This window comes from Spinacia oleracea, chromosome 2, assembly GCF_020520425.1.
Source record: "Spinacia oleracea cultivar Varoflay chromosome 2, BTI_SOV_V1, whole genome shotgun sequence".
Taxonomy (NCBI): Eukaryota; Viridiplantae; Streptophyta; class Magnoliopsida; order Caryophyllales; family Amaranthaceae; genus Spinacia; species Spinacia oleracea.
The window spans coordinates 86,236,094-86,489,301 of NC_079488.1; the positions used below are offsets into that span (position 1 = coordinate 86,236,094).

Here is a 253,208-nt window from a genome sequence, read left to right on the forward strand (position 1 = left end):
TAAAGGGAAAGAGGTAATGGTTGGAAGTCGACGCGAGACAAAAGGGTCCAACACTAAGGCAAACAAACAATTTCTTCCCAAATTTAGCTCGCAAAATTTGGGAGTTAAGTGCAATTGTATGAAAACTATGGTTTCTAAATTAAAAGAAGGGGAGGATGTTAAGTTGCAAGCTAGTAAAGGGGCATTCAATTTTGACAACGACCGTGAACTTGTTATCGCCGTTGAAGACATCAATCAACTTCTCTCGGGAGCATGGCTCAATATATCGATATTGCAAGTTCTTATAGTGTGAGTTTCCTAAATTAAATTTTCTCTCCTAATTATTATATTTTCAATTGTCTTAACGTTATTGAGCTATGTAGGGCTTTATATGAGTCGTGGGATGAATTTGATCATCCTACCAATGCTTTGGGATTCATGTGCCCGGAGATGATCTCGGAAACCATGTTGTATAGTGATATAAATCGTGTTCTATTATACATGTCGCAATCCATGGCAACACTCAGTTCTAAGTCATTCATCTTATGTCCATACTACGAAAAGTAAGAACATTTTAAATTTATTTTTCATATTATATCAATCATTATTGTTAATATTTTTTTTTTCTAACGAGATAATTTTATTGTTTGTACGTAGGAGGCACTGGATTCTTTTAGTTATTTGCTTGGCTAAATCTCAGGTCTACATATTTGATTCTACGCAGAAGAAGAGAAATTTGATGATTAAGAACCAATTGAACCTGTAAGTATTTTATGAATTCTTTGCATTTACATGATACAAAAATATAATAAAGTATATATAGCTATAAGTCCCCTTTTGTCAAACGTGTAGGGCTTTTCGGACTTACAAGGCACAAAATGGAAAATCTAAAGGAACTAAATTGAATTGGATTGCGGCACAGGTATAATTACCTAAAGATCAAGTTTTTCAAATTAAATTACTACGTATAATTTCATATAAATTTTACTTGTGTTGTTTTTTTAATGCATGTAGTGTCCTCAACAACCGGGATCACTAGAGTGTGGCTACTACGTCATGCGTTTTATGTACGATATATTTACAAAGCATCGTGATAGTCAAGATCTTACTACGGTATGTGATATACTTTAATAAATTGAAGTAGGCATAACTATTGATTGTCGACCTAATTATTTATATACTTGCATGTGTATTTTTAGGATTATTCAAGAACAGAGCCTTTTTCATTCGAGGAGATTAATGAGGTTAAAGAATTTTGGGCTGATTACTTTTTGACCAATTCCGATGTAAATCCCTTATTGGAGACATTTGGAAGTTAGGAATTGTTTGGATGTAATGCATATTGAGAAGAATGTTTGTGATGCCATTGTCCGACGCAAATGACTTTTTTCATTTGCGTCGCTGCCAGTTGCGTCGCACCAATGTGCGACGCAAATGGGCTTAAATGAGCGACGCAAATGAGACTTTTTCCACTAGTGAAAATACGTTAAAAAAAACCATTAACTAAATAATTTGAATAGTCTAGACTAACAAAAATAATAGAGTTTAATAATCCTAGGCGTCGTCTTGTTGGCCCATAGGATGAAAGGAAACTCTTCTGCCCACCGTCCCTTCTTGTCGTCCAGGCGTTTCTTTAATGATCCGATTATCGTCTTGTTGTTTGATCTGCTTGGCCATTTGCTTGGGGGTATCTTGGCGTCGACGTCTTTAGCTTGATGTTCCACGTCTTGCAGAAAGCTCTCGTCTTGTCGTTTATGAACTGTGATCCGTTGTCACATACGATCTCTGAGGGTACTCCAAACCTGCATATTATGTTAGTCCAGATAAACGAGCATACTTCTTTGTCTCTCATTTGTTGGAACGCACCTGCTTCTATCCACTTAGAAAAATAGTCCGTTAGTGCTAACATAAAGACCTTTTGTCCTGGGGCGACTGGTAATTTACCGACGATGTCCATTCCCCATTTCATGAAAGGGCAAGGTGTTAAAGTTGGGTGTAGGAACTCGGATGGTTTATGCGTCATACCTGCGTACCTTTGGCATTTGTCGCACTTGGCAACGTACCTCATGGAATCTTTGAACATCGTCGGCCAATAGTATCCGTTTCTTTTGATCCTAGTTGATAAGCTTCGTCCTCCCTCGTGTCCTCCGCATTCTCCGTCGTGGAATTGTTGGAGTAGTCCTTCCCATTCTGTTTTCTCTGCGCATCGCATCATCATTCTGATGGCTGATTTTTTGAATAGGACGCCCTGCAAAATAACATATCGTGAAACTTGAAAAAAGGATTTTTCTGGCTTCAAGCTTGTCGTCGGGAAGGGTTTCGTGTGTTAGGTAGTCGAGAATGGGTTTGGTCCAACTGTCTGGCTGGCGTTATGTGGGATTTCTTTTTCTATAGTGGGTGACAACAGGTGTACTAAGGATATGGTCGAGAATGGTGATTTTCTAAGTGCGGATCCTAAGTTTGCGAGTGCGTCGGCCTGTGTGTTTTGGTCTCGTGGCACTTGTTTGATGGAGAAGGGTTTGAACCTTGTGGTTAATTTTTTATCTTTCTCGAGGTACAGGGTCATTTTGAGGTCTTTAGCTTCTTAGTCGTCGTTGATTTGGTTGACGATCAGTTGGGAGTCGCTGAAGATGACGAGTCCGCTTGCTCTTAGTTCCTCAGCTGACGTCATTCCGGCGATTAGTGCCTCGTACTCTGCTTCGTTGTTCGTCGCTTTGAAGTCGCAGCATATGGTCTGTGCTATCATGTCCCCTTGTGGTGATTTCAGCACGACGCCTAACCCTGCACCACGAAAGTTAGAAGAGCCGTCGACAAAGAGTGTCCATGTACCGCCTATGTTGTTGATGTGTTTGACTTCGTCGTCTGCTATTTTCTCCAAGTCGGGTCTAAAGTCTGCTACAAAGTCTGCTAAGGCCTGCGACTTTACAGCCGTCCTTGGTTGGTATTTGATGTCGAATCCTCCTAGTGCCATTTTCTATTTTTCTATTCGACCTGTCAATTCTGGCCTACGCATCACAAACTTGATTGGATAATTAGTCATCACCACCATTTTGTGAGTTTCAAAATAATGCCTTAACTTTTTGGCTGCAGTGACGAGTGCTAAAACAAGTTTTTCGAGGGAGGAATACCTGGTTTCTGCCTCTAATAGGGACTTACTGATGTAGTAGATAGGCAACTGCTGCGTCTCGTCTTCTCGGGTTAACACCGTATTTCTTCAGTATTTCGAAGGACTGTCGTAGGTGTTCTATGTGGTCGTCCGCTTTCTTTGATTTTACCAGCATGTCGTCGATGTAGACCTCCAACATGTCTCCGAGTTGATCTTTGAACATCTTGTTGACCAGTCGCTGGTACGTCGCACCTGCATTTTTAAGACCGAAAGGCATGACTTTATAACAATAAATTCCTCTATCTGTTACAAAATATGTTTTTTCTTGATCTTCCGGGTGCATGAGGATCTGGTTGTATCCCGAGTACGCGTCCATGAAGGTGAGTAGCTCGTGACCGGCGGTGGCGTCGACCATCGCGTCTATGTGTGGCAGGGGGAACGGATCTTTGGGGCATGCTTTGTTGATGTCCGTGAAGTCGATGCAGACTCTCCGTTTCCCGTTTTTCTTGCCGACGACGACGATATTTGCTAGCCAATCTGGATACTTATGAAGGAAATAATGCCCTTGGTCCAAGTATGCATTCTATGTTAAGTCTAATAAATGCGGTTCAGTATTAATTAACAAGTTAATAATTCAGTGAGATCAAGTGAGCTGAATGCCTAGCTAGAGGCCGCTTCAGTTCAAGTGGAATTAATGATATTAATCCACAGCTTACTCTTGACTGAACCCGTAGGGTCACACAAATAGTACGTAAACGGATCAAGTATTTAATGGCATTAAATACTCCATCTATGAATATTCGGAACCGACGGATCTTGGTTTCAGTGGGAGCTAAGATCGTCACAGGCAAGAAATGAATACTCCGGAAACGATGATATTGCCGGAAACGGAAATATGGATCGTATCGGAAATATGAATATTATCCAAGTCGTAGATGTTGCCGGAAACGGAAACATGGTACGTATCGGAAAATATTGTTGGAAATGGAAATATTACCAGAATCGGAAATATTGCCGGAAACGGAAATATTGTCAGAATCGGAAATATTACCGGAATCGGAAAATAATTCCGGAAACGGAAATATTAAATATTTGTTCGAAACGGAAATTAATTCCGGAATCGGAAATATTAAATATTGTTCGTATCGGAAATAGATTCCGGAAATGGAAATTTAATCGGAAGCGTATCGTACGAATTAGCATCGGACGAGGCCTGCCGGACGAAGGCCCAGCACGAAGCCAGGCCATCGCCCAGCAAGCACGCACGCCACAGCCCAGCGCGCACAAGGCCGCGCATGCGTGGGCCGCGCTGCGTGGGCTGCTGCTCGCATGCGTGGGCAGCCCTTGTGGCTGCCGTGTGTGTGTGAGTTTGAGCTCATGCGAGATTCCTGAATCTGCAAGAGTCAGTGTATGATTAAATGTCTATTCCTATTGGATAAATTGATTAAGTAGAATTCATGTAGAATTCTAATTCCAATTAATTCGCATCCTACTAGGATTACGATTCCTTTTCCATAACTCTATAAATAAAGGCCTAGGGGTCATAATTTATATACAAGTTTCAAAGTATTCAAAAGTGAGTTTTTTGAGAAAAAAATTCAACCACCCATCTTGCCCCAAAAGTGCCGAATTTTCTGAGTACCTTAAGGGCGATTCTAGTTGGTCAATCTTAAGGCGGATCCGGACGTGCTGTGGACTTTCTACGGAGGGACGACACTTGGAGTCCTAAAAGACTTGTTCTTGTTCGGTTCGGGCGCAGCTAGGGAAGGCACGCAACAAAGAGTATGCATCTAAACTATGCTAAATGATTATGTGTAAATAATATGTTTCCTGGGTTAATGGTTGTTTCCGCATGATTTATGTAAATGTCATATGTATCATAACCTAACAGTGGTATCACGAGCCCCTTATTATTTTCATAATCTAAATTGCATTAACATGGTTAAATATTACAAATTTGCAAGAATTAAAAGGGGTGATTAATTTTCGTAATTGTTAATTAATTGCAAATTGCGTTTATTTAATTATATGTACGCAGTTTTTCGGCAGTTTCTTCATTACTCATCCGAATTGAGTGATTTTTGTGTCAATTCCGCATGTAAAAGGCATTCTAAAATTTTGACAAAAATAGTATTTTTCTGCCGAACCCAGAATTCTCAAATTCGAAGCCTAACTATGACTTTTCGAAGGTTTTAGTTTTTCGGATGCAAAATTTCGTAAATTTAAGATGTTAAATTAAATATTTGCGATTCTTGTTGATAAATCTTGAATTTTTGATTGACCTACTGCATATGTTTAACAAGTTTGAATGCCTAGTCTTGTTAATTATGCAATCTAATTTGTAATTATGATTAATTTGTTGAAAATTAGAATAATTTAGAATTAATTTGATTTTCATAATTAATTGTAATTTAATTAGAAACCTATGATTAAAAACCACCATAAAAATTGTAAATTTACGATAAATTTTAAATTTTTATGACCTAGACTTGAATCCATATCAATCGGAAATCAATTGGATAATAAATTTTCGATTTTTCGCCCTAAAATTATGAAATTAATATTATTTATTAATTTGTCATTAATTTTAAATATAAATTTTAAATTTTTATGCGATTCGTTCAAATAACTTGCACGCACGAAGCAATGGACGCTTCGTGTTACCCTTAAGGGGTGTTGTATAATGCGGGCATGCGACGACGAGCAAGGGAGCTTGTCGCCCGTGCGGCACGAATGCAATGAGCAAGGGCGTAGTGCACGAGCGCAAGGCAGCAGCCCTGCCTTGTGTCGTGTGCCACGAGCAATGAACGGATGGGCATGGGCGAGGGGCGAGCCAAGGCAGTCGCGTGTGGGCAGCAAGCGAGCTGCGCCACAGCGCGCGCTGCCTCGCACAACAGCGCGCAACCTCGTGCGCAGCGAGCGCAAGCTCGCGTGCCACGAGCGCTGCGCACAGCATCACTCGCGCGCACAGCGCGCGACGTCGCCCGCCCAGCGAGCGATGTCGCGCACCAGCGAGCGATGGCTCGCGCGCGCGCAGCGAGCGATCTCGCGCGCCAGCGAGCGATGGCTCGCGCGCACCAGCGAGCGATGCAGCGCCCCAGCGAGCGATGGCTCGCGCGCACCAGCGAGCGATCTCGCGCACCAGCGAGCGCGGTAACGCGCGCGCGCTGCGAGCGATAGCTCGCGTGCGGTGGGCGCTGTGCGGAGGCTTGCGTATGGGACAGCAGCAGCTATGCAACGAGCGCATGGGCTGCGCGCACATGGCCAGCAATGGCTGTGTGCGTACAGCCCATGGGCGTGCAACGCATAGGATGTTTGCGTTTCGATTAGATCGTTTTTGAATGTTTAATTTGAAAATTTCAGTTCACGTAATTTTAATTGATTTTAAAATTAATAATTTGAATTAATTTCTTGGATTTTAATTTTGAATATTATAATTATAATAAATGGCATTTATTCTAATTATTTTACTAAAATTAAAATCATAAATTAATTTAAATGTGACTGAAATTAAAATTAAATTTTTGGATTCAATTATAAATTTATATGAGCTTTAAATTTTAATTAAATTTGTATGTTTCCGGTTAGACTAGAAATACAATTTTATGTTTAAAATTAGTAAAGCATATGAATTTATTGGTTTGAGTGGGAGTGCTTTTAGTCATAAACTCTTGATTAGGTCTACAAATCCTTAAGGTTAAAACAACTCGATTAGAATTAATAAGGACTGAATAATTGGTAGATTATTGGTGACCTTGATTAATTGCTGCAAATGTTTACGTGATGCATAATGTGTTTTAACTAACCAGCTATGTGGGCCATTCATGATAATAAATGGGTGAATGGTATATATTGTACATGTACTGTTTTGCAGGTTATGAAGTGACTAGTATGGCCCAAATAGGATAGAAAATATGGTCTGCGTACCATTAATTTGAATGTAATTGGTCTAAAGCACCAAAGTTATTTTTCAATTCAAATATGGTCTGCGTACCATCAAATAGTTGTAATTAGTTATAACTTATCCTATTTGAAGAAAATGGTGCCTCCCACGGAGATTTTCAAGACGGACTTTGAAGTCAAAGCTTCAAGATGAAGTCGGGCCATACTAGATCACAAATATCTTATGCATGTTTTAAGTTATTTATTGCTTTAAATATGTCTTAAAATGCATGAGATCAAAAGCTTGATTATGTTGCATGATTAAGGATTTTAGTTCACTTAAAATCTAACCAACATAGTAAGAGCCTTAAGTTCCAAACTTAAAAATTGAGTTAAAAGGTGCCATGCCAAAATATACACTTGCTTGGATATCCTTTACATCAATCTAGTAATAGTTTTCGCTCAGCGAGGTGTTACTTATTGGTCCTAAAGGGGCAAGGTACACAAATAATTGTGAGTACATGTTAGTTTTGGTGAAACTCAACGATATAAGTAAGGAGTCCTTTTATGTCGTGGCAAATTCGATAGGTTTACCTAATAAGTTCTTAGACGTACCTATCAACCAAGAATAGTTTCTAGACTATTAGCAAAAGGCTTTTGCTTACCTAAGATGTTCTAGGATTAAGTCGACAAACTGTGCTTAGTTCTTCAATGATTTTAGGATCTTGGAATCATTTTATTCACACCTGCCGGAACACATAACTTGAATAAAATGCTTAATAAACATTGAATTATGCATGAATGCTAGAATTTAAGTTTATTAAGAGAAACTGTGAATGGTTATTTATTTGTTTATTCTTTTCAATTGTAGTTTTTAATATGGCAAACAACAATTCATTCAACATTCGATCAATTCTCGAAAAGGAGAAGTTGAACGGGAAAAACTTCCTTGACTGGCAAAGGAACTTGCAAATAGTTCTTATGCAGGAAGAAAAGGAGTATGTCCTAGATGAGGCGATGCCCGAAGCTCCAGGCGACGGGATCACTCAGGCAGCCCTCAATCGTTGGATTGATGCCAACAAGGATGTGAAATGTCTAATGCTCGCCACCATGAGTGCGGATCTGCAGAAAACGTTCATCAACTCAGATGCTTTCACAATCATCAGTGAGTTGAAGAACATGTTCCAAGATCTGGCTCGAGTCGAAAGATTCGAGACTCATAGGCAAATTCTTGAGACCAAGCTTAAGAGAGGCGAGCCCGTAAGTCCACATGTTCTCAAAATGATTGGACTCATTGAGAATATGAGTCGGCTGGATCAGCAATTTTCTCAGGAAATGGCTATAGACACCATCCTCCATTCTCTTCATAGCGGGTATGATCAGTTCAAACTGAACTACAGTATGAATAGTCTGGACAAAACGCTCACTGAGCTTCACGGTATGCTGAAGACCGCTGAAAAGACGCTCAAAAGTGATAAGCAGGATGTGCTTATGGTGCGTGGGGGCAAGTTCAAGAAATCTGGAAAGAAGAGGAATGCTAAGAAAGGTGGCAACAAGGCCAGCCCAACTAAGCATACTGGCGCCAAATCTGCAAAGAGGAAGGTCAGTCAACCCACTTCTGAATCCGAATGCTTCTACTGCAAGAAGAAGGGGCATTGGAAGAGAGATTGCTTGAAGCTAAAGGAAGATCAGAAGAACGGAACAGTCGTTCCATCTTCAGGTATTTTCGTTATAGACTGTATACTTGCTAATTCAACTTCTTGGGTATTAGATACAGGTTGTGGCTCACACTTATGTTCCAATCCACAGGGACTAAGAAGAAGTAGAAAGTTAAGCAAGGGAGAAGTCGACCTACGAGTGGGAAATGGAGCACGGATTGCTGCATTAGCCGTAGGAACTTACTATTTGTCGTTGCCCTCCGGGCTAGTTTTGGAACTGGAAGAATGTTTCCATGTTCCAAGTCTTACTAAAAACATCATTTCAGTTTCTTGCTTAGATGCTAAGGGATTTTCCTTTATAATAAAAGACAATAGTTGTTCGTTTTATTTTAAAGAGATGTTTTATGGATCTGCTAGATTAGTCAATGGACTTTATTTATTAGATCACGACAAACAAGTATATAACATAAATACCAAAAAGGCCAAAAAGGATGATTCAGATCTCACCTATCTGTGGCATTGTCGATTAGGCCATATAAACTTGAAACGCTTAGAAAGACTTCAAAGGGAAGGAATTCTAGAACCATTTGACTTAGAGGATTATGGTAAATGCGAATCATGTTTACTTGGCAAAATGACAAAGCAACCTTTCTCTAAAGTTGGAGAAAGAGCAAATGAACTATTGGGTTTAATCCATACAGATGTATGTGGACCAATGAGTACAAATGCTAGAGGTGGTTTCAGCTACTTTATCACTTTCACTGATGACTTCAGTAGGTATGGTTATGTCTACCTAATGAAGCATAAGTCTGAATCCTTTAACAAATTCAAGGAATTTCAGAGTGAAGTAGAAAATCAATTAGGCAAGAAGATCAAGGCACTGCGGTCTGATAGAGGCGGTGAATATCTGAGCTATGAATTTGATGACCATCTGAAAGAATGTGGAATTCTATCAGAATTGACTCCTCCTGGAACACCACAATGGAACGGTGTGTCAGAACGGAGGAACAGAACCTTGCTAGACATGGTCAGGTCAATGATGGGTCAGGCCGAACTTCCATTAGAATTTTGGGGACATGCACTAAATACAGCTGCACTCACTATAAATAGAGCTCCGTCTAAAGCTGTCGAAAAGACTCCATACGAATTATGGTTTGGAAAGCCTCCAAATGTGTCTTTTCTTAAGATTTGGGGATGTGAAGTATACGTCAAACGATTAATTTCAGACAAACTTCATCCAAAATCTGACAAATGTATCCTTGTGGGCTATCCAAAGGAAACAAAGGGGTATTACTTCTACAATACATCTGAGAACAAAGTGTTTGTTGCTCGAGATGGTGTCTTTTTGGAGAAAGATCACATTTCCAAAATGACAAGTGGGAGAAAAGTAGACCTCGAAGAAATTCGAGTCGAACAACAAACTCTAGAGAATGCTCAAGATGACATTCAGGATGAAACTCAGAGATCTTTAGAAGAATCTGGTGAGAATCATGGTCAATCTAGAAATGTTACCCCGCGTAGATCGCAAAGATATAGATCTCAACCGGAAAGGTACTTAGGTATTTTGACGAACGAGAGCTATGACGTTCTATTACTTGAAAGTGATGAACCTGCGACTTACAAGCAAGCTATGACGAGCCCTAGCTCCAAGCAGTGGCAAGAAGCCATGCAATCTGAATTAGACTCCATGTCTGAAAACCAAGTATGGGATTTGGTCGATTTGCCAGATGGCTACCAAGCCATTGGAAGCAAATGGGTTTTCAAACTGAAAAAGGACAAGGATGGGAAACTTGAAGTTTTCAAAGCTAGATTGGTTGCGAAAGGTTACAGGCAAGTCCACGGTGTGGATTACGATGAAACCTTTTCACCAGTTGCAATGCTAAAGTCTATTCGAATAATATTAGCAATCGCTGCATATTACGATTACGAAATATGGCAGATGGATGTCAAAACTGCTTTCTTAAACGGCGTTTTAACAGAAACTGTGTTTATGACACAGCCTGAAGGTTTTGAGGATCCAAAGAATGCTAAAAAGGTATGCAAGCTAAAGAAGTCAATCTACGGATTGAAGCAGGCATCCAGGAGCTGGAATATACGTTTTGATGAAGCAGTCAGTGACTTTGGTTTCATCAAGAACGCGGACGAATCTTGTGTATACAAGAAGGTCAGTGGGAGCAAAATTGCTTTCCTAGTATTATATGTCGACGACATATTGCTTATCGGAAATGACATTCCTATGTTGAACTCTGTCAAGATTTGGCTTGGGAAATGTTTTTCGATGAAGGATCTAGGAGAAGCACAGTACATATTGGGCATCAAGATTTACAGAGATAGATCTAAAAAGATGATTGGACTTAGTCAAAGCACTTATATCAATAAGGTGCTTGATAGGTTCAAGATGGCGGACTCCAAGCGAGGCTACCTACCCATGTCTCATGGAATGACTCTAAGCAAGACTCAGTGCCCAAAAACACTTGATGAGCGTAGACGAATGAATGGGATTCCATATGCATCATTGATTGGTTCAATAATGTATGCTATGATATGTACACGCCCGGATGTTGCGTACGCACTCAGTGCTACGAGCAGATACCAGTCAGACCCAGGAGAGGCGCATTGGACTGCTGCCAAGAATATTCTGAAGTACCTGAAAAGGCACAAAGATGACTTCCTGGTCTATGGTGGAGATGATGAATTAATTGTTAAAGGCTATACGGACGCAAGTTTCCAAACCGACAAAGATGATTTCAGATCACAGTCTGGGTTTGTCTTCTGCCTCAACGGAGGAGCAGTAAGCTGGAAAAGTGCTAAGCAAAGCACCATTGCGGATTCTACAACTGAAGCGGAGTACATTGCTGCACATGAAGCAGCAAAGGAAGCTATATGGCTAAGGAAGTTCATAGGAGAACTTGGTGTAGTCCCCTCCATTAAAGGACCAATAGCCCTGTATTGTGATAATAACGGAGCTATTGCACAGGCAAAAGAGCCTAGACACCACCAGAGAGTCAAGCATGTACTTCGTAGATTTCACCTTCTACGAGAGTTCGTTGAAAGAAAAGAAGTCGAGATAAGCAAAATTGGAACTGATGACAACATATCAGATCCATTAACTAAACCTCTGCCGCAAGCGAAGCACAACTCGCACACTGCAGCTATGGGAATCAAGCATATTGGAGAATGGCTTTGATGTCTCTGTTTAATGTTTTAAAGTTTTAGAGTTTAAATCTTTGTAAAACATTATTGGTTAATCATTCACAATAAATGAAAGGAATTCATTTTTCCATTTAATTTGTGGTTTATTAAATGATGAGTCCCTTCAACTTGACGATATATTCAAGATAGACTGTCAGGACCAGTCCTGTGACTAAGAAATGTCTATCAAGTGAACTTGAATGTCAAAGGTTGAAAATGGTCCCTAGTCGGAGTTTTCTATAAAATTGGACGCATAGAAAACGTTAGACGATTAGAATGCAAGATGACTAGTAGTTCTGTTTCTTGAACTATGTGGACATGGCAATGTCATAATCATTTGCATAGATACTTACTTTGGGAAGACTAGTATCGGACAAGACCTATGAAACTTTACTGTAAGAGATGAAAGTCTGTCATAAGTAAATTTCATTAAATTATTAGACACTAAATCCTCAATACCTGAGTGATTTGAGATTACTTGTTTGAGAACTGGTTGCTTTGACGTTGACCAACCGTCGCACCGTAAAAGGAGGCTATAAAGGCAACGCTCAGGTAATCACCTATCAAACGAAGTCTAATCTCAAGATCGCAAGATTGGGATTGTCCTCCCATAAATCGGGATGAGATGCTTAAAAGTTGTACAAGGCCACTCGGAGAGCTAGAAACTGTGAAATGCATGGCCGTGCTCGGATGAATCATAGGCTATGATTATCTGTTTATTTGATCAGTTGAACTCTGAAACCGAGGAACACCTCTGGACATAATAAGGATGACAACTCTTACCTTATGTTCAAGAGCAAGCATCGAGCGACAAAGGAATTAGGAAATGCACACTTGTCCCTAAGGACAAGTGGGAGACTGAAGGAAATAATGCCCTTGGTCCAAGTATGCATTCTATGTTAAGTCTAATAAATGCGGTTCAGTATTAATTAACAAGTTAATAATTCAGTGAGATCAAGTGAGCTGAATGCCTAGCTAGAGGCCGCTTCAGTTCAAGTGGAATTAATGATATTAATCCACAGCTTACTCTTGACTGAACCCGTAGGGTCACACAAATAGTACGTAAACGGATCAAGTATTTAATGGCATTAAATACTCCATCTATGAATATTCGGAACCGACGGATCTTGGTTTCAGTGGGAGCTAAGATCGTCACAGGCAAGAAATGAATACTCCGGAAACGATGATATTGCCGGAAACGGAAATATGGATCGTATCGGAAATATGAATATTATCCAAGTCGTAGATGTTGCCGGAAACGGAAACATGGTACGTATCGGAAAATATTGTTGGAAATGGAAATATTACCAGAATCGGAAATATTGCCGGAAACGGAAATATTGTCAGAATCGGAAATATTACCGGAATCGGAAAATAATTCCGGAAACGGAAATATTAAATATTTGTTCGAAACGGAAATTAATTCCGGAATCGGAAATATTAAATATTGTTCGTATCGGAAATAGATTCCGGAAATGGAAATTTAATCGGAAGCGTATCGTACGAATTAGCATCGGACGAGGCCTGCCGGACGAAGGCCCAGCACGAAGCCAGGCCATCGCCCAGCAAGCACGCACGCCACAGCCCAGCGCGCACAAGGCCGCGCATGCGTGGGCCGCGCTGCGTGGGCTGCTGCTCGCATGCGTGGGCAGCCCTTGTGGCTGCCGTGTGTGTGTGAGTTTGAGCTCATGCGAGATTCCTGAATCTGCAAGAGTCAGTGTATGATTAAATGTCTATTCCTATTGGATAAATTGATTAAGTAGAATTCATGTAGAATTCTAATTCCAATTAATTCGCATCCTACTAGGATTACGATTCCTTTTCCATAACTCTATAAATAAAGGCCTAGGGGTCATAATTTATATACAAGTTTCAAAGTATTCAAAAGTGAGTTTTTTGAGAAAAAAATTCAACCACCCATCTTGCCCCAAAAGTGCCGAATTTTCTGAGTACCTTAAGGGCGATTCTAGTTGGTCAATCTTAAGGCGGATCCGGACGTGCTGTGGACTTTCTACGGAGGGACGACACTTGGAGTCCTAAAAGACTTGTTCTTGTTCGGTTCGGGCGCAGCTAGGGAAGGCACGCAACAAAGAGTATGCATCTAAACTATGCTAAATGATTATGTGTAAATAATATGTTTCCTGGGTTAATGGTTGTTTCCGCATGATTTATGTAAATGTCATATGTATCATAACCTAACAACTTAACCTCTCTGATTTTCCCCGAATCTATTTATTTCTGGACCTCCTCGTCTATGATCTTATTCCTTTTAGGCGCAAACTTTCGTTGTTTCTATTTCACTGGCTTAGAGTTGGGATCGACGTTGAGCTTGTGGGTGATAACGTCTGGGCTAATTCCTGTCATGTCCTCGTGTGACCAGTCGAAGCAGTCCAAGTTTTCTCTTAGGAACGCTACTATCTGACTTCTGATGTTGTCAGGCAGTGACGCTCCGATCCTTACGACTTGGTCTGGCTTTGTCGGGTCTAGTACTATCTCATCGATCTGTTGGTCGTCCAGTTCGTCCGCTGTCAACCCTGGCTGTAATTGCTAGATGGATGATTTTGATGGTTTCAGCGCGGTTTCATAGCATTTCTTTGCTTCTCTTTGCTGTCCTTTGATCTCCATGACACCCATTTGGTCGGGAATTTGATTGATTGGTGGTATGTTGATGGCACTTCTTCATTTTGTGGATCCATGGTCGCCCTAAGATGACGTTGTATGCTGATGGAAAGTCGACGACGTTGAACTTAGTCATGATGTTGGCACCTTCTGCATATGTGGGCAATGATATCTCTCCGACTGTTCACAACGATTCTCCACTAAACCCTACCAAGACTATTGATCTCCTGACAATGTACTTTTCCTCGAGCCCCATTTCCTGTAGGGCCTCCAAGAACAGTACGTTTGCCGAGCTGCCGTTGTCGATCAGTATCCTTTTGATTAGAGCGTTGCCGATTGGGAGCGATATTACCAAACCGTCATGATGTTCTTGCTGTGCGTCTACTGAATCTGAGTCGTCGAAGGTGATTGTCATTGCTGCTAGGGATTTGTCGAGTGCGATCTCACCCTCTGTCTGCCCCTCTTGGACGGCTCCAGATTCTCCCCTGTTGATCTTTTTAGCTGCAGAAGAGGTTAGTCCACAAATATCTGAACCACCAGAAATAACGTTTACCACTTTATTAAATTTGGGCGGGGCCGGTCGGTCATTGCTCGTTGTTGGATCGGGTTGGGCGGGTTTCTCTTTGTTGTATGTTTCCTTCTCTTTGTCGCTCAGCAGCTCCTTCAGGTGCCCCCATTTCAGAAGATATGCGACCTCCTTTTTAAGGGAGATGCACTCCTCAGTTTTATGGCCGTTTTCGCGGTGGAATTCGCACCATTTTCTCATGTCTTTCATGGAATCCGGTCTGTCGCTCTTCTTGGGCCATCTGACAGTTCCACCTACAGTTTGAAGGGCGTTGACGACGCCTCCAATGTCGACGTTGAAGCCGTATTCGGAGATGTCGGGGTGATCGGCCCATTCATTCCTGTGAACGTTGTTAGTATCATTATATTGATTGACATTCTGTACCTGGTTTTGGCGATTGTATGGTTGGTGTCGCCAACTGTTGTTCCTCGGGGTGTATGAGCGTCTGTCGTTGCTGCCCCCTGCTGATCGTGGTGCCGTCGGCCGTGCAACTTCGTCGTCCTCGATCCGCATCTGGGCAGTGGCTCTCGATCTGACATCCTCGAAGGTTACGCAGGGATATTTGGTGATCTCCCGGTACAACTCCGAGTTGGGGACGAGACCTCTTTTGAATGCCTCGATAGCTGTCATGACATCACAGTTTTTTATACTAATTTTTTCACAATTAAAACGGTTAAAATAATCGCGCACCGACTCGGTTGGTCCTTGGGCCAACCGATAGAGATCGCTCGTCTACTTTTCCAGTTGGCGACTGCTAGCGAACTGCTGGTAGAAGGCGTTGATGAGATCGGATAGGCAGCATATGGATCTGGGGGCGATGTTCATGAGCCACTCCAAAGATGCTCCGTCGAGGGTACCTCCAAATGATTTGCACATGACAGGTTCAACCAAGTCGTAGGGGATGTCGATTTTCCACATTTGCTGCTTGTAGACATTGACATGCCTGTAAGGGTCGGACGTTCCGTCATAGAGGGTGGTCCAAATAGGAAGCCGTAGCTGGTGCGGGAATTTTACCCTGGCGATCGCCTCGCAAAATGGTGAAGCTGCGTATCTCGGTCGGCTCGGTATCCACTGGCGTTGGTGCTCCTAGTAGCTTGGTCATCAGTTTCAACATCAACGAACACTGCTTCTTCATGTGGGATTCCATTTTGTTCAAACAGCGGGTCACTGGATCAGGTGTTGCTCCGTCTTCTTCTTCTTCGGGATCCTCGTCGGACGGGACCAGGTCTTCGGATTTGTCGGGCATCTCGAACGTTAGCTTCTTCGGCTTTCCACTGAACCTGGAACGGTGCTTGGTGCTCTTTGCGAACTCTAGCTCCTTCTGGAGGTTTTCAACAGATGCTTTGGAGGATAGGTTCTCGGACGCGAGTTGCTCGTTTTGGGCTAAGATTCGGGCGGTCTCAGCTTTCTCCCGAGCTAGCTCTGCCTGGGCCTTGTCGTAGGCCGCTTTCATCTCCGCGAGTGTCATGTTTTCGGAAGACATTTCGAGAGAGGTATTTTGTGAGGGGATTTTTCGTGTGGAACCTAGTTAATGTCCCTATAGACGGCGCCAAACTGTTTATGCCAAATTTCGTTTAGGGGCGACACTTGGCTTGGGTCGACACTAACTAAGTAATGAATGCAAAAAGAGAATAAAAAGAGAGACGACACAAGGAGATGTTGACGCGAAAAACCCAGGAATAAGGTAAAAAACCGCGGATAGCTATGAGGCTATCAATCCACTAAGTATCCTAAGAAATAACTAAGTAATTGTTTATGCTTTGTAAAGAAAAATTAACTAATACAGTGATTGCTTTAGTGACTGGAAAATAATGATGGCTTTCGTGCTTGAATGCTTGAGTTCACTTGTGTCTTCTAACGTCGCTGCTCCACGTTTATATATGCGAAGTCCAACGGCATTGTTGGTTGAGAGGATCCCTAGAAGATAGGAATCCGTCAATGACCGTTGTCACCATGATCTCTGCCAGTCTTCAACCACTTCCGAGATCCTAGGTAGCTTATAGGACTTATTTTGTTTGTATCACGGCGCGGAACATCTTGGGCTTTGGGCTTGGATCTTGACCTATCTTCTCTTAGTCGTCTGCCTATTGTCGCTGGTCACTTGTCGCCTATGCTTTGTCGTTAGTCTTCTGTCGCCTATGCCTCGTCGCTTGATGCTGCGTCCGACCTGTTTACTCGACACGACGTCACCTGTGATACGACAATACCTGGTCGACACGACATGATCAAACGTCAAAGCAGTTTTATCGTTAGTCCAAAAAGTGGGATAACAGTTTGGTAGTCATAAGTTCATGTGGTTGCATTTTTATTTCTTATTCAATAACATAATTTGATACTCACAAGTTAAAGATAATATTTCTTTTTATGGGACAAACTCAAAAGTACCTAATTACCTAAAGAAGAACAAGAAGTGAAGCTGGGAGCAGTGTCTCATGTACTTTTGTATTTGTGCGGCTTGCAAAATTAGTCTTACTTGTTCCACCTGCCTAATTAATACTCCCTTCGTATTTATTTAAGAGATACACCTGGTCGGGCACGGGTATTAAGAAAAAAAATTGAATGAAATAAAGTAATAAAATAAGTGGGGTTGGGTAGATATTTTAATAAGTAAAATAAGTAGGGACCATGTCATTTTAGGGGATGGGAGGTGGGGATTGGGTGTAGATAGATTATTTAATTAGATGGTGGGGTTGATAAGTTACTAAAAATGGCAAGTGTATCTCTTAAATAAATACGGTCGGAAAAGGCAAGTGTATCCCTTAAATAAATACAGAGGGATTAATTATACACGCGTCCAATTACATGCGAACTTTGCGAAGTACTTTTTAATTATCATTTTTGAGGTGCCAAATTGTTTATATTACACAAGTGCGTGTTTAGTGTGAACTGTGAACTCACTAGAGTAAACTTCTTGTTAGGAGATCCAAAACCTTTCTTTAATTTCAATCTTTTTCATTAACACGCTTTCTTAACCTTTCCTAATCGCTGCTCCTAATTAACACCATTTTCAAATCTTTTTTTATACCATTTTCAAATATGGCCCAAATCAATTTGAGTTCAACCAACCTAATTAATTCAATTTATATATCTATTTACTATATACTAAAATACACACCAAGAATGACATGTGTCACGTCCTGATGAGTTCTTAGTAATATTTTCTTTAAAATAAATAAATCAATTTAAGAATCTTTTAAAATATTTAATTTCCTGATTTTTTTTCTTCTTCTTCTTCTTATTCTTTCCTTCTATTTAAAATAATAGAAGGTCCTGTTTGGTTAGGAGCTTTTAGCTGTTAGCTGATAGCTGGTTTGACTAGCTGTTAGCGGTTAACTGTTTGCATTAGCTGATTTGACTAGCTGGTTGCATTAGCTGTTTGTGTAAAAGTGTTTGGTAAATTAGCTGATAGCTATTAGCTGTTTAATATATAAAATGACAATTAAGGATATTAACATACTTTATTTCTTATTAATATTAGACAAATAGTTTATTATGTTAATTTTTTTTCTCTTTATATTTTTCTAATAAACATTAACTAAATAAAATAAATTTATTTTTTAAAAATTGTTCTTAATTTAAATTTTTTAATAATATATATTTTTCAAATAGAGAAATATTACTAATGATATTTCAAGCATGATTGCAATATACTCCAATTTCTTCAAAGTACTAATATACGTAGTAAAATTTATTACAACAAAAAACGAATCTAGTAAATAATGTGAAATGAAAAAGAAAATGTGAGTAATGTTTTTAGGAGAAAAATATGTATGGTACCAAGGTTGATAGTGGTTGTAATTATAGGCAATAGTAGGACAAAATAGTCATTTTCATCCACTTTCTCAAACCTCTAATTGCAAAAGGCTCCTATATTGAGCTTTTTCAAAATTAGCTTTTTCACCCCAAAACTCTCTTCCAATTAATCCTCTCCTAACCAAACACTCTCAATTAGCTTTTTCTAAAGGTCAAACCTCTAATTCACCCCAAAAAGCTCTTTTTCCCTCAAACCTCTCTTAACCAAACACCCCCGAAATATATATGAAAAAAAATTATGATTTCATGTATTACGACAAGGAAAAAAAATATATATCTATATATCTATTACTATATACTAAAAGACACACCAGGGTTGACCAGGAAGTCATTTTTCTCTCCCTTCTCTCTTGGGGCGCACGTTAGGGTGCTTTCACTAACGTTCACCACCTCCATTGATGGGGCGGAAGAAGAAACCTGCTAGCAACAATACTCCCTCTCAAGCCGGTGGGAGTACTGTGGACACCAGTGCAGCATCAAAAAATTTGAATTTAGGACCCCAACCCAGTGAATCTGAGATTCACTCGAGATCCATTTCGACCCCATGGAACCTCCTTGTGAGCTAATTTCTTCACCATTAGTTCACCATAGTGCTGGTTTAATCCCAGTAGAGCTTCATAACACCATTTTAGCCTATAATCGATCCCTTGGTATCTCCCCAATGAATACCCAAATAGAGCCGTTGCGTTCAAATCTGGGGATTTCTGTAACTGAGCGTCAAAGCTCTGGAGTGGGAGGTGCAGCGAAAGGAAACGAGGAAATGCAAAGTAGAATTGGAGCTTTGGCTCAACATCTTGAGGAGACTGTGAATCCGAGTCGTCCAATCTATTCCCCTGTTATTGTCCCTGTTCGAAGCACTGCTGATGGTCCACCAGTTCAACGGAGGCTAGAGATGCAAGCTGCTCCTTGGTCCAGTCTCTTTCAGCGCTCACCATTGACAGGTAAAGGGGTCTCTCTCCATTTTGTAGCACCTGTTGTTAAAGATGGAAAGAAAGTTGCCCAGTTGCAAAAATCTGAAGTTGATGCCATGACTAGAAAATGGATTAGTGCTCTTGTGCTGTATGTGGTGGGGGATACACCAACTATTGCTTCTATTAAACGATATATTACTGCTAATTGGACCCATGTTGGGACTCCAAATGTTTTCTTACATGATGATGGTTACTTCATTATTCAGTTTGATTCTGTTGATGATAGGAACACAATTATGAGTGGGGGTCCTTACACTTTCTTTAATAAGCCTATGATTATTAAACCATGGTCATCTGAGTTTAATTTCTATGAAGAAGTCTTAAGGTTCATTCCTCTTTGGGTCAGATTGCCTAATTTGCCACTGAATTGCTGGAGTAGTGATTCATTAAGCAGAATAGCTAGCTTGCTAGGTGTTCCAGTCTATGCTGATGACTGTACCTCTAGGCAACATAGAGTATCATTTGCTAGAATCTTGGTGGAAATGGATGTGACTGCTGTCCTTCCTGATCACATATGGATTGAAGATATTAATGGCACAACATTCAAACAGCAGGTGCAGTATGATTGGAAGCCTACCTACTGTACTAAGTGCGAAATGCCTGGTCACAACTGTGCTACTGTAACCAAATTTCATGCTCAGCATGTTAATAAGGCTCCACAGGTGAAGAAAGTTTGGGTCCCTAAGAAAACTCAGGTGGTGGTTCCTCCACCTATTGTCACTCCTTCTGCTACACCTCTGAACCAAACTGTGCCTTTGAACCAGTCTGGAGCTGATGCTGGATGGAGAGTGGCAACTAAAGGGGCTAGAAGTAGAGGAGTTCCCACCAGTAACACCTTCTTCCCTTTAGTTGATGATTCTGATGGGGAGTCAGTGGAGGATGATGTGGAGTTGCAGGAAGGAGAGGGGGATATTGTTCTCCCTAATGATCTCACATGATGAATCTGTGTACTTGGAATGTTAGGGGGTTTAATGATCCCTCTAAGGTGACTGAGGTTAAAAGGTTGATTAGTACTTATAATATTAAAGTAATTGCTCTTTTTGAAACTAGGGTTAAAAATAGTAAATTTACTTCTACTACTAGTAAGTTTGGTAGGTTCTGGACATGGGACCACAATTACATTCACTGTGATAGAGGAAGAATATGGTTGGGTTGGCAACCAAACTTAGTAACAGTCAGAATGGTGAGGACTCACACTCAATTCATGCATTGTGAAATTATTGACCAGAATGGGGATTTTAGCTTCTTTTTCACTGCAATCTATGGCTTACACACTATAGATGATAGGAGGAGTCTTTGGAGTAGTCTGGGAGATATTAATGGCTTAGTTGGTAAGCTCCCCTGGTTGCTTGCTGGTGATTTTAATGCAATTATGAGTACTCAAGATAGAGTTAATGGTGCTCCAGTTACTTGGGCTGAAATCAAGGATTTTGCTGAGTTTGTGGATACTAATCAAGTATATGAACTTCAGAGTAAAGGGCATTTCTATTCATGGCATAAAGGTGGGGATGTCAACAAGACTGCAAGCAGGATTGACAGGTGTTTAGGGAATGGAGACTGGATGAGTGCTAATGGGGGAATTTACTCTGAATACATTAATTCCTCTATCTCTGATCACTGTCCAATTTTAATCAAGTGTGTTCTAGAAGCACAAGGGGGTGGTAGACCTTTTCGATTTCTTAATTACTTAGCAGATCATGCTGACTTTATCTCTTTGGTTGAACATTGTTGGAATACCACTGTTACAGGAACAACCATGTATTCAGTGTGGGAAAGGTTGAAGATGATTAAAGGCAAATTGAAAACCCTTCATCAACAGGAATTCCAGGGGATTAAATGCAGAATTGGTCAAGCTAGGCAGCAGTTGGATTCTACTCAATCTCAACTGCAGCAAGATCATTCTAATACATCCTTTTTGAGACAGGAACAAGAGTGTGTTGCTCAGCTTAGAAAGTGGTTGAGGGTTGAAGAACTTGCATTGAAACAGAAATCTAGGTTGCACTGGTTAAAGGTAGGGGACTCTAATAATGGATTCTTCTTTGCTGCAGTAAAAGAGAGGCACAGAACTAACAGAATATCAGAGCTGATAGATGACAACAACAACAGGTTGGTAAAACCTGATGAGATACAGGCTGAAGTGTTAAAATTCTATGGGCAGCTTTTGGGTACTAGAGCTCACTCTTTGCCAATGATTGATGTTCCCACAATGAGATCTGGTGCCACTCTCAGTACCTCTGAAAGAGCTCTCTTGTGCCAACCTGTCACAGAAGCTGAAATTGATCTGGCTTTAAAAGGGATTGATGATACTAAAGCTCCAGGAATTGATGGTTTCAATGCTGTTTTCTTCAAGAAAACTTGGAATGTGATTAAAACTGATGTGTATGCTGCTATATTTGATTTCTTTAATCACAAGAAATTGCTGAAACAGGTTAACTGCACTACTGTCACTTTGGTTCCCAAAGTTCCCAATCCCACTAGAGTCAAAGACTTTAGACCAATAGCATGTTGCACCACTGTGTACAAGATTATTTCAAAAATCTTGACTGCTAGGCTTCAGAAAGTGGTGGGGTCAGTTGTTAATGAATGCCAAGCAGGGTTTATACCAGGGAGACACATCTCTGATAATATCCTGTTAGCTACTGAGTTAGTTAAGGGGTACACTAGGAGAAATATGTCTCCTAGATGCATGATCAAGGTTGATATGAAGAAGGCTTATGACTCAGTGGAGTGGAGTTTTCTGTTGGATGTAATGAGAGAGTTGGGTTTTCCTGAAGTTTTTCTGGAATGGATTCTGAGTTGTATCTCATCTGTTTCCTATAGTATACTTATTAAAGGCTCCCCTTGCCCTCCTTTTCCTGCTAAGAAAGGTTTAAGGCAAGGAGATCCTCTTTCTCCATTTCTTTTTGCTATAGGCATGGAATATCTATCCAGGAGTTTGGGGCAACTTAAAGAGGATCCAGATTTCAATTTCCATCACAGGTGTGAGAGATTAAACATCACTCACATGATGTTTGCTGATGACTTGCTCATGTTTACCAGAGCTGACCCTATTTCAACTGATATGATCTTCCAGAAATTCTTGCTCTTCTCTAAAGCTTCAGGGCTGGAAGCCAATCTGGATAAGAGCAATGCTTATATATGTGGTGTGAGTGTGGAGATTCAGAATCAGATAATGCACACTCTGAATATCCCTCATGGTGAGTTTCCTTTTAGATATTTGGGTGTTCCCTTATCTACTAAGAAGCTGTCTTACATTCAGTGCAAACCCCTGGTTGACAAAGTGCTAGCTAGAGCAAAGAGTTGGACAGTTAGATACTTATCTTATGCTGGAAGATTGCAACTTGTTAGAACTATTCTACTTAGTCTGCAGTCCTTCTGGTGTCAAATCTTTGTTCTTCCTAAGAAAGCTGTCAAAGAAATTCAAAGCTATTGCAGAATCTTCCTATGGACAGGTGGTACTGAGGTGTCTAAAAAAGCTCTGGTTTCTTGGTCTAATATGTGTCTTCCCAGAGCTGCTGGAGGGTGGAACATCAAAAATATGGAGCTTTGGAATAAAGCAGCAATCTGTAAACTTTTGTGGGCCATCACACACAAGAAAGACAAACTGTGGAGTAGATGGGTTGATGGTTACTATATGAAAGGCAGGCCCCTAAATAGCTTTCAATGCCCTTCCACAATGTCTTGGGCATTGAAGAAGATCTTTGGTTGTATAAAACTGGTGGAAGGGGTGGGTGGTTGGAGTGATGTTATGAAGAAAGGTTGCTTCTCTATTAAACTGATGTACTCCAAACTTTGTGGGAATTATCCTAAGGTACCCTGGAGAAGAGTTATCTGCAACAATTCTGCTACACCCAAGAGCCTCTTTACTTTATGGGTTGCTATTTGGAGGAGATTGCCCACACTTGACAGGTTACTACACTGGGGGATTGTTCAATCTGATGCTTGTCCTCTGTGTACCAGTTCACCTGAGTCCATTGATCACCTATTTTTTGCTTGTCCCTTTTCTTGTCAAGTATGGCAAAAAGTCCTTAACTTGCTGGGTTTCCATAGAAGACCTGGTCTGTTTCATGAAGAGCTACAGTTGGTGATGAAGAGCAGTAAAAGGTGTGGAAGCAAACATAAGCTGCTAGTGATGTTTTTTGCAGAAAGTGTGTACTCAGTTTGGCTGCATAGGAACAATGTAGTTTATTCTCAACATTGCAAAAACCCTGATGCCTTGTTTAGGGAAATTCAGTTTCATGTAGCTAGCAGAGCATCTGATGTACTTAGTAATGCTTTAGTTGCTTTGAGCAGTTAGTTGTAGAGCTGTTTGGCTGTTTAGCTGTGAGCAGTCAGAGTAGTTGAGGTGTTTTTTGGCTGTTTAGCTGTGAGCTTGTAACAGGCTGTTGCCTTTCTTTCCTTCCTTTTGGTAATAAATCTTATTTGCCAAAAAAAAAAAAAGACACACCAGGAATGACATGTGTCACATCCTGGTGATTTCTTAGTATTTTTTTCTTTAAAAAAAAATAATTTAAATTTTTTTTAAAATATCTGATTTCCTGATTTTTTTTTTCCCTTCTTCTTCTTATTCTTTCCTTCTATTTAAAATAATAGAAATATATATGAAAAAATAAATTATGATTTCATGTATCACGACAAGGAAAAAAAAATATTACTACTGATTTGAAGAACATACATGTTAGGAATGGAAAAAATCACAGTTTTTTTGATATTACTGTTTCTATAATATACGTAGTAAGCTATTATACGGAAACTCCGTAAAAGCAAAATAGCAAAATATTTTATTTGATTTTCATATAAAATTTTCAAAAAAATGCATTATACTCTTACAGTAGTTAATAAATAAATAAACAAATTACACTAAAATGTGTTATTATACATTTATACGACCATACCCAAACAAAAAACAATTATTTATTTTTTATTTTATTTAAAACAAGTGTTAAAAAATGGGTCCAATAAAATTACTTATAAACCTGAAAGTCTGTTATATACCTTATCTAGAAAATAGGGTATTATGACTGATGGGGTTATCAAATCAATACCATATCCAAATATTTAGATAGATCGAGGGTACGGGTATGGTTACGGTTACGTATATTATTCAATTCCAAAAGAAAATGATATCTAATAATTGTCTGTAAGTTTATTTTCTTATATTTTCCTAAGTTGAGTATTTTTGTCGAAACCCTAAACTCCTAAAATCGCACTAATCATTTTACAATCTAAATAATAATTATTTTCTCTGATTTTCCCAACAACCGTTGATAAAAATTGATTTTATTTTATTAAAAACTTTGTTTAAGTCAATTATTTAGAACAGGAAAAAAAAATTAGTCTCATCCGTGCATTGCACGGGACCTAACCTAGTATTATACTAAAAGAGAGGAAATCAATGTGCTGATGACAAATGTCACTCATTGATTCGCCTCTCATTTTAATTAAAAAAAATTAATTAATTTTTTTTTGAGGGAATTAGAATATTTTATTCAAGGAAGTGTATTATTTATTTTGATTACAAATCCTAAAGATTCCGTTGATAATATACATTCTAAAAACATTTTCCGGCAAACAAATCAGTTATATATACGGAATATATAGTTCAGTTCATTATCATATTACGAAATATGTTTTAGCTTATAGTTCAATATCATAGTACGAAGTATGTTTTCAAAGTACGGTTTATCGAATTATTCTCTACAATTTAAAGAAACAATTTTCAAACTCTTCTCACTGTAAGACCACCACCCAAACCAATGCAAATCGATCTATAACATCAAAAGCAAAAAAGTAATTCAATACCAACAATGTCAATAATCTATAAAAGAGCTCCATTGTTCAACATTAAACAACACGAGGAACAACCGAACAAGGTTGAAAGAAAAGTTGATTATTTTTATTAATAGCGGCGTAACGCCTGTTTAATAGAATCAAACAACTAAGACACATTTCTTTTTAATAGAACCCGACTTGTTCATGACCTGAGACCCGAGATGACCCGACCCAGACCCGACGACCTGTTTTGACATCTTTAGGTTTGGGTGTTGGGTTGGATGGGTCGGGTTTACCGTGGTGGGTTGTGTCGAGTTCGATGGGTCGGTCGAAATGGGTTGTGTTGAAAAAACTCGACCGACGACGCATTGTGTCATGAGTCATAAGTGGGTCCGACCCACGTAACCCACTATGTGTTGTGTCAGGATGGTCTAAGTCAGACCCGACTCACTGTCCATCTCTAATAAAGGCTAATGGGCTAGGTCAGACCCGACTTACTGTCCATCTGAACAACCCGACTTGTTCATGACCCGAGACCCGAGATGACGCCGACCCAGACACGACCCGATGACCTGTTTTGACATCTTTAGGTTCGGGTGTTGGGTTGGATGGGTCGGGTGTACCGTGGTGGGGATGTTCTAGGTCAGACCTGACTCACTGTCCATCTCTAATAAAGACTAATGAGGCACGTAATCAAATGGTTACGGGTAACACAATAAATAAAAAATGAGATAGTATAGGATGTTAATCGATTTTTATACCTAACATGAAATTATGGGTGACGGGTGCAAATGAGAATGAAAATTCCAAAATTTTCTTTTCTAAACAAATTTAACTTCGCACTTAAAGTTAATATTTGTAAACTGTGCATCACACGGGTCCTATACTAGTTTAACTCTAAGATGACCGGATCCCATCGACCAATCTGCTACCTCTTATTGCGCTTTACATGAATCTCTCAACAAAACAATAATAAAACTCCTAAACGGAAAATATTTTAATTGAAAAATCATTTGTTATACTACGTATAAACCATTATTTCAATAATACACAATGTCAAACTAATTTTCCTTTGTTTATTAGTCTGTTTAAAAAGAAGATAAAAGATGTGAGATTAAAGCGTGTTAATCTCTTTTAATTGGATTCACAATAATTAGTTACCAAACAAAAACTCTTTCATATAGTTGTTTTGGATATAGTTGATTAGTAGAGAGTGGAGGAAAATATGCAAAGGCATGTGGTTTGTGGTTTGTGGTTTGTGGTTTGTGATGGAATAGGAGTTTATTAGGAGTGGCATAATCATCTTTTTCAATCAAAATTCTCTTTAATTGTTTATCACTACATCCCGCTTTTCGTCCTAATCCATCACAAAATGACAAAATCACATGTTTAGTAGTGTAGTTCATTAGTTAAGTGGATTCACAAATTCTTATTTATAAGGGTTGTACAATAAATATTGTACACCATAGTAAAAGTTAACTCAAAATGTTTAAAAGTTAAGCTTATATATGTAAAAGTTATCCATTTTTTAGTGATAAATTTTTTCATTTTAATAAAACTTATTTCTTCAAAATCACTAATAATGTATAAAATTAATCATTTAACTCTTTAAAATGTTTATCTATCAACGTTTTTTTTTACTAATATAAAAGTTAATCAAAACTAGGTTAAAGTTACAAAAAAATGGGTAAAAGTTATCTTGGTGTACAATAAATTTATTGTGCACCTAGTGCGCGCAAGACCTTTATGTGATTGCCCTTCTTTCTCAAAAAGCCTTGGGTTTTCTTTCGGTTGATTAGGCATCAGTTTTTTCCCTTTCTTTCTTAATTTTTTGCCTTTGCTATAACTCAAAATTAAAAAGAACAATAATTATTAATGCCAAATTTGTATTATTTATTTATTTTTTTAAAAAAAAAAAGTTATGCACCTCTTCTATCAAGAACACGACCCTACTTTCTAAAACAAAAACGCAGAAAATTTACGGTCTTAAAAGGTCTATGCCTAATTACGTCGGGATGAAACCTAAAGCCCAAAATATAAAAAACGGAATAAACACTACAAGAAATTGTACCATTAACAACGGGAAATCCCGTCGCAAAAGGTCAATAATCGTTGATTAACGACGGGGTATCCTGTCGCGCACCCGTCATAAAAGGGGACCGTCGTCAATAGAAAATCCCGTCGTTAATCCGTCGTAAAAGACATTTGTGACGGTTGTTCCCGTCTTTGTTTGGTTGTTAGCCCCGTCACAAAAGACTTTTACGACGGGATTTTTGACCCGTCGTAATTAGGTTGTTGTTAAAGATACAAATTCTTGTAGTGAAAGTTTTTTTTTTTGGTTATGAAATTAGGAGACCAGGGAGAGAGGAATAGAGAAACGGGCGGTTATGATCCACATATGCTAACACAATTGTTAACTAATTAACGAAAAAACGTGTTCTACTATATGTAGAAAATGGACCAATTAAAAATGCAGTCATTATTCAAAACCATTTTCAATAATGGTAACAAAATTAAATTTTCTTGCAATCACTATGTGGTGAAATTAGAAAATTAATAACATAAACCATGTGAAAAAATACTATAAATACACTTACACTAATCATATCCCACTTAAATATATTTAAATAGAGTTAAAATGCATAAATAATAGTACATCTAAGATGGTAAGCTTTCTACTATATTTTTTGTTGGTTCCATATTCGAACCCTAACAGAAATATTTTGTGTATCAATATAGCAAAAGCACATCCTCCATGTCATTGTAGATGTGGCGCCTTGTCATGTTTAGAGAAGGTGACACATGGCGGCGTGACATGATTTGCCTTGTAGGTTTAATAATAATATAGACAGGTTTCATTCGATTTCTTGTGGATTGGATGATGGAAAAGCAAACCAATGCCTTAAGCCACTCAGCCATACCTCCAAGTTGGGAATCCTCAAAGTTAGATAGAAAAACCTTAGAGTTAACCCCGGGGGTATATAGACTAGTATAGTACCCGTGTAATTACACGGTTTAAAAAGTTAAAATATTAAATTTACAACAATTTAAAATCTTTTTTTTATATAGAACTAAATGAGTGGTAATATATACAAACTCTTTTAATTAAAATCAACTATTTTACGTATTGCATAGAATTGAAAATGATGTAGTGTTGCAGTAAAACGTTGCAATAGTTACACCATTGTACAAAAGTCTCATAATAATAACTTTGATCTTCAATATTAATCCAAAGCATACAAAAGTCTCACACTAATAACCTTGATCTTCAAATAATATTCACTTAGGGGGTGATACTCTTTATTAGGTTTAAAGTTGCAATGAAAAAATGAAGAATGAAATAGTCAGGACCATAACAATAAAGAAAAGACCCAAAATAGATAAAGTAATATTGTGTATTTTTAATGGTGTAAAAAACAATAACATATTGTCAAATTATTTTGGAACAAATCACTTATACCATCCGTCCATCACAATTTAATTTTGAAAATATCTTTTTAGTGTTAAATCCTTTAATGTGAAACATGAACCTTAAACAATTTTCTAAAATCAACAATAGAATGGAGTTATAATTTTTAAACATTGCCTCGTGGACAACTAAATAGGGCGCAATAATGTGTCATCATATATTCTAGATATCTTTATATTTACAGTGGTTCTATTCACCTGATTTTGTAATAATATAGGTTTGTCGTTTGCATATGTTAATGAATAACAATTGCATAACTAAATGAAATAAATGTATTCGGTACGTACTAAAATATGTGTTCAGGTAATCAGGTTATTATATGAGTTTTTCCCAACCTAAAATATTAATAGCATATTAAGTGTCATAAATCTAAAATATTTTCAGCATAAAATATTCCCATGTCCATATAATTTCTATTATTCAAATTATACATTGTAATTATTCTAGGTAATAATATATTCAATATTTTAGACACCTTTATATTTACAGTGGTTCTATTCACCTGATTTTGTAATAATATAGGTTTGCCGTTTGCATACGTTAATGAATAACAATTGCACGACTAAATGAAATAAATGTATTAGGTACGTGCTAAAATATGTGTTCAGGTAATCAGGTTATGATATGAGTTTTTCCCAACCTAAAATATTATCAGCATATTTTATAAGTGTCATAAATCTAAAATATTTTCAGCATAAAATATTCTCATGTCCATATAACTTTCATTATTTATCTTATACAGTGTAATTATTCTAGGTAATAATAGATTCAATAAAATATTATTGTCATACATTAATCAAATTATTTATTACTAGATTTAAAGCCCGTGCGATGCACGGGTTAAATTCATTTTTTTATGAGATTTTTTTTTTCACCTTTAAATGATAGTTAGAATATTGATTTTTTTTTTTTTTATAATCAATTAGTATGACAGTTTTAACGGGTCTTTGTTTATCTATTAAAAATTTTCAAAATTTATCTCTTATTATCTTTTATCAAGTCTTTAATTATCTCTTTTTATTTTTCTTGAAACACGTACTTTTATTTTTCAATCGTTTCTGCTTGAATTAATGGCTCGAATCAACGAAATATTTCTGAAACTTAATCAAAATTTATCTCTTATTATCTTTTATCAAGTCTTTAATTATCTCTTTTTATTTTTCTTGAAACACGTACTTTTATTTTTCAATCGTTTCTGCTTGAATTAATGGCTCGAATCAACGAAATATTTCTGAAACATAAACGTACGGAGTAATCAAATCATAATAACTATGGGTGAAAGGAAAAACAAATATAATATAGCACTTATTTATAAAAGAGGAGCATAGTTTTATAATACTCTCGTATATTTATAACCAGAAAAAATATAGGTTTAATGCAAGTAGAATTTTATTATGATATGAATTAATCCAAATATCATAGGTTTAAAGAAAATAAAACTCTATTATAAACCGAAAAAGATTTCTTTATCTAAAATTCTATAACGTAGTATTCATTGCTAATACTCTTCAAACTACGATAGTGATCATTACTTTAAAATAGCTAGTCTTGTGAATTACTTTGTTTTTCTTTACTTTCTTTTTTCCTATTTTTGGTACGGAGTAAGGTTTTTTAGACTTTATTTCAATTTCAAGTAGTACATTAAGTTTAGTTTAATTCAACCAAATAAAATGTGGGCTTGCAACCCCGATTGTGTTAACGTTTATCGTTTATATTCTATGTTAGGTTTAATTTTGACATCTAAATTGTAGTTCGTTGTGCCGTATAAAAAGCATAAATTATGCCCGAGATAACACTTAATTTATTTTATTAATCACTATTTAGCTCTAAATTAAACTGTGTTGATGAGGTATGATTTGGAATACAAAGATATATATAAAGATATATATATATATATATATATATATATATATATATATATCAATATCCAGTAGGTATACGAAGTAGTATTAAATGAACACACATAAACCGATAGAACAAAAACAATTATGCTTGTACAAAATTAACATAAACAATGAATAACCAATGAACCACGTAAAAATTATTTTCTATGCAACATAAACAATTATGCGGTACACCGTGAGTCCGTGACCATCGGGTGTCCCGTATTTCTGGAACGAAATAAAGAATAAATGTACGGAGTAATTGACGACAAATAAACAATAAAAATCAAAGTAAAATTATGACAACGAAATAAAAAAATTTGGAATTCAACTGTAAAGAAAAGGATGAAGAGTGATCATCAACCTCATCCTCACCCAACGCCATGCAACATCATATTCTTGCACATACAATGAAGCCTCCGTACAATTTGGTGAGGGTTGAGATTTTTAATGTGAGGGTTGAGATTTTTAATATGTATATATATACACAAAGATAAAAAAAAGTTTGTGAAATTTATCTTTATCGTATTAAGTAGTCAATCATGGTAAGACTCCCATATTATTTATTAATCTATCTTTATCGTATTAAGTAATCAATCATGGCAAGACTCTCATATTATTTATTTAATTAGTTAATAATTTAATAATATGTGATGACGTGGCAATCCTATGTGGACGCTCTCATTACTCTTGAAAAAACTCCCCTTTATATATATATATTAGATTCTATTTTATAGAAAAGGAAAAAGAGCGAGAGAACTTTTGACCAGAAAGCGATATGCGACAGAAATAATTCTAGAGACCTCTCTTTTAGTATAGTTATAAATTTGTATTGCCAACATAAATAAAACTGACAATAATTTTTAAAGGCTCTTATTCTCAGAAGGATAAATTAAGTTGAAAAGTTAGCCGAGCTAGACTTTAATACATACGAATATATGATTGATCACCGGGTATGGCTCAATTTAATTTCGCCTATAGATTTATCGTCTATTCAATAACATTATTAATAAATATTTAAATAAAAAGTCCCCAAAGAAAACCTTATCTTTGATAGTCTATCAGCAAGAATCCCAATCGCCAATTTATTATATCTAGACATAAAGATCACGAAGCTAGTCAATATTAGATCTAGATTTATGGCATGACTAAGTTTCTAGCATATATCAATCTCTACATGTAATATCTAAATTTGATTATCACCAAGATCCGATTCATAATCTTCGGCAACTTTTGTGTAAGACCGCCTTATCGGAAAGACCACTTTGGTTGCTTAACTAATTGGTTTAATTTCTTAACTAATTGGTTACATTGCTTAACTAATTAATTTCTTTGCTTAACTAATTGGTTTCAATGCTTAACTAATTAGTTCAAGTGCTTAACTAATTGGTTCCATTGCTTAACTTATATGATACCAAAGTGGTCTTTTGTGTAAGACCGCCTTATAGAAAAGTTTGTATACTTGTAATCAATCAAAACTCAAAAGGATTTAGTTTTGTTTGGGGGGCATTCTCTTCCCCTTTAAAAAAATCACATCCCATACTGACTAGTTTCTTGTTCAAATGAGTTCAGATATGTTACAATCAGGTGTAATAAGTTCAATAAGATTCAATCAGGTCTAAGAGCAACTCCAACGGTTAAGAAAGGGACATGCTCAGAAAAAAATAAAATAAAAAATAAAATAAAAAGAGCATGTGAGCAGGTAGCCCATCAGCAACTGTTAAAATCTTGTAGATAGACCAATATCAACCTCTTTCCGCGCCGAAATCCCAGACCGATAACAAACATCAACAAGGGTATCCCGAACCACATTATGCCGATGTTTAATACCCAGAATGTCAGCACATGACACAGCATAATCACCGATTTCACAAAGGTTACTGCATCTGCATAATTCACCTTCTCTTTATCTCCTCTACAATCGGCATTGTGGAAATCGCATCAGGGAGATCACACCTCTGCTTGGCTTCGTGCAGTCCCCATATCATGTTTGGGGAATACGTTGAATACTAAGGCTTACCGATGTGTGTTGTGTTACCAGTTGGGGGTTCCTTTGTTCTTTGTTACGACACCATGTTCTGCTTGCTCCAGGGTCTTTGCGGGAGATATCTTCGGTCATCATGCGGTGTCATGTGCTGCCATTTTGGGTATTAAACATCGGCATAATGTGGTACGGGACACCCTTGTTGATGTTTGTTATCGGTCTGGGATTTCGGTGCGGAAAGAGGTTGATATTGGTCTATCTGGAGGGAACGATGGAGCTCTCCGACCTGCAGACGTGTTGCTCTACTCTTGGGATCGTGGCTGTGATGTGTGTGTTGACTTGACGGGATCTTCTCCATTGTCACAATCTGGGTTGTCTGGCTTTGTCCCGGGTTGGGTTGTGACTGATGCGACTATTCGGAAACGAGTCAAGTACGAAGCATGTTGTCGGACAATTGGTTATGGCTTTCTTCCGTTCTCTTTCTCTTCCTTAGGGGAGCTGGATAAGGATGTTGTTGCCTTGTTGAACCGAGTTCAGAAGTTCTCTAGGACTCAGGACATTGGGGCTCGTGTTGCTGCTCATATTTTCACCAGGATAGGATTTGCTATAGCCAGGGGCCCAGATTGTATCTCGTCTTCCCACTAATTATTTGTAAAATGTTATTATTATTATTATTATTATTATTATTATTATTATTATTATTATTATCGATTTTTTCATGAAATACCCCTGAGGTTTGAAAAAACGCACCAAATACCCTCGCGTCTTTTGAATCACATAATATACTCTTATTTTTTCCCAAGTTTGCACCAAATACCCCTAAACCGACCTTACATTAGTCCTCCGTTAAGTCATGTTTATAATTCACAGAATACCCCTATTTATAAACTTATTGCACAATATACACCTATTTTGAAACTAAGTTGCACCAAATACTCAAACTGTTTTTAAACTGCATAATTTGATTTCCACAAATCGTTCACCTAATTAATCAAATTAATCAACCTAAAATTTAAACCTAAAACAAAAATAGAAGTAATAATCAAAGAAAATTGAAATGCTCAAACAACAAATCCAATAAGAAATTGATTGAATTGAATTATACTGTTGGTATACATATCGATCAGTGCATTAGTCAATGCAGTACTACATCTAAATCCAGCAGCCACCTGATTCTTAGTATCTGTAACTATGACCAGCTCTTGCTTGATTCTTTGAAGCTTTTCATTAGCTGTGAGAAGAGAAGTAATATCTAAGGCATGTTGGCTCCTCACAATTTCTAACTCTTTTTTCCATTCTGCTTGTTTATTCTGCGCGGTCTCAATTCCTGCTTGCTCCAATTCAACAACTCGAAATTTTTCAATCTCTGAAGTATCTTCGGCTCTCTTTTGAGCCACCAAAGACTCCTGAAGTTTCTCATTAGCCTCATGTGCTTGTTTCTTTGCCTCTTTCAACTCATTGAGTGCATGATTCTTCTCTTTTTCAGCCAAAGTTAACTTATCTTTTGCCTTCTTCATATCATCTTGTGCAGCTGATAATTGGGCCTACAACTCTGATGGCTTAAAAATACGCGCAGTTCCTTCTGAATGATCAAAAACAGAAACTGGCATTAGATAATAATAAAATAGACCAATTCCTATCAAAGCACATTACATTAATTCCTATAAATCCCATCTAATTACAAGTATCTGAAAGTCTGAAACTACTATTCCCACAGTAAAACACTTCCAGGACCCACAGCAACCACTTTCCCAGAGTTCAGCTGCATCAAATTAACCATTTTAGGCAAAACTTATCTTTTTAATTTTCAATTAACACTAAAAATTAATCAAGAACACCCTCCAAATGTTACAATTAGGGCATTTGCAACCAACTATGAACAACATTCTTTCAGATAGATTAGAACAAAGATGTACCAAAAATGCAATTAACCTAGCTATATCAATAGGAATTAGATCAAAAGCAACAAAATATATGCAAAAATGCAACAACCCCAGATTAAATTTACTCTTATATCACTGAAATCACGATGTGGGTATTTTGCAATAGAGTTAAACGAAGCAATTTACAAACAAAATCAATGACAAAACAGCTTATAAATTCGATTGAAAAGAAAAGAATGGGGGTTTAATTGGACCTTGTTAGAAGACTCTGGAAGCAAGATTCCAGCATTTGTCTTGGTGGGAGCAGTGATTTTCTCAATCAAAATGCGATTGAATGTGGGAATTAGCCTCTTTGCCATCTCTTTTCAAACTTTGCGAAATACCCAGGAAAAATTTAGGAGAGAGAAATGAGGGGTTTTGACGATTTGTAGAAGTTGTAATCAAGGGTTTTAGTTGTGATCAATTTACCAAAACAGAATTGGGCAAGCCACTAATGCACTGATCGATATCTAAATCCAGCGGCGACCAGAGAGAGCAGGAGGAAGAACATCCGAGAGGAGAGAGGAAGAGAAAGAAGTTGAGATTTTTTTTTTGAACTTATGTCGAAAAACATGTATTAAGGGTAAAATAGTAAAACGCAACTAACGGCAGACGTTAGGTGCATCTCATGAATAGTACGGAAAAATAGGGGTATATTATGTGATTCAAAAGACGCGAGGGTATTTGGTGCGTTTTTGCAAACCTCGGGGGCATTTCATGAAAAAACCGTATTATTATTATTAAGTTCCAATCAGGTCTAATAAGGTCATATATGTTCCAATCATATCAACCAATTCTTTTCATATAAATTCGGATCAAATAAGTTGAAGAGAATACACCCTTAATCACACTTTCATTTGCTATTAATAAGATCAAGAAAGTTATTGACCAATTGGCCATCGATTAACGCTATTTCCATATTTTTCCCATTAAAAAAATAAGACCGAGAAAGTATTTTCGAGGCGCATCTACTATCACCACATACAAGGAACCATGAAACCGCAAAATGAATTTTTTATTCACACTAAGTTTATCGCTTATGTAGTATTATTTTGTTCTTCATAATAACCCAAAACTATTATTTAAAAAATGAAGAAAAGTAAGGAGTGAGGATTAAATTGATACTCCTAAAATGTGGTGAAGTTGATAGCAGTGGATCCAATTCAATATTTCAACAAGATTATGTATCTTACATAAGCTTACTTGGTCAAGTGTATGTATCTCTATTAAAAAATAAAGAAAAAGACGAACATGTTGATTTATGCTAAAAGTATATTAATAATAAAGACATGATCCAAATATCCAATTTCCCCGAAAGTAAGCCATAGAGTGGACTATGCTTGCGGTATTTTTTTTAACCCATTTGTTCAATTATATGTAAGAGGCATCATGTTTATACTTCCTCTCGCAATACCTTGTGACTCTGAATTCATTGTCTTTCATGACTTGTAAATGAAATAAACTATGACTGTTATATTTTGACAATTATTTATGAAAAAGTCTTATTCTTTATTTTGTACGTACTACCTCCTTTTTATAATGTTATGTACGGTTACTATTTGTATAAATATTAAGACCAAAAAAATAAAGAGTGGATAAAAAGATGGATAAATGTATTATAATATGGATAAAGTAGGTGAGGAAGTGAAAAAAGGTGGGTGGAGGTAAAAAAAAAATGAATAAAATAAGAGAAAGTGAGTGAAAAGTGATAAATGTTGTGGGGTTAAGAAGGGTAGATAGTAAAGTTTCATGGTCAAAAATAGAATAAAACACAATGTAAACAACATTATGAAACAAAACTAAAACAGAAATTGTAAAGATTATTTTGAAACAGATTTAGTATTCGATATTGATCCATCTCGAACATATGCACATTAGATATGAACTGCTACTACCTCCGTTTCGGAAAATTATATATGCTTTTGAAAATGTGTCCAAAGTATGAAATTTTTGACCGTAAATTCTCACTATTATATACATCAAAACGTTACATCTAAGATCATGTTAGATTAGTCTCTGTATGTATTTTCAGAATTTCAACTTTTTATAACTTTTTCACATACAAAATTAGATGTATTACTCCCTCCGTCCCAAAAATTATAGTCTTATATTTCAAATCGGACGTCCCATAATTAATTATAGTCATATTTCCTTATTTTAACATAAAATACTTCCCATATTATCCTCATCTGGGATCATGGACACATTTTCATGGACCCTATCTTATGTACTCTGTAACTCTGTAAGAGATATTCTATATATATATATATATATATATATATATATATATATATATATATATATATATATATATATATATATATATATATATATATATATATATATATATCACTTAGTTTAATTTTCTTACTAGTTTTTGCGCTCGGGCGATGTCACGGATTACTACATTAATAAAATTTGCATTTATTTATTTTTATTTTCACAATGATAACATGAAACATGTCAAGTCTTAGTGGGCGTTATGTTCACCTTAAAAAAAATAAGTTTCAAGTCCATAAGTTTCAATAAGTTTCAATAAGAACAAATAAGTTCCAATAATAATAAGGGGTGTAGTCAGGTTGATGGTATTTCGTGAAGGAAATAATGCCCTTGGTCCAAGTATGCATTCTATGTTAAGTCTAATAAATGCGGTTCAGTATTAATTAACAAGTTAATAATTCAGTGAGATCAAGTGAGCTGAATGCCTAGCTAGAGGCCGCTTCAGTTCAAGTGGAATTAATGATATTAATCCACAGCTTACTCTTGACTGAACCCGTAGGGTCACACAAATAGTACGTAAACGGATCAAGTATTTAATGGCATTAAATACTCTATCTATGGATATTCGGAACCGACGGATCTTGGTTTCAGTGGGAGCTGAGATCGTCACAGGCAAGAAATGAATACTCCGGAAACGATGATATTACCGGAAACGGAAATATGGATCGTATCGGAAATATAAATATTATCCAAGTCGTAGATGTTGCCGGAAACGGAAACATGGTACGTATCGGAAAATATTATCGGAAATGGAAATATTACCAGAATCGGAAATATTGCCGGAAACGGAAATATTGTCAGAATCGGAAATATTACCGGAATCGGAAAATAATTCCGGAAACGGAAATATTAAATATTTGTTCGAAACGGAAATTAATTCCGGAATCGGAAATGTTAAATATTGTTCGTATCGGAAATAAATTCCGGAATCGGAAATTTAATCGGAAGCGTATCGTACGAATAAGCATCGGACGAGGCCTGCCGGACGAGGCCCAGCACGAAGCCAGGCCATCGCCCAGCAAGCCAAGCGCGCCGCACAAACAGCCACGCCAGGCCCAGCGCAAGGCCAGGCCCAGCAGGCCGTGGCAGCGCGCACAGCGCGCGCAGCGCGCGCGGGAGCTGCGTGGGCTTGCAGCTCGCAGGCCTCGCTGCGTGGGCTGCTGCTCGTGCGCACGCATGGGCGGCCCATCGTGGCTGCCGTGTGTGCGTGTGTAAGTGTTTGTGTTCGTGCACGTTTCCTAAAACGTGCAGAGTTCGGTTAATGATTAAATTCCTAATTCTATTTGATAAATTAATTAAATTAGAGTTCTTGTAGGATTCTAGGTTTAATCAATTTGTATCTGAATAGGATTCCGATTCCCTTTCCATACCCCTATAAATATGTGGCCTGGGTTCACAATTTATAAAGAGTTTAAAAGTATTCAAAGTGAGTTTTTTTGAGAGAAAAACTCAGCCACACATCTTGCTCAAAAGTGCCGAAAATTCTAGTACCTTAAGGGCGATTCTAGTTGGTCAATCTTAAGGCGGATCCGGACGTGCTGTGGACTATCTACGGAGGGACGACACTTGGAGTCCTAAAGACTTGTTCTTGTTCGGTTCGGGCGCAGCTAGGGAGGGCACGCAACAAAGAGTATGCATCTAAATTATGCTATATGATTATGTGTAAATAATATGTAATCCTGGGTTAATGGTTGTTTCCGCATGACTTATGTAATATCATATGTATCATAACCTAACAGTGGTATCACGAGCCCCTTATTATTTTCATAATCTAATTTGCATAAACATGGTTAAATATTACAAATTTGCAAGAATTAAAAGGGGTGATTAATTTTCGTAATTGTTAATTAATTGCAAATTGCGTTTATTTAATTATACGTACGCAGTTTTTCGGCAGTTTCTTCGTTACTCATCCAAATCGAGTGATTTTTGTGTCAATTCCGCATGTAAAAGGCATTCTAAAATTTTGACAAAAATAATATTTTTCTGCCGAACCCAGAATTCTCAAATTCGAAGCCTAACTATGACTTTTCGAAGGTTTTAGTTTTTCGAATGCAAAATTTCGTAAATTTAAGATGTTAAATTAAATATTTGCGATTCTTGTTGATAAATCTTGAATTTTTGATTGACCTACTGTATATGTTTAACAAGTTTGAATGCCTAGCCTTGTTAATTATGCAATCTAATTTGTAATTATGATTAATTTGTTGAAAATTAGAATAATTTAGAATTAATTTGATTTTCATAATTAATTATAATTTAATTAGAAACCTATGATTAAAAACCACCATAAAAATTGTAAATTTATGATAAATTTTAAATTTTTATGACCTAGACTTGAATCCATAACAATCGGAAATCAATTGAATAATAAATTTTCGATTTTTTCGCCCTAAAAATTATGAAATTAATAATATTTATTAATTTGTCATTAATTTTATAAATTTTAAATTTTTTATGCGATTCGTTCATATAACTTGCACGCACAAAGCAATGGACGCTTCGTGTTACCCTTAAGAGGTGTTGTATAGTGCGGGCATGCGACGACGAGCAAGGGAGCTCGTCGCCCGTGCGGCACGAATGCAATGAGCAAGGCATGGTGCACGTGCACAAGGCAGCAGCCCTGCCTTGTGTCGTGGGCCACGAGCAATGGACGAATGGGCATGGGCGAAGGGCGAGCCAAGGCAGTCGCGTGTGGGCAGCAAGCGAGCTGCGCCACAACGCGCACTGCCTCGCGCAAGAGCGCGCAGCCTCGCGCGCAGCGAGCGCAAGCTCGCGTGCCACGAGCGCTGCGCCCAGCGTTGCTCGCGCGCACAGCGAGCGATGTCGCGCGCCCAGCGAGCGATGGCTCGCACGCACAGCGAGCGATGTCGCGCGCCCAACGAGCGATGTCGCGCGCCCAGCGAGCGATGTCGCGCGCCCAGCGAGCGATGGGTCGCACGCACAGCGAGCGATGTCGCGCGCCCAGCGAGCGATGTCGCGCGCCCAGCGAGCGATGTCGCGCGCACAGCGAGCGATGGCTCGCGCGCACTGCGAGCGATGGCTCGCGTGCGACGAGCACTGGCGCGCGCGCAGCGTGCGATGGCTTGCGATGGAAATGCAGCAGCTATGCGACGAGCGCATGGGCTGCGCGCACATGGCCAGCGATGGCTGTGTGCGAGTGGCCCATGGGCGTGCAATGCGTAGGGTGTTTGCGTTACGATTAGATCGTTTTGAATGTTTAATTTGAAAATTTCAGTTCACGTAATTTTAATTAATTTTAAAATTAATAATTTAAATTATTTTCTTGGATTTTAATTTTGAATATTGTAATTATAATAAATGTTATTTATTCTAATTATTTTACTAAAATTAAAATCATGAATTAATTTAAATAACGACTGAAATTAAATTAAACTTTTTGGATTCAATTATAAATTTATATGAGCTTTAAATTTTAATTAAATTTGTATGTTTCCGGTTAGACTAGAAATACATTTTTATGTTTAAAATTAGTAAAGCATATGAATTTATTGGTTTAAGTGGGAGCGCTTTTAGTCATAAACTCTTGATTAGGTCTACAAATCCTTAAGGTTAAAACAACTTGATTAGAATTAATAAGGACTGAATAATTGGTAGATTATTGGTGCCCTTGATTAATTGCTGCAAATGTTTACGTGATGCATAATGTGTTTTACTAACCAGCTATGTGGGCCATTCATGATAATGAATGGGTGAATGGTATATATTGTATATGTACTGTTTTGCAGGTTATGAAGTGACTAGTATGGCCCAAATAGGATAGAAAATATGGTCTGCGTACCATTAATTTGAATGTAATTGGTCTGAAGTACCAAAGTTATTTTTCAATTCAAATATGGTCTGCGTACCATCAAATAGTTGTAATTAGTTATAGCTTATCCTATTTGAAGAAAATGGTGCCTCCCACGGAGATTTTTCAAGACGGACTTTGAAGTTAAAGCTTCAAGATGAAGTCGGGCCATACTAGATCACAAATATCTTATGCATGTTTTAAGTTATTTATTGCTTTTAAATATGTCTTAAAATGCATGAGATCAAAAGCTTGATTATGTTGCATGATTAAGGATTTTAGTTCACTTAAAATCTAACCAACATAGTAAGAGCTTTAAGTTCCAAACTTAAAAATTGAGTTAAAAGGTGCCATGCCAAAATATACACTTGCTTGGATATCCTTTACATCAATCTAGTAATAGTTTTCGCTCAGCGAGGTGTTACTTATTGGTCCTAAAGGGGCAAGGTACACAAATAATTGTGAGTACATGTTAGTTTTGGTGAAACTCAACGATATAAGTAAGGAGTCCTTTTATGTCGTGGCAAATTCGATAGGTTTACCTAATAAGTTCTTAGACGTACCTATCAACCAAGAATAGTTTCTAGACTATTAGCAAAAGGCTTTTGCTTACCTAAGATGTTCTAGGATTAAGTCGACAAACTGTGCTTAGTTCTTCAATGATTTTAGGATCTTGGAATCATTTTATTCACACCTGCCGGAACACATAATTTGAATAAAATGCTTAATAAACATTGAATTATGCATGTATGCTAGAATTTAAGTTTATTAAGAGAAACTGTGAATGGTTATTTATTTGTTTATTCTTTTCAATTGTAGTTTTTAATATGGCAAACAACAATTCATTCAACATTCGATCAATTCTCGAAAAGGAGAAGTTGAACGGGAAAAACTTCCTTGACTGGCAAAGGAACTTGCAAATAGTTCTTATGCAGGAAGAAAAGGAGTATGTCCTAGATGAGGCGATGCCCGAAGCTGCAGGCGACGGGGTCACTCAGGCAGCCCTCAATCGTTGGATTGATGCCAACAAGGATGTGAAATGTCTAATGCTCGCCACCATGAGTGCGGATCTGCAGAAAACGTTCATCAACTCAGATGCTTTCACAATCATCAGTGAGTTGAAGAACATGTTGCAAGATCTGGCTCGAGTCGAAAGATTCGAGACTCATAGGCAAATTCTTGAGACCAAACTTAAGAAAGGCGAGCCCGTAAGTCCACATGTTCTCAAAATGATTGGACTCATTGAGAATATGAGTCGGCTGGATCAGCAATTTTCTCAGGAAATGGCTATAGACACCATCCTCCATTCTCTTCATAGCGGGTATGATCAGTTCAAACTGAACTACAGTATGAATAGTCTGGACAAAACGCTCACTGAGCTTCACGGTATGCTGAAGACCGCTGAAAAGACGCTCAAAAGTGATAAGCAGGATGTGCTTATGGTGCGTGGGGGCAAGTTCAAGAAATCTGGAAAGAAGAGGAATGCTAAGAAAGGTGGCAACAAGGCCAGCCCAACTAAGCAAACTGGCGCCAAATCTGCAAAGAGGAAGGTCAGTCAACCCACTTCTGAATCCGAATGCTTCTACTGCAAGAAGAAGGGGCATTGGAAGAGAGATTGCTTGAAGCTAAAGGAAGATCAGAAGAACGGAACAGTCGTTCCATCTTCAGGTATTTTCGTTATAGACTGTATACTTGCTAATTCAACTTCTTGGGTATTAGATACAGGTTGTGGCTCACACTTATGTTCCAATCCACAGGGACTAAGAAGAAGTAGAAAGTTAAGCAAGGGTGAAGTCGACCTACGAGTGGGAAATGGAGCACGGATTGCTGCATTAGCTGTAGGAACTTACTATTTGTCGTTGCCCTCCGGGCTAGTTTTGGAACTGGAAGAATGTTTCCATGTTCCAAGTCTTACTAAAAACATCATTTCAGTTTCTTGCTTAGATGCAAAGGGATTTTCTTTTTTAATAAAAGACAATAGTTGTTCGTTTTATTTTAAAGAGATGTTTTATGGATCTGCTAGATTAGTCAATGGACTTTATTTATTAGATCACGACAAACAAGTATATAACATAAATACCAAAAAGGCCAAAAAGAATGATTCAGATCTCACCTATCTGTGGCATTGTCGATTAGGCCATATAAACTTGAAACTCTTAGAAAGACTTCAAAAGGAAGGAATTCTAGAACCATTTGACTTAGAGGATTATGGTAAATGCGAATCATGTTTACTTGGCAAAATGACAAAGCAACCTTTCTTTAAAGTTGGAGAAAGAGCAAATGAACTATTGGGTTTAATCCATACAGATGTATGTGGACCAATGAGTACAAATGCTAGAGGTGGTTTCAGCTACTTTATCACTTTCACTGATGACTTCAGTAGGTATGGTTATGTCTACCTAATAAAGCATAAGTCTGAATCCTTTGACAAATTCAAGGAATTTCAGAGTGAAGTAGAGAATCAATTAGGCAAGAAGATTAAAGCACTGCGGTCTGATAGAGGCGGTGAATATCTGAGCTATGAATTTGATGACCATCTGAAAGAATGTGGAATTCTATCAGAATTGACTCCTCCTGGAACACCACAATGGAACGGTGTGTCGGAACGGAGGAACAGAACCTTGCTAGACATGGTCAGGTCAATGATGGGTCAGGCCGAACTTCCATTAGAATTTTGGGGACATGCACTAAATACAGCTGCACTCACTATAAATAGAGCTCCGTCTAAAGCTGTCGAAAAGACTCCATACGAATTATGGTTTGGAAAGCCTCCAAATGTGTCTTTTCTTAAGATTTGGGGATGTGAAGTATACGTCAAACGATTAATTTCAGACAAACTTCATCCAAAATCTGACAAATGTATCCTTGTGGGCTATCCAAAGGAAACAAAGGGGTATTACTTCTACAATACATCTGAGAACAAAGTGTTTGTTGCTCGAGATGGTGTCTTTTTGGAGAAAGATCACATTTCCAAAATGACAAGTGGGAGAAAAGTAGACCTCGAAGAAATTCGAGTCGAACAACAAACTCTAGAGAATGCTCAAGATGACATTCAGGATGAAACTCAGAGATCTTTAGAAGAATCTGGTGAAAATCATGGTCAATCTAGAAATGTTACCCCGCGTAGATCGCAAAGATATAGATCTCAACCGGAAAGGTACTTAGGTATTTTGACAAACGAGAGCTATGACGTTCTATTACTTGAAAGTGATGAACCTGCGACTTACAAACAAGCTATGACGAGCCCTAGCTCCAAGCAGTGGCAAGAAGCCATGCAATCTGAATTAGACTCCATGTCTGAAAACCAAGTATGGGATTTGGTCGATTTGCCAGATGGCTACCAAGCCATTGGAAGCAAATGGGTTTTCAAACTGAAAAAGGACAAGGATGGGAAACTTGAAGTTTTCAAAGCTAGATTGGTTGCAAAAGGTTACAGGCAAGTCCACGGTGTGGATTACGATGAAACCTTTTCACCAGTTGCAATGCTAAAGTCTATTCGAATAATGTTAGCAATCGCTGCATATTACGATTACGAAATATGGCAGATGGATGTCAAAACTGCTTTCTTAAACGGCGTTTTAACAGAAACTGTGTTTATGACACAGCCTGAAGGTTTTGAGGATCCAAAGAATGCTAAAAAGGTATGCAAGCTAAAGAAGTCAATCTACGGATTGAAGCAGGCATCCAGGAGCTGGAATATACGTTTTGATGAAGCAGTCAGTGACTTTGGTTTCATCAAGAACGCAGACGAATCTTGTGTATACAAGAAGGTCAGTGGGAGCAAAATTGCTTTCCTAGTATTATATGTCGACGACATATTGCTTATCGGAAATGACATTCCTATGTTGAACTCTGTCAAGATTTGGCTTGGGAAATGTTTTTCGATGAAGGATCTAGGAGAAGCACAGTACATATTGGGCATCAAGATTTACAGAGATAGATCTAAAAGGATGATTGGACTTAGTCAAAGCACTTATATCAATAAGGTGCTTGATAGGTTCAAGATGGCGGACTCCAAGCGAGGCTACCTACCCATGTCTCATGGAATGACTCTAAGCAAGACTCAGTGCCCAAAAACACTTGATGAGCGTAGACGAATGAATGGGATTCCATATGCATCATTGATTGGTTCAATAATGTATGCTATGATATGTACACGCCCGGATGTTGCTAACGCACTCAGTGCTACGAGCAGATACCAGTCAGACCCAGGAGAGGCGCATTGGACTGCTGCCAAGAATATTCTGAAGTACCTGAAAAGGCACAAAGATGACTTCCTGGTCTATGGTGGAGATGATGAATTAATTGTTAAAGGCTATACGGACGCAAGTTTCCAAACCGACAAAGATGATTTCAGATCACAGTCTGGGTTTGTCTTCTGCCTCAACGGAGGAGCAGTAAGCTGGAAAAGTGCTAAGCAAAGCACCATTGCGGATTCTACAACTGAAGCGGAGTACATTGCTGCACATGAAGCAGCAAAGGAAGCTATATGGCTAAGGAAGTTCATAGGTGAACTTGGTGTAGTCCCCTCCATTAAAGGACCAATAGCCCTGTATTGTGATAATAACGGAGCTATTGCACAGGCAAAAGAGCCTAGACACCACCAGAGAGTCAAGCATGTACTTCGTAGATTTCACCTTCTACGAGAGTTCGTTGAAAGAAAAGAAGTCGAGATAAGTAAAATTGGAACTGATGACAACATATCAGATCCATTAACTAAACCTCTGCCGCAAGCGAAGCACAACTCGCACACTGCAGCTATGGGAATCAAGCATATTGGAGAATGGCTTTGATGTCTCTGTTTAATGTTTTAAAGTTTTAGAGTTTAAATCTTTGTAAAACATTATTGGTTAATCATTCACAATAAATGAAAAGAATTCATTTTTCCATTTAATTTGTGGTTTATTAAATGATGAGTCCCTTCAATTTGACGATATATTCAAGATAGACTATCAGGACCAGTCCTGTGACTAAGAAATGTCTATCAAGTGAACTTGAATGTCAAAGGTTGAAAATGGTCCCTAATCGGAGTTTTCTATAAAATTGGACGCATAGAAAACGTTAGACGATTAGAATGCAAGATGACTAGTAGTTCTGTTTCTTGAACTATGTGGACATGGCAATGTCATAATCATTTGCATAGATACTTACTTTGGGAAGACTAGTATCGGACAAGACCTATGAAACTTTACTGTAAGAGATGGAAGTCTGTCATAAGTAAATTTCATTAAATTATTAGACACTAAATCCTCAATACCTGAGAGATTTGAGATTACTTGTTTGAGAACTGGTTGCTTTGACGTTGACCAACCGTCGCACCGTAAAAGGAGGCTATAAAGGCAACGCTCAGGTAATCACCTATCAAACGAAGTCTAATCTCAAGATCGCAAGATTGGGATTGTCCTCCCATAAATCGGGATGAGATGCTTAAAAGTTGTACAAGGCCACTCGGAGAGCTAGAAACTGTGAAATGCATGGCCGTGCTCGGATGAATCATAGGCTATGATTATCTGTTTATTTGATCAGTTGAACTCTGAAACCGAGGAACACCTCTGGACATAATAAGGATGACAACTCTTACCTTATGTTCAAGAGCAAGCATCGAGCGACAAAGGAATTAGGAAATGCACACTTGTCCCTAAGGACAAGTGGGAGACTGAAGGAAATAATGCCCTTGGTCCAAGTATGCATTCTATGTTAAGTCTAATAAATGCGGTTCAGTATTAATTAACAAGTTAATAATTCAGTGAGATCAAGTGAGCTGAATGCCTAGCTAGAGGCCGCTTCAGTTCAAGTGGAATTAATGATATTAATCCACAGCTTACTCTTGACTGAACCCGTAGGGTCACACAAATAGTACGTAAACGGATCAAGTATTTAATGGCATTAAATACTCTATCTATGGATATTCGGAACCGACGGATCTTGGTTTCAGTGGGAGCTGAGATCGTCACAGGAAAGAAATGAATACTCCGGAAACGATGATATTACCGGAAACGGAAATATGGATCGTATCGGAAATATAAATATTATCCAAGTCGTAGATGTTGCCGGAAACGGAAACATGGTACGTATCGGAAAATATTATCGGAAATGGAAATATTACCAGAATCGGAAATATTGCCGGAAACGGAAATATTGTCAGAATCGGAAATATTACCGGAATCGGAAAATAATTCCGGAAACGGAAATATTAAATATTTGTTCGAAACGGAAATTAATTCCAGAATCGGAAATGTTAAATATTGTTCGTATCGGAAATGAATTCCGGAATCGGAAATTTAATCGGAAGCGTATCGTACGAATAAGCATCGGACGAGGCCTGCCGGACGAGGCCCAACACGAAGCCAGGCCATCGCCCAGCAAGCCAAGCGCGCCGCACAAACAGCCACGCCAGGCCCAGCGCAAGGCCAGGCCCAGCAGGCCGTGGCAGCGCGCACAGCGCGCGCAGCGCGCGCGGGAGCTGCGTGGGCTTGCAGCTCGCAGGCCTCGCTGCGTGGGCTGCTGCTCGTGCGCACGCATGGGCGGCCCATCGTGGCTGCCGTGTGTGCGTGTGTAAGTGTTTGTGTTCGTGCACGTTTCCTAAAACGTGCAGAGTTCGGTTAATGATTAAATTCCTAATTCTATTTGATAAATTAATTAAATTAGAGTTCTTGTAGGATTCTAGGTTTAATCAATTTGTATCTGAATAGGATTCCGATTCCCTTTCCATACCCCTATAAAATGTGGCCTGGGTTCACAATTTATAAAGAGTTTAAAAGTATTCAAAGTGAGTTTTTTTGAGTGAAAAACTCAGCCACACATCTTGCTCAAAAGTGCCGAAAATTCTAGTACCTTAAGGGCGATTCTAGTTGGTCAATCTTAAGGCGGATCCGGACGTGCTGTGGACTATCTACGGAGGGACGACACTTGGAGTCCTAAAGACTTGTTCTTGTTCGGTTCGGGCGCAGCTAGGGAGGGCACGCAACAAAGAGTATGCATCTAAATTATGCTATATGATTATGTGTAAATAATATGTAATCCTGGGTTAATGGTTGTTTCCGCATGACTTATGTAATATCATATGTATCATAACCTAACATTTCGAGGGCTCTTCGGGTCTGGAGAGAGCCGGGCGGACCTGAAGTTCTGGTTAGAGAGCTTCTTAAGGAGAGTGATCGTCGTACCTCCATGGTGGAGGAGGAAGGGGAGGGGGTAAGAAAGAAGGTGAGTTCTGCTGCGTTGAACAGGAGGCAATGTATGAGGAAAGTTGTTAGGTTATGATACATATGACAATACATAAATCATGCGGAAACAACCATTAAGCCAGGAATACATATTATTTACACATAATCATATAGCATAATTTAGATGCATACTCTTTGTTGCGTGCCTTCCCTAGCTGCGCCCGAACCGAACAAGAACAAGTCTTTAGGACTCCAAGTGTCGTCCCTCCGTAGATAGTCCACAGCACGTCCGGATCCGCCTTAAGATTGACCAACTAGAATCGCCCTTAAGGTACTAGAATTTTCGGCACTCTTAGGTAAGAAATATGGCTGAATTTTTAACTCAAAACTCACTTTGAATACTTGAATAATCTCTGAAAATATGTGATCCTAGGCACGTATTTATAGAGTTATGGAAAGGGAATTGTAATCCTAGTAGGACACGAATTAATTAAACTTAGAATCCTACAAGAACTCTAATTAATTAATTTATCCTTTTAGGAATAGGAATTTAATCATAAACTAACTCTAATAGTTTTAGGAATCATGCATGAACACAAACTCACACACACACACACGGCAGCCACAAGGGCCGCCCATGCGCGTGCGTGCGAGCAGCAGCCCACGCAGCGAGGCCCACGCAGCCGTGGCCTTGGCGCGCGCTGGGCCTGCCTTGCGGTAGGCCTGGGCGCTGCCTTGGCTGGGCTTGTGGCGCGCGTTTGGCTTGCTGGGCGATGGCCCGGCTTCGTGCTGGGCCATCGTCCGGCAGGCCTCGTCCGATGCTAATTCGTACGATACGCTTCCGATTAAATTCCCGGTTCCGGAATTCATTTCCGATACGAACAATATTTAATATTTCCGATTCCGGAATCAATTTCCGTTTCGAACAAACATTTATTATTTCCGTTTCCGGAATTATTTTCCGATTCCGATAATATTTCCGATTCTGACAATATTTCCGTTTCCGGCAATATTTCCGATTCTGGCAATATTTCCATTTCCGATAATATTTTCCGATACGTACCATGTTTCCGTTTCCGGCAACATCTACGACTTGGATAATATTTATATTTCCGATACGATCCATATTTCCGTTTCCGGCAATATCATCGTTTCCGGAGTATTCATTTCTTGCTTGTGACGATCTCAGCTCCCACTGAAACCAAGATCCGTCGATTCCGAATATCCATAGATGGAGTATCTAATGCCATTAAATACTTGATCCGTTTACGTACTATTTGTGTGACCCTACGGGTTCAGTCAAGAGTAAGCTGTGGATTAATATCATTAATTCCACTTGAACTGAAGCGGCCTCTAGCTAGGCATTCAGTTCACTTGATCTCACTGAATTATTAACTTGTTAATTAATACTGAACCGCATTTATTAGACTTAACATAGAATGCATACTTGGACCAAGGGCATTATTTCCTTCAGTCTCCCACTTGTCCTTAGGGACAAGTGTGCATTTCCTAATTCCTTTGTCGCTCGATGCTTGCTCTTGAACATAAGGTAAGAGTCGTCATCCTTATTATGTCCAGAGGTGTTCCTCGGTTTCAGAGTTCAACTGATCAAATAAACAGATAATCATAGCCTATGATTCATCCGAGCACGGCCATGCATTTCACAGTTTCTAGCTCTCCGAGTGGCCTTGTACAACTTTTAAGCATCTCATCCCGATTTATGGGAGGACAATCCCAATCTTGCGATCTTGAGATTAGACTTCGTTTGATAGGTGATTACCTGAGCGTTGCCTTTATAGCCTCCTTTTACGGTGCGACGGTTGGTCAACGTCAAAGAAACCAGTTCTCAAACAAGTAATCTCAAATCACTCAGGTATTGAGGATTTAGTGTCTAATAATTTAATGAAATTTACTTATGACAGATTTTCATCTCTTACAGTAAAGTTTCATAGGTCTTGTCCGATACTAGTCTTCCCAAAGTAAGTATCTATGCAAATGATTATGACATTGCCATGTCCACATAGTTCAAGAAACAGAACTACTAGTCATCTTGCATTCTAATCGTCTAACGTTTTCTATGCGTCCAATTTTATAGAAAACTCCGACTAGGGACCATTTTCAACCTTTGACATTCAAGTTCACTTGATAGACATTTCTTAGTCACAGGACTGGTCCTGACAGTCTATCTTGAATATATCGCAAATTGAAGGGACTCATCATTTAATAAACCACAAATTAAATGGAAAAATGAATTCTTTTCATTTATTGTGAATGATTAACCAATAATGTTTTACAAAGATTTAAACTCTAAAACTTTAAAACATTAAACAGAGACATCAAAGCCATTCTCCAATATGCTTGATTCCCATAGCTGCAGTGTGCGAGTTGTGCTTCGCCTGCGGCAGAGGTTTAGTTAATGGATCTGATATGTTGTCATCAGTTCCAATTTTGCTTATCTCGACTTCTTTTCTTTCAACGAACTCTCGTAGAAGGTGAAATCTACGAAGTACATGCTTGACTCTCTGGTGGTGTCTAGGCTCTTTTGCCTGTGCAATAGCTCCGTTATTGTCACAATACAGGGCTATTGGTCCTTTAATGGAGGGGACTACACCAAGTTCACCTATGAACTTCCTTAGCCATATAGCTTCCTTTGCTGCTTCATGTGCAGCAATGTACTCCGCTTCAGTTGTAGAATCCGCAATGGTGCTTTGCTTAGCACTTTTCCAGCTTACTGCTCCTCCGTTGAGGCAGAAGACAAACCCAGACTGTGATCTGAAATCATCTTTGTCGGTTTGGAAACTTGCGTCCGTATAGCCTTTAACAATTAATTCATCATCTCCACCATAGACCAGGAAGTCATCTTTGTGCCTTTTCAGGTACTTCAGAATGTTCTTGGCAGCAGTCCAATGCGCCTCGATCTCCTGGGTCTGACTGGTATTTGCTCGTAGCACTGAGTGCGTACGCAACATCCGGGCGTGTACATATCATAGCATACATTATTGAACCAATCAATGATGCATATGGAATCCCATTCATTCGTCTACGCTCATCAAGTGTTTTTGGGCACTGAGTCTTGCTTAGAGTCATTCCATGAGACATGGGTAGGTAGCCTCGCTTGGAGTCTGCCATCTTGAACCTATCAAGCACCTTATTGATATAAGTGCTTTGACTAAGTCCAATCATCCTTTTAGATCTATCTCTGTAAATCTTGATGCCCAATATGTACTGTGCTTCTCCTAGATCTTTCATCGAAAAACATTTCCCAAGCCAAATCTTGACAGAGTTCAACATAGGAATGTCATTTCCGATAAGTAATATGTCGTCGACATATAATACTAGGAAAGCAATTTTGCTCCCACTAACTTTCTTGTATACACAAGATTCGTCTGCGTTCTTGATGAAACCAAAGTCACTGACTGCTTCATCAAAACGTATATTCCAGCTCCTGGATGCCTGCTTCAATCTGTAGATTGACTTCTTTAGCTTGCATACCTTTTTAGCATTCTTTGGATCCTCAAAACCTTCAGGCTGTGTCATAAACACAGTTTCTGTTAAAACGCCGTTTAAGAAAGCAGTTTTGACATCCATCTGCCATATTTCGTAATCGTAATATGCAGCGATTGCTAACATTATCCGAATAGACTTTAGCATTGCAACTGGTGAAAAGGTTTCATCGTAGTCCACACCGTGGACTTGCCTGTAACCTTTTGCAACCAATCTAGCTTTGAAAACTTCAAGTTTCCCATCCTTGTCCTTTTTCAGTTTGAAAACCCATTTGCTTCCAATGGCTTGGTAGCCATCTGGCAAATCGACCAAATCCCATACTTGGTTTTCAGACATGGAGTCTAATTCAGATTGCATGGCTTCTTGCCATTGCTTGGAGCTAGGGCTCGTCATAGCTTGTTTGTAAGTCGCAGGTTCATCACTTTCAAGTAATAGAACGTCATAGCTCTCGTTCGTCAAAATACCTAAGTACCTTTCCGGTTGAGATCTATATCTTTGCGATCTACGCGGGGTAACATTTCTAGATTGACCATGATTCTCACCAGATTCTTCTAAAGATCTCTGAGTTTCATCCTGAATGTCATCTTGAGCATTCTCTAGAGTTTGTTGTTCGACTCGAATTTCTTCGAGGTCTATTTTTCTCCCACTTGTCATTTTGGAAATGTGATCTTTCTCCAAAAAGACACCATCTCGAGCAACAAACACTTTGTTCTCAGATGTATTGTAGAAGTAATACCCCTTTGTTTCCTTTGGATAGCCCACAAGGATACATTTGTCAGATTTTGGATGAAGTTTGTCTGAAATTAATCGTTTGACGTATACTTCACATCCCCAAATCTTAAGAAAAGACACATTTGGAGGCTTTCCAAACCATAATTCGTATGGAGTCTTTTCGACAACTTTAGACGGAGCTCTATTTATAGTGAGTGCAGCTGTATTTAGTGCATGTCCCCAAAATTCTAATGGAAGTTCGGCCTGACCCATCATTGACCTGACCATGTCTAGCAATGTTCTGTTCCTCCGTTCCGACACACCGTTCCATTGTGGTGTTCCAGGAGGAGTCAATTCTGATAGAATTCCACATTCTTTCAGATGGTCATCAAATTCATAGCTCAGATATTCACCGCCTCTATCAGACCGCAGTGCCTTAATCTTCTTGCCTAATTGATTCTCTACTTCACTCTGAAATTCCTTGAATTTGTCAAAGGATTCAGACTTATGCTTCATTAGGTAGACATAACCATACCTACTGAAGTCATCAGTGAAAGTGATAAAGTAGCTGAAACCACCTCTAGCATTTGTACTCATTGGTCCACATACATCTGTATGGATTAAACCCAATAGTTCATTTGCTCTTTCTCCAACTTTAGAGAAAGGTTGCTTTGTCATTTTGCCAAGTAAACATGATTCGCATTTGCCATAATCCTCTAAGTCAAATAGTTCTAGAATTCCTTCCTTTTGAAGTCTTTCTAAGCGTTTCAAGTTTATATGGCCTAATCGACAATGCCACAGATAGGTGAGATCTGAATCATCCTTTTTGGCCTTTTTGGTATTTATGTTATATACTTGTTTGTCGTGATCTAATAAATAAAGTCCATTGACTAATCTAGCAGATCCATAAAACATCTCTTTAAAACAAAACGAACAACTATTGTCTTTTATTAAAAAGGAAAATCCCTTAGCATCTAAGCAAGAAACTGAAATGATGTTTTTAGTAAGACTTGGAACACGGAAACATTCTTCCAGTTCCAAAACTAGCCCGGAGGGCAACGACAAATAGTAAGTTCCTACAGCTAATGCAGCAATCCGTGCTCCATTTCCCACTCGTAGGTCGACTTCACCCTTGCTTAACTTTCTACTTCTTCTTAGTCCCTGTGGATTGGAACATAAGTGTGAGCCACAACCTGTATCTAATACCCAAGAAGTTGAATTAGCAAGTATACAGTCTATAACGAAAATACCTGAAGATGGAACGACTGTTCCGTTCTTCTGATCTTCCTTTAGCTTCAAGCAATCTCTCTTCCAATGCCCCTTCTTCTTGCAGTAGAAGCATTCGGATTCAGAAGTGGGTTGACTGACCTTCCTCTTTACAGATTTGGCGCCAGTTTGCTTAGTTGGGCTGGCCTTGTCGCCACCTTTCTTAGCATTCCTCTTCTTTCCAGATTTCTTGAACTTTCCCCCACGCACCATAAGCACATCCTGCTTATCACTTTTGAGCGTCTTTTCAGCGGTCTTCAGCATACCGTGAAGCTCAGTGAGCGTTTTGTCCAGACTATTCATACTGTAGTTCAGTTTGAACTGATCATACCCGCTATGAAGAGAATGGAGGATGGTGTCTATAGCCATTTCCTGAGAAAATTGCTGATCCAGCCGACTCATATTCTCAATGAGTCCAATCATTTTGAGAACATGTGGACTTACGGGCTCGCCTTTCTTAAGCTTGGTCTCAAGAATTTGCCTATGAGTCTCGAATCTTTCGACTCGAGCCAGATCTTGGAACATGTTCTTCAACTCACTGATGATTGTGAAAGCATCTGAGTTGATGAACGTTTTCTGCAGATCCGCACTCATGGTGGCGAGCATTAGACATTTCACATCCTTGTTGGCATCAATCCAACGATTGAGGGCTGCCTGAGTGACCCCGTCGCCTGCGGCTTCGGGCATCGCCTCATCTAGGACATACTCCTTTTCTTCCTGCATAAGAACTATTTGCAAGTTCCTTTGCTAGTCAAGGAAGTTTTTCCCGTTCAACTTCTCCTTTTCGAGAATTGATCGAATGTTGAATGAATTGTTGTTTGCCATATTAAAAACTACAATTGAAAAGAATAAACAAATAAATAACCATTCACAGTTTCTCTTAATAAACTTAAATTCTAGCATACATGCATAATTCAATGTTTATTAAGCATTTTATTCAAGTTATGTGTTCCGGCAGGTGTGAATAAAATGATTCCAAGATCCTAAAATCATTGAAGAACTAAGCACAGTTTGTCGACTTAATCCTAGAACATCTTAGGTAAGCAAAAGCCTTTTGCTAATAGTCTAGAAACTATTCTTGGTTGATAGGTACGTCTAAGAACTTATTAGGTAAACCTATCGATTTTGCCACGACATAAAAGGACTCCTTACTTATATCGTTGAGTTTCACCAAAACTAACATGTACTCACAATTATTTGTGTACCTTGCCCCTTTAGGACCAATAAGTAACACCTCGCTGAGCGAAAACTATTACTAGATTGATGTAAAGGATATCCAAGCAAGTGTATATTTTGGCATGGCACCTTTTAACTCAATTTTTTTTTTAAGCTTGGAACTTAAGGCTCTTACTATGTTGGTTAGATTTTAAGTGAACTAAAATCCTTAATCATGCAACATAATCAAGCCACAATCTCATGCATAATTAAGACATATTTAAAGCAATAAATAACTTAAAGCATGCATAAGATAAATGTGATCTAGTATGGCCCGACTTCATCTTGAAGCTTTGACTTCAAAGTCCGTCTTGAAAATCTCCGTGGGAGGCACCATTTTCTTCAAATAGGATAAGCTATAACTAATTACAACTATTTGATGGTACGCAGACCATATTTGAATTGAAAAATAACTTTGGTACTTTAGACCAATTACATTTAAATTAATGGTACGCAGACCATATTTTCTATCCTATTTGGGCCATACTAGTCACTTCATAACCTGCAAAACAATACATATACAATATATACCATTCACCCATTCATTATCATGAATGGCCCACATAGCTGGTTAGTAAAACACATTATGCATCACGTAAACATTTGCAGCAATTAATCAAGGGCTCTAATAATCTACCAATTATTCATTCCTTATTAATTCTAATCAAGTTGTTTTAACCTTAAGGATTTGTAGACCTAATCAAGAGTCTTATGACTAAAAGGGCTCCCACTTAAACCAATAAATTCATATGCTTTACTAATTTTAAACATAAAAATGTATTTCAAGTCTAACCGGAAACATACAAATTTAATTAAAATTTAAAGCTCATATAAATTTATAATTGAATCCAAAAAGTTTAATTTAATTTCAGTCGTATTTAAATTAATTCATGATTTTAATTTTAGTAAAATAATTAGAATAAATAAAATTTATTATAATTACAATATTCAAAATTAAAATCCAAGAAAATAATTTAATTTATTAATTTTAAAATTAATTAAAATTACGTAAACTGAAAAATTTTCAAATTAAACATTCAAAACGATCTAATCGCAACGCAAACACCCTACGCATTGCACGCCCATGGGCCGCACGCACACAGCCATTGCTGGCCATGTGCGCGCAGCCCATGCGCTCGTCGCATAGCTGCTGCATCTCCATCGCAAGCCATCGCACGCTGTGGTGCTCGCTGCGCGCGCGCCAGCGCTCGACGCACGCGAGCCATCGCTCGCTGTGCGCGCTCGCCAGAGCTCGCTGCGCGCGAGCCATCGCTCGCTGTGCGCGCGAGCCATCGCTCGCTGTGCGCGCGAGCAATTGCGCGCGATCAATCGCTGGGCGCAGCGCTCGTGGCACGCGAGCTTGCGCTCGCTGCGCGCGAGGCAGTGCGCGTTGTGGCGCAGCTCGCTTGCTGCCCACACGCGACTGCCATGGCTTGCCTTTCGCCCATGCCCATACGTCCATAGCTCGTGGCCCACGACACAAGGCAGGGCTGCTGCCTTGTGCTCGTGCACCATGCCTTGCTCATTGCATTCGTGCCGCATGGGCGACGAGCTCCCTTGCTCGTCGTCGCATGCCCGCACTATACAACACCCCTTAAGGGTAACACGAAGCGTCCATTGCTTTGTGCGTGCAAGTTATATGAACGAATCGCATAAAAATTTAAAATTTATATTTAAAATTAATGACAAATTAATAAATAATATTAATTTCATAATTTTAGGGCGAAAAATCGAAAATTTATTATTCAATTGATTTCCGATTTACATGGATTCAAGTCTAGGTCATAAAAATTTAAAATTTATCATAAATTTACAATTTTTATGGTGGTTTTTAATCATAGGTGTCTAATTAAATTATAATTAATTATGAAAATCAAATTAATTCTAAATTATTCTAATTTTCAACAAATTAATCATAATTACAAATTAGATTGCATAATTAACAAGGCTAGGCATTCAAACTTGTTAAACATATACAGTAGGTCAATCAAAAATTCAAGATTTATCAACAAGAATCGCAAATATTTAATTTAACATCTTAAATTTACGAAATTTTGCATTCGAAAAACTAAAACCTTCGAAAAGTCATAGTTAGGCTTCGAATTTGAGAATTCTGAGTTCGGCAGAAAAATATTATTTTTGTCAAAATTTTAGAATGCCTTTTACATGCGGAATTGACACAAAAATCACTCGATTTGGATGAGTAACGAAGAAACTGCCGAAAAACTGCGTACGTATAATTAAATAAACGCAATTTGCAATTAATTAACAATTACGAAAATTAATCACCCCTTTTAATTCTTACAAATTTGTAATATTTAAGCATGTTCATGCAATTTAGATTATGAAAATAATAAGGGGCTCGTGGTACCACTGTTAGGTTATGATACATATGACAATACATAAATCATGCGGAAACAACCATTAAGCCAGGAATACATATTATTTACACATAATCATATAGCATAATTTAGATGCATACTCTTTGTTGCGTGCCTTCCCTAGCTGCGCCCGAACCGAACAAGAACAAGTCTTTAGGACTCCAAGTGTCGTCCCTCCGTAGATAGTCCACAGCACGTCCGGATCCGCCTTAAGATTGACCAACTAGAATCGCCCTTAAGGTACTAGAATTTAGGTAAGAAATATGGCTGAATTTTTAACTCAAAACTCACTTTGAATACTTGAATAATCTCTGAAAATATGTGACCCTAGGCACGTATTTATAGAGTTATGGAAAGGGAATTGTAATCCTAGTAGGACACGAATTAATTAAACTTAGAATCCTACAAGAACTCTAATTAATTAATTTATCCTTTTAGGAATAGGAATTTAATCATAAACTAACTCTAATAGTTTTAGGAATCATGCATGAACACAAACTCACACACACACACACGGCAGCCACAAGGGCCGCCCATGCGCGTGCGTGCGAGCAGCAGCCCACGCAGCGAGGCCCACGCAGCCGTGGCCTTGGCGCGCGCTGGGCCTGCCTTGTGGTAGGCCTGGGCGCTGCCTTGGCTGGGCTTGTGGCGCGCGTTTGGCTTGCTGGGCGATGGCCCGGCTTCGTGCTGGGCCTTCGTCCGGCAGGCCTCGTCCGATGCTAATTCGTACGATACGCTTCCAATTAAATTCCCGGTTCCGGAATTCATTTCCGATACGAACAATATTTAATATTTCCGATTCCGGAATCAATTTCCGTTTCGAACAAACATTTAATATTTCCGTTTCCGGAATTATTTTCCGATTCCGATAATATTTCCGATTCTGACAATATTTCCGTTTCCGGCAATATTTCCGATTCTGGCAATATTTCCATTTCCGATAATATTTTCCGATACGTACCATGTTTCCGTTTCCGGAAACATCTACGACTTGGATAATATTTATATTTCCGATACGATCCATATTTCCGTTTCCGGCAATATCATCGTTTCCGGAGTATTCATTTCTTGCTTGTGACGATCTCAGCTCCCACTGAAACTAAGATCCGTCGATTCCGAATATCCATAGATGGAGTATCTAATGCCATTAAATACTTGATCCGTTTACGTACTATTTGTGTGACCCTACGGGTTCAGTCAAGAGTAAGCTGTGGATTAATATCATTAATTCCACTTGAACTGAAGCGGCCTCTAGCTAGGCATTCAGTTCACTTGATCTCACTGAATTATTAACTTGTTAATTAATACTGAACCGCATTTATTAGACTTAACATAGAATGCATACTGTTAGGTTATGATACATATGACATTTACATAAATCATGCGGAAACAACCATTAACCCAGGAAACATATTATTTACACATAATCATTTAGCATAGTTTTAGATGCATACTCTTTGTTGCGTGCCTTCCCTAGCTGCGCCCGAACCGAACAAGAACAAGTCTTTTAGGACTCCAAGTGTCGTCCCTCCGTAGAAAGTCCACAGCACGTCCGGATCCGCCTTAAGATTGACCAACTAGAATCGCCCTTAAGGTACTCAGAAAATTCGGCACTTTTGGGGCAAGATGGGTGTTTGAATTTTCTCTCAAAAAACTCACCTTTTTGAATACTTTGAAACTTGTATATAAATTATGACCCCTAGGCCTTTATTTATAGAGTTATGGAAAAGGAATCGTAATCCTAGTAGGATGCGAATTAATTGGAATTAGAATTCTACATGAATTCTACTTAATCAATTTATCCAATAGGAATAGACATTTAATCATACACTGACTCTTGCAGATTCAGGAATCTCGCATGAGCTCAAACTCACACACACACGGCAGCCACAAGGGCTGCCCACGCATGCGAGCAGCAGCCCACGCAGCGCGGCCCACGCATGCGCGGCCTTGTGCGCGCTGGGCTGTGGCGTGCGTGCTTGCTGGGCGATGGCCTGGCTTCGTGCTGGGCCTTCGTCCGGCAGGCCTCGTCCGATGCTAATTCGTACGATACGCTTCCGATTAAATTTCCATTTCCGGAATCTATTTCCGATACGAACAATATTTAATATTTCCGATTCCGGAATTAATTTCCGTTTCGAACAAATATTTAATATTTCCGTTTCCGGAATTATTTTCCGATTCCGGTAATATTTCCGATTCTGACAATATTTCCGTTTCCGGCAATATTTCCGATTCTGGTAATATTTCCATTTCCAACAATATTTTCCGATACGTACCATGTTTCCGTTTCCGGCAACATCTACGACTTGGATAATATTCATATTTCCGATACGATCCATATTTCCGTTTCCGGCAATATCATCGTTTCCGGAGTATTCATTTCTTGCCTGTGACGATCTTAGCTCCCACTGAAACCAAGATCCGTCGGTTCCGAATATTCATAGATGGAGTATTTAATGCCATTAAATACTTGATCCGTTTACGTACTATTTGTGTGACCCTACGGGTTCAGTCAAGAGTAAGCTGTGGATTAATATCATTAATTCCACTTGAACTGAAGCGGCCTCTAGCTAGGCATTCAGCTCACTTGATCTCACTGAATTATTAACTTGTTAATTAATACTGAACCGCATTTATTAGACTTAACATAGAATGCATACTTGGACCAAGGGCATTATTTCCTTCAGTCTCCCACTTGTCCTTAGGGACAAGTGTGCATTTCCTAATTCCTTTGTCGCTCGATGCTTGCTCTTGAACATAAGGTAAGAGTTGTCATCCTTATTATGTCCAGAGGTGTTCCTCGGTTTCAGAGTTCAACTGATCAAATAAACAGATAATCATAGCCTATGATTCATCCGAGCACGGCCATGCATTTCACAGTTTCTAGCTCTCCGAGTGGCCTTGTACAACTTTTAAGCATCTCATCCCGATTTATGGGAGGACAATCCCAATCTTGCGATCTTGAGATTAGACTTCGTTTGATAGGTGATTACCTGAGCGTTGCCTTTATAGCCTCCTTTTACGGTGCGACGGTTGGTCAACGTCAAAGCAACCAGTTCTCAAACAAGTAATCTCAAATCACTCAGGTATTGAGGATTTAGTGTCTAATAATTTAATGAAATTTACTTATGACAGACTTTCATCTCTTACAGTAAAGTTTCATAGGTCTTGTCCGATACTAGTCTTCCCAAAGTAAGTATCTATGCAAATGATTATGACATTGCCATGTCCACATAGTTCAAGAAACAGAACTACTAGTCATCTTGCATTCTAATCGTCTAACGTTTTCTATGCGTCCAATTTTATAGAAAACTCCGACTAGGGACCATTTTCAACCTTTGACATTCAAGTTCACTTGATAGACATTTCTTAGTCACAGGACTGGTCCTGACAGTCTATCTTGAATATATCGTCAAGTTGAAGGGACTCATCATTTAATAAACCACAAATTAAATGGAAAAATGAATTCCTTTCATTTATTGTGAATGATTAACCAATAATGTTTTACAAAGATTTAAACTCTAAAACTTTAAAACATTAAACAGAGACATCAAAGCCATTCTCCAATATGCTTGATTCCCATAGCTGCAGTGTGCGAGTTGTGCTTCGCTTGCGGCAGAGGTTTAGTTAATGGATCTGATATGTTGTCATCAGTTCCAATTTTGCTTATCTCGACTTCTTTTCTTTCAACGAACTCTCGTAGAAGGTGAAATCTACGAAGTACATGCTTGACTCTCTGGTGGTGTCTAGGCTCTTTTGCCTGTGCAATAGCTCCGTTATTATCACAATACAGGGCTATTGGTCCTTTAATGGAGGGGACTACACCAAGTTCTCCTATGAACTTCCTTAGCCATATAGCTTCCTTTGCTGCTTCATGTGCAGCAATGTACTCCGCTTCAGTTGTAGAATCCGCAATGGTGCTTTGCTTAGCACTTTTCCAGCTTACTGCTCCTCCGTTGAGGCAGAAGACAAACCCAGACTGTGATCTGAAATCATCTTTGTCGGTTTGGAAACTTGCGTCCGTATAGCCTTTAACAATTAATTCATCATCTCCACCATAGACCAGGAAGTCATCTTTGTGCCTTTTCAGGTACTTCAGAATATTCTTGGCAGCAGTCCAATGCGCCTCTCCTGGGTCTGACTGGTATCTGCTCGTAGCACTGAGTGCGTACGCAACATCCGGGCGTGTACATATCATAGCATACATTATTGAACCAATCAATGATGCATATGGAATCCCATTCATTCGTCTACGCTCATCAAGTGTTTTTGGGCACTGAGTCTTGCTTAGAGTCATTCCATGAGACATGGGTAGGTAGCCTCGCTTGGAGTCCGCCATCTTGAACCTATCAAGCACCTTATTGATATAAGTGCTTTGACTAAGTCCAATCATCTTTTTAGATCTATCTCTGTAAATCTTGATGCCCAATATGTACTGTGCTTCTCCTAGATCCTTCATCGAAAAACATTTCCCAAGCCAAATCTTGACAGAGTTCAACATAGGAATGTCATTTCCGATAAGCAATATGTCGTCGACATATAATACTAGGAAAGCAATTTTGCTCCCACTGACCTTCTTGTATACACAAGATTCGTCCGCGTTCTTGATGAAACCAAAGTCACTGACTGCTTCATCAAAACGTATATTCCAGCTCCTGGATGCCTGCTTCAATCCGTAGATTGACTTCTTTAGCTTGCATACCTTTTTAGCATTCTTTGGATCCTCAAAACCTTCAGGCTGTGTCATAAACACAGTTTCTGTTAAAACGCCGTTTAAGAAAGCAGTTTTGACATCCATCTGCCATATTTCGTAATCGTAATATGCAGCGATTGCTAATATTATTCGAATAGACTTTAGCATTGCAACTGGTGAAAAGGTTTCATCGTAATCCACACCGTGGACTTGCCTGTAACCTTTCGCAACCAATCTAGCTTTGAAAACTTCAAGTTTCCCATCCTTGTCCTTTTTCAGTTTGAAAACCCATTTGCTTCCAATGGCTTGGTAGCCATCTGGCAAATCGACCAAATCCCATACTTGGTTTTCAGACATGGAGTCTAATTCAGATTGCATGGCTTCTTGCCACTGCTTGGAGCTAGGGCTCGTCATAGCTTGCTTGTAAGTCGCAGGTTCATCACTTTCAAGTAATAGAACGTCATAGCTCTCGTTCGTCAAAATACCTAAGTACCTTTCCGGTTGAGATCTATATCTTTGCGATCTACGCGGGGTAACATTTCTAGATTGACCATGATTCTCACCAGATTCTTCTAAAGATCTCTGAGTTTCATCCTGAATGTCATCTTGAGCATTCTCTAGAGTTTGTTGTTCGACTCGAATTTCTTCGAGGTCTACTTTTCTCCCACTTGTCATTTTGGAAATGTGATCTTTCTCCAAAAAGACACCATCTCGAGCAACAAACACTTTGTTCTCAGATGTATTGTAGAAGTAATACCCCTTTGTTTCCTTTGGATAGCCCACAAGGATACATTTGTCAGATTTTGGATGAAGTTTGTCTGAAATTAATCGTTTGACGTATACTTCACATCCCCAAATCTTAAGAAAAGACACATTTGGAGGCTTTCCAAACCATAATTCGTATGGAGTCTTTTCGACAGCTTTAGACGGAGCTCTATTTATAGTGAGTGCAGCTGTATTTAGTGCATGTCCCCAAAATTCTAATGGAAGTTCGGCCTGACCCATCATTGACCTGACCATGTCTAGCAAGGTTCTGTTCCTCCGTTCTGACACACCGTTCCATTGTGGTGTTCCAGGAGGAGTCAATTCTGATAGAATTCCACATTCTTTCAGATGGTCATCAAATTCATAGCTCAGATATTCACCGCCTCTATCAGACCGCAGTGCCTTGATCTTCTTGCCTAATTGATTCTCTACTTCACTCTGAAATTCCTTGAATTTGTCAAAGGATTCAGACTTATGCTTCATTAGGTAGACATAACCATACCTACTGAAGTCATCAGTGAAAGTGATAAAGTAGCTGAAACCACCTCTAGCATTTGTACTCATTGGTCCACATACATCTGTATGGATTAAACCCAATAGTTCATTTGCTCTTTCTCCAATTTTAGAGAAAGGTTGCTTTGTCATTTTGCCAAGTAAACATGATTCGCATTTACCATAATCCTCTAAGTCAAATGGTTCTAGAATTCCTTCCCTTTGAAGTCTTTCTAAGCGTTTCAAGTTTATATGGCCTAATCGACAATGCCACAGATAGGTGAGATCTGAATCATCCTTTTTGGCCTTTTTGGTATTTATGTTATATACTTGTTTGTCGTGATCTAATAAATAAAGTCCATTGACTAATCTAGCAGATCCATAAAACATCTCTTTAAAATAAAACGAACAACTATTGTCTTTTATTATAAAGGAAAATCCCTTAGCATCTAAGCAAGAAACTGAAATGATGTTTTTAGTAAGACTTGGAACATGGAAACATTCTTCCAGTTCCAAAACTAGCCCGGAGGGCAACGACAAATAGTAAGTTCCTACGGCTAATGCAGCAATCCGTGCTCCATTTCCCACTCGTAGGTCGACTTCTCCCTTGCTTAACTTTCTACTTCTTCTTAGTCCCTGTGGATTGGAACATAAGTGTGAGCCACAACCTGTATCTAATACCCAAGAAGTTGAATTAGCAAGTATACAGTCTATAACGAAAATACCTGAAGATGGAACGACTGTTCCGTTCTTCTGATCTTCCTTTAGCTTTGGACATTCTCTTTTGTAATGGCCTATTCCATCACAATAAAGACAGCTTGATGTGGACTTGTCCTGCTTTGATTTAGCATTGCCCTTGGACTTTCCACCTTTCTTGAATGGTCTCTTTCTAGCCTTGAGTAAATCTTTGGCTTCACAGTCCAGTACTATTTCAGCCTTTCTGACAAGGTGAATAAATTCTGCAACTGTTTCTTCTCTTGGTTCACTTAGGTATTGTTGCTTGAAGCGACCAAACCCACTGTGTAGTGAATTGAGCAAGACAGAGACTGCCATCCTTTCGCTTATTGGTGTTCCTAGTAGACTTAGGCGATCAAAATATGAACACATAAGATCCACATGGAACCTCAGTGGGACGCCTACCCTCTGTTTAGTGCGAAGGAGCTGAACATGTGTTTCTTGGACCTCCATCCTATAACACCTGTTGGGAGAACTAACCTTTAGCCCAGACATTGATTCAATCAACTCATGGACGTTCAGGTCCCTGTCCTCCGTACTTCCACGACAGATATCCCTCAGATTCTTGATGAGCGTAAAAGGTTCATAGGCTATAAACCTTCTAGCCCAATCATCAGGGATATTGTTCAGCATGAGACTCATAACCTTTTTGAGATCCGCATCCCAGGCGTAAAATCTCTCAGGGGTCATGTCTCTGGCATAGTAGCTTGGCATGGGATGTGATAGTACATACTCAAGTCCATTGAGTTTGACTATTTCAACTAGCTTAGCTTCCCATTCAAGAAAATTTGTCAGGTTCAGCTTGACCATAAGCTCAGAACCCATGATGATGTTTTGATTGTTGTTTGCCATATTAAAACTACAATTGAAAAGAATAAACAAATAAATAACCATTCACAGTTTCTCTTAATAAACTTAAATTCTAGCATACATGCATAATTCAATGTTTATTAAGCATTTTATTCAAGTTATGTGTTCCGGCAGGTGTGAATAAAATGATTCCAAGATCCTAAAATCATTGAAGAACTAAGCACAGTTTGTCGACTTAATCCTAGAACATCTTAGGTAAGCAAAAGCCTTTTGCTAATAGTCTAGAAACTATTCTTGGTTGATAGGTACGTCTAAGAACTTATTAGGTAAACCTATCGAATTTGCCACGACATAAAAGGACTCCTTACTTATATCGTTGAGTTTCACCAAAACTAACATGTACTCACAATTATTTGTGTACCTTGCCCCTTTAGGACCAATAAGTAACACCTCGCTGAGCGAAAACTATTACTAGATTGATGTAAAGGATATCCAAGCAAGTGTATATTTTGGCATGGCACCTTTTAACTCAATTTTTAAGTTTGGAACTTAAGGCTCTTACTATGTTGGTTAGATTTTAAGTGAACTAAAATCCTTAATCATGCAACATAATCAAGCTTTTGATCTCATGCATTTTAAGACATATTTAAAGCAATAAATAACTTAAAACATGCATAAGATATTTGTGATCTAGTATGGCCCGACTTCATCTTGAAGCTTTGACTTCAAAGTCCGTCTTGAAAATCTCCGTGGGAGGCACCATTTTCTTCAAATAGGATAAGTTATAACTAATTACAACTATTTGATGGTACGCAGACCATATTTGAATTGAAAAATAACTTTGGTGCTTTAGACCAATTACATTCAAATTAATGGTACGCAGACCATATTTTCTATCCTATTTGGGCCATACTAGTCACTTCATAACCTGCAAAACAGTACATATACAATATATACCATTCACCCATTCATTATCATGAATGGCCCACATAGCTGGTTAGTTAAAACACATTATGCATCACGTAAACATTTGCAGCAATTAATCAAGGTCACCAATAATCTACCAATTATTCAGTCCTTATTAATTCTAATCGAGTTGTTTTAACCTTAAGGATTTGTAGACCTAATCAAGAGTTTATGACTAAAAGCACTCCCACTCAAACCAATAAATTCATATGCTTTACTAATTTTAAACATAAAATTGTATTTCTAGTCTAACCGGAAACATACAAATTTAATTAAAATTTAAAGCTCATATAAATTTATAATTGAATCCAAAAATTTAATTTTAATTTCAGTCACATTTAAATTAATTTATGATTTTAATTTTAGTAAAATAATTAGAATAAATGCCATTTATTATAATTATAATATTCAAAATTAAAATCCAAGAAATTAATTCAAATTATTAATTTTAAAATCAATTAAAATTACGTGAACTGAAATTTTCAAATTAAACATTCAAAAACGATCTAATCGAAACGCAAACATCCTATGCGTTGCACGCCCATGGGCTGTACGCACACAGCCATTGCTGGCCATGTGCGCGCAGCCCATGCGCTCGTTGCATAGCTGCTGCTGTCCCATACGCAAGCCTCCGCACAGCGCCCACCGCACGCGAGCTATCGCTCGCAGCGCGCGCGCGTTACCGCGCTCGCTGGTGCGCGAGATCGCTCGCTGGTGCGCGCGAGCCATCGCTCGCTGGGGCGCTGCATCGCTCGCTGGTGCGCGCGAGCCATCGCTCGCTGGCGCGCGAGATCGCTCGCTGCGCGCGCGCGAGCCATCGCTCGCTGGTGCGCGACATCGCTCGCTGGGCGGGCGACGTCGCGCGCTGTGCGCGCGAGTGATGCTGTGCGCAGCGCTCGTGGCACGCGAGCTTGCGCTCGCTGCGCACGAGGTTGCGCGCTGTTGTGCGAGGCAGCGCGCGCTGTGGCGCAGCTCGCTTGCTGCCCACACGCGACTGCCTTGGCTCGCCCCTCGCCCATGCCCATCCGTTCATTGCTCGTGGCACACGACACAAGGCAGGGCTGCTGCCTTGCGCTCGTGCACTACGCCCTTGCTCATTGCATTCGTGCCGCACGGGCGACGAGCTCCCTTGCTCGTCGTCGCATGCCCGCATTATACAACACCCCTTAAGGGTAACACGAAGCGTCCATTGCTTCGTGCGTGCAAGTTATTTGAACGAATCGCATAAAAATTTAAAATTTATATTTAAAATTAATGACAAATTAATAAATAATATTAATTTCATAATTTTAGGGCGAAAAATCGAAAATTTATTATCCAATTGATTTCCGATTGATATGGATTCAAGTCTAGGTCATAAAAATTTAAAATTTATCGTAAATTTACAATTTTTATGGTGGTTTTTAATCATAGGTTTCTAATTAAATTACAATTAATTATGAAAATCAAATTAATTCTAAATTATTCTAATTTTCAACAAATTAATCATAATTACAAATTAGATTGCATAATTAACAAGACTAGGCATTCAAACTTGTTAAACATATGCAGTAGGTCAATCAAAAATTCAAGATTTATCAACAAGAATCGCAAATATTTAATTTAACATCTTAAATTTACGAAATTTTGCATCCGAAAAACTAAAACCTTCGAAAAGTCATAGTTAGGCTTCGAATTTGAGAATTCTGGGTTCGGCAGAAAAATACTATTTTTGTCAAAATTTTAGAATGCCTTTTACATGCGGAATTGACACAAAAATCACTCAATTCGGATGAGTAATGAAGAAACTGCCGAAAAACTGCGTACATATAATTAAATAAACGCAATTTGCAATTAATTAACAATTACGAAAATTAATCACCCCTTTTAATTCTTGCAAATTTGTAATATTTAACCATGTTCATGCAATTTAGATTATGAAAATAATAAGGGGCTCGTGATACCACTGTTAGGTTATGATACATATGACATTTACATAAATCATGCGGAAACAACCATTAACCCAGGAAACATATTATTTACACATAATCATTTAGCATAGTTTTAGATGCATACTCTTTGTTGCGTGCCTTCCCTAGCTGCGCCCGAACCGAACAAGAACAAGTCTTTTAGGACTCCAAGTGTCGTCCCTCCGTAGAAAGTCCACAGCACGTCCGGATCCGCCTTAAGATTGACCAACTAGAATCGCCCTTAAGGTACTCAGAAAATTCGGCACTTTTGGGGCAAGATGGGTGTTTGAATTTTCTCTCAAAAAACTCACCTTTTTGAATACTTTGAAACTTGTATATAAATTATGACCCCTAGGCCTTTATTTATAGAGTTATGGAAAAGGAATCGTAATCCTAGTAGGATGCGAATTAATTGGAATTAGAATTCTACATGAATTCTACTTAATCAATTTATCCAATAGGAATAGACATTTAATCATACACTGACTCTTGCAGATTCAGGAATCTCGCATGAGCTCAAACTCACACACACACGGCAGCCACAAGGGCTGCCCACGCATGCGAGCAGCAGCCCACGCAGCGCGGCCCACGCATGCGCGGCCTTGTGCGCGCTGGGCTGTGGCGTGCGTGCTTGCTGGGCGATGGCCTGGCTTCGTGCTGGGCCTTCGTCCGGCAGGCCTCGTCCGATGCTAATTCGTACGATACGCTTCCGATTAAATTTCCATTTCCGGAATCTATTTCCGATACGAACAATATTTAATATTTCCGATTCCGGAATTAATTTCCGTTTCGAACAAATATTTAATATTTCCGTTTCCGGAATTATTTTCCGATTCCGGTAATATTTCCGATTCTGACAATATTTCCGTTTCCGGCAATATTTCCGATTCTGGTAATATTTCCATTTCCAACAATATTTTCCGATACGTACCATGTTTCCGTTTCCGGCAACATCTACGACTTGGATAATATTCATATTTCCGATACGATCCATATTTCCGTTTCCGGCAATATCATCGTTTCCGGAGTATTCATTTCTTGCCTGTGACGATCTTAGCTCCCACTGAAACCAAGATCCGTCGGTTCCGAATATTCATAGATGGAGTATTTAATGCCATTAAATACTTGATCCGTTTACGTACTATTTGTGTGACCCTACGGGTTCAGTCAAGAGTAAGCTGTGGATTAATATCATTAATTCCACTTGAACTGAAGCGGCCTCTAGCTAGGCATTCAGCTCACTTGATCTCACTGAATTATTAACTTGTTAATTAATACTGAACCGCATTTATTAGACTTAACATAGAATGCATACTTGGACCAAGGGCATTATTTCCTTCACATACTTGGACCAAGGGCATTATTTCCTTCAAAATTCAGTGATGGTCATTTCACTGCTGCTGTTAGGGTTTTGACTTCGTCGGGGGTTGCACCTGGTACTGAGGAGACTCTACGGGAGTTAGAGAAGAAGCACCCAGATGCGCCGTGTCCGGTCCTGCCTCCCTTTTGTGCTGATGTCGAGGCGGTCTCGGCCCCTAAAGATGTTGTTTTAAGCAGGATTCGTAGTTTCCCCAAGGGAACCTCCTGTGGGCGTGATGGTTTACGGGCCCAGCATGTTGTGGATGCGCTTGGTAAGGCTGTTGTTGCAGTGGCTGATGACTTAGCCACCTCTATTACTACGGTGGTTAATATGTTACTTGTTGGTAAGTGTCCTGCTTCTTTGGGTGAGTTTATTGCTAGTGCCCCTCTTACGCCTTTTCTTAAGCCTGAAGGGGATATCCGTCCTATTTCTGTTGGGACGGTTTGGAGGAGACTTGTATCCAAGGTCGCTGCTGTCGTGATCGGGAAGGAGGTTGGTAGTTATCTTGAGGATTTTCAGTTTGGGGTGGGTGAGCCTAACGGGAGTGAGGCTATTCTCCATGCTGTCAACAGGTTGGTCGAGACCAAGGGAGAGGTGAGCAACATGTCTATGCTTATGGTTGATTTTAGCAATGCGTTTAACTTGATAGACCGTAGTACTATGCTTAGAGATGTCTGACGTCGATGTCCATCACTCGCTCCTTGGGTTGAATTCTGTTATGCCCGACCGGCTAGGTTGTATTATGAGGGCTCTATCTTGCTTTCTTCCCAGGGGGTTCAGCAGGGTGATCCTTTGGGGCCTTTGTTGTTTGCGCTTACCTTGCATCCGCTTGTCCATCTGATCAACGAAAAATGCAATCTTGATTTCATGGCTTGGTACCTCGACGACGGTACCATTATTGGGGACACTGCTTTGGTTTCTTCGGCTTTGCAGGTGATCACTTCTAAGGGTCCGGCAATGGGGTTGCATTTAAATGTTGAGAAAACGGAAATCTTTTGGCCTACTCCTGATCCGAGGAGCTACGATTCCACACTTTTCCCTCCTAGTATTGCCCGCCCCAGGGATGGAGTCAAGCTTCTGGGTGGGCCAGTTAGCTTGAAGGCTGACTTTTGCAGCCGCTTAATAGAGGATAGGGTCGCTAAGACTGTGGGTTTGATGGAGGCCGTGGCTGAGCTTAATATGATCCTTAATCGGAGCTCCTTCTTCTGCGGTGTTGTGTGGGAGTTAGTCGTTTGTACTTCTCTTTACGGACTTGTCCGCCGCATATGCTCGGGTCTGCTCTTATTTCCTTTGATCTTGCCTTAAGGAGGGTTCTTCAGGATATTATTGTGGATGGTGGTGCGGGCTTTGGAGATTGGCAGTGGCGATGTGCCACTCTACCTTTTCGGTAGGGTGATTTTGGGGTCTACACCGCGCAGGATTCTTTCGCATATGCTTTTGTTACCTCGCGTCTCCAGTCTCTTGGTCTCCAGAATAGACTGCTTGGGCATGGTGGTGGCTCTGCTTTGGGCCCTACTTATGATTTAGCTTTAAATAGCTTTCGGGATTTATGTCATTTCGATCCTCTCGATCTCTCTCGTGTGGTACCAACCCCCCGTTTATGAAAAAGTCGGCTACAGTGTACTTTGATATGGTAGAGAAGAAGATGATGGGACAGCACAACCCGAGTTCCAGAGAAAAGGTTATACTCATTAGCAAACGAGCGGCACACTCCTTAGACTTCTTGAGAGCCCTCCCAATTGAGGGGTTAGGGCAGACGATGCACCCAAGACAATTCAGGTGTGTTTTGTGTTATCGCCTTGCGATTCCTATGTTCCCTCCTGGATTTACTTGTCCTTGCTGCTCTTCGAAAATCATAGATCGTTTCGGGGATCACGCAGTGCATTGTGGTAATGATGTTGGCCTGAAATTCCGCCATAACTTGGTTCGAGATGTGTTAGGGGATATCTGTTCGCAGGCTGGGGTTGTTGTGCAGAAGGAGGTGCCTTTGGGATTTCTGTCCGAGGAAGGGAGAGATCTCCGTCCTGCAGACCTTCTTGTCTACTCTTGGGACAAAGGGAAAAATGTATGCTTAGATGTCACAGGTATCTCTCCCTTCACCAAGCCAGGAGTTGATGCTTTTGCTCATGGGGTTGCTGTCGCTAATGCTGTTGCCAGGAAGAAGAAGAAGTATGAAGCGAAGTGCATAGGCAACGGATATGGTTTTATCGCTTTTGCTTTCTCCACCTTTGGAGAACTAGGGAGTGATGCCCTCGAGTTCATGTCTATGGTCTCATGGGTTGCTCAGAGTAACACGGCTGCTGCTAACATTCGTTCTTTTCTTTTTCATCGTTTGTGTTTTACTTTGAATAAGGGTGTCGGAGCCCAATTAGTGGCTAGGCTCCCATCCAACTTTGTGTAATCGCTTCCTTATAATAATAATTATAATAACAATAATAATAAAATAATAATAATAATAATAATAGTATATTATATTAATTTTTTATTTATTAGTATTGTTAATTATTATTACTATTATTAATTATTGTTTACTCCGTATTTTTTATTGTTATTATTTATTTTAATATTAATTTATTATTTATTGTTAGTATTATTTATTATTTATTATTTATTGTTTACTTTTTATTATTTTTTATATTTTATATTATTAATTTTTTGTTTATTTTTTATTGTTTATTATTTTTTATTTTTTATTTTTTTATCAATAAAGGATAATTTTTTTGACCACCTATAAAAATCGAAAAATTATTTTTACCACCTAAAAAATTAAAACTTGTATTTTACCATTAAAAAACAAAATAAAGCTTGTTCTTTTTACCACCTGAAAGCGAAAAAATAAATGAAACCTTTATGTATGGCTACCTAATTCAATATTCCTCCAATTTTTTACACTCCATGTGTGATATTATTTAACTCTTTTTTCCCTTCTCTCTTTACTCCCATTAAATTTTGTAAATTAATGATGGTGATAGATTATGTAAATTCATGGAACAGAAGTTGGGGAAGATAAGAGAGTTAAATGCATGAAATCGTAGAAGAATAGAACACATAAGATGTATTACCATTATTCTGGCCCTTACATAACGTTTTCATTTATTTTTCCATTTTTCAGATGGTAAAAAACAATCTTTCGATTTTTTTAGGTGGTAAAAAAAAATTATCCTTATTATCCTTATTATTATTATTATTATTATTATTATTATTATTATTATTATTATTATTATTATTATTATTATTATTATTATTAAGTTCTAATACTTAATAAGTTCAGATAGGTTCAGGTCAAATAAGTTGAATAGAACGCACCCTTAGTGGTAATGGTTTTATTGTTAAAACACAAGGTTTGGGGTTCAAACCTTATGCAAACCATATTTCACGTTTTTTTTTTTCATGTATGTGAAAACCACATAGAGCGAATGACTAATAAACAGAGTGTCACTTGTCATGTAAACTATTTTAGAAACATCTTTTAATATATAGTACTTCCTCCATTTCAAAAAGATCTTTACAGTTACTATTTGCACGAACTCCAATGTAATATTTAACTACTAATATATCCAATTTCGTATGTGAAAAAATTATAAAAATTTGATATTCTGAAAATACATACCAAGATCTTACCTGTAACATTTTGATGTATATAACAATGAGAATTTACGGTAAAAGTTTTTACTTTGGGTACATTTTCCAAAGCGTAAAGAACTTTCAGAAACGGAGGTAGTATAAATTTAATAGGTAGTTTAATTCTATCCTAAAACATTGTAGCGTTGTCCTAGCTAACCACACGTAATTATGGTCTATAGATATATCAAGATTTTACCAGAATTGAGTAGTGGTATAACCTAGGTTGTTAGAAGTTGTCAAATACTGCCTACATTTCTAACAATTGATATTTATGCTACCTTAACCCATATCAGTGCTAATTAGTCTACTAATAACATAATATTAACCCTTAATAATAATTTAATAATTATAATTAATTAATAAAAAAGATACTCGTACCAAATATCTGAATAATAAATAATTTACTATCGTATTTCATAAGTGTAAATCCAAGATATTGATATTGAAAAGCATATATGGTATAAAATCAAAGGTTGCACATACGTAAGTAAATCAGATATTAAAAGAAAGTAAATGAGATATTGAATTAAAAAATCTAAAAGGATGATATATTTGGAGTGAGAAAATAAGAAGAATAAAAATCATAAAAAAGTGTGTAATAGTAATACTAATAGTAATTAGTGGATATTTGACCTGAGAAAAAGTCCAAAAAAAGGGTGATCTAGCCACCACATCTCTTTCCCCACTCCTCTACTACTCTCTTAGTTGACCGACTTCACTTCTCTTATATACCAACTCTTTCGCTTTCCTCCTTATATATACTCCTCCCTTCCCTTTTCCAACTTCTCCACCACAAGATTAACCAAAACAATACAATACAACACAACACAACACATTTTCTCTCACTCTTCTCTTTCACTTCCTTAGCCAATACCAACTAGCAGACGTTACCAAGATATATATGGCTCTTGAGGCACTCAATTCGTCCACGCCACCGTTGAACCCCGACGAGAATCTCCTCCTCACCAAGAAGAAACGCTCCAAACGGCCTCGTATTGAGGAGGAATCAGCCTCGCCTTCAGAGGAGGAGTACCTCGCCCTCTGCCTTGTCATGCTCGCTCGTGGCGCTACTAATGTCAAAATTAAACCACAACCACAACAACAACGGGTTACCTACAAGTGCGGGGTGTGTGAAAAGGAGTTTCTCTCTTACCAAGCTCTAGGTGGTCACAAGGCGAGCCATAGGAAACCGGCTGTCGTCGTTGATGGTTTGAAAACCGCCGTGAATACCACCGCCACGTCATCTTCATCCACCTCTACCGGCGCTGCCAAAACACACGTGTGCACTATTTGTAACAAGTCTTTTCCTAGTGGTCAGGCATTAGGCGGTCACAAACGCTGCCACTACGAAGGTGGGATTAACAACAAAAGTATTTCCGCCGCCACCGCATCTGATGGTGCCGCCGCTACTTCCACCGTCACACACAGTCGGATCGAATTCGACTTGAACTTGCCGGCGTTTCCTGATAACTTGACCGTTGACTTTGACGGAGTCATCTTCAAACACGCTTGCTTTGATCAAGAGGTCGAAAGCCCACACCCGTCGAAGAAGCCTCGCCCTTTTAGTCTTCATTGATTAATTATTTATTACTCCATCGTAAACCAACTTTTTTTTTTTTTTTTTAGTGTATTTCTGTAAATAGAGAGATCTTGATTCTTGTCATGATGATTGTAATTATTATTGTTACCATACAAAATTATTATTGGGTGAGATATTAATAAAAATTATACTAGCTTCGTAGTAATTTAATTAATATGATTTTTTTTTTTTGTATGATCAAAAGCAATATGTCATTTTTGTTGGAGTACACGTAGACGGACACAGTGAGTGAGTGAGCGCAAAGGGGGAAAATGCAGACAAGTTAAGCTCTATACTATTTGTATTAAAAGACTGCTAAAAATAATTAGGATTAATAATGGAGGATGGATGCATTATGTATATGGGCTGGAATTGAGTAACAGAAGGTAACCGCCTTAGTTTCATTAGTTGTCCATGTGATATGATCACTTAATAGGGTGATGATGTGTTAATATAACTTAACGTGCACATGTTTGGCATGGTTTTAACTAGTTAGCAACTTAAACACACTTAGCTAATTAGCTAGCTAACCTTTACTTTCTCATCTTTCTAAATTTTATTCATTCATTCAATTTCTGTGGCCCAACATTTTTTTCTATATTTCCATTTTTTCTCCATTTCTTAACTAACTGCTTGTATCTCCTGCCAATCGCCAAGTGACACCTCATGCCTTTTAAACTACTTCTAACTTTATTTATTAATTTTAGAAGGTGATAGAAAGTATTAGCATGCCACGTGTCTTAACAAAGTTCCAAGTTTAATTTTATACAATACAATGCATTCACCTAATGGAAAAGATTTTACCTTCCAATCAAAAATTTAGGAATCAATTTCTCATAAGAGACACGTTAAGTTAGAATTTCCCTTACTATACGTCCGCTCTCAAAGTGTTTAACTCGTTAACATTACCTGGTTGAGCCGTGCAGAATCTCAATCCGATTGAACACTTTGTCTTACCTTCAATTTTTTTTTTTTTAAAAAAAAAAAGTAGTGTCATGTTATTCGTTCTGTTTTTACAAAAAAAAATCACGAAGAAAGAATCGAAAAGTAATCTAATTACTACTTCCGTTTCATAAAGTTCTTTACGCTTTGAAAAATGTGTCCTAAAATCAAAACTTTGACCATAAATTCTCACTATAATATCTATCAAAAATTATCATGATATATCTTGTTAGATTCGTCTCAAAATGTATTTTATAAATATCAAATTTTTATAAATATTTTCCATAGAGAATTGGATATATTAATGGCCAAACATTGCACCGGAATCCGTGAAAATAGTAAGTACGTGTAAAGATCTTTTTGAAACGGAGGTAGTATATTTTAGCCAGTAGTCATAATATTATTTTTGACTGCTTATTATTGAAAAAGGTTCTTAAAGTAAATAAACATACGAGTAGTGAAAATGAAAATAGTGTATTAAAATATGTGATAATATTAGGAATGAATTGATAAAAGCTAAGCTAAAATTGTACCACGTATTTTTTATATGAGTTAAGCAAAGAAATAAAGGAGTGTAATTAGTGTAGCCAACTGAAAGGAAAGGTGTTCCAGAAGAATACGTCAAAACAGCAAGTGAGGTCATGGTTACACCGTTACATACGTGTTAAGAAAGTCAGAATATAAATCCAAATAAAATGGTGGTGTTAATGTAATTAATTAATAGTTAAGTAATGAATCACACTTCACCTTCAAAGTCCAGTCTGTATGTGTGTGCTTAATGTGAATGCAATGTGGATAGATGTGAATGTTTCTGCTTTTATATTTTGGGCAAATGGCAATGGTGGACGACAATTAACATTCAAAGAATCGTGTTTTTATTAATTACCCAATTGACTACTTCCAGTATTATCTATAGGCTATGTGATTACCATATACAACAACATATTGCTAAACCAAGCTATTTTCTCGGTCAATAATATATTAATACGGAGTAGTCACATTGTTTAAGTCTCATAAAGATCTCTTAACCACTGTAAAATTATTCAAAATGATGGCAATTTAACCATATTATTGGAAGCGCGCTTCATCATTTTAATCTAACCATATTATTAGGAAGTTGTTATCTTCTACGCCAATAAATTTAATTAAGAAATGCCATATTAGTAAAGCTATTTTAAAATCATAATGACGGTGATTTAACCGTATTATAAGGACTTTGATCATGACAAGTATATGAATCTATGCAAATGATGTAACCAATGATGTCTTGGCCTAGTGATTAAGATTGAGGGCCTATGTACAATAGGTCTCAGGTTCGAATCGCCCGCCCCCATTTGTAATTTATAATTGCCCTTACGGCTCATTCACACCAAAAAAAATATCTATGCAAATGATGTGATGCTGGTTCTAGTATTCACAGGCTTTCAAGGAATGAAATATTAGGAAACACCGGCCTTTTACTATTTCAGATACTCCATTCGTAATATTATTTTTCTTAAACATTCTACACATCCATTTTTATTTGTGTTTTATCAATAAACAATTATCTACTTGATTTTTCTCCAAAAAAACACCCTCAATCATTATTTTTCTTACACACTTTATATTTTTATTAATTACCGCGCTAACCTTCATAAGTGACACAGATTTAAAAACGGATAGAGTAATATTTATGGTTCTACCTTTTCTAACAACAATTTCTGTAATTAATTTTTAAAATTAGATGAGACAAATTTTATATTGAGATCAATAAAATGATAAGTACTACAAAACCCAAAAGCTAACAAGTGTCTGTCAGTAATTGGTAGATAAAAGTACAAAAATATAGAAAACTTAGATACACTGTGTTGGTGAGTAGTGATGGTGTGTAGTGGAGATGCAGGGTGAATAAGAGAACAGATAAGATTGACAAGGCCAACCAGCGAGTTTTGTGTTATGGACAGGTGCCTAATCTTATTCGTATAATACTTGGTACTACTCCGTATTTAATAAAGCTTTTTGTGACCTTTATTAAGGGTTTATGATGTGTAAGTATAGCAAACCTTAAGGCTTCAAGTAAACGACACGTGGAAAGAAATATTTAGAATTTTGTGATGTGTTTTTATGCTTTGATTAGTGGAGGAGAAAACGCAAAAGAAAAAACGTATTTTGTGGTATTTGTCTTTTAAGTTTAGGAGATGGATGTATGTAATTGTAGGATGTTTGTTTGCGTGAAGGTTATCGTTTTTAGTGTGACGGTTTGAGGTGTAAGTAGTTGCTTCTAGTTGTAGCTACCTCAAAGACTGGTGTTCCGCGGTTACGCGTTAGAGTGAACACTTGTAAACTGAACTTGTAAGCTAGATTGGAATGTTTATCTTCTAAACTAAGTAAGCTATATGTCGGTTATAATTGAAGGAATTTATCCTGAGAGATTTCCGTCAATTACTAAATATAACTACATGTAAGCTCGTGTGTGAGGGGGTCGAAAAACGACGAGGCTCGTTTCCTAAGAAATGACTTGAATCGATTGTCCTCGTGGATATGGTAATCATATTAAGTAAAACAAGATTAACTGTGCGCATTAAACTCTTTTTACTAGATCGTGGAGTCGTCATTCAGTATTTAACGACATTGAGAAAAACTGACAAAACCCGGTTATTGCATGTGATAGGCAAGTAAAGCCAAAGCCCATGCGAACGTAATTGACCAAAACAACCTAGGTTCACGTGTGATCCCTGATGTGGAGATCGCTCAATGTATATCCGCAGAGTAGGGATTGAGGGTTCGATACAAATACGGGAGTGTCCATCATTAGTCCACGTGGCGGTCCTTACTATATAGTTCAATGCGACGACGAAAAGGACGTGCGTTAGACTACATTACTAATGAGTTGATTTTAATGCACATATGGCGTCAAAAGGTGATTTAGGTTGATTTAAGGAGCTTAACAAAAATCAGATTTGTCTAGGAATATCTTAATTATTAGGCGTGATCAATATAGAAGATTATGTGAACAGATTTATATGGTGATAAAAGCAATACAAAATATAGATTTACAGTTTACAACATATCTTAGGCTATATTACGATTCTCAGGTACACTAACCACTTGTCTTTATGCATTTCCGTTTGTGCTTCGAACTTCTTGGTAACTGACTGATTGTTCCCAATGCCTGGTACAATTCCTCTAGAGTATCCCCTTAGATTCTTCAGTTTAGGCTAGAGAATAGATTATAATTTCGGTATTAAATGAGATGTTTTTAGTGTTTATGCCGATAAAGTTCTGCTTAACAAGAGTTAATACGGCATAGCTATTACGAGTACGGAAATGGGTTAAAAGCTTCGGTTAATCCTCAAGCTTAAGGGGATATTTGGCTAATAATTGGTACCTCCTTCTGGAATTTAGAGGGTTGTATTTATATTGTAACCGGTCGAAATAAGATAGACGTTTGAAGAGATTGAGTTTTCATAAAACTGAAACAGCAGCGCCAAATATTTTTAGCGCTAGCCAAACTAGTGCAGGAAATAAATAGCGCTTGTCTGGAAGCTTCAGATGTGTCAGTTGTTGAGTCAGTGACAGCTCGTTCTGGAATTCTATTTGTGCCGTGATTGGGTGAGAAACAAACTGTAGCACCTGAATAAAGTGGCAATGGGGTTTGTGCGCTAGAAAATAGCGGCGCGTGGTGCCACCCGCTGGAAAAGTCCAGCGCTGGTAAATTCTATTCGCGGGTTTTTCTAGATTCTTCCAGTTTGTTACGGATTCTATATCTTTCATGATTTTATCTTTTCTACGATATTAGTTGGAGTGCAACTCTTATCTTTTTCAAGGAATAATTGTAGTGCAATGCAATCTCTTTGAATATTGTATGATTGTTATATCTGGTAGTTGGTAAGTATATCAGTTACTATAATGGCATTTGCTAAAAATGGAAATACGGATTCCGGGATCACGTCAGCAGTCACAGGTCATTCGTTGTGTACTTAGGTAAGTGTTGACAAGTAGTGTTTGGTTTCATCATCGAACCTCCCGCTACGGGACAAGGGGTCAAATGCAGGCGTCTACAATTAGCCCCCACTTTGATGGAGTCTGATTAAGACGATGATCAAAGTATTGGTAGACGAAGTGCGTCCAGGAATTCAGTCTGGCATGGACTAATTTTATGCGAGGGTCTCACGAGCCCCCAAGTGATAACATTTGACTTAAGGGTCATCACTAGGAATGTCAACAGTTTTCCTCACGAGTCATTGGAAATCTGTTAACCTGAACTTTACCTCCTCGCAGAGTCATTGAAGATGTTCAGATGGTGAATGGAATTTTTCGAAAACAGAAACTTGATTTAATTTTAAATAAGGTACTGAAACTTTATTAAAGGGTAATGAATAAACCTCAAAACGGGGACGAAAATCAGAGTAATGACATTTTATTAATGAGGAATGAATAAACCTCAAACGAGAATCAGAATTCGGAGTAACGACGTTTTATTAATGAGGAACGAATAAACCTCGAAAGACAATCAGAGTTCGGAGTAATGACGTTTTATTAGAGGAACAAATAAACCTCGAAAGGGGTCGGAAACGGGAAAACTGATGATTTTTGTTTATGGAAACGGAACTTAAAGTTGTTTTGGAAAAGAAATGTAATTCAGGATTTTAAACTTAACACTTTTCTATTTTTGAAAATAAAAAACTAATACGTAAAAATGTTTGAAAGTCGTCACCTGAGTGGGTCATGGTTATATCCTGAAATATCGTCCCCTATAATTGGACTAATGAAATAAATCATTATTTTTAGAAAATAAGAATTTGAAAAACCGCTACTCTTTCCTGCAGGAAGGAAATTGAGTAAGAGTTAACGGTTATTTGCAGAGTACGAAGGGTGAGTTGGCCTGACAGTTTTGTCCGTGGAATCTTCGTGCGCTAGAAATTTCCAGCGCGTGCATGCGGAGCGCCAAAAGTAAATCGCATTTCCAGAACAGTTTCGCCATTGCTGCTGTTCTTCTTCATAATTTTTTCGATTTTCTCTCAACTCTTGATGCTTGTTTTGCTAGGATTTTGTCAATTTCTTTACCAAATTCGTTACCAAGTCATCCTAGATCACTAATATGTAAGTAATTTCAGATTTCGCTTGAGTTTTTGTTTAATTTTGAGTAAAATTCATATAGAAGTTTATGCTCAAATTGATTTGAGGCTTTTCGATTTTGGCCCAGTTTCTTGAAATTGATTGCTTGCATGTGATGTTTGTAACATGTATAAGTGTTATGGCATGTTAATTTCTGCAAGTATGTTGATTTTGGGTACTTTTAATCTTGCTCAAAATTAGCCCCCAAGTGTGCCTAGGAATTGATGTTTGGATGCAATAATGTAGGTGTTCTTATCTTGTTTCTTGCGGTATTTATAGTCTATGCGTGATAGAAAATGCATGAGTTTTCGATTTGGAGTTGTTTTGCTCAATTTTTGCATGTACAGGTTTACTACCAATTTGAACTTAGTAGCATGTTCATACTTAGGGAACAAAATTGTTCGACTCCACCAAGTAAGATAAACTTGTTGTGAATTTAAATACTTGAAATTTAGAAATAGTATGTACTATTCCTTATAGTTTTGGTGCAAAAATAGCATGTGGGATGGACATTCGACCACTCCTAAGGAAGAGGAGGATTTTTCAGATTATGTGATACATCCTCGGGTGCACACCCTGCGTCCTTTGAGGCGCGAGTGCACCGGTGCGCGTTCTAACCAGACTGCGTGTGCGAAATGGACTACACGTGCATCGCGAGAGTCTCCTTCTAGGCCATCCACTTCGCGTCCTTCTACTTCACGGGCGCCAGCTACTGGCAAGCGAGGGCGGGATCCTGAGGATGAGCCTGCTTGCCTGGGTCCTCTTGAGTTCGATGTAGATTACCTGAACTATGATATGGAGCACCATGTGGTGTCTCGTTTTCGGACCGGTGTGGCTCTTTTAGACACTGCTTGCCGGCCTTTTGGTGGGTCCGTGTTTGCGGATCGTTTCAAGGCGCTAGATCCGGGGACGCTGGAGGTAGTACAAGCTTTTCCCCTCTATCAGACTGTGCTTACTATTAGGGAGCTGGTGCGCCCTAACGCGTCCAAGCGGTTTCTGCGATCGATTATGGAGTGGTGGTGGAATATCACCAATATTTTCCATTTCCCTTGGGGTGAGATCATTATCACTCCTGAGGATTACACTGCCCTTACAGGTAAATCTTTTACCGTGACCTCGATCTTCCTTCCCAGGGAGACTAAGATACCGAAAGAGGAGGTGGTTGCGGCTTGCATAGGCGTGGAGTTGGCTGCCGAGGTGAAGCGCTACAAGGGGAAAGGGATGCCTTATTCCTTGTTGGTGGCGGTCTTGGAGGAGGACCACGACCCTGCTGATGATGCTTCAGCGATTCTGCATGCCCACATATTCTACTAGTTGTTCTTGAGTTTGACTATTTCGTCGAACCTGCTGAGCCAATATGGTTTAGATGATGACAAACTAAAGTAATCAACTAACGTGGTTTTCAAGTTGTATGTGTTCAAGGATCACTAATAAATGGTTGTTCCCAAGTCATCAATAATAGAGTTTACTGGATGTTGATGATTCTGAGATTCTTATAGTAAAGAAGCATAAACTTCCTGAGCTGGAACTGCACAACAGTTCCTAATTTAAGGAGGAATTCCAGACAAGCTGGGGCACAAAGAAGTTCCTTAAGGGAACATTAACGAGTTCATGAGTGGGAACAACAACGAGATGTTACAGAGGCGGAACAATCAACATGCAGAGCAGTATGGAACATGAAGACAAGAAATATGGGTTTGTTTTCTAGGATTCATGTAAGTATGTGGAAACGTGGAAGGTAATGGAACAAGGTGTCAAAAATAACTTGTGGAATTTAGAGTCAAAAGCATCTAAGAGTCAGTGAATATGTTGCATATTATTATTATAGTATGTAAGGATTTATTTAGAGTTTTGTTTCTTAATAAATCTCTACTTGGTTAAGTGTTTTAGATAATATGCACTAGTTATTTTAGGATAAGATTTAGTTTTAAATAAAAGATAAGTTTTTAATTAAATCAACAACTTAGTTTCTGATTTTAATTATATCTTTTATTTATTTTTATATTACTTACTTTTGGAAAATAAAGAGTCAAAATTTAAAATATGTATAATGAGTTTGTGAGTGTTGGAACTTGTAGACGCAAGTTCCTGTACGAACGAGAACTCATGTATTTATGTCACAGTTAGGAAGAGGTTTTTAGTAACATATTTTTGCATAAGAAAATAAATAAAAAGTGAGTTTTGGAAAAATATCTCTTGGATTATATTTTGATAAAAGGTTGCTCTTTCTCCAAGTATTTATTTTCTTTTTGTTTCCTATTTTTACTTTGACTGTGTTTACTGTAAACGTGGTATAAGTTGTGCCTAAGACTTTGACTGCTTTCTCCCTTAGTTTCTCCCCAACTAACTGATCATGGTAAGTGCCTAAAAGTTAGGAAATTCACTGTTAGTGGAGGAATAAGTGGAATTATGGTTAAGTCTTGTGCATGCTATAAATAGAGGATTATATCTTCATTCTAAAGTGTATGACTTATGTCATTCCATAAGGGTTGGCTGTGTAACAAAACATTTTTCATTCCACGTTTTTTAGTCAGTTCTTACGAGTGCCATGTTCCTCATTGTTCTTTCATGTGCTACATACTAGAGGGATACTAATCAATTATCAATTTGTCTATATTTTGAGAGTTGGTCAAGGTTGAGTGAACTCTTGTAGTAGGGAATTAGTCAAGGATTTGAGTGAATTCTTGTATCAAGTTTTGATTAGGAACTTCAGTGAGTTCCTGTTGTATTTGGGTAGGCTTTGAGTGCAGTCTATAAGAGAGAAACAGGGAGGCTTAGAGTGAAGCCAAAGAGTCAAGATAGACTTCTAGGGAAGTCAGTGAGAGCGTAGTTGTTTGAGGGAACAATTGTCGGGGACTTGAGTATGTAGAGGAATCCAAGTAATGCTCGCGTTTCTTATAGGATTGTAACTGAGTTGACATATAGTGAAAAGAGTTTAAGTTCAAATCCCTACTGGATGTTTTCTTTCTAGTTGGGCCTATAAAGTTTCCTTGTAAAAAATGTCTTGCATTGTTTCTTTACTTGCTTTAAGTTCCTTTATAATTCCACAAAATTGGCTAGCAAGCTCCATATTACAATTACCCCCCTCTTGTAATGTTCCATTCGAACAACATAACCGATCTAAGAAGGTTAACCCTTGGTTGGTCCCGTTGGTGCAGGATCTCTCGGAGATCGGTTCGTTCTGCTTGGGTGAGCCACCTTATGTGAACTTGATCAACCATATGAGCAGGGCTGTGAGAGTTCTAGACGGTCCGGATAGGAGGTTGACTCCTATTTCTTTGTGTGCTATACCACGACTTATTGAGGTATGTGCCTCTCCACTTTTAGGAGTGAAAATTCGTACATTGTTTATTCCAACTTTACTTATTTTTGCGTGTTTTGCAGTTGTGGGCTTTTGAGCATCTGCCTTTTCTTTCTCTCCTCGGGCGGGGAAGAGGCATTGAGGCTACCCGATAGCTATATGTTGGGGTGTTGCAGGGAAATTGAAGAGGTGGCCTAACCCGTTGAAGTTGCGGGAGATGTTTGGGGTACGTCGTGTGTCCTGATCTGAAAAGTATATGATTTTCTTATTTTATATTGTCTCGTTTTATGCGAGATTCTAACTGTTTGTTTTGTCTTTCTTGTGTGCAAAGAGGTGGTTTGGTCTCCATGGGCCCAGCTGGGTGCCATAGCGGATTTAGAGGAGAGTGGGGGTCTGAGCCGGTGTCGTATATTATTCTGAAGTCCTAGGTGTCCGACGTGGTATCTCGGAGAGCGGGTGTTTAGGTAGACATCCGGTTTCTTTTGGGTGCCTCAGGCACCTCCGGCTAGTATGATGTGCACGATAGACATTCCGATAGGTCTTCGTGCGAATATACAGTGAGGTGTGTCGGTCAATCGTCTGGTGATTGCTGATGCCAGCTACGCAAATTTTGTGCGTGACCAGATTTTGCTTCCTCCGGTGGTTCAGGTATGTGTATGTTTTTTCTTTTATTTGTGTGCACATCCTTCTTTTAGTCGTGTTAACTTGATTTAGTGTATAGGTCGAGAAGAATACACATGACGGCTGGGTGCCGCCTGAGTGCAACGTCTCCTACACTTCTCAAGGTGGCTCCGAGATGACGGCGGTGGTGCCTCATGTCTCGGTGGGAGAGGGTTTTCACCCTTTGATCCCTGAGGGTGCTCGTTCGGTATGGTCCTTGTGTCTGTAGTTGTATCTGATTCATTTTTGTATACATTTTCTACTTACAATTTTTTGTGTTTCTTCAGATGCCTGTTAGCATGGCTAATGGGATGGTGAAGGTGATCAACCGGCTAAAGGTCTTGTTGGTCAAGACTCGGACGACCTTCTCGGGTCGTAACCCGAGTTCGACTCAGGTAGTGTCCCTCAACCTTGGTTTTAGCTTCCTGTATTTGTATGTATGTTGACTTGCTGTTTATATGTTACAGACCGGAGCGAGGCAACCTCCACCTTAGGAGCCAACACGAACTCCTCTTAGGGGTAGAGATTCCTTCGAGGGTGGTCGTGGTGCTTCCAGGCCACATGCTAGGCCACGGGGGTCTGGCGTGGGGACGAGCCAGAGGCCTCCGCGGCAGAGGGTTGATCCCCAAAAGAGCCTATCGGGTCAGACGAAAGTTCAGATGCCTCAGACCGGTTGGCACCCCCTGTTCCAGGCACCTCGGCCAAGTTGGAAGCCACCGCCGTTCTCTGCTTCTCAGCCCGGTTGGGACGGGCCACCATTCAGCAACCTTTAAGTACGGGATGGATGCCCAGGAAACTGTTGTCTCCGCTGATGTGGACAGGTGGGAGGTCTCAGAGTTGGGGGCCATCCTCTTTCTCCTAGTTCAAGAGCAATGATCCGTTTAGCGGATCTCAGGCAATGTCGGGCGAGAGTTCGGGTGGATCTGATCCGGATACTGAAGATGATCTCGTTTGTGGGGTGATGTCCGACCTCCGGGATTATGAGGGAACTTGGTGGCCGAGAGACATTGTTTAGACCATGTACATATTTTTGGATATTGCAGACACCTAATTCGTGTCTCCCCTAATGGGATAATGACGAAACCATTACCCTTGCTAGGTGGTTGGTGCAACTCCGTGCAGAAGTCCCAATTGCTAAGATATATTCAAAAATCCAAAATCCAAAGTCCAAATACCGAGCTCGTTCCCTTTTCGGATCTTGGTACAAAATTCAATTTCCAAAAATCAAATTCAAAATCCAAACACACTCTCGCCCAATGCAACTCTCCATTGGTTTTACAAGGCCGTTTCCAGTCGAAATGCCATTAAGCAATCCACAATCGGGCGTCGACCCACAAAACCGAGCATGTCGGGCCTCGTCCCGTAAAACCAAGTCCAAAATACGAAACACTGATGCAAAAGGTGTGTTTTTAGTCACAAAATTGCCTTAACCACCAAGCAAATGCTACTCTACAAAGTTGGTACAAAGTACAAAGCCACGGTACAAAAAAAAGGACGGCGTCATCGTCCTTGTTTGGCGGCATCTGGGACACGCCAGTAGCGCCTGGCGCTGCTCTTGCGCTTGGCCCTGACGTGGCTTGGCGTTTAGCCGACTAATCTCCTATTTAAGCCCTTCATTTTCATCCTAATGACGGGGGGAATTATTCAATACAACGCCGTAATACGCATTTTTCCTCTCAAAACTCATACACAAATTTCAATCTTCAAACTTTCAAATATCCTACAATTTTCTAAAATATCAAAGCAATTGAGAGTACCGATCGGAAAATTAGACTAAACCTAATAAGGAAAACCGAATCCCCAATAAAAACTACCATGATTTAATCCAACTTTCTACCTTTCTTATTTCAAGTTTACTAATCCTATGATGTTCTTGTGATGTTCATACTCACTTGAACTAGGAAATGTCAAAAAAAGAGTAATATTTTAGGGGATTTCATACTTGACCCCCCCCCCCCTTAAATGATCTTCCAAACTCCCTTTACAAGTTTCAATATTTATGCTTTGTTTTCAAAAAACATGATTAGTAAGTTGCAGCTTTCATTCTTGAAATTATTCCTTACAACAATCATCATCAAATCTTCAAAAAATCTCAACTTTATACAAGTTCAAGGATGTTTGGGAAAGTGCAAACCCTTTTCCAAACTAGAACACATGAACGTTCCAATTTCTATGTTCAATGTTCAAGTTCTACATTCATTATTCAATGATATTTAAATGAGATCAACTTCTCTTTAAACTAGAATCAATTTCAAGTTATGGAGCATATTAAAGGTCAGGCCTTTTAACATGGAAAGGTCTAATCTTTAAGTATCGAACCTCCTAATTTCAATATTCAAGTTCTATATTCAAGTTCAAGTTTCATTTCAAATTATATTCAAAATCAAGGATTTTTTGGTATTTACTACCTTAAAAATACACCACTTTTGTATTTACTACCTTATGAAAATTTTATTTTAAATTACTACCTTAAAGTTCCATTTTATTTGTAGTCACTACCATTTTACAATTTTCTTATTTTAAAATTGAGATATCTCTTTCGTTTCTTAATCATTTTAAGTGATTCAAAGCTCATTCTTCTCATTTATATGTAAGGATTCTATAGGGATCTTACCTTTTAACATTTCGTAAAAGTTTAAACAAATTAAATATTATTTTTAAAATTTTAAAATAGTTATGAATTATCAAACGATGTTTTTTGAAATGACGTTCTCAATGAAATCCCTATAGAAAAAGGAAAATAATGAACTTCGAATCACTTTAAACGATTAAGAAACGAAGGAGATATCTTAATTTTAAAATGAGAAAATTGTAAAGTGGTAGTAAATAAAAAAAATCTGGAAGTTTAAGGTAGTAATTTAAAATAAAAATTTCATAAGGTAGTAAATACAAAAGTGGTGTATTTTAAAGGTAGTAAATACCAAAATTTCCCAAAATCAATGATGCTTCAAGATGAGCAACGCATCTAAAGTTAAGATTTTCTAGAGAATTGAATCCGTGTCGGGCACACTTATTGTTAAGAAGTTTCTTGGCGTTCGGATCTCAAATATTAATACAATAGTACAATTTCAATATCGCAATTTCAATACCGCAATTTCGATGCCGCATTTTCAATACTGAATTTCAATACCGCATTTTCAATATCGCACTTTCAATATCGCACTCTTTACTCGTCTTTTCAAGGCGATGTGGTTTTGTACGCATTTCAATAATTCCTCTTCTATTTATGATGATGCTTTACGTGTTTATTTATTTCATCACCTAACATGCTAAATACAATAATATACAAAAGGTTACATCACGTTTTACAAAGATAATTTTTGGACAAACCGGCCTTAGGTTCCTTGAATTAACTTTAAAGCAAAGTGACCACGTACAAGTAGCAATTTCAATGTTTTAAATTCATGATTCAACCAACCTAGTGCCATGATTAGGATTACGCAAAACAATCCTTGTCTTGTGTTTGAATGTGTTTCTAAAGCCTACCAAAATAAGTGGTTCGTTCCCGTACCCGAATCCACACGGTGGGTTTCAAGATTCATATGCCTTTTCCAAAAGATTCAACTTTGGTCCTTCTAAACGGTACCCTTAAATGTTTGGTGGCAACTCCGTCGAAGTTCAATATTTGAAAGCCGTAGGGGTATTTTACGCACTTTCTTATATTTTGAGCTTTGATTTTCTACGTTCAAATCCAATTACATCAATTGTGTGAACTTAGGATTTGGCTCCCCTTTTGGGGTGGGATATTTAAAAGATCAAGTCAAACCTAGTTGATCACACACTTGACAAATTGGACAAGTTAGAGACTTTGATGAGTCTTAAACAAGATTCATCAAGCTCTTATAACTTACATACAAAATTCAATGTACAAACTATGCGAAATACGAAAAATTCCACTATAGGAGAAAATGCAATTCAAATATAAAAAAAACCCCTACAATCTGGCGACTCAACTGGGGAGTCCTAAACTTAAAATTCAAACAACGAGTAAATTATCAGCAATTTGCCACTGCTACGCTCAAGCGCTGGGCGCCAGCAGTAGAGCTGGGCACAGGTTCTGCGTCTGGCGCTACTGCATGCTCTTAGCGCAGTGGCTTCCAGTGTCCGGTCGCCCATTCTTCCCAAATTTCGAATGCGAGTTTAGCTCAAATTTTGAACTTCGAAAGAGCACTCCCAAACTCCGAGAATGAACGCCGAAAGGTAGGCTTTTCAAATACAAAATTCAAATACAATTGTTATTCTAGGCATCTCATGCATCTTTACGAAAATACTATTTGTGCAAAATGAATTTCTACCTTCGCCCACGAATGTGTTCTACATTCAGGCTAGCCCCGGGGGTAAAGGAGTGGTCACTCTCCATATGGTTCATGACCAAAGTGTTTGACCACTTCTGAGCCCACCGAACCTTGACATTTTCTTGATGTTCCTAACATCTTGCATTGAGGTCGTCTGCCAACAAACACATTCCCTTAGGTGGAGGTGAAACTTGTTGCGGGATCTTCCTCTCAGTCAAGGACCTTTTACCTCCTAAGCCGACCAATGGCATCATACAAACTTAGACCGATCTTAGGTTGAGAACTTTGCATGTCGCATTCATATTCATGCTAGTGTGACAACGTACTATTTGTGCATTGTGTGGGTGTCTTTGCACGCATGAATGACTATCCCCGAGTTCTATCTTTTCCAAAACCATTAGCCTCCAACTAGGAAACCTAACCCCAAGGAGTATCATTCAAACCTCATGCATCTAAAATCTCCGATTTAGGGTCTTCTAGGAGTGCCACTCCATTTGATTCAAAACCCCCAAACACGCCTCACGCACAAATGCCAAATTAAAAAATCCAATCCAACGGCGTTTCCGAGTCAAAATTTTAAATCCAAGCTTCAAAAATCCAATCCAAACGGCGTCAAAATGCCGGATTTTCGAGTCAAATTTCCAAATCCAAGTTTCAAAAATCCAATCCAAACGGCGTCATAATGCCGGATTTTCAAGTCAAGCTTTCAAATCCAAGTCCTACGTTCAAAATCCTAAGTTTCAAATGTTCAAATCCATGATGGCGTAATGCCGGATTTTCAAATTCCAAATTCTTATTCGAAACCCTTAAAAAACTCAAGCTCCAATCTCAAACTTCAAAATGCCTTAAACCCATGGCGGCATAATGCTGGGTTTTCAAGTTCAAAAATTCCAAAACCTTCAAATTTCAAGTTCAAATCTTAAAGGTCTCATCTTCTACACAAAAAACTTTCCTTTTCGAATTCCAAATTTAAGTTCCAAATCAAATCCAAACTTCAAATTCAACCTCAAAGTTACAAAGATCCTTGCTCCCTTTACTCTCAAATACTAATTCAAAAACAATTCCAATGGGTTGAAAATCCCTAGAAATAATACAAGATTCAATTTCAACGGGTTGAAAATCCCTAGAAATAATACAAGATTCAATTTCAATGGGTTGAAAATCCCTTGAAATAATACAAATTCAATTTCCAAACGGGTTGAAAATCCCTTGAAATAATACAAGTCCAATTCCATTGGTTTAAAATTCCCTAGAAATAATACAAAATCCAAAAGCTACCAATGGGTTGAAAATCCCTTGAAATAATACAAAATTCAATCTCCTCCAACGGGTTGAAAATCCCTAGAAAGAATTTCAGGTACAAATCCAATGGGTTGAAATTCCTCTAAAATAGTTCCAACGGGTTGCAAATCCCGGAATAAATTACCATATCCAACCGGGTAGAAATTCGCCTAAAATATTCTGAATTCTATTTTGGGTTGAAATCCCCCCAAAATATTCCAAGTCCTATTGCCGGGTTGAAATTCCCCTAAAATATTCCGAATTCTATATTGGGTTGAAATCCCCCCGAAATATTCCAAGTCCTATTGCCGGGTTGAAATTCCCCTAAAATATTCCAAGTCCTGTTGCCGGGTTGAAATTCCCCTAACATATTTCAAGTTCTATTTTGGGTTGAAATCCCCCTAAAATATTTCAAATTCTTATTCAAAGGAAGGTAGCCTCCACAAAAGAATGGAGCTTCTTTACAAATATTTCCAACGGGTTGTAACACCCGATACAAGTACAAATTCCAATAAAAGTTTCAATAGGTTGAGATTCCTCTAAAATATTTCCAATGGGTTGCAAATCCCAATACAAGCACAATATCCAAAATCCCGAATCTTCGGAGTGGTACTTAGAGTCAGCCTAGGTCACATTCATATGCATGCATATCATATCATGTGTCGGGAAGTCCAAGTTCTAAAGTCATGTCGTGTCTTGTGAAGGAATCAAAGTATCTTGTGGGTTCGCCGAAAAGGAGAGAGATTGAAGAGCTATTCGGGTTCGGGTAAGGATTGCTTGGTGAGATGGAGACCGGCTGGGGTTTGTGAAATATATATCTACCAATTTCTTCATGAGTTTAGGGGCAGCGACCTCATTAGGGTTACTCAGAATGTCATACTCCACCGTTCTACTGAATAGACTCAACGCATCTTCAAATGCTCGACCAGGACCAACGATATCAATATGCCGTAGAAGCTTTGTCTACAAACCAAAAGACTGCATACGAGAAGCAAGAAAAGCGTAATGACGAACATCACCTGCGGAATAAACACCAAGCCCTCCAAAAGAAAAAGGTAAGGTGGCAAGTCGCCACTGCCAATCACCAAAGCCAGGCCCCGAAGCAGTAACAATACGCTCCAAGGAAGAACGAAGAGCCTCATCGAATGTGCGCTGAGCCACCTCAAAAATACCAGGAGGACAAGTACGCAAATGATGAATTAAAAAGTGATATCGCAAGTGCACGGTGTCTGTTGTTAGCAGATACTTAGCAAATACGGGTCGATCCCACAGGGAGACAAGTTCTATTAGTTTTTGCCCAATTATACGAACTATTTCAATAACGAAAGTTGATTTTGAGTATTAACTAGTAAAACTAAAACAATAATAAAAATGCGTAATTAATCAATGAATTAAAGGTCTAGGGCGTCTGTTCGGTTCACCATGCTTATACCAATCCAATAACACAATTCAATTCGACAACAAATAAACTAGGCCGAGTAATTAAAATACATGCTAATCCTACGGTCGGGTCTTAACACTTTCAATTCAACATATGCAGTATGGTCGCTAACATAATCAGAATTGCCAATTGTACAAAGCCTCTAAAAACACGATCTTTCGATTCTAATTCCTATTAGCTAGATAATTAATCCATGAAATTGGCCGATAACATGAATCAACGATTAAGAACAAATTAATTGGAATTACTCAATCATAATCTATAAATTAACGAACTTTAATGCATATCAATCATGGTATAAACATGGCTTCCCTTACTTAGCCCTAGAATAAAACTACTCGCTCATAATTGAATTAACAAGCATGAAATATGAATTAACAATGAATTTCATAATGAACAATAATAAGAAACGATAATTCAAAGCAAGAAATATGAATTAACAATGAATTTCATAATGAACAATAATAAGAAACGATAATTCAAAGCAAGAAATATGAATTAACAATGAATTTCATAATGAACAATAATAAGAAACGATCATTCAAAGCAAGAGAAGCAAGAAGAATTATGAAAATACCTCTATATTGATTAATAGAATGGAATGAACTAGGGCTCAATAATGTGTAGAGAGAAAAATAAAACTGAGCGTTTAAAAGAATTCTAAGGAAATAATAACATGAGGGAAATAAATTAGTTCCCTTGAGTATTTATATGCTCCTATTTTCTAAAATAAAATAAATAAATAAATATGAAAATAAAAAATAAAAGTCGTCGATGATTGGTCGATGGAGTGATGACGTGGCAGCCAAACCCGAGCACGAGCCGCGCACACGGGAAGATAAATGGCGAGGCATGGGCAGCGAGGGATCTCGCGCACCATCCCTCGCTGGCATCATGATGAGCGACTAGCAAGAAAGTAGAGCAGCGAGGGAGCTAGCGAGCCATCCCTCGCTGCCATGCGCGTGTGTGTAGCAATTGCAAGCTAAGCGACGAAGCTATAGGCAGCGAGGGAGCTAGCGAGCCATCCCTCGCTGGCCTAGTGAAGTGCAACAAGACAAGGCGACGAGCAACGAGGCAGCGAGGGAGCTAGCGAGCCATCCCTCGCTGGCCTAGTGAGATGCATAGCAGGCCAAGGCAACGAGCAGCGAGGCAGCGAGGGAGCTAGCGAGCCATCCCTCGCTGGCCTAGTGAAGCAAGCAACCATGAAGCGATGAGGCACGACGATAGATGTAGCGAGCCAACGATAGATGTAGCGAGCCAACGAGAGGTCTTGCGAGCCAACGAGGGATCTTGCGAGCCAACGAGGGATCTTGCGAGGCTATGCACAAGCGATACATCGAGTTAATCATCCCCGGAAAGCTCAATTCTCCGATCAAACACTTCGTCTCCGACTCAAACCATCCGGTGATCATTCGATCCACCTCCAAACACTCCGAAAGCACCCAAATGATTGTAAAATCACCTGAAATATCAAAGAAAACACAAACGGAGCGTAATAGAGTACAATAACGACGACTTATGCAATTATGACTCTAAATGCAACTAAAATGAGACGAATGCCTAGAAATACAACCTAAATGAGCCTAGAATACCCTATATAAATATGATTCATCAAATTCCCCCAAGCTAAACTGTTGTTTGTCCCCAAGCAACACTAGACCGAAAACAGAGAAATGAGACGCACATGACTTTCATTGAACTTGAACAAACCTACTCAACTCTCGGGCAAACAATCAAACAAAGTTATTAAGACAGAAATTTTGCTCGGATACAAATAGAACCACAAAGCATCATGATCCACAATTGAAACAACCAAGCTTAGCCACAAACCGTTCTCAATCAAGCTAGTCGTCGCCGCATACCTTGTAGAATATGAATATATGATGCAACGCGGGGTAAGATGACAATAGCAAGAAACAATTTTCGCTCATTCACAAAACAAACATGCCGATCAAGAGGTCTTTATAATAAGCTTGTAATGGGGCTAGGTGAAAAGGAAGGGTAGGATATAATTTGGGAAAAAGTGAGAGTAAGGTCCAACTTGGGGAGCAAATGTGAACTATATGCGTCGGCGCGATAATGCCGAAAATCCAACTCCATCTAACCATGAAACCCGAACAATCAACCCAGTTATATATGACCAAGGGGAAAAACATAATATAATGTCAATGGTCTTGTTCAATCCCCTTTCCTTGCCTTCAAACTATATACAAAAACGAAAAACGTATTTTTGATTTTTCTTTGATTTTTCTATTTTTTTCTTCTTTTTCCTTTTTTTTTCTTCTTTTTTTTCCCCCTCTTTTTTTTCCTATTTTTTTTTTTGAAAATGAAACTAAAGAATGAAATCGAAAGTACATAGATAAATCTAATGCTAACTGTTACAAGCTTGGGTGCCAACAATAATATACACCATTTCCGAACCACAAATCCAAACATAGCCTCGAACCACGAACTATTGGCTTAGTGTGCCAATCAATCAACATCAACGAAACCATTACGAACACCGAAGCTCCCCCAAGCTAGACTCGGGACAAGTAACCAACGGGGCTAATAGGGCTCAATTTTGTGGAGTTAAAAGAATAAACGGACAAGGCTACAACATGGGTATGAAAGGCAGGAACTGATGTTTCTAAATTCGTCTGAAGGCTTCCTAATAGAATGGCCTCTGTCATACGCGGCATGCGTGAGTTGCAACTAAACTACTAATGAATCTCAAGCCAAAATCATACGATAACAAGTCACATCAATCACGCAAACACATAGTAAGGTGACCTACAAGGTAATTGGCTAGCTATTCTTGACACGAGACCAACATCTTACCGCATACCATTCAATTGGTTCACACAATGCCAAGGAGTTATCAATGTATAGCACAACCGACTGAATTTCAGAATCATAACTAAGTTCAAGAGAAGCTCCAGAGAGTCAAATAAAGTCCGAACATGGTTTGAAAGTCAAATACACTATGCAGGGTATAAAGAAGTATGAATGCAAGTAAAGAAAAACAACTAAACTAATCAATAATACTAGGAAAGCAGTACATTTTTTTCGTTGCACGTAAACTCCCACCCATAATGGATGGTACAAAGCGTACAACTCCTATGAAAGCGATAAAAAGTACACTAAGAAATCAGTAAAGGATAGGATATCCCTCCCCCAAGCTAGAATGATGCAGTGACCCCACTGCGACAATACATAGTAATGCAAGGGAAAGAGAAAAGGAACGACTCACTCAGCAAGAGTCGGGGCAGGAGCTGGAAGCCGTCCAAGAATGGTGGAAACATCTTGTCGCAAAGAGGCAACCTGGTCGTCAAGAGCAGAGAGACGCTCAAAGACAGCAGTATGAAAAGTTTCGCAAAGCGAAACAAAGGCTCCCAGCTGGTGCTCAAGTGGTACAGAGCCAGTAATAGGAGTAGGTGATGCCGGACCCTCGAGGGTAGCAGCAATGGGAGATGCAGGAGGACTCACTGAGGGTCCGGGGGGTGGACGCGCGGAGTCTGTCGTCCGGCTCCCCGATCGTCGAAAGTCAGGTGAGAATGTCAAACATCCCAAGGTAGTGAGATCCGCTCGAGAACACGGGAGATAGGCATAAGGGGAGTCGGCCAGGCGGTGTCCCCCTCGTTTCACGTTCCAAATATAACGATCTCCTGTCTCTTTGAGCCAACCAAAACGACCCAATGCCTTAATATCAAGCAAATAGTTTTTCGATGAAACCGGCTTCTTGCCCTCAGTTGACAACCCAAAATTCTTGGCAATACAAGTGATAAAACCGCCACAATGGATATCTCCAACATCTCTGTTACGAGCAGTATGAAAAGCTGAGACCAAGAAAGAACCATAATCAATCGTAGGAAGGTCCGGGGTCCTTTCAATAGTGAAAGCCAATAAGTGTCTGAGGTCAGATGTGGTGACTTGATTCATCTCCTTTTTAGGGTAGAAGACACTCTTAATCACCCGATGGAGTAATCTGAGGGAAGGATTGATGATCGAGCCACACTTGCTATGGCCGGGATTCCAATCCTTTTTTCCAGTTATTCGAAACCAAAAGTGGGAGAGATCACAAGGTGTACCATCCTCACCTATCTTGTCATCCAAGAAGGTGTTGAACCCGTGTGAATCAATTATGCATCCTTTCTCCCATCCAAATATATCATTTACCTCATCGACAGTCAATTCACGAGCTACACCACCAAGTTTAAAATACATCTTTGAGGGCTCTCCTTTAAACTCAAAGGAATCTAGGAATTCATAAGTCCAATCTGCAAAATTAAGCTCAGTAATACCAAGAAATTTCTCCCAAGACGAACCAGAAAGAAGTTCGTCAACACTAGAATGAAGTCCCAATTTGGTAGCCGCATCTATGGAGTAGAAAAGTGTAGAACGGACCGGTCTTTTGTGCAAGGCGGCTAGCAAAGATTGTTGGCGAAGCTCAGGATTTAGATGTGGTGGTGGTGGTGGTATTATGGGTGTGGTGACTTTTGGTGGTGGGGGTTTTGGGGTGGGTGGCTTTTTGAATGTGGCAGGTTTGGGTGCAGTTGGTTTAGTGGCATTACGCTTAGGATTTGAGCGTCTTGGTGGTGTCATGGTGTATGAAATCTGTGATAAGTGTCACCGCAATCAACAATGCCAATAATCCAAGTAAATCAAAACTCCGGTACTCCAAGCAATAATAAAATCAATGAAATCCAGAATCCACAATGAAGCAATTTGTCCCTCAATCAATTTCAATTGACAATCAAGTAATTCATGTAATTCAATTTAACCATAAGCATAGAAATTCTTGAATAATGTCAAAGAGTAAAATAGAGGGAGCAATTCGAATCTTACTACCAATTTGGTGATGAATAGAGCATGAAATTGATGTAGATCTCCTCCTTTGACCCTTATGAAGTTCACAATTCAGCCAATTTGAACTCCAACCATGAGAAACAAAACCCCCCAAACTGATGAAGTCTAGGGTTTATGGTGTTAAGGTGGGGAAAAGGTGAAGGATTTTGAGGGTGGGTGGCTGGTTTGGGGCGGCGCCGGCAACGGGGGTGGTCGCGGGCGGTGTTGTGGTGGTGGTAGTTGGTAGGTGATGGTGAGTGATGGGATGTTGGGTGATGGTGGTGGAGAGTATTGGTGAGTGAGAGTGAGGGGGGAGCGGGGTGTTTGCGTGTGGAAGGAGAGTGAAAGGGCTAGGGTGGGCTGTTGTGGGCTGAAGGGAAAGGGTGAGGCGAGGCATCCCTCGTTGCTGTCGACGCATCCCTCGCTGGGGTTTGCTAGGCATGAGGGCGTGCATTGGGCGAGGGGTGGGCGAGCTCTCTCGCTGGCATCGAGCCAGCGCTCGCTGGGGGATTTGCTGCGCGCGAGGATCGCACGATGTAGAGCAGGTGCTGCGAGCTGGCAGGGCGCGAGGAGCTCGATCGATGGTGCGCGAGAGTTGTTGCGCGAGAATCGCTGGCTGGCATGGGCATTGCGCGAGACCGATCGCTGTGCTCGACCCATCGCTCGCTGGAGCTGCGCGAGATCGATCGCTGATGACGAGGGATCCCTCGCTGGGCGCTGCGAGACTTGTTGCGCAAGCTCTCTCGCTGCATCGAGCCAGCGCTCGCTGAGCGCGAGCATAGGTGGGCTGGCTGGTGCACGACGAAGAGCAGCGCGGTCATTGGCAAGGGGCATGACGCAAGACATCGCTCGCTGGTGACGAGTGCTCGCTCGTTGGCGAGAGATGCGCGCAATGGGACAAGTCCAGCGCTCACGCTGGATTGTCAGCGGGCAAGGCAGTGGCTCTCAATCGGAGTGGTTATAGGCCAGCGCGCACGCTGGGTAGGCGCTGGGTTTCGCGAGCTTGCGGCTTGTCGATGCATCAAAATTTTCGAAATTAACTCGATCTTGCACCTACACATCTTTTAAAAGGAAACAAGCACCACTAAAATAAAAAATTAGAATCGTTAGTAAAAATTAAAACACGCAAAAATAAATTAAAAATTACGATGAATGAAAAACTAATCTAAAAATAAAATAAAAATAAAAATACGAAAATAAATAAATAAATAAATAAATGAATTCAAGTGAACTCAAAAATAAAATATTTTTGTTCTTTTGTTGTTTATATACCTTTTTTTCAATAAAATAACCAAATAAATAAAATAAATTAGATTAAAAATAGAATTAAATGAAAAAATTGAAAAGAAAAAGAGTTAGAAATCGGGTTGCCTCCCGATAAGCGCTCGTTTTAAGTCATTAGATTGACTCCAAACCTCAATAGTCAAGCATCGGTGGGTGGATCGGAGAGATAGATCGTCTCCAATTTTCCAATAAACGCTCCTTCGGTGTATAGCTTCAAACGTTGACCGTTCACTTTAAACTTGGTGCCATTTTCACTAGCAACCTCAATAGCTCCATGTTCCTTGACTTCGGTGATGGTAAAAGGTCCGGACCATCTAGACTTAAGCTTTCCTGGAAAAAGCCGTAGTCGTGAATTATAAAGCAAGACCTTATCATCGATGTTGAACTCCCGTTTTTGAATCATCTTATCATGAAACTTCTTCGTTTGCTCCTTATAGAGCCTATGATTCTCATAAGCTTCAAACCGTAGTTCATCTAGCTCATTCAATTGAAGAAGTCTCGCTTCACCGGCCGCTTCTAAATCCATATTGATCTCCTTGACGGCCCAAGTAGAGAGATATTCCATTTCAACTGGTAAATGACAAGCTTTGCCATACACCAACCTATACGGAGTTGTCCCCAACGGAGTCTTGTAGGCCGTGCGCAATGCCCACAATGTGTCATCCAACTTCAACGACCAATCTTTTCGAGACTTGTTGACCACTTTTTCGAGAATTCTCTTGATCTGTCGATTAGAAACTTCAACTTGGCCACTCGTTTGAGGATGATAAGCCATGCCAACCTTTTGAGTAACTCCGTGCTTCTTCAGAAGAGCCTTAAAAGTCCTTTGATGAAAATGGGAACCCCCATCACTAATCACGACCCTTGGGACTCCAAAGCGCGGAAAGATGATTTTCTTGAAAAGCTTCTTTACGACGTTAGAGTCGTTGGTTGGCGATGCAATAGCTTCCACCCACTTTGTAACATAATCAACGGCAACCAAGATGTACCGATTCCCCCATGAAGAAGGGAACGGTCCCATAAAATCAATGCCCCATACATCAAATGGCTCAACCTCAAGAATTCCGGTATGTGGTAGCTTTTGCCTTTTCGAAACGTTGCCCGTTCGTTGACATTCATCACATGCATTGCAAAAGAAACGAGCATCCTTGAATATAGAAGGCCAATAGAAACCACTTTGAAGAGTTCGATGGGCGGTCGGAATAGCACCAAGATGGCCACTAGAAGGTAAATTGTGGCAATGCTTAAGAACCCCGTGGGTATCCCAATCCGCTACACACCTACGAAACATACCATCGGCACACTTCCGATATAAATGTGGATCATCCCAAAAATACCGCTTAGCATCATGGTAGAATCTCTTACGTTGTTGATATGTCAACTCCAGAGGATGGGAGCCACCAACACAATAGTTCGCAAAGTCCGCATACCATGGGGATTGAGTAGACACAGAGAATAGATGATCGTCAGGAAAAGAATCATTGATAGGCCCGTCTGTGCTAGATTGAAATTTCAACCGAGAGAGATGATCTGCAACAACATTCTCAGCACCCTTCTTATCCCGAATCTCCAAATAAAACTCCTGGAGAAGAAGAATCCATCGAATAAGTCTCGGTTTGGCCTCTTTCTTGGCCAACAAATACTTCAAAGCGGCATGATCAGTGTGTATAATGACTTTCGAACCAACAAGATACGTCCAGAATTTGTCAAGTGCATAAACAACTGCAAGGAGCTCTTTCTCAGTAGTAGCATAATTCATCTGAGCTCCGTCCAAGGTTTTGCTTGCATAATAGATGGCATGCAACACCTTGTTCTTTCTTTGGCCAAGCACTTCTCCAACAGCATAATCACTCGCATCACACATAATTTCGAACGGCAAATCCCAATCCGGAGGCTGAATGATCGGAGCAGTTGTCAATGCTTTCTTGATCCTGTCAAAAGACTCCAAACAAGCATCAGTGAACTCAAATGTGGCATCCTTGAGCAATAATTGAGTGAGGGGTTTCGCAATTTTAGAAAAATATTTTATGAAACGGCGATAGAAACCCGCATGACCGAGAAAACTCCTCACTCCCTTGACATTCACGGGAGGGGGGAGTTTCTCGATCACCTCAATTTTTGCTCGGTCAACTTGGATGCCACGCTCAGAAATAAGATGACCAAGTACCACTCCTTCATTGACCATAAAGTGGCACTTTTCCCAGTTCAATACCAAATTCACTTCAGAACAACGTTTAAGCACTTTAGAAAGATTATGCAAACATACATCAAAGTCAGAACCATAAACACTAAAATCATCCATAAATACCTCCATGATATCCTCGATGAAGTCAGAAAAAATGGCCATCATACACCTTTGAAATGTAGCAGGGGCGTTGCACAAACCAAATGGCATTCTGCGGTATGCAAAAGTTGCATATGGACAGGTGAACGTCGTCTTCTCCTGGTCGTCCGGGTGAATGGGAATCTGAAAGAAACCTGAATATCCATCCAAATAACAGAAAAAGTTGTGTTTTGCTAATCTTTCTAGCATCTGGTCAATAAAGGGGAGGGGAAAGTGATCCTTCAAGGTGGCTGTATTCAACATTCTATAATCTATACACATACGCCAACCTGTGACAACACGAGTGGGGATAAGCTCGTCCTTATCATTCTTAACGACCGTTGTCCCCCCCTTCTTAGGAACGACTTGCACCGGGCTCACCCATTTAGAATCTGAAATGGGATAGATGATGCCCGCATCAAGTAGTTTCACTACCTCTTTTCTCACCACATCTTGCATATTAAGATTCAAACGACGTTGTGGCTGTATGCGAGGGCGGTGATCTGCTTCCAAGTTAATTCTATGCATACAAAAGTCAGGACTAATGCCCTTGAGATCGTCAATGCTATACCCGATTGCCTTTTTGTGCATACGTAGCACGGTCAGAAGCTTAGAAAGCTGGCTATCGTCGAGTGCAGCATTAACGATCACAGGAAAATCCTCATTATCATCAAGAAATCCATATTTAAGGTGAGATGGTAATGGTTTTAGTTCTACCTTCGTTACCTGTGGCTCGGAAATAGAGCAAACAGTTTCCAATACCTCAAAACCATCGACCTTCTCAACTTCAATCCCATCTAAATCCGAGATCAAGGAATCAATCTCACAATCTCCTTCTCCTTTCTGGGCTTCCAAGGTGAGAGTCGCCAGCAATAGGTCATCATACAACATTCTAGGAATGTTGTCTACAGAAATCTCTTCTGTAATATCAATCCTGCAACAAGTATTCTCAAGCATAGGAGACTTCACAGCATTGGTTAGATTAAAAGTAACAGTATCATCACCAACACTCAAAGTAAGAGACCCAGACTTGACATCAATAACAGCACCTGCAGTACATAAAAATGGCCTACCCAAAATTATGGGGATTTGACTATCCTCCTCCATATCTAGTACTACAAAGTCAACAGGAATGTAGAATTTTCCCACCCGGACAGGAATATCCTCCAAAATACCCAAGGGATACTTTATAGAACGATCTGCCATTTGCAACGTAATTTGTGTGCATTTTAGTTTTCCCATATTCAACCTATTACAGACAGAAAGGGGCATGACAGACACACTTGCACCTAAATCACATAATGCTTTATCAATGAACAATGCACCTACATGACAGGGGATGGAAAAACTACCCGGATCCTTAAGTTTGGGTGGAGACTTATTTTGCAATATGGCACTACACTCTTCGGTTAGGGCGACTCTCTCCACACCACCATAATCCCTTTTCTTAGTGATCATCTCTTTCAAAAATTTTGCATAAACAGGAATTTGAGATATTAAATCAGTAAAAGGGACCGTTACCTCAAGATTCTTGACCATTGCCAAGAACTTACCAAGTTGTTGATCGACCTTAGTTTTCTGCATCCGGTGAGGGAAAGGTAACTTAGGCACAATAGGGAGAGAATCAGAAATCTTCTCTTTCCCCTTATTTGCACCAACATCATCAGCATTATCAACTTCCAGGACTTGAGGCTCTGCATCAATTGCTTTCCCTAGTCCATCTGTGTTCCCCTTAGCAAGAGTTGCATCATCAGTGGGCATCGGGGGTCCATTATATTTAGTGCCACTTCTAAGAGTGATAGCATTGGCACTTTCTCTGTTCTGGGGCGGAGTAGGTTGCCTTGGTAGTGTACCCGGTTGCCTTTGAGATAGAGTGTCAGCAAGTTGAGCAACCTGATTCTCCAACATTCTATTCTGATTCTTCAACTCTTTGATGCTCTCATCATGGTTCTTTTGAGCTATCTCTGCGGTCTTCTGCATATTTGCAATGAGCTTATACAGATCACCCATGTTAGGCTCTGGAGTAGCACTGCTCTGAGGGGGTTGTTGATATCCTCAATGCGGGGGCCTATTAAACCCCGGGGGAGCATTATGTGAGGCTCCTTGTTGAAATGGAGGCCTAGCAACATGTGGTTGAGGTGGATGGAACTGTGGTTGCGACCATTGTTGCTGGGGTTGAGGATTCTGAACATTGTTACCCCGATATGAGAAATTTGGATGATTCCCCCAACCCGGATTAAATGAATTGGAATATGGGTCATTGGGTTGTCTTTGTTGAAAAGCATTCACTTGCTCCAATTGCGTAGTATCCTGTAAACTATAAGAGCACTCATGACCAAAGTGACCTTGGATGCCACATACTTCGCAGTAAGAAGTTGTCACTGGAGCTACACTAGACATAGCATTGATACTCATTGGGGGAGTACTAGACTGAGGAGCCTTCAAAGAATCGATCTTCAGGTTCAAGGCTGCCACTTGTGAGGACAATAGAGCATAAGCATCGACATCCAATTTTCCCTTCTTAGATGTGGATCTGGTGGTGCTGTAATGGTTGGCAGCTAAATTGGCAAGAAAATCATAACCTGCATCCACTTCTTTGTCAAGAAAAACACCCCCAGCAGCAGAATCAACCGTGTTCTTTGTTTCATCTTGCAAACCATGGTAGAAAATCTGAACCAAGAACCATTTTTCAATGTTGTGATGCGGACACGACCGCTGCAAAGCCTTGAATCTATCCCAGGCTTCTCGAAGTGATTCACCAGGTTCTTGAGTGAATGTTGTCACCTTATGCCTTATTTCAGCAGTCTTGGTGGGTGGAAAGAATTCTTCTAGAAAGGCCTGTGAAATAGCACTCCACTCTGTCTCCTTGACATCATTCAACCATGTCTGAGCCTTATCACGAAGGCTAAAACCAAACAACATGACTTTCAATTGGTCTTGAGTGACCCCTTGATGCTTGATAGTACCACACAGTTGGTTGAACCTCTGCAAATGGTTGGTGGGTTCCCTAGATGGATGGCCACCATATTGACTTTGTGAGACCATGGAGATTAGAGCGGGATTGATCTCAAAGTTGACTGCATCAATAGTTGGCATTGAGAGCCCAGTCGGAACACTATTCGAGGAAGGAACCCCATATGATTTCAGGGATTTAGACATCATGTGACTCGGTGGAGTATGTGAGTCTTGGGACCCTGACTGCTTCTTCTTTTTCTGTTGCTTTTTTAGTTGACGAAGGGTATTTCCGAGATCGGGATCGGGAGGAACCAAGGTACCCGTTCTGGCAGACCTGGGCATATACAACAACGAAAGAAAACGCAGTGAGATTTGCCTCAATTGGAACTGAGAGTTCCAATGAGACAATGGAAACAGTTCAAATAATCAAACTAAAACTAATAGAATCTAGCCGTCTCCCCGGCAACGGCGCCAAAAACTTGATGAATTAAAAAGTGATACCGCAAGTGCACGGTGTCTGTTGTTAGCAGATACTTAGCAAATACGGGTCGATCCCACAGGGAGACAAGTTCTATTAGTTTTTGCCCAATTATACGAACTATTTCAATAACGAAAGTTGATTTTGAGTATTAACTAGTAAAACTAAAACAATAATAAAAATGCGTAATTAATCAATGAATTAAAGGTCTAGGGCGTCTGTTCGGTTCACCATGCTTATACCAATCCAATAACACAATTCAATTCGACAACGAATAAACTAGGCCGAGTAATTAAAATACATGCTAATCCTATGGTCGGGTCTTAACACTTTCAATTCAACATATGCAGTATGGTCGCTAACATAATCAGAATTGCCAATTGTACAAAGCCTCTAAAAACACGATCTTTCGATTCTAATTCCTATTAGCTAGATAATTAATCCATGAAATTGGTCGATAACATGAATCAACGATTAAGAACAAATCAATTGGAATTACTCAATCATAATCTATAAATTAACGAACTTTAATGCATATCAATCATGGTATAAACATGGCTTCCCTTACTTAGCCCTGGAATAAAACTACTCGCTCATAATTGAATTAACAAGCATGAAATATGAATTAACAATGAATTTCATAATGAACAATAATAAGAAACGATAATTCAAAGCAAGAAATATGAATTAACAATGAATTTCATAATGAACAATAATAAGAAACGATAATTCAAAGCAAGAGAAGCAAGAAGAATTATGAAAATACCTCTATATTGATTAATAGAATGGAATGAACTAGGGCTCAATAATGTGTAGAGAGAAAAATAAAACTGAGCGTTTAAAAGAATTCTAAGGAAATAATAACATGAGGGAAATAAATTAGTTCCCTTGAGTATTTATATGCTCCTATTTTCTAAAATAAAATAAATAAATAAATATGAAAATAAAAAATAAAAGTCGTCGATGATTGGTCGATGGAGCGATGACGTGGCAGCCAAACCCGAGCACGAGCCGCGCACACGGGAAGATAAATGGCGAGGCATGGGCAGCGAGGGATCTCGCGCACCATCCCTCGCTGGCATCATGATGAGCGACTAGCAAGAAAGTAGAGCAGCGAGGGAGCTAGCGAGCCATCCCTCGCTGCCATGCGCGTGTATGTAGCAAGCTAAGCGACGAAGCTATAGGCAGCGAGGGAGCTAGCGAGCCATCCCTCGCTGGCCTAGTGAAGTGCAGCAAGACAAGGCGACGAGCAACGAGGCAGCGAGGGAGCTAGCGAGCCATCCCTCGCTGGCCTAGTGAGATGCATAGCAGGCCAAGGCGACGAGCAGCGAGGCAGCGAGGGAGCTAGCGAGCCATCCCTCGCTGGCCTAGTGAAGCAAGCAACCATGAAGCGATGAGGCACGACGATAGATGTAGCGAGCCAATGATAGATGTAGCGAGCCAACGAGAGGTCTTGCGAGCCAACGAGGGATCTTGCGAGCCAACGAGGGATCTTGCGAGCCAACGAGGGATCTTGCGAGGCTATGCACAAGCGATACATCGAGTTAATCATCCCCGGAAAGCTCAATTCTCCGATCAAACACTTCGTCTCCGACTCAAACCATCCGGTGATCATTCGATCCACCTCCAAACACTCCGAAAGCACCCAAATGATTGTAAAATCACCTGAAATATCAAAAAAACACAAACGAAGCGTAATAGAGTACAATAACGACGACTTATGCAATTATGACTCTAAATGCAACTAAAATGAGACGAATGCCTAGAAATGCAACCTAAATGAGCCTAGAATACCCTATATAAATATGATTCATCAGCAAAGCAAAGTAGAGTTTAGAAACTTCGGTACATGCCCTAAGTAACAACAACTCACACTGAGGATCATCAAGCTGAGCAATTTTATCCATAAGCTCAATGGTCTTGGTCACCCTCTGCATCACAAGCTCACCACTAAAAACTAGATGGAACTAGCGGGACCACCAAGCAACTTAACACCATGCAAAGGACGAGCAATATTAGCGTGAAATACTCCCACGAGCCTGCTTCGAGGGTCCTCTATAGGCCAGAAAACCTCAGCACTCTCCACGTTAAGATGTAACCCGAGAGAGAGAAGTATTCTCCACGTTGTTATTATTATTATTATTATTATTATTATTATTATTATTATTATTATTATTATTATTATTATTATTATTATTATTATTATTATTATTATTATTGTTGTTGTTGTTGTTAATTGGAGAGAGAAGTATGGGTAGAGAAAGAGGGGTGGAGAGTTTTTTTTTTTGCTCATGGATAAGAGAGGGATGAAGATTTTTTTTTTGCTAATGGGATAAATGAAAAAAGATGAGTGAGAAAGTGGGTAGAGAGAGAGGGGTGGAGATTCTTTTTTCCATGATTAACAATGGTCTCAATATAACGACAGAGGGCATGACCAGGGACATAGCCGACAGTGGCTGAGCACTTTTCAATCCCCACGTCCACTTGTATTCGTACTCGCCCAGAATACAGTACAGTAAGGACCCAGATGTGGGTCTGACTCTGATACCATGTTAAATACGGGCCTGGCTGCACCCGTCACCAAGAGAGAGAGTCCACTTAACAAGTCCAAAGGAGGTTTCTCCTTAAAATCATATGGCAATAATGGGAGTAGCCCCTTAGCCTTATTAAGTGTTTAACTCTATTTTCTTTTATCAATGTGAGATTCTCATACATCATGTTTCATGGGTCAGATCTTAACACCTTTCCATAAAAAAACATTCTCAATCATTACCTCTTGTACACTTCTCATTTTTATTAATTACCGTCCAACTATCCATAAGTGACAAACGGAGGGAGGGAGTACAATATAATATTTACAGTTGTCGATGTACGGACTATATAATTTTCCTCACCAAAAGGTTCTATGCTCATCAGACGACTTAACGACTCTACGAGCGTGATCAGTGTTCATGTTCACTGTTGAAGTGTTCAATCAGTGATACCCCCAATGGCCCAATCCCATTTGTGTGCCTAAATAACGACCAGAACAGTCTGGAATAAGAACCCAGCAAGAGGAGAGAGAAAAACATGGCCGCAACCTCAGCCATGGAAACCGTTCCAGCGGTGGCGCTTCGGTCTGTTCTCCAACGGGTCAGCCAAGCTGCCGAGCGGTCCGGTCGCCGCCCCGACCATGTGAAACTGGTCGCCGTCAGTAAAACCAAGCCTGTCTCTGTCCTCCGCGAGGTCTACGATGCCGGCCACCGTTGCTTCGGCGAGAATTACGTTCAGGAGATAATTGAAAAAGCTCCTCAGGTTAATCCTCTCTTTAGCGTTTTTTACTCAGTTGAAGAATCTTCTGTTTTTGAGCGTTTATGTTATCTGTAGTTGTTTTTGCGGTTAAGTTATTCCCAAAATTGATTTAATTTAATTTAGGAATGCATGACAAAATCATGCTTCAATTGGTGTTATCGATGTTTATAATACCGTTTTGTGTTTGGAATTTGGAAAAAACTGAAATGTGATATTTGAGGTTATAATTAGAAATTTATGAGTAGTTGTAAATTGTTTTGAGATAAATTTTTTGAATTTCTGTTAATTTTTCTGTGATGATCAACAACTGAGTACATGATGTTTAGGAGAATATTTGTATCAATTTCATTATGAATATCCGGATACATAGGATAGATTACAGTAGTTAACAACAACCTAGTAGATGAAGTGATGAACATAAGCTATATAATGAACTAGGAGCTGATACTATCTAAACAGCAGAAAAATGTTAATTTCAAGATAACCATTGACGGGTTTATCTCTATGATGTCCTCTCAAGATTAATGGTGGTAGAGGAAGTCTAGTCATGGGGACATTATCACATCAAGGTCTGAAACCGAGTAGGATTTAGGGGCTTCGTGACTCGTAAGTGCATCTGCTAGTTGTCATTATTTGAATTCATACAAAGCTTATCACTCTACATTTCCATGAACAATATTGTCAAGATCAAGAATCAAGATGCTTCATTTTTGGAATGAAATTTAGGGTTGGTTGCGACAAATGTTGTGGGAAACTCCAATATCAATATTTTCACAATAGATGGACATTGGAGTTGTGGGCAAGTGCCAAGTGACCAACCTCACTGAGATGATTCATATACCAATAATACCTAGCATGTTGTGGCTGCACTATTACGCTGCTTCAGTTGAGGACCGGGCTGAATTTCATTGATTCTTGGAGCTTCTCGACAAGGGCTTGCAGCTGAAATAAACTTGGAGCTTCTCAACCTATCACGGAGACATAACCATCCTTACTGCCAGCCCAATCTGCATCAGTGTAGGCATATGAGAGAAGTGGTGAGTTGGTGACCGGTGACTAGCGATACAAACATCATACAATGACAAATAGTCCACTAAAGTATGGAGGGGATGTTTGAGCGAGTCTAAAGAGAATCACAGTTTTCTGTGAAAGCAACATAATGCTGGGGGAGATATATACATTGGAGACTGCAACAAAATAGGATGTGGGGTTTGGGAGAGGGGTTTCTGTTTGATTGGACAATTCTGGATCGATAGCAATCCGGCTGGGAACTGGTTTTGCAGTGGTCATTAGATCTTTGAAAAGACCACCATAAATGTGTTCACATGGGTTTAGCAAGAGCCAAATGTTGTTAGGTATAACTTTGACACCAAGGAAGTATAATTGTCCATGAAATGTTTGCAACCGTGTCTATTAAGTGGTGGTAGAAGGAATTGATAATAAATGTCCTAGATATTTGAGTGAGAAGTGAACTAATTATTTGGTTATGAAGATATTCATAGTGGCGGAATTTGGTCTGGTAAGATAATATCATAATTTTAATCTATGACGGTTTGGTAGTTGGTCATTGCAATTTTGAAGCACTTGTCATTGGTAACCCCTAGGTGTAAGGGCTTTGCTAATTGGCGCAATATGGTTTGCACTGTTTTCTCTTGTATATGCATCGCTGTTTATCGTGCCTCATGATAGATAAACATATGTTTGGGAATTCGGACAATGTTTTCCATGCCTCGTGAATAATCTTAGATTGTTAGATGGGTTTAGCACGAGGAAGGGAGAGAGGGTCTGAACGAGTGCTCCAAAATGAGTTTGTTTTGACAAAGTTAAATTAATTCTCTCCCAGTTTTTTTAGGAATTACATCTTGGCCGACACAAAGATTAAGAAAGGTGAGTTGATTTTCTTATAATAATGATGCAAGTGGTGAATATATTAATTCTTTATTGTAAATATTTCATAGTGGGTGAATAATTTAATGTGAGAAACGATGATGTGAGTATGTGCAGAGACCATATGAGAGAGATAAATAATACTCCCTCCGTGTCGGAATACTCGAAACGGTTTGACTTTTTGCATTATTCACATAATTCACTTTGATCCTATTTTATTTCAAGTATATGAAAACAAATGTTAGTATATAATATATTGTTGGCTTCATCTTAATATATATTTCCAAAATATTAATATTTTATAAGTTTTTATAATATTTAGTTAAAGATATTGGTCGTCAAAGTTGTGCATTGGCAAGCGTGTTCAGTAAAAACTTGCAAGTATTCCGGGACGGAGGGAGTAAACATTAAGGGAGTGGGAACTTAAGTGTAATATTTTAAGGTAGAAGTTACAAAAAAGAAAATGTAACTTCTTAAAAAAAAGTCGAAAATGGTATATGTAACTCCTTAAGAAATACAAAGGGAGTATAAGATTGGTTTTGACACAAAGTTGTTTTCTTGAGTTTTTCCTGGTTTTTAGTAGAGCTGTCAATTCTCATAATCTCAACCCAAACCGTTGAACCCGCTTGGTTGGTCCGATCATTTAGAACCCATAACCGTTAATAACCTGCGTGCAGGAACTCAAAACCCGATCCAATCCGATTATATTCAACTCGAACTCGAACCGTCCCAAAAATATTAACCCGATTAAGATCCGAAACCCGATAACAAACCGTTATGCAGCAACCCTATCCTTTTCAGCCCGAACCGAATGGATGCTAAACCTCTTAATTGCCCAAGTTGTTTCAATCCGATTTAATCCGAACCGTTTATAACCCGAACTATTTCGACCCAATCCGTAACCCGTTTAATACGTACCATTACGACCATAACCCGTTTATTCCCGTTACTGATCTTATATAACATTTTTAAAAGTTAGTTATCACCATTGTCCCCCTAATTAAGGCCTCATAATTATTATTTATAAACGTATTAAATATTGTGATTTTAGTAATAAACCGATGTTGTGATTTTAATAACTTGAATTGACACGACCAAAGTACAACCCGCTACGTACTAGACCTGTCAAACGGGTCGGTCGGTTCGGGTTATAAAAATTTACTTTTGGGTTCGGGTTAATTTGGATCGGTCACTTATGGATTCGGGTTTACAAGTGCTTGTTCAAGATCCAAAACTTTCGGGTTCATGTCGATCCAACGGGTTGAGAAATTTTAAAACGCAATTTTCATAAATTTGGGTAATAAATATACAAAGAAGCGCACAAATTAACAAATTTTCATACAAAAGAATATATTTAGTCAAATTCAACCATAAAATGGAGTATGATTCAAATCAAAATCAAATTACACATAACAGCAGTAACAACAATATGTTTATTTTATTTAAAGTTCAATATAATCTTATTTATAACTACAAATACAATAATTTTCAATCGATCAGGCAAAAAATGGGTTCAATCAGGTTTTGACTCGTTACTTTTCAGGTTGTTCGGGTTCGGGTAAAATCGGGTTACGATCACAATATGTTTTCCAAGATATAGTATTTCGGGTCGGGTCGAATTTTGACGGGTCTACCCACTACCCATTTCATCCCACTACTGATTTATCCACATTGTATGAACCCAAACCAATAAGAACCAAATTAATAAGAACTCGAACCAATATGAACCTGAACCCAATGTAACCTGGCTAAACCTAATTAACCCGACCCATTTCAGATCGTTATCCGATGAACCCGACCCTATGTAAGTCCAACCTGATATGATCAAAACGTGTTACAATCCGGATAAAGCTGTTTACAACCCGACACGTTCCAACCTGACCCAACTTGACCCGACCCACGACCCAATTATAATCTGATCCGGTATGAACCCGTGCTTAATCAGCCGGAACTGACCTGACCTTTTAGTTTCAAACCCGATCTGATCCAACCCGTTAACAAAATAAACTCGTTTCAAGCTGAACTGATGAACCCGACTCGAACTGTTTGTCCGAATTGACACTCCTTGTTTTTGGTGAATATTGTTTGTGGATGTAAGTTTAATCAAGTTATTTAGAGAAATGAGGATGAATGGTTTAGAACACTCAATTTGGTTTGGATACTTAGGATTTTTGAATGTCATTGGACCCATGAGAGCAGCCTGAAAGGAGAATAAATGCATAATAGGTATTCTGGATGAGAAGGATCTAATACTCTAGAAGTGTAGATATTTCCATCAATAAGTGTACAGATACTTATACAGAGAGTGGACTACAGTAGTCAGCAACAACTTATATAGGAGATAGGCATAAGCTTTAAAACAAACTAGGATGGTATTATATAAAAAGCAGAAAAGATATTACCTTTGAAGATAAATCAAGAGAAATCGCTAAGATGTTTTATCTTTAGTACAAAGTATAAGGTAGTGAATGTATAGTTTGTGTTAAATTGTACACAGGGATGCAAATTTATTTGGCAACCATAACTTTTCTGTCATAACTTTATTGTTTTTTTCCCTATCTGGAATTAATAGTAGCTTTTATTAATCAAAACATCAATATTCATTCATAGCGACACTAAACAAAGAAATACTTAAAATTGCTTACTAAAGTTTATGATAACTAGCTTCAATAGTACCTTAGCGGCTTGTTTGGTAGGTGGTACTAAATGGTGGTAATGATGATGAGTTTGTAAGGAAAGTCCGCCAATGTCCTTGGTAAATTTTTATTACCACTCATTACCTTATAAGAGGGTGCTATAGAGTGGTAAATAAAAACTCAACTATAAGATGAAGAAGCATTATCGCGGACATTGACATGCGATATTTAATGCAAAGTTATCATTATCATTGCCTTTATTTTTCACCGTCTACCTAAGGCTTAGGATTCTGGCAAATGAGTTTTAAGAGTACAAGAAATCCGAAACCCAGATAATATTTTTATGAAATAAAGGCCTTTCGTGTTTTAATAAAAAGTTGTGAACCCAAATGAGCAATATATCTTCTTTATCAGAAGAATCTCATGCTCTGTTTTGTGTATTGTGTAGCTTCCGGAAGATATTGAGTGGCATTTCATTGGGAACTTGCAGAGCAACAAAGTTAAACCTCTTCTAAGTAAGGCACTCTTTCTCTTCCTGAGCTGTGTTCTGCAAGCACACACTGATGCAAAGATGTGTTCACTTTGGAATATAAGGGAGAGGACAACAATTGTGTGTAGATTGCAGTCGTGTAGACTGTATCATTTGAGTTGATTTGCTTCTTACAAACTCATCGATCTAGTTCATGCATGTCGGTACTCAAATCTTTATTTATTCTATCTACTAAAGTATTCTTCTTTTTTTCGTTTTGCAGCTGGTGTCCCAAATCTTGCCATGGTGGAGAGTGTGGATGATCAGAAGGTAAACACATAATTGGCAAGTTAAATTTTGTGATGAATGATGAATCAAGTTGCAATGTCTTGCACACACCTGATGTACAATAACAAATTATTGTACATCGGTTAGCTAGTTTTTGATAACTTTTAATATATTTTGAGTAACTTTTTATATTACGAAGTAACTTTGATGGATAAGCTTTTTACAGGGTTACCTTTATACATTATGAATAACTTTGAAAGGATAATTTTTATTGAAATTTTTTTTTGTCACTAAGACATAAATAACTTGTACTTATATCGAGGTAACGCTTAAGCATTTTGGGGTAACTTTACACCCGCTTTACAATATTTATTGTATACCGGTGTAATTAAGAATTTGTGATCAAGTTATGAATAGTCAGGAATTCATACTCACTTGATATATTTGGTGTTTTTTTTTTTTTAACTTATAAAAATTTATATCTCAGTCTTATAATTTAGTGCTCACCTTTTGCTCATAATATGCAAAAAATCATTAACTGATTTGCATGGTGCCATTATCCTCTACGGTGTGTTTTGATAACGAAATAGAAGGGAATGGAAGGGAAGGGAAAGGAAAGTGAGGGGGAAGGTGAGCTCCATGTTCCCTCCAAATCTCTCCAATTTTGGAGAGATGATACTTGTTAAATAAGGAAGAAAAACGTACCCTTCCCTCCCTCTCCTTTCCCCAACTTTTTATCCAAACAAGGGAGCTTGTTCCCCTCCCTTTCCTCCACATTTTTGCTTATCCAAACATAGTGCTAGTTTTGTTTCAGGTACTTTGTAAATTTTGTTGGCAGCGTATAGGAGTAGTTTTTAATCCAGCATTTGTATGTTCTGATCATATGTTTCTCTATTACTGAAGCATCATCAGCTAGTATATTAATGATATACGAACAATATATACGAACAAAAGTATGTTATGACATTCATTGGTTCGTCAGTTCTGCCAAGAGTTACAACTTAAAGGTCTTCTTTCTATTTGCAGATAGCCAATCATCTGGATCGTGCAGTGGGTAATCTTGGAAGAAAACCATTAAAAGTTTTGGTCCAAGTGAATACCAGTGGAGAAATATGTGAGTATCATGCCTTTCTTGTAAGATTTTAGAGTAATTCATATGCATCTCTCAAACATAACAAATTAACAATTAATTCTTTCATAACTCATGCCGAAATTTGGGTAGAAAAGGCCAATGCTTGTTCAATATGGTGCCTTACTGAGTTACTGATGTTAGGACATACTAAATGAAATTCATGGTTTTTGGTAGCACTGGGCTTTCACATTGCTGGGCTGTAAATATGCATAATATCCTTCCAACCAATATCTACAAAAGTTACGTCACATGCAAAGGGATGTGCTCGCTGCTGGCCAGTTATTGGTCAATGAAGACAATTGTGTGTACTGGATGGTTTGTTTGTTACAAAGTATTATATCATTTTTAATCCCCCACCGGTTCAACCCTCCCTTTGGTAATATGCAATAATTCTGGAATTTACCTGAAACCATTGAAGGTTGTACAAGACCTTAGTACTTCGGCAGCTTTTAATAAAACTTGGTTTCCACAACATTCATATGTAAGCTGAGTCATTCGTACATATCAAATTTAATGTACTAGGAAACAGTGTAGGATGGTTCGGTGCTCCTTTCTTTCCAAATTGGTTATCTATTCACATGCAACAAATTGAGTTTCCACGCTGATTTCCTTGTCCAATGTGCTTGCAGCAAAGTTTGGGGTTGAACCTTCAGAATGTGTAGATCTTGCAAAACACGTGTGCCTAAATTGTCCCAACCTTGAGTTTTGTGGCTTAATGACAATCGGGATGTTGGATTATACATCAACTCCTGAAAACTTCAAGGTATTCTGCTCAGCACGTAAGTTTGCCTTACTGCTCAAGACTTTTTGTGGTCTGAATAATTATTTTTCCTTGTAGACATTAGCAAACTGCAGAAATGAGGTTTGCAAGAGTCTTGGGATTAAAGAAGAACAATGCGAGTTATCTATGGGCATGTCTTCTGACTTTGAGCAAGCGGTAAGCAACTTATGACTAAATGAAATACTCTTTATTTGAACTTGTGATATGATGTTAGTTTTGGTTTAACTTATATTAGCATCTCGATCCTTGGGAATCTTGGGATATCATATGAGGTAATCCAAGTAAGTAAAATTTACTTGACAAGTTCATTTGTTGCAGATTGAGATGGGCAGCTCAGTTGTGAGAATCGGATCCACCATATTTGGGGCTAGAGAATATCCAAAGAAACAATAAAAATAGTATCTTCTCTTCAATTTAATTATCAAAATTTTCATTGTCAAGGGGTTTTATGGGATCAATTGTTTCAAAACCCCTGGCTTTGCCATGCCGCTATGTTCAAGGTTCACCAAATCATGTGTTGTATTCGTGGTTGAAAAACATACCCTATGCGCATGTTTAGTATTACAACACTTACACATATGATTGAACCTTGACATTGTATTGTTGTTAATAATTATGAAACAAACTATATTTACCTTGAGTGTTCCCTCATTGCAATAAGTGGTTTCAGATATGTTAGTTGTATTTAGCTTGAAGAAAATCTGGGTTTTATGGTTTTTAAACATTCATATTTTTATTGATGTAATCTGTTAAGACACTTAGACCTGGTTTATGGTAGATTTTGTTAGGGTTCTATTTGAAAATTTATCTAATGCCCTAACACTCCGTAGTTCAGTTTGTATACGTAACACACTATCCAAAATTTGTTTTCTGATGGGGATTTAGTTTATTGTTTGGTTATCGTGGTTACTACTTACTAGTAGTTTCAGGGTTTTGTGTATCTACACATTGATACAGAGTGCATTTGATTTTAGCGTTTCAAAGTCTGTGTATGGACTCGACTACTCGAGTAGTTAACATCTCTATCAGAACTAACTCCGGTAGAATCTACCTAGTGGAGCAATACAACTTACAAATGAAATGTTGATATTGCTTTAACTGTTGTGGATGCTAATGCAATACAACTTACAAATCAAATGTAAACTTGTCTACAATATGCTACTCCCTCCGTATTCAATTAAAACAAGTTTTCCTAATTTCCTTAATCGGTTGTGCTTAATTAAAAATACATTTTCAATTTTTGGCATGTTATGGTCCTCTCTTTCGATTATATTAAACTTTTTTTCCTTTAAACCCACTTAAAATCTTTACTGAACTATGACCAGCCGAGCCCTGAGCTTGTGGTCCTCCTTTGAGCGTGGGTTGTCTCATCCTTACTCACATTTTACTACAATAAATAATTCAGCCACTATCAATTTCTTACAATAAATAATAATTCAATACCTCACTTTCATCTTATTTTAATAAATTTAACTCACCTTCCTAAGATAACGTGTTGGTCAAACTATAACTTTTAATTAAATATGGAAGGTGTAATTTTCTGAAATACAAGATTCATAAGATACTAGCTTCTATAAAAATGACAGTGGAGAGAAAAACAAGATTCATAAGATACTAGCTTCTATAAAAATGACTAATAGTCATAATAATTTGTATATATATATATATATATATATATATACTGTGTCAGAAGGTAATCTCAGAATGCTTCCCTTGAGCGGTGTTCAGGTGACAAACACTACGGGAGTGAAGAGTTTATTGAGATGGGGAAGAGCTGAACTAGACCTTGGCTAGATGTCCAAGATAGAGGCCTACAAAATGGACAATTAATTTAACAGCCCCTCTGATTCTCAAGTTAGCATGCAAAGAAACATAATTAGTAGAATAATATCACAAAGATATCGATTATGGGGTTGGTTTGAAAAGATAAGACTGGATTACCCATAATGAATTCGGTACTGGATTATCTATCGCCCCAGCGTATTGCCAACGTGGCCTTATGCGAGTGGACAGCTGCTTGCTGGCTGAACAGGCGTAGGTTGCTTGGAACCTGGTAAGTTTTTCATAAATGTACAGTAGGTTGAAGATGACCGATCAGGTCCCCATAACCAAAATGAAATTATGTTGACATTTCAAAGTGAACGAAAACGATGTCAGATGTATATACCACTATGCAAAGACCATGATAGAAGTGGTTTGCAGTATATAACAAGTCTACTTACATTCAATTACCATCTCACAGCAACGCATATACTTAGGAGTTAGGACCACAACATTGACCACACTGAACCTTTTGTTTCCTTAAGCATCAGAATCATTGTCCCTTAAACTTTAAGGTTACAGTTAATGCCATTTTTATAAACTTCAGCACGCGCCAACACTTGGGACTTTGCGTTTGTGCTCTACTGTTCTAGGTCACTTCACTGTACGTACCACTGGTCCTAACTAAGTCCTCCGGCTATATATTTGCGCGAATTTACCGAGGTTAAAATGCACCTCATACAAGAATTATTTTAAGAGGCAAAAGAGACAAGAAAAATATGAGCACCCTACTTCACTTTTTACTTGTTTTCTTAACATTTTCCCTAGTTCCATACACTAGTCACCAATATGCATGCAACAAGCATGAAATTGATGTTAGCACATTGTCTTTTTGTAACAAAACGTTACCTTATCCTGTTCGTGCTAAGGACTTAGTTTCCCGCCTTACCTTAAGTGAAAAAGCACAACAACTAGTGAACTCGGCTAGGGGGATCCCTAGGTTAGGGATACCAGACTACGAGTGGTGGTCAGAGGCCCTTCATGGAGTCTCTAACACTGGACCTGGTGTACGTTTCAATGAAATTATACCTGGTGCAACAAGTTTTCCAGCAGTTATATTATCTGCTGCAAGCTTTAATGCATCATTGTGGTACATGATGGGCCAAGTTGTGTCAACTGAGGCCCGAGCCATGTACAATGAGGGTCTTTCTGGGCTCACATTTTGGAGCCCAAATGTGAATGTGTATAGAGACCCGAGGTGGGGTAGAGGGCAAGAGACCCCTGGGGAAGACCCTTTGGTTGTCAGCAAATATGCTGTCAATTATGTTCGAGGTCTACAGGAGGTCGATATCCATGGTAACAGAAACATGCTCAAGGTTTCTAGTTGTTGCAAGCATTATACTGCTTATGATGTCGATAATTGGAAAGGTGTTGATCGCTTTCACTTTGATGCAAAGGTATATTACTTAATTCATAGCCCAACTTGTAACAAACTAACAATACATTGTATTTGATAACAAATAACTAATCATTTGAATATGGTATGTGAGAATTTTTCAGGTCAGTAAACAAGACTTGGAGGATACGTATCAGCCCCCATTCAGAAGTTGTGTTGAAAAGGGACATGTTAGTAGTGTTATGTGTTCATACAACAGAGTGAATGGAATACCAACTTGTGCTGACGCCAATCTTCTTAAAGGAACAGTCAGAGAGCAATGGGGTTTAGATGGGTTTGTACACTTTTTCCTGTGCCTTGTTTACGATGTCTAACAAATAAGTATGAAATTTATAACGTGCATGTGTATACTAAAGTTTTCCTTGAATTACAGTTATGTTGTCACTGATTGTGATTCTATCCAAGTCTTGTACGAGTCTATCAATTACACAGCTACACCAGAGGATGCAGTTGCCCTTGCACTGAAAGCAGGTACATTGCACTTTTCTTTTGAAACTTGGAATATAGTTTATACTGCAGTCTGCAGCAAGTGGTTATACATTTTCATAATCATGCATGCAGGAGTTAACATGAATTGTGGAGATTATCTACGTAAGTACACGGTGAGAGCAGTTAACCAGAGAAAGGTGTCGGAATCAGTTGTAGACCAGGCATTGATATACAACTACGTAGTCCTCATGCGACTTGGGTTCTTTGATGGGAATCCCAAAAAACACCCCTTTGGAAAACTAAGGCCATCTGATGTATGTACAGAAGATCACAAAAAGTTGGCCCTCGATGCAGCAAAGCAAGGGATAGTGTTGCTAGAAAACAAAGGATCAACTCTTCCATTGTCTTCAAAATATGTCAAAAAGTTGGCTGTTATTGGTCCTAATGCTAATGCCACCAAAACCATGTTAAGTAATTATGCTGGTGTACCATGTAGGTATACTAGTCCTCTACACGGGTTTCAAAAACATGTGAAAAGAGTGTTCTATCAACCAGGATGCCAAAATGTAAAGTGTGTAGATAAACAGCATATCGAAGCAGCAGCTAGGGTGGCAGCCATTGCTGATGTTGTGGTGTTGGTAGTTGGACTCGATCAGTCAATTGAAGCAGAGGGACTAGACAGAGTGAACTTGACCTTGCCAGGTTATCAAAAGATGCTGGTAGAGAAGGTCACTAGTTCAGCCAAAGGAAAAGTTATTCTTGTGATCATGTCAGCTGGTCCAGTTGATGTGTCATTCGCGACTAAATTGAGAAAGATTCGTGCCATTCTATGGGTCGGTTATCCTGGACAAGATGGTGGAGAAGCCATTGCTCAAGTAGTATTTGGACATCACAATCCAAGTAAGTTTAAACAACTTAGCCTTCTATATATCCTTGATTAGTTATAAGCCTATATCATGATTCATGTTAACAAAATATTATCATAATAATTGTGTAGGTGGAAGGACACCTGTGACATGGTACCGAAAAGAGTACGTGGATCAAATACCAATGACAGACATGAATATGAGGGAGGATAAATCCAGAAGACTTCCCGGTAGAACATATAGATTTTACACCGGGAAACCTCTCTATGAGTTTGGCCATGGACTCAGCTATTCCACTTTCATCAAATTTTTAATACATGCCCCCTCAAAAGTAACTATCTGCAGATCAACAGAACAAAATCTCAACCAAATTCCGTTTCTTACAACTGATAATCAAGCAGCTGATGACTCTATGGCAGTTGATGTATCAGAAGTAAACTGCAAGAAGTTAGAGTTTGTTGTGGCAATAGGGGTAAAAAATGAAGGAAAGATGGATGGAGGGCATGTTGTGCTCATGTTTTGGAAGCCACCTATGTGGAATGAAATCGAGGGAGCTCCCAAAATACAGCTTGTAGGATTTGAACGAGTGGAAGTGAAGGCAAGGAACACAGAATTGGCTGTAGTTAAACTAAATGTGTGTGAAGCATTCAGTCTAGTGGATGAGCAAGGTGATAGGAAGTTGGTAACTGGTCGGCATGAACTATTGATCGGCTCTCCAACTGAGAACCGAGTTATCCATAAGTTTACTATTCATGCTGGTGGTACCATGGAAGATCACTAAATATGATCAAGTACGTGCTCAAAATCAATAGTCCATGCCATGCAGATTGGATCATATATATACATATATACAATATACAACAAGAAACTCCAGGTATTTGGTTATATACTAAACGATTTGATGATTATATAAAATAAGACTTCTACTAATTAAAAGCTTCTATTATTGTTTTCCAAAGATGTAGTGTTGGAAACTGCGTTGTATGAAGCTTAACAATGGAACTGTATTCCCACCCCTACTGATCTATGAATATTTTTGTTTTGCTGTTGTATGTCAGCCTGTTGTAATCAGTGCGATTGTGTGTGCAACTTATATGCCTGTAGTAGCATTATGTTGTATTCCTATGAAATGAAATGCAGCATCTGTTTCTTTCCTTAGTGCAAATTTAGCTTAAATTTCTCATGTTCCATCTGTGTAAACTGAATTCAGAAGTAGTAATGATTACCAGGAAAAAGTTTCAGTAGTAAATTTCGACTCTCGACCAGGTGTATGTAGTTCAGTGGTTAAAAGCTAAAACTGTCAAGTCTGTGGTCGAGTCTGGTTCTTACCAGGTTACCAAGCTACAATTTGGGATATGGAATTCTATACAACCCTGGCTGTACTTAGAAACTTTCCTGATTCCTATAAAAAGAAATCAAGCTTTTATACTTTTATTATTTAAGTAGGTCTTGGCAATATGGTTCGGAAGATGGCTCTTAAAACCATGTACAACAAGGCAACAAGCCATGTGTGTCATTCCAGTCCTATAGTATACTTTGAACCGAGAAGAGCTTTGTTCTTGTAAATTGGTCTTCAAGCCTCTTTCTGTATTGAAAGGTTTTTACTCTTCTGACAAATTCCTTGATGTAAGTGTCTTAAGTCCTCCTTGTGCATAAAGTAATGTCTTGATTGAGTAGCATACCCCTTACTGTACTTATGAATGAGCAGTCATGCTCGTGTCTCTATGATTCAGAGAACAGTGATAGGAATTCCAATTATTATCCCATATCACTTAGGCCTATCTCATTTCATATACTCCTTCATTAATCTTTTCAATGATGATTTTTATTTATATTTTTTGGGTAATTTGATGTATTTTCCTCTAATTTCTTCCCGTTCTAGGATGTTTTGCCTATTGTTTACTGTATACTGGGTTGAATACCTATATCGTATATGTAGGCTTGCCCTCCTAGATTTGTAAATATGGAGTAGGTGTCCGATAGTATGTCCAGTTGTCCACTATCCATATCTAGCGTCAATACTTCTGTATGTTTCAACACAGTTGTCCCATTCCTTAAGATTTAGATCTGAATGATTTTATAGTAGCTGATTTCAAGCTCCTTGTAGCTTTGGTTCATGCTCTGTAACATTCTCAGTGGTGGAATATAAAACCAAAGCTAGCTCCTTCTGATATCCATCTTTAATTGGGTTAATTATCTGCGCAGTTGGTGGATCTAGCGTTATCAATTAACATTAATTAATTTCTAAAAAGATCAACTAACATTGATTGGGAAGACAGAGGAAGAAAGAAAGAAAGAGAAGGAAACTCTAATGAAAGTCATTGAAGAACTGCAGAAAAAAAATTGTCATTGAAGAGATATTTACCACAATTCGTATGGAGTGATGACTATATATTGAGTCTCCATGAATACCTTATTAAATAAAGGACTACATCATTGTTGCTTAAACTTCAAGGTAACAGTAAATGCCAATTTAACAACGTCCGCACATGCTAATATTGTTCTAGGTACCCTAAATTTACTCATAACTGTGCCACTGGTAGTAGGTGCTTGGATCTGGCTATAAATTAACACGACTTAAACAAGTTAAAATGCTCCTCAATCATTGTAAAAGATTTATTAGGCAGTAGAAAAGAAAACTATGAGTAGCCTAGTTAGTTTTATACTAGTTATGTTGACATTTTCCCTAGTCCCATACACTAGTCACCAATATGCATGCAACAAGAATGAAATTGATGTAACAAGATTGTCTTTTTGTAATAAATCGTTACCTTATCCTGTTCGTGCTAAGGATTTAGTTTCTCGCCTTACCTTAAGGGAAAAGGCAGAACAACTAGCGAGCTATGCTAAGGGGATCCCTAGGCTAGGGGTGCCACCTTACCAGTGGTGGTCTGAGGCTCTCCATGGAGTTTCTGAAGGACCTTTTGTGCACTTCAATGGAACTATACCTGGTGCAACAAGCTTCCCAGCAGTTATATTATCTGCTGCAACCTTTAATGCATCATTGTGGTACATGATGGGCCAAGTTGTATCAACTGAGGCCCGTGCCATGTACAATGTGGGTCTTTCTGGGCTCACATATTGGAGCCCAAATGTAAATGTGTATAGAGATCCAAGGTGGGGTAGAGGGCAAGAGACCCCTGGAGAAGACCCTTTGGTTGTCAGCAAATATGCTGTCAATTACGTCAGAGGTCTACAGGAGGTCGGTATCCATGGTAACGGAAACATGCTCAAGGTTTCTGCTTGTTGTAAGCATTTTACTGCTTATGATGTTGATAATTGGAAAGATGTTCAACGTTTTACCTTTGATGCAAAGGTAACTCCTACCTAAACTAACTTTGTATTGTATTTTTCATGTATTTGATAATTGATAACCAATCTTTTGAGATGGTATATATACGTGAACTTTTAATTGCAGGTTAGTAAACAGGACTTGGAGGATACGTATCAGCCCCCGTTCAAGAGTTGTGTCCAAGAGGGGCATGTTAGTGGTGTGATGTGCTCATTCAACCGAGTTAACGGAATTCCAAGTTGTGCTGATCCCAATCTTCTAAAAGGAACTGTCAGAGAGCAATGGGGTTTAGATGGGTCTGTACACTTTATTCTTTTATGCTTTGTTAGTACTTTAGTTCAAGTGAGATTTTCTTGTTTGTTAATATAATGATTTGTAAATTTATCTTATTTCATAAATTCACAAAAAACTTACTATATTTTCCAAAGATACTAAAATTCTCTGACATTTTCTCTTTGGGTATGTAACAGTTATATTGTCACTGATTATGATGCTATCAACGTTTTCTACATGGGTAACTATACTACAACACCAGAGGATGCAGTAGCCCTTGCATTGAAGGCAGGTAAGGTTGCACTTATCTTTTGAAACTCCGAAGTTAGTCTATACTCTCGTTTATCTATAAATATGGATCTTAATTTATAATAATGATGCAGGAGTTAACCTGAATAGTGGAGATTATCTACTTAAGTACACGGTGAATGCTGTCCAACAGAAAAAGGTGGAGGAATCAGTTGTAGACCAGGCATTGATATACAACTACATAGTGCTAATGAGACTCGGGTTCTTTGATGGAGACCCCAAAAAACACCCCTTTGGCAAACTAAGGCCGTCTGACGTATGTACAAAAGATCACAAAAAGTTAGCCCTTGATACTGCAAAACAGGGGATAGTGTTGCTAGAAAACAAAGGACCAACTCTTCCACTCTCCTCAAAATATGTCAAAAATCTTGCCATTATTGGTCCGAATGGTAACGCCACCAGAACCATGCTAAGCAACTATCCTAGTGTACCATGTAGATATACTAGTCCTCTACAAGGGTTTCAAAAATATGTGAAAAGAGTGTTCTATCAACCAGGATGCCAAAATGTCAAGTGTGTAGATAAAAGGAATATCGAGGCAGCAGCTAAGCTGGCAGCCACTGCTGATGTTGTGGTGTTGGTAGTGGGACTCGATCAGTCAATTGAAGACGAGGGACTAGACAGAGTGAACTTGACATTGCCTGGTTACCAGAATATGCTGGTAGAGAAGGTCACTAGTTCAGCCAAAGGGAAAGTTATTCTTGTGATTATGTCAGCTGGTCCAGTTGATGTGTTATTTGCAACTCAATTGACAAAGCTTCGTGCCATTTTATGGGTCGGTTACCCTGGACAAGACGGAGGTGAAGCCATTGCTCAAGTAGTATTTGGAGACCACAATCCAAGTAAGTTTAGCGTTTTTCTTTTGGATTTTTTGTCATTTAACACCTTAAAAAAAACCAACTATTGTAAAGAAACACCTTCATCCCCACTAAAGCCTTGTTCTTATACAACCTCTCACAAAATTTTCAGAAAAAATAAGTTCCAATGAGTTAAAATAAGTTCAGAGAAATATCATTTTAGTGGTTGTTTGATTGTGTAGGTGGAAGGGCACCTGTGACATGGTACCGAAAAGAGTACGTAGATGAAATACCAATGACAGACATGAATATGAGGGAGGACAAATCCAGAGGAGTTCCTGGTAGGACATACAGATTTTACACTGGGAAACCTCTATATGAGTTCGGGCATGGACTCAGCTATTCTACATTCGTTAAAGTTTTAATACATGTGCCCTCCACAGTAACTATCAAGAAATCAGTAAATAAAAAACTCAACCAAATTCTGTTTCTTACAAGAGATAATCAAACTGATAATAAGAACATTGATGTATCAGAAGTAATAAACTGCAACAAGTTAGAGTTTATAGTTGAAATAGGGGTGAAAAATGAAGGGAATATGGATGGAGGGCATGTGGTGCTGGTGTTTTGGAAGCCACCTAAGTGGAATGGGATTGAGGGAGCGCCTAATATACAGCTCGTAGGATTTGAACGAGTGGAAGTCAAGGCAAGGAATACAGAATTGGCTGTAATTAAACTAAATGTGTGTGAAGCATTCAGCTTAGTTGATGATCAAGGTGATAGGAAATTGGTGACTGGCTGGCATGAACTAGTGATAGGCTCTCCAACTGAGAAACAAGTTAGTCATAAGTTTATTGTTCGCTCTGGTGGTACCATTCAAGATCACTGATATGAAAGATGTTCTGCTACCACAAGTTGACAAGTTGACAAGTACAAGTTGATGTTTTTGGTATTGCAATTCTAGTAACTCTCTTGAACCTCTCTTCAAGGGTTCATGGTTTGATATGTGTTGTAATACTGGGGTTTGGTCGACTTATTTCGACACTACATACCTACAATGTTATAGTAGGGAAGTGATGTGGTCTTTGTTACTTATTCTATCTAGGCCTGTGGAAAGCTTAAGGTTAGCACTCAATTATGTAGGATAGTTGGGAGTCCTACAAACGTTTAAATCTTTGATATCTTCTTATTGAGATAAGATTGACAACATGAATTCACAGAATTTCGGTTTTTACATTCCTAAATAATACTTCAATTTACTTGCAATAATTTGACATTTATACGGTTGTACCAATGACCTTCTAATTTTGGCCATATCGATCTTATATGTGTCTTACGTGAGATGTTGTAGGATTTGTTTTCATGTACACTTTCAATGTATGCAACTTCTGCAATTATTGGTGTTTTACTTAATACGTGGGTTGGTGTATTTGATTATGATAGTGCTACTTATTTTAAAATTATACCCAGTTAAACTATGATTATTCTTTTTGATGAGTTGTAAGGGAATTTCAAAATATAAACGAAGAAGAAAATTCAAACAGTTGGCCATCGTACACAAATTATCAGTATTTGTCATATCTTATCGCGGTTATGTGTATTTATTATTAAAACAAGATTATTTAATAGGGATTCCCTATTAGGGAGGGACCAATGTGAAATAGAGGAAGTATAAATCAATATCTGATATGTAGCCACTAAACGACAAAATAAAAATAAGACAAACGTTAAAGGACGCAATTAAATTTTTTTGAAAATGACATTGGTTTTTGAAAAATGGCATACATTTTTCCAAAATGGCATCTGTTATTTGCGAAATGGCACCTGCTTTAATTTTTGTCTTATCTCTATTTTGTCATTCAAAAAGTCTTGCGTGCACAAGTTGTACAATAAATTTATTGTGCACCAACATAACTTTAATCCAGTTTTCTCTAACTTTTACTCAATTTTCTCTAACTTTTATACTATTAAAAAAAAGTTAATAGATAAACATTTTAAAGTATTAAATGATTAATTTTATACATTATTAGTGATTTTGAATAAATATTTTTTATTAAAATGAAAATTTTTATTACTAAAAAGTAGATAACTTTTACATATATAAGGGTGACTTTTAAGCATTTTACGTCAACTTTAACTTCGGTGTACAATATTTATCGTACACCTCATGTAAATAAGAATTTACGTTTGCCATTTTGATTGGTGATATGTATCTTAAAATATATATCAGATATTGGCCTCTCCACCCTGTGAAACAATAAACATGAAACATTAGGTATAGACGTATTGTTGACGTATTTATATCATTTAAAACGAAATAAAGTTGATACTTGACCGCTAAAAGACGCCAACATATAAGGCTGATGGCAAAGCGGATAAAACCGTGCACAAATTGCTGGTTTTATACACGAAAAGCAGTCAAAAAACACGCCAAAACAGTGTAATTAAGTGGCAAATTCTTTAAAATGAGGATAATTTCAACCACCAATATAACAAACCCACTCAACTATTTTGTTACTCCGTACTTTTTTATGTTCAACTTTGGATCACTACTAAAATACAAATAAAACCATGACATCCCATTTTCAAACCCCACATGTCAATTTGTTTGAATTTTCTTGGATAATTCCAGCTGGAGATTTGACATTATTCTACTATATATACGAACAATACTAATCCACCAATTCCACACTACATCAAACATCTCAATCTCCACACAAAATAATATCTCAGAAAAACCAATTGAAAAAATGGAGGGACTGATACCATTTATTGTCCGTGCGATGAAGAAGCAAAACATACACAAGCATAGCTTCCGATGCGTTTCAGATGGGTCGAGACGAAGCTATCAGTTGTTAGGAAGTGCCGGTGACTCATTCAACGGGTCGTCTCATCGGCGTACGCAGTCGGAGTTTCAAGCCCCTATTGGACTGCAGGATTTCCAGCAGCCTCAAGTAGTTGATCACTTTATACGTTCACGTAGTATCAACACTAACAATATCAATAATGATGCTGCTACCAAAGGGACAAGGCAAATACATCAAAATCATGCTCCTGCTCCTGCTCCTGCTCCTGCTCCTGCTCCTGCTGCTTATAATTATAATTTTGATTATGGTGATAAGCATGCTTCTAACACGATCAACAAGTTTCATCACTATTAGTCACAGACTTCATTAATTAATTAAGTGTTGCTAAATAATTTAATGTAATTTGGGGTATTTTTTTCTATATTATTTGTTTATTTGTTGTTATTGGAGTGGGTAATGCTAAGTAATTTCCATCACCAATTTTATGGAAATAGCTAGGAAATTAAGGTGGACCCCATTATCAATTTGGATGATTCTGTTTATACAAACTACTTTCTACTTTAATCAAGTGAGGTGTAATTTTTTTTTTTTTTTTTTTTTAAATACAGGAAAGATACATGTATCTATGGTCTCTTTATCTCATGGAAAAGTGAATTGTGTAAAGTAAATATATTGTTTCTTAATTTCTTAAATATTGTATTATGGTTGAATTTACGTTTTTCAATACATACTTTGACTCTTAATATCTCGAATTGTATATAACTAAAAATTATAAAAAGTTGATATATTTAGAAATTTAATTCAATATGAATCTAATAATATCTCATATGATTATAATAATTTTTATTAGGTATGAATTATAAAAGATGACCAAAGGTCTAGTGTGAATAGTGGTAAAAAAAAAAATGATGTAATATTTATGGAACGAAGTAAATATATATATCTTTCATTTATTTTAATCTATGTCTATTTTTTTACTATTATTCACATATTCCAGTAAAAGATCATATTTTATTATATGTCAAACCATCTATTATGTCATCCAATTCTTACCCAACTAACATACTATTCGTCTCATACTAAGTTAATTGTGACAATGTGATATGATCTAACACTCCCTCCGTATTTATTTAAGGGATACACTTATCTTTTCCGGCCATATTTATTTAAAAGATACACTTGCCAGTTTTATTAACTTATCAACCCCACCATCTAATTAAATAATACATCTATTTACCCTATGACCCATCATCCTATTAAACAAATAATCATAAGCTCACCCCACCTCCCACCCCCAAAATGACATGGTCCCTACTTATTTACTTATCTATTTATATATATATATATATATATATATATATATATATATATATATATATATATATATATATACTAAAAGACACACCAGGATGACACGTGTCACGTCCTGGTGAGTCTTTAGTAATATTTTTTTAAAAAAAAATAATTTAAGAATTTTTAAAATATCTGATTTCTTGATTTTTTTTTTTTTTTCTTCTTATTCTTTCCTTCTATTTAATATAATAGAAATATATATGAAAAAGTAAATTATGATTTCATGTATTACGACAAAGATAAAAATATATATATAGTCCTTAGTATTTTTTTTCTTTTTTTTAATTTAAGAATCTTTTAAAATATCTGATTTCCTGATTTTTTTTTTTCTTCTTCTTCTTATTCTCTCCTTCTATTTAATATAATAGAAATATATATGAAAAAATAAATTATGATTTCATGTATTACTACAAGGATAAAAAATATACATTATTACTGATTTGAAAAACATACTCCGTATATGTTAGGAATGGAAAAAAATCACAGTTTTTTTGACATTACTGTTTCTATAATATACTCCCTCCGTCCCTTAATACTTGACCTGTTTTGACTTTTTGCACTATTCACATAATTCACTTTGGCCCTATTTTATTTCTAGTATATGAAAACAAATGTTAGTATATGATACATTGTTGGCTTCATCTTAATATATATTTTCAAAATATTAATATTTTTATAAGTTTTTATAATATGTAGTTAAAGTAATTGGTAGTCAAAGTTGTACATTGGCAAGCGTGTCCGGTCAAACAAGTCGAGTATTAAGGGATAGAGGGAGTACGTAGTAAGCTATTACCGAAACTCCGTAAAAGAAAAATAGCAAAATACTTTTTTTGATTTTCATATAAAATTTTCAATAAAATGCATTATACTCTTAACCTACAATAGTTAATAAATAAATAAACAAATTACACTGAAATGTGTTATTATACGACCATACCCAAACAAAAACAATTATTTATTTTTTATATTATGTAAAACAAGTGTTAAAAAGTAGGTCCAACAAAATTACTTATAAATGTGAAAGCCTGTTATATACCCAATCTAGAAAATAAGGTATTATAACTGATGTGGTTATCAAATCAATACCATATCCAAAAATTTGGATAGATCGAGGGTACGGGTATGGTTACGGTTACGGATATTATTCAATTCCAAAAGAAAATGACATCTAATAATTATCTGATAAGTTTTTTTCTTATATTTTCCTAACATAAGTATTTTTGTCGAAACGCCAAACTCCTAAAATCGCACTAATCATTTTACAATCCAAATACATAATTATTTTCTCTGATTTTTCCAACAACCGTTGAAAAAAATTGATTTTATTTCAAGCGTCGATAGGATGATTTAGATTAATTTAAGGTACCTAGCAATAATCCGAATTGTCCATATAATATCTTATTAGGCGTGATCGAAAAACCAATTTATGTTAACATTTTATAAAGGTAATTAAAGCAGTAAATAGAATATGGCACGTTACAATATAGTTTAGGCTATATTGCGGTTCTCATAAACTAACCACTTGTCTTTACTCATTTTCTTTTTACGCAACGTACTTTCCTCGATTTGACTAGACTCTTGGGCAGGATTCAGGCTTGGTTTGAGTGCTTATACGGAAAGAGTTCCGCTTAACAAGAGTTAATACGGTGGAACTACGGTGAATATGGGACGATTACGAGGATGTATTGAGGATTAGGCTTAGGCTTATAACATGGGTATAGTAAAGAGATTCTGATTTGGTGCCTCCAATCAGGATGGTTTAAGGCCCTATTTATAGTGAAAAATGCCGTGGAAGATAGATATTTCCGCAGTTCAAAAATTGCTGAAACTCATTTGTGCGCAAGAATTTGCCAGGCATCTCAGCCCGATTATTTTCTCGCGCTGAGTTACATGCTTTAGATTTCCCCAGTTTAGCGTTAGATGAGCTTCAGAGTTTGTATTTGGATTAGACTGAAATAAGGGCGTGATCGAGAATAATTCTTGCGCGTGGATGTTGGCGCGAAATTTTATTTGCGCTGGGCCTTGTGCACAAGAAAAGTCTTGCGCACGTTTCTTATCCACGCGTTTTATCCAGTTTATTTCGGTTTTATTCCGGATTAAAACTCTTTTTTATGATTTTCAATGTTGTTTCGATTTATTTTGGATTAAAACTCTTCTTTATGCTTTTCAATCTCTTTTAGGGGTTTAGTTGGAGTGCAACTCTACCCCTTTGGCGTAAATCTATCTTGGACGGTTTACTATATTTAGCGGATACTTAGGATGGAAGCTAATATAAATATCAGTTACTGTAAATGGAAATGTGGGTCTGGGGAGTGAGTCAGACAGTCTTAGAATGTTCGTTGCTTGATTAGGAATACGTTGACAAGTTGATGTTTGTTTCATCATTGAACTTACTGCTTATGGCTTGAAGTCAAATGTAGGCATTTACAATTACCTGCCAAGGTTGAAGGAAAAAGTTTCTCTTAGGGTATGCGAGGACTTTTCAGGGCCAGTAATTTACTCCTTACAGGGTATGAGTGGAAAATTGGTAATGGTCATAGGGTCGTGGCAAGGAAGGATAAATGGGTTCTAGAGATGGTTCTAGTGTTTAATTCAGATGTTTGTCTTCGAAATGCCAGGAACTGGAAGGCTAGTCATTTTATTTTACCTTCAGGTTCTGGTTGGAATCATGCCAGGGTCAAAGCCAATTTCTAGTTTGAAGATGCTCATCGAATTGTGGGTATGAAACTTCCTTCTTCGGATCGTGAAGATTTCCTGTTCTGGAGCTATCACAAGTCTGGTAAGTTTACTGTTAAATCTGCTTATAAAATGTTAGCAAAGGAAGATTTGACGGCCAGCTACAGTAGATCTCCCTCGAATTTCTATAAGAATCTTTGGTCTCTTAAGATTCCACCAAAATGAAAGATATTTCTCTGGAAACTTCTCCATAATGAAATTGCGATGAAATTCAATCTACATTCTAGAGGAATCCAAATGGAGGTTGAATGTGGTTTCTGTGCGAATGGAGAGGGTAATATTCAACACATTTTTTGTTTTTGCACGTTAGCGCAATAGGTATAGAGGGATGTATTACTTGCAATCTATTCAGAAATCAATGGAACTATTTCCTTCACGGATTGGTTTCTGTTCTATATCCGGCTATTTCAACGCCAGGATGGGAAAAACAGTGTCAGGAGTTTATATTTCATTAGTACTTTATGGACACTTTGGTTGTGTAGGAACAATCGAGTTTTCAAAAATGAGGTAACCCCAATGGCTTCCGTGTTTGCTTTGATCAAGGATGGTCTGGACAAACACGAATTACTTATTAGCAATTGCGGTACTTCACTGCAGTTTCTTCATCCACCAGAAAATGAGCCACACATTCCACCAGATTTTTTAAGAGCTATAATGTCGAGGGTTCAACAGAAAAGATTCAGGTGGATGGTTCTTGGCATAAGAACAACCACAATGCAGGTATGGATTGGGTATTTGAATATTTTAAGGACTGATGGTTTAGTAATGGGTGGGGCTTCCTCAGGAACCACAAACACTCCTTTACAAGCTGAAGTTTTGGTATGTCTCTATGGTATGAAATGGGCTCGACATGCAAGTATGGAGAATATTGCAATTCTTACCGATTCTCAGCAGTTGGTGCAAATGCTTGTGGAAGATGATTTCCAGGACATGTAGATTTGAACCCGAAGAAATCAAAACCCTAGGTAAAGTTTTCTCTTGGTGCAACGTTCTCAAAGTGGAGCGGGAGCAGGTGAATCAAGCTTCTGATCTCGCAACTAGAGCTTCACAACAATTCCATTCTCTCCCTCATTCTTTCCCTAGAGACCAGAAGAAAAAGAAAAAGAGAAAACAAAAGATTGTACGGCGGCTCTGTATTTTATTTTTGTTTTGTCGCCGTGGTCTACAACACCGCAACCATCAAACCAAAACACATTCGACAACACCTAAACAAACCCCATCTCTCACTTTAAGTTTTAAGTAAACAGCATCAATGGCGTATCGATCTATATTCGACGCTTCAGCGCTGCGAACCGAGTTCGAAAACGCCGGAATCAACCCTCAATTTATCCCCTTGATTTGGAAGTAACACTCTTTCTCTCTCCTTTTTTTTTGGGTTTTTTCATGGCTCTTTTAATTTCTGTAATTTTGATTGATTTTAAACTTTGTTGTTCGCCATCAATGGTGCAGGAAAGTTCTTCAGAATCCTAATTGTAAATGGGAAGAAATTCTGTCGTTACCAGCCGCCGCGTATTCTCTCCTCAATTCCAAGTTCGTGCCCTTGTCTTCTACCCTTCACTCCGTTGCTCATTCTACTGACGCTGTCACCTCTAAACTTCTCGTCAAACTCAAGGTTTTATGCTTTTTTTTCCCCCAACTTTTTCTCATTAGATTATGAAAGTTTTAAAATCAGTCTTTCCTCTGTCCGAATTAATAGTCACTTTGATAGTATCATCTGAACAGTAATGTGATAATTAAATTTAGACGGTCGGACAGATTGACGGATATGGTGGTATGGTCTATATGGTATTTGCCCATTTGTTCGTAGTAGTTGTTGGATGCCCATAATAGTTAACTTCGATAGTATTAAGATTGGGTATTTACTTACAACCAGTTGGTTGTTTAGTTAAAGGAGTACAAATTGGAATAGCAAACTGGGAAGTTGTATGGTTGAGGAAAATGCAAGAAGTTTGCAATTAACCAAATCTGGGCACTTCCAGAGTTCCAGGATTGTATTTTCCTAGTAAATAGATATTTCAGTTTTTGCATTCAACCGCACAGTAACATGAATCATGGACTTAGAAGCTTGTAACATTTTCACTTATGTTATATGCCCATCTTAGCTCACTCAAGTAAAGCAAATACTGTACAAACTAAACAGGATTGGTGGAACAGGTGGTTTGGGCTTTGATTCTTTTCAAAATTACAGGTTTTGGAGTTAGTGACAATGTTGTTTCCCCTTTTCCATTGATAAGGTTCTCTCAGACAAAGTAGTAATAAGACTTAACTTAATCCTTTAATTACTAAGAGGCTATTTCTTACTACATTCACGCCTTACATGTGACTATAGGTTATAATTTTGATACATCAGAAGGACATTGAAGATATTCTTGCTTTGTGATGTAATTAAAACTAATAACTATTTATGGCGTAGTCTTCTACTCTTGTATATGTCAATTGTGTATCTGAAGCTGTTCACCCTTTATATCCGTATTTTCTTTTCCTATCAGAGTGGGGCATTTGTGGAAGCTGTAATAATGAGATATGACAGCCGCAAAGGACAATATGATGGCAAACCACGTCCTGGTGGTCCAAGGTCAACTCTATGTGTGTCATCTCAGGTATCACGTGATGTTTATTTTCTATTCTTTTTTGCTTATGTTTTGTTATTAATTTTGGGTAGCATGAAAGTATGAAACTATGCACATTGCATTTGGGATTTGGAAACGAATTGATGCTTTGGGGCTAATGCTTGACCTATCCACAATCCATATTGGCTATTCTATTATTAATTTGTTACTGGTTTGACTTTATGCTAGTGCCTTGTGAATCTCTATGTTTTGGGTTGGCTTGATTTCAATAACCACACTCCGGAAATAAGTAACTGCCACTGTAATGATGTAATATGAACAAGCAATGTGGCAATTAAATCCTAATTGGGGTAGTAAGTTCAACTTGGCTCTATGGGTTAAAGTATAATACTCCCTCCGTCCCAGATTACTTGTTACACTTTTTTTTTTTCCGTCCGTCCCAGATTACTTGTTACACTTCTAAAATAGGAAAGATCCCTCATTTATTATATTGTCTCTCTCTTCCATCTAGAAAAAGTTTTGTCTCCACACTCTCTCATTCAATTAAAAAAAATACCCCACTAACTCTTATCACATCTACTTTTCAATAAAATAACAATTGATAACCAAACAACCACTTATCCCCTAAAACTTTGTGCAAAAATAAGTGTAATGAGTAAATGTGGGATGGAGGGGTTATGATATACTTCTGATATTAAATCTTGATATTGGAATTGGATGATGGATCTTGAACGGTTTAACTAGGGGGTCCAGTAGAAAAATTAAGCAATTTAGTAAGGGATTTATACAATTTAACTCAAATTCTGGGGGGGGGGACTAAAAATACTACCAAATTGTCTGCTGGGGGCCATACTAAACATACGACACTGTATTGGATGATACCTACTTTTACTTACATGATACCTTTTGACCGTCATATTAGATGGTATAACATACTGTACATATAATTACAGTCTCAAAGTTCTCTGAGTGGGCAATTCTCAGTTAAAGGCATTCTCAAGATATATATCAGCTCTCATTGTTTCAACATGACGCAAGTATTTTTTTTCTTTCTCTGGCGAGAAGTGATGAAATATTGAAACTAGGAATAGACAAAACTAGCTTTCCTTTTGGCATTAGTTAAGCTAAAAAAAGTTTATGACATGGTACATTCCATGTATGACACTTCATCTTTGGTGATTATTTCTGTAGGACCTGATTGACATTGGAAAGGATATCAAATTGTTTTAGTTTTATCCAATGCACCCAATTTTAAACTAGTTAAATTCAGTTTATAAAAAGGCGCGCCTAGGCTCTGAGGCGCAAGGCGATTGGAGCCAGCGCCTTTTATTGTCTAGGCGAGGCGAGTTCGATGAGGCGCACCTAAGGCGCACTTTGAGGCGCAAAAAGGCGCACCTACCAAGGCACACACCATTTTTTCACTTTTTTTTTTTACTTTTTATTAGGGCGCCTCACTTCAATGAGGCGCACTGAGGCGCGCCTAAGGCGCTGGGAACCCCAAATCGCCTTGTTGCGCCTTGAGCCTTTTTATACATTGGTTAAATTCCAAACAAATTGGACATCAAGTTATTTTTAAATTATTATACTTATTCTGTTTTAGACCTTCCTAGTTACTGTAGCAACAAGAACCTAGGAAAGGCGAGAGTTAGTGGAAGTGAGTCCCCTTTTTTACTTATCCGGTACGAAAGAGACGTTGTTAAGTGACATGATTATTATTAAATAATTTAAGTGGACGCCTGTGGTTGGGTAAGTGTCTAAGTGAGGGTAAAATAGTGATTTTTCTTTGCCAAAATAAGAATAAAGTAAAAACAGGAAGATCTTTGGAAGTCAGACTTAAAGTGAAAGTTGGAAGGTCTTTGGAAAATGAAGTTAGTAGCATTTCAAGCTAAATTTCTAGGAAATGATCTCATCCTAGCAGTGATGTGCTCACTACTGTGAATCTTTGATTTTGTACTGCTTTTATATCCCATAGAAACTCATGAAAGAATTGTGTTCTTATTATTGTTCTTTTTTCTTCCTCCCAGGTGGAAGTGTGGAACTGGTTACACTTTCTGTTGCATAATCTAAATGTTTTCACTTGTGACTAAATGTTCAACTATGCTACTGCAGGTTGGATGCAAAATGGGATGTAAGTTTTGCGCAACGGGCAGCATGGGATTCAAAAGTAATTTATCAACAGGAGAGATAGTGGAGCAATTGGTGCATGCCTCTCGTATATCGAATATACGTAATATTGTTTTCATGGTAACGTTCTACTTATATCTTTTCAGTCACAGGTTGATAAAGTAGATGTGAAAAGTATCAATTTTATGTAAGACTGGTTTTGCATGTGTTTGCTGGTCAGAATGTGGCAGTCTTAGCAGGAAGCTAGTTATATTTTTTTTCTTGCTCTTATCTTTTCCATCTAGATATCAGGGAAGTCATCTTGAATGGTGGAATATCTCTTCTTGTTTGGTTGGGGGAGGCAATTCAATCACCGTAGCCAAATAGCAGATATCACTGAGGCTGGAAAAAGTCATTGAGAATCGTTAAAAAGATGCGTATTTAGGATAAATTTGTTACAACTTAGAAATTCAGGTTTGTCATTGAATAGTTTTAGTTGTTGGACCTTCTTTGTCACTAACAACGACTGTTGTCACAACCTGTATTGGTTTTAATTTTCGCCCTTAAGCCGAACAACTTCATACCCATTTTTTTTTCTTGTGTGAATTTACTATTTAAACCATTCTGTTTGACTTTTGCAAAGAAGTTCATGTGCCTACACAACACCTGGTCAATATCTGAGGAAAGGTATCTAAAAGGCTGTTCTGGCATGCTTACAAGGTAGACACATAGTGTTTGTACCTGTAGCCCTACATTTTAAGATATGAAGTATTAAATAGGAATAGAATAGAATTGATAATTTGACACCTAAAATTTGGTACGTGCAGAGAAAATCTCTCAAGCGCTGTAAATAGGAATAAAAATTCGTATACCGAGGAATGGAGTTTGGGTTTTGAGGAATTATTTTATATAGGGCCATTAAAGGTTTCAAATATTTCCATTGGTGTACGTGTGCTTATACTGCTGAAAGACCTTAAACAATAATGTTAGAAGGAATTTTGTTTTGAAGAAAGTTAGGAGGAAATTGAATAAGGATATGCATCTGTTTCTCTTAATGATTTTCCACTTGACCGCATGTAAGACGTGACTTGCAGACTTTTGGATTCTTCGGGCCTTCCTCCACTAGAAGGCTGTGGTTCAACTTTTACATACTTTGGCTTTTGTCTTGGAGAGTATTTATGCTTTAGGCAAGATGGAAAGAGTATTAGTTTAACATGCTTTCCTACGTATCACATCAGTTATTAACTTATTATTCTTTTTTCTAATGTGAATTGTACATTCATTTGGTTTGCAAATAGCATTGCGTGCTGAACCCTCCTAGAAGGTTTACTTTACAGCAGGCACAACAAAGTGTATAATGGGCATCACAAGATAGTTCTGTCAACAGGCAAGTGATGCATGAAAAGTTAGTGATAGTGAGTGAAGGAAGGAGTATCTGAGATTTTGTTATTGATAGGGTGAGGTGAGAATGAGCTAAGCATTAGAAAATTGTGATTATTGAATTATTCTCTTTTTTTGGGAGTTCTGTAAGCAAGCGACACATGGGAAGTTATTACATAAAGAGAAGTTTGGATAGGGAAAGAGAAACTGACAACTCGCATTAAATTGGGTGATGTCAGAAAATATTTGATATTTTTGTTTGTAATTGGGAGAGTACTCAGACCCTTAAAAACGGAGGTACCACACTGTCTGGGGATTATCAATACAGTCATACTTCATTTTGCTATTAATTTATCTTCTCGCTCTTCTTTGGCTAACCCGCTTTTCTCTTCTCTTTCCTCTGTTCTCCCCTTCTGTTCTCAAATCACTTAAATCTACTACATATGCACCACTCGAATCCCCTTTCCTTCTGGTTTCAAAAGTTTGAATACCAAAGATGTGTGTTCTTTTTCCATGAGAAACTCGATATACCATGTTTAACATACTATGTAAGTTTGGATGAACCGATGAACTTGTAATATGTCTAGTTTTTTCCCAATTCATTGCTGTTGAAAACTGGCAGCTTCTTATGAAATCATGTACAATATGGTCTATATCATCTTTTGCCTTTAGTAATCTAATCCTATTACAAAAGCATGTTTCATTTGACGATGTCTTTGGTTTACAGGGGATGGGGGAACCATTGAATAATTACTCTGCATTGGTGGAAGCAATTCGTATGATGACAACATTTCCATTTCAGCTGTCACCAAAGAAAATCACTGTGTCGACGGTATAAATTTTAAAAGATGTTCTGTTCAGTTGCATTTATTAATGAATGTGATTGGAGTTGCAGTAAACTCAATAATAAATCAAACGTTGATATTATTATATTTGCTGGGGTTCAATCTAGTAATCATTTATGAAATAAGAGAAGTGTAGGCTGGCTGTCATGACATATTTGACTGAATAGTTCCACGGAATACTCCTTAGGTTGGAATTGTGCATGCCATTAACAAGCTACACCACGATCTCCCTAATCTGAATCTGGCAGTATCACTTCATGCACCAGTTCAGGATATTCGTTGCCAAATTATGCCTGCGGCTCGGGCATTTCCTTTGGAGAAACTTATGGATGCACTTCATTTATACCAAAAGAATAGGTAAACAATAAATATTCCATGTATCTTGCATATGTGCAGTTTGTAACTGATACCAATTTGCCATGAATGACCCCCTCTTCCTTCCCCTTGTTCTAAATCTAGTCAGCAGAAAATATTTATTGAGTACATAATGCTTGATGGCGTGAATGATGATGAGCTGCAAGCACAGCAGCTTGGCAAGTTGTTAGAAACATTGGAAGTGGTGAGTTTCTTAATTTAATTTAATTATGGTTTTTTTTTATTGCATTTCTAGCCTCTTTTATATTTTAATTTTGAAATGCAGAACAAAAGGCTTATCCAGCTTTGGATCTTCTGTGAAAGAAAATAAGATAAACTTATCCAACCTTAATCTCTATTCATAATTTATAAATTACAAGTTTGAGCATAGATGACAGATTTACAAGTATCAAACAATGCGTAATTGCATGTATGGTCAATGAATTGAAATTAAGTTCCTGAAACAGCTATGTTTAGAGATGTAGAGAAATATTAGGGTTCCAAGTGTAGAAGACACGGGGAATATACATATAAGAACAAGTTGCAGACCTCAAGAGTCACCTTACTGTCATCTATGACTAAAAGATACTAATGGCACTGTTGAAGCTGTATTTAACTAAAGTTATTGCTGTAGTCGGTTGCACTTTTTCTAAGTTTTAAGGAAATAGCAAGATGCCTTTGATTCTAGCTAATACTGCTAGATTTTGGGCCTCTGTAAATCTAGTCTACTAGAAAGAACATATGACTTCATTTATATATGCATGTGAGTTTTCCTACATGAGAGAATATGACTTCCATATGAACTTAGTGGACTAATTCTCCTAATGCCATTTGGTTTTGAGATGGATTCTCACATAGACTGATAATTGATATAAAATTTTCCTCTATAATGGTGCAAACTAACATGACATAAGAGTTTAGGTTAGATTCCCAGCATTTGGACTTTCAATCATGCAGTTTGAGCTCTGTTTAGTCTGCTCATATTCTAGGGGATTACTTGACAATTTGTGAAGCAAAATTCTGATGTTCCATTCCATGTGCGTCCATATTTGAGTTGTCCGAAACTGAGAATAGTTATGCGTTGAACCTAGGGATTGCTTTTTTTGCCAATTGGTTTGAGATGCAATTGGAATATCACTTTGTGAGAAACTGGGAAGTATAATTTTCTTCTCTCTCTGAAGGGTGCCTTGGAGCCATTTAATGTTCAAATATGACAGTGATGTACTGGTTGTTGGATAATTTCTTGTATGAAATGAATCTGAAACTGTGGCATTGGTGTATAGTTTACATTTACTCTGATGCTTGAAAGCTTGCTGGTCTCACATTTTATAATAGCATGGAAAAAGAAAAAAGAAAGAGAATTCCTTCCTCTGACGTTTGCATCTGGGTGTTAAATGAAAATTTCACAGGTTGTAAATCTTATACCTTTCAACCCCATTGGCAGTACAAGTCAATTCAGAACAAGCAGTGAAGCAAAAGTCAAATATTTCCAAAAAGTTCTGAGGGAGAAGTACAATATTCGGACAACAGTTCGTAAGGAAATGGGCCAAGATATAAATGGTGCATGTGGTCAGCTGGTTGTAAGCGAACAAGATAAGTTGTTGGCAACAAGCACTGCTCCTTTAACTGATATTGAAGATCTTCGTTTTTGATGATGTAAGTAAAGCTTCCACATTTTGTATGAATCTGTTATATCTCGTTTAATAGAGTACACCTTGTGTCAAAGCTTCCCATTTTATTTTTTGACAAGGTAATTTGTGATGGAACTGGTATTATAAAGAGAAATACAAGAAAGAAATGCTGGAAATGAGAGGAATAGCAAGTGTTTCAGTGTCAAAATGTCTCCTTTCACTAAGCATATATAAAGCGATTTAAAATTCTGTAAAATGTAATGAATGCACAACTGATTCTTTTGATTGAAAGGGCTCTGAAGTGAGGTCATAGAGTGCAACTGTGCATCTTAGAATAGACTTTTTGATTTCGTACTGTATTCCGAATCCCTTTTTGAAGTTTCTATTCAGAAGGTCGATCAGAGTACTTGAAATGCTAGCTTTACCTGCCATAGATAGGTAAGGATGGAAAACGATTTTTCCCTTTTCAATCATTTTACGTTATTTGGTACTGGGAGTTGAAGCCAAAATCTCACTTACCTAAGTTTTCCAACTTAGGTGGTGTTCTAATGAATTCATATTGGAAAACGCATTAATTATTGGACGTTTGCGAATTGACCAGTGTGCCATAATTGGTACAGTATATTTATTTACTTACCTGATATGAAGTAGAATTTTTATTCAAAACCTTTTGTGTAAGACCATCTAACGGTTAGACCATTTTTTTTGTAGTAACTAAACTAGTGTAAAACATAACCATAGGTAATAAAATCATAACTAATTGAATAACAAAATAGTTAAGATATAAAGACAAATAGTTAAATTTATGAGTCGAATAGTTATTATTTTCGAACGAACTTATTAATAACTAAAACTCATAAAATCTTAACTAATTGATCTCATTGCTTAACTAATCAGTTTCATTGTTTAACTAATAGGTTCGGTTGCATAACTAACTGGTTTCGTTGCTTAACTAATTGAATTTCAAATTTAACTAATTGGTTTCAGCGGTTAACTAATTAGTTAAAGTGCATGAAAGTGGTCTAACCATTAGACCGTCTTTCCTAAAAGTTTGTAATTTTTTTTTTTAACGAGCCTGTCATGGTTGCTTATTGCACATAAATAGACTGCATAATTAATGATCAAATTGAAGATTTTGATTAATGGAAACTGAAGTTGATCACATATTGAAGGAAAGTCGGAGACGGAACATTCATCCACATACATGATACATGCGAAGGGCAAGGCAAGTCGTGTTACTGTGTCACCCCTTATCTTAGGATATTTGACAGGGTTGGTTGGCACAAAATGAAGCAATTTAGAAGGTGAACCATTGTGCACAGTGAATATGATACACAGTAAGAACACAAGTACATGGTTAAAAGAACATTACCTTGAGTAAAAGGAACAAAAATATATTTATTACTTATACTTTTAATAAAAAGTAAATAATGTATTTTTTGTAACAAAAAAAGTGAAATAATATATCGCATATTCTTATGTCGTAAGGTCGTGTTCTTTTATTTGTATACATATATTATATATATGTTCTTTTGGTGGACCATTGTCCATAATCCACGAATTGAAATTAAAAATCGAGGAAAGATGTTTATGTGGTCATGGGATTTTTATTGGGTACGTGAAGGAGATTGAGACTTGAGAGCTTTTCTAATCTTTCCTCAATTTCTAATACTCTTAGTTGCAATACCGCGATATAGAGCGAATACAGATTTTTATATAAGGATGTCCTACATGAAATACCATCTTGGTGTCATATAAGTTAAGCAATTGAACCAATTAGTTAAGTACTGAAACTAATCAGTGAAAGCAATGGAATCAATTAGTTAAGCAATCAACACGGTCTTTTTGATAAGGCAGTCTTACACAAAAGTAGTCGGCGAGCGAAACCGCGATCACTATGTTAAAGTAGGGTAATGTTCCAACTACTTTAATATATCTTCAAACATACTACCTCTGTTCCTTACTGTCCTTTAAGGTTATTATTTGCACTGACTCCAATCAATATTTAACTACTAATTTGAAAAAATTATTATTCTGAAAATACATAATGAGACTAATCTATCAAGATCTTACATGATAACGTTTTGATATATATAGTTGAGAGAATTTACGGTCTAAATTTTCATACATTTGACACATATTCTAAGACGTAATTTTTTTTCTTCAGAAATGGAGGTAGTACGAGTTTCCTTTGAATATTATTTACAAAGCCATTGCAAGTGTAGTGAGCCAAATTTGAAGAACCCGAGTTTGGTGTGGGCTCGCACAATTGGCATCCCTTACATATACGTTTATAGATTGCGTAGAATCTAAACAGATCATGTTCTCCAACTTGGTCAAAGAATCCATGAAATACAAATCATTACTTAAACTTTCTGATGAAGAGCTTGACTAAAGTCTAAAGATGCTTATCTCACGTATAAGTTACACTCCATATCATTACCACTTTTGGAGCTGGCGACGTTGAGTACTATTAACTTATCCATAACAAATTAGGGTAATAAGTAATGATTAGTACCGTATTAGGGTTAATCAGGTTACACTTTCTTCCATTAATCGCCTTTACTACATTATTGATCCAAAGAAGGTGTAGTTAGTACCTAATGTTCTTTCTTAAAGAGGATAGGAACTTTACGTGTTAAAAGGGGTCCAATATTTGCATTAAAGATTTCCTTTATTATAACTAGTTGTTGGACCGTGCGCTAGCGCGCACAATCCCCCATGGTAAACAAATTTAGTTTACAGAAATGTTACGTAAAAGACTAACATTTACAAATTTACGTTAAATGCTATAAAAACAATGCTAAAGTTCAATTTGCATGTAATTAATAATATGAAATCATACATACGGTTACAATATTTGTGTTATTGACGATGTAGCATTCCACAAACAACATTGATAGGAAAGACGAGAATAGGGCGGAAGAAAGCTAGGTTAGAAAGAGTGATGCGAGGAATTCGGTGGAATGAGTTATCGGGTTCCCAAGAAAAGGAAGAAAGAAAAGGCAAAAAAAAGAAAAAAAAGAAAAAAAGGAGACACATGGTAGCTATATGACCAAGGGTATAATTGTCCTCATACTATTGATAAGAATAAGACAAAAATAAAATTAAGGCACAAAATGGGGGCATAATGGTAAGTGGACTATTGGGTGAATAGTAATAGAAGTTCAAGGCTTTATAAGTGTTAGGATACGTAATATGATTGAAGACAATTAAATTCCTAATTGACATAGCTCGCTAGCTCAGGCTGGGCTGGTTTGTCAAAATTAGAATCCAATACGAATTGTAGATAGTTGTTTTTACGGCTTTGGATCCTCTAGAGTTCTAAAATAACTCTACAAGGTAGAGTTTGAACAATATCGACCATTAGATGAAACATCAATGTCTCATATGTTATCTTTCCAAAATCTCCCTTATTTTTTCTCATTAATATCCACCTACTAATTTTCACTTCCCACTAATATGAGCAGTTGATTATAAAATGTGTGGTTTAGATACAACTCAACGTTATAGAGTTTTATTAAAACTCTAGAGGATCCGGACTCTGTTTTTACCTATCTATAAATAAAATCATATACGGAAAGTATCCTGGTAATAAGGAAAGTAAAACATTTACACTGGGCTCTGTTTGATAGGGCGTAAATCATTTTCTTGGAAAACAGTTATCCTCTATTTTTATTTTACTTAGTTTGGTTTGCAAAGCAGTGTAAAACCATTTTCTCTAGGAGTAAAATTGCTCCCCATTGATGGAAAACCATTTTCCCTTCAAACCTTTTCCTTATGTCTCTTGTACACTCCTCTCAGTCTCTCACTATCTGCTTACTTTCCTTTTCATTTTCCTTTCGTTTCATCATTTTTCTTACATGGAACTAAACAACGGAAAACTAATTTTGGAATAGTATTTTCTATTGTAAATAATTTTCAGTGAAAATATTTTACACCCAACCAAACGGAGCCTAGATCGAAGAGGATTGCCGTTGGTGATAAGTTGAGCAAGTGTTGGATTTATTACCCTTAATGCAAACCACCTCGCTAGTTTGCTTCGTATTCCCACAAAACCGAAGATTGTTTTGAACAAGAGAAAAAGAAAAACAAATAGATCGAAAATTAAAGAATTTATCGCATAACTTTTAACGAACGTAATCAAATTATCAAAGTAAACAGAATTGAAGCATTGGTTGAAAATAATAATACAAGAAATTAAGCTGAGTTTGGACTAGTTATTAAAGTACTACGTATATGATTTCATAATTCATTATAACCCTTGAGGATGATATATAATTAAACTAGATTAAGAAAAGTAGCAGACCGGAAACAATGTAGGAAGTCGAAGAGATGATGAGAATGATAGTATTAAGAGGGTGCATATAAATATTCAAGGAACCGCCATTTGATTTCTTTGTATTTGAGGGCTTATGGTGGATTGCATTCGACCCGCCACCGCCATGTCCTCCTCTTGCCCCACCTCTCTTCATGCTGAAATGAATTTTAAACGCTTCTTCATTTCCATTCTTCATTTCAACTAATCTCTCTTCTTCTTCTCCTTCTTCTTCAATATGTATGTTGCTCAAACTTGTATCATTTCCATCTGCACTTTTTAAATAAAACAACAACAAAGTATAAATTCATTATATATATTATATATTAATATTAAATTACGAAAGAATTCATAATAAACTACTAACGAACTTAAAAGTATAAAAATAAAATCATGTACTTGTTAAAATGTAATCTAGAAAAATCTAAATCTAGAATGTACTACATAAAAATCTAGTAGAGTGTGTGGAAAAATCTAGATAAAATAATATCTAGAATTTACCTAAGAAATATCTAGTGAATTGTTTAGAAAAATCTAGAGGTAGAAAATTCTAGAGAATTGAACTATATGTACAACTATAAATAGAGCCTTGTTGTATGGTGATGCATGGAATGGGGAATGAAAAATATAACATTTTATCTTATGCTCACTTTTGCTCTCCATATCAACCCATAAACACCAAATACCCAACAAGTCTTCCGCATCCAAATTTCTAACAATACTTCACTCAACATTTCTCTAATATTTGATAATTATTAATTAATATTGTAGATTTTTGAACAATTAACCTTGAATTTGTATGAACTTTTTCATTGCAAGGGATTTTGATAATATGGCAGATGAATTCATCGTAACCAAAGAGAAAAAGACGAGGAAAAATAAGAGATGTTGTAAATTCATTGTTACTACTCTCTTTCTATGTGATAATGTGCAGAATAGTAGGTCTCACATGCAACGAGAACCAATCAGGTTATAAGTATATATACTATATATATACCACTTCAATTCCTCCTTCACTTTTTTTATTCTCTCATACAACAAACTTTACTTCATTAAGACTTGGGTGAAAAATGTACGTACGTGTTCAAGAGTACGTTGAATATATTGGGTACGTTTACTGGATAAAATGAACGCAAAATAAAAAAACGAGTAAAAATGTGGTGTCGAATGTTTGATGTATGTGTCAAAAACATTGTACTAGAAGCAAAATTCGCCCAATCTATAATACAATCAGAATCAGTGTTTTTTTCCAAGATTTTATACAATAATCCTCCAAATTGTGCACTAAAATAAGGAGAGATTATGAAACTCATAATATGCTCAAATCGGTAGAAGGGAGGGAGAATAAGAAGAGAGTACTTGGAGAAGCACCTTTAAATTTTAATACACCGTATGACTTATACTTAAATAGTCACATTTGTTGGGTGTTAAAATGGGCCCACTATTTTAACCCAAAAGCCAATAAAACCCACTCAAGCCCAATATCTCTTACAAGGCCTCAAAGGCCCAACAAAGGCACTATATATACCCCTCAAAGGGCAAGGTAAAGGGGATTCTCTAACCCTAGAGAAGCCACCCTACTCTCTCTCCCCTAAACACCTCATTTTATACATCAATTGTACTGACTTGAGCGTCGGAGGCTCCGCCTCGGGGACCCCCCCTTGGCCCGGAGTTCATCTTGCAGGCACCGCACGAGACCGGAACTCAAGATACCAAGGACGCTCCTACTATCGTATCAACCCCGAAACAATTTGGCGCCGTCTGTGGGGATCGAGTACAATAACCCATGAAGATCCACATTTTCATACTAACGTGCTCAACTACAATCTTGGCCGGAACAATTTGAAATAGCCGACCAAGAGTTGCTGCTTACGAACAAATCGTGCTATTAATTGGTAGTGTGGTGGCAGATTTATTTGATATTCACAAAACAAATAATGCGTGGCAAATTGTTGCTACATTTGGTGTGAGTAATTAAGGTGCTCAATGTTAACCCAGCAAGCTTCGAAATACGCACAACAGGGCTGGTCTAATGTCCCTCAAAAAAGGCACGACAAGTGAGGATTTCAACCATGAAAATGGTATGAATCACATCCAACACTTGTTGCCGACATCTATCTCAAAGTGTAAACGGTAAAGGGAAATAATGTCACCAACCCAGACAAAGCAAATTACTCACCTTATTTGCGCAAAATATACGTATAAAAGTGTGAGATGCAAACAGCAAATGGAAAATTGCAGCTACCAAATTGCTAAAGTCAACATCGGAGCCGAAGTCGAATACCGAGCCAAAAGCCGAGAAGGGTGCAGAACTGACCGAAAGCTTCCCGAGGCAATTTCATGGCTCCCGAAGTTCGTCCCGGTATTCGAATCAAGCTTCGAATCTGAGGTTAACTCATCTGAGGCTAACTCACCCGAAGTTGAAACTCCCGAGATGGACCCGTCGAGGTTAACCCGAAGGAGATTTTGATGCATATTGCCCACAAAAAGGGAAAGTGAGCCATGACATCAGCCTTGAGAGTTGAGACTATTGGATTATATGTCTAATAGCAAAAGATATCAACATATTCCAAACTTCAAGACCTTCGGCCCATCTCCTTGCCAAAGACAAAGGTCGGAGACCGACTCACATTGAAGCTCACTTTCAGCAAATGTGGAAACAATTTGAGGCTCAGTGCCAATCACAGAAGTTCAGAGCCGAAGTTCAGAGCCAAGCCTCAATGACGAAGCTCAGAACCGAGGTCAGTAACTTCCCGAGGTCCGAGCTCATTAGCAAAGCAGCTACTAACTTACAGAGGAGCTTCCTCAATACATAGTCCAAACCAATGCCTACCAAGTGTTTGATAAAATGCTTCAAAGACCGATTACAGATGAAAACTCACCTCCCGAGCTCAATGCCGAAGCTCGTTGCCGAGGCAAGTACATGGAAATCTGAAGTTGACCCGCCGAGGCTAACTCGTCCGTAGGTGGAGCCACGGTCCGAGCCTGCGCTCCCGGGGCTAAACTCCGTACCTGAAGGTTGATGACAGGGTCACCAGCATAAAAGCTCAGTACTGAACATGTAAGCTCATTGCCAAAGCCAGCAGTTCCCGAGCTAAAGGCCAAAGCTCAATGCCGAGGTCAGTCTCCCGGGCATTCCGAGCTCAATGCCGAAGCTCCAGAAGCAAGGCCGAAGATCTCGAGCAGTGCCGAACAGCAGTGCCGAAACTCCAAGTCGAGCTTAGGGCCGAAGTTCCCGAGCAGTCACAAAGCTCCCGAGCAATGCCAGACAGTAGCCTAGCCTTGGTTGATAATGAAGGTAATATCAACCCAGCATCAACAAAGCATACTAAATTGCTGAAAAAACATGAGTTTCAGCATTCTGAGATCGAACGCCGAGGCAGACCACCGAGGTTCAGGCACCGAAGTTGACCATTCGAAGTCAATCACCAAAATCTGCCTGAAATAATGAGGAACTGTATTTATCATTCCTAAGTTCATTTCTCTGAAAAGCGATGCATATCTATTCACCAAGATATTTCTATCTTCAATTAGTGTTGTGATATCAAGCATGAGCGGTGGCAATGGTTTGTGATATCAAAATGAGCGGTGGTAATGATTTGTGATTTATCACAAAAACGAGGTGGCTATCAAGAGGATCCTGTGGTTATACATACCTCTGTCATCTTTATCAAAAAAAAAATAATTTCTTACTTTTGGATTATTTGGTGACATAATTAGTCACAAATAAATGAAAGTAAAAGTCAAAGGGATCCAAGCAGCAAGCCAAATCTCATTTGCCGACTGTATTAAATTGGTGTTAGCTCATGCATGATCCATCTATACATTTACCCAAGTGGATGCTACATAAGTGGATGTCATTCGCTTGAATTCATCCGACTACAAAGCTAAGTCTTCTATTTATTTAAGTTTTGTACTTTATATTTTGTCAGCATATATAATTTACTTGACTTGATAGATTTGGTAAAATGCTAATATTCTTGGGAACTTAATTTGACAGACATTGTCTAACAATAAGTCATTTTGCAAGAGCATACACCTCAAATTGTTCATCATGTTCAAAACGAATTATAAATTCATGTTTGACAAACATAAATACATCAAATATTGAAGATCAAAATTATGTAGCAAGTCTCCGAACAAGTCTACGGATTTGAAAGAAGACTAAAAAACCGCTCCGAGATTACAACTCGAACCGATGTTACAATCCGAGCCGATTTTAGAAGCACGTTCTTAAACAGATCTCCGGATTTGAAGAACGAGGTTAAAAATCGCTCAAAGATTACAACTCGAATCGATGTTACAATCCGAGCCGAAGGTAAAAAGCCGCTCCGAGATTACAACTCGAACCGATGTTACAATCCGAGCCGATTTTAGAAGCACGTTCTTAAACAGATCTCCGGATTTGAAGAACGAGGTTAAAAATCGCTCAAAGATTACAACTCGAATCGATGTTACAATCCGAGCCGAAGGTAAAAAGCCGCTCCGAGATTACAACTCGAACCGATGTTACAATCCGAGCCGATTTTAGAAGCACGTTCTTAAACAGATCTCCGGATTTGAAGAACGAGGTTAAAAATCGCTCAAAGATTACAACTCGAATCGATGTTACAATCCGAGCCGAAGGTAAAAAGCCGCTCCGAGATTACAACTCGAACCGATGTTACAATCCGAGCCGATTTTAGAAGCACGTTCTTAAACAGATCTCCGGATTTGAAGAGCGAGGTTAAAAATCGCTCCGAGATTACAACTCGAATCGATGTTACAGTCCGAGCCGAAGGTAAAATCCGAAGGATAAAACCGAGCCGAAGGTAAAAATCCGAAGGATAAAACCGAACCGAAGGTAAAAATCCGAAGGTAAAATCCGAAGGTAAAATCCGAGCCGAAGGTAAAAATCCGAAGGATAAAACCGAGCCGAAGGTAAAAATCGGAAGGTAAAAATCCGAAGGTAAAATCCGAGCCGAGATTACAACTCGAACCGATGTTACAATCCGAGTCGAGGTTAAAATTCTGAGCTGAAATTGAGTTTCACTTGGAAGTGATCAAAATCAAAACCCAACCCATTTTTCAAATAGAATTGGGCCTGGGGGGCATTTGTTGGGGTGTTAAAATGGGCCCACCATTTTAACCCAAAAGCCAATAAAACCCACTCAAGCCCAATATCCCTTACAAGGCCTCAAAGGCCCAACAAAGGCACTATATATACCCCTCAAAGGGCAAGGTAAAGGGGATTCTCTAACCCTAGAGAAGCCACCCTACTCTCTCTCTCCCCTAAACACCTCATTTTATACATCAATTGTACTGACTTGAGCGTCGGAGGCTCCGCCTCGGGGACCCCCCCTTGGCCCGGAGTTCATCTTGCAGGCACCGCACGAGACCGGAACTCAAGATACCAAGGACGCTCCTACTATCGTATCAACCCCGAAACAACATTAATTGTATAACCCACATGTATAAACAAAGTAAAAGTTCATTGAACAAGAATTAGTGATTACAATTTTTAGAAACAATTCTTAAGTCGATTGTTACATTTCTCTATCTATGATACATCGATACAAAATTATTAAAATTTGCCAAATAAAATTTCTTTCAACGTGGGACACAGGTTTTTCCCCAACAAAAACAAGAGTACTTAAAACATGCTTTGGTATGAGGGCGAGGAGGCTCATCTAAGAGATGTGTTTTCAAACATATATCTGAGGGATAGGCGGTAATTTTACCATTATTTTGAAATTTTTGAGTACCATATTTGAAAAATGAACACCATTTTTAAACTTCTAAGTACCATGTTCGATCTTCTAATTACTTCATCCGTACCGGAATACTCGCAACGGTTTGAATTTTTGCACTATTAACATAATTCACTTTGATCCTATTTTATGTATAGTATATTTAGAATACTTTGTGAGTAGTTGTTTTACTTGGGAATGGGTTCAAGCCATTGATGAGCTTATGAACCTATAAATTGAACATGGGGTTTTCACTTTGTATGATTTGGTTGATTGATTTGGTACTTAATGAATGCTTGCTTTATTGGCCATCATAAAGGCATCATTTAGGTACCCTTAGTAAAGGATCGAAAGATGAAGTTAATGGTTGCCTCAAATCGATCAATAGACTTGGAGGACCATGAAAATAAGGACTACATAGTCTAGGGGACTTTGTTTGATTGTTATGTTCATCTTGTCTATGGATATGCTTAGTTGAATGGCTTAGCCATGAAAATAGGTCTTTGGTTGGAGATTAGGCCAATCTAACTAGCTTGAAAGAGTAGTTGGGGTACCCTTGGATGAACGATTCCCCTCATTTGATCCCCTTTGTTTCTTTCTCATTTTGATTGCTTGTTTTGTGAATTATTTGATAGTTGGATACCCTTTCTCAAGGTCCTTTTTTAATTGTTGTTCGTTTTAACCCTAAAATCATCACCCCAAAATAGACTTGGCCTAGCTTATCATATGCCAATATTTTATCGATGTTCCCCTTAGTTCGTGTGGGTCTACCCTTGCTTTCCCTTCCTACCCATTAGAGAGACCAAGTTAGGTTTTTTATTTTTTGGTAGGCTTGACGACGGTCCTATCAATTGTGTAAGGGGATAAAATGAAATATTTGTACTCCCTCCGTTTTTTAATGTTAGTCCCCTTTCTTAATTGAGTTGTTCTTTTTTATTAGTCCCATTTGGAATCTTTCCTTATTTGTCTAACATTTATCACCTTCATACCCTTATAAATATCACAAAGGCCCACTTGTTTACTCCCTCGTAAAAAAAAATTCCCCATTAAACCCCCCAATTATTTCTCCTTCGTACTCACATGGGGCATATTCAATTGAAAATCACGTGACAATTGTACTTTTGTTGGATTTTCTTTGATTTCAAAAGGGACTAACATTCAAGAACAGAAAGAGTGGTTAAATTTATTTATAAGGAGTGCAAGAAAGATGAGAGGTTGATAACTTATTTTGATGAGATGTTTAGTTTTCTCATACTTTTTGTAGTTAAGAATTTAAAAAAACTATTAACTTATGTGAAGTAAGTACTCTGTTTATTGTAATTGTTATGGATTTTTAGTTGATTATACAATTAAAATAAGCTTATTAAGTTATGGTTATTTATTTGTATGTTTTTGTTATGTGTGTTTTTTGAATTGTTTATTCTTTTTTTCATTTTTATATGAGTGTCTTTTGAATTTTTTCTATTTTATAATTAGTGAACATAATGGAGAAAAGGATAGAGTGAAGAGCTGATGACACATATAGTCGCCTATGATTACAATTTTTAAATATCAGATATAGATTCCTAGAAATTTAGGGGCAATGATGAAATATACCGATGATTGATAAATGAGGAGGTTATGAATATAATTTTTCTTATTTTAAATTATTAGTATGGCGACTCTTGAAATTTGTCTTTAGGAAATATGCAAAATCTAAATTATTAGACCTGACTTAGAATCGAATTGGCCCAACAATTAGGGGTATTCATCGGTCTAAACTCGGACCGGACGGATCCGGACCAGATCGAAGATCGAAATTTGATAATTTAAGACCGGACAAATTCGGACTGGACCGAAAAAATCAGTCAAAACCCGGATCGGACCGGTTCGGACCGCTTGTAGACCTATTTCTATATATTTTTTATAAAAATTATGGTAAAAAAGAAAAAATATATATAAAAAAACTAATCGTTTAAGGCTTTTTTGAAAGTTAAAATAAAATATATCACAATATAGTAATATGTACAACATATTAAAGGAGAGAATTAAATTTTTGAATATGTTATATTATATTTTCTCTGTTCTTATTTACATGACACAATGGGGTTTTAAACACTATTCACACAAACACCTTTGACTTCCTTTTGTGGTTTATACATAAGAAAAAACATAGTCGTGTGGGGTCTTACTAGATTCGTATCAGTAAATATTATTTAAATATCAACTTTTTATAATTTTTTTCGATACACAATTAGAGATATTGATGTTTGAAATCGTGCATTGGCAAAGGTGCCTAAATAATTGTGTCATTTAAAAAAGAACGGAAGAAGTATTTTATTAAGGAAAAATCGATCTGGTCCAAAAACGAGTTTTGAGCCGGACCAGACCGAAGACCCGAAATTGATATTTCTCGACCCGAAGACCGGATCGATTGCCTTCGATCCAGTCCGGTCTGAATAGGCCCGGTCCGATTCATTTTTTCGATCCGGACCAATTTTTACACACCCCTACCAACAATAATGTGTCTCTTAATAATTATTTATCATAATAAATTAATAAGGGCATTGTCAAATAGATCGAGTATGACTTGGCCAAAACCCAAAATCAGAACTGAACCGATGGTAGCCAAACGGAACGGCTCGATTGCCACATGTACTTGAAATCGTTTTTGAAAGATACTCCCTCCGTCCCGGAATACTCGACCCGGTTTGACCGGCACAGAGTTTAAGGGACTTGAATTGACTTATTTAATTTAATAGGTAGTACTACCTCCGTTTCAAAAAGAGCTTTACACTTACTATTTGCACGAACTCCAATGCAATATTTAACTACTAATATATCCAATTTCGTATGTGAAAAAATTATAAAAAATTGATATTCTGAAAATACATCCGGAGACCAATCTAACAAGATCTTATATGTAACATTTTAATATATATAATGATGAGAATTTACGGTCAAAGTTTTTATAATTTAGACACATTTTCCAAAGGGTAAAGAACATTCTGAAACGGAGGTAATAGTTGATAGTGGGGTGTTATTTTAATGTAGTTAGTGGGAGGTGGGTTAAGAGGTGGGGTTGGGGGAGAGTAGAGGTTGAATTTTTAATTATTTTTTGTATGGAGTAGGGGGTAGGTGGGTTAATAGGGGTGGAGTGAGAAATAATATAATATTGTTAGAATATTTCCATTTTTAGAAACAAGTCAAGTATTAAGGGACGACCCGATAAGAAAAACAGGTCAAGTATTTCGGGACGGAGGGAGTATCTAAAAACGTGTACAATTGTTGATAGATAGCGTATAATCCAAAGAGACCATATTCTCCAAATCTATTTAACAAATGGTGGAAAACAAAACTTGGCTAAAGAATCCATCTAGTACAACTCATTACTCAACTTTTCCGATGGAAGATGTCTTAACTCACATACAAGCTACACGAGGTAGTCTACATCGCTCGTTACCAGCGATAAACTGACCACACACCCACCCTAAAAAAAAAATATATTGGAAAAGATGGTCCATCCTTAAATAAATGTGTGCAAGTGTTGCTAACTTGTTATATACTGTCAACGGTAATATAAGTTTTGTCATTGTTGTATATATACTGTCATTATTGTATTAAAATACGGTAAAAGTATGTATACAAGTGTTATATAAGTATTATCATCGTTTGCATAAATACTGTCATTGTTGTATTAAAATATTGTCATTGTTGTATTAATTACTGTCATATATATTGTCGATACTTAGTACTTTGTTTGACTTTTCAACTCATAAAGCGAAAATAAATTTACCCCGAGTATGGGGTCAGTTTGTCGCTGATGACCAACGATGTAGCCTGCCTCCAAGCTACACTCATTATAAAATGGTTATGAGCGTGGGCCTTTTATTCATAATTAACCCTTACATTTCTGAATGAATTTAACACGGAGTAATTTATTTTATTTTTTGAGGGAAACACGGAGTAATTAATTAAATTAGATTTCGTGCACAAACGCATATCTAAAATATCCGTACTATTTTTTCTATAAAAATGTTTAACTGATATAATATGCAAATTTTATCCCACTACGTATTACATATTTTATATTTTTAATATGCTAATTTGACCAAAGTAAACAAATTATCCATTCGATTACCAAAATTATTTTAATCAAATTAGTGGTATCTATTGTTTGTCATATTCTATGTTCCGGTAATTTTTTCCTATACATAAACAATCTGTAAAAGATAATAAAAATAAAAAAAGAAATAAAGTAGATACATTACTCCCTCCGTATTTTTATAAGAGTCACATGTTAACCAACACAAGTATTAAGGAAGCAAAGTTGAATTTGATCTCTATTATATAAGTGAAAAACTGAGGTTATTTTAGGAAATCCACTTTTGGTGTCCCCATTGGATTACTAAACTACCCTCTACAATTTATTAAAAAACTGATTGTTTATTGATTATAAAACTGAAATGTTCCTTTATCAAAACAATTAATTCTGTTTTACCGGCCAGCCATTTCAATCTCTCTCCTTCCACACTTCGTAACCTCCAAAATTAGGGGTTTTCCATCTACTCTCTCTTATCTCCATGCTAAATCCCAAATTAGGAAGTCTAATTGAAAGATGGAATAATTGAAAGATGATTTGATCTTGATTTTACAGTATGTTTGCTTAAGAGGATTAAGTTCGTTTTTTTTTATAGTCGCACGCATCGCGTGCATATAATACTAGTATAATAATAATGCAAGTGGATAGTTGACAATAAAGAAATATAAAAAAAACAAGTGGAGTGTAAAAGTTACCAAAAATGGAATTATTTATGATTTAAATGAGTTCATGGGAAAGTACTCTGTAAAAAATAATAAATAATTGAGTAATGAGTGTAAAAGTTACAAAAAATGGAGTTGTGACTCATAAAAAAATATGCCTAAAAATTGTAATTGTGACTCATAAAGAAATATGTTCGAAAGTAATAATTACGACTCCTAAAATAATGAGAAGGGAGTATATTTTTGGCAAGAAAATTTTACATCTAAAAAACAACTAACTAAAAATATACAATATGGTTAATCAGGTTGCACTTTCTTAGCTACATTATTGATCCAAATAATGTTGAGTTGGTATAATGTTCTTTCTTTAAGAAGAGAGGAATTTCACGTGCTTTATAAAGCTTTTAAAATTGCATTGAGGATTTCCTTTATTGTATAGGAAAATTTGCGAACAAGTAACTTTTAGTTTATCAATTTTGTGAACAGTTTTTGTTCATGTTTTTTTTTCCACCACTAAGTATATTTTTTGTTTCTGAAATATAACACTTGATTGTTTTCTCAATACTCCCTCTATATTTATTTAAGGGATACACTTGTCTTTTTCGGCCGTATTTATTTAAGAGATACACTTTCCATTTTTAGTAACTTATTAACCCCACCATCTAATTAAATAATCTATTTACACCCCACCCACACCTCCATACCTTAAAATGGCATGGTCCCTACTTATTTTACTTATTAAAATATCTACCCAACCCTACTTGTTTTATTACTTTATTTCATTTAATTTTTTTTTTAATATCCATACCCGACCAAGTGTATCTCTTAAATAAATACGGAGGGAGTATAACACTTGATTGTTTCCTAATCATATCAAGTGACTTAAAGCGTATTCTGCTCATTTATGTCTGAGCATTCCACATAAACCGTTTTTATTTAATGGGAGCTTGTGAATTTGTATTAAAAAATTTATGAAAAGCGTGTGTCGTGTGACTCTAAATAAGGAAAGAATCTTCCAATTGTACGCAGTTGTCGTAAATTGTATCCTACTTCCTCTCTATTTTTTTTAGTCCCAATTATTATTTCCGACCGTATTTTTACAAGGGTCATAAATTTATTTTTTGTTAACTTTTACCCACACCCCTCAATTACTTTATTTTTTATTTTTTTATAAGTCCTTTAAATCATAAATAATTTCATTTCTGATAACTTTTACGCCGTATTTGTTTTTTAATATTTCTTTATTGTCAACTATTCCACTTACATGGTTATTATATCAAATCCAACTATGTTTCCTTAATACTTACACCGGTCAACATGTGACTCTTACAAAAATACAAAGGAAGTACAATATTTCACCTAAGACGAGTGAGTTGTGATTTGTGATATGTGAAGAACACATCCATGCATATATTCCAAACCACAATCTGTAGCTTTGTATTAAAGAATTTATGATAGAATTAATTAATATTTAAAGAAGATAAAGATATTAATTAACACGAGCAGTACGTGGTTGAAAAAATTACAAGAGTTGCTAAGGAAATTGATGATGAAGCATAGCAATAAGCAATAAGCAATAAGCAATAAGCAATAAGCAATTTCCAAAGTGAAATAATAATAATTAAATGAATCAAGTAATAATTGAGAAAAGGAGAAGACGAGAAGCAATAATAAACGATAAGATTGAAGCAATGATAGAGTTAAAAGGGTTGATATCCAAGGAAGAGGAAGCGCCATTTGATCTCTTTGAATTTGAACCTCTCCCACTGCACGCCCGGCCCCTCCATGTCCTCCTTCTCTTCCGATCCCCCGCTTTTCTTCGAATTGTAATCTATTTTATCATCACTAGCGCTTCCATTATTATTCTCAATTCTCTCTTGCTCTTCATTATATTTCTTGCTCAAACTCAATCTCAAACTCAAACTCAATCTCAATCTCAATCTCAATCTCAATCTCAATCTCAATCTCAATCTCGTCTCATTTGAACCTTTAAGTTGTAGTAACACTTTCACTGTAGGAGATTTGGACAAAGTGGCAGATGAATTTAACGTCAGTAAACAAATAAAGATGAGGAGCAATGAAAGATTTTGTAGATTCATTTTTGGTCTTGCAATTGCTCTTTCTAAGGGATAGTTGATGTGTACAATACTTGGCCTCCTACGTGGGGAAGGAACCAATCAGATGTTATATGGAGTACAAGCCAGGGTAAGCAACTAAACATATTGTTTACTGCGGATCGGAGTATGTTTTATACAATAATAATAATAATACTTATTTGGTTGATTACAATAATATTGTTTACTGCGGATCGGAGATATTAGATTCACTAACAAGCTACGATTATCAAATAAGAGATCAAGAAAGAGGAAGCTAGGGGATTGGGGATTAGCATAGGTTCATTAGGAAAAGGCGAAGGTTTTACAAGTTTAACATTGCAAGGACATGAAAAAGTGGGAGCAAACCATATTTATAGCAATCAACACCTTTCGGATAAACGCATTAGTCGTCTAATCTCAATGGCATGCTTTCGCATTACCTCATAACTAGAGAGATTCACTAAATCAACAAGCTAGCCCATATGTCTTAACTAATTCTCAATTTCTTGACGAACTAGCAACAAGCACTTCAATCAACCAACTATCTTAGCATTTGCAACTACTAAGCTAGCGCGCAAGACATGAAAATCCAAATCATCATATCACAATTTAATCACAACATTGACATGAATTCCCTTATAATTTCCAAATTGCTCCCCAAGTGTCACCCCTACCCCTAGCAATGAATTACTCAAGAGCCATGGAAATAACAATCAAGCTAAGTAGAGAAATCAAACAATTAATCATGCTAATTAATCAAAAACGAAATTAAAGCAACCAAATCAATCAAACATATTTTTGGGGTTTTCTCAATATGAAGGAAAGCACAAGATTAAGGAGAAATAAATTTACTATGAAGCTTCAATTGTTTTGCACTTGGATTGGATCTTCAAAAGCAATAAAACAAGGCCTAAGTGTTTCTCTCTCTAAACTCTAGGAAATCTGAAAAGTAGAACAATAATGGAATCCCCAAAAGTTGGGGGAAAAATGAGTATTTATACTCTTTCCTAATTAATAAGGACAAAGTAAGCTACAAAATCAAGAAATCTGGACGTTGGTGTCGGCGTACAAAGAGGGTTAAGGCGCATCAAAATGGGTATGCAAGGGCGCACTCAAACTTGGTGTGGGCGCACAACTTAAGTGAGAGAAAGCTACGAATGCCAAAACTCGATAATTGTGCGGGGGCACCAAATAAGGTGCGGGCGCATGTTTCAAGGCGCATATGAAAAATTGGAAACTCAGCTGCGGAGACCGGTGCGGGTGCACCTTGCTGGAAGGCTCAAAATGACAAAATACAATAGCTTCTGAAAATTTTCTACAGTGGTGCTTCCCTTCGTGTACGGGCGCATAACTTTTGGTGCGGGAGCAATGTTGATAAATTCTTAAAACTCCTGTATGAGCTTGTTCGGGCGCTTATAATTTGGTGCGGGCCCGATCGGGCCAAATTCCGCCCGATCGGGCGGTTGCGAAAAGCTCAACTCACAGCCCAGGATGACCGCCCGACTCGGACCGGGCGAAGCCCGCCCGATCGGGCGCGCGTTGACGACTTCAGTTTCCTTTTATTTCGCCCGATATTATCATTTCGCCCTCAGCTCAAAGGGCGATTTGCAGAAGTCATCATCCTTCGCCCATATCACCGAGTCTAACTCCCGGGGCTCAACCGTAAGCATCTATGGCTCCCGAAAGTCGACGATAGTTGTCCCGAACTTTCTCGGGCTCGTGTAGTGGCCTAAATCACCATGAAACGGGTCTAAAAAGACCAATTTCTCACTAAGTAATCTGAAACTCAAGGCACACTCAATAACACAGATTAATACTAAAAACGGCTCCTAAGAGCTCATTTGATGCATAAATACTAAGGGACGGGGGTAAAACTCTATATAAAACACACATATCAAACTCCCCCAAGCTAGATCCTTGCTTGTCCCTAAGCAAGGAAATCATCGATGAATACAAGATCAACTTCACCCCTAACATATTTCAAAACGAAAGACACAATTCAAGGAAAAATTCAACGAGCATGCATCAATGTCAACCAATCATATGTAGGGATGGATTGGGCCACTGACTTTAGGAGTACCTCTATTCCTGATCTAGACAGACATCGTTTCCACCTTTTAATCTTCTTCCACACTCGGTCTTGAAGAACCTGGAAAACAACTTTCTTGGATTTTCCCACATAAGTTGGGAGGCCAAAATATTTTTAGTGCTCATTCACAACGTGAAATTCAACTTCATCTGAAGCGTATTCTGCATATTAGTGCTTATTACGACTGGAAGAGACTTTCAATTTTTCCAGATTAATTTTTTGTCCCGAGGCTGCTTCATAAGAGTTAAGGATATCAATGATCATTTCTGCCTCTGTGTCACAAGCTTTAGTAAATAAAAGGATGTCATCTGCAAAGAACAACTGGGAAAAAGGGGGAACATTCCTACCAATTTAAATACCATGTATCAACCGTCGAGATTCTGCATCCCTCAAAAGGGCGGAGAGCCCCTCCGCACAAATCAGAAAGAGTAACTGAGACATAGGGTCCCCTTGCCGCACCCTCCTACTTGGGCTAAACTGAGTAGAAGGGAAGCCATTTAACAAAATAGAGTAGGATACCGACGAAACCATCTCATGATAAGCTCCACAAAAGATTCTTTTAATCCTAACTTTCACATCATGCTCCGTATAAAGTCCCACTCAACACGATCGTAGGCCTTACTCAGTTACTCACATCTAATTTCATAGCCATAAATCCCTATAACACCCTTCTTCTTTTTCCTCAAGTAATGAAAGAGCTCATAAGCCACTAATACATTATCAGTAATAAGTCGACCGGGAACAAAAGCACTCTGAGACTCACTTATAACAGACTGGAGTACTATTTTGAGTCTATTAGAGATCACCTTCGAGTGAAGCTTGTATAACACATTACATAAACTAATCGGGCGATAGTCTTTCGTAGACTGACAAACTTTTTTCTTAGGTATGAAAACAATATGGGTATGATTTCAATTTGATCCAAGGCAGCCCCATTATTTAAAATATTCAAGACATACGAAATTACATCATTACCAACAATATGCCAATATTTCTTATAAAAGAGGGTGGACATACCATCCGCACCGGGCTCCTTCGTGGGGTGCCCAATAGGTTTCTTGACGACTTTCCAGCTCATCTATCTCACCAGTCACCATCAAGTTTACGAATATCCCCTATGTTGGCCTCGGATGCTGGCATTGACATTAACACCTTTTGTTTGCGATTTCTGTTACAAAATCGCGAGTCTGACTACTACTCCAGCTATTTAATCTGCTATCTTCGATTTGATGTCCCTGCCTTCGTTCATGCTCCATGTATCACAATTAAGGGCCAATAAACAAGCCCATAACACGTACTATTCTATGGTTTTTTATGTTTTGCGTTAAATTGGTTTGTACTACGTAAAACCTAGTAGACCTGGTATTAGTAGCTTCAAATATGTAAGCGTTTTGAATGGTACCCGAAACAAATGTAGTGTGTGGTTGTCATTTGTAAACTTGCTTTGGTTAATTGATTTACCCGATATCCAAAAAATAAGAGAGCTTAATGTGTATACCATCTACTCTAGATACTTTGCAACACAAAAGGTTATAGATACGTAGTACTTTGCATTTCATTGTCAATGACTCAATGCGGTTGTTTTGTGATAGTCAATTTACAGTTCTCATTGATAGTGTCAAATCGGGTCTATTGTTGATTACGTAGCAGTTAATCGGCATCGATTCAGATATAATAGCATAATAGCGTTTTGTGTGGGATCAATATATCCAAACAGATTGAATGTGTAAATTTTATATCCCAGGTCAATTAGATTTTATAAAGACCATAAAAAGTATCATTTCTTGTGCTAGTGAATATTACAAATTTCAAAAACAATCCGGAGTACAAGATACTCACTCCGTAACAAGAACATCAAAAAATAAGAAATCCCAACTCTTTTAAAGAGGTGTTTATAAAATATTCCCGCCAATTGAACTTATTTAGTAATAGAAATAGATAAATTAACGCTAAAGAAGAAGGCAGGCAAAGGTGACATAAGCGAAGAAGGATGCATTGAGCAAACAAGGGCAGACAAGCCATGGTGCATGACTTTTACGAGAAGTAGGAACATGATTATTTATATTCCCTCCACCACCACCGCCACCTCCTCTGCCACCGCGGCCACCCTGTCTCCGGTAGGAATGGATTGCATAATCAACATTATTATCTCTTGCTTCGTCACATTGAAGTCCACTCTCATTGAAAAATGATTGTGATCCATGACATGCCGTTTTATTTAATTTTGTTGCACCTGTAACATGCATGTACGTACCATGTTACAAACTTACGACGACAATAGATCTAGAGATAAAAGTTATGTATTCAGTCGTGCAATGAAACGTACTAAAGCTCTATAGAAGCTAATACTCCCTCCGTCCCTTAATACTCGACCTATTTTGACCGGACACGTTTGTCAATGCACAACTTTGATCACTAATTTCTCTAACTATATATTATAAAAACTTATAAAAATATTAATATTTTGAAAATATATATTAAAATGAAGCCAACAACATATTGTATACTAACATTTGTTTTCATATACTAGAAATAAAATAGGGTCAAAGTGAATCATGTGAATAGTGCAAAAAGTCAAAACAGATCGAGTATTAAGGGACGGAGAGAGTAGCGCGCATTGTCAACTTATTAGATTAAGTATGAACAATTCTTGTGTGTTTCACCAGGATACCATAATTTAGCGAATTAGCGACGATAATTGTCAAAACCAGCACTGGACATCCATAACATGTCATCCAAAACCCAGAAACTAAACTATCTTGTTTATCTATCAAATACATGATAAAATTGATAATATAAAACTGTTAAACATTTACTCAAAAGTCATACAGAGTAAAACATTCAAATTACTAGTACTAAAAACTTAACACGTACGTAGTACTTATAAATAATTAAATATAATGCTAATTTGCGTTGCTCAAGTTTTTTTTCAAACTCGAAATAGGCTAGGAAGATAGCAATGTTGTTGGGAACTCATTTTCATTTCGGAAACAAAGCAAATTAGCTAAATGTAACAATGTTTATCTTAGTTTACGTTTGATTTATGATAAATGATTTTTCAATAGAAAAAACAAATTCAGCAGATGGGTGAGGATTGATGGAAAGAGATAATGAAGAGAAAGGTAAGGAAGTAAAGTGTGTTTCCTCCCTTTCAAATGAAGAATGTATTTCACTTTTGAAAGAGTTACGGAGTATTGAAAAATATTTTACGACCTTACCGTAATAAACAACATAAAATGATTGAGAAAAGTAAATTCATTACAAAAAAAATAAAAAAAACCTTTTACCCAAACCAAAAGCTCCCTCAAATTAATTTATTTTACTATTAAGGGTAAATTCGATCAAAATATAACATATTGGAAAAAAAAAATCAAAAAAATGATAATGATAAATAATGCAAAACGACCAACAAATGAAAAAAGTATTCCGTGAAACCAGATTCTTCAACGTGGATCTGCCAGTATATGTTAGGCGTACATTCTACGGGATTAGGACAATTAGCTTCTTAATAAAATTAATTAAGAAACCAAGATTCAACATTTCAACTTTCTATTTTGTTAACCGTTCTTATGACTTCATTATGACTACTGTCTACTTATGATGTGATATAATCCTACTAAGTCACTAACTGGCTCACCATTTTAGAAATGACTTGTGAGTTCACGGTAACTCTGCTCATTTAATAATTACTAGTCTTTTATGCACGCGATACGTGTGAATATAAGAAATAGATTTGTATTATTACATTTAAACCTGAAATAACATGTAAAAATGTAATATAAATATGATGCGTGCGAATATAAGAAACATATAGGTTAGATAGAACCGAGCGCATATAAACAGATTGATTAAAATGATAATAATTTATTTAAGAGGCTAGATTGATTAAAATGCTTCTTTGGATTTTTTCTATTGGGCAACTTGTTATTATATTCTCTATTCTACAAGTATATATAGAGGGTATTTTAGTAATCCAAATGGACACCAAAAGTGGATTTACTAAAATAACTCACATTTTCACTTATATAATAGAGATTGACTAGAATTTATCAAAGGAGCCATAACTTTAGATGCATCTTTCATCTTTGATAGCCAATCAACATAAGTTACTTTTTTTATTTTTATTTTTCTTATTAAGAAAAGTGTTTACAAAATTGACCAGATTAAAAAAAATAGATCCAAAACAGAGCTACGAGGCTAAAATAAAGTTATCCCAAGAATAAAACTGAAATATTAATCAAATAATGAAATCTTAAAGAAATAGGCAATGGGTTAGTTTAGTACAAGTAACTAAGTGATTGTTATTTAAAATAGGAAATTTTGTGAAACACTACCTTTAAGTTTGGTGGTTTTGTGAATTGCTACCTTATAAAAAAAAAATTTAATTTAACTACCTTATAAGCTTGGTTTGTTTGACTAACACTACCATTTGACGTTTTTCGTTAATGTTTTCCGTCGTGTATTTCTTCTATTCTTTTAAATATCTCTGTTCATTTGTCATTTTGTGCATTTGCCATATTAAATAACCGTTGTAGTGGAGTCCAAAGACGTAAAACATTAACAAAAAAACGGCAAATGGTAGTGTTAGTCAAACAAACCAAACTTATAAGGTAGTAAAATATAATTTCCTTTTTAAAAGGTAGCAATTCACAAAACCACCAAACTTAAAGGTAGTGTTTCACTAAATTTCCTTTAAAATAAAAGAAGTCATAAGAAAGAAAATTACCTTGAGAAGAAGCATGATGATGAGTAGTTGGGGAGCTGGATGAGGTTTGTGATATAAAGTTTGAGAAGGTTAGAATGGAAATAATGAACAACACATGATGAATTTTCATGTTTATGGAGTACTCAGTATTTGGTTGAAGAGAAGTGAAGTACTTTGATGTTAATGAATGTTGTTTATGCTACTTTGATGCTCAACTTCAACTAAGTACAACTATTGAATCATTGAATTTGCTTTTGCGAAAGCGAAAGCGAAAGCGAAAGGGCTTTTCACATGTCTACACTACATTATTTCATTATTCATTACTCCGTACTACTATTTTAATTATTATGTTTATATTATGTTTTATGATTAATATTTTGGATTACATTTAGTTGACTCGTTGCAATATTCCAATCTCATTAACAACCTGGTTATTCCAGCTACGATATTCGTTTTTTTCAAATGACACAATTCGACTTTTGACATTATTTATATTATTTACTTTGAATAGTAATTGTGATTTATAGTTAAGAAAAATATAATTATATAGGACTTTGTTATAATCGTCTCATTGTATAAATTTATAATAAAAGTTTTATAAGTTTTACTCATAGATAATTAAAAATAGTAACGATTGAAACATTGCATTGGTAAACCTGACAAAAAAAAATTGTGTCAACTACAAAAGAACGGACGATCTCGATTAGGGTTAATCGGACTATGGCCCTGTTTGGCAATTGGCTGTTGGCTGTTGGCTGTCAGCTGTTTTACTTGGCTGGTTTGACTGGCTGTTCAAGTTGGCTGCTTTTGTTGGCTGTTTGACTATGGATTGGTTACAAATATGTTTGGTAAAATCAGTTGTTGGCTGTTGGCTGTAGCTATGTAAAATGACATTTAAGGACATTTAATGTATTTTATTCATTTTTCAATACATACTTTGTATTATGTACGGAGTAAAACGTAATTACAAATAAATAAAATATAAATTTAAAAATAAATTACTTTATGCAATAGTATTAATAAATTATTATTTTAATTAATAATTATGGAGTAATAATTAATAACTAATAATTAATAATCAATGATTAATAATTAATAATTAATAATAATTAAATTAATAATAATTATTAATTAATCATTAATAATTAATGATTAATTATTATTAATTAATAACTAATTATTTATTAATTATTCACTTTTAGTTATTAGTCATTAATTAATACGGAGTACTCCGTAATTATTAATTATTAGTTATTAGTTATTAATTATTAATTATTAATTATTAATTATTAATTATTAATTATTAATTATTAATTATTAATTATTAATTATTAATTATTAATTATTAATTATTAATTATTAATTATTAATTATTAATTATTAATTATTAATTATTAATTATTAATTATTAATTATTAATTATTAATTATTAATTATTAATTATTAATTATTAATTACTAATTACCACCCTCTCTCTCTCTCCTCCCCCACCTCTCCGTTCTCTTTCTTCAGATCAGCAGAAACCCCCTCTTTCAACTCCTTCCCTTTACAACTGCTAGACCTCTGATGGTTCTCTTTCGTCGTGCATCACCGTCGTTAATCCTCAATGAATACGCAACCTCTCTTTCTCTCTCCCCTGCGAACCCTCTGCTTCCCTCCAACCTCACTTTACTCTCCTATAAGAACATTGTAATAGCCTACAACCTCACTTTCTCTATCACTAGCGACCCTGTCCCCGCCCTCCATCATGCCTTCTATTTCCCCACCAAACCCGACCTTGGTAAGTATTTGGTTGTTATTAGTGGTCGCTTTTAATTGGTGAGTGTTTGTGTTGTTGGTGCTGATGCAGGAAGGCTATCTCCTTCACTGCTTACTAACCTTCGAGGTGAAGATCAGCTTAAAGAATAGAAATAACAGAAGAAGAGAGGACAGAATAGAGATCAGAATAAGAAGAAAAGAAGAAGAAGAAGGAAGAAGAAGAAGACTTAGAATTAGAATCAGAATCAGAATCAGTTTAGGGATTAGAAGGAGGAGAGATATTTCAATATGTAATTCGATGATTAATACAATGATCAAAATCCCCTATTTATACAACTGTTAAAATGCAACTAAAAACAACAAATAACAACCAAGTGCCACATCAGCAGAAGTAGTTACAACAACCTGTAACAAACTATTTGTTTGGCGCCAAAAGTCAACTTCCAAATGAGTTGACTAAAACTTCCTTAACATACCTCCCTTGTTCAGAAAAAACTTGTCCCAAGTTTAAGGTAAGGTAAAAGCTGGAAATGCTACTTCAAACTCATCAGCGTTCATCCATGATGATTCATGGGAGGGAAAATTTTCCCATTGAACAAGATATTGAACCAAAGGCTGATTCTAGAACTTTATAACCCTACTGTCCAAGATAGCAATAGGTTTATAGACTGATGTAGCATTCTTGCCTTGAAACCATTCTGGAATATGAGCAGCAATAGGTAGATTTCCATGAAAAGCCTTCAGTTGAGACACATGAAAAACATTGTGAATTCTGGCTTCCTGTGGCAGTTGCAGCTGATAAGCCACTTTACCAATGACAGCTGTCACCTGAAATGGTCCATAGTATTTCAGTGACATCTTTTTATTGGCCCTTGACTGAACTGACTGCTGTCTATAGGGTTGTAGCTTAAGCCACACCCAATCACCCACTTTGCATACCCTATCAGACCTATGCTTATCTGCCTGATTCTTCATTCTTGTTTGGGCTTTGTGAAGATGGGACTTTAGGAGAGTAAGCATAACCTCTCTCCTCTGCAAACTCCTATCAATCTCTTCATTATTTGAGTCACCAAGAAGATAGGGTAAGTGTATAGGTGGTGGATGTCCATATACCACTTCATAGGGAGTCAACTGTGTAGAAGAGTGGAAGTGGGTGTTATACCACCACTCTGCCAAAGGCAACCAAGCATGCCATTCCTTAGGATTTTCATTACACATGCATCTTAGATAAGTTTCTAAACACATGTTTACTACTTCAGTCTGACCATCAGTTTTTGAGTGATAAGCAGAAGAGAGAAGAAAGGATGTGCCATGTAAGCTGAAGAGTCCTTTCTAGAACTGACTTAAGAAGATAGCATCTCTGTCACTAACAATGCTTCTAGGCCACCCATGCAGTTTAAAACCATGGTCCAAATAAGCTTGAGCAACCTGAATGGCAGTGAATGGGTGAGACAAGGTCATGAAATGACTATATTTGCTTAATCTATCCACCTGTGAGGGGGTCGAAAAAGCGCGAGGCTAATGCGTGACCTTGTCCCTCGTGGGTGTGACGATTCTTTTTATTCAATCAAGTGTAATTGGATTTCCTGTGAGTATACACCCAATTGACTAGTAATATAGGAGTCGCCATTCAGTTTTTAACGACAATGAGAAAAACTGACAAAACCCGGTTATCGTGACATAAAGGGAGTGCAATTATGTTTGACCACGACGGCCGTAGGTTCCCTTGTGATCCCTGGTGTGGGGATCTCTCAATATACACCCGCAAGGTAGAGATTGAGGGTTCGGGGAACTGTAACTACCGAGAGGAGTAATTCGCTCGTCGATAACTCTAGAGGCAGGATATCCTTACTAGCTCAGCATAAATAATTGAAGGGACATGCGTTAACTATTAAACTAATCTGAGTTGATTTTAGCAATATGCAACATATAATACTAATTCGATCGTGATTATCTGATTTAAATAGCATTAAGGGACCTAGCATGATAATCCGATTTCCCAAGAATATTATATTTGTTAGGCGTGATAGAACAATCATATTAGGTTAGTTTAACAGTTCATAAAAAGGGCGAGGAAAGCAGTTAAATCATCGAAAAGGGACACATTACGACGCACCCTTGAGAGGTGCGTCACGGTTCTCAGAAACTAACCACTTTGACTTTACTATTTCTCCTTTTATTTAACGAATCTCAATTATGGGACAGGATACGTTCTGTTCGATTTATGGATCGATTGCGACAGAACGCGTGAACAGTTTCGCAGCGAGAGGCTTAGACTAAGGGGTTTAGAGTCAATACTCAGAATATATTATGTGTTGTTGTCCTTTCACGTCGAAACTAGGGGCTTGAGATTCGGATTGCTGAAATCCGTAGAGTTTGAGATTAATTCGAGTCTTTTAGCGCGTATCAATTTTGTGACGGAATGCGTCTGGGCCCGTTAAGAACTCTAGGCTCGTTAGGATTTTGATTAATACGTAACTCTTATTTCCGAATCCTATTAGGAATAGGGTTCTCGCGGTTTTCTATCTCATTTAGGATTTATGTTGGAGTGCAACACCTAATTCTGACAGGTTTCTATCTTTTATGATTTGCCACTTTTAGAAGCTACCTTTTACGGCAGTTACTATTTTTAGCAGGTTTCCATAAATAGCAGGTTTCGGGTGAAATGAAATGGGGAATCTAGATTCGTTTATTTTATAGGAGATGCGTTGTCAAGTGGAGTTTTTATGCTTTCATCATCGAACCTTTCCCTTGCGGGAATGGGGACAAAAGTAGGTGTCTACAGTTAGCCCCCACTTTGACTGAGTCTTGGAGTAAGACGATGGTCAAAGTATTAGACGGAGTGCGTCACACAAACCATGGTGTATGTGACCTGTTTTGCGAGGGTCTCACAAGCCCCCGAGTGATAACATTTGACTTAAGGGTCATCATTTGAAGTGTCGACATATCCCTCACGTGTCATTGGGATTTGTCAACTGATAGTATAGAAACTTCCTCACTTTGTCATTGGAAGGATCTAAAGATGCGTAGAAACTCCCTCACTTTCTCATTGGGAGTAACTACAGATGTTTTCGAAATTAAAGATGTAAAGTGTAATTGGGCCTGGCCAAGCCCAATCACGAGGTAAAACGTTTTTAAAGATTCTCATTTTCAGGGCTAGCTAAACGAGAAAACCCCTTGTGTTTATAGGACGTAAAACGAAGGAAAATCCAACACACCAATCCTTTAATTTTTGGAAAAATGGAAAACCAATAAAATTTATCGCTGCAGCGACTAAGGACCTGCGCTGTTAGTGACGCAGACCCCGCCCGCTGAAGGTGGGCGTGCCTGTCCGCTGAGGGTGGACCCCCCGTCCGATAGAAGTGGACGAATCTGTTTTGATGTTTTTGAAAATAAGGACCTACGCGGTGTGACGTAGACCCCGCCGGCTGAAGATGGCCAGCCTGTCCGCTGAGGGTGGACCCCCCCGTCCGATAGAAGTGGACGAATCTGTTTTGATGTTTTTGAAAATAAGGACCTACGCGGTTTGTGACGTAGACCCCGCCGGCTGAAGATGGCGAGCCTGTCCGCTGAGGGTGGACCCCCCGTCCGATAGAAGTGGACGAATCTGTTTTGAAATTTTATTTTGTTTTTTTTAAATAAGGACCTACGTGGTTTGCGCCGTAGACCCCGCCGGCTGAAGACGGCGAGCCTATTTTAAATTTGAAGACTTTATTTTTCGAAAACTGAGGACCTGCGCGGCTTAGAGACGCAGACCCCGCCCGCTGAGGGTGGGCGAGCCCATTTTGAATTTCTTTTTTTGTCTATGTAGAAGGGCTTTTGTGATTACAACCTGTTGGTGGGGCGTAATATTTTAGATGTGTCCTATAAGTGGGTCCACACTGTGTATATTTTTGTTTAACAATATATTTTTTGAGATATCCAAACATGACATGGTGCATGGCGCAGTCCAGGAATGTGATGTTGATCGCGCGCTCCTCGTTGGAGTCTATTTTTTTTGCGTGAGCCCCCAAGCACTGGGGCTCGTCGGTTGTTTTTCGCATCTTGTAATCATGTTTGGGGTCATGCTCGTATGTGCGAGCGACCTTTGTAGTGGTGTGCTACTCTTAACAAAGTCGTGAGGTGCGACTTTCAGCAATTTTCAAGTCGAATGAGTATGGCAGGGCCCACTAGAAGTTAGGGCCTTTTTTGAGCAAGGGTACATTTTTGGCGCCCAGGTGGGGCGTTGAAAGTGTTGCTCGGGCTGGTCTTTTGATGACACAGTTGGCCTCTTGTTCATTCGTTTATTTCACTTGGAAGTTCTATGTATTCTCTTTTCTTTTGTTTTTTCCTTGTTTTTAGAACGTGACGATTTTCTTGAGAAGCCGTAGCCGATTGGTGGACTACGTTGCTTGTCGCTTTGGGGCGATTATTTTAAGGAACTATTGCTCTTAAGGTGTACAGTTATTGCAATAGTCGGGCGAGTTTATATGGCCCGAGGAACATACCTTGAGGTGTAAGAATTTGATCGCTCTTATATTTTTTTTTGAACGTGTTCGTGAATGATGATATGTATGTGCGAACGAGCGTTCATAGAATGGCCGTTGTGTGCGGTCCATTAATCAGTTTGCTTGAATCATTTTTTTTTGAGCAATGACTGATTTTGAATAGTTTGCTTAGAAGCTTGATAGGGGTCAGGTCCATTCATGAAGTGGTCTCAAACATCGTGCCCTTTTGATTGTTCAAACATTTTCTTCGAGATTTTTTATTTTTCCATGGTTGTTTCGTAGCTTGGAGCCCCCAAGTATGCATGTTGAGATGCTTCCTTTTGGCGTACGATTTTGTAGGTTCTTTCGAGAAAGATGCCTTGGGGTTCCGCTCGTGTAGGTGCGAGCTATCCCTTTCGTGGTAGGTAATATTTTGCTACCTTTAATCCTTAATGTAGAAGTCGTGTAGCTTGCATTTTGAATTTGGGCGATAAGTCGTCTTTGCCTCTTTTACACGTGCTCTTGGTCGTGCCCGTGTTAGTGCAATATGCCTTACTCTCTCTCTTTTAGACTTGTACCGTGGGATGATTGAACTTATGGTGCGACGTAAGCTTGTGTGGCCTAACAACCTGTATTAGAACATTTCTCCAGGTGTTGGGATATCATTATTTTTTGCATTGGAGTATTTTCATCACGCCTCGTTCAGGTGCTCGAACAAGTGTAGCACCTTCCGCGTGGGTTTGCACGGCTTATCACTTCGTTCGATGCGAGATTTGATAGGTGTTTCTTTCTTATTTTTATATCTGGGCAAAACTTTGGCTAGCAGAAAGATTCAGCGCCCAGGCTGGGGCGTTAAAGATATCGGCGCCCAGCCCTGGGCGTTGAAAATGATTCCTGGGCAGAATTTTGACAGTTTTTTTTTGATTCTTTTTTTCTTTCGCTTTTGCTTTGGAACGATGTAGACTGTGTAACAGGCGCTTTATAGGGCGAGCGTTATGTGCAGTGGTTTGATCGGAGTTTTGGTGACTCGCGATTTTCAGTTACCCCTGTTAGTGGGGTGACTTTATATATTCTAAGTAGCGCTTAGAATTTGGGAGGGGTTGTAGCCATTCTAAGGTTTGTTTTTCACAATTTAAAGCTTAGGATTGTGCCCCTATGATGTATGTATAGCATTAGCGTCGAGAATTTGCGATAAAATCGTCATTTCGAGCATTTTTAGAGTGTTTTTCTCAAGCCCCCCAATTGTAGCTACGGGATTGGCTTGGTGCTATAATGCTTTGCATACGTCTTTATGCATTCATGGTGACAGGGATCATGAATAGTTTGAACCAGACTCGTTTAGTGCGAGGTACGTTCGAGTAGTGACCTGCTACTTCTCTTGTAAATGTCGTATTATGCGACATCGCCATGGTCAAGGTAGTAACATGTGGAAGTGTGCCTTGACCAAAAGTTAGGTGCCTTTCTTTACACATAATCATATTTGGAAATCTTTTGACTCGCTTGCAAAATTGAGATAAACGCATACTTAGCTTAAACCAACGACACTTTATTATGTTCGAAAAAGTCTTTGAAAATTATTTGAAATCCGAGTCCTACTATGTACAATCCGAGGTGTCCTAAGTAAGTTGACTTATAGAAAGGTTCGTACAGGGTTACATGAGTGAATCAAAATACTGTTACGATTTTTGGAATGCCGCCTAAGGATTTGCTAGAAGCCAGGGTGCAGGCGTCAAGATATTACTTGTGCCCGTTTGGCATATGCTTTAGGCTTTTAGGACCATCTTTTCCAGAATTGCGGGAATATAACCCGTTTTCAAATTGACTTAGATTTACTTGGTGTATGTCTGCACAAAGGGTCAAGGTATACTTAGTTCTTTCCCTAGCTCTTTCATTTCAATTTTTTTAGCCCCCAGTTGCTATTATGTCTTCCCTTTAATGATGTTTTTAGATTTCGATTTTAGATGCCCGTGTCATATGTCTGAGTAGGGTGAGCCTTGGTCAAGTGCCAAGTCCTAATGACAATGTCTGATTTTTTTTTTCAAAGGAGATTTAGCAAGCATTTGAATTACCACGAACGGATACCCTGAGTTCGGAGGAACGATGGGGTGATGCCGTAGAACAATCCTCTTTATTGCAAGCTTACTGCCCTTACTATTTGTTGGCGATCATGACCGTGTCTAGTGGTGAAAGAAGGTCTTTAAGTGAGTTAGTTCGCTTTAGGGAGGGTCAAGTCGAGTACTTTAGAGGTCATGGGCGCTTGCGCTAGCCCCCATTCAATTGAGGCAGAGCGATCTTTTGAGTCTTGGCTATGCGCCTAGGAGTGTGAGTGCTCCTTCTAGCAAGGGTACGTGCCCTTATTATTTTTCGATGTGTGCTCATTAATTTTGGCATTTTGATGACTTGGATTCTTCCTTTTGACTTAAATTTTTCTTTCGACTTGGATTGCAAGTAATTAAATTTCAATAAGGGACTTCTATTTTTTATTCTTGTTTTTCTATAGGCTTTAATATTTTTGTCAAATTGGTTGGACCGAATCATGGATTGCCTACGTATCCGCCTTAAATAGTTTTAATTTGGAATCAGGTCTTGCGTAGTTCTTAGCCTAGAAAATGGTTTCTTAGAATGCCGATTTTAAACAAGTACGTTCTGAGGTGGAAACATATTATTTGAAACGGTAGAATAAGTGAAGTTTATTATTATTTCAATCTACTGCTTTGCCGTAAGCCAAAATTTTGTTTTCTATATTTTTTGAGTACATGTATTTTTTGGTGGTACGTATGTCTGAATACGTGTTGTACCCCCCCAAGTGTTCGTTATTGTTCCGTGTATGTGCGGATAAAATGACGAGCACTTCTGGACAAATTTTAGCAAGCAGAGAGATTCAGCGCCCAGGCTGGGGCGCTAAAGATTTCGGCGCCCAGCTGTGGGCGCTGAAAATGACTTCTGGGCGGATCTTTTTTGGTGCGCTAGATGCTTCTTTTTCTTTTTAGACTAACTTTAGAGGCGCTTTGCAAATTTTTTTTTTTATTATTATTTATTATTATTTTTTTTTTTACGTTAAGCGTAGAATGTACTTTTCATTTGTCTTTTTTATTTGTGACTCAAGACGGCTTGAAAGATGGGTTGAATGAGATAGGGTAATTTGTATAGGTATTGGTCAAGCATAAGGATTACATCTGCTAGGATTCATATTTTACGGCCTCAGGCTAGTGTCACGAGTTTACATCAATCAAGGCCAATGAGTAGCATAGGGACGGCTCAAGGGTATAACAATAGGACGTATCCAAACAAGTTATATGGTCATTATGCTAATGGTGGTGTAAGAGCAGGTTTTGGAAATAATGGGTATGCCGCACGTGTCAATGGCCGTGCGTGGTTTGCGGTTGACAACAAGTTCAAGAGAAAGAGTCGAGGTAATGGTTTCTTGGGTTATGGCGATGAGAACATGGATGGGTTAAATGAGCTGAACAGGGACCCCAGAGCGAAGGCGTCTAAGAGCATAAGGATTGGAAAGGGTAGATATCGTAGAATCCTATGATTTGGATTGGTTGACTCGATTCTTTTCCTTCGTTTACTTGGGTAAATGTTGCACTTTTGGGAGGTACGGGATAAGTATTCCATGGCTCGCTCTTTTCGCTCTCCCTTTTCTCTTTCTCTTTTTTCTTTCTTTGCACTTTGGGAGGTGCGGGCTAAGTATTTCATGGCTCGCTCTTTTCGCTCTCCCTTTTCTTTTTCTCTTTTTTCTTTTTCGCTCGAGATTTCCCTCCCCTTTTTATTTAGGCTAAAAGGTAGATGGTTGTGGTCTTTGAGTCACGAGGCGAGACTGAGTGAGCCTCGTTTGGTAGGCCTATAGTGGACCTTTAGCTTTAATAGGCCTAGGGTGGACCTTTTAATTGTCTTACTTTGCAAGCGTATTTAGTCGTTTCTTAAAGTGTGCAAATAGCGTAGATTCGAAACCTTGTTTTTACCTTATTGAAATTTAACGAAAGAATTGCATCGAAAATAACTTTTTTTTTGCTTCTTTTCAGATTCCAGTTTCTGGGATTTAATTGGAAGTTGTGATTTAGACTCGAACTTTCATTAATCTTTCTGATTATAACCCGTGTAGGAATATAAGGAGGTGGCCTAGACTCAAAATAATGACGTGGCATAAGCCTATAATACTTGACCAAGCGACTCTCAGACTTAGGCTAATTGGACCATAACTTCCATTGGTTGACACTTTAGATTTTAACCCTTGGGTGTTCATTTGTTATGCGCCATTTTGCTTAATGTTGGTAAGGTAGTTAGTTGGGGAGATCGAATTTTTATTTTTGCAAGACTAGAATCATTAGTGCGGCTTCCCTCTTAGTGTGTATTGCTTTACCCCAATGGTAGCCTTATGGTATGCCGATTTGGGTATTTTCATGGTTGGTCATGTTGCATTCATGGAAAATCTTTTAGTCCGTACTTAGGAGTATTTAAAGGAGCGAGTGGCTCGAGAGGACTATGATAGTCGTGACCCAATGTGATCTTGAGCCTTGAGGCCATTAATTTTTTGATAATGGTATTGACACCTTAGGTTCACTTTGGGGGTTGTGCGACTATGGGGGAAGGATTTCCAGAATGTGACTGTTTCCATTTTGCAAATACTATAATATATTCTTTTTATTGGTGAGAGAGAGTACTGAGGCCGTGGATTCCTAGCAAGGGATGACAATTACATATGGGTGCTCATTGATTTAAACGTTAGGAAGGGAGACTCGACATGGTTTAACCTTTTAGCTTGCAGAACAACACCAAGTATTAGGACCGATTTTATGGATAAGACAACTAAGACTTAGGATTTAGATTGTACTTCGGCATAGCCTAGTCTAGACTCGGATTTATCTTCTTTATTCGAACATTATTTTTTTCTTGAAAACTTCATTTGAACATTATTTTTTTTGAATACTTTGCCCATGTGACATTCAAGGTTATTTCAATTAGCGTGCTCGGTTTTGGAGCCGATCATCGTCGTCGTAGGAGGCCTAACAACGACACAAAGAGTTATTTTTTTTTTATAAGTCGCTTTTAGAATCGAGTGCTTTTGCATACGCCCTCGTAGCAAATTTTTTTTCGAAAAGTTTTTTTTTTTTTTTTTGCTACATATTTTCTTCATGCGTGGGCACCGAGGCTGCTGTGCCTGACCAAAAGGCCAGGCAGCAACTTCAGCGCCCAAAGAAGGGCGTGAGAAATATCGGCGCCCAGCCAGGGGCGCTGAAAATGCTTCCCTGGCTGGTTCTCATTTTCTGCGTTCGTCCGCTTTTGTTCTTGCGACTTTAATTTTGCGTGCTTGTCTTATAACGTCCTTTACGCGTTGTACAGCGTTTGTGGGATTCGTTACAGGCCATCCCGAGCGTCGCTTTATTTGTAGCGATCGTTCGGGTTTGCGGAACACGTATTTTGGTATAACTCTTTGGCCAATTGGTTCATGAATGTTTGGGCAATTTTTAAGGTCGTTGGTTTTCTAGCATTATTTGTCTAGCATTATTCGTACGCACAATCATAACATAGTCACATAGTTCGCTACATATAACTACATTACAAACATGGATTTGAAAATTAAATATGTCACGTAGTTTATGATAGGCTTCTATGGGTAGTATTTGCGCCTGGCTTGGTACCGCTTCTATCGTAGATCCAACACATGCCCCGGTCGTGGTAGTGTCTTCAACAGACGAATTTCGCCCAAGAGGCCAACCCGCAAGTGCAAGCCAAGGGGGCATGCAGGCGAGAGGGACCTAATGGGCGAGCGATTGGGTTCGGGATAGGTGTACTACCTGCACAAGTACCGAGTGGGAAACATGCGCGGCGTATGCACCCCCCTATTGGCGAAAAAAGGTATCCTTAGTCCCAACTCCCGAGGGAGCCGAGATTCGTTATGCGGTTCTGCCCGTTCACATTAATATGCTGATTTTCAGGTCGTCCCAACTTGATGGGGAAATAAACGCGGGGTAGGATCGTTTCACCCTTCAGCTATTTTGATTACCTACAAGCACGAGTATTTCCTTCACTATCCCCAGTGGAGTCGCCACTGTGAGGGGGTCGAAAAAGCGCGAGGCTAAATGCGTGACCTTGTCCCTCGTGGGTGTGACGATTCTTTTTATTCAATCAAGTGGAATTGGATTTCCTGTGAGTATACACCCAATTGACTAGTAATATAGGAGTCGCCATTCAGTTTTTAACGACAATGAGAAAAACTGACAAAACCAGGTTATCGTGACATAAAGGGAGTGCAATTATGTTTGACCACGACGGCCGTAGGTTCCCTTGTGATCCCTGGTGTGGGGATCTCTCAATATACACCCGCAAGGTAGAGATTGAGGGTTCGGGGGGCTGTAACTACCGAGAGGAGTAATTCGCTCGTCGATAACTCCAGAGGCAGGATATCCTTACTAGCTCAGCATAAATAATTGAAGGGACATGCGTTAACTATTAAACTAATCTGAGTTGATTTTAGCAATATGCAACATATAATACTAATTCGATCGTGATTATCTGATTTAAATAGCATTAAGGGACCTAGCATGATAATCCGATTTCCCAAGAATATTATATTTGTTAGGCGTGATAGAACAATCATATTAGGTTAGTTTAACAGTTCATAAAAAGGGCGAGGAAAGCAGTTAAATCATCGAAAAGGGACACATTACGACGCACCCTTGAGAGGTGCGTCACGGTTCTCAGAAAACTAACCACTTTGACTTTACTATTTCTCCTTTTATTTAACGAAACTCAATTATGGGACAGGATACGTTCTGTTCGATTTATGGATCGATTGCGACAGAACGCGTGAACAGTTTCGCAGCGAGAGGCTTAGACTAAGGGGTTTAGAGTCAATACTCAGAATATATTATGTGTTGTTGTCCTTTCACGTCGAAACTAGGGGCCTATTTATAGGGAAGAGTTCGTGGAAAGATAGAATTGCATAGTTCTAATCCATAAAGAATTAGGAAAAGAGACGTCCCAGGTAATTTTGGCGCCCAGCTCTGGGCGTCAAAGATTTCGGCGCCCAGGGTTGGGCGTTGAAAATAGAGATCCATGTAATTTCAGCGCCCAGGGCTGGGCGTCAAAGATTTCGGCGCCCAGCTCTGGGCGTTGAAAGTGATGTCTGGGCCGAATTCTTTGTCAGATTCGGATTGCTGAAATCCGTAGAGTTTGAGATTAATTCGAGTCTTTTAGCGCGTATCAATTTTGTGACGGAATGCGTCTGGGCCCGTTACGAACTCTAGGCTCGTTAGGATTTTGATTAATACGTAACTCTTATTTCCGAATCCTATTAGGAATAGGATTCTCGCGGTTTTCTATCTCATTTAGGATTTATGTTGGAGTGCAACACCTAATTCTGACAGGTTTCTATCTTTTATGATTTGCCACTTTTAGAAGCTACCTTTTACGGCAGTTACTATTTTGAGCAGGTTTCCATAAATAGCAGGTTTCGGGTGAAATAAAATGGGGAATCGAGATTCGTTTATTTTATAGGAGATGCGTCGTCAAGTGGAGTTTTTATGCTTTCATCATCGAACCTTTCCCTTGCGGGAATGGGTACAAAAGTAGGTGTCTACACCACCACCACAAATATGACATATTTGCTTCCAGATTTTGGTAGCCTGTGATGAAATCCATTGATATATCCATCCACACAGCCTCAAGGATTGGTAGTGGTTGTAACAAGCCAGGTTTTGCAGAAGTATCATATTTTGCTGCTTGACATACTTTGCAATGCTTCACAAAAGTCCTCACATCCTTGGTCATTCCCTTCCAATAAAACAAGTTTTTGACCCTTTTTAGGATAAGATCTCTACCTGAATGACCACTCTCAGGTTCTGAATGCAACCAGTTAATGACCTTTGTTTTTAATGCATCATCAGGACCTAATACAATCTTATGTTTCCTCCTCAACAACCCATCTCTCATAGTGAAGTGATCAACTGAATTAGCTTGTTGTAAAGCAGCTATGACATTGACTAAACTATCATCAATAGTATAGCTTGCCTTAATCAAATATGTTAAATCTTAACTAACCACAGAGATTGACATACAAAGCAATGCTGCACCTTGTACCCTAGATAATGCATCTGCTGCCACATTCTCTCTCCCACACTTGTATTGAATCTCATAGTCAAAACCCATCAGTTTTGAGAGCCAAAACTGCTGAAATGGTGTAGAGATCTTCTGCTGTAACAACCATTTCAAACTCTTCTGGTCTGTTTTAATGACAAAGTGGGCACTCATCAAATATTGTTCCCATTTTTGGACTGCAAACACTATGGCTAAAAGCTCTTTTTCATAGACAGATAACTTCTGCCGCCTAGGACCCAATGATCTACTGATAAATGCTAAGGGGTGCCCTTCCTGCATCAGCACAGCCCCAATGCCACTACTGGATGCACCAATTTCCACAATAAAAGTCTTGGAAAAATCTGGCAAGGCTAACACAGGAGCTGAAATCAGCTTGTTTCAGTTTTTGAAATGCCTGCTGAGCTTGATCAGTCCATGCAAATGCTCCCTTTTTCAGTAAATCAGTTAAAGGTTTACAAATAAGAGATTAATGCATTACAAATTTTCTGTAATATCCTGCCAATCCCAAAAAACTCCTTAACTCCTTGACTGTAGTGGGAACTGGCCAACTTTCCACAGCTGAAATTTTACTAGGGTCAGTTTCAATCCCCCTTGCTTATATGTAATGACCAAGATATTCCACCCTCTCCATTGCAAAATTGCATTTACTAGATTTAGCAAACATACTGTTTTGCCTCATGAGTTCAAAAACTTATGCTAAGTGTTCCCAGTGTTCCTCCTTAAACTTACTGTACACCAAAATGTTATCAAAGAAGACTAAAACACATTTTCTTAACAAAGGTTTAAACACACCATACATCCACCCTTGAAAGGAGGCAGGTGCATTTGTTAATCCAAATGGCATCACCAGAAATTCAAAGTGTCCTGCATGAGTTTTAAAAGTTGTTTTATACACATCCTTATCACTGACTCTTAGTTGATGATAACCAGCTCTCAAATCTAATTTACTAAAGATGGTTGCCCCTGCCAACTCATCTATTAGCTCATCTAAAACAGGAATGGGAAACTTGTTCTTCACAGTTATGTTATTAAGCTCCCTATAGTCCACACATAACCTCCAAGTGCCATCTTTCTTTCCCACAAGGACAACTGGAGAAGCAAAAGGACTTGCACTATTTTGAATGATTCCCCTCTCTAGCATTTCCTGTACCAACTGCTCAATGATGTCTCTTTGCTTCAAGGGATACCTATAGGGTCTGATGTTTACAGGTCTTGAGTTACGTTCCAAAGGAATTGTGTGATCAAAAACTCCCCTGCGAGGTGGAAATTGTTCTAGATCTGCAAAAATGTCTTTGTAGGACTCTTGTAATGCCAACAACTCAACTGGTATAGGCTGGTTGTTTTGTTTTTCCACTTCTAACTGCATAAAAGTCATGTCCCTCACTTGCAGCAAACACAATTGTACTGCACTGTCAAATAGTTTAGCTGATGGAGTTCCATCTAACAACTTGACCTTTTGAGGATGCACACCCTTTAACTCAAATTGCTCACCAAACTGGCTGAATTCCATTTTCAATTCTTTGAAATCCCCGCATATTGGTCCCAATGTAGCTAACCATTGGACCCCAAGTACCATGTCACAACCTCCCAAAGCAATCAACATGACATCTGCTTTGAAAGTTCTTCCCTGCATTTCCCATGTGAACTCTTTACACACATGCTGGCAGTTTAGGTGATTCCCATCTGCCACTGCAACATGTTGAATTGGGATTGTCTCTATTTTACATCCCATCTTTTTAGCTAAGTACAAATCCAAAAATTATGAGTGCTTCCAGAATCTACCAAGATATGGAAAAGTTTAGAGCCAACCAACCCCCTAACCCTCATTGTCTGAAATGTTTGATTTCCAGAAAGAGCATTGAGAGACAGAACAGGTTAGTCAATCCCTCATCCTCTGACTCATTGATTTCCTCATCACTAATGGCATCTGTTTTCTCCTCACTACTAGAAATCTCTATTGTAAACAGTTGAGGTTCCTTGAATTGGCATTTATGGTTCCTGTCATAGTGTTGATCACAATAATAACACAGCCCTTTTGCTATTTTCTCAGCCCTGACATCAGCTGGAATGTGCCTGAAATTTCTTGCAAACTTGGGTTGGAATTTGGTAGCAGGTAATTGAGGTTTGATATTTAGTGTTGGGAAGAAGGCCTGGTCTATCTACACTCACGGGAACAGCTTGGATGGATTTAGTGTTTTGGGAATAATTTGTGGGTTTGCTGGCTTGAGAAAAGTAGGTGGGTTTAACATGCTTATTTGAACAAGCCAAATTTTGTTCCTCCAGCAACCTTGCAAACTCTACAGCTTCAGCAATGGAATTTGGCTTAAAAGCCTTCACAAAGGGTTTAACAATTGGGTCTAACCCGCGGTGAAACTATCTAAAATGTATTCCTCGGACAAAGTATGATGAGTATTAAGTACATCAGACCTTAAATCCTCAAACTCATCAAGATAAGAATCAATAGAGTCAGATTGCTTGAGTTTATTAAACTGTTCTACAGTATTACTGCCTCTAGTATCCCTAAATCTGGCCATTAAATCCAAGCAGAATTCCCCCCAATCTACATTTCTTCTTGAGGTTAAGTAACTTGTTACCCATTTTTCTGCTTTATCTATCATATTAAGTGAAGCTAAATCCACCTTTTGTTCATCAGGAATATGACACAAATTGAAATATCTTGTATTAGTGCCATCAAATTTAGGAAATGTAAGTTGAGGAGTATACCCCAATGTCTTTGAATGCTGACCTTGAGAACCACTTGCTTGTCTACTGTGACCATTCTCAGAAGTGCTATCCTTCATTTGATTCATCTGATTCCTCATTTCTAGCAGCAATTCCATGATTCCATCCATTTTCTTGGATTGATCTTGAATCTGAGTTGATTGATCATCATCCCTTTGAGCTTGTGCAATCAATCTATCCTCCAACTGTTTAAGGTGATCATCCATGGCTTTCCTAGTTGTTGGCGCCAGATTGTTCTTACTTATGGATCAAGCCACACAGTTTCAATTGAGTTTGAAGCTCACTTTAATTTTCAATCGAAATCCCAGAATTGCGAAGAACTCTCAAATCGCTTTCAATTGATGAGTTCAAATTTGCTTTGATACCACTGATGCAGGAAGGCTATCTCCTTCACTGCTTACTAACCTTCGAGGTGAAGATCAGCTTAAAGAATAGAAATAACAGAAGAAGAGAGGACAGAATAGAGATCAGAATAAGAAGAAGAAGAAGAAGAAGAAGAAGAAGAAGAAGAAGAAGAAGAAGAAGAAGGAGAAGAAGAAGACTTAGAATTAGAATCAGTTTATGGATTAGAAGGAGGAGAGATATTTCATTATGTAATTCGATGATTAATACAATGATCAAAATCCCCTATTTATACAACTGTTAAAATGCAACTAAAGCAGCAAATAACAACCAAGTGCCACATCAGCAGAAGTAGTTACAATAACCTGTAACAAACTATCTGTTTGGCGCCAAAAGTCAACTTCCAAATGAGTTGACTAAAACTTCCTTAACAGGTGTTGGTCGATTTTGGTGAGTGTGGTTGGTGGCTGGGTTTGGTGAGGGAAGTGTCGAGTTGTTGAGGCAGTGTTGTTAGTGTTAAGGTGGTGGTTGTAGTGGTGGTGTGTTGAGGGTTGGCGGGGGTGGCGATGATGGTTTGGTGGTCCAACGACTTGACGGGGCATTATTGTTGGTGAGTGAAGTTGTGGTAGAACATATTACATGCACCCAGGTGCACGGTACACCCTCTTCCATTTTCTCCTTATATGTAAAAAGAAAATATGATCGGGACTGTCAATGGGCATAAATACACCCTTGGGTGCACGGTGTACGCGGGTATATCTAATAATTTTCAAAGGTGTGGGGGTAAAGGCATTATTTGAAAAGAAAAAAAAAAAGAACATTAAAAAGTTTACACATTAATCAGGTGGACGGTCATAAGGTAGAACATATTAGGTGCAACTGGGTGCACGGTGCACTATCTCATATTTTCTCCTCACATGTAAGGAGAAAATGTGTGAACGACCACCCATGTGCATAAAATACTCTTAGGTGTATGGTACCGGGTGCATATAATAATTTTTAGTCATAAGGGACCATAAAAAGAAAATAGGTCCAAAAGGTCATAAGGGACCATTATAAAAATATCATACATGGGACTAATAAAATAGAAACGCTCAAAGGTTGTATTATTAGAATCAATTATTCCACAAGAATAAGCAAAGAAAGGCAATAATATACTTCCTCCGTCTTTAATTAGTCGCAACGTTTTCCTTATATGGACGCTTCTTATTACTTGCAATGTTTCTATTTTTAGTAAACTTTTTCATACAAAATACCAAAACTGCCCTTACTAAATACTCCTAACTTCCATCATTAAATTTAATACTTATCCTTTCATTTAATTAACCCACCCACCTAACAAATTAAGTGCTCCTTCAATTCCCCCCTTTCACGTGAGTTTACTCACACTCCCACCTTCTCATTTCTAGAAACCTCTCACAAGTCACAACTCATCTCTCTCTCTCTCTCTCTCCAACTCCCCCAAAAATCACGATGAAGAACCCTAGTTTTTTCCTCCTCTCAATCGATCAAATTTTCGTTGTGCATGTAATTTTTTTTGGTGAATAAATCAAATTCAACTTCAAAAATCTACACGTGATCTTCAAATTACTCGATTTCAGGGTTTTGATCTTCAAATTTCTGGGTTTGATCTTCAAATTTCTGGGTTTTGATCTACAAATTTCTCGGTTTTTATCTTAAAATTTCAGGGTTTCTGGGTTTTGATCTTAAAATTTCTGGGTTTTGATCTTCAAATTTCTGGGTTTGATCGATTTCTGGGTTTTGATCTTTAAATTTCTGGGTTTTATCTCCAAATTTCTGGGTTTCTGGGTTTTGATCTTACAATTTCTGGGTTTGGATCTTCAAATTTCTGGGTTTTGATCTTAAAATTTCTGGGTTTTGATCTTCAAATTTCTGGGTTTGATCGATTTCTGGGTTTTGATCTTTAAATTTCTGGGTTTTTATCTCCAAATTTCTGGGTTTCTGGGTTTTGATCTTACAATTTCTGGGTTTGGATCTTCAAATTTCTGGGTTTTGATCTTCAAATTTCTGGGTTTTGATCTTCAAATTTCCGGGTTTGATCAATTTCTGGGTTTTGATCTTTAAATTTCAGGGTTTTTATCTCCAAATTTCTGGGTTTCTGGGTTATGATCTTACAATTTTTGGGTTTGGATCTTCAAATTTCTGGGTTTGGATCTTCAAATTTCTGGGTTTTTTCTTTTACACGACTTCAATCATAATTTGCTTGATCTTGGATCGATTATGTCTTCATCGGAAGAAAATACGCGTCGGGGTAAGATCCTAAGTAGGTGGGTAAGGAGATCGGAAAGGGCCAAAAGATCGAGAAATTGGAAGGCTGAACCAGATTCTACATCATCTTCTGAAGAATCTAACGAGTTCATCCCTAACACAGACGATGAAGGTGAGTGCAAAAATGCAATTACGTTCTTAACTATTCTTAACCTTGATTTTACTTTTGGGGGCATATTGATCATTGGTTTCGAAGATTTGTGGTTTGTGTCATCAACAAACCTGATGACCTGATTCTAAAATATCAATATTGTTGGGTGGGTTTTGGGGGGCATATTGATCTGGCAACTTTGTTTTATAATTCCTGTCTTGATTGGTACCCTTGCATTTCTTTCCTGCATTTTTTATAACTCCTGTCTTGATTGTTACCCTTGCATTTGTTTCCTGCATTTTAGAACACCAGTGCTCTTATAATCATAGCTTCTCTTTTATTTGGCTCTCTTTGTTGCATTTATTTTAATCAAGATCGACAATTTAATCGAAGAATCAATCAAATTGTGCTGTGATTTTCTGCCAATTCTGGGACAAGTTCAAAAGAAATTAGCATTGCTTACATTCAAATTTTAATTTTTTTTGGGGTTTATGAGTGGGTGTGGATCAGATTTTGGATGTAGGACCGGGTTTTGATCTGAATGTCGTAGATTATGCTCTTTATATGATTCTTATTGTCATTGAAATGGTTGATCTGGTAATTTATTCTCTCTCTTCTTCTCATATTCTGATCTGTTTGTCAATCTCTTCTTTGTTTATATTTTTAAATCTTGATTTTAAGATTCAGGAATTAATATAATTTACAAATAATATTAGGTTGTCTATTTTTACAATGATTGTTAGTATACAATGATCAAGCAATGCAACACTGTCTAAGATGTTTCATGGCTTTCAGGTCAAGATCAGCCTGACCCGGAAATCGATCCAGACGGCTATTGCAAGTATTTGAAAGGGAAGTTGCGTGCTTACAACAACCCCGCTCAGGGACTAAGGTCTTCAAAGAAGGTGGAACCTAAATCCACCACCTCTACAACAATCCAACAACAACCATCACCTGCTTGGCCAATGAGGCTTCCGTTTTTCTATTGCACGCCTCCCGTCGTTTTATTTAAGGGTACAATGCCAACTTCCCCTCCACAAGATTCTCTAATGAATGATGAAAATTTAGTTGCGCCAGAGACGCCTAATCATATAATCTGGTCTGCTGATCGATCACGTGAAAGGAACCCCAAATTTAGAGTGAGTAATCTTGATAGCCCCTCACCTTCACCTCCACCGGATAATTATGATTCGGATGAGACTCGGTCTACTTGATCTGGTATTGTGAGCGCTTCAAATCCAGCTAAGTCAGACTTTCTAACCCACTCTACAATTAATCATTGTTATTGGGTATTATGTTGCCTTGTGTTGTTTCTTGTTGGTTGGGTTGCCTGTTTGGTTGATGCTGGTTGGGTTGTGTTGTTGGTTTGGTTGCCTGTTGGTTCGATGCTGGTTGGGTATTATGTTGCCTTGTGTTGTTTGTTGTTGTTTCTTGTTGGTTGGTGTTGCTGGTTGGCCTGCTGGTTGGGTATTATGTTGCCTCCTGTTGTGTTTCTTGTTGGGTTGATGTTGCTGCTGCCTGTTGTTAGTTGCCTGTTGTCAGTTGCCTGTTTGTCAGTTGCCTGTTGTTAGTTGCCTGTTGTCAGTTGCCTGTTGTTAGTTGTCTGAGTCACAGGGAGGTTAAATGATGAAACAAAATAAAAAAATTCAATGGATGTTTGAGGGATCAAGGTGCTTGCTACCAAATTGGTGCACCTATTTCTAAATTGTGTGATCGTCACATGAGTTAGATTGGTGTTCCCAATTTACGTGAGGCTACACTTCTGTTATGCTCACATCCATTATGTAATGCTCAATGATGGAATCCTGAGAGCTTTGTTATTAAACATAAGTGTCGATCATAAATACGAATAACATGAAATCAGCAATGCCTAATAAGGGGCTCCATTCCATTCATTTACCATCTAGTTTTTTACAAAAGTAGTTGGATTTACATTCATTTACCAACTGGTTTACCTCTAATTTCATCACAAAAACTAAAAGTTTTCTACATCTTCACAAAATGTCAATGTCTTCAAATTAATTACAAATATTCTTTGATCTTCACAAAATGTTTTTGCATAAACGTTGAATCTTCACAAAAAGTTGTTCTTCTTCACTCCGGGTTTGTCAAAAAAGTTTCTTTCTTCTTCAATTGGTAGGCCCCCTTGCTAAAATCTTCCTGCTTTCTTCTATCAGCTCTTCTGGAACCTCCACTTGAGTTGGGAGAATACCCAACCTGTCCATTGCATGCTTTTTGTTATGGGGGTTTTTGTATTTATTTGACCCTTCAACTTTCAGTATCTCCAACATGCAATATTGAAGATGTAGCCAATTGTAGTTCACGAGTCTTGGTTCATAAGCTTGAAAAGCATCTTCCACTGATTTTAAAAGTTCCTTTGTATCCTTAGGAAAGGCCTTGTATTGTAGTGATTGAATAGCTCTGAAAAACCCCAAGTCTAACACATTCAAATCTGGGCTTTGTGCTGGTTGGCATGTTAATCTGATTTTAAAACCGTTTTTAGTAGCTGCTGCTCTAAATTCGGCATCATCGACACTTATGTGTGGCTTAGCATTATCTTGTTGAATCCATATCTCCTTGCATGCATTAGCAGGCCATTTGGCCATGATTGCTGGCAGCACTTCTTCAATGAGTTTTGCTCTGATAACCTCCCTAGTGATACTTACAATCGCCTTTGTTTCTGGTGTGCCCCTGTCTATGTTTTTTGAGCTTCTTTGTGCTTCGACAGTGTAAGTGAAAGGAAACATACCAATCTTCCCATCCCACAATATTTCTCCATTTGTTCCTAGGATAGGTCTGGCTACGCAACCCATGAACATCATTTTTGGTATCTAGTTTTTGTTTTGGCATGCTCTATAAGGTTCGTCTTCCCATGGAAACAGATAAAACTTCTGACTTTTTTGACTCATGTAAAACCATTTCTCATCAATGTGAATTACATTGTACATTGCTGAAAATTTAGGTGGTGTGTTCACATTTCTAGGAATAATTTGCCTCAAAACATGTGCAATTCTAGCTATCTTGTGAGTAGGTGTGACAGAAGGTTTAAGGCTGCTGCTACATGCTCGTATTTTCCCTGATTTAATTAGTTTATAAACTGTTGATGGATGAATGTCAAGTGCATCTGCTATTTTTCTGATTGTGGTTCTTTTTTCTACCGGTATAGCATGTAGTCGATCTAAGTCCCAATCCTTACACTTCCTTCCCACCTTACCAGGTTTCTGCCCCTTCACATCTATCGTTTCCCCCCTTCTAATTTGTATTTTTGCTTTTGACCAATACCTCCAAACAGTGGTTCTGTAAACATTAAACTCTAGAGCAATTTCAATTTGTGCACGTGGAGGTATTTTTAATTCATCATTTGCAAGCAAAAGAAGTTTGTCAATCATGTGTTTTCTTTGGAAATCGGTTAATTCACGTGATTGTGTTGTTCTACCCCCTAAGTTACGAATAGGTATTTGATTATCATTATTTAAAACTACTGAATTTTCTACCTCTTCATCATTTTCAGATTCATCATCAGAATACCATACCTCCATGTCCGGATCAAACTCGAGTAGTTCCTCAAGTTCAAGAAGTTCCTCAACCGAATAATCGTCCATTTGTTGCTGTTGATGTTGTTGCCGGTTCGTGCCTGCCTTTTGGTGTTCTGCGCTGTGCTTCCTCGTGACCAGAATTTTGCCCGAAAGTGATGTGTGTGCAAGTGGAAGATTACATTTAAGTGTTGGTTTGAAGAATTGTGTTTTTTAGATGTGTACTGTTATCTGAAAAATGAGGCTTTTGCTTGTTTTTATAGTTGAATTTTTTTTGTACTTGCTGTTAAAATATTGGAGGGAAATTTGAACTGTTTTCAGCCTCCAAATTTGGTGAAATTCAGAAAAGGGTTGTAGTTGTTGTTAACATTTTGGAGGGAACTTTACCAACAATTTCAGAAATTTATTCTCTCTTATTTTCACGTGATCACATGGGATTATGGTCCCCACTTATAAATTTCAGAAAATAATGGTCCACATCTTTTATTTTAATGTAATCAAATATTATCTCTCTCTCTCTCTCTCTTATTTTAAGTAATCACATGGGCATTATGGGAAGAAACCCCACCTCAACTTTCTCATTAAACTCCGTGCCATTTCTCAACGTTGCGACTAATTAAAGACGGAGGAAGTACTTCGTATATTACAATCTATTCAACTTGTGGAACTTAACTTTTCATAGTTATTGAAACTTATATTGTGAACAAGTCTCTTTGGAAGTGGGAATGTGGGATTGGGAATTGTAATCCCAAGTCCTCAAAGTTCCATGTTTTGTTTGTGGGGAGATTACCAGATTGGGATTAAAAGGACAAAATAAGCCTTAGTCTCGATGAAAGACTTGTATAGGCATATCATCAACAGACACTCCTCGTCAGACAACTACATCATGTTATGCCACGAAAAAAAAAATTGAGTGTAGACCTTAATTATAGATGCCAGAAGCCCAAAATTTTCCATCAGCAAACTATTATGACGCGTTTTTCAATTTGGTTTGATGAAACTGCCACCATTTTAGCTCCATGAAAACTGGACTACCTAATACCCTTTGTTTCCTCGAATCCTGGCTCGCATATCAACCTGAAAAAGATTAGCATTTTCTTAATTGCTTCATTTAGCCAACATAGAAATTTAACTTTCATGACAAAAGATTTATCATAGCTATCATATAGTAATCTCGGCTTATTTCGCATGATAAAGTAAGATCCTGAAATGGCCCCTTTGCTCAAGTGGTATATTTGAAATCCCAACAAAAGTTACCCAGTGAGGCACCAGGAGGACCATGACCAGGACAGCAGTGGAACTTTTAGCTATTGTTTTTTTCCTTATTGCCATGAAATAAATTTCAAGAGAAACAAGGTTCACAAGAGTGCAGCGTAATGACACAACATTAGAGAACAAACTAACAAAAATATGATCGATCTCACATGTAAAACCAGAGACAGCCATGTGGCCTTAGAAAGTCATTATGATATGGGGCGGGACTACTCGCAGGAGCTTCAAGCTCCAACCAAAAGAAACAACCAATTTGTTCATCACCAAACTTCCCTCTTAATGTTGACTAACTGTTGGTCTGTTGCTACTATCATAATTAGCACCAACAAGCAAGGACCAACCAAAAATCTTCAACACAATTTTGCTAGCCTCGGGCAATTGGCCACACAACCGCAAAAAAGTCAGAAGCAAAACACTTCTTGTGTCCTATGTTTCTACTTGCCTGCATCCTCTACAAGGTATTGTTTTAGCACCACATTTGTGATCGACACCAGACAGCTAGACCCCAAGTCATGTATAAGGTCATGTAATGGCTGGAAAAATTTCTAAATAGTTGTCTGTGGCACTGCAAAATATACCAATTAACCTTTAGATGGGTTTTCTATGGAGCAAACTCTAGTAATCTAAGGCTTATATTGTGGAAAGTAAGGGGTCAACAAAATCCTAAAGGAATATTCATGGTACGGGAGGGATCCGGTGAAAACACCACTCTATGTGAGTAAACTACTTATATAAGAATGAATCTAGGCCATTGGATTAGGAGGGATCTAACCACGTGATTAGCCGCGTTCATTAATGGCAAAGTTGTAAATAAACAGATTTTTCTTATACAAGTTAGAACATGATGTATGTTTGTTTAGAACAAGATGTATGTTTGTTTAGAACATGTTGTATTGTTTAGAACATGTTGTATGTTTGTTTAGAACATGATGTATGTTTTCTAGAACATGTTGTGTAATTTTTAGAACACTTTATGTTTTATCAGAACATGATAAACCATACATAAACTCCAAACTTCCTCTCTCACCAAATTTCCCACATTTCTTCAAATTAATTTTGTCTCTAATCTTCAAATTATTCAAAAGTTTGTTATAATACTTGCAGATAATCTTCTAAAATCTTCTAAATCTGAACTAAAATGAGCCATTTTTCATCTTAATTTAAAGAAAAAGACCTTCATCCATGTTTTTATCTCCTCCTCTTTCTCTCTCTTCTTTCACCATCATAAGAGTAGTTGATTCAATCATGTTTATGATGTGCTATTAAGATTAGTTGAATTTAAAGAACTTTGTTGAGTTTAAACTTAAAGCTTCTATGAATTCTATTTGAGGAGAGAGGATGGGTGTGTTTTAGTAGAAAAGAAATGGGGCAATGTAAAGAACTCGGTTTAATTTGAGCTTAAATCTTCATTAATTATATTTGAGGAGAGAGAATGAGTATTCTTGAGTGAAAAATGGGTCTTCAAATTACACATAATTGGGGATGAAAAATAAAAAGAACCTAAGTTATAATTTGATGAACAAATAATCAATAAATTTTAGAACATGAATTGCCACAGGTTAGAACATGAAGTACGACAATTTAGAACATGAATTGTCACAATTTGGAACATGAAGTACGACATTTTAGAACATGAATTGTCATAGTTTCGAATATGAAATACAAGATTTTAGAACATGAAATACGAAATTTTAGAACATGAAGTTCAACCTAAATAGTCTGAATTTCAAAAAATTTGATGAAGCACTCCATTAAACTTGTTAAGAATTACATTGAATTCAAAGAAATTTGTTGAATTATATTTAAAGAATTTCGTTGAATTTGAGCTCGAAGTTTCAGTAGAGTCGATTTGAAGAGAGAGAATGAGTATTCTTGCTAGAGAAAGTGGGTTTTCTTGAGGAAAGAAACACGGAATTGAATTCATATCTATTGAATTCATCCTTAAGTCGAATGTCAGAAAATTTGATGAATAATTTTATTGAACTTGTGAAGAACTTCATTGAGCTTAGCCTTAAAGGTTCAATGGAGTCTATTTGAGGAGGAAAATTGAGTATTTTTAGGATAGAGAGTGAGTATAATAGAGGCGAGAGGAACAAAGTTAAATTTGTACTTAATGAATTCCAACATATACAAGTCGGATTTCAGAAAATTGAATGAAGAGTTTAGTTAAATTCGTGAAAAACTTCGTGAATATTACTCCCTTCGTGAATATTACTCCCTTCGTAATTTTTTAGGAGTCACAATTACTACTTCCGCCCGTATTTTTTTAGGAGTCACAGTTCCATTTTTTGTAATTTTTCCACCCACTCCCCAATTGTATATTATTTTTTATTTTTCTATGAGCTCACTTAAATCATAAATAATTCCATTTTTGGTAACTTTTACACCCCATTTGTTTTTTTATATTTCTTTATTATCAACTATCCCACTTGCACCATTATTATATCAAATTCAACTATGTTTCTTTAATACTTGTGTCGGTCAATATGTGACTCCTACAAAAATACGGAGGTAGTAGTATGGAGCTTTAATGTAGTCCCTTTGAGAAGAAAGAAGATTTTAGAACATAGCACCTAATTTGTATTTTGTAGAACATAGGGTTGTTCTCACATAAGAAAGTGTTTTCACATAAGGGAGGTGTTCTCACAAGAGTTTTCCCCTATGTAATATAAATATAAATATAAATAATAATATTATATACGTATGTATAAAAAAAATTGATAACTGGTACGGGGTAATTTACAAATTATTCCTCAAGAGTTGGGTTATACAGTTATTAGTTATATGCAATAGAGATAATCCTTGATAGCTATTGTGCTAAAACAAGTTAGCTAAACAAGTTCTTGATCTCAATTCCAAATAGAAGTTTGGGAAAGGAGGGGGGGTCTTGGTCCTCTATTTCTTTAGAGTAAGCAACAAGAAATATTTTTCTTAGTTACTATACTTCTTTTCTCAAGTATGCCATCATGTTAAACAACAACTTAAAGGGTTCAGCTTAGGCTAGGAATACCAAGCTAAGCCCAATGCTGAGTTCTAGGAGAAGTGAAATTCAAGAACAAAGAAATTGTTCTTAAAACAAATTACTCTAGTGGCCACTTCACTTGCCAGATGGCAACCACTTCACTAAGCCTGATCCTGAGTTCAAGGAGAAGTGAAATTCGAGAACAAAAAAATAGTGCTTTACAAGAATTATTCCGGCACGGGCCAGATGACACCAAATTTTCTATGAAACAGGTTTTCCTTTACCTATGCAAAAAGTGTTTATCTTAAATTCCCTTCGGTTAAAATTACTGTAAGTTTAGTAAAAAAAGTTGAGTTTGGGTCTAGGAGGATGAACATTGCCATTCATCATAATTTTCGCTCTTTCCTCAAATCTATCTCTTGTCTACGTCCATATCCCGATTTCTCAATTCTACTTTCAAAGGATATCTAATTTCCTAAAGTTTAACTAAAAAGATACTCCAACAGAATAGTGGACCTGTGGAGATGATCAAACTTTTCTTAATGTGTTCTTCAGGAGCAAAAGTCATAGATGACCAGGACTTTCCTTTTAGTTAATCTTCAGAAGCACAGGTATACAAACATGCTTATAGGTTGCTCCTAGGTCCTACAGTGAATTTATTTTTTTTAAATTAAAGATAACTTAGATAAGAACTTCTGTCATATTTGAGCCAAGTTATAATAATTTTGATGAATGTCACTCAACAGTCAATACTGCATACAGTCGGGACAATTTAAAAAGCTTCCAAGATTTGAGCAGATAATAAACAAAGTTTTTATTTTTTTGTATAGAATATAGAGTTGTGCTTTTCTTTTGGTGTCATGAAATTCTGTAGCTCTGTTTCACTGCATCTCTTCCTACATTAGAAGGCCCATTCTTCCTGGAGCCTTCTTTGAATACCATGAGCAACTTTATCCACCTCCTACTAAACTGAACTTGTTGTTTAATGATGCATATGGTTTGAAAACAATGCTAGTATCTTCGTAAAGCAAATACATTCAAGAGACCTTTCGTGGAGGAAAGTTATTCCGTATGTTTTGCAATTTTTCTAATCATGTCCGAAGATAACTTTTGCCATATATTCGCATGATTAAATAATGTACTTATATTAATTTCTTTTTAATTTCTTCCTTTTGAGATATACGTAGTAATAGTCATCGGTGGTAAGCAGGGAAACACATATCATATATAGTTTAAAGAAAAACAAACACAAGCACATAAACTAGATGTTACTGTGAGGGATGGCCCAAAAGAAAGACATACCTGACCCCTCTTACAATTAAAGAATGTTTCTCTTAAACCAACACACTCGCTAGGTATACAAGGGCTTGTCTCCCCTGCACATTCCCTGTATGATCTCTTCTGCACCTACAAGTGTAACATCAAATAAATAAATCTGCTTTCCAGAGTCAGCGTGCAAAGAGTTGCAAATAACCAACCTTCTCCAATAAGAAGACTATATGACAGACAATGACCTAGACCTCCTAGATTCAACAAAAACATCGACTATCACAAGCAGATGCAACATTACGGCGCAACATGTTATCGAAATAGAAATTGTAAATGTAAAGAAAAGAAGTTAATAATCGCCCTTAAAGGATAGAACTACATGTTTAAACAAATGGGAAAGGTTAATTTAGTCAGTCTCACAGGAAGATCTGAAAAGAAACACACTCCCTATGTCCCAAAGTGTTTGCGTATGGTACATAAAACTAGTTGAAATTCGAAAGCTGAAAAACTAGCTACAAGGGTGGTTGAAATTTGAGAACTAGCTCTAAGGTAGCAAAACAAAAGTTGGTTGATTGAAATGGTAGTTTAAGAATACAATCTTAGTTAATAGTAGCTGAATCGATAAGATCCATGCTATAGCTTATAAGTTAACAAAGTTTGAAAATAAAAAAGGTGGCTGCCCATGTTAACTTCTCACAAACTTGAAAGAGTATGATTAATGATCGGGAGATTAACAATAACCTGTCAATATAATGAAAAGGGGATATTGATTGGAGAATATGCATTTATTAACCTAAGAAGATAATACATTACAAGAATCAGGACAGTAAGGAGTACAAACACTATGGTATAGTGTATAAAGGTACAGAAATAATGGAGGCCAGTTCTCATAATTATATTCAATAGTGTTTGATCTTTGGTAATACTGCTTTGAGGGAAACAAGCAATCGAAATCAACAATCAACAAATCCCCAACACCCAAACGGTTTGGGAGTTTGTAGCCATTTAATTTTAATATACAATAAGTTACTATGGTATTTCCTTCAAGAAAGATTGCAAGGTGAAGATACAACAGAAATTTATCATCAGCTTCAGTTTACCATTATTGACAATCAGTTGTACTGTTGTACCACATAATAATCATAATCATTGCTTGGAGATTTGAATCACGCCCATCAATCCAATAATTGGTCTTTAGAACTGAACTGAACTGAAATTAACTGAACTGAATGCTCCTGAACTCCTGAACTGAACTGAACTAAATGTTACTGAAATAAATAAATAATAAATAATAAATACTCCCTCCGTTCCTATTTAAGTGTCCAATTTCTAAAAATGGCATTCCCTTATAAGTGTCCACTTTCCATTTTTTTACTACACTTTTCCCACTTTTCCATACACTTTTCTCATTTTTCCATAAATCATGATTGTTTTTTCTTACACATTCTACACTTTTCCCACTTTTCCATCCCCAGATCCACTTTTATTTATATTTTATCAATAACCAATTATCTACTTTATTCTTTCCCTAAAAAAACAATCATAATCATTGTTTTCTTACACACTATTCATTTTCCTTAATTACCGTGAATTCTCTCAAAGTGGACACTTAAATAGGAACGGAGGGAGTAATAAATAACAAATAACAAACAAATAACAAATAACAAATAATAAATAATAAATAATAAATAATAAATAGTAAATAATAAATTGTACTCCCTCCATTCCTTTTTGTTGTTCCCATTTCCTTTTTTGGCGTTTCTTTTTGTTGTTCCCCTACTGAATCTTTACTATTTTTTGCCATAGTTTTTTAACAATTTACCCTAAGATTCCCCACTATTTACCAAAAATACCCTAAGATTCTACCCTTTCCCACCCACTTTTACCCCACCCACCTTATTTAATTATTTAACCTAACCCCACCCCCCTCCCTTTATAACCCGTCCCTATCTCATTTCACTCTCTCACCTCTCATTCTGATTTCTCTCTCTCACCTCTTCGGATCTCTCTCTCTCTCTCTCTTATTTCACTCTCTCTCTCTCTTAAAATCCCTCCCCTGTTCTTGAGAAAACCCTAGGTTTTCCGCCTCTGATCTGGGTTTTCCTCTCCAAATCTCACAAATCTGAAACGTTTTCGCCGAAAAACTTTCATAAAAATTACTCGGATTCATTTTCCGATCAGATCCCCTCTATTTTTGTCCCCTTTTTGGTCCCTAATCGTCGCTGATCTTTGTTTTTCTGGTACTTTATGGGTTCTTCTTTGTCTAGAACTCGAGGTGATTCTGGGGTGGGAACTTCTGGTCAAAGAATCCCCGATTCCAACTGTGATTGGGGATCCAAGTGCAACTGTCCCAATAACGAGCATTCCTACTCCGCCGAATATAAAAACAATCTGTATTTGGCCCAAAAATAAAATACGAGTACTCGAAACTATTTGGAAGAATGGTTTCGGAAGAGGGAAGTGGAGCCAGGAGAGGAGGTTGAGTCAAAATATGACGATCGGAAACCCACTCCCTCAGATCTGCGTTTTTTCGGTGAAGGAGATTCCGATGAGGTATTACTTTTGATTTTTTGCGATTTATTTAGGGTTATTGATGTCGGTTTATTAAAATGGTTTGATGATTGTTTGCATGTCTAAAAAAGTGGGATTTGATAAATGTTGGATTTATTTGGAGTATTGTTCATTAAACTCGGATTATTTTTTGGATAAGTTGCTCTGATTTCCCATTGCATGTGTTAAAAATGCAGATCTGGTATTATTTCGAATTTTTTGGGAATTTTTTGGAGATTTGTTGGATTCATTCGGGCTTTTTATGTTATTCTTTGCTCTGTTTTCTCATTGCATGTTGTTAAAATTGAGTTCTGATTTTATTTTGTGCTCTGTTTTTTCATTGCATGTTGTTAAAATTGAGTTCTGATTTTATTTTGTGCTCTGTTTTTTCATTGCATGTTGTTAAAATTGAGTTCTGATTTTATTTTGTGCTCTGTTTTTTCATTGCATGTTGTTAAAATTGAGTTCTGATTTTATTTGGAGATATTTGGAAATTATTTGAAGAAAATCGGAATATTCATGTGTTTTGTTGATCTGTTTTCCCATTGCATGTGGTTAAAAATGGGATCTGGATGTATTTGGGATATTATTTCACATTTTTTGGGTAAAAATGGGATCTGGATGTATTCGGAAAATTAGTTGGATTTTAATGGAATTATTGTGTGATTTGCTCTCATTTATCTCATTGCATGTGGTAACCATGGTGATCTGAAATTATTTGGAACTTTATTTTGAGTTGTTTGATTAAATCTGATTTTAATTCATGGTCCCCTGTTATTTTATGATGGCACTAATCATGTTGTTTGTCCCCTATTGATTGCAAGGAACCAAGTGGGTCTGATTCATTTGATCTGGTGTATGTTGGAGAGTGTGAAAATGAGAATGGTGATGCTGTTGGGTCTCCAGGACAACTTTCATCTGGTTATCCCTCCTCAAAGAAAGGAGAAAAGGGAAAAAAATCGGCTTCAACATCTGATGATGCTTAGATAAGTCTGTCTCCTTTCTCCCTTTTTTCATTTTATTGAATGCTGGCTAGCTGTGGAGTCATAAGGTGGATGCCAACAACTGTGATCTGTTGTTGGCCAGGGGTGGTGTTGTTTGGATGATGATGTTGTGATTAGTTGTATGGATGTTGATGTTAGATAATGATGTTATGATATTGATAATGATGATTGGATGATGGTGTTTCCATATGGTTATGAAATTTTGTGGAATGTTGTCTGTGTGATGAACATGATTTGATGGCTTAATGTCCCCTGTTTTATGGTATGTTTTGTGTATGATAAATATGATGCTTTGGTGAGTATGAGATTTGATCAGTATAACTATGTTTTGGATTAGTAAAGGCATGAAATGAATATAATTTGGGGATAGGGTTTGAGTTATTTCAGTCCTCTCAGTGTGGCCTGGTGTTGAATGCTTAATGTCCAAGCATGTCCCTTTAGGATACAGTAATGTCCCTTTATTTATTGTGATCGATGATGAGTCTTTTTATTGCTGAGGAACAAGTCTTACTAACCACAAATGCTCGTGCTGCCATTAGTATCAGTAATGATATTTCTCGGGCGCTAAGTGTTTGTGGTTTGGAGTTGTTTTAATGATGCTTGGGGACATTCTGAGATCAATATTAGGAGGTTTGTGATCTTCAATGATGTGATTGTTGATATTCTGAGATCTTTGTTTTGATAATTGTCCTTTAACTTCTTTTGTCGAACGGAGTGAATGTCATTTCACACAATGGAATGTGAATATCAATCATTCCGTTCGGCAGAAGAATGTTAAAGATATGATAGTATTGAAACTACTTGATCAATGATGTGTGTCAATATGTCTGAGAAATGAAACCCTACATGTTAATGATCTGTTTAATGCTTCATGTCCCATGAATCAGTGGAGGTCTGTGATGAGTCTTTCATTTGATGAGGTTCAAACCCTATGTTTTGATCAGTTCATGGTGATCTGATGCATTGTTGATTGTTATTGTTATGCTTGATCTGTGATGAGTCTTTCATTTGCTGAGACTCAAACCCAATGTTCCAATAACACTTGTACACCATTAGCATCATTGATGCTCTTCCGGAGCTAAGTGTTAGGGGATAGGGTTTGTGTCAATGATGCTTGGGGACATTCTGAGATCTTATGTCATGTTAGACAGGAGAGGCAATTCATGTCTTGCAAAACATGTATAATGTGTTTCTGATATTCAATGATGTTAGTGTTGATATTCTGTGATGTATGTGTTGATAACCTGAGATATTTGATTCTAAACATGTCCTTCACCACCAATTACCAAAGGGAATACAGATCATGTCACATCATTGATTGATCTAGTATCCCCTTTGGTGAATTGGTGGTGAGGTTGTAAATCATTTAGAAACAAATCTGTCAATGATGTAAAACAACTTAACTGAGATTCAATGATGTTGCCTTGTTCATTGCTTCCTTGTTTTTGCTGCTTTGTTCTTGTTTCCTTGTCCATTACATCTTTTGGCACATCGGCATCCAATTGGGAAGAATTTTCCATCTGAAAATGATGTGATATGCATTCTTTCCATTTGGATGCCGATGTGTTTAGAGATGTGATGTGTTAAAGTTGTGTACTTATGCCTTGTGATCTGTGATGAGTCTTCATTTTATGAGTGTCAAACCCTTTGTTTTTCAATCAAACTCATGCACCATTAGCATCCATGATGTTTTTCAGGAGCTAAGTTTAATTGGAAAGGGTTTGATTCAATGATTTTTGGGGACATTCTGAGATATTTATGATTCTTTGTTTATGTGAGGCATATTCCATGTGTTATCAATGATGAATTGATTGTTTTTGTCAAAATTACATCTTTTGACGCATCGGTTTCAAAATGGGTATAATTTCCATCTGAAAATGATGTGATATTATTATTTATTTCCATTTTGAAGCCGATGTGTTTAGAGTTGTGATATTGCAAATGCTGCCTTGTTCTTAATAACCCAATGCTGCCTTGTTTATAGTGTTGCCAATGCTGCCTTACCTCTTGTGCCTTGTACTTTTTCTGCCAATGCTGCCTTGTTCTTGTTATGTACTTCTTCCTTGTTTATTGCCTTGCCTTGATTACTCTATATTGATGTGAATAAGAATGATGAAAAAAAACTTTACTAAACTTAAACATGAGATTCATTCATTGATGCTTCCAAAAGATATGCTTATTCAAAATGTTTTGCCTACATGTTATGCTTGCATTTAAGCTTACAAAAGTGACACATTGGTTTTACTTGTCAATTTAAAAACATGTCCCCAAAACACAAAAAGTTATCTAATTGTTTTCACTTTGCTTCACTGGTTTGCTTTCCATTCATCATAGAGTTGCATGCATTCATTAACTGCCCATATAGGTGCCTTGACTTGCTCTGGCAGTCTGCCTTCATCTTCTAAAATCTTCTTCTTGTTGTGTGGAAGTTGGTAATCATTGTTGCCTTTGTGTTTTAGAATCTCATTAGAAACAAACTGTAATGTCATCCACACATTAGACAATGTCTTAGGATGCAACTCATTAAAAGAATCATACACTGCTCCACTTAAGTCCTCCACAGTTTTAGGCATTTTCTTGTGCATAAGTGATTGTATTGACCTGAAAAATCCCAAGTCCAAGATGTTGCAATCTGGACTGTTTGCTGGCTGTTGAGTCAACACAAAAGTGAATCCATCTTGTTTGTAGTGTAGTTGCCATTCAGGATCATTTTGCAATATATGTGCCTTTGCATTATCTTGAATGATATAGATGACCTTTTCCCTTTCATGTGGTGGCCACTTAGCCTTGATTGCTGGAAATAGCTTGTTGATCATCATTGCCCTTGTCTCTATTTGATTTACAGACTTCACTGGCTTTGTTTCAATGGTCCCCTTGAGTCTGTTTTTTGATGTCCTCTTGGCTGCAATTGCATTTGTGAATGGAAATATGCCTATTTTACCATCAAATTCACATTCCCCATTTTCACCCCACCTTGGTCTGGCTACTGCTGCCATGAACATGAATTTTGGTATCTTGGTTCTTGAACTTGCACTTCTGTGTGGATAGGGTTCATTGTTTGCAAGATAAACTCTCTGGTTTTTTTGAGTCAAATAAAACCACTTCTCATCAATATGAATGAAGTCATACATGCTGTAATATGTTGGTTCTTGTGGTATAGTGTAGTCCATTATCAGTCTGATTGCCCACCTTATCCTTGCCATTTTGCATGCTTCTGAAATGCCTGGATGCAAGGGACTTGAGTGTGGCTTTATAATTTTCCTCTTGATGAGCCTCCATACTGTTGTTGGTCCCAAATTCAGCATTCTTGCAAGATCTACGATGCATGTTCTGTCCCCCATGCCTATTTTTGCAATTGAGTCATAGGAGACTTGAACCTTTTTCCTTCCACATCTGTGATATTGGCTTTGCACAATATATGAATTCATTGTTGCCTTCTGTTTCTTTGCTTTGTCCCATATTTTACCTATGGTTTTTCTGGTGTAATCATATTCTATGACTGCATCCCTTATTGCCCCATACAACAAAGTTTCTGAATCTGGAATCTTTCTATTGAGCAGGAACACCAATATTTCTAGCCTCAATTCATTATTTATTCTTGGAGTCCTTGGCTTGTGATGATCTGTTGTGTGTGTTGCTGTTTGATGATGATGAGGTGATGCATTTTCTGATGGTGGTGGAAAGTTCAAATCAAAAAGAAATGGTACCTCTTGAAAGTTGGTAGTTTGCTGCTGCCCTTCCCCTTCTACTTCTGGTACTTGCTGTACATATTCAGTGCTGTTTGGTACATCTTCATTAAACCCAATGTCCCCAAAATCAGCAGCAGTACTTTCAGAAGCTTGTACCAAGTCAGCAGCATCATCACCTTCCTCCGAGTCAGAATCGGAGTTAATGCCGTCGCCTTCATCATCAGAAAAACCGAGGAAATCGTCTTCCTCTTGATCTGAAGCCATTAAGTCCCCTGTTTTTTAGCTATTTAATGCTGAGTTGAGGAATAAATTTTGGTGTGTGTTTGTATTTATTGAACATGAGTTGGATCAGAATTTTGGTGTTTTGTGGGGAAAGTCAACCTATTTATAAAGGCATATCACTTTTTCAACCCCTCAAAATTTTGGAGGGAAAAACAAAGTCAATGTGTAATTGTTAGGGAAAATTTCGTGGAATTTTTGGAGGGAAAAGTGGGAGTCAGAATTTTGGGCAAAATTTCCACCCAAAAATAAGTGACTCATTGTACTGTGATTGGTCCATATTTTTTCAGTTGGGTCCCCCAGCCCATGTGACAGAAATTGTAACTCAATTTATTCAATACTTTAATAAATATCTACTTTTTCCCCAATTAATTTAATACTTTCTCTCTCTTTACTTTATTCTTTTTCTTACACACAATCATTATTCTTACACCCAATCATTACCCATATCCCAATACAACCCAAGATTCAGTTTTCTTAAAATACCCCCAACATTCCTTATGGGTACAACAAAAAGGAATGGAGGGAGTAAATCGTAAATCGTAAATATAAATAGTAAATAGTAAATAATTAATAATTAATAACTAAATAATGAACAATTAATAATTGGTAATCCGTAATAAATTACTAAATAATAATAAATGATAATTAATAACTAAATAATAAATTATTAATAACTAAAGAATAATTAATACGAAGTAATTAATAACTAAATAATGAACTGTTTCCCAGAATAGTGTTCAAAATAAAAAGAAATTCTCAATCTAGTGTTTGTAGAAAAATAATTCCTACTTCTAGTGTCCACATAGGTTCGGATAACCAAAGCTAATTAAAACTAACAAAAACTTAAAACCTCCAACAGAAAATTAAAGTAACCGGTCATCAATTGCTTCCTCTTCAAAACTTAAATTGCTTCTTCTCCTTCCAAAGAACGAGTAACTTCAAGCGGCAAAAATCCTATTGCGATGATCAAATTAGGATGGAGCGAGTATGTGAGGTCATTTGATGTAATAACGCAATTTTTTATATGCTCTCGCACGCATCGCGTGCATATAATACTAGTAAATCAATACCAGAGGAATCTGGCGTATCTCTATCAAGTAGAAAGCCAATTGTTCTACAATGGTTGTAGTATCCCATCCTTCTTGTTGGGTACCTTATTGTCTTTCTCTTTCTAATGATGCCATCATGGTATATCTCACCTCTCTGTATTTGTTTTTGCGATCATGGCTCCATTATAGGCTACGAGTTAGAAATGCACGCTTAGTATTGTACCTATGATCAACTCTATAATATCATGTACGAAATATGCAATTTCCTTACACAAGCTTTTCTAGTTAAACTACTTGTTACTACAATTACTAGTAGATTGAGATGATACTGATACTGTAGGCTACTTGTTTTTGTATAATTGTGTGTGGGGTTGACTAGTTTGGTGAGGAATTATCTAACACTCTGTAGGCGGTAGGCTGCCTGTCGGGAGATGAAGGAAGGAAACCAGGTCCTTTTTTTCCCTTTAGTTACAATGTGGGTAGGATTAAGAGTAATGTTAAACTAAAATAATATTAACTTTGATGCTTTGTAATTCCCAAGCCTAAAATAAAAAGTGCTAAGTTATTGGGTTGTATTTGGCAAAAAAAAAAATTATTTTATGTTGTAATCTTCTCTTTTTATGTTGTTACTATGTTCAGGACCATACCCTATTAATCATTAGCAATAGAAAGTGGGTCAAGAGTCCAAAAGAAAAGGAAAAGGAAGAAAACAAGAAGACAGCAGCCTGCGATGTTTATAGTATATCCGTTTCCTAGTGGATAGTGCATGACAAACCGTACTCCGTATGTTATATGCTTTATTTATTTTTTAAACAAAGAGTAATAAGGAAGTAAATCTGATGTTCATACATTTTTGTGGTTTAAATACTCTATTTTACTCCGATATATACGCATAATAGTAAGAAACTTTTAGTTTGTCAAAAGCGTGCTTCACTTTGATGAGGCGCGCGCCTTACACTTAGGCTCTAGGAATCTTATCGCTTTAGTGCACCTTGCGCTTTTTTATACACTATCGGAAGATTGGTGAAGGGTGTAGAATATAAGTTCAGCAAATTGAGATAGAATATAGAACCTAACCCCAGAAAGAGGCCTACCACAGCTAGCAGCAAGCTGCTGGCTGAAATTCAATCGGCAAAAGCAAGCATGGACCATGCACTAATCAAAAGAAATCATGTGTATGAGTGTGACACAATAAATACTTCGACACAGCAAGAAATCTGCCAGGCACAGAAACATGGAACACGACAAAGGCCATTAAAGAATCAGATAAAAGCCATTAGATAGTATATGTTTTCAAATTACATTGTAACATCAACTAAAGCTCTTATAACCACTTAAGCCCTTAGATTCCTTTACTAAACCCATTATGCGCATTGATATAATATCAAAATTCATAGTAGACTCATATTTTAATCATTGTAAACATTTAAACCATTCTGTTCTTCACAGAAAAACAAGCTAAGCTGTCGGAAGGTATATTTCAGGTATAATTTTGAAACTATATTTCAGAGTACTTTGGTAGCAAGGATGAACTGGAATTATTCAATTTGTCATTTGATGCTAAAAGGGCCAAAAAGTGAGATGCTGCTTTTCACAACTCCATAACTGTTACCACAACAATAACTATTATAGGAACTATTTTCCATGACAGCCTACTGCCTTACTGAGTAGTAGAAACACATACAAATATATATGCTGACATAGAAATCTATACTCAGACTCATGTCATAGTGCCGGACACAAGTACACATCTAATTGATGGATTTTTCTATCGTATGAAAATTTTCCATGGTCCAAAATAAAGTCACTGCCATGTGCACCAAGTCTGAGTGTCAAGAATCCATTCGGGTACCTAAGGTGAAACAAAGGATCTGACTAACATAGATAGAAACTTATGAAAATAGGTCAACCATACACACACACCCACTCAGTCTCCCATACGATGTTATCAAAGTAACCATAGCCCACCAAGACAATCAGAACATGGCTTTCAGATAAGTAAACAGACACAAGTACAGCACTACAGAGCCATGTTAGTATAAGATTTTAACCAATTGGACCAAGGATATCATAGTTCGAGTACAACATAGATTGGATTAGTAGTCGGGCCGAGATATAGAGCATTAGTAGCTAATGGCAATGTTACGTTTGTCGGCTACTTCACTTGAACTCTTCATTCACTTCAGTACCACTGTCCATCCTGAACACTTCAAAGCTTCATTTTGGGCCAAAATGATTTAAAAGTTTCACAAAATAGCCGAGTTGGACACTTGGATAGTACGATAGGGTAGTTGGTTGGGGGGGGGGGGGTGGCGGCGCAAGGCTACGTTCAAATACAGAACAAGTTCATCATGTAGACATCTACATAGCAGCAAATTCATAACACGCAACAAGAGTATAAATAAGATGGACATAATTTGACAAAATCAAAAGGGTATTCCAAATCCCTAAAACATCAACATCTCCTACAAATTAGTTGAATAATTCATTAAACTTTAAACCCATTAGTATCTGAACAGTCAAAATTCAACTTCAATCAAGCAATTGCAGCATTGAATCAATCTTTGAGATATGAATATGATGGAAATTGAAACACAAAATGATCGAAAATAAAGGAATACCTTTATACAATCGGACTCGCTAAGACACTTGACAAGCTCTTCTGCCAAACCTTTGCAAGACTTCGCCATAACCACTCTCAATATTTCTCTCTGGCGAATGCCGATTTAGTGGGCTGTTTCTTTGCTTGTAGCTCAGGAAATTGGGAACCCGTTTTGCAGATTTTCTTCCTCTATGCTTCTCGTCTTTTGGTTAGTTTGCAATTGAATTGAAGTTTTGGACAAATTTCAAAACAATACCCTTCATTGGCATAATGGCTAAATGGCATATCAAGGGGTATTTTCGTAATTATAATGAAAAAAATCTAAAAATTGGTTCGTATATTATATTTGATATCTTAAAATAAAAAAAAATAAAAAAAATATAATATAAAAAGAGATTGTATATTTAAATATGTAGATTGTATATTTTGACAATTTATTTATGAAAATACTCCTTGATATGTTTCACTCGCCAATCATGGAGATTGACTGGGCGGAACTCGAAGTTTTGTTTGGTTCCAAAGAAAACATTTTAAGGGAAGTAATTGTAAAATACTTCGTGCTATGACGTACTCCGTAGTTTTCTATGGTTTGAGACAGAGCGGTTCAACCCAACTTAAAAATTCGACCTGGATGAACAAAATTCGTAATGTTCGTGACTTGAAATTTTATTAAAATTGGTAACTCGTTACTCGACCTATACGGATGTACGCGACCCGAAAAAATCGATAATTGATTTTAACCCGATGTTATATGACTCGTATCCGACACCTGTAATACCTCGTATTTTTCTATTATTATAAATATATTTTATTATATTTATAAAGCATTTCGTTGTATTTTTATAAATTAATTTCATTTAATGAGAATTAAATGCACTTTTTATTTTTAATTAATTAAATATTAATCATTTCGAAAACCGTATTTTTTTATTAAATAAATTCAATGAATTTATTTAATCGGGAATTGTTGAGTCGTATTCCAAAAACGAATTTAATGTAATTAAGGCCCAGTTGTTTGCCAAAATCAAACCCAACAAAAGCTTGCAAGAATTAAATTCAACTAAGCCCAAAAGGCAAGCCCAACCTTAAACCCCTAATACCTAACCCATGAAGGGATGAGAACCTATAAATACCCCTCCCCTTCATGAGATCCCCTAACTTAAAAATTCTGAATTTTGCTCTCCTCTCTTACCTCTCCTCTTCGTCCGGCCCTTTCTTGAGCCACAAGGCACGAGCCGTGCCCTTGTGCTCGTGCCCAGCCGCGCCTCACGCGCACCCCTCTCTCTCCCTCTCGTCGCGTCGCAGCACAACAGCAGTGTTGTGTGTGCGCGCGTTGTGTCCCGCCTGTGCCCAGCACCCCTCGTCTGCCCTTGCGCACACGCTGTGCCGCGTGTGTGTGCCTTGCTGTGCCCAGCGCCCTCGTCGCCCCTCTCGCCCCTTGCGCGCGTGCCACTGCTGCTTGCGGTGCGTGTTGCGTGTGTTGTTGTTGCTTTGTTCGTGCGACGCACACGCACACAACACGAATAATTGTTGTGTGTGTTGTCAATTGGAAAGATCAAATTTTGTTTTCAAAATTATTAATTTTCAGTTTTAAATTGATTAAGTATTGTGATTAAATTTAATTATTGGATTGTTTGGATTAATTAAAACGGTTATGAACACCGTATTGTGTTTTAATTAAAGAGATTGGTTTTGATGATTTAAATTATGATTTTCAGATTTAATAAGTTTATAAAGTGTTGATTTTTGAAGTCAAAACATGTTTTCGGACTTAACCATTGTTAGGGTTTCGGTTTCAAATCGATTGAGCGATTGATTCACATAATTTAATGACAATTTAAATTATGGGAATCAACCTAAATTTTCAGATTGATTATAAGCTTTAAAAAGTTGGTTTTAAGGGTTTTTAAGCGAAAAAGTCAATGTTTTTATGCTAGGACTTGAGTTGACTATTTGAGACTATTAAATTAACGATTAATGAATGATTTCTAATTAAACTAAGAGTTTTAGAATCTTAAATAGTTGCTGGAAATTTAGTAAGCAAGGATAATAATTTAGCTCTCTTATTTTGTTTTATAGGAGTTGATTTCTAGTGAGTCGTGATTCGCACAGTGGCCCCCGTACTTAGGTATTCCAGGTACGTACAAGACTAGGGTGACCACCCATCCCTTGAGGACTTTGTGAAGTGTATTGAATGCGAATCATGTGAACTTATATGCTATGAATTCATGTTTGATTATTGGGAATGATTATGTTGTTATGAATTTATGTTTAATGTTGAGAACAAGCATGTTATGAATTGAATTATGCTTTATAGATTCTATTGAACTATCATGTTATGGACTTTTATAATCGTTGAATTATGTCAAACATGTTGTTCAAGTTGGTTTGCATGTATGAGTATTTCGCATGCAAGTTATTATTATTATGCTATAGTACAGGATGTCTAGCATAATTATTGAGCCAGTCGAATATTGCCAGTGAGCAATATATATTCTACCAAAGGGGTAGAATATGTTAGAGAGTCTATGTGAATTGAATTAAGGACAATTCGTGCTAAGGGCACACCCCGCTTGTTAATAGGCAATGTCGGGTTATCTCAAACAGTGTTTTGAGAAGGAACAATGGGAGTAATTTCACTTGATTCTATGTTTGATCACAAGTCCTAAAGAAGTAAAATATTAAAGAGTCATTGATGAATTGTTTAATTGTTTAACTATTTGTATGTTGTGTTTTGAGTAGTGTCTTGAGTCGCCTTGAACATAATATACTAATTAACGTAAAGTGTAACCCAAAGAGCTTCAAAACTCTAGGAACGTATATACCTTGAGTATGAACAATGGGGGGAGTCTTGCCGGAAAACTTGTACTCCTAGAATGATACAAGACGTTGTTTCATTCTCTTTTATGCCGTTGTGCATTGGAATTCCTGTCGGTATGGCCCGACTGTCGGTAGTAGCCCGACTTATCTTGGTGTATGGTTGGCTCCCATCACCCTCTCTTTCCTTTTGAGGATACTTTACTTTACCCGTTCGAAGCTACTTTTATTAAACTGTGAGTCAAGAGTCGTGTCTCATGTCGAGTCTTGTCTCCATGTTTGTTTGTTTATTACATGGCTTTTTCATGTGGATTATTTAATTGTCGAGTGAAGCATGTTAGGATAGAATGTTATTCTAGCTTGTTCGTACTCAGCTTTTGCTGACTTCGTGCTTCATGTCTTCTGGTCATGGCCTTTGCTTTAATGACCCTATGATGATCCATCAATTGCATTTGCGTTGTTGGGGAGTAGATTTTTAATAAAGCAGGTTTGTAGAGATAACTTGCGGGAGAAGTTATCATGGGATTCGAGTTGAGAGTTTTATGCTTCCGTATTTTATAAACTCTATTTACTTCTATTTATAGTCATGACTAATACTACTATTTTCAGTTAATGGATTTCAAACGGTTTGTTTTAGTTTGGGCCTCAACGGTTCCAACTTGTTTTAATGACCATTAACTATTTCTTTATTATGTTTGAAAGTTAGTTAATTCCGCTGCGTAATTCTGGTAAATAGCCTTAGCCGTTATCACGGTGGCGGTAATATCTTGGTAATTCCTGTGTTTTAAGTTGGAAAATATTTTATAAAAAGCAAGGAATTATTAGGGTGTTACAACACCCGCCCGAAAGATGACCGATACACGAACTGACCCGACGAACAATAACCCGAACCCGATTCGATGCACCACCTGACAATAACCTTAAACCGATTATTATCCGACATAACATCTTAGTCACCCGACCTCTTGAGTAAATATTTTACGCTTGAATATTTTGAGATGATCAAATCAATTTTTGACTCGAAATTCATATTAACTTTATATATGTATTGACCTAACAAGCACATACGATGACCGAATTTGAATAAAACTCAAATTGAAATAAATAAAACATTAATTTGTAAAATATAAGAAAAAATAATCATAGGTTAAAACCTTGACCTGACCCGATAGTAATTGGACCAGATCTTGACCTGTGCACGGGGGGGAACCTGACTTAAATTTTGATCGACCGATAATTATCTGATCCAAATTGACCCGAATCCGAAATTATCTGCCAGAAAATCGACTTAAACCCGAGTAGATAAGAGTCGAACCGGAAGTTGAACCCGACTTGAACATGACTCAACGCTAACTAGACCTGTATCTGAAATGCAAATCGATATGACCCGACCGAAACCAACCCGACATGAACCCGGGTAACAAAGTGACCCGATACGACCAGACCTTATCATGACCCGAGACCCTAAGTGATCCGACCTCAGTAAACATTTTGACAACTCTAGTTTAAGAGAAAATGAGAATTAAATGTAGGAAGTAACATGTATGGAGTAGCGAATATTCTTTACAAAAGAAAATAGTTTGAGAAAACAATGATTTGTATGGAGTTTGATGTTTGAATGAGTATGGGCATTTTGACCCGTGCAATGCACGGGAGCATTATACATATAAAGTGTTAAAACTTTCATCACTCGATATACAATTTTTAGGCATCTTTCCCTTTGAATTCCTAATCTCCAAACATGCAACTTTCAATTTTTCATGCAATATCGATTATTTATGCTTTAATTTGCTTATTTAATCACCTATATATCGCACTTTACACTTCATTCATTCTATTTTACTTAGTCCTTCTAGGTAGTTTATATTTTCATTTACGCACCTTTACATTATCTTGTGATGATTTGCCTTACTGGTTTATTGCTTTCGTCACCTCAAATGCTATATACAAAAACCTACAAAAATAGATCACGGTTAACAAGATAATTTTTGGACAAATCGGCTTAGGTTCCCATTTAGTTGACTAAAATGAAGCGATCACTAAATTCTAGAATTCGATGTTCTAAAATGTATGCTCAACCCGCCAAAGTAGTATCATGCTAGGATTTTCTATACTAAATCCCTGTATTGAATATTTTCATGCCTAAATCAATTTAATGAAATAAGTGCCTTGTTCACGAATCCGGATCTCTATTTGATTTTCGACTCCTTGCCTTATCCAAAGAGTCATGGTCTCCAAACCGACCCTTAAACGTTTGGTGGCAACTCCTTTCAAAATTCAATATTCAAAGTTGTAACGGCACCACTTTTATTGAATTTTGGTTTTCTAATGTTCAAAAACCGATTAACGTAATTTAACATGATTCTCGTCCCCTTCTGGGTTGGATTGTAAAACATCAAGTCGGCTCTTGCCTATCATGCTTCTTGATGAATTGGTCCAAGTTTAATGAGTTTAGCAATTTTCAAACGAATTTTGTTAAACCATTAAAACTTACATTTCAAAACTGATTTTCCCGAAAAACTCCAAGTCCGAAAAAGGTAAGAATCAGTAGCCCCTACAGCTTTGCCGTATATGATTGGGGGAAACGTGCCTCGGAGATGGATCGTAGCATCTGCTTCACGAGATTATACTTGGATTTTGAAATTGTACTCGGAATTGAATTTTGAACCGATGTCCGAGATATATTGGAACGAACTCGGGAATTGGATTTTTGGAAGATCGAATTGAATTTTGGAACTTTTGGAAGTTGGAAATGGGATTTGAATAAGCTCACTTTATTATGCAATTGGTGCTTCCGTTCCGAGTTGTTCCAACTAAAGTTAGGCCGGTGTTATCGTCATCGGCTCTAAGGGGAGACAAATTAGGTTTTTACACTCTCTTAAAAACATCATTGAATATTGGACTTTGAAATTGAACTGAAACTTGAAGTTCATGAGTTCTAGTTTTGAAGATGGGTTTGCACATCTTCAAACATCCTTGAACATTTTAGAAAACTTGTATTTGAAATTGAAATTGGATGATGATGTTTGTAAAAGAGGGTTTCAAGAGTGAAATCTCTTAAACTAATCATGAGTTTTGAAAATAGTTTTTGAAAATCAAAGCATTCAAATTGTAAAAAAAGATTGGGGAAGGTCATTTGGAGTTCAAGTGTGATATTCCACCAAAGATTACTCTTAGATTTGCATTTCCCTGGCTTGTGTGAGTTATGAACTCATTATGAATATACTTGGAATTGAAAAAACTAATTAATAAATAAATTTAAAAATTGACAAAGAAAGGTAGAAGTGTAGATTAGAGTCATTAGAAGTTTACTTAGAATTAGGTGTTGATTATCTCTAAGCTTGGACTCCCAAATTTTTTAGGACATTACATTGAATTTTGAAGAGTTTTGACGATTGATTTGAAGTGTTTTTGAAGATTTACTTAGAGTTATTTTTGTGCTTAGAATTTGAATAGACAGAGTTTCGTTGATGTGTTTGAATTCATTTTTTGCTCTGTTTGCTTCTGAAAAAGTTGGGTAGTCATAGGTTTCAAAGGTCAGGGGGTAAGGTTGATGCGCTTGGTGCAAGTGAGATGCACCTAGGGAAGGGATGTGCCTGTCGGTCCTGCATAAATCCCAACACAAATCAAGGTGGTTTCTGAAGGAAATAATGCCCTTGGTCCAAGTATGCATTCAATGCTAAGTCTAATAAATGCGTTTCAGTATTAATTAATTATACAAGTTAATAATTCAGTGAGATCAAATGAACTGTATGCCTAGCTAGAGGCCGCTTCAGTTCAAGTGGAATTAATAATATTAATCCACAGCTTACTCTTGACTGAACCCGTAGGGTCACACAAATAGTACGTGAACGGATCAAGTATTTAAGTGAATTAAATACTCCACTTATGGATATTCGGAATCGACGGATCTCGGTTCCAGTGGGAGCTAAAATCGTCAAATGGCAAATTATGAATACTCCGGAAACGATGATATTGCCGGAAACGAAAATATGGATCGTATCGGAAATATAAATATTATCCAAGTCGGAGATGTTGCCGGAAACGACAACATGGTACGTATCGGAAAATATTATCGGAAATGGAAATATTGCCGGAATCGGAAATATTGCCGGAAACGGAAATATTGTCGGAATCGGAAATATTATCGGAATCGGAAATATTAAATATTTGTTCGAAACGGAAATTAATACCCCCCCTTGACATGGTTCCTTGGGTTCTAGCTCGGTCACTTCTCAACCCCTAGCACTGGCTCATTTTTCCACTCAGCTGCTGCTTGTTGAATCCTAATGAGCTACCCGAATCATTCCGGAATCGGAAATATTAAATATTGTTCGAATCGGAAATGAATTCCGGAATCGGAAAATAAATCGGAAGCGCGACGTACGAAATAAACATCGGACAAGCTTGCTAGACGCAAGGCCCAACACGAAGCCAGGCCCGCGCCTAGCGAAGCCCGCGCAAGCACAGCAAGCGAGCAGCATCAGCCCGCCAAGCAAGCAGGCCCAGCCGAGCACGCAGCAAGGCCAGGCCCAGCAAGCAAGGCAAGGCCAGCAGCAGCAGCGCCCTTGCGGTGGGCCGCGTCGCTACTTGATGGGCCAAGCTCCGCGCGCGCACATCAGCTCCTCGTGGGCTGTTCGTGCGTGTCGTTGTGTTCGTGCGTGTTTCGAATCCTTAGGCGTTTAGGATTTGGTCGATTAGATTATTTTCCTAAAACTAGTAGAGTTAGTTGTTAAGCTAAACACTAAAATCAATAGATTTAATTTAAGTCTAATTCTAATTGAATTAGATAAATTGAATCCTAGTAGGTTTCTAGTTCCGATAATCCTACCCTATAAATAGGTGATGGAAATCACAATTCATACACATCATATTCTCAAGTATTCATATAGTTTTAAGGTTAAAACTAAGCTTAATAATTTGCCAAATAATTAAGTAACGAATAACATAAAACCTTAGGCTAAATTCTAGTTAATTGAATCTAAGGCGGATCCAAATGTGCTGTGGACTATCTACGGAGGGACGACACTTGAAGTCCTAAACTTGTTCTTGTTCGGTTCGGGAGCAGCTAGGGAAGGCACACTACATATGTATGTATCCTAAATTATGCTAATTGGTTATGTGGTAATTAATTTGGATTCATGGCTTTATGGTTTTTCGCATGAAATATATGTTTTATATTTGTCATAACCTAACAGTTTCGGGCTTGGTCGTTATTCATGTTTGTTTGTACTTTGTGTCTTTTCTTAGTTGGCAAGGCATGAGACAACATTTGCGACTTGAAGGAGAAATTTTTAGGAATTTTTTTTTTGGGTGCTCGAGATTACTTTTCACTTAAGTTTTGAAACCGAGGCTTGGGTTGCTCGGTTTCGGGACTGACACTCGTTTTTACAAGTTGATACGTGATTTTGACTAGAACCATGGCTCGAAGTTGATATTTGGCATTGGATATTGTAAATGAGGCTTGAAAACATGTTTGAACTTGAATTGGAGTTTAGAATCAGGATTTGGACTGGAGGATTAACATTTCGTAACTTTGAATTGGAAGTTTAAATAACTTGAACTCGGAGATTGTATTTTTGGAGCTTAGAATTAGGAGTAGGAATTGAAATTTTGGAATTGGAATGTGTTTAAAATTGGAATTGTTTTGACTTGGAATTTGTACTTGAGTTTTGAACGAAAGTTCGGATTTGAATTGAGTTACGTCCTTTGTAACCGGTTGCTTACGCTTTGAGATCAATTGCGGTCATCGAACTTTAAGGGAGACACAAATTTGGTGTTTATAGTTACACCCACTTCATTCAATGTGTATTTCGTTTCATGCGCTAACAATTACAAAATTATCAACATGATTTTAATAAGACTTGAACCTGTAACCTTGAGTTTAAACATTAACATCTTAACCAGTAAGTTGTGGCATAATACTGTGATTTATAAATGAAATATTATCAAAAATAAATCGACCATGAAATTCATACATGAGATTATATAATTTATTGATAATGGGGCATCGTCCGAGAAAAAACTAGTTATATAAAATTAAAGTCATCCAACCAATCTTATGAAATTGAGTTGTTAGGTTATACATCAATTTACTAAATTATTAAATGTGTGGAAATTATATTCTTCGGCCAAATATGCATTAGTCTAATAAATATATGTGCTTCCAATTAATTATAGATTTAATTATATCCAATGAGATATATAAAAAAAAATCAGCAATTCGAATTCATTTACTACATCAATAAACCATTATGCATGACACTGAGACTCTATGATAGAGACCCCCATAAATGCATAGTGTATTCCATGCTTCCATTATAACATCTCCAATGACAATCTAATTTCTAAATTAGCTTGCCATGCCACATAAGATTACAAACTATTCTTATTGCTAGTTATTTTGTACTCCAATGATTAGCTACTAGCTAGTTATTTAATTTTGTTTCACTTGGCCACTTGTCAATCAACCATTAATTACTGTTTGTCAAGCAAATTAGCTTGACCAAGCTAAGTTGTCATTTCCACTACAATGGTCAAGCTAGTAGCTTAAGACTTCTAAAAATTGCAAGCAAGTCCCTAACTACAACCATTGAAGTTTCTCTAATATAACTTATGTTGTTTGTCAATCAGAGCAGGATGTGTACTCAATGATATTTGTTTAACCCATTTTAAATTCTCCAAATGAGAAAAATTGCCAAAGTCGTATAGAGTTAGGAGCACTCAATGATTGATTATTTTAGTGATTGTTTATTCAAGAAAATATTTATTAAAAACAGTAATCCAGTAAGGTGTTACGACAAGATCAATTGAGTTTTTAAGGATTCAAATTTAAATCCAGATTCATTTATTACACCATGGCATCATCATTGATGGCGCTGAAAATCCGGGATAGAGAGAATCCCTCATAAATGCATAATACGTTTGTACCATACCATGATATCATATAAAATCTATTTTGTTCCAAAAAACGTTTAAAGTTAGATGTACTCAATGACGTTACTTATTTTAAAATCACCAATGACCAAAAGGTATTAAAATAAACAAAAAAAATAATATTTGAATTCACCTATTGGTAACCGTTACACATATCCGAAAACAAAATGAACGTTCTTACGACGCCACCAAGGTGACAATAGGGGATCAAAAGAGGAGGGAGGATACATCGCTGGTAACCAGCGGCACAATTACTCCATACCCGGGGTAAAATGGTAATTTCATCTCATGAGTTGAAAAGTCAAACAAAGTACTACATATGAGCAAAAATGACAGTAATTAGTACAACAATGACAGTATTTTAATACAACAATGACAGTATTTTTGCAAACGATGACAAAACTTATATAACACTTGTATACATACTTTTACCCATTCATTTAATATGCATCACTTTTATCTATTCATTTAAATGGTATCTTTACTTTTTATATTTCATTACAGTTGTATACAAAATTTCCTTTTTTTGGGTGATTGTGACAGTATTTTAATACAACAATGACAATATTTATATTAGAAATGACAGTATATAACAAGTTCACAACACTTTTACACATTTATTTGAAGGTGGGCCATATTTCCAATTTTTTTTATTTTTTAAAGTGGGTATGGGGTGCTTATTTCGCTGGTTACCAGCGATGTAGACAACCTCATCAAAAGAGAATGCGTTGGATGCTTGGAACACAACACTACATAGCGCTTCACTTCAAAGGTGCACTCATCTCTCTCTTTGTCTCTTTGTTGAAGGAGTATGCAAAATCGGTCCCACACCGAACCCTTTATAACACTTGAGCCGTAACCCGTAAGCGCCAAATACAAACCCCTCCCCCTCCTCCACACTTTCTCTCTCCTCTCCGCTCCGCTCCGCTCCGCTCCAACTTCGCTACACTGATGCTCTCACCGTGAGTTCTTCATCTTCATCCTTTTTGAATTTCAACCGAAATCTCTTAATCTCTGGTAATTTCTTATTCCCCATTTCTATGATCGGATACCTTTTTCTTTTAGATTTTAATTTCACGTGTTGCCTTAAGTTTTTAGTTTTTGTTCTTCCGATGATCGAATTTTGTTTGTGGGGTGAATTTTGTATGCTGTTCAAGATATTTCATTTTTTTTTTTGAGGTAGGGCTTGTAGGTTAGGAATTATTATCATCAATTTGATGATTTTAATCGTCCGAAACGATAATTAGGTCATATTTTTGTCGAATTGTAGAAAATAACTGGTTGAATTTTCCATTGTTCCTATGTTGTATGAATTATAGGGTTTGGGCTAGAGATTTTGGCCTTTGAGTTATGGTTAATTCTCTGGTTTCAGCAACAGTTTTCTTTGAGCAACAGTTTTCTTTGAGCAAAAGTTGATCGACTGGGTTTCCTATGTTGGATGAGGGTGGGAAATTAACTTTGTTTCAAAATTTGAGTACAAAAGTGAAATTTTAGAACTGTGCTTTAGGAACTGAGTTTGTGATTTTTTTTGAATTCTAATACTTCAGTTCAATGTAAGTGTCGTACCACAAAGTTTGTGGAGTGTATTGTTTCTTTAGTACATTGAAGCGTGTACTGAGTGAAACTTGTAAGTGTAATAATTGGAATAGTATCAGCAAGCTCTTGTAATTTGAAAGTTGTGGATAATTCAATAGGATGTCGATTTTTCCGATTTTTGTTGCTTATGTGTGGTATGCTTCAAAAAGAAAAATATTTGATTGATAAAAGTAAAACTAAAATGATGTGCTTGTTAATCTAGTGTTTAGCAATTTTTTCTCTTTATCTAATAGGGCTATCTTATTGCTTGATCCAAAGGTATGGCAAGTCATGATCAGAGGGAAGATGATTATGAGGGCTTTATTTGTTTACCACAGTTGCAGAAAGATAATTCCCTAGAAGCTTTGCCTGCTGATAATAGTGGCACTGGTGGCTCTATTCCTTTCCCCTTTTTGCCGCTCCCATTTTCTCCTGTGCCTCCAAGTAATATGTATGAATACCAACACCATTTCCCTAGTGCGGCTGTGAATGATTTGAATATAGCGACCAATGTGGATGAATGTCCGACGGATATTCCTATTGATCAGGATGTATTTGTTATAGATGATATTCCCTTTCTAGATCAGGGCTTTAGTTTCCCTAGTGCAGGGATGGATACAGCGAGTTCTGGATCTCAAACTCCTAATAACATGATGACCTCTTATCATGGCATGAGAAGGTTACCTCGTTTCAAGAATGCTGTTGGCGGATTTGACAGAAATTCTATTACTGCTAATAATGGCGGGGTTGGAAACTTCCACACTAGTGTACTGGATGCAAAATCACAAAATAATGGCAGAAAGCCAACAGGGAATTTCAGAAATCTGACGAACGTAGGTGATAATGCAGCTAAAGTAGAGCAAAATATGGTTCCAAGATTGTATGATAGCCAGGTTAGAGTTAATTCTTCTCAACCTAACAGATTGGACAGTCTTGATGGAAGATTTCTATCTCTTGGAAATCAAAGTAATGTCGCTAGTAACGTGAAACTTAATGCTCATGTTGGGCAATCCAGCCATGTGATTGAAACCTCCCTTTCTCCCCAAGGCCGATTAACTAATAATTCTTTTAACAACAATGTGTGGGATAGCTTGGCAGGGATTCAGAATAATGTAGGTGGTCTAGTGGCGCCATGGGATTTTGAGGGCAGCCTAACCTTTACTGGTGATGATTGTTTGCAAGTCATGACTTCTGGGGATGGTACGAGTCCAATCTCCAACCTACATGGAGGGAAGGTGAACACGCACCATTATATACCCACCCCAAGCTGCAGAACTTCAGAGTCTGGATTTGAAACTGACTCAAGAATATATTCAGATGATCCTACTGATTGCTATGGGGCTAATCCACACATGCTTTCCAATAGCTCCAGTTTAAATCAAGGATTGCCCAGGTTCGTAAAAAGAAGGATGCAAGGAGTCCCATTCAGTTCTTCTGTTCTGAGAAGCAATCACCAAATTTCTGCTGATCCACTGCAGAATTCTCATTTAAGTACCGACTTCATGTTACCTCTTGGGATAGGAGACTCTGATAGCAACAAGTCAGGTGAGCGGTGTTATGCATCTTTAATCATTGATGTTGACTATGTGTCTTATTTCCTTGTGTCAAAAAATGTAGATATATTCAGACAAAACTGTTTAAAGCAGAGGATTCTTATAATTTCTTGGTAATTATGAGTGCTGTTTAAGTATGTTATACAGTCTTATCTGTGACTTGCAAAATACCTTGGTCATAAAGCTTCTTTACCACACGTATTTTGCCACTTTTTCTAAATGTTTTGGAAGAAGAAGGCAGGGTACTGACTTATACCATGGATTACTTCTGCCAAAGCATGTACTCAACCCTCAATACTAAGTCAGTAATATCTTCCTACTCTACAAACTGGTTTGATGACGAATCAGATATTGGAAGTGGGGCAGCTACTGCTTGAGTCAGCTCTGATTTCCATAATAGTTACAGTGAAGTTTATCTGTTTATTATATTAAAAAAAAAACCTTAAAAGCTTCTTTTTTTTAGTTAGTCTTTATAAGATTCCTTGTCAGAAGTGATGATGCCCAAACATTAATTAAATGTGTGAAAATGAGAGATCACCTAAGCTGATTGTGGATTTTTTGTTACACCAGAAGTATCACTTAGATTATGTATCCATCTTAGTTTACTATATAGTATATATTTTTCTGCTCAAATGGAAGTTGGAATTTTGGTGTTCTTTTATGCTTTATATGCGTGCTTTGAGGAAACATTTCATGAGCAGAGGCACTGAGAGCTGGAAAAATTAACTGGTAATTGAACTGCAGAATTCTATGTTTCAAAGAGATATCCCCTTGTATACAATTACACCATGATTTGTCTTTTTATTATTTTTGATGTTCAACTGCAGGTCAAAATTATCCTTTGCACATTGGTCCTGGTTGGCGTTACACAGGTTTATACGTCTTCTTTTCATTTTGTTACGTGTCCTGTGTAAGAGGACCTACAATGCTCTAAAACGTGTGATATCTGAACTATCAGGTCAAACAGCTGGCACCACAGTGAAAAATGAACTTCCTCAGGCTTCTACTTCTACATCTTCCAGTAGAGAATCTCTGAAACGAAACTTAGATTTTCCTCCCCGGGCTTCAATACATGATCAGCGCAGAAAAGTTATGCCCCAAATTTCAGTTCCGCAGTTTTCACCAGGTTTACTGCAGAATGCTCTGGGGAAGATTTCATCTGGCCATTCAATGCCAGCCAGTACTGCCTCTACAAACTTCTCTATTATCCCTAGTGCTGCGGTGAAGGATTTTTCTGCTGGTGGTTGTTCGGGGAGTACATCTTTCTCTCCTGTAACCAAGGCTATTAATACCTCTCATGCAGCCTGGATCTCACAGCATCCTACAGCTTCTGCAGCTGCTTTTGTTTCGCCAACTCATATTTCGGCTGTTCGTAGTGCTTCTGGAGGGATCGCTGGTTCTCCAGGTTCCCTAGCAAAGACATCCACCGATCATGTGGTTACAGCTGAAAATCCTACTTTTGCCTCACCGCCAACTGCTTCGGGAAGGACAATAGTGAACCGCTCTGGCTCAGCAAGAATTCCAGTCCCTGCTACTTATTCAAAGAGAGTTGCCGCAGCAGCAGCTTTATCTTCAACACATAACCCGGCTTCTGCAACTGCTCTTCGGAAGGCTCTTTTGCTCCACAACAGCTCAAATATGACCCGTCCATCCCTTAGTGAATGGAGAAAGTCTTTGCCTGCCTTGGCTGCTTTAGTAAAGGCAGCTCCAGGTTTCAGAGCATCACAAGTTCCTAGTTCAATGCATCATATAAAGTTTCAAGGTATTTATTTATGGTCCTGTTGTGTCCCTCATTCACTAAGTATTTATTTTCCTTAGATTCCTTTTAGGGAAAGCTTCTGCTTTTCATGTTGCTTCCTCAAACAATGGATAATATGAGGTACTTGTTTAGAAGAGAAGTATACATTAATAGCTCCCATAAGAGTGATAGTTGTTGCCCAAATTTCAGTGCATTGAAAACACACTTTTATTTAACATTATTCAGACTACTAGTTTGGAGTTTTACTATCCAGAGCCAAAAAACTTTACATTTGCTGTTTTGTGAACCTCTTCAACTGGCGAAATTCGAACCAAAAATTTTGATCGAAATTACATCTTACCAAAGTTTATGGTAAGGAAGCTATTATTGAAAGATAGTACTTTCTGCATGTTACTTTTCTCATTAGGAAAGAGAATTCATAGAAACAAGATGGTTGTAGAGGAATGATGTATTGATAGAATATTAGATTATTAGAAGTATATATGTGAGAGTTCAAACAAAATTTTCTGCTACCTTTCTTTTTTAAAGTCACGTGATCATGTCAGGAGAGGAATGACACGAGCGGCATAAGGCAACACTCGTGTTGTCCTCGTCTCACTGCTATAGGGTGGCTTTTAGAAATAGGACACACTTAGTAAGGGCTAATAGTCAAATTCAACTAGCTTCTACCTGAAAAGCCAAGTGAGGGCTACTGAAAAGGTACACAGGGAACACATTTTAGCCCTAAAATCATTGCATAGACAAAGGCATTGTTATCAAATTATGTTATGTATTTTAAATTGAATTCACAGGCTTTCTGAAATCTGGTTAATGGAACATTCATCCTAGAGATCTTTTTGTAGGCTGCGCATTGGAACTGGTTAATGGTACATCCAGACTAAGATTCCCTTCACAGCGGTTAAGAAGGCATCATTCTCTTCAGTCTTCAGTCTTCAGTCTTGACCTTGCTCTCCTGCTTGCTTCCACGAAATGATCTCATATTCTATAATCGATTTCTGTACTCTTGCTTTGGCTCCACTAAAATTTACATACTAAATCAATACAAAAAATGCCAGTCTCTTTATGTTTAGCTTTTTGTAGCGTTCCAGCATTCCCCATGGTTATTGTTGCATCCATTTGATAACTATTCAGGGTTTCCCATTCATGATTGTTTCAACTGTGCTTAGTCTAGCATTATCCCACTGTTTGAGCTTCCGTTGTTGTCCTGATCATGCCGGTCCCTGTACGAGCTTCAATTTGCTGATTTATGCATATTAGTATATTACCTTATTGCAATCTGCAACTTTTTAAACACACTTGCTGTACGTTTGGATTGGGCTACTTTCCTATTAATCTTTTGTCTACATCTCTCAGTGTAACCGTGAATGCCATGTGTCCTGTTGTCTTAAAATTCACCTTTTAGTGCATAATATGAGAAGTTATTAACAATGGGTTTTCACTTGCAGGTTTTGACATACCTCCAACAGTTGGATTCAAATGTATGTTGTGCAAGAGAGACTTATCATTTGCACCTGAAGGCCCCGTTGTACAACCGCCTATTCCACCAGCTGTAGCTGTTCTACCTTGTGGTCACACCTTCCATGTCCACTGTCTGGTGATTATTACCCCAGATGATCAGTCAGAAGATCCACCTTGCATTCCTTGCGCCATGGGTGAGGAATGAACATCTTCTAAGTCACTACTAATCAACCCTCAACCTTTCCCGTAGTCCAAAATAGATACAATTCTATTTTGAGGATGTATTTTGATGAATTAGTCAGTCGATAATGAAAGCATCTAGAACTCTTGGGAGCGTACATAGCTGATAACTGAAATATGGATTATGCAGTCTCTTTTTGGGTCACTAATTGAGCAGATTAGAAGAAGATCTATGTGTATGGTTCCCGAGAAAATGAAAACAATATAATTGACATTGCAGTGTACATATATGTGAGCACATGTTATCATGTGACTCTGCTTTTGAATGAACACCTGATGGCTGAAGCTAACAATTGAACGGATTAAGGTTCTGCTCAACTGCGTATTAATTTTTCTTTCCAAGGAAAAAGCATTTGCTTATAAGCTTGGTTGTACATTGTATTCCCTCCGTTCCTTTTTGTTTGCACCATACTCCTCTTTGGGCGTCTTTTTAAGATTGCTCCATACCTTAATGGCTCATTTGCTAGGTGGTAATGAAGGGTGGTAATGGTAATGAAATTTTCATTTTGAATATTTTTAACGATTTACGAAATCAAAATAATTTTAGAATCTTACGTTGAAAAGAATTCGAATCCTAACACTTTAAAACATGCAAAGTTCAAGTGACTATTGCAGCAATAGTGTTGTGACGATATTGCCCCCGCTTCTCACTCTTTACTACTGGTTTGCCCCTCTGCCAGATTATGCCACGTTCTTGCATCTTACCCTTCCGTTTTCTTGGATGAGCTCTGACTCTTTCCCCTTTCGTCTTCTACTATCCTGCATTCTTGCTTATCAGCTCTTTCCTCTCTCCTCAATATTTTCTCTGTGCACTCTCAGCCATGGAAGATGGGATCAGAAACTTCCGAGTTCTGAAGCTCCTCACTCTCACTTTGTCTTCTTTTTCCCTGGTATGATTCTCTCTTCTGTGTTTTTATTAAAATTAGGGTTATGTTTTTCGCTTGTAATTGTTGAATTAATTAGGGTTGATTTTAGTTGAATTTGCAAATTGATTCCGGACAACAACCTCACTTCTTCCCTGACCTTAAGATTTTGGTGCGTAATCTTCCATTTAACGTTGACAGTGCTGAGCGCGATGGGTTGTTCGGTGCTGCTGGTACCGTTGAAATGGTTGAGGTGAGTTTACGATAAGATAACGTTGTTAGGGTTTAATCTAATTGTTCTTACTGACAGTTCTTTATTGAATTTGTGAGTTCCCAAAGATATGTTATTTATTGAATTTGTTTGCCATTCAGTCCAATTTAGGGTTTATCAACGCTCAAGCCCATTAACTTCTCTTCCCTCCAAACTCCTGCTTCCCTACTCTGCCACTTTCCCTTAACCCCTAATAAAACTCAGAACAATCCTCTGATTTACAATGTAAGTTTCTCTTAAATTTTTTCATCTTTATCAATGTTAATTCATGCTTAATCGTAGATTTCATGTTATAATGTTTTTTTTTTGAATTTTATAGTGAATTTGAATGATAATTTTTCTAGGTTATTTAAGTTGATGATGAAGTTTTCTGGCTTTTTGTGTTTGTATGATGATTTTGTTTGTTTATTTAATTTACAGTTTTTTTATTTTCAATTGGGTATTGTAATTCTTGTTGGAGTGATTGTTGCCCTTTCGTCGTTGTTGAATTTGTGGATGAGTTGGTTTTGAAATTTTTGTTTAATTTTAATGGGTAAATTGTTAATGTTGGTTTAATGTTAACAGTTATTGAAGAGTTTATGTATTTTTGTCAAGATTATGCTTATACTTTGTAATATTTGATGTTTAAATGTGATTTTGGGTAATACTTGAAAGATTTATCATTTGGGTAAAACTGATAAGAGATAGTTGTTGGGTTAATGAAGGTTATATATGATAAATTGACTGGAAGGAGCAGAGAGTTCGGATTTGTGGCGGTTAATATCCTTGATTGACAATATCTTCTATCACATACCACTTTTGCTAATGTCTCTTTTTCTCAGAGCATATTCTTTTGTGTCTGTTGGGTGAGTTGTGACTCTTGTATTATTATGCAGAAAACGAAGCCTACTCAACATCGTGTGCGAGAACTGAGGGCATTAGGCTTGACTCTTCATCTGCTTGCATGTCGATCTGCACAGGTCGGATTTTTTCTAATTTTTGTATCCACTATAACAAGACAAACCTAATTAACTTATTGCTTATCTCCTTCGGATTCTCAGTTACTTGTCAGTTTGAATGAGCTTTTCTCATTAGACAACCTCTTCGAAGAGTTTTAATCTTCTCGATACTTAAAAGGACGATGTGTAATTTTTAATATTTTATTTGCAGCCTTTGCTTGAAAATGCCAAGGAGAAGCTTTGAAAAAACCAAGAAGTGGCTGCTGCTGCTGATTTATTCGTTGCATATTGTGGATGTTGCTGCTGTTGATTTATTCGTTTGCGCGATCAACTGATGGAACCTGATTTCTCTGGTTGTTTTGACAGTTTGGTAAGACTTGGATATTCGTGTTTGCTCATATTGTCTACATCTTGCTCGCTTTGAATTATTCGTGTTTGTTCAATACAATATGAATTAGATTATGGAACCTGATTATGCCTAATTTTTAGTTCATGCATTCTTTTACAAGGAAAACCGAATGCATTCTTTCACAAGGAAAAGCAAAACAATGTTGCCTTGATTCTCTGCATAACTATGGAAAGTGCATTCGAGAGACATTTAATCGAATAAAATGGTATGATTCCACGAGACTATTTAGAGCAATAAACTCTTCTACCTCCTCACCCACATGTCTGCTCCTATGATTTATTGCCAAACTGCTCCTCTTTCTCCTTTTCTCACTACTCATTGTCTCTAATTCGAGTTTCAAACTGCTTGTCTCTTCCTCCAGTGCCTTTATTTATTCTGAAGCTCCAGTTGAATGTACATCGTGCATCTCCCTTTGGGATGAGAATTCCCTTTCTCGTTCAACCAATTTTTCTTTTTAGTTGTTAGACTCTGCTTTCAGCTGATCCAGGGTATTGTGTGCTTGTTGGAGTTCATCAGTCAGTTGTGAGATTTTCTAAGAGAGAGAACTGTTTTCTTCTTCAGCAGGTTTCATTGGATTCCTTCAAGTTTTCTATTTCCTGTTTTGATGAGTCCAGTTCGACTTTCAAATTGTTTGTCTACTCTTCTAAAGCCTTCATTTGTTCGGATGTTCCAGTTGTATGGGCATCCTGCATCTCCCTTAGGGATAAGACTCTCTTTCCCGCTCAGCCAATTTATCATTTGAGTCGATAGACTCTGCTTTCAGCTCTTCCATGGAATCTTGGGCCTGCTTGAGCTCATCAGTCACTTGTGACATTATCAAAGAAAGAGACACTTTTTCCTCTTCAACAACTTTCACAGTCTCCTTTAAGTGTTCTGTTTCCTACTTCGACGAGCCTAACTCCAGTTTTATCCGATAGATTTCTTGCGCAGCTGTCTCTAATTCAAACTCAAGGATTTTTCTCTCACTCTGCAGCTGATTGACTTCGCCTTTCAAATTATCTACAATGTGGTTCCCTTCTTCAAGTCTTTTGATAAAATCTTCTTTCTCCTCGGCTTAATTATCTCTATCTCTGATCAATTCTTCAATTTGTTGATTCAGTTCGGCTTCAGTCTTCACAAAGTTCTCTAATTTTGACTTCAACTCTTCTTTTTCTTCCAGGATTTCTGATTTCTCGGAATCCAATCTTTGAACCTCTACATTCAAATCTTCCGCCTTTCTGTCTGAATCTTGTTGTTTTGTCAGTAGCGTCTTGTTCTTTGATTCAATCGAGATTTTCTCATTGCATATTGTTGCCGGCTCATTTTCGAGATCTGCAACTTTAAGTGTTACTGTATTAAGCTCTTGTTGAAGTCCATCAGTGTTTCATTTTCCTCTTTCATCCATTTTTGGTGTCTTTTCCCTTGGATGAATGATCGGAATCGGAGCCAGACCCTTATTTTGAGGAGGAACATAACTTCTCTTTCTTTTGTTGTGACTTGTTAATTTTGTCCTTCAGTTTTCCAGTTACATTATCATATTGAGAAAAGAGTGATTCATATTGTTTATGGAAATCCTCAACATGTTCAGCAAGAGGCCCCCTTTTTGTTTCATCACTTTCTTCGTTGCTCTCCGCAAGTTTCAGTAATCTTTTCTTCTTCTCCTCCATGTCTAAAAATACACAGTAAGCTCATTAATTCAGGGATTAAGATTGTACCTTGAGATAATTTTCTTATTTTGACAGAGGAAACAACTAATGATCTGTCTTACGGTCCTAGCTTGGCCTTATTTAAGCCTGGACAAGAAGACACGGTTTTTCTGGTTGCCAATGAGACAGTGAGAACTTTCCAAATATTGGATGCTTTGATCACAATAAGATATATAGTGGAATTACTGAGAAGTCTTTTTTTTGTTTCATTTGGGCGTAGGATGTCTTTTTCTATGACATACAAATCAAGAAAATCCGAATTTTACCATTACACCTCTCTTCTTTGCAGAGCATATTTATAAGCAGAGCCCTCATTATGGAATAGCCCCGCACATACACCCCAAATGCGCAGACTATAATTTACAGATTATGCATAGGCCATCGAAAACATGGGGAGTTGATCTTCCAGCAGTTTGTAGGAAAGATTTGCATGCTAAAGGAACATACCTTTTTTTTTTTTTTTTTTCCTTTCAGCTTCTCATGTTCAGGATCAGTATGCTTTTCAACAAAGGACTTAATTAAATTTCTCGTGTGGTGACTCTTCTTTGTCATTTGACTAGCAGCTCACCTCGAATTTGCTTCAGCGTCTATACATCTGATAGGCCCAATACATGGAGTGTTTGGTTGATTTGCCTTTATTTATTTATTTAGTTTCTGGTGGGTCTGTGTCTAAGTTTATTGATGCCGGGTAAGGGCACCTGATCAAAGGGATTCCGTGGTGCGGGGATGTCACCAATGGTCGGTTAAGGTGGGGGCATGAGGTGTTGTAGAAGAGGCATGACCCTTCCGATAAGGAGGAGGTTGATAAGAATCCTTTGAAGAGGATCAAAAGGTTTGAAAGTTAAATATTTTCTAGAATTTTGGCTTCAGTTCTTGCATTTTGTTTTATTTTTTGCCTCTATATGTTGTTTTATTAAACAATAGGTCTATATGTTATGGTACTTAAGTTCTGATTATTGATTGCATGGAATCTGCATTGAGTGTGCTACTGTTGAATGTGCATTTTTTATCCCTTAGTTTATTGGATGACATGGACATGCTAATTTGTCTTTATCTGGAATCGATTTGTTAAAATAGTGGAGAAGTGCCTTTTACTAGAAATGTAGGATTAGGTAAAAATACTTAAGTAGCTAGAAAAGTAGAAAGCAAACGGGGTATTAGCTCTTTATTAAGGATGTGGATGCTATTATTGAGGAGCTATGTTATGTTTGTGCAGAATTAACTCTTATTTTCCCTTCATAAATGAGCCTTTCTTTGTTTTTCAGGTGCTTGTTGCTCTTTCGCAGCAACAAGGAGGTATAAACAAGACGGTTACAAGCTCTCTGGACAACCTTTATGAGAAGGAGTTAATAGATTGCGATAGAAGCTAAAATGAAGATTGTGATGGTGGGCTCATGGACTACGCAAACCAGTTTGTTATAGATAACCATGGGCATCACTGAGAAAGATTACCCGTATGAGGGCTAAACAAAAATACTGCAATAAGAGCAAGGTAAGATAGTTTATCAGGAGTTCGTATTTTCCTTTGATTCTAGAATATGTCGTGCTTTCAACTTGCAACTTCTCAAAGAAGAGTTTGTTATCATTGATTTTGTCAACATTAAAGTTAGCTTTAGGGTTATCTGCATGTTGTCATTTGGATTGAACTGCATTGAAGCTATGAAACTCCTTAATCTTTTTTTATTTTGTTTTTTGTATATAGGTTGCTATAAGAATTTTGATGGTAATCATCTTGCATTGAGGGAAGTGGACCCGACATTCGATGAGGAGCTTATTAACTATGAAAGGAGCAAAAAGCATATGCTCAATCTGTCGCATTTCAGAGATGATGCAAGTTCAAGTGATATTATTTAAGACAACTGCTTACTTTAAAAAAAAAAAAAGGTACCTTTAGACTAGATTGTTCATTGCTGAATTTCAGAGATCATTTATCTGAGTGTGATATTTACGTAGCAAGCTTACTTTCTTGTTTTTAGGTTTAACTAAAACATGTTGCAAAGGAGCCTTGTGTAGTGACAAAATGAAGAGCAACTTTAACCATTTGTAAGTATCTCATTATTCTCATATCCATTCTTAAAAATTCTTGAGGTTATTTCTTCTGTACGTATCTCCCCGCTTAATAAGTGGTGAATATGTCGATATTAGAATCTGGAGCACTAAAAGGTCCATTTCTCCGCAGTCACCCTCACCCTTATTAAATAGGCTGGCCTGTAAATGGTAGGATAGACATTATTGTAGTCATAGTCCTTAAAATTGTATTGTTTTTTTTATTACTGAACTACAAGATCAGATCTCCACAGATAATTATGCACATAATTCATGGATAATAAACACTGGCACACACTACGTTATTTAAGATTAAGGAAGATTTTTTCTAATTCTTTCTTATGCTGGATCTTACAAAATCACTTTAAGATTCTAATTTTAATACTAATGTATCTACATAATCTAATTTAAGTAAATCTTTGTTATTCTCCTGTTATAGTTTCTTATTGAATAATGTTTGAAGACAGGAGGTTCCTCTACTGTGTTTTCTTGGGAGCTAAGGTGGCCACAACAGTCAATTGTTCTCTTTGGAGTTGGGATTGGCGAGAGACCATCCAATCAAATTTCAGAAAGTGAAGTATAGGAGGTGCAGTCTGACTGTCATTTGCAGTCATAAAAAACTGGCAGTATGTCTTGGTGGATGATACATGTTATGATGTGCTCTGTAGATGGAATATTTGCAGTCCTTGAGCTAGGTACATCATTAATATCCTGAAAAGAGAAGAATTCATACTTAAAAGTCTTTACCATGTTTTTCTTCCGAAAATTTTGAATGTAGAGTGAAACTTCCACTTTGAAGTTGGGAGATGGTTCTCTGTCCCTAAAACAATGGCCAAATTCTAAGTTTAGCAGGTTAAACTTTAAAGTTTCTTATGCTCCGTATTGCCCTTATTGATTATCTTAACTAAGATTGTAAAAGAAAACTTACACTGGTTTAACTTAATTCCTTTAAAATGAGCTTGAATCAGATGTGGCCGAGTAATCAAGCTTAATGTCAATTTTGATTTCATTTAAGAGTCGGGTATATAAAGCTCTAAGAAACTTCAACCAGTCTGATTTTTTTGCTGCATGTGCTTAATAGGTGCAGAAACATTTGTACTATTGGAAGAACCCTTTGCCATCAACAGCTTTGACATTAACAAGCAGAATCACTATGTAAGTGAGCTTTTTGGTAACTAAAAATTCAGTTGAAAGGAAGAATGTACTGAGCATTGAACAGACTAATTATCTCAACCTAACCATCTTTATACTGTCCTGCAGGAAATTACATATTTATATGCAGTTTGGAATGGGAATCGTTGGCTATACTTTGAAGGTTGTAAAGCACTGTAATCACAGCCGAGTTTTGTTACAATTATTATGTAGCTTTAAATACCAATATGCCGTAATATGTAAGATTGTATTCTACAAGCTAGACTGATGTCCATTTGTTTGGGTCTGTTTAACTGTATACGTGACAGTTCATGACAAGTTCATATAGACTAATCAATAGGCTCTCAGCTCAAGGAGTGTATTACTGAAGTTTTTCCACGTAGCTCAGCTGTTATGAAAGTTGAGAAGATTGATATTGGTTTGCTCAATATTGTGAGCTAAGAAGTGACTTGGCGAATCTCTTTTTTAATCAAATATTGCTCTTGGTTCCCTTTTTCGCAATTTTAAGCACAGGGGAGAGCTCCAACTAAAGCAACACAATGGTAAGTAATAGTTTTCAGCAATCCAGACGCTTCATTCAGTTCCCAAACCATGTATATACGATGCTTATTTTTTTTACACATAGATGTATATGCCATGTTAGAGTGGAAAGAAATATTTACAGCATAATTTCTAACTTGATTTTTTGCCAATACTTTAGATACTAAAATGAGTTTATTTTTGGGTCTTTCCTTGTTTAAAATTTGATTTCATGTTTATGTGTTTTGATTTATGAAATTGACATCTGTAGTTGGGAGATCATGTTATCGACGGGTTAAAATGGAAGACAAAAGTGCAACTCGCATTTGTAATTTTCTGGAAGGAACAATAGAAAAAACCTTAAAAGAAAGTTTAGTATGGAAAAGGTCACCTAAATGTCTCAAAACATTGGAATTAGTAAAAGTTGATTTTTTTTTATTGTGCTAAAATTCGAAGAATTGCAGGAAAGATATTACAGATGAGCACTTAATCAATATAACATATAATAAAGGAGCGCCGGAGAAAAATATGATATAATTGACACATATATGGGAAAAATAATCGAAAGCCTATTTCTGCTTAAAGATTATCTGACCGTAGATCCATCAATGGTTTTTTATACGTGAATCATCAAATGAAAAACAAGGAGACACTAACAGGGAGTTTTAAAAATTCTCACAATTCTCATTGTTTAGTAATGGAACATAGGGAGTAAATTAGAACCTTCTCATAACATAGCAAAAGACGCATAATCTGTCATAATTAGCATTATCACATTTTGTATAATGATTTCCGGTAATTAATTTGTTGGACACGAACCTCCTTAGATACATTGATATTGTATTAGAGTTGTTAGTCCTTGTTACTTTCCACGATTTTTTTTGTTGTTGTATGTATCGAAGTTTGGTTACGTGATACAATGGTTAGACTACATCAAATATGTTTAGGAAGAAGGACTCCCATAATAAAGTATACGTTTGATCTGATATGTCACTGAAGGGTGGATACGAATTGTAAGATATACTGAAGGGCCCAATATAAATTATATTTTGTATGTATATTTTTCTTCAAGTCCAAGCTTGATCATTGAAAATATGATTGCATTTACGACATATTTTTTGCACCAATCTTTTACATAAACCTATTCACATAACATATTTTTATATCTTGGGGGACCGTGCGCGCTAGTGCACGGTCCAACAACTAGTTACAAAAAAAGGATTGAATTTAGAAAACAATCCTAATCGATTTAGGGTTGAAATCCTAAAACTAAATCCTAATTATAGCCCAATTGGGTAAAGCCCAATATTATAAACCCAAAACTCTTTACTCCCTCTTCCAATTGCACGTAAAAAGCAAAAACAAAAAAAAAACAAAAAACAAAACCCTCTTCTCTCATACTCCATTCACGTGAACCAGCCAGAACCCTCAAAAACTTGCTCCTCTCTTTGCAGCCGTCGCCGCCAACCACCAGTGGACCGCCATCGCTGCACCACTCTCCCATCACCGCCGGTAACCTCTCTCTCCCTTGCTTCGTTCTGTCTTTCTTCCCTTTCGTTTCCTTGCTCTCCTCACTCACAACTTCCTGTTTGTGCGAGATACCGTCAGTCGCACGCAACCTCAACCGTCGCTGGTCAGCAGCAGCCGCCGATGCTGCTCTCCTCCGACGCCCTGCCTCCTCCATCGTCCATCTCTTTCGTCGGCCTCGTTCTCTCTCCTCTCTGTTTCGTCACTACTCTACACGAGCCATCACCACCTTCGGCAACCAGCCGAGCCGCAACCACCACCGCTCCCAGTCGCGTGTCCTAGCTCGCCTGATCACCGCCGCTGCCGCGCCTTGCCGCCGGCCAGCAACTCCTTTCTCCTCTTTATTGGTTATTTCTTGAACCCTAAGTTAATAAATTAAATGTTTTAATTATATGTTATTATTTTAATTTATGTTTTGATTGAATTAAGTTTATGATTTTTTATGATTTATTATGAATTTCAGATTTCATGTTTTGCAGTAATTAAATTATTAATTTTCAGATTATACAATTTGATTGAAATAATGGTTTTAATTATTAAAGTATGAATTTTAAGGTTCTTAATGATTTAAATCATGGTAGGATTATTATGAACTATCAAAGTTATAATTTTTGTGATTCTAAGCATGTTAATTTGGTGTTGGTGAAGTTTTAAAATAGTTTATATTGCTGGAAATTTTAAAAAGGAACGTTTATTGAAGTTTATAATAAATTATGGTCATTAGTGAAGTAATGACTATGCTAGGAGATTAAGTAGTCAAGTTTTGATATTGGGAATGTTCTAATTATGTTTAGGAAGGGTTTGATCAACCCTAGTGTTGCTGAAAATTCAATAGAATTGATATGAATCTATGTTGGTTGTTTTAGGCGGAGAATTCTCTTTAGGCGACTTTTGAAAGTGTTAAAGTGTCCTATCAGTTTGTTTACACAAGGTACGTACATACCTGTGTGCTTGGGGATGTGTGCTTATGTTGAAACCATGATGTTATGTCTTTGAACTTGTAACACCCCGACAATTCCCTTTTTCTAAAATAACCCTTTTATAATTATAACTATAGAGAATTATCAAAGTATTATCGCCCGTGTGAAAACGTAACGGCTTATTCAGAATTTTGCAGCGGAAAACAGAAAACTAACTTTTAGGTTCATAAATAATCGATTACATATTAAGTCCAAAAACCAATTAACGGAAATAAGGAAATACGAATAGTACGACAAATTTCAAATCCAAGTTAACAAACCAAATCACTTAATAAAACAAATATAACTACAAGCTCTCTAATCCCGATCCCAATGATGCATCATCTTCAAACCTGTAGATGGGCAACGCTTATTGATCCTTAGAGACTGCTCACCAAAGATGGGTCATCACAGGATCAATAAGGCATAGCCATGATCAACACACACAAACAAAGCACGTAATCAGCAAAGCTGAGTACTACATACTAAAACAATAATAATCCTAACATGATACTATTAAACGAACAACCCTAACATGATACTAATGAACATAAATAAGGGCAGACAAAACATGATAATTTGACGACCATACTTGACTAGACTAGGCTAGACTTATAGCAATAATATTATGTTAGTTGAAATAGACAATGGACCGAGTTGTCCATCCAGAAGTCTTCACTAAGGAAGACGAGGTACGGGCGCGACTCCGTAACCTCAGTGACCTGCGATATCGAGGAACGTTTTAATAAAAAATAGAACACGGTGATCAATCCGGTCCCAGAAAAGGCCATGGGCTACCACCATGAACCCCAACTCCTGTTTGTCCGTCACTTTAGACGTGCACAGTCTAAAGCTATTGCTACTCAGTTTCACTTTACATGATTTACAAATTGAGACTCTGTTATGACTCAACAATCACATAAGGCATACAATCCACATTCGTTCACAACTGTTTTTATCTTGGAATTAAGTAAGTGATCATAAAGGCATCAACCAAGACTCATTCCAATTTACCCAACCTTTCCTTTAACCATGATCAACCCTGTATATGGGTATAAAGTTTCAACTTACTAAACAAGGTCCACCGCCCTCATAAAGTAGTGAAAAGCTAGAAAGGGAACAATAATCAATCGATCCAAACCAACATATAGAATAATCTAGTGTTCCCAACCAACATGTTTGTATCAATCATCCATACTAACATGTTACAATTCTCATAATGCAATATAAGTTCAATATGTCCGTCCAACAGTATTAAACATGCAATTTCAACATAACCAAGTTCGTCAATAATATCAACATCACCAAGTTCAACAATAATATTAACATAACCAAGTTCAACAACAAATTCAACATGGTTTCAACAATTAGCACACATTCCAAGCACACAGGTATGTACGTACCTTGTGTAAACAAACTGATAGGCCACTTTAACAATTTCAAAAGTCGCCTAAAGAGAATTCTCCACCTAAAACAACCAATAAATAATCCCAATCAATTTCTAATCATTGACAACCATAATAAAGCATTCTAAATGCATCCTAAGCATATTTAGAACCTTTCCCAATATCAAAGCTTAAACATTTGATTTCCTAGCATCATAATTATTGAACTAGTGATTGAAATTCGTTGAAAACTTTTGCAAACATCGTACTTTAAATTTTCAACAATATAAATTCATTTAAAAGCTTCACCAAGGTCAATCTAAGTCCCTAGTATCTCAAAACAACAAATTCAATACTCCATACTCAACCTACCATGATTAATAATCATAAAAACCTTGAATTTCATACTTTAAACAATCAAAATTAATATTTCAAAGTAATTTGATAATCTGAAAATTAATAACTTTATTATATAATTTGCATAATCTGAAATTTATAATTTAATCACAAAAACCATAACTTTAATTCACGAAAACATAATTCGAATTAATAAAACATGATTAAGCCCTAACTTATTTTTAATTAATCAAAACTGAAAATTAATTCGTTTTTAATCTCAACCCAAATCTGAAAATCATGTTCAAACCATAAAAATTATAAATTTAATATCAAGAACATAATTTAAATTAACAACTATAATTAATTAAAGTAATTAGTTACTTAGGGTTTAAGAAAGAACCAATTCAAGGAGGAGAAAGGAGGGCAGGCCGGCGGACAGGGCACGACGGCGGCAAGGTGGTGGCTTGCGGAGGTTGGAGACGGCTGGGCGCAACCAAGGTACTGTTCGAGTTCAAAGCCATGATTAAAGAAGAGAGAAGACAATGAAAGAAACAAAAATTATAAAGAAAAAGGGAGGAGGAAAGAGGAGGCTACCGTGCAAGGTGGACGGCGGTATGAGGAGCGGTTGCCGACCGGTGGTTACAGCAAGGGGCTGCTGTGTGGAGTTGAACGGAAACCAAATCAAAAGGGAAAAGAACGCAAGAATCAGAGGCAAGGAACGAAGGAGAAGAAGAACGAAGGAGAAGGAGGTCGAAACCTTACTAGTGGCGACGGCTGACGGTGGTCCGACGGCGAGGGAAGCTGCAGCAACGGACGTGGAGGCGGGAGGGAGAAATGGCGAGAAGAGAGGATGAGTGTTTGGTGTTTGTACCGTACGTGAGGTTGAAGAAGGAGGGTTTGCTTTTCTTTTTTTTTCCTCTTTGGTTTCACGTGAATTAGGAAAAGGGGGAGGGAGTATTGTGTTGGGTTTATTGGTTTGGGCTTTGCCCAATTGGGCTAGGAGTAGGATTTAGGTTGATGAATCCAAATTTTTCAATCGAACGTGGTTTCAAAATCCGAATTCCGTTTTAATGCAAAATTCAAAATTAAATTTTGATTTCATAAATCATTAAAATATTCAAAATGTAATAAAATAATTATATTTTAATTACATATTCATTTCTAAAATTCGTAAATTACATTTAAATATATTAAATATACGTTAAAATATATAAATAAAATATAATAAAATTACGGGGGATTACAATCTACCCCTCTTAAAAGAAGTTTCGTCCCGAAACGTGACACGAAAATTCACATATCTTTCCAAACTTTTCAACTTATTCTTATTGTAGAAGTACTTTGTGCCACTCTTGTGCACTCTTTTGCCAACTAAGCGTTACTTGTAATACTCAAGAACACATTTTCTTATGCGGAGAATCTATTTACTTGCATCAACATGTAAAGATTGCTAAAAATAAGCATAAAATGCATAAAAATACCATAAAAATAGGTAAAAAGCGCGAATTTCTATCGCATTCTACCCCTCTTAAAGAAAACGAGTTACGCCCTCGTAACTCACCTCAGAAAATAACTCTGGATACTTGATCTTCATTTCAGCTTCGGCTTCCCACGTTGCCTCTTCGTACTCGTGGTTTGACCAAAGCACTTTCACTATGCTGACGTCCTTATTGCGTGTACTACGCACTTTCCTATCAAGGATTTTCACAGGCCTTTCTTCGTATGTGAGGCTACTATCAATCTGGATTCTCTCAGGCCTTAAGATATGACGCTCATCAGGGATATAGCTCTTTAGTTGGGAAATGTGAAACACGTCGTGCATCTTTTCTAACTCCATTGGAAAGGCTAACTTGTATGCTACTTTCCCTATTTGTTGCAGAATCTCATATGGGCCTACATACTTGGCACTTAGCTTGCCCTTTTCCCAAATCTCATCACACCCTTGGTTGGTGATACTTTCAAGAACACTTTATCACCTACTGCAAATTCATCATCTCTTCTTTTCAAATCAGCATAACTCTTTTGCCTATCCTAGGCAGCTTGAATTCTAGCCTGAATCATTTTTACATTCCTGGCAGTCTCCTCAATGAATTCTATTCCCAAAACTATATTTTCACTGAAATCATTCCAACAGGTGGGACTTCTACACTTTCTCCCATATAGTGCCTCAAAAGGTGCCATCTTAATGCTTGCATGGTAACTATTGTTGTATGAAAATTCGATCAAGTCTAGATGGTCTTCCCAACTACCCTTAAAGTCAATCGCACAAGCCCTCAACATATCTTCCATAGTCTGGTTAGTTCTCTCAGTCTGACCATCGGTTGTAGGGTGGAAAGTAGTGCTCATTTTCAATGTTGTCCCAAGGTTCGACTGGACCTTTTGCCAAAATTTCGAGAGGAATCTTGAATCACGGTCTGAGATAATATCGGTTGGGACCCCATGCAACCTCACTACATGCTTAATGTAAGTCTTTGCAAGCTGTTTCTTTTTCCATGTCTCCTTAATCGGAATAAACACGGCGGACTTTGTTAGACGGTCCACAATCACCCAAATGGTATCATTTCCGTTCTTTGATCTAGGCAAGGCAGTAACAAAATCCATAGAAATGGAATCCCACTTCCATCCAGGCACTTCTAAAGGTTGAACTTTCCCCATGGGTCTTTTGTGGTCTATTTTGACTTTCTGACAGGTTAGGCATCTAGACACAAATTCAGCAACTTCCCGTTTCATATTAGGCCACCAATAGATTTGCTTCAGGTCTTTGTACAACTTGTCACCCCTAGGGTGCACAGAATATGGAGTACAATGCCCCTCATCCATAAGACGTCTCTTGAGTTCTTCACACTTCTGTGGTACACACCATCTCCCTTTGAACCTCAAACTACCATCCTCATGAATCTTGAAATCCACTTCCTTCCCTTGACCCATCTTTTCTTTGATCTTCTCTAAGTATTCATCCCCAGCTTGACTTTATCTAATCTCCTCGAATATGGACAACCCCAATGATAATGCACTCAATTTTGCTTTGGTTTCCCCAGGATTTACTATTTCCAGGTTAAGTCTCTGCATGTCTCGACACAACTCTTCAGGCACTACCAAGACATTCATACTATGGCTAGATTTCCTACTCAATGCATCGGCAACTACATTTGCTTTCCCCTCATGGTACTGAATGTTCAAATCATAGTCCTTGATCAACTCTAACCATCTTCTTTGTCTCATGTTGAGGTCTTTCTTGGTGAAAATGTATTTTAGGCTTTTGTGGTCTGTGAAGATCTTACATGTTGCACCATAGAGGTAATGTCTCCAAATTTTCAAAGCGAAAACAATCGCAGCTAGCTCTAGATCGTGGATAGGGTAATTAGCCTCACATGGTTTCAATTGACGCAACGCATACGCAATCACCTTTCCATTTTGCTGTAGCACACACCCCAACCCATTCTTCGACGCATCACTATATACCTCAAACCCTTCATTCCCATCAGGCAAGGTCAAAACAGGTGCTGAGGTTAAACACTCTTTGAGAATTTGGAAAGCTTCCTCACATTTTTCGTTCCACTCAAATTTTGATTATTTCTTCATCAAGTTGGTCATGGGTCTTGCTATCTTTGAGAAATCTCTCACAAATCTCCTATAATAACCAGCTAGACCTAGGAAACTCCGAATATCAGACACATTCTTTGGAGTAGGCCACTAACTCACAGCTTGAATCTTGGCAGGATCCACAGAGACTCCTTCCTTTGACACATAATGTCCCAAAAATGCTACCTTTTCCAGACGAAACTCACACTTAGAGAACTTTGCATACATCTGGTTCTTCCTAAGCGTCTCCAAGATAACCCTCAAATGCTCATCATGTTCCTTTTCACTCCTCGAATAGATCAGAATATCATCAATGAATACCACCACAAACTTATCTAGGAATTCATGGAAAATCCTATTCATCAAATCCATGAATATGGCAGGTGCATTGGTTAACCCAAAAGGCATTACTGTAAACTCATAATGACCATAACGAGTCCTTAATGCAGTCTTAGGAATGTTTTTCTCAGCTACTCTCAATTGGTGATATCCCGAACGCAAATCAATCTTTGAGAACACACTTGCCCCATTCAACTAGTCAAACAGGTCATCTATCCTAGGCAAAGGATATTTGTTTTTGATTGTTACATTGTTCAACTCCCTATAATCAATACATAGCCGCATACTCCCATCTTTCTTTTTGACAAACAATACTGGAGCTCCCCATGGTGATGCACTAGGCCTAATGTACCCCTTGTCGAACAACTCTTGCAATTGGGTCTTCAACTCACTCATTTCTGGAGGTGCCATCCTATAAGGTGCCTTGGATATGGGTGCAGTTCCGGGATTTAACTCTATGGTAAACTCAAGGGCTCTAGCAGGTGGCATACCTGAAATCTCATCCGGAAATACATCTATGAATTCGTTTACGATTGGGACATCCTCTATCTTCACCCCAACTTATTTACTTACATCCTGGACACTACATAAAAATAATTCACACCCCTTATTGACCAACTTCCTCATTTGTATCGCAGAGATCACTCCAAAGTTCTTGGACTTCTCAAATCGCCTATATGATATTGATTTCCCCGTAGAGTTCTTTAGGCTTACTTTCTGAATCTCACAATCTATCCTGGCCTAGTATAAACTTAGCCAGTCCATACCCAGAATCACATCTAGGTCCCCCAAACTAAATTCTATCAAATTGGATGGAAAAGTGCAATCTTTTATCTTCAAAGGCAAGTTCTTAAATAATTTCCTACACCTTATTTTTGCACCATTAGGCATACTAACAGGTAAATCAATTGCCTCAAATTCTACTAACTTCAAACTTTTAAAAATAGAGGACGAAATAAAAGAATAAGTTGCCCCTGGATCAAACAACGTTTTAACAGGTAAGGAGTTAACAGAGAAAGTACCCGAAACTACATCTGCAGAACGTTCAACTTCATTTCTACTCATTACAAACAGCTTTCCCTATGCCTTGTTGTTTTTGTTGTTCCCATTGGCACGTTTGTTTTGGTTTCCCTGGTTATTTGGTGCCCCAGCAGGCTTCGAACCTTGGTTCCCCGAATGGTTAAACCCTGGTTTCCCTTGGTTACTACTCCCACTACCATTCTGCTCTTTCTTCTGCTTTGTGAAGCACTCAAACTCCCTATGTCCCTTCTTATGACAATAGTTGCAAATTACCAATTCCCCCTTACAATCCTTCCCATGGTGGTTGTTGTTGCACCTCCTGCAGTGGTACGCTCTGTCAGTTTGGTTTCTGTTGTTATAGTTATTCCCCTGGTTGTTTCTTCCCTGGAAATTACCATTACCATTACCATTACCATTCCCATTTCCATTTCTATTCCTTTTGAAGTTCCCCTGACTTCCCCCAGCATTAAACTCTTTCCTTTTATCCCCAACAACAACATTCTTCTTGTCTCTCCTGGTCTGCAGGCCATAAATATGAGCAGCTCTCCCATACACAATGTCTAAGGACATAAAGGTTTCCCCGCCTAATCCCAGTTGGATCTCATCGGTTAACCCCTGCTCAAACCTCTAAGCCTTTAGCTCCTCAGTAGCTACCACCTCAGGTGCAAACCTCGACAAAGCTATAAACTTACTATAGTATTCAGCAATGGTCATATTCCCCATCCTAAGGTTGATAAATTCCCTGCGCTTTCTGCTTTCTCATAAAAGGAGGATAAAACTTCCCCCTCAAGGCAACAATAAATGAATCCCAATTGAACCCCTCAACAGCACTTAGTCTAGTCCCATTTTCCCTCCACCAAAGGTCGGCCTCATCTTTCAGGTAGAGGACAGCTTGGCCTACTTTCATATGCTCAGGACAGTTTACCGCCCCAAATAGTTTGTCAAACTCCCTGATCCAAATTTCAAGGAAGGTGGGGTCTGCCTGCCCCTTAAAGTATGGTGGCTTAACTTTCGCAAGCCTTTCAAACATGTCCCCTTCAGAATCGGGGCGCTCAGTTCTTTCCTGGGTTAATCTTTCCGCCAAGAGGCGAATAGCAGCAGCTAGGTCGTTATTACTGGCCATCCTAGAGCGTGACCTGAAATTAATATACTCTAATTAAGGTTAAAAACTTTACTTATATTATCCTCTAGCAATGCAATATCACATCAACATTCAAAATTCACACAAAATGAACAATCATGCAGAACATTCAACTGAGAGACAAGGAATAACTTCAATCATCACGGATAATAAGGTAGAATAAAAGAAGAAAACATTCCCCTTGCGTGCCCGTAATAAACTTTGATCCTTTAGATAGTCAATAATCTAACTTTTATTCCTCAGAAGAATGTCGATAACAATCCTAAATATTAACACACACCTGTTCTCAAAATAAAGTAAAAAGGTTCTACGATATAAACATAAACTATGGTTGGGCGAATTGTCCAACATTTTTCTCACACACAACTAAATATGTAAGCAAAGCTAAAGGGAAACATCATCAGACTTGTCCTTTGATTCGCTATAACCTTCTAGGGTGAATAACTCATATTTAAGTTCATCATCATCATCCATATCAAAATAATGAGCTTGTTTTCTTGGCCTTGAGGATCTTCGTAGACCTTGAAGTTGATGACTATCTTCTTCTGGCTCAGACTCGGGCTCAGGCTCAGGCTCAGGCTCAAACTCAAACTCAATCTCAGGCTCAGAATCGGATTCAACCCTCAGAAAAGCTTTGTAGATATCCATTTTTGTTTGACCCACAACACGGTCATACTCACGAATCGCCTCATCATCACTACCATATGCACTTGTTTTCATTACTTCGCGACGAATGTGCTCTAGACTACGAATTCTACTGTTGTCAGGTTCATAATTCATCACATTTTCATCATCGCTCAGAACAATAGGGTTAGAGTTGCTCCCTATTCTATTTTCTTCTATGCCAGACATGATTAGTGATCTATAACAATTAAATATAGTTTCTACGTTAGTAATTAGTACTCTCACTTACCGTATGATCCCACAATACACAATAAGTAAGAATATATATCAATGGCAAGGCATAGGAAAGACACGACAGTTAGCAGGTAGAGAAAGTGCAATCATGTTCACATAATGCAGACACAATGCTTCTATTCTATATGCCCTTTCCTATGCTACCCATCTCTCAAAATAATCATAATATATCAAACATTGAAGCATAAAAAGAATAAAACAAGAATGATTTATAAGAATTAATTCGATTAAACGAATAATTATTAAACGACAATTAATTAATAAATAACTTATATATATATATATATATATATATATATATATATATATATATATATATATATATATATATATATATATATATATATATATATATATTTTACGGTACTGTAGCAGCAGCATTTTTTAAAAAAAAAAAAAATAATTCCGAAAATATTAATTTAAATTTCAAAGAAAAACGAAATACATTAATTCACATAAACGAGAATATATTTCAAAGCACGTAATTCAAAAGTCAATTTTAAAATAAATTCAAACATTTCTAATTAATAACTTTCAATTTATTCACTAGTTGTAGTTTAATTCAACGAAATTCTTTTTACGTAACTAATTAGTTAGTTAGGCGCCTAAAATTTAAAAAGGTAGACACGAAATGTCAGTAAAACCTTTAGCTCAAAAATCCCACTTTGTAACACCCCGACAATTCCCTTTTTCTAAAATAACCCTTTTATAATTATAACTATAGAGAATTATCAAAGTATTATCGCTCGTGTGAAAACGTAACGGCTTATTCAGAATTTTGCAGCGGAAAACAGAAAACTAACTTTTAGGTTCATAAATAATCGATTACATATTAAGTCCAAAAACCAATTAACGGAAATAAGGAAATACGAATAGTACGACAAATTTCAAATCCAAGTTAACAAACCAAATCACTTAATAAAACAAATATAACTACAAGCTCTCTAATCCCGATCCCAATGATGCATCATCTTCAAACCTGTAGATGGGCAACGCTTATTGATCCTTAGAGACTGCTCACCAAAGATGGGTCATCACAGGATCAATAAGGCATAGCCATAATCAACACACACAAACAAAGCACGTAATCAGCAAAGCTGAGTACTACATACTAAAACAATAATAATCCTAACATGATACTATTAAACGAACAACCCTAACATGATACTAATGAACATAAATAAGGGTAGACAAAACATGATAATTTGACGACCATACTTGACTAGACTAGGCTAGACTTATAGCAATAATATTATTTTAGTTGAAATAGACAATGGACCGAGTTGTCCATCCAGAAGTCTTCACTAAGGAAGACGAGGTACGGGCGCGACTCCGTAACCTCAGTGACCTGCGATATCGAGGAACGTTTTAATAAAAAATAGAACACGGTGATCAATCCGGTCCCAGAAAAGGCCATGGGCTACCACCATGAACCCCAACTCCTGTTTGTCCGTCACTTTAGACGTGCACAGTCTAAAGCTATTGCTACTCAGTTTCACTTTACATGATTTACAAATTGAGACTCTGTTATGACTCAACAATCACATAAGGCATACAATCCACATTCGTTCACAACTGTTTTTATCTTGGAATTAAGTAAGTGATCATAAAGGCATCAACCAAGACTCATTCCAATTTACCCAACCTTTCCTTTAACCATGATCAACCCTGTATATGGGTATAAAGTTTCAACTTACTAAACAAGGTCCACCGCCCTCATAAAGTAGTGAAAAGCTAGAAAGGGAACAATAATCAATCGATCCAAACCAACATATAGAATAATCTAGTGTTCCCAACCAACATGTTTGTATCAATCATCCATACTAACATGTTACAATTCTCATAATGCAATATAAGTTCAATATGTCCGTCCAACAGTATTAAACATGCAATTTCAACATAACCAAGTTCGTCAATAATATCAACATCACCAAGTTCAACAATAATATCAACATAACCAAGTTCAACAACAAATTCAACATGGTTTCAACAATTAGCACACATTCCAAGCACACAGGTATGTACGTACCTTGTGTAAACAAACTGATAGGCCACTTTAACACTTTCAAAAGTCGCCTAAAGAGAATTCTCCGCCTAAAACAACCAATAAATAATCCCAATCAATTTCTAATCATTGACAACCATAATAAAGCATTCTAAATGCATCCTAAGCATATTTAGAACCTTTCCCAATATCAAAGCTTAAACATTTGATTTCCTAGCATCATAATTATTGAACTAGTGATTGAAATTCGTTGAAAACTTTTGCAAACATCGTACTTTAAATTTTCAGCAATATAAATTCATTTAAAAGCTTCACCAAGGTCAATCTAAGTCCCTAGTATCTCAAAACAACAAATTCAATACTCCATACTCAACCTACCATGATTAATAATCATAAAAACCTTGAATTTCATACTTTAAACAATCAAAATTAATATTTCAAAGTAATTTGATAATCTGAAAATTAATAACTTTATTATATAATTTGCATAATCTGAAATTTATAATTTAATCACAAAAACCATAACTTTAATTCACGAAAACATAATTCGAATTAATAAAACATGATTAAGACCTAACTTATTTTTAATTAATCAAAACTGAAAATTAATTCGATTTTAATCTCAACCCAAATCTGAAAATCATGTTCAAACCATAAAAATTATAAATTTAATATCAAGAACATAATTTAAATTAACAACTATAATTATTTAAAGTAATTAGTTACTTAGGGTTTAAGAAAGAACCAATTCAAGGGGGAGAAAGGAGGGCAGGCCGGCGGACAGGGCACGACGGCGGCAAGGTGGTGGCTTGCGGAGGTTGGAGACGGCTGGGCGCAACCAAGGTACTGTTCGAGTTCAAAGCCATGATTAAAGAAGAGAGAAGACAATGAAAGAAACAAAAATTATAAAGAAAAGGGAGGAGGAAAGAGGAGGCTACCGTGCAAGGTGGACGGCGGCACGAGGAGCGGTTGCCGGGCGGTGGTTACAGCAAGGGGCTGCTGTGTGGAGTCGAACGGAAACCAAATCAAAAGGAAAAAGAACGCAAGAATCAGAGGCAAGGAACAAAGGAGAAGAAGAACGAAGGAGAAGGAGGTCGAAACCTTACTAGTGGCGACGGCTGACGGTGGTCCGACGGCGAGGGAAGCTGCAGCAACGGACGCGGAGGCGGGAGGGAGAAACGGCGAGAAGAGAGGATGAGTGTTTAGTGTTTGTACCGTACGTGAGGTTGAAGAAGGAGGGTTTGCTTTTTCTTTTTTTTTTCCTCTTTGGTTTCACGTGAATTAGGAAAAGGGGGAGGGAGTATTGTGTTGGGTTTGTTGGTTTGGGCTTTGCCCAATTGGGCTAGGAGTAGGATTTAGGTTGATGAATCCAAATTTCTAATTTCAATCGAACGTGGTTTCAAAATCCGAATTCCGTTTTAATGCAAAATTCAAAATTAAATTTTGATTTCATAAATCATTAAAATATTCAAAATGTAATAAAATAATTATATTTTAATTACATATTCATTTCTAAAATTCGTAAATTATATTTAAATATATTAAATATACGTTAAAATATATAAATAAAATATAATAAAATTACGGGGGATTACAGAACTGGGTTATGTTATGCCTTTGAACTTGGTTATGTTGAGATTTACATGTTTAATGTTGTTGGATGAACGTGTTGAACATGGATTTTATTATGAGAATTTTAACATGTTAGTATGGATGATTGATGCAAACATGTTGGTTGAAACATTATATTATTTCATATATGTTGGTTTAGATTGATTGATCGTTGTTCCCTTTTAGCTTTTCACTACTTTATGAGGGCCGAGGACCTTGTTTAGTAAGTTGAAACCTTATACCCATATAGAGGGGTTGATCATTGTTAAAGGAAACGTTGAATTAATTAGAATGAGTTCTTGATTTATACCTTCGTGATCACTTACTTAATTCCAAGATAAAAACAGTGAGATTAATTGTTGATTGTATGACTTATGTGATTGTTGAGTCATAACAGAGTTTTAATTTGTAAATCATGTAAAGTGAAACTGAGTAGCAATAGCTTTAGACTGTGCACGTCTGAAGTGACGGAAAATTAGGAGTTGGGGTCATGGGTTGCCTATGGCTTTTTCCGGGGCCGGATTGATCTCCGGTTCTATTTCAGTCAAAAGTTCCTCGATATCGCAGGTCATTGGGGTTACGGAGTCGCGCCCGTACCTCGTCTTCCTTAGTGATGGCTTCTAGTAGCAACTCGGTCCATTGACTATTTCAATTAAAATAATGTTAATGATACAAAGGTCTAGTTCAGTCAAATATAGTCTTCAAGTAAATATGTTTTGGTTATCCGTACTTATGTTTTGTTAGTATCATGTTAGGGTTGTTTGTTTAATAAAATCATGTTAGGATTATTATTGGTTTGGTATGTAGTACTCAGCTTTGCTGATTACGTGCTTTGTTTGTGTGTGCTGATCATGGCTATGCCTTATTGATCCTGTGATGACCCATTTTGGTGAGCAGTCTCTAAGGATCAATAAGTGTGGCCCATCTGCACGTTTGAAGATGATGCATCATTGGGAACGGGATTAGAGAGCTTGTATTTAGTTTGTTTTACTAAGTAACTTGGGTTTGTTAATTTGGACTTTAAACTTGTCGTACTATTTACCTTTCCTTATTTTCGTTGATTGGTTTTTGGGATTAAATCTGTAATCGATTATTTATAAACCTAAAGTTAGTTTTATGTTTTCCGCTGCAAAATTCTGAATAAGCCGTTACATTTTCACACGGGCGATAATGCCTTGATAATTCTCTACGTTTTACGTTAAAAGGTTATTTTAGAAAAGAGAGAATTGTCGGGGTGTTACATTAGATTTCCAAAATTTTATGCACTTAGTTTATTTCTCTCTCTAGAAAACCCTTGTATTTACTTTCCCAATTTCAATTCAAGCTTCGATTCTTCAAGTTCGTTCTTCAATTCGATATTGCCTTAATCTTTATTTAAATTCCTCAATTTCACTAGTTGTTGGATCGTGCGCTAGCGCGCACAATCCCCCAAGGTGTACCAAATAATTTTGTAAAAATGTTACGTAAAAAACAAGGTAAACGCAAGAAACATGATAAATGCTAGATGCTAACGTTGGATTTGCTTAATAGACAATACAAAACCATAAACACGTTCACAATGTAGGTGTTACTGATGATACAGAAGCACAATAACAAGCCAAGAGATGAGTATTTCCTACAAACATGAGATTTCTCCATGTTCCTGCAAAAGTAACTCAACCACCATTCCTAGAGTTAATTCTACAATAACAAATTTAAACATGTCGTCCTCAAAGGTAGCCAAATATAATTATTCTAGATAATTTGGGTTTTATGTAAAACCAATATTTGCTTCAATTAATTAAAAATGTAACAAATCAGTTCTAACAATGTTTGTTTCAACAAATTTCAAAATAAAATAGAGTAAGTGGCAAGATTAAAACAATACAATTTTGTACTACAAAAGTAGCATGACCTAAAGTTGACAATAAGTTTGTAATATTCTTGGACATCTTCTCCGCTTCCTCATCAACTACAACAAGAGATTTATGTGAGGATGATTTAACCTTTAGATTAAACAAACAACATATTAACGTTAAAAACAATCAGTAAACTAAAATCAAATTCAAATCCGACGTTGGAGAACTGTATAGGGTTATGTAAAAAAAGGAGCTAGGCATGTAAATCTCATAACCAAGACATTGTCAAATACAATCATGTTCCATAAAAGGGGAAGAGGATGTAGTTACGGGCAGGGGCTTATGTAACTTTTGCCTAAAATCAAACTTTAGAATTAGTCATCCTTCCAAGATAAATAGACAACCATTATCCATGTGTTGGAAATTGTCATCAACTCATCATCATCGCTATAAAAAAATCCAACTCAAAACCTTTCAAATCCTTATCACCTTTATGTATGGTTGATTGGGGCATCAATGGTGAGCCACAAAGATTCTAAGATCTTTCTACCAATCTTTTGATCCCTTCATGCATTAGCCTGCTTAAATATCCAAAAAGATAAAGCACGTCCAAGACTACTTAGCATAAAATACAAAAGAATTGTAATGTATACAAAAGAATTGTAATGTGTTACAACCCAATGGCAAACTCACGAAATATCCAACTTTGCGAACATACTGAAAAAGAGAATTAACTATGGAAGAGAAACTGTCCATATTTGACAAATAATATCTCCTCGCATTAATACCAGATACCTACAAAGTAATTGTTTTAGTGTAATAATAACAAGGTCAAGAGCTACTTCAACAAATTCAGGCAATGATCTAAGCATACCATATTCGCCCCATAAAAGAAAATATGATCATGTCTCTCCAAATTATATTATCGTACAAGTTATCTTCTTTGTTTACTGTCATAAACCCTAAACACATTATCGCAACAAAACAACCAAGTTATATGAGTTGTTTTATAACTCATATTTCTGTCTGAAACCAACACATAAATACAGTTGTTAAATATATCGAGTGCACAATCTATTTGATCACAACAACTTTTGATTGTGTCTTCCCGTGCAATGTTACTACAGAAGTGGTACATTGATATAGTGAGATGTAATCTGATTTTGCAGATGGGATATTTATAGAATGCAATCATGAGACGATTGTTCTGTCAAATGAGTTCAACTTTGGAACTCAGGTTTTGGTTTTCCATATGTTGTATTCAATGACTGAGATAAATTGGCGCCTTCAAGATACTGGAAGATTTTCTTGTTAAGTTGTTGACTTATTACATGGATGCTTAATGTTAGGGTTTTACTATATAATGCACAACAGATATGCTGGCAAGGGAGAGTGATAGACTCTATTATGAAATAGATTATACTTTGCCAATTTGCTACATGTTGGATTAGAATATATACAAGAAAAAATTAGACAACCACATTAGTAAGCAAAAAACAACCTCATCAACCCATAAAAAACAGATCAACATAGGAGACGGAAGACATTAGAATTCAGAGGCAAGCAAATAAAAAGCATACGAGGCAGGAAAGCACGTAAGTTATAGATACAAAACCTCCATAAACAGTCTAAACTGTGAATCCCTTATATAGGATGGGTACAACCCCCATATTAATATGCATGCTCTATATGCATGGCATGAATCAGGCTCGGGAACAAATAGCCAGGACTAAGAGGCATATAAAAAACAATAGACATTTAAAAGAGCTGCAAATATGGTTCTACGAGCAAGGAAAGAGAAATGGATAAGAGTTACGCTAAGGCCAGTTTTAAGTGCACTTGCATATGTATTGTTATCATCTCATAAGCATATACGCATCATCAATTAAACCAAATAGGCGGAAATACTAAGAATCAAGACACTAATACCTTTAGTCTTAATGAACATAGGATTACAACTCAACAGATAAATGTTTCTAGCCAAAATAAGAAGAAATAGACATGTACCTGCAACATCTTGGTCGTCATATGTTCCTTGATACATAGAGCCATAAGTTCCATGGACAACAAGATTCTTAAACTCCAGTTTTGACAAATCAATACCCCACTCTTCCCTTGGCCTATTTGCACCAAATCCCTTTCCCTAACTCGATTCATCTTTTGCTGCAGTGTCTCTCAATTCCAAGAAAGACTTCAACAACTCAACTATATAAGCAATGAGCCCACACATAATAAAAGGACTCCATATAACCATATGGGAGTTTTCTCAAGTAAGGATGAAGAATTATCTAGATGGAGCTTTATTTGGGAAAAAAGAAAACTATTTCCTGATCACATGGAGAGCTCGGCGATCTTTTTTAGTTGGAAGGACTGTATTGAGAAATTGAATTCAGGTGACTGTAAGATAAAGTTAATGGACTACAGAATGAAGTAAATTCAATTCCTACAGTAAGTAGGAAAATTTGAGCATTAAAGTCATGTATCTAGTTTTCCTGTTATCTTATATACAGTGGATTAGTTTTCTTGACCAGTCTAATTCGCAACAAATACAACAATTATTCAATTCAGAAGTTTAAACAGATAAAAATTCAAGCTTGTCCCTATCTAAGGTTTTCCACAGGTTTGTTAGTGAAAATTGTGATTTTAGTTACTAATTGTCATCATAAGTATACAATTGTCCTTCCAATTCCCAACCTAATAGTCTCCAAGTCAAAGTAACAATTACATACTTCGTACCCTCTCATATAAAAACTTATCAAACAAATAAACATCTCAACCTCACAAGAAACACAATTGGTGTTATTTTACTAATTTTAAACCTTAACTTCACATCCATCGAATCGAGTAATTCCTTATAAGAGAGAAGAGTTGGGAAGAGAGAAGAAACCTGATGGGCGGTTTCTTTGTCGGATCCAAGACATATTAGAGGAGGAAGAGCTAATAAAGATATCAATCAATGATAATGTACACCTTAGGAAGAACGTGATATGTGAATGATTTTGTAGAGCACAAAACTGCACCAAAACTGCCAAATATTAGGGGGGATAAAAAAATGTTTGCAGTCTATTATTTAATTGGTTGCTTGAGCTGTGTGTAATACTATCATACATACCAGTCATAACGTATTCAGGGGCAACATATCCATAGGTTCTCATGACACGAGTTGATACACGGGTCTCATCAACCTGTGGTCTAGCTTTGACAAGTCCAAAATCGCAAAGCTTTGTTGTACAATCTTAAACAAAGGGAGAAAGCACAAATAAGAGATAAATGACAAAGGTATTTGCAAATCATATTCATCACTAAAAGTATCTAGACATCAGATAACAATGACAACTTTTAATACTACTACAAAGTTTAGGAAGATTCATTACAAAATTAACAGAGTAATCTAGGTTATTGAAGTGATAGAGTATACATAAAAAGTTTCTTTACACAAAATTTCAGGTTAGATAAAGGCAAAATGAAAGTTGATACGCAACTAAAATGAAAGGCCAAAAGAAGCTTCAAGATGAATTTGCAAACTTAACAGAAAATATCCACTAGTGCTTCAAATGTATAGACTTATGATTAACACAAATACTCAATCAACCACTCAGCAACATACTGCATAGTAACCTTTAAGAGTTATCCACTTACTCGGCAACACAAATTGTATCTTATAATCCTTCTTTCCCTTCCTTCAATTATCTTTTATTTAACCAAGAAATACCCCCACACATATTCACTTTCAATCTTTTATTTAACCAACCAAGAAATATACTGCATAGGAACCGATGAAGATGAAACATGATTTCTTGCAAATATTGATGTCGAAGGGAAATTTAACTGCATTTGAAGAACAAACCAAGGAAAGATTGATTATGGAGATTTATGGTGGTGCTAATTAGTTCAGTTTAATTTATAATTTATTTGGTATGTTAAGATTTTAAGTCGTAAACTTGTGTTAGTTCATTTTCAATAAGCCCGTATTAGTTCGTGTTGTGTCTTTAATTAAACTTGTATTAGTTAAGCCTTTAACCTTGTATTAGTGTGTGGTATGTAATATATTTATTTCCTTGAAGTATTATATTTTAGTTATTAGTTATTATTTTTGTCATAGTCAATCTTATCACGAATTCCAGATAACCTTATCAACAAATCGAAAATCTTAGAAAATCTACGAAAATCCAAAAATATCTTATCCGAAATCCAGGTAACCTTATCAACAAATCGAAAATCTTAAAAAATCTTAGAAAATCTATTAAAATCTTATCACGGAATCCAGATAACCTTATCAACAAATCGCAAATCCTAGAAAATCTAATAACATCCAATAAAATCATATCATGAAATCAAGATACTTATCAACAATCCTCTTTAAATACATACTCATTATCAAACTCATTCTCATCCTCACACCTACTTCTCACTCTCATTAAAAAAATGTTGTTTCAAAATAGTTCAAGCTCAGAATCTTTTGAAGAAGATCAAAACCAAGAAATTGATCAAATGATTGACGAAATCGCCACTCATCATTTACCAAACACATTTTCCCCTCGAGGTCCTAGATTTAAAACCGTGAATGATGGTGAAATTTCGATTCTAGCGGATAGAAACCGTGAAGAAGGGCATAACCGATTGTTTAACGATTATTTTGCGGTTAATCCAGTATATTCAGAAAAGCAGTTTCGTCGGAGGTTTCGAATGAGAAGATAATTGTTTTGTCGAATCATGAACAAAGTGGTTGGAAACGATATTTTCATGCAATAGAGACGAAATGCTACTAGCAAGCTAGGGTTATCAGGATTGCAAAGATGCACTGCAGCTATCATAATGCTTGCGTATGGTCTGGCTTCGAATGGGGTTGATGAATATGTACGAATGGGTCAAACAACTTCAAGAAAGTCATTATTGCATTTGACTCAAGGGGTGATCAAGCATTTCGCAGAGGAGTACCTAAGAAGTCCTACATATGAAAACTTAAGAAGGATCCTTTATCAAAATGAAATGCGCGGATTTTCTGGCATGATTGGAAGTATTGATTGCATGCACTGGGAGTGGAAGAACTGCCCTAACGCCTGGAAAGGTCAATACCAGGGACGTAGCGGGAATGTTAGCCTCATTCTTGAAGTTGTTGCAGATCAAGATCTATGGATTTGACATTCATTATTTGGTATCCCTTGTAATCCCCCGTAATTTTATACATTTTGTTTATATATTTTAACGTATATTAATATATTTAAATATAATTTGCGGATTTTAGAAATGCATATGTAATTAAAATATAGTGATTTTATTACATTTTGAATATTTTAATGATTTATGAAATCAAAATTTAATTTTGAATTTTACATTAAAACGGAATTCGGATTTTGAAATCACGTTCGATTGAAATTAGAAAACAATCCCAACCATTTTGGATTCATCAACCTAAATCATACTCCTAGCCCAATTAGGCAAAGCCCAAACCAATAAACCCAACACAATACTCCCTCCCCCTTTTCCTAATTCACGTGAAACCAAAGAGAAGAAAAAAAAAAGAAAAAGCAAACCCCTCCTCCTTCACTATTCACGTAACAAACCTCAGCACTTACCCTCCTTGCTGCCGCCTCCCTTGCCGCCGGACCACCACCCGCGCGTCCAACCAGTCGCCGCCGGTAAGTCTCCTTCGAGTTCTCCTCCGTCGTCCGGTAACTCTCCTCTCCCCTTCCGTCCTTCTCCTTCACTGTTGATTTCGGTTCTCTTCTTCCCTTTTAATCGTTGTTTTTTTGGTTCAGCCATACACGACCACCTCTGCCACCATCAACAGTCACCGGCCACCACACACCATCAGTCACGTCGCCGCACTAGCCGCTGCATCTTCCAGTCAAGCTTTCGCTTTCCTGCTCCTCCTCTTGGTTTCTTCATTGCTCCACACACGTCGCCCAACCACCGTACGACCACCTGGCACCGACCACCGTACTCCTCCGACAAGCGACGCCGCCCAGTTCTGCTGCCGCGCCGCCCTGCCGCCGGCCAACACACTCTCTCCCTCTCTTTTGGTTAATTTCTTAAACCTTAAGCTAATTTAATGTTTTAATTACGTTTTAATAATTTAATTTATGTTTCTTGGATTAAATTTATGATTTTTATGATTAAGTTATGAATTTTCAAATTATGTATTTTGATTAATTAATAATTTAATTTTCAGATTATATAATTGAATTGGAATTAGAATTTTAATTATTCAAAGCATGAAAATTTAAGGTTTTAATTGTTTTAATAGTTTTGAAATCATGGTAAGATGATTATTAATTATTAAAGTTATTGTCTTTATGATTTCAAAGTTTTGGAAGTAGTTTGAAATTAGTTATATTGCTGAAAATTTAAAGTACGATGTTTGCAAAGAGTTTCAACGAATTTCAATCACTAATTCAATAATTGTTATGCTAGGAAATCAAATATTCAAGTTTTGTTATTGGAGAAAAGTTCTAAATGTTTAGGATGTAGTTAGAATGTGTTATTATAGTTGTGAACGATTAAAAGTTGATTGGGAATCCTTGTTGGTTGTTTTTAGGCGGAGAATTCTCTGTAGGCGACTTTTGAATTATTAAAGTGGTCTTGCAGTTTGTTTACACAAGGTACGTACATACTTGTGTGCTTGGAATGTGTGTTATATGTTGAAACCAAGTTGAAATTTATTGATGAACCTGATTATGTCGGAATTTCATGTTTATTATTGTTGGATGGACATGTTGAACATATGTATTTCGTTACAAGGATTATAACATGTTAGTAGATGATTGATGCAAACATGTTTGATTGGGAACACTAGATTATTTTATATATATTGATTCAGATCGATTGTTCATTGTTCCCTTTTAGCTTTTCACTACTTTATGAGGGCCGAGGACCTTGTTCAGTAAGTTGAAACCTTATACCCATATAGAGGGGTCTATCAGTATTAAAGGAAAGGTTGGATTTAATAGGAATGAGTCTTGTTTGATACCTTTGTGATCACTTACTTAATTCCAAGATAAAAACAGTTGTGAATAAATGTGGATTGTATGCCTTATGTGATTGTTGAGTCATAACAGGGTTTCAATTTGTAAATCATGTAAAGTGAAACTGAGTAGCAATAGCTTTAGACTGTGCACGTCTAAAGTGACGGACAAACATGAGTTGGGGTTCATGGTGGTAGCCCATGGCCTTTATCTCAGACCGGATTGATCACCGTGTCCTATTTTTATTCAAACGTTCCTCGATATCGCATGTCACTGAGGTTACGGAGTCGCGCCCGTACCTCGTCTTCCTTAGTGAAGCCTCTAGCTAGAAAATTCGGTCCATTGCCTATTTCAATTAAAATAATATTATTGTTATAAAAGTCTAGTCCAGTCTAGCCTAGTCTAGTTAAGTATGGTCGTCAAATTATCATGTTTGTCTGCCCTTATTTATGTTCATTAGTATCATGTTAGGATGGTTCGTTTGATAGTATCATGTTAGGATTATTATTGCTTTTAGTATGTAGTACTCAGCTTTGCTGATTACGTGCTTTGTTTGTGTGTGTTGATCATGTCTATGCCTTATTGATCCTGTGATGACCCATCTTTGGTGAGCAGTCTCTAGGGATCAATAAGCGTTGCCCATCTGCAGGTTTGAAGATGATGCATCATTGGGATCGGGATTAGAGAGCTTGTATTTAGATTTGTTTGGTTAAGTGATTTGGTTTGTTAATTTGGATTTGAAATTTGTCGTACTATTCGTATTTCCTTATTTCCGTTAATTGGTGTTTAGACTTAATATGTAATCGATTATTTATGAACCTAAAAGTTAGTTTTATGTTTTCCGCTGCAAAATTCTGAATAAGCCGTTACGGTTTCACACGGGCGATAATACTTTGATAATTCTCTATAGTTATATTTATAAAAGGGTTATTTTAGAAAACGGGAATTGTCGGGGTGTTACATCTCTGGTTCATGCAATGACCTTAATGTTCTTTATCGTTCACCTGTATTGATGATGTTTTTCAAGGTACGACACCTCCTATAAATTTTCAGGTGAAAGGAAATGAATACAACACGGGGTATTACCTAACAGATGGTATTAATCCAAATTGGGCTACGTTTATCCAAGGATTTACTCATCCTCAACTTCAGAAGCATAAGCTATTTACTGATAGACAAGCACATGTTCAGAAGGATGTGGAACGTGCGTTTGGAGTTTTACAAACGAGATTTTCCATCATACGATAACCTTCTCTTGCTTACGATGAAGATATATTAGCTGACATAATGAAGGCTTGTGTCATCATGCACAACATGATAGTTGAGGATGAACGAGACATGTATATCCGAGCTGATACGTTAAGAAGGTACTATGAACAAGACCTTTCGAGCTCCAGCCCAACGGTGAATAATGGTGAACCTTTCGAGTTCCAAGCTAGCCATCCCGTCCAACGATTACTTGGGGATCGAGAAGAATAGCTATGCGTAACCGTCAAACTCACCAGTCTCTGAAAGATGATTTAATCGAACATAATTGGCAAAAATATGGACCCAATAATCATTAAACTCTTGTGTCGAGTGAAGATTTGTCATTGTGATGCTTGTGTTTTTTTAACATTGAATTTGGTTTAATGATGTCTGAAACGTACTTTAATTTGGTTTTGTGAGGTTTAAGTCTATCACGGAATATGTTTTGGCTGTTGTAATATTCAAGTTATCCAAAATACATTATGCAATTTAAGTTATGTCCCTTTATGTTTTTTACATTAATTATATATTTACATGAATAATTAAAGTAAATATAAATTAAAAGAAAATAAAAAAATATAAAAAATAATTAACTTACAATTATTTACCTAAAGTATTTTAAATCATTCAGCTATTAATGTAAATGGACATAAAATAAATATAAAATAGATGGAGTATGTGGGAGATAGAAAGTGTAGTGGGGTATAGTGAATAGTAAAAATAAGATTGGTGAGTGGTTTTTTTTAGTACATTGGTGGGATGAGTTTTTTTTAAAAAAAGTTGTTTGTGAGGAAAATGATGTGCAGGAGTAAGAAAGTGGTAGAGAGAGAATGATGAGTGGGGTTTTTTCACACATTGGTGATAGTGCTCTTAATACCCGTGTCTGGCCAAGTATATCTCCTATTTAAATACGGAGGAAGTATAAGATAATTACGAAGAAAATCGAACAAAATTGAATAAAACCATAGAAATTTTGGCAAAAATCTGAAAAGCATGGAGAGAAAATAAAGAGAGAGAAACGAACAGAATGCAGATCTGAAATTTTGAAAAATAAAATAAATAAAAATGTATATAAATTGGGCTAGACACAAATCGCATAGAAACTCTACAAAACATATGGTAACTCTTTAGAACACGTAGTTACTATAATACACATACTAGTATGTGCCTGTGCTATTGCACGGGTACTTATAAAAAGTACGGAGTATTAAAAGAAACTCTTAAACGATTATGTAAATTACAATGTTTATTTTTTGGCAATAACAAAACGTTTCTAAATATTGTATGTCCCTTATGCGAAACATAAAATTCGAAGTAAGAAACTAAAAAAGTATCCAAAATTAAGTTATAGATTATTGAGAGTCTAAATCAGGGTGCGTTCTGCTCAACTTATTTGACCTGAACTATCTAAATTTATCTGAACTTATCTGATCTTCTCTGAACTTATCTGAACTTATCTGAACTTATCTGAACTTATCTGATCTGAACTTATCTGAACTTATTGAAACTTATTGGAACTTATCTGAACTTATCAGAACTTATTGAAACTTATTGGAACTTCTTGAAACTTATAATTAATAATTAATAATTAATAATTACTCCCTCCATTCCTTTTTGTTGTACCCATAAGGAATGTTGGGGGTATTTTAAGAAAACTGAATCTTGGGTTGTATTGGGATATGGGTAATGATTGGGTGTAAGAATAATGATTGTGTGTAAGAAAAAGAATAAAGTAAGGAGAGAGAAAGTATTAAAGTAATTGGGGGAAAAGTAGATATTTATTAAAGTGTTGAAAAAAATCAGCAAAAAAATTCAGTCACATGGGGCCATGGGACCCATCTGAGATTACATAGACCAATCAGAAAGCAGCAAACAATGAATCACGTTTTTTTGGCTGGAAATTTTGGCCAAACTTTTGACTTTCTCTTTTCCCTCCAAAATTTTCCCAAATAAAAAAAAACAGGGGATTACA

At 37.4% G+C, this 253,208-nt stretch overlaps 10 protein-coding genes, 2 long non-coding RNA genes, 1 other non-coding gene and 1 pseudogene across 19 annotated transcripts; 10 read left to right on the forward strand and 4 right to left on the reverse strand.

The window, feature by feature from the left end:
• The first annotated feature begins 658 nt into the window (after positions 1 to 658).
• LOC130467059 (uncharacterized) lies at positions 659 to 1,086 on the forward strand. The gene is made up of 3 exons (XR_008927220.1): positions 659 to 741; positions 832 to 901; positions 994 to 1,086. It is a non-coding gene; the product is annotated as an uncharacterized lncRNA (long non-coding RNA).
• A 72,221-nt stretch (positions 1,087 to 73,307) lies between these two features.
• Positions 73,308 to 74,300, forward strand: LOC110792770 (zinc finger protein ZAT10). Its single transcript, XM_021997594.2, has one exon. The coding sequence runs from the start codon at positions 73,448 to 73,450 to the stop codon at positions 74,120 to 74,122; it is 675 nt and encodes a 224-aa protein (XP_021853286.1). The 5' UTR covers positions 73,308 to 73,447; the 3' UTR covers positions 74,123 to 74,300.
• A 27,968-nt stretch (positions 74,301 to 102,268) lies between these two features.
• On the forward strand, positions 102,269 to 102,374 carry LOC130468337 (small nucleolar RNA R71). The gene has a single exon (XR_008928728.1). It is a non-coding gene; the product is annotated as a small nucleolar RNA R71 (small nucleolar RNA).
• Positions 102,375 to 105,926: 3,552 nt separating this feature from the next.
• On the forward strand, positions 105,927 to 114,133 carry LOC110792778 (uncharacterized). The gene is made up of 7 exons (XM_021997597.2): positions 105,927 to 106,303; positions 111,272 to 111,338; positions 111,576 to 111,622; positions 112,607 to 112,694; positions 113,342 to 113,475; positions 113,551 to 113,649; positions 113,812 to 114,133. Exons 1-7 carry the CDS (start codon positions 106,079 to 106,081, stop codon positions 113,884 to 113,886), a joined length of 735 nt encoding a protein of 244 aa, XP_021853289.1. The 5' UTR covers positions 105,927 to 106,078; the 3' UTR covers positions 113,887 to 114,133.
• Positions 114,134 to 115,731: 1,598 nt separating this feature from the next.
• Positions 115,732 to 119,163, forward strand: LOC110792779 (probable beta-D-xylosidase 5). The gene is made up of 5 exons (XM_021997598.2): positions 115,732 to 116,711; positions 116,815 to 116,984; positions 117,084 to 117,181; positions 117,272 to 118,039; positions 118,137 to 119,163. The coding sequence occupies exons 1-5, from the start codon at positions 116,034 to 116,036 to the stop codon at positions 118,784 to 118,786; spliced, it is 2,364 nt and encodes a 787-aa protein (XP_021853290.1). The 5' UTR covers positions 115,732 to 116,033; the 3' UTR covers positions 118,787 to 119,163.
• A 1,424-nt stretch (positions 119,164 to 120,587) lies between these two features.
• On the forward strand, positions 120,588 to 123,945 carry LOC110792780 (probable beta-D-xylosidase 5). The gene is made up of 5 exons (XM_021997600.2): positions 120,588 to 121,321; positions 121,424 to 121,593; positions 121,768 to 121,862; positions 121,954 to 122,721; positions 122,919 to 123,945. The coding sequence occupies exons 1-5, from the start codon at positions 120,647 to 120,649 to the stop codon at positions 123,563 to 123,565; spliced, it is 2,355 nt and encodes a 784-aa protein (XP_021853292.1). The 5' UTR covers positions 120,588 to 120,646; the 3' UTR covers positions 123,566 to 123,945.
• A 1,329-nt stretch (positions 123,946 to 125,274) lies between these two features.
• On the forward strand, positions 125,275 to 126,207 carry LOC110792781 (uncharacterized). The gene has a single exon (XM_021997601.2). It carries the CDS (start codon positions 125,427 to 125,429, stop codon positions 125,835 to 125,837), a length of 411 nt encoding a protein of 136 aa, XP_021853293.2. The 5' UTR covers positions 125,275 to 125,426; the 3' UTR covers positions 125,838 to 126,207.
• A 4,365-nt stretch (positions 126,208 to 130,572) lies between these two features.
• LOC110792782 (uncharacterized) lies at positions 130,573 to 139,859 on the forward strand. 4 transcript variants are annotated; one of them, XM_021997603.2, is made up of 9 exons: positions 130,573 to 130,916; positions 131,022 to 131,184; positions 132,062 to 132,172; positions 134,252 to 134,386; positions 136,353 to 136,457; positions 136,658 to 136,827; positions 136,930 to 137,029; positions 138,234 to 138,480; positions 139,628 to 139,859. In XM_021997603.2, exons 1-8 carry the CDS (start codon positions 130,825 to 130,827, stop codon positions 138,474 to 138,476), a joined length of 1,119 nt encoding a protein of 372 aa, XP_021853295.1. In that variant the 5' UTR covers positions 130,573 to 130,824; the 3' UTR covers positions 138,477 to 138,480; positions 139,628 to 139,859. The 4 variants fall into 4 exon arrangements, with proteins under 4 accessions (XP_021853295.1, XP_021853296.1, XP_021853297.1 ...); XM_021997604.2 differs by having other exon boundaries at positions 139,633 to 139,859; XM_021997605.2 differs by lacking the exon at positions 139,628 to 139,859 and adding an exon at positions 138,575 to 138,775.
• LOC110792786 (uncharacterized) lies at positions 130,931 to 218,987 on the forward strand. The gene is made up of 6 exons (XM_021997608.2): positions 130,931 to 130,937; positions 212,809 to 212,908; positions 213,746 to 215,011; positions 215,847 to 215,891; positions 215,978 to 216,781; positions 218,224 to 218,987. The coding sequence occupies exons 3-6, from the start codon at positions 213,748 to 213,750 to the stop codon at positions 218,439 to 218,441; spliced, it is 2,331 nt and encodes a 776-aa protein (XP_021853300.1). The 5' UTR covers positions 130,931 to 130,937; positions 212,809 to 212,908; positions 213,746 to 213,747; the 3' UTR covers positions 218,442 to 218,987.
• Positions 142,554 to 144,417, reverse strand: LOC110792771 (uncharacterized). Of its 3 annotated transcripts, none has more exons than XR_008928178.1 (2): positions 143,424 to 143,552; positions 142,554 to 143,048 (listed from the first exon to the last, which is right to left on the reverse strand). XR_008928178.1 is itself a non-coding variant. In XM_056837191.1 (2 exons), exons 1-2 carry the CDS (start codon positions 143,671 to 143,673, stop codon positions 142,742 to 142,744), a joined length of 414 nt encoding a protein of 137 aa, XP_056693169.1. In that variant the 5' UTR covers positions 143,674 to 144,417; the 3' UTR covers positions 142,554 to 142,741. The 3 variants fall into 3 exon arrangements, 2 of the variants coding, with proteins under 2 accessions (XP_056693169.1, XP_056693170.1); XM_056837191.1 differs by lacking the exon at positions 143,424 to 143,552 and adding an exon at positions 143,562 to 144,417 and having other exon boundaries at positions 142,554 to 143,043; XM_056837192.1 differs by having other exon boundaries at positions 142,554 to 143,043; positions 143,424 to 143,559.
• LOC110792773 (uncharacterized) lies at positions 159,147 to 162,519 on the reverse strand. Its single transcript, XM_056837193.1, has 2 exons — positions 162,157 to 162,519; positions 159,147 to 159,663 (listed from the first exon to the last, which is right to left on the reverse strand). Exons 1-2 carry the CDS (start codon positions 162,263 to 162,265, stop codon positions 159,380 to 159,382), a joined length of 393 nt encoding a protein of 130 aa, XP_056693171.1. The 5' UTR covers positions 162,266 to 162,519; the 3' UTR covers positions 159,147 to 159,379.
• Positions 186,260 to 202,343, reverse strand: LOC110792784 (uncharacterized). Its single transcript, XM_021997607.2, has 3 exons — positions 202,158 to 202,343; positions 190,996 to 191,100; positions 186,260 to 186,536 (listed from the first exon to the last, which is right to left on the reverse strand). The coding sequence occupies exons 1-3, from the start codon at positions 202,224 to 202,226 to the stop codon at positions 186,495 to 186,497; spliced, it is 216 nt and encodes a 71-aa protein (XP_021853299.1). The 5' UTR covers positions 202,227 to 202,343; the 3' UTR covers positions 186,260 to 186,494.
• Positions 218,988 to 221,120: 2,133 nt separating the features above from the next.
• On the reverse strand, positions 221,121 to 223,194 carry LOC130467608 (COP1-interactive protein 1-like; annotated as a pseudogene).
• A 1,422-nt stretch (positions 223,195 to 224,616) lies between these two features.
• Positions 224,617 to 226,332, forward strand: LOC130467060 (uncharacterized). 2 transcript variants are annotated; one of them, XR_008927222.1, is made up of 4 exons: positions 224,617 to 224,685; positions 225,152 to 225,383; positions 225,770 to 225,843; positions 225,949 to 226,332. It is a non-coding gene; the product is annotated as an uncharacterized lncRNA (long non-coding RNA). The 2 variants fall into 2 exon arrangements; XR_008927221.1 differs by having other exon boundaries at positions 225,156 to 225,383.
• The last annotated feature ends 26,876 nt before the right edge of the window (positions 226,333 to 253,208 follow it).

What these genes read in the sequence shown, in the direction of transcription:
- LOC110792770 (XM_021997594.2), top strand. Translation starts at nt 73,448, where the DNA reads ATGGCTCTTGAGGCACTCAATTCGTCCACGCCACCGTTGAACCCCGAC.
- LOC110792778 (XM_021997597.2), top strand. Translation starts at nt 106,079, where the DNA reads ATGGCCGCAACCTCAGCCATGGAAACCGTTCCAGCGGTGGCGCTTCGG. An exon ending in TAATTGAAAAAGCTCCTCAG is followed by an intron (nt 106,304 to 111,271) that starts GTTAATCCTCTC and finishes TGTATTGTGTAG; the next exon opens with CTTCCGGAAGATATTGAGTG. An exon ending in CAACTCCTGAAAACTTCAAG is followed by an intron (nt 113,476 to 113,550) that starts GTATTCTGCTCA and finishes TTTTCCTTGTAG; the next exon opens with ACATTAGCAAACTGCAGAAA.
- LOC110792779 (XM_021997598.2), top strand. Translation starts at nt 116,034, where the DNA reads ATGAGCACCCTACTTCACTTTTTACTTGTTTTCTTAACATTTTCCCTA. An exon ending in GCTTTCACTTTGATGCAAAG is followed by an intron (nt 116,712 to 116,814) that starts GTATATTACTTA and finishes AGAATTTTTCAG; the next exon opens with GTCAGTAAACAAGACTTGGA. An exon ending in ATTTGGACATCACAATCCAA is followed by an intron (nt 118,040 to 118,136) that starts GTAAGTTTAAAC and finishes ATAATTGTGTAG; the next exon opens with GTGGAAGGACACCTGTGACA.
- LOC110792780 (XM_021997600.2), top strand. Translation starts at nt 120,647, where the DNA reads ATGAGTAGCCTAGTTAGTTTTATACTAGTTATGTTGACATTTTCCCTA. An exon ending in GAGCAATGGGGTTTAGATGG is followed by an intron (nt 121,594 to 121,767) that starts GTCTGTACACTT and finishes GGTATGTAACAG; the next exon opens with TTATATTGTCACTGATTATG. An exon ending in ATTTGGAGACCACAATCCAA is followed by an intron (nt 122,722 to 122,918) that starts GTAAGTTTAGCG and finishes TTGATTGTGTAG; the next exon opens with GTGGAAGGGCACCTGTGACA.
- LOC110792781 (XM_021997601.2), top strand. Translation starts at nt 125,427, where the DNA reads ATGGAGGGACTGATACCATTTATTGTCCGTGCGATGAAGAAGCAAAAC.
- LOC110792782 (XM_021997603.2), top strand. Translation starts at nt 130,825, where the DNA reads ATGGCGTATCGATCTATATTCGACGCTTCAGCGCTGCGAACCGAGTTC. An exon ending in TACGTAATATTGTTTTCATG is followed by an intron (nt 134,387 to 136,352) that starts GTAACGTTCTAC and finishes TTTGGTTTACAG; the next exon opens with GGGATGGGGGAACCATTGAA. An exon ending in AGAAAATCACTGTGTCGACG is followed by an intron (nt 136,458 to 136,657) that starts GTATAAATTTTA and finishes AATACTCCTTAG; the next exon opens with GTTGGAATTGTGCATGCCAT.
- LOC110792771 (XM_056837191.1), bottom strand. Translation starts at nt 143,673, where the DNA reads ATGAATTTACAACATCTCTTATTTTTCCTCGTCTTTTTCTCTTTGGTT. An exon ending in AAAGTTCATACAAATTCAAG is followed by an intron (nt 143,044 to 143,561) that starts GTTAATTGTTCA and finishes TAAAAAGTGCAG; the next exon opens with ATGGAAATGATACAAGTTTG.
- LOC110792773 (XM_056837193.1), bottom strand. Translation starts at nt 162,265, where the DNA reads ATGAAAATTCATCATGTGTTGTTCATTATTTCCATTCTAACCTTCTCA. An exon ending in TCATCATGCTTCTTCTCAAG is followed by an intron (nt 159,664 to 162,156) that starts GTAATTTTCTTT and finishes TGCATGTTACAG; the next exon opens with GTGCAACAAAATTAAATAAA.
- LOC110792784 (XM_021997607.2), bottom strand. Translation starts at nt 202,226, where the DNA reads ATGGCGAAGTCTTGCAAAGGTTTGGCAGAAGAGCTTGTCAAGTGTCTT. An exon ending in GCGAGTCCGATTGTATAAAG is followed by an intron (nt 191,101 to 202,157) that starts GTATTCCTTTAT and finishes TTACACTTGTAG; the next exon opens with GTGCAGAAGAGATCATACAG. An exon ending in TTAATTGTAAGAGGGGTCAG is followed by an intron (nt 186,537 to 190,995) that starts GTATGTCTTTCT and finishes AATCTTTTTCAG; the next exon opens with GTTGATATGCGAGCCAGGAT.
- LOC110792786 (XM_021997608.2), top strand. Translation starts at nt 213,748, where the DNA reads ATGGCAAGTCATGATCAGAGGGAAGATGATTATGAGGGCTTTATTTGT. An exon ending in CTCTGATAGCAACAAGTCAG is followed by an intron (nt 215,012 to 215,846) that starts GTGAGCGGTGTT and finishes GTTCAACTGCAG; the next exon opens with GTCAAAATTATCCTTTGCAC. An exon ending in GCATCATATAAAGTTTCAAG is followed by an intron (nt 216,782 to 218,223) that starts GTATTTATTTAT and finishes TTTCACTTGCAG; the next exon opens with GTTTTGACATACCTCCAACA.